The 288,358-nt window shown below is 37.3% G+C and overlaps 1 long non-coding RNA gene across 1 annotated transcript; it reads left to right on the plus strand.

Annotated features, from left to right (window-relative positions):
• The first annotated feature begins 17,451 nt into the window (after nucleotides 1-17,451).
• LOC309634206 lies at nucleotides 17,452-212,463 on the plus strand. Its single transcript, XR_014247904.1, has 2 exons — nucleotides 17,452-17,547; nucleotides 212,384-212,463. It is a non-coding gene; the product is annotated as an uncharacterized lncRNA (long non-coding RNA).
• The last annotated feature ends 75,895 nt before the right edge of the window (nucleotides 212,464-288,358 follow it).

A 288,358-nucleotide genomic window follows, 5' to 3' on the forward strand; every position in this document is an offset into this window, starting at 1 on the left:
CATTCTACTGAGCTTTAGGCATGTCCTTTTTTTTCTTTTCCTTTTTTTTTAAAGAGTGAGTACAACTTCCCTCCTCTTATTGACTTCTTGAAATATTTCTCATGTGTTGAATATTCTTGCCTATTCCCTACCCCAGGGCATTTTTCAGGGCAGGTGTCATTTAGAGCCCTGCAGTCCATGTGACTATTAAGCAACCATTAGCACTGGGTTTAAAGCTGCTGTTGTGGGAAAGAGCCACAAGGCGGCAGCATTATTACGTTCTCATCTCTTGTTACTAGGGCAACGGAATCTTCCTGGTGGTAGTGTTCCGAGGTTGTAAATTAGAGTGGAATGTGCTGGGACAAGCCCCCAGAAGTTTATGTCTCCTTACTTAGGTTTGTTTTTTAAATTAAATTTCTATTTCTTATCGGAGTAAATTTGATTAGAGTGTTTTGATTGTCTGGCTGTACAGAAACTGCAAATGATTCCTATATATGTCTGTTCATCTTCGGATTCTGTTACCATGTATGTTATTACAGAATGTATATTTTAAAGGTATTGGTGATTATATATAATTCATACAGTTTATCTGTTATATGTTTTTATACACTTAACATACATTAGTATATGTATGTTAACCCCATAGTCCTAGTTTACCCATCCTCCCACCTTTCATTTTGTCTAACCATTAGTTTATTTCATAAGTCTGTGAGTGTCTTTTTCTGTGGAAATATGTTCATTGGTAGCTATCTTAGGATAACATGTATAAATGATATCATAGGATATTTGTCATACCCTTTTGACTTACTTAACCTTATATGATTATTTCTAGGCTCAACTCTAGTCCTTAAAACGGCATTGTTCATTTTTTCCCCGAGGCTACTATTGCATTCTGTCCATATACCACTTCTTCTCTGTCCATTCATCTGTTTATGGACATTTTTTTTGCTTCCATGTCTTTGCTATTTCCATATTGCTGCAGTGCACATTTGACTGCCTGTGTCTTTCCGATTCTGGTAGTCTTAGGTTATAAGCCGAAGAGGTGCCCTGCCGCATCATATGGTAGCTCAATTTTTACCTTTTCAAGCAGCTCCTTTCAGTTTGCGTTAGTGCTGTTACCACTTTACATTCCAGCAGCAGATAGAAGGTATACATTTCTCTAAAACCCCTTCAGCATTTATAGTTTGTAGACTTTTTGCTGATGGCCATTTGACTGGTGTGAGCTGAAACCTTTTTGGAGGTTGGATACGCATGTGGCGAATAATTCCTTATACTGATCTTTAGGCATATCCTTTTTCTTCTTTTCCTTTTTTTGTTAAAGTGTGAGTACAACTTCCCTCTTTATATTCACTTTTTGAAAAATTTCTCATGTGTTGAATTTTTTTGCGTATTCCCTACCCCAGGGCATTTTTTGAGGGCAGGTGTCATTTAGACCCCTGCAGTCGTTTTGACTATTAAGCAACCATTAGCACTGGGTTTAAAGCTGCTGTTGTGGGAAACAGCCACAAGGCGGCAGCATTATTACGTTCTCAACTCTTGTTACTATGGCAACAGAGTCTTCCTGGAGGTAGTGTTCCGAGGTTGTAAATTAGAGTGGAATGTGCTGGGACAAGCCTCCAGAAGTTTATGTCTCCTTACTTAGGTTTGTTTTTTAAATTTAATTTCTATTTCTTATCGGAGTAAATTTGATTTTAGTGTTTTGATTGCCTGGCTGTACAGAATCTGCTCAATGATTCATACATATGTCTGTTCATCCTCGGGTCCTGTTACCATGTATGTGATTACAAAATGTATATTTTAAAGGTATTGGTGATTATATAATTCATACAGTTTATCTGTTATATGTTTTTATACACTTAACATACATTAGTATATGTATGTTAACCCCATAGTCCTAGTTAACCCATCCTCTCACCTTTCATTTTGGCTAACCATTAGTTTATTTCATAAGTCTGTGAGTGTCTTTTTCTGTGGAAATATGTTCATTGGTAGCAATCTTAGGATAACATGTATAAATGTTATCATAGGATATTTGTCGTACCCTTTTGAGTTACTTAACGTTATATGATTATTTCTAGGCTCAACTGTAGTCCTGAAAACGGCATTGTTCATTTTTTTCCCGAGGCTACTATTACATTCTGTCCGTATACCACTTCTTCTCTGTCCATTCATCTGTTTATGGACATTTTTTTTGCTTCCATGTCTTTGCTATTTCAATATTGCTGCAGTGCACATTTGACTGCCTGTGTCTTTCCGATTCTGGTAGTCTTAGGTTATAAGCCCAAGAGGTGCCCTGCTGCATCATATGGTAGCTCAATTTTTACCTTTTCAAGCAGCTCCATTCAGTTTGCGTTAGTGCTGTTACCACTTTACATCCCACCAGCAGCTAGAAGGTACATAGTTCTCTAAAACCCCTTCAGCATTTATAGTTTATAGACATTTTGCTGATGGAAATGACTGGTGTGAGCTGAAACCTTTTTGAATTTGAATTTGCATGTGTCTAATAATTCCTTATACTGAGCTTTAGGCATGTCCTTTTTTTTCTTTTCCTTTTTTTTTAAAGAGTGAGTACTACTTCCCTCCTCTTATTGACTTCTTGAAAAATTTCTCATGTGTTGAATTTTCTTGCCTATTCCCTACCCCAGGGCATTTTTCAGGGCAGGTGTCATTTAGACCCCTGCAGTCCTTGTGACTATTAAGCAACCATTAGCACTGGGTTTAATGCTGCTGTTGTGGGAAACAGCCACAAGGCAGCAGCATTATTACGTTCTCATCTCTTGTTACTAGGGCAACAGAATCTTCCTGGAGGTAGTGTTCCGTGGTTGTAAATTAGAGTGGAATGTGCTGGGACAAGCCCCCAGAAGTTTATGTCTCCTTACTTATGTTTGTTTTTTAAATTTCATTTCTATTTCTTATCAGCGTAAATTTGATTAGAGTGTTTTGATTGCCTGGCTGTACAGGATCTGCTCAATGATTCATACATATGTCTGTTCATCTTCGGGTCCTGTTACCATGTATGTGATTACAAAATGTATATTTTAAAGGTATTGGTGATTATATAATTCATACAGTTTATCTGTTATATGTTGTTATACAATTAACATACATTAGTATATGTATGTTAACCCCATAGTCCTAATTTACCCATCCTCCCACCTTTCATTTTGCTAACCATTAGTTTATTTCATAAGTCTGTGAGTGTCTTTTTCTGTGGAAATATGTTCATTGGTAGCAATCTTAGGATAACATGTATAAATATTATCATAGGATATTTGTCGTACCCTTTTGAGTTACTTAACCTTATATGATTATTTCTAGGCTCAACTGTAGTCCTGAAAACGGCGTTGTTCATTTTTTTCCCCAGGCTACTATTCTATTTGGTACGTATACTACTTCTTCTTTGTCCATTCATCTGTTTATGAACCTTTTTTCTGCTTCCATGTCTTGGCTATTTCAATATTGCTGCAGTGCTCATTTGCCTGCCTGTGTCTTTCCGATTCAGGTGGTCTTAGGTTATAGGCCCAAAGGGTGACCTGCTGCATCATATGGTAGCTCAATTTTTACCTTTTCAAGCAGCTCCATTCAGTTTGCGTTAGTGCTGTTACCACTTTACATCCCACCAGCAGCTAGAAGGTACACAGTTCTCTAAAACCCCTTCAGCATTTATAGTTTATAGACATTTTGCTGATGGAAATGACTGGTGTGAGCTGAAACCTTTTTGAATTTGAATTTGCATGTGTCTAATAATTCCTTATACTGAGCTTTAGGCATGTCCTTTTTTTTCTTTTCCTTTTTTTTAAAGAGTGAGTACAACTTCCCTCGTCTTATTGACTTCTTGAAAAATTTCTCATGTGTTGAATTTTCTTGCCTATTCCCTACCCCAGGGCATTTTTCAGGGCAGGTGTCATTTAGAGCCCTGCAGTCCTTGTGACTATTAAGCAACTATTAGTACTGGGTTTAAAGCTGCTGTTGTGGGAAACAGCCACAAGGCCGCAGCATTATTACGTTCTCAACTCTTGTTACTACGGCAACAGAGTCTTCCTGGAGGTAGTGTTCCGAGGTTGTAAATTAGAGTGGAATGTGCTGGGACAAGCCCCCAGAAGTTTATGTCTCCTTACTTATGTTTGTTTTTTAAATTTAATTTCTATTTCTTATCAGAGTAAATTTGATTAGAGTGTTTTGATTGCCTGGCTGTACAGAATCTGCTCAATGATTCATACATATGTCTGTTCATCTTCGGGTCCTGTTACCATGTATGTGATTACAAAATGTATATTTTAAAGGTATTGGTGATTATATAATTCATACAGTTTATCTGTTATATGTTTTTATACACTTAACATACATTACTATATGTATGTTAACCCCATAGTCGTAATTTACCCATCCTCCCACCTTTCATTTTGGCTAACCATTAGTTTATTTGATAAGTCTGTGAGTGTCTTTTTCTGTGGAAATATGTTCATTGGTAGCAATCTTAGGATAACATGTATAAATGTTTTCATAGGATATTTGTCGTACCCTTTTGAGTTACTTAACGTTATATGATTATTTCTAGGCTCAACTGTAGTCCTGAAAACGGCATTGTTCATTTTTTTCCCGAGGCTACTATTCTATTTGGTACGTATACCACTTCTTCTTTGTCCATTCATCTGTTTATGAACCTTTTTTTTTCTTCCATGTCTTGGCTATTTCAATATTGCTGCAGTGCTCATTTGCCTGCCTGTGTCTTTCCGATTCAGGTGGTCTTAGGTTATAGGCCGAAAAGGTGACCTGCCGCATCATATGGTAGCTCAATTTTTATCTTTTCAAGCAGCTCCATTCAGTTTGTGTTAGTGCTGTTACCACTTTACATCCCACCAGCAGCTAGAAGGTACACAGTTCTCTAAAACCCCTTCAGCATTTATAGTTTGTAGACATTTTGCTGATGGAAACGACTGGTGTGAGCTGAAACCTTTTTGAATTTGAATTTGCATGTGTCTAATAATTCCTTATACTGAGCTTTAGGCATGTCCTTTTTTTTCTTTTCCTTTTTTTTTAAAGAGTGAGTACAACTTCCCTCCTCTTATTGACTTCTTGAAAAATTTCTCATGTGTTGAATTTTCTTGCCTATTCCCTACCCCAGGGCATTTTTCAGGGCAGGTGTCATTTAGAGCCCTGCAGTCCTTGTGACTATTAAGCAACTATTAGCACTGGGTTTAAAGCTGCTGTTGTGGGAAACAGCCACAAGGCGGCAGCATTATTACGTTCTCAACTCTTGTTACTACGGCAACAGAGTCTTCCTGGAGGTAGTGATCCGAGGTTGTAAATTAGAGTGGAATGTGCTGGGACAAGCCCCCAGAAGTTTATGTCTCCTTACTTAGGTTTGTTTTTTAAATTTAATTTCATTTCTTATCAGAGTAAATTTGATTAGAGTGTTTTGATTGCCTGGCTGTACAGAATCTGCTCAATGATTCATACATATGTCTGTTCATCCTCGGGTCCTGTTACCATGTATGTGATTACAAAATGTATATTTTAAAGGTATTGGTGATTATATAATTCATACAGTTTATCTGTTATATGTTTTTATACACTTAACATACATTAGTATATGTATGTTAACCCCATAGTCCTAGTTTACCCATCCTCCCACCTTTCATTTTGGCTAACCATTAGTTTATTTCATAAGTCTGTGAGTGTCTTTTTCTGTGGAAATATGTTCATTGGTAGCTATCTTAGGATAACATGTATAAATGTTTTCATAGGATATTTGTCGTACCCTTTTGAGTTACTTAACGTTATATGATTATTTCTAGGCTCAACCATAGTCCTGAAAACGGCATTGTTCATTTTTTTCCCGAGGCTACTATTCTATTTGGTACGTATACCACTTCTTCTTTGTCCATTCATCTGTTTATGAACCTTTTTTCTTCTTCCATGTCTTGGCTATTTCAATATTGCTGCAGTGCTCATTTGCCTGCCTGTGTCTTTCCGATTCAGGTGGTCTTAGGTTATAGGCCCAAAGGGTGACCTGCTGCATCATATGGTAGCTCAATTTTTACCTTGTCAAGAAGCTCCATTCAGTTTGCGTTAGTGCTGTTACCACTTTACATCCCACCATCAGCTAGAAGGTACACAGTTCTCTAAAACCCCTTCAGCATTTATAGTTTGTAGACATTTTGCTGATGGAAACGACTGGTGTGAGCTGAAACCTTTTTGAATTTGAATTTGCATGTGTCTAATAATTCATTCTACTGAGCTTTAGGCATGTCCTTTTTTTTCTTTTCCTTTTTTTTTAAAGAGTGAGTACAACTTTCCTCCTCTTATTGACTTCTTGAAATATTTCTCATGTGTTGAATATTCTTGCCTATTCCCTACCCCAGGGCATTTTTCAGGGCAGGTGTCATTTAGAGCCCTGCAGTCCATGTGACTATTAAGCAACCATTAGCACTGGGTTTAAAGCTGCTGTTGTGGGAAAGAGCCACAAGGCGGCAGCATTATTACGTTCTCATCTCTTGTTACTAGGGCAACGGAATCTTCCTGGTGGTAGTGTTCCGAGGTTGTAAATTAGAGTGGAATGTGCTGGGACAAGCCCCCAGAAGTTTATGTCTCCTTACTTAGGTTTGTTTTTTAAATTAAATTTCTATTTCTTATCGGAGTAAATTTGATTAGAGTGTTTTGATTGTCTGGCTGTACAGAAACTGCAAATGATTCCTATATATGTCTGTTCATCTTCGGATTCTGTTACCATGTATGTTATTACAGAATGTATATTTTAAAGGTATTGGTGATTATATATAATTCATACAGTTTATCTGTTATATGTTTTTATACACTTAACATACATTAGTATATGTATGTTAACCCCATAGTCCTAGTTTACCCATCCTCCCACCTTTCATTTTGTCTAACCATTAGTTTATTTCATAAGTCTGTGAGTGTCTTTTTCTGTGGAAATATGTTCATTGGTAGCTATCTTAGGATAACATGTATAAATGATATCATAGGATATTTGTCATACCCTTTTGACTTACTTAACCTTATATGATTATTTCTAGGCTCAACTCTAGTCCTTAAAACGGCATTGTTCATTTTTTCCCCGAGGCTACTATTGCATTCTGTCCATATACCACTTCTTCTCTGTCCATTCATCTGTTTATGGACATTTTTTTTGCTTCCATGTCTTTGCTATTTCCATATTGCTGCAGTGCACATTTGACTGCCTGTGTCTTTCCGATTCTGGTAGTCTTAGGTTATAAGCCGAAGAGGTGCCCTGCCGCATCATATGGTAGCTCAATTTTTACCTTTTCAAGCAGCTCCTTTCAGTTTGCGTTAGTGCTGTTACCACTTTACATTCCAGCAGCAGATAGAAGGTATACATTTCTCTAAAACCCCTTCAGCATTTATAGTTTGTAGACTTTTTGCTGATGGCCATTTGACTGGTGTGAGCTGAAACCTTTTTGGAGGTTGGATACGCATGTGGCGAATAATTCCTTATACTGATCTTTAGGCATATCCTTTTTCTTCTTTTCCTTTTTTTGTTAAAGTGTGAGTACAACTTCCCTCTTTATATTCACTTTTTGAAAAATTTCTCATGTGTTGAATTTTTTTGCGTATTCCCTACCCCAGGGCATTTTTTGAGGGCAGGTGTCATTTAGACCCCTGCAGTCGTTTTGACTATTAAGCAACCATTAGCACTGGGTTTAAAGCTGCTGTTGTGGGAAACAGCCACAAGGCGGCAGCATTATTACGTTCTCAACTCTTGTTACTATGGCAACAGAGTCTTCCTGGAGGTAGTGTTCCGAGGTTGTAAATTAGAGTGGAATGTGCTGGGACAAGCCTCCAGAAGTTTATGTCTCCTTACTTAGGTTTGTTTTTTAAATTTAATTTCTATTTCTTATCGGAGTAAATTTGATTTTAGTGTTTTGATTGCCTGGCTGTACAGAATCTGCTCAATGATTCATACATATGTCTGTTCATCCTCGGGTCCTGTTACCATGTATGTGATTACAAAATGTATATTTTAAAGGTATTGGTGATTATATAATTCATACAGTTTATCTGTTATATGTTTTTATACACTTAACATACATTAGTATATGTATGTTAACCCCATAGTCCTAGTTAACCCATCCTCTCACCTTTCATTTTGGCTAACCATTAGTTTATTTCATAAGTCTGTGAGTGTCTTTTTCTGTGGAAATATGTTCATTGGTAGCAATCTTAGGATAACATGTATAAATGTTATCATAGGATATTTGTCGTACCCTTTTGAGTTACTTAACGTTATATGATTATTTCTAGGCTCAACTGTAGTCCTGAAAACGGCATTGTTCATTTTTTTCCCGAGGCTACTATTACATTCTGTCCGTATACCACTTCTTCTCTGTCCATTCATCTGTTTATGGACATTTTTTTTGCTTCCATGTCTTTGCTATTTCAATATTGCTGCAGTGCACATTTGACTGCCTGTGTCTTTCCGATTCTGGTAGTCTTAGGTTATAAGCCCAAGAGGTGCCCTGCTGCATCATATGGTAGCTCAATTTTTACCTTTTCAAGCAGCTCCATTCAGTTTGCGTTAGTGCTGTTACCACTTTACATCCCACCAGCAGCTAGAAGGTACATAGTTCTCTAAAACCCCTTCAGCATTTATAGTTTATAGACATTTTGCTGATGGAAATGACTGGTGTGAGCTGAAACCTTTTTGAATTTGAATTTGCATGTGTCTAATAATTCCTTATACTGAGCTTTAGGCATGTCCTTTTTTTTCTTTTCCTTTTTTTTTAAAGAGTGAGTACTACTTCCCTCCTCTTATTGACTTCTTGAAAAATTTCTCATGTGTTGAATTTTCTTGCCTATTCCCTACCCCAGGGCATTTTTCAGGGCAGGTGTCATTTAGACCCCTGCAGTCCTTGTGACTATTAAGCAACCATTAGCACTGGGTTTAATGCTGCTGTTGTGGGAAACAGCCACAAGGCAGCAGCATTATTACGTTCTCATCTCTTGTTACTAGGGCAACAGAATCTTCCTGGAGGTAGTGTTCCGTGGTTGTAAATTAGAGTGGAATGTGCTGGGACAAGCCCCCAGAAGTTTATGTCTCCTTACTTATGTTTGTTTTTTAAATTTCATTTCTATTTCTTATCAGCGTAAATTTGATTAGAGTGTTTTGATTGCCTGGCTGTACAGGATCTGCTCAATGATTCATACATATGTCTGTTCATCTTCGGGTCCTGTTACCATGTATGTGATTACAAAATGTATATTTTAAAGGTATTGGTGATTATATAATTCATACAGTTTATCTGTTATATGTTGTTATACAATTAACATACATTAGTATATGTATGTTAACCCCATAGTCCTAATTTACCCATCCTCCCACCTTTCATTTTGCTAACCATTAGTTTATTTCATAAGTCTGTGAGTGTCTTTTTCTGTGGAAATATGTTCATTGGTAGCAATCTTAGGATAACATGTATAAATATTATCATAGGATATTTGTCGTACCCTTTTGAGTTACTTAACCTTATATGATTATTTCTAGGCTCAACTGTAGTCCTGAAAACGGCGTTGTTCATTTTTTTCCCCAGGCTACTATTCTATTTGGTACGTATACTACTTCTTCTTTGTCCATTCATCTGTTTATGAACCTTTTTTCTGCTTCCATGTCTTGGCTATTTCAATATTGCTGCAGTGCTCATTTGCCTGCCTGTGTCTTTCCGATTCAGGTGGTCTTAGGTTATAGGCCCAAAGGGTGACCTGCTGCATCATATGGTAGCTCAATTTTTACCTTGTCAAGAAGCTCCATTCAGTTTGTGTTAGTGCTGTTACCACTTTACATCCCACCAGCAGCTAGAAGGTACACAGTTCTCTAAAACCCCTTCAGCATTTATAGTTTATAGACATTTTGCTGATGGAAATGACTGGTGTGAGCTGAAACCTTTTTGAATTTGAATTTGCATGTGTCTAATAATTCCTTATACTGAGCTTTAGGCATGTCCTTTTTTTTCTTTTCCTTTTTTTTTAAAGAGTGAGTACAACTTCCCTCCTCTTATTGACTTCTTGAAAAATTTCTCATGTGTTGAATTTTCTTGCCTATTCCCTACCCCAGGGCATTTTTCAGGGCAGGTGTCATTTAGAGCCCTGCAGTCCTTGTGACTATTAAGCAACTATTAGTACTGGGTTTAAAGCTGCTGTTGTGGGAAACAGCCACAAGGCCGCAGCATTATTACGTTCTCAACTCTTGTTACTACGGCAACAGAGTCTTCCTGGAGGTAGTGTTCCGAGGTTGTAAATTAGAGTGGAATGTGCTGGGACAAGCCCCCAGAAGTTTATGTCTCCTTACTTATGTTTGTTTTTTAAATTTAATTTCTATTTCTTATCAGAGTAAATTTGATTAGAGTGTTTTGATTGCCTGGCTGTACAGAATCTGCTCAATGATTCCTACATATGTCTGTTCATCTTCGGGTCCTGTTACCATGTATGTGATTACAAAATGTATATTTTAAAGGTATTGGTGATTATATAATTCATACAGTTTATCTGTTATATGTTTTTATACACTTAACATACATTAGTATATGTATGATAACCCCATAGTCCTAATTTACCCATCCTCCCACCTTTCATGTTGGCTAACCATTAGTTTATTTGATAAGTCTGTGAGTGTCTTTTTCTGTGGAAATATGTTCATTGGTAGCAATCTTACGATAACATGTATAAATGTTTTCATAGGATATTTGTCGTACCCTTTTGAGTTACTTAACGTTATATGATTATTTCTAGGCTCAACTGTAGTCCTGAAAACGGCATTGTTCATTTTTTTCCCGAGGCTACTATTCTATTTGGTACGTATACCACTTCTTCTTTGTCCATTCATCTGTTTATGAACCTTTTTTCTGCTTCCATGTCTTGGCTATTTCAATATTGCTGCAGTGCTCATTTGCCTGCCTGTGTCTTTCCGATTCAGGTAGTCTTAGGTTATAGGCCCAAAAGGTGACCTGCCGCATCATATGGTAGCTCAATTTTTATCTTTTCAAGCAGCTCCATTCAGTTTGTGTTAGTGCTGTTACCACTTTATTTCCCACCAGCAGCTAGAAGGTACACAGTTCTCTAAAACCCCTTCAGCATTTATAGTTTGTAGACATTTTGCTGATGGAAACGATTGGTGTGAGCTGAAACCTTTTTCCATTTGAATTTGCATGTGTCTAATAATTCATTCTACTGAGCTTTAGGCATGTCCTTTTTTTTCTTTTCCTTTTTTTTTAAAGAGTGAGTACAACTTCCCTCCTCTTATTGACTTCTTGAAAAATTTCTAATGTGTTGAATATTCTTGCCTATTCCCTACCCCAGGGCATTTTTCAGGGCAGGTGTCATTTAGAGCCCTGCAGTCCTTGTGACTATTAAGCAACCATTAGCACTGGGTTTAAAGCTGCTGTTGTGGGAAAGAGCCACAAGGCGGCAGCATTATTACGTTCTCATCTCTTGTTACTAGGGCAACAGAATCTTCCTGGAGGTAGTGTTCCGAGGTTGTAAATTAGAGTGGAATGTGCTGGGACAAGCCCCCAGAAGTTTATGTCTCCTTACTTAGGTTTGTTTTTTAAATTTAATTTCTATTTCTTATCGGAGTAATTTTGATTAGAGTGTTTTGATTGTCTGGCTGTACAGAAACTGCTCAATGATTCCTACATATGTCTGTTCATCTTCGGATTCTGTTACCATGTATGTGATTACAGAATGTATATTTTAAAGGTATTGGTGATTATATAATTCATACAGTTTATCTGTTATATGTTTTTATACACTTAACATACATTAGTATATGTATGTTAACCCCATAGTCCTAATTTACCCGTCCTCCCACCTTTCATTTTGGCTAACAATTAGTTTATTTCATAAGTCTGTGAGTGTCTTTTTCTGTGGAAATATGTTCATTGGTAGCAATCTTAGGATAACATGTATAAATGATATCATAGGATAATTGTCATACCCTTTTGACTTACTTAACCTTATATGATTATTTCTAGGCTCTACTGTAGTCCTGAAAACGGCATTGTTCATTTTTTCCCCGAGGCTACTATTCCATTCTGTCCATATACCACTTCTTCTCTGTCCATTCATCTTTTTATGGACATTTTTTTTGCTTCCATGTCTTTGCTATTTCAATATTGCTGCAGTGCACATTTGACTGCCTGTGTCTTTCCGATTCTGATAGTCTTAGGTTATAAGCCCAAGAGGTGCCCTGCCGCATCATATGGTAGCTCAATTTTTACCTTTTCAAGCGGCTCCATTCAGTTTGCGTTAGTGCTGTTACCACTTTACATCCCAGCAGCAGATAGAAGGTACACATTTCTCTAAAACACCTTCAGCATTTATAGTTTGTAGACTTTTGCTGATGGCCATTTGACTGTTGTGAGCTGAAACCTTTATGGAGCTTGGATACGCATGTGGCGAATAATTCCTTATACTGATCTTTAGGCATATCCTTTTTCTTCTTTTCCTTTTTTTGTTAAAGTGTGAGTACAACTTCCCTCTTCATATTCACATTTTGAAAAATTTCTCATGTGTTGAATTTTCTTGCCTATTCCCTACCCAAGGGCACTTTTTGAGGGCAGGTGTCATTTAGACCCCTGCAGTCGTTGTGACTATTAAGCAACCATTAGCACTGGGTTTAAAGCTGCTGTTGTGGGAAACAGCCACAAGGCGTCAGCATTATTACTTTCTCAACTCTTGTTACTAGGGCAACAGAATATTCATGGAGGTAGTGTTCTGAGGTTGTAAATTAGAGTGGAATGTGCTGGGACAAGCCCCCAGAAGTTTATGTCTCCTTAATTATGTTTGTTTTTAAATTTCATTTCTATTTCTTATCAGTGTAAATTTGATTAGAGTGTTTTGATTGCCTGGCTGTACAGGATCTGCTCAATGATTCATACATATGTCTGTTCATCTTCGGGTCCTGTTACCATGTATGTGATTACAAAATGTATATTTTAAAGGTATTGGTGATTATATAATTCATACAGTTTATCTGTTATATGTTTTTATACACTTAACATACATTAGTATATGTATGTTAACCCCATAGTCCTAATTTACCCATCCTCCCACCTTTCATTTTGCTAACCATTAGTTTATTTCATAAGTCTGTGAGTGTCTTTTTCTGTGGGAAATATGTTCATTGGTAGCAATCTTAGGATAACATGTATAAATATTATCATAGGATATTTGTCGTACCCTTTTGAGTTACTTAACCTTATATGATTATTTCTAGGCTCAACTGTAGTCCTGAAAACGGCATTGTTCATTTTTTTCCCGAGGCTACTATTCTATTTGGTACGTATACCACTTCTTCTTTGTCCATTCATCTGTTTATGAACCTTTTTTCTGCTTCCATGTCTTGGCTATTTCAATATTGCTGCAGTGCTCATTTGCCTGCCTGTGTCTTTCCGATTCAGGTGGTCTTAGGTTATAGGCCCAAAAGGTGACCTGCCGCATCATATGGTAGCTCAATTTTTATCTTTTCAAGCAGCTCTATTCAGTTTGCGTTAGTGCTGTTACCACTTTACATCCCACCAGCAGCTAGAAGGTACACAGTTCTCTAAAACCCCTTCAGCATTTATAGTTTGTAGACATTTTGCTGATGGAAACGACTGGTGTGAGCTGAAACCTTTTTGAATTTGAATTTGCATGTGTCTAATAATTTATTCTACTGAGCTTTAGGCATGTCCTTTTTTTTCTTTTCCTTTTTTTTTAAAGAGTGAGTACAACTTCCCTCCTCTTATTGACTTCTTGAAAAATTTCTCATGTGTTGAATATTCTTGCCTATTCCCTACCCCAGGGCATTTTTCAGGGCAGGTGTCATTTAGAGCCCTGCAGTCCATGTGACTATTAAGCAACCATTAGCACTGGGTTTAAAGCTGCTGTTGTGGGAAAGAGCCACAAGGCGGCAGCATTATTATGTTCTCATCTCTTGTTACTAGGGCAACAGAATCTTCCTGGAGGTAGTGTTCCGAGGTTGTAAATTAGAGTGGAATGTGCTGGGACAAGCCCCCAGAAGTTTATGTCTCCTTACTTAGGTTTGTTTTTTATATTAAATTTCTATTTCTTATCGGAGTAAATTTGATTAGAGTGTTTTGATTGTCTGGCTGTACAGAATCTGCTAAAAGACTCCTACATATGTCTGTTCATCTTCGGATTCTGTTACCATGTATGTGATTACAGAATGTATATTTTAAAGGTATTGGTGATTATATAATTCATACAGTTTATCTGTTATATGTTTTTATACACTTAACATACATTAGTATATGTATGTTAACCCCATAGTCCTAATTTACCCATCCTCCCACCTTTCATTTTGGCTAACAATTAGTTTATTTCATAAGTCTGTGAGTGTCTTTTTCTGTGGAAATATGTTCATTGGTAGCAATCTTAGGATAACATGTATAAATGATATCATAGGATATTTGTCATACCCTTTTGACTTACTTAACCTTATATGATTATTTCTAGGCTCAACTCTAGTCCTTAAAACGGCATTGTTCATTTTTTCCCCGAGGCTACTATTGCATTCTGTCCATATACCACTTCTTCTCTGTCCATTCATCTGTTTATGGACATTTTTTTTGCTTCCATGTCTTTGCTATTTCCATATTGCTGCAGTGCACATTTGACTGCCTGTGTCTTTCCGATTCCGGTAGTCTTAGGTTATAAGCCGAAGAGGTGCCCTGCCGCATCATATGGTAGCTCAATTTTTACCTTTTCGAGCAGCTCCATTCAGTTTGCGTTAGTGCTGTTACCACTTTACATCCCAGCAGCAGATAGAAGGTATACATTTCTCTAAAACCCCTTCAGCATTTATAGTTTGTAGACTTTTTGCTGATGGCCATTTGACTGGTGTGAGCTGAAACCTTTTTGGAGGTTGGATACGCATGTGGCGAATAATTCCTTATACTGATCTTTAGGCATATCCTTTTTCTTCTTTTCCTTTTTTTGTTAAAGTGTGAGTACAACTGCCCTCTTCATATTCACTTTTTGAAAAATTTCTCATGTGTTGAATTTTCTTGCGTATTCCCTACCCCAGGGCATTTTTTGAGGGCAGGTGTCATTTAGACCCCTGCAGTCGTTTTGACTACTAAGCAACCCTTAGCACTGGGTTTAAAGCTGCTGTTGTGGGAAACAGCCACAAGGCGGCAGCATTATTACGTTCTCAACTCTTGTTACTATGGCAACAGAGTCTTCCTGGAGGTAGTGTTCCGAGGTTGTAAATTAGAGTGGAATGTGCTGGGACAAGCCTCCAGAAGTTTATGTCTCCTTACTTATGTTTGTTTTTTAAATTTAATTTCTATTTCTTATCGGAGTAAATTTGATTTTAGTGTTTTGATTGCCTGGCTGTACAGAATCTGCTCAATGATTCATACATATGTCTGTTCATCCTCGGGTCCTGTTACCATGTATGCGATTACAAAATGTATATTTTAAAGGTATTGGTGATTATATAATTCATACAGTTTATCTGTTATATGTTTTTATACACTTAACATACATTAGGATATGTATGTTAACCCCATAGTCCTAGTTAACCCATCCTCCCACCTTTCATTTTGGCTAACCATTAGTTTATTTCATAAGTCTGTGAGTGTCTTTTTCTGTGGAAATATGTTCATTGGTAGCTATCTTAGGATAACATATATAAATATTATCATAGGATATTTGTCGTACCCTTTTGAGTTACTTAACCTTATATGATTATTTCTAGGCTCAACTGTAGTCCTGAAAACGGCATTGTTCATTTTTTTCCCGAGGCTACTATTCTATTTGGTACGTATACCACTTCTTCTTTGTCCATTCATCTGTTTATGAACCTTTTTTCTGCTTCCATGTCTTGGCTATTTCAATATTGCTGCAGTGCACATTTGACTGCCTGTGTCTTTCCGATTCTGGTGGTCTTAGGTTATAAGCCCGAGAGGTGCCCTGCCGCATCATATGGTAGCTCAATTTTACCTGTTCAAGCGGCTCCATTCAGTTTGCGTTAGTGCTGTTACCACTTTACATCCCAGCAGCAGATAGAAGGTACACATTTCTCTAAAACCCCTTCAGCATTTATAGTTTGTAGACTTTTTGCTGATGGCCATTTGACTGTTGTGAGCTGAAGCCTTTATGGAGGTTGGATACGCATGTGGTGAATAATTCCTTATACTGATCTTTAGGCATATCCTTTTTCTTCTTTTCCTTTTTTTGTTAAAGTGTGAGTACAACTTCCCTCTTCATATTCACTTTTTGAAAAATTTCTCATGTGTTGAATTTTCTTGCCTATTCCCTACCCAAGGGCACTTTTTGAGGGCAGGTGTCATTTAGACCCCTGCAGTCGTTGTGACTATTAAGCAACCATTAGCACTGGGTTTAAAGCTGCTGTTGTGGGAAACAGCCACAAGGCGGCAGCATTATTACGTTCTCAACTCTTGTTACTAGGGCAACAGAATCTTCCTGGAGGTAGTGTTCTGAGGTTGTAAGTTAGAGTGGAATGTGCTGGGACAAGCCCCCAGAAGTTTATGTCTCCTTACTTATGTTTGTTTTTTAAATTTCATTTCTATTTCTTATCAGCGTAAATTTGATTAGAGTGTTTTGATTGCCTGGCTGTACAGGATCTGCTCAATGATTCATACATATGTCTGTTCATCTTCGGGTCCTGTTACCATGTATGTGATTACAAAATGTATATTTTAAAGGTATTGGTGATTATATAATTCATACAGTTTATCTTTTATATGTTTTTATACACTTAACATACATTAGTATATGTATGTTAACCCCATAGTCCTAATTTACCCATCCTCCCACCTTTCATTTTGCTAACCATTAGTTTATTTCATAAGTCTGTGAGTGTCTTTTTCTGTGGAAATATGTTCATTGGTAGCAATCTTAGGATAACATGTATAAATATTATCATAGGATATTTGTCGTACCCTTTTGAGTTACTTAACCTTATATGATTATTTCTAGGCTCAACTGTAGTCCTGAAAACGGCGTTGTTCATTTTTTTCCCCAGGCTACTATTCTATTTGGTACGTATACTACTTCTTCTTTGTCCATTCATCTGTTTATGAACCTTTTTTCTGCTTCCATGTCTTGGCTATTTCAATATTGCTGCAGTGCTCATTTGCCTGCCTGTGTCTTTCCGATTCAGGTGGTCTTAGGTTATAGGCCCAAAGGGTGACCTGCTGCATCATATGGTAGCTCAATTTTTACCTTTTCAAGAAGCTCCATTCAGTTTGCGTTAGTGCTGTTACCACTTTACATCCCACCAGCAGCTAGAAGGTACACAGTTCTCTAAAACCCCTTCAGCATTTATAGTTTATAGACATTTTGCTGATGGAAATGACTGGTGTGAGCTGAAACCTTTTTGAATTTGAATTTGCTTGTGTCTAATAATTCCTTATACTGAGCTTTAGGCATGTCGTTTTTTTTCTTTTCCTTTTTTTTTAAAGAGTGAGTACAACCTCCCTCCTCTTATTGACTTCTTGAAAAATTTCACATGTGTTGAATTTTCTTGCCTATTCCCTACCCCAGGGCATTTTTTGAGGGCAGGTGTCATTTAGAGCCCTGCAGTCCTTGTGACTATTAAGCAACTATTAGTACTGGGTTTAAAGCTGCTGTTGTGGGAAACAGCCACAAGGCCGCAGCATTATTACGTTCTCAAATCTTGTTAATACGGCAACAGAGTCTTCCTGGAGGTAGTGTTCCGAGGTTGTAAATTAGAGTGGAATGTGCTGGGACAAGCCCCCAGAAGTTTATGTCTCCTTATTATGTTTGTTTTTTAAATTTAATTTCTATTTCTTATCAGAGTAAATTTCATTAGAGTGTTTTCATTGTCTGGCTGTACAGAATCTGCTCAATGATTCATACATATGTCAGTTCATCTTCAGATGCTGTTACAATGTGTTTGTTTACAGAATGTATATTTTGAAGGTATAGGTGATTATATAATTCATATAGTTTATATGTTATATGTTTATATACATTTAACATACATTAGTATATGTATGTTAACCCCATAGTCCTAATTTACCCATCCTCCCACCTTTCATTTTGGCTAACCATTAGTTTATTTGATAAGTCTGTGAGTGTCTTTTTCTGTGGAAATATGTTCATTGGTAGCAATCTTAGGATAACATGTGTGAATGATATCATAGGATAATTGTCATACCCTTTTGACTTACTTAACCTTATATGATTATTTCTAGGCTCAACTGTAGTCCTGAAAACGGCATTGTTCATTTTTTTCCTGAGGCTACTCTTCCATTCTGTCCATATACCTCTTCTTCTTTGTCCATTCATCTGTTTATGGACTTTTTTTTTCCTTCCATGTCTTCGTATTTCAATATTGTTGCAGTGCACATTTGCCTGCATCTGTCTTTACGATTCTGGTGGTCTTAAGTTATAGGCGCAAAAGGTGCCCTGCCGCATCATATGGTAGCTCAATTTTTATCTTTTCAAGCAGCTCCATTCAGTTTGCGTTAGTGCTGTTACCACTTTACATCCCACCAGCAGCTAGAAGGTACAAAGTTCTCTAAAACCCCTTCAGCATTTATAGTTTGTAGACATTTTGCTGATGGAAACGACTGGTGTGAGCTGAAACCTTTTTGAATTTCCATTTGCATGTGTCTAATAATTCCTTATACTGAGGTTTAGGCATGTCCTTTTTTTTCTTTTCCTTTTTTTTTAAAGAGTGAGTACAACTTCCCTCCTCTTATTGACTTCTTGAAAAATTTCTCATGTGTTGAATATTCTTGCCTATTCCCTACCCCAGGGCATTTTTCAGGGCAGGTGTCATTTAGAGCCCTGCAGTCCATGTGACTATTAAGCAACCATTAGCACTGGGTTTAAAGCTGCTGTTGTGGGAAAGAGCCATAAGGCGGCAGCATTATTACGTTCTCATCTCTTGTTACTAGGGCAACAGAATCTTCCTGGAGGTAGTGTTCCGAGGTTGTAAATTAGAGTGGAATGTGCTGGGACAAGCCCCCAGAAGTTTATGTCTCCTTACTTAGGTTTGTTTTTTAAATTTAATTTCTATTTCTTATCGGAGTAAATTTGATTAGAGTGTTTTGATTGTCTGGCTGTACAGAAACTGCTCAATGATTCCTACATATGTCTGTTCATCTTCGGATTCTGTTACCATGTATGTGATTACAGAATGTATATTTTAAAGGTATTGGTGATTATATAATTCATACAGTTTATCTGTTATATGTTTTTATACACTTAACATACATTAGTATATGTATGTTAACCCCATAGTCCTAGTTTACCCATCCTCCCACCTTTCATTTTGTCTAACCATTAGTTTATTTCATAAGTCTGTGAGTGTCTTTTTCTGTGGAAATATGTTCATTGGTAGCTATCTTAGGATAACATGTATAAATGTTATCATAGGATATTTGTCGTACCCTTTTGAGTTACTTAACCTTATATGATTATTTCTAGGCTCAACTGTAGTCCTGAAAACGGCATTGTTCATTTTTTTCCCGAGGCTACTATTCTATTTGGTACGTATACCACTTCTTCTTTGTCCATTCATCTGTTTATGGACATTTTTTTTGCTTCCATGTCTTTGCTATTTCAGTATTGCTGCAGTGCACATTTGACTGCCTGTGTCTTTCCGATTCTGGTAGTCTTAGGTTATAAGCCCATGAGGTACCCTGCTGCATCATATGGTAGCTCAATTTTTACCTTTTCAAGCAGCTCCATTCAGTTTGCGTTAGTGCTGTTACCACTTTACATCCCAGCAGCAGCTAGAAGGTACACAGTTCTCTAAAACCCCTTCAGCATTTATAGTTTATAGACATTTTGCTGATGGAAATGACTGGTGTGAGCTGAAACCTTGTTGAATTTGCATTTGCATGTGTCTAATAATTCCTTATACTGAGCTTTAGGCATGTCCTTTTTTTTCTTTTCCTTTTTTTTTAAAGAGTGAGTACAACTTCCCTCCTCTTATTGACTTCTTGAAAAATTTCTCATGTGTTGAATTTTCTTGCCTATTCCCTACCCCAGGGCATTTTTCAGGGCAGGTGTCATTTAGAGCCCTGCAGTCCTTGTGACTATTAAGCAACCATTAGCACTGGGTTTAATGCTGCTGTTGTGGGAAACAGCCACAAGGCGGCAGCATTATTACGTTCTCATCTCTTGTTACTAGGGCAACAGAATCTTCCTGGAGGTAGTGTTCCGTGGTTGTAAATTAGAGTGGAATGTGCTGGGACGAGCCCCCAGAAGTTTATGTCTCCTTACTTATGTTTGTTTTTTAAATTTAATACTATTTCTTTTTGGAGTAAATTTGATTAGAGTTTTTTGATTGTCTGGCTGTACAGAATCTGCTCAATGATTCCTACATATGTCTGTTCATCTTCGGATTCTGTTACCATGTATGTGAATACAGAATGTATATTTTAAAGGTATTGGTGATTATATAATTCATATAGTTTATCTGTTATATGTTTATATGCATGTAACATACATTAGTATATTTATGTTAATCCCATAGTCCTAATTTACCCATCCTCCCCCCTTTCATTTTGGCTAACCATTAGTTTATTTCATAAGTCTGTGAGTGTCTTTTTCTGTGGAAATATGTTCATTGGTAGCAATCTTAGGATAACATGTACAAATGATATCATAGGATATTTGTCATACCCTTTTGTCTTACTTAACCTTATATTATTATTTCTAGGCTCTACTGTAGTCCTGAAAACCGCATTGTTCATTTTTTTCCCGAGGCTACTATTCCATTCTGTCCATATACCACTTCTTCTCTGTCCATTCATCTGTTTATGGACCTTTTTTTGCTTCCATGTCTTGGCTATTTCAGTATTGCTGCAGTGCACATTTGACTGCCTGTGTCTTTCCGATTCTGGTGGTCTTAGGTTATAAGCCCGAGAGGTGCCCTGCCGCATCATATGGTAGCTCAATTTCTACCTTTTCAAGCGGCTCCATTCAGTTTGCGTTAGTGCTGTTACCACTTTAAATCCCAGCAGCAGATAGAAGGTACACATTTCTCTAAAACACCTTCAGCATTTATAGTTTGTAGACTTTTGCTGATGGCCATTTGACTGTTGTGAGCTGAAACCTTTATGGAGGTTGGATACGCATGTGGCGAATAATTCCTTATACTGATCTTTAGGCATATCCTTTTTCTTCTTTTCCTTTTTTTGTTAAAGTGTGAGTACAACTTCCCTCTTCATATTCACATTTTGAAAAATTTCTCATGTGTTGAATTTTCTTGCCTATTCCCTACCCAAGGGCACTTTTTGAGGGCAGGTGTCATTTAGACCCCTGCAGTCGTTGTGACTATTAAGCAACCATTAGCACTGGGTTTAAAGCTGCTGTTGTGGGAAACAGCCACAAGGCGGCAGCATTATTACTTTCTCAACTCTTGTTACTAGGGCAACAGAATATTCATGGAGGTAGTGTTCTGAGGTTGTAAATTAGAGTGGAATGTGCTGGGACAAGCCCCCAGAAGTTTATGTCTCCTTAATTATGTTTGTTTTTAAATTTCATTTCTATTTCTTATCAGTGTAAATTTGATTAGAGTGTTTTGATTGCCTGGCTGTACAGGATCTGCTCAATGATTCATACATATGTCTGTTCATCTTCGGGTCCTGTTACCATGTATGTGATTACAAAATGTATATTTTAAAGGTATTGGTGATTATATAATTCATACAGTTTATCTGTTATATGTTTTTATACACTTAACATACATTAGTATATGTATGTTAACCCCATAGTCCTAATTTACCCATCCTCCCACCTTTCATTTTGCTAACCATTAGTTTATTTCATAAGTCTGTGAGTGTCTTTTTCTGTGGGAAATATGTTCATTGGTAGCAATCTTAGGATAACATGTATAAATATTATCATAGGATATTTGTCGTACCCTTTTGAGTTACTTAACCTTATATGATTATTTCTAGGCTCAACTGTAGTCCTGAAAACGGCATTGTTCATTTTTTTCCCGAGGCTACTATTCTATTTGGTACGTATACCACTTCTTCTTTGTCCATTCATCTGTTTATGAACCTTTTTTCTGCTTCCATGTCTTGGCTATTTCAATATTGCTGCAGTGCTCATTTGCCTGCCTGTGTCTTTCCGATTCAGGTGGTCTTAGGTTATAGGCCCAAAAGGTGACCTGCCGCATCATATGGTAGCTCAATTTTTATCTTTTCAAGCAGCTCCATTCAGTTTGTGTTAGTGCTGTTACCACTTTACATCCCACCAGCAGCTAGAAGGTACACAGTTCTCTAAAACCCCTTCAGCATTTATAGTTTGTAGACATTTTGCTGATGGAAACGACTGGTGTGAACTGAAACCTTTTTGAATTTGAATTTGCATGTGTCTAATAATTTATTCTACTGAGCTTTAGGCATGTTCTTTTTTTTCTTTTCCTTTTTTTTTAAAGAGTGAGTACAACTTCCCTCCTCTTATTGACTTCTTGAAAAATTTCTCATGTGTTGAATATTCTTGCCTATTCCCTACCACAGGGCATTTTTCAGGGCAGGTGTCATTTAGAGCCCTGCAGTCCATGTGACTATTAAGCAACCATTAGCACTGGGTTTAAAGCTGCTGTTGTGGGAAAGAGCCACAAGGCGGCAGCATTATTATGTTCTCATCTCTTGTTACTAGGGCAACAGAATCTTCCTGGAGGTAGTGTTCCGAGGTTGTAAATTAGAGTGGAATGTGCTGGGACAAGCCCCCAGAAGTTTATGTCTCCTTACTTAGGTTTGTTTTTTATATTAAATTTCTATTTCTTATCGGAGTAAATTTGATTAGAGTGTTTTGATTGTCTGGCTGTACAGAATCTGCTAAAAGACTCCTACATATGTCTGTTCATCTTCGGATTCTGTTACCATGTATGTGATTACAGAATGTATATTTTAAAGGTATTGGTGATTATATAATTCATACAGTTTATCTGTTATATGTTTTTATACACTTAACATACATTAGTATATGTATGTTAACCCCATAGTCCTAATTTACCCATCCTCCCACCTTTCATTTTGGCTAACAATTAGTTTATTTCATAAGTCTGTGAGTGTCTTTTTCTGTGGAAATATGTTCATTGGTAGCAATCTTAGGATAACATGTATAAATGATATCATAGGATATTTGTCATACCCTTTTGACTTACTTAACCTTATATGATTATTTCTAGGCTCAACTCTAGTCCTTAAAACGGCATTGTTCATTTTTTCCCCGAGGCTACTATTGCATTCTGTCCATATACCACTTCTTCTCTGTCCATTCATCTGTTTATGGACATTTTTTTTGCTTCCATGTCTTTGCTATTTCCATATTGCTGCAGTGCACATTTGACTGCCTGTGTCTTTCCGATTCTGGTAGTCTTAGGTTATAAGCCGAAGAGGTGCCCTGCCGCATCATATGGTAGCTCAATTTTTACCTTTTCGAGCAGCTCCATTCAGTTTGCGTTAGTGCTGTTACCACTTTACATCCCAGCAGCAGATAGAAGGTATACATTTCTCTAAAACCCCTTCAGCATTTATAGTTTGTAGACTTTTTGCTGATGGCCATTTGACTGGTGTGAGCTGAAACCTTTTTGGAGGTTGGATACGCATGTGGCGAATAATTCCTTATACTGATCTTTAGGCATATCCTTTTTCTTCTTTTCCTTTTTTTGTTAAAGTGTGAGTACAACTGCCCTCTTCATATTCACTTTTTGAAAAATTTCTCATGTGTTGAATTTTCTTGCGTATTCCCTACCCCAGGGCATTTTTTGAGGGCAGGTGTCATTTAGACCCCTGCAGTCGTTTTGACTACTAAGCAACCCTTAGCACTGGGTTTAAAGCTGCTGTTGTGGGAAACAGCCACAAGGCGGCAGCATTATTACGTTCTCAACTCTTGTTACTATGGCAACAGAGTCTTCCTGGAGGTAGTGTTCCGAGGTTGTAAATTAGAGTGGAATGTGCTGGGACAAGCCTCCAGAAGTTTATGTCTCCTTACTTATGTTTGTTTTTTAAATTTAATTTCTATTTCTTATCGGAGTAAATTTGATTTTAGTGTTTTGATTGCCTGGCTGTACAGAATTTGCTCAATGATTCATACATATGTCTGTTCATCCTCGGGTCCTGTTACCATGTATGCGATTAAAAATGTATATTTTAAAGGTATTGGTGATTATATAATTCATACAGTTTATCTGTTATATGTTTTTATACACTTAACATACATTAGTATATGTATGTTAACCCCATAGTCCTAGTTAACCCATCCTCCCACCTTTCATTTTGGCTAACCATTAGTTTATTTCATAAGTCTGTGAGTGTCTTTTTCTGTGGAAATATGTTCATTGGTAGCTATCTTAGGATAACATATATAAATGTTATCATAGGATATTTGTCGTACCCTTTTGAGTTACTTAACCTTATATGATTATTTCTAGGCTCAACTGTAGTCCTGAAAACGGCATTGTTCATTTTTTTCCCGAGGCTACTATTCTATTTGGTACGTATACCACTTCTTCTTTGTCCATTCATCTGTTTATGAACCTTTTTTCTGCTTCCATGTCTTGGCTATTTCAATATTGCTGCAGTGCACATTTGACTGCCTGTGTCTTTCCGATTCTGGTGGTCTTAGGTTATAAGCCCGAGAGGTGCCCTGCCGCATCATATGGTAGCTCAATTTCTACCTTTTCAAGCGGCTCCATTCAGTTTGCGTTAGTGCTGTTACCACTTTACATCCCAGCAGCAGATAGAAGGTACACATTTCTCTAAAACCCCTTCAGCATTTATAGTTTGTAGACTTTTTGCTGATGGCCATTTGACTGTTGTGAGCTGAAGCCTTTATGGAGGTTGGATACGCATGTGGTGAATAATTCCTTATACTGATCTTTAGGCATATCCTTTTTCTTCTTTTCCTTTTTTTGTTAAAGTGTGAGTACAACTTCCCTCTTCATATTCACTTTTTGAAAAATTTCTCATGTGTTGAATTTTCTTGCCTATTCCCTACCCAAGGGCACTTTTTGAGGGCAGGTGTCATTTAGACCCCTGCAGTCGTTGTGACTATTAAGCAACCATTAGCACTGGGTTTAAAGCTGCTGTTGTGGGAAACAGCCACAAGGCCGCAGCATTATTACGTTCTCAACTCTTGATACTAGGGCAACAGAATCTTCCTGGAGGTAGTGTTCTGAGGTTGTAAGTTAGAGTGGAATGTGCTGGGACAAGCCCCCAGAAGTTTATGTCTCCTTACTTATGTTTGTTTTTTAAATTTCATTTCTATTTCTTATCAGCGTAAATTTGATTAGAGTGTTTTGATTGCCTGGCTGTACAGGATCTGCTCAATGATTCATACATATGTCAGTTCATCTTCAGATGCTGTTACAATGTGTTTGTTTACAGAATGTATATTTTGAAGGTATAGGTGATTATATAATTCATATAGTTTTTATGTTATATGTTTATATACATTTAACATACATTAGTATATGTATGTTAACCCCATAGTCCTAATTTACCCATCCTCCCACCTTTCATTTTGGCTAACCATTAGTTTATTTGATAAGTCTGTGAGTGTCTTTTTCTGTGGAAATATGTTCATTGGTAGCAATCTTAGGATAACATGTGTGAATGATATCATAGGATAATTGTCATACCCTTTTGACTTACTTAACCTTATATGATTATTTCTAGGCTCAACTGTAGTCCTGAAAACGGCATTGTTCATTTTTTTCCTGAGGCTACTCTTCCATTCTGTCCATATACCTCTTCTTCTTTGTCCATTCATCTGTTTATGGACTTTTTTTTTCCTTCCATGTCTTCGTATTTCAATATTGTTGCAGTGCACATTTGCCTGCATCTGTCTTTACGATTCTGGTGGTCTTAAGTTATAGGCGCAAAAGGTGCCCTGCCGCATCATATGGTAGCTCAATTTTTACCTTTTCAAGCAGCTCCATTCAGTTTGTGTTAGTGCTGTTACTACTTTACATCCCACCAGCAGCTAGAAGGTACACAGTTCTCTAACACCCCTTCAGCATTTATAGTTTGTAGACTTTTTGCTGATGGAAATGACTGGTGTGAGGTGAAACCTTTTTGAATTTGAATTTGCATGTGGCTAATAATTCCTTATACTGAGCTTTAGGCATGTCCTTTTTTCTCTTTTCCTTTTTTTAAAGAGTGAGTACAACTTCCCTCCTCTTATTTACTTCTTGAAAAATTTCTCATGTGTTGAATTTTCTTTCCTATTCCCTACCCCAGGGCATTGTTGAGGGCGTGTCTCATTTACAGCCCTGCAGTCCTTGTGACTATATAAGCAACCATTGGCACTGGGTTTAAAGCTGCTCTTGTGGGAAAGAGCCACAAGGCGGCAGCATTATTACGTTCTCATCTCTTGTTACTAGGGCAACAGACTCTTCCTGGAGGTAGTGTTCCAAGGTTGTAAATTAGAGTGGAATGTGGTGGGACAAGCCACAGAAGTTTATGTCTCCTTACTTATGTTTGTTTTTTAAATTTAATTTCTATTTCTTATCGGGGTAAATTTGATTGGAGTGTTTTGATTGTCTGGCTGTACAGAATCTGCTCAATGATTCATGCATATGTCTGTTCATCTTCGGATCCTGTTACCATGTATGTGATTACAAAATGTATATTTTAAAGGTCTTGGTAATTATATAATTCATATAGTTTATCTGTTATATGTTTATATACATTTAACATACGTTAGTATATGTATGTTAACCCCATAGTCCTAATTTACCCATCCTCCCACCTTTCATTTTGGCTAACCATTAGTTTATTTGATAAGTCTGTGAGTGTCTTTTTCTGTGGAAATATGTTCATTGGTAGCAATCTTAGGATAACATGTATAAATGATATCATAGGATATTTGTCATACCCTTTTGACTTACTTAACCTTATATGATTATTTCTAGGCTCCACTGTAGTAGTAAAAACGGCATTGTTCATTTTTTTCGCGAAGCTACTATTCCATATGGTACATTTACCACTTCTTCTTTGTCCATTCATCTGTTTATGGACATTTTCTTTCCTTCCATGTCTTGGCTATTTCAATATTGTTTCAGTGCACATTTGCCTGCATCTGTCTTTCCGATTCTGGTGGTCTTAGGTTATAGGCCCAAAGGTGCCCTGCCGCATCATATGGTAGCTCAATTTTTACCTCTTCAAGCAGCTCGATTCAGTTTGCGTTAGTGCTGTTACCACTTTACATCCCACCAGCAGCTAGAAAGTACACAGTTCTCTAAAACCCCTTCAGCATTTATCGTTTGTAGACTTTTTGCTGATGGTCATGACCGGTGTGAGCTGCACCCTTTTTGACTTTGAATTTGCATGTGGCTAATAATTCCTTATACTGAGCTTTAGGCATGTCCTTTTTTTCTTTTCCTTTTTTTTAAAGAGTGAGTACAACTTCCCTCCTCTGATTGACTTCTTGAAAAAATTCTCATGTGTTGAATTTTCTTGCCTATTCCCTACCCCAGGGCATTTTTGAGGGCGTGTGTCATTTACAGCCCTGCAGTCCTTGTGACTATATAAGAAACCATTAGCACTGGGTTTAAAGCTGCTGTTGTGGGAAACAGCCACAAGGCGGCAGCATTATTACGTTATCAACTCTTGTTACTACAGCAATAGAGTCTTCCTGGAGGTAGTGTTCCAAGGTTGTAAATTAGAGTGGAATGTGCTGGGACAAGCCCCCAGAAGTTTATGTCTCCTTACTTAGGTTTGTTTTTTAAATTTAATTTCTATTTCTTTTTTTTTTTTTTTTTTTAAATTTTATTTCTTTATTTATGGCTGTGTTGGGTCTTCGTTTCTGTGCGAGGGCTTTCTCTAGTTGTGGCAAGTGGGGGCCACTCCTCATCGCGGTGCGCGGGCCTCTCACCATCGCGGCCTCTCTTGTTGCGGAGCACAGGCTCCAGACGCGCAGGCTCAGCAACTGTGGCTCACGGGCCCAGCCGCTCCGCGGCATGTGGGATCTTCCCAGACCAGGGCTCGAACCCGTGTGCGCTGCATTGGCGGGCAGATTCTCAACCACTGCGCCACCAGGGAAGCCCCTAATTTCTATTTCTTATCGGAGTAAATTTGATTAGAGTGTTTTGATTGTCTGGCTGTACAGAAACTGCTCAATGATTCCTACATATGTCTGTTCATCTTCGGGTTCTGTTACCATGTATGTGATTACAGAATGTATATTTTAAAGGTATTGGTGATTATATAATTCATACAGTTTATCTGTTATATGTTTTTATACACTTAACATACATTAGTATATGTATGTTAACCCCATAGTCCTAATTTACCCGTCCTCCCACCTTTCATTTTGGCTAACAATTAGTTTATTTCATAAGTCTGTGAGTGTCTTTTTCTGTGGAAATATGTTCATTGGTAGCAATCTTAGGATAACATGTATAAATGATATCATAGGATAATTGTCATACCCTTTTGAGTTACTTAACCTTATATGATTACTTCTAGGCTCTACTGTAGTCCTGAAAACGGCATTGTTCATTTTTTCCACGAGGCTACTATTCCATTCTGTCCATATACAACTTCTTCTCTGTCCATTCATCTGTTTATGGACATTTTTTTTGCTTCCATGTCTTTGCTATTTCAATATTGCTGCAGTGCACATTTGACTGCCTGTGTCTTTCCGATTCTGGTAGTCTTAGGTTATAAGCCCAAGAGGTGCCCTGCCGCATCATATGGTAGCTCCATTTTTACCTTTTCAAGCAGCTCCATTCAGTTTGCGTTAGTGCTGTTACCACTTTACATCCCACCAGCAGCTAGAAGGTACACAGTTCTCTAAAACCCGTTCAGCATTTATAGTTTATAGACATTTTGCTGATGGAAATGACTGGTGTGAGCTGAAACCTTTTTGAATTTGAATTTGCATGTGTCTAATAATTCCTTATACTGAGCTTTAGGCATGTCCTTTTTTTTCTTTTCCTTTTTTTTTAAAGAGTGAGTACAACTTCCCTCCTCTTATTGACTTCTTGAAAAATTTCTAATGTGTTGAATTTTCTTGCCTATTCCCTACCCCAGGGCATTTTTAAGGGCAGGTGTCATTTAGAGCCCTGCAGTCCTTGTGACTATTAAGCAAACATTAGCATTTGGTTTAAAGCTGCTGTTGTGGGAAAGAGCCACAAGGCAGCAGCATTATTACGTTCTCATCTCTTGTTACTAGGGCAACAGAATCTTCCTGGAGGTAGTGTTCCGGGGTTGTAAATTAGAGTGGAATGTGCTGGGACAAGACCCCAGAAGTTTATGTCTCCTTACTTAGGTTTGTTTTTTAAATTTAATTTCTATTTCTTATCAGAGTAAATTTGATTAGAGTGTTTTGATTGCCTGGCTGTACAGGATCTGCTCAGTGATTCATACATATGTCTGTTCATCTTCGGGTCCTCTTACCATGTATGTGATTACAAAATGTATATTTTAAAGGTATTGGTGATTATATAATTCATACAGTTTATCTGTTACATGTTTTTATACACTTAACATACATTAGTATATGTATGTTAACCCCATAGTCCTAATTTACCCATCCTCCCACCTTTCATTTTGGCTAACCATTAGTTTATTTCATAAGTCTGTGAGTGTCTTTTTCTGTGGAAATATGTTCATTGGTAGCAATCGTAGGATAACATGTATAAATGTTATCATAGGATATTTGTCGTACCCTTTTGAGTTACTTAACCTTATATGATTATTTCTAGGCTCAACTGTAGTCCTGAAAACGGCATTGTTCATTTTTTTTCCCGAGGCTACTATGCTATTTGGTACGTATACCACTTCTTCTTTGTCCATTCATCTGTTTATGAACCCTTTTTCTGCTTCCACGTCTTGGCTATTTCAATATAGCTGCAGTGCACATTTGCCTGCCTGTGTCTTTCCGATTCAGGTGGTCTTAGGTTATAGGCCCAAAAGGTGACCTGCCGCATCATATGGTAGCTCAATTTTTATCTTTTCAAGCAGCTCCATTTAGTTTGCGTTAGTGCTGTTACCACTTTACATCCCACCAGCAGCTAGAAGGTACACAGTTCTCTAAAACCCCTTCAGCATTTATAGTTTGTAGACATTTTGCTGATGGAAATGACTGGTGTGAGCTGAAACCTTTTTGAATTTGAATTTGCATATGTCTAATAATTCCTTATACTGAGCTTTAGGCATGTCCTTTTTTTTCTTTTCCTTTTTTTTAAAGAGTGAGTACAACTTCCCTCCTCTTATTGACTTCTTGAAAAATTTCTCATGTGTTGAATATTCTTGCCTATTCCCTACCCCAGGGCATTTTTCAGGGCAGGTGTCATTTAGAGCCCTGCAGTCCATGTGACTATTAAGCAACCATTAGCACTGGGTTTAAAGCTGCTGTTGTGGGAAAGAGCCACAAGGCGGCAGCATTATTACGTTCTCATCTCTTGTTACTAGGGCAACAGAATCTTCCTGGTGGTAGTGTTCCGAGGTTGTAAATTAGAGTGGAATGTGCTGGGACAAGCCCCCAGAAGTTTATGTCTCCTTACTTAGGTTTGTTTTTTAAATTAAATTTCTATTTCTTATCGGAGTAAATTTGATTAGAGTGTTTTGATTGTCTGGCTGTACAGAAACTGCTCAATGATTCCTACATATGTCTGTTCATCTTCGGATTCTGTTACCATGTATGTTATTACAGAATGTATATTTTAAAGGTATTGGTGATTATATATAATTCATACAGTTTATCTGTTATATGTTTTTATACACTTAACATACATTAGTATATGTATGTTAACCCCATAGTCCTAATTTACCCATCCTCCCACCTTTCATTTTGGCTAACAATTAGTTTATTTCATAAGTCTGTGAGTGTCTTTTTCTGTGGAAATATGTTCATTGGTAGCAATCTTAGGATAACATGTATAAATGATATCATAGGATATTTGTCATACCCTTTTGACTTACTTAACCTTATATGATTATTTCTAGGCTCAACTCTAGTCCTTAAAACGGCATTGTTCATTTTTTCCCCGAGGCTACTATTGCATTCTGTCCATATACCACTTCTTCTCTGTCCATTCATCTGTTTATGGACATTTTTTTTGCTTCCATGTCTTTGCTATTTCCATATTGCTGCAGTGCACATTTGACTGCCTGTGTCTTTCCGATTCTGGTAGTCTTAGGTTATAAGCCGAAGAGGTGCCCTGCCGCATCATATGGTAGCTCAATTTTTACCTTTTCGAGCAGCTCCATTCAGTTTGCGTTAGTGCTGTTACCACTTTACATCCCAGCAGCAGATAGAAGGTATACATTTCTCTAAAACCCCTTCAGCATTTATAGTTTGTAGATTTTTGCTGATGGCCATTTGACTGGTGTGAGCTGAAACCTTTTTGGAGGTTGGATACGCATGTGGCGAATAATTCATTATACTGATCTTTAGGCATATCCTTTTTCTTCTTTTCCTTTTTTTGTTAAAGTGTGAGTACAACTGCCCTCTTCATATTCACTTTTTGAAAAATTTCTCATGTGTTGAATTTTTTTGCGTATTCCCTACCCCAGGGCATTTTTTGAGGGCAGGTGTCATGTAGACCCCTGCAGTCATTTTGACTATTAAGCAACCATTAGCACTGGGTTTAAAGCTGCTGTTGTGGGAAACAGCCACAAGGCGGCAGCATTATTACGTTCTCAACTCTTGTTACTATGGCACCAGAGTCTTCCTGGAGGTAGTGTTCCGAGGTTGTAAATTAGAGTGGAATGTGCTGGGACAAGCCTCCAGAAGTTTATGTCTCCTTACTTAGGTTTGTTTTTTAAATTTAATTTCTATTTCTTATCGTAGTAAATTTGATTTTAGTGTTTTGATTGCCTGGCTGTTCAGAATCTGCTGAATGATTCATACATATGTCTGTTCATTCTCGGGTCCTGTTACCATGTATGTGATTACAAAATGTATATTTTAAAGGTATTGGTGATTATATAATTCATACAGTTTATCTGTTATATGTTTTTATACACTTAACATACATTAGTATATGTATGTTAACCCCATAGTCCTAGTTAACCCATCCTCCCACCTTTCATTTTGCTAACCATTAGTTTATTTCATAAGTCTGTGAGTGTCTTTTTCTGTGGAAATATGTTCATTGGTAGCAATCTTAGGATAACATGTATAAATGTTATCATAGGATATTTGTCGTACCCTTTTGAGTTACTTAACGTTATATGATTATTTCTAGGCTCAACTGTAGTCCTGAAAACGGCATTGTTCATTTTTTTCCCGAGGCTACTATTCCATTCTGTCCGTATACCACTTTTTCTCTGTCCATTCATCTGTTTATGGACATTTTTTTTGCTTCCATGTCTTTGCTATTTCCATATTGCTGCAGTGCACATTTGACTGCCTGTGTCTTTCCGATTCTGGTAGTCTTAGGTTATAAGCCGAAGAGGTGCCCTGCCGCATCATATGGTAGCTCAATTTCTACCTTTTCAAGCAGCTCCATTCAGTTTGCGTTAGTGCTGTTACCACTTTACATCCCACCAGCAGCTAGAAGGTACATAGTTCTCTAAAACCCCTTCAGCATTTATAGTTTATAGACATTTTGCTGATGGAAATGACTGGTGTGAGCTGAAACCTTTTTGAATTTGAATTTGCATATGTCTAATAATTCCTTATACTGAGCTTTAGGCATGTCCTTTTTTTTCTTTTCCTTTTTTTTAAAGAGTGAGTACAACTTCCCTCCTCTTATTGACTTCTTGAAAAATTTCTCATGTGTTGAATTTTCTTGCCTATTCCCTACCCCAGGGCATTTTTCAGGGCAGGTGTCATTTAGAGCCCTGCAGTCCTTGTGACTATTAAGCAACCATTAGCACTGGGTTTAATGCTGCTGTTGTGGGAAACAGCCACAAGGCGGCAGCATTATTACATTCTCATCTCTTGTTACTAGGGCAACAGAATCTTCCTGGAGGTAGTGTTCCGTGGTTGTAAATTAGAGTGGAATGTGCTGGGACGAGCCCCCAGAAGTTTATGTCTCCTTACTTATGTTTGTTTTTTAAATTTAATTCTATTTCTTTTTGGAGTAAATTTGATTAGAGTTTTTTGATTGTCTGGCTGTACAGAATCTGCTCAATGATTCCTACATATGTCTGTTCATCTTCGGATTCTGTTACGATGTATGTGAATACAGAATGTATATTTTAAAGGTATTGGTGATTATATAATTCATATAGTTTATCTGTTATATGTTTATATGCATGTAACATACATTAGTATATTTATGTTAATCCCATAGTCCTAATTTACCCATCCTCCCCCCTTTCATTTTGGCTAACCATTAGTTTATTTCATAAGTCTGTGAGTGTCTTTTTCTGTGGAAATATGTTCATTGGTAGCAATCTTAGGATAACATGTATAAATGATATCATAGGATATTTGTCATACCCTTTTGACTTATTTAACCTTATATTATTATTTCTAGGCTCTACTGTAGTCCTGAAAACGGCATTGTTCATTTTTTTCCCGAGGCTACTATTCCATTCTGTCCATATACCACTTCTTCTCTGTCCATTCATCTGTTTATGGACCTTTTTTTGCTTCCATGTCTTGGCTATTTCAGTATTGCTGCAGTGCACATTTGACTGCCTGTGTCTTTCCGATTCTGGTGGTCTTAGGTTATAAGCCCGAGAGGTGCCCTGCCGCATCATATGGTAGCTCAATTTCTACCTTTTCAAGCGGCTCCATTCAGTTTGCGTTAGTGCTGTTACCACTTTACATCCCAGCAGCAGATAGAAGGTACACATTTCTCTAAAACACCTTCAGCATTTATAGTTTGTAGACTTTTGCTGATGGCCATTTGACTGTTGTGAGCTGAAACCTTTATGGAGGTTGGATACGCATGTGGCGAATAATTCCTTATACTGATCTTTAGGCATATCCTTTTTCTTCTTTTCCTTTTTTTGTTAAAGTGTGAGTACAACTTCCCTCTTCATATTCACTTTTTGAAAAATTTCTCATGTGTTGAATTTTCTTGCCTATTCCCTACCCAAGGGCACTTTTTGAGGGCAGGTGTCATTTAGACCCCTGCAGTCGTTGTGACTATTAAGCAACCATTAGCACTGGGTTTAAAGCTGCGGTTGTGGGAAACAGCCACAAGGCGTCAGCATTATTACGTTCTCAACTCTTGTTACTAGGGCAACAGAATATTCCTGGAGGTAGTGTTCTGAGGTTGTAAATTAGAGTGGAATATGCTGGGACAAGCCCCCAGAAGTTTATGTCTCCTTAATTATGTTTGTTTTTAAATTTCATTTCTATTTCTTATCAGTGTAAATTTGATTAGAGTGTTTTGATTGCCTGGCTGTACAGGATCTGCTAAATGATTCATACATATGTCTGTTCATCTTCGGGTCCTGTTACCATGTATGTGATTACAAAATGTATATTTTAAAGGTATTGGTGATTATATAATTCATACAGTTTATCTGTTATATGTTTTTATACACTTAACATACATTAGTATATGTATGTTAACCCCATAGTCCTAATTTACCCATCCTCCCACCTTTCATTTTGCTAACCATTAGTTTATTTCATAAGTCTGTGAGTGTCTTTTTCTGTGGAAATATGTTCATTGGTAGCAATCTTAGGATAACATGTATAAATATTATCATAGGATATTTGTCGTACCCTTTTGAGTTACTTAACCTTATATGATTATTTCTAGGCTCAACTGTAGTCCTGAAAACGGCATTGTTCATTTTTTTCCCGAGGCTACTATTCTATTTGGTACGTATACCACTTCTTCTTTGTCCATTCATCTGTTTATGAACCTTTTTCTGCTTCCATGTCTTGGCTATTTCAATATTGCTGCAGTGCTCATTTGCCTGCCTGTGTCTTTCCGATTCAGGTGGTCTTAGGTTATGGGCCCAAAAGGTGACCTGCCGCATCATATGGTAGCTCAATTTTTATCTTTTCAAGCAGCTCCATTCAGTTTGTGTTAGTGCTGTTACCACTTTACATCCCACCAGCAGCTAGAAGGTACACAGTTCTCTAAAACCCCTTCAGCATTTATAGTTTGTAGACATTTTGCTGATGGAAACGACTGGTGTGAACTGAAACCTTTTTGAAATTGAATTTGCATGTGTCTAATAATTCATTCTACTGAGCTTTAGGCATGTCCTTTTTTTTCTTTTCCTTTTTTTTTAAAGAGTGAGTACAACTTCCCTCCTCTTATTGACTTCTTGAAAAATTTCTCATGTGTTGAATATTCTTGCCTATTCCCTACCCCAGGGCATTTTTCAGGGCAGGTGTCATTTAGAGCCCTGCAGTCCATGTGACTATTAAGCAACCATTAGCACTGGGTTTAAATCTGCTGTTGTGGGAAAGAGCCACAAGGCGGCAGCATTATTACGTTCTCATCTCTTGTTACTAGGGCAACAGAATCTTCCTGGAGGTAGTGTTCCGAGGTTGTAAATTAGAGTGGAATGTGCTGGGACAAGCCCCCAGAAGTTTATGTCTCCTTACTTAGGTTTGTTTTTTATATTAAATTTCTATTTCTTATCGGAGTAAATTTGATTAGAGTGTTTTGATTGTCTGGCTGTACAGAAACTGCTCAATGATTCCTACATATGTCTGTTCATCTTCGGATTCTGTTACCATGTATGTGATTACAGAATGTATATTTTAAAGGTATTGGTGATTATATAATTCATACAGTTTATCTGTTATATGTTTTTATACACTTAACATACATTAGTATATGTATGTTAACCCCATAGTCCTAGTTTACCCATCCTCCCACCTTTCATTTTGTCTAACCATTAGTTTATTTCATAAGTCTGTGAGTGTCTTTTTCTGTGGAAATATGTTCATTGGTAGCTATCTTAGGATAACATGTATAAATGTTATCATAGGATATTTGTCGTACCCTTTTGAGTTACTTAACCTTATATGATTATTTCTAGGCTCAACTGTAGTCCTGAAAACGGCATTGTTCATTTTTTTCCCGAGGCTACTATTCTATTTGGTACGTATACCACTTCTTCTTTGTCCATTCATCTGTTTATGGAGATTTTTTTTGCTTCCATGTCTTTGCTATTTCCATATTGCTGCAGTGCACATTTGACTGCCTGTGTCTTTCCGATTCTGGTAGTCTTAGGTTATAAGCCGAAGAGGTGCCCTGCCGCATCATATGGTAGCTCAATTTTTACCTTTTCAAGCAGCTCCATTCAGTTTGCATTAGTGCTGTTATCACTTTTCATCCCAGCAGCAGATAGAAGGTATACATTTCTCTAAAACCCCTTCAGCATTTATAGTTTGTAGACTTTTTGCTGATGGCCATTTGACTGGTGTGAGTTGAAAACTTTGTGGAGGTTGGATACGCATGTGGCGAATAATTCCTTATACTGATCTTTAGGCATATCCTTTTTCTTCTTTTCCTTTTTTTGTTAAAGTGTGAGTACAACTTCCCTCTTCATATTCACTTTTTGAAAAATTTCTCATGTGTTGAATTTTCTTGCGTATTCCCTACCCCAGGGCATTTTTTGAGGGCAGGTGTCATTTAGACCCCTGCAGTCGTTTTGACTATTAAGCAACCATTAGCACTGGGTTTAAAGCTGCTGTTGTGGGAAACAGCCACAAGGCGGCAGCATTATTACGTTCTCAACTCTTGTTACTATGGCAACAGAGTCTTCCTGGAGGTAGTGTTCCGAGGTTGTAAATTAGAGTGGAATGTGCTGGGACAAGCCTCCAGAAGTTTATGTCTCCTTACTTATGTTTGTTTTTTAAATTTAATTTCTATTTCTTATCGGAGTAAATTTGATTTTAGTGTTTTGATTGCCTGGCTGTACAGAATCTGCTCAATGATTCATACATATGTCTGTTCATCCTCGGGTCCTGTTACCATGTATGTGATTACAAAATGTATATTTTAAAGGTATTGGTGATTATATAATTCATACAGTTTATCTGTTATATGTTTTTATACACTTAACATACATTAGTATATGTATGTTAACCCCATAGTCCTAGTTAACCCATCCTCCCACCTTTCATTTTGGCTAACCATTAGTTTATTTCATAAGTCTGTGAGTGTCTTTTTCTGTGGAAATATGTTCATTGGTAGCAATCTTAGGATAACATGTATAAATGATATCATAGGATATTTGTCGTACCCTTTTGAGTTACTTAACGTTATATGATTATTTCTAGGCTCAACTGTAGTCCTGAAAACGGCATTGTTCATTTTTTTCCCGAGGCTACTATTCTATTTGGTACGTATACCACTTCTTCTTTGTCCATTCATCTGTTTATGAACCTTTTTTCTGCTTCCATGTCTTGGCTATTTCAATATTGCTGCAGTGCTCATTTGCCTGCCTGTGTCTTTCCGATTCAGGTGGTCTTAGGTTATAGGCCCAAAAGGTGACCTGCCGCATCATATGGTACCTCAATTTTTATCTTTTCAAGCAGCTCCATTCAGTTTGTGTTAGTGCTGTTACCACTTTACATCCCACCAGCAGCTAGAAGGTACACAGTTCTCTAAAACCCCTTCAGCATTTATAGTTTGTAGACATTTTGCTGATGGAAACGATTGGTGTGAGCTGAAACCTTTTTCCATTTGAATTTGCATGTGTCTAATAATTCATTCTACTGAGCTTTAGGCATGTCCTTTTTTTTCTTTTCCTTTTTTTTTAAAGAGTGAGTACAACTTCCCTCCTCTTATTGATTTCTTGAAAAATTTCTCATGTGTTGAATATTCTTGCCTATTCCTTACCCCAGGGCATTTTTCAGGGCAGGTGTCATTTAGAGCCCTGCAGTCCATGTGATTATTAAGCAACCATTAGCACTGGGTTTAAAGCTGCTGTTGTGGGAAAGAGCCACAAGGCGGCAGCATTATTACGTTCTCATCTCTTGTTAATAGGGCAACAGAATCTTCCTGGAGGTAGTGTTCTGAGGTTGTAAATTAGAGTGGAATGTCCTGGGACAAGCCCCCAGAAATTTATGTCTCCTTACTTAGGTTTGTTTTTTAAATTTAATTTCTATTTCTTATCGGAGTAAATTTGATTAGAGTGTTTTGATTGTCTGGCTGTACAGAAACTGCTCAATGATTCCTACATATGTCTGTTCATCTTCGGATTCTGTTACCATGTATGTGATTACAGAATGTATATTTTAAAGGTATTGGTGATTATATAATTCATACAGTTTATCTGTTATATGTTTTTATACACTTAACATACATTAGTATATGTATGTTAACCCCATAGTCCTAATTTACCCGTCCTCCCACCTTTCATTTTGGCTAACAATTAGTTTATTTCATAAGTCTGTGAGTGTCTTTTTCTGTGGAAATATGTTCATTGGTAGCAATCTTAGGATAACATGTATAAATGATATCATAGGATAATTGTCATACCCTTTTGACTTACTTAACCTTATATGATTATTTCTAGGCTCTACTGTAGTCCTGAAAACGGCATTGTTCATTTTTTCCCCGAGGCTACTATTCCATTCTGTCCATATACCACTTCTTCTCTGTCCATTCATCTGTTTATGGACATTTTTTTTGCTTCCATGTCTTTGCTATTTCAATATTGCTGCAGTGCACATTTGACTGCCTGTGTCTTTCCGATTCTGGTGGTCTTAGGTTATAAGCCCGAGAGGTGCCCTGCCGCATCATATGGTAGCTCAATTTCTACCTTTTCAAGCGGCTCCATTCAGTTTGCGTTAGTGCTGTTACCACTTTACATCCCAGCAGCAGATAGAAGGTACACATTTCTCTAAAACACCTTCAGCATTTATAGTTTGTAGACTTTTGCTGATGGCCATTTGACTGTTGTGAGCTGAAACCTTTATGGAGGTTGGATACGCATGTGGCGAATAATTCCTTATACTGATCTTTAGGCATATCCTTTTTCTTCTTTTCCTTTTTGTGTTAAAGTGTGAGTACAACTTCCCTCTTCATATTCACTTTTTGAAAAATTTCTCATGTGTTGAATTTTCTTGCCTATTCCCTACCCAAGGGCACTTTTTGAGGGCAGGTGTCATTTAGACCCCTGCAGTCGTTGTGACTATTAAGCAACCATTAGCACTGGGTTTAAAGCTGCTGTTGTGGGAAACAGCCACAAGGCGGCAGCATTATTACGTTCTCAACTCTTGTTACTAGGGCAACAGAATCTTCCTGGAGGTAGTGTTCTGAGGTTGTAAATTAGAGTGGAATGTGCTGGGACAAGCCCCCAGAAGTTTATGTCTCCTTACTTATGTTTGTTTTTTAAATTTCATTTCTATTTCTTATCAGCGTAAATTTGATTAGAGTGTTTTGATTGCCTGGCTGTACAGGATCTGCTCAATGATTCATACATATGTCTGTTCATCTTCGGGTCCTGTTACCATGTATGTGATTACAAAATGTATATTTTAAAGGTATTGGTGATTATATAATTCATACAGTTTATCTGTTATATGTTGTTATACACTTAACATACATTAGTATATGTATGTTAACCCCATAGTCCTAATTTACCCATCCTCCCACCTTTCATTTTGCTAACCATTAGTTTATTTCATAAGTCTGTGAGTGTCTTTTTCTGTGGAAATATGTTCATTGGTAGCAATCTTAGGATAACATGTATAAATATTATCATAGGATATTTGTCGTACCCTTTTGAGTTAGTTAACCTTATATGATTATTTCTAGGCTCAACTGTAGTCCTGAAAACGGCGTTGTTCATTTTTTTCCCCAGGCTACTATTCTATTTGGTACGTATACTACTTCTTCTTTGTCCATTCATCTGTTTATGAACCTTTTTTCTGCTTCCATGTCTTGGCTATTTCAATATTGCTGCAGTGCTCATTTGCCTGCCTGTGTCTTTCCGATTCAGGTGGTCTTAGGTTATAGGCCCAAAGGGTGACCTGCTGCATCATATGGTAGCTCAATTTTTACCTTGTCAAGAAGCTCCATTCAGTTTGCGTTAGTGCTGTTACCACTTTACATCCCACCAGCAGCTAGAAGGTACACAGTTCTCTAAAACCCCTTCAGCATTTATAGTTTATAGACATATTGCTGATGGAAATGACTGGTGTGAGCTGAAACCTTTTTGAATTTGAATTTGCATGTGTCTAATAATTCCTTATACTGAGCTTTAGGCATGTCCTTTTTTTTCTTTTCCTTTTTTTTAAAGAGTGAGTACAACTTCCCTCCTCTTATTGACTTCTTGAAAAATTTCTCATGTGTTGAATTTTCTTGCCTATTCCCTACCCCAGGGCATTTTTCAGGGCAGGTGTCATTTAGAGCCCTGCAGTCCTTGTGACTATTAAGCAACTATTAGTACTGGGTTTAAAGCTGCTGTTGTGGGAAACAGCCACAAGGCCGCAGCATTATTACGTTCTCAACTCTTGTTACTACGGCAACAGAGTCTTCCTGGAGGTAGTGTTCCGAGGTTGTAAATTAGAGTGGAATGTGCTGGGACAAGCCCCCAGAAGTTTATGTCTCCTTACTTATGTTTGTTTTTTAAATTTAATTTCTATTTCTTATCAGAGTAAATTTGATTAGAGTGTTTTGATTGCCTGGCTGTACAGAATCTGCTCAATGATTCATACATATGTCTGTTCATCTTCGGGTCCTCTTACCATGTATGTGATTACAAAATGTATATTTTAAAGGTATTGGTGATTATATAATTCATACAGTTTATCTGTTATATGTTTTTATACACTTAACATACATTAGTATATGTATGTTAACCCCATAGTCCTAATTTACCCATCCTCCCACCTTTCATTTTGGCTAACCATTAGTTTATTTGATAAGTCTGTGAGTGTCTTTTTCTGTGGAAATATGTTCATTGGTAGCAATCTTAGGATAACATGTATAAATGTTTTCATAGGATATTTGTCGTACCCTTTTGAGTTACTTAACCTTATATGATTATTTCTAGGCTCCACTGTAGTCCTGAAAACGGCATTGTTCATTTTTTTCCCGAGGCTACTATTCTATTTGGTACGTATACCACTTCTTCTTTGTCCATTCATCTGTTTATGAACCTTTTTTCTGCTTCCATGTCTTGGCTATTTCAATATTGCTGCAGTGCTCATTTGCCTGCCTGTGTCTTTCCGATTCAGGTGGTCTTAGGTTATAGGCCCAAAAGGTGACCTGCCGCATCATATGGTAGCTCAATTTTTATCTTTTCAAGCAGCTCCATTCAGTTTGCGTTAGTGCTGTTACCACTTTACATCCCACCAGCAGCTAGAAGGTACACAGTTCTCTAAAACCCCTTCAGCATTTATAGTTTGTAGACATTTTGCTGATGGAAACGACTGGTGTGAGCTGAAACCTTTTTGAATTTGAATTTGCATGTGTCTAATAATTCATTCTACTGAGCTTTAGGCATGTCCTTTTTTTTCTTTTCCTTTTTTTTTAAAGAGTGAGTACAACTTCCCTCCTCTTATTGACTTCTTGAAAAATTTCTCATGTGTTGAATATTCTTGCCTATTCCCTACCCCAGGGCATTTTTCAGGGCAGGTGTCATTTAGAGCCCTGCAGTCCATGTGACTATTAAGCAACCATTAGCACTGGGTTTAAAGCTGCTGTTGTGGGAAAGAGCCACAAGGCGGCAGCATTATTACGTTCTCATCTCTTGTTACTAGGGCAACAGAATCTTCCTGGAGGTAGTGTTCCGAGGTTGTAAATTAGAGTGGAATGTGCTGGGACAAGCCCCCAGAAGTTTATGTCTCCTTACTTAGGTTTGTTTTTTAAATTTAATTTCTATTTCTTATCGGAGTAAATTTGATTAGAGTGTTTTGATTGTCTGGCTGTACAGAAACTGCTCAATGATTCCTACATATGTCTGTTCATCTTCGGATTCTGTTACCATGTATGTGATTACAGAATGTATATTTTAAAGGTATTGGTGATTATATAATTCATACAGTTTATCTGTTATATGTTTTTATACACTTAACATACATTAGTATATGTATGTTAACCCCATAGTCCTAGTTTACCCATCCTCCCACCTTTCATTTTGTCTAACCATTAGTTTATTTCATAAGTCTGTGAGTGTCTTTTTCTGTGGAAATATGTTCATTGGTAGCTATCTTAGGATAACATGTATAAATGTTATCATAGGATATTTGTCGTACCCTTTTGAGTTACTTAACCTTATATTATTATTTCTAGGCTCTACTGTAGTCCTGAAAACGGCATTGTTCATTTTTTTCCCGAGGCTACTATTCTATTTGGTACGTATACCACTTCTTCTTTGTCCATTCATCTGTTTATGGACATTTTTTTTGCTTCCATGTCTTTGCTATTTCAGTATTGCTGCAGTGCACATTTGACTGCCTGTGTCTTTCCGATTCTGGTAGTCTTAGGTTATAAGCCCATGAGGTGCCCTGCCGCATCATATGGTAGCTCAATTTTTACCTTTTCAAGCAGCTCCATTCAGTTTGCGTTAGTGCTGTTACCACTTTACATCCCACCAGCAGCTAGAAGGTACACAGTTCTCTAAAACCCCTTCAGCATTTATAGTTTATAGACATTTTGCTGATGGAAATGACTGGTGTGAGCTGAAACCTTGTTGAATTTGCATTTGCATGTGTCTAATAATTCCTTATACTGAGCTTTAGGCATGTCCTTTTTTTTCTTTTCCTTTTTTTTTAAAGAGTGAGTACAACTTCCCTCCTCTTATTGACTTCTTGAAAAATTTCTCATGTGTTGAATTTTCTTGCCTATTCCCTACCCCAGGGCATTTTTCAGGGCAGGTGTCATTTAGAGCCCTGCAGTCCTTGTGACTATTAAGCAACCATTAGCACTGGGTTTAATGCTGCTGTTGTGGGAAACAGCCACAAGGCGGCAGCATTATTACGTTCTCATCTCTTGTTACTAGGGCAACAGAATCTTCCTGGAGGTAGTGTTCCGTGGTTGTAAATTAGAGTGGAATGTGCTGGGACGAGCGCCCAGAAGTTTATGTCTCCTTACTTATGTTTGTTTTTTAAATTTAATACTATTTCTTTTTGGAGTAAATTTGATTAGAGTTTTTTGATTGTCTGGCTGTACAGAATCTGCTCAATGATTCCTACATATGTCTGTTCATCTTCGGATTCTGTTACCATGTATGTGAATACAGAATGTATATTTTAAAGGTATTGGTGATTATATAATTCATATAGTTTATCTGTTATATGTTTATATGCATGTAACATACATTAGTATATTTATGTTAATCCCATAGTCCTAATTTACCCATCCTCCCCCCTTTCATTTTGGCTAACCATTAGTTTATTTCATAAGTCTGTGAGTGTCTTTTTCTGTGGAAATATGTTCATTGGTAGCAATCTTAGGATAACATGTACAAATGATATCATAGGATATTTGTCATACCCTTTTGACTTACTTAACCTTATATTATTATTTCTAGGCTCTACTGTAGTCCTGAAAACCGCATTGTTCATTTTTTTCCCGAGGCTACTATTCCATTCTGTCCATATACCACTTCTTCTCTGTCCATTCATCTGTTTATGGACCTTTTTTTGCTTCCATGTCTTGGCTATTTCAGTATTGCTGCAGTGCACATTTGACTGCCTGTGTCTTTCCGATTCTGGTGGTCTTAGGTTATAAGCCCGAGAGGTGCCCTGCCGCATCATATGGTAGCTCAATTTCTACCTTTTCAAGCGGCTCCATTCAGTTTGCGTTAGTGCTGTTACCACTTTACATCCCAGCAGCAGATAGAAGGTACACATTTCTCTAAAACACCTTCAGCATTTATAGTTTGTAGACTTTTGCTGATGGCCATTTGACTGTTGTGAGCTGAAACCTTTATGGAGGTTGGATACGCATGTGGCGAATAATTCCTTATACTGATCTTTAGGCATATCCTTTTTCTTCTTTTCCTTTTTTTGTTAAAGTGTGAGTACAACTTCCCTCTTCATATTCACTTTTTGAAAAATTTCTCATGTGTTGAATTTTCTTGCCTATTCCCTACCCAAGGGCACTTTTTGAGGGCAGGTGTCATTTAGACCCCTGCAGTCGTTGTGACTATTAAGCAACCATTAGCACTGGGTTTAAAGCTGCTGTTGTGGGAAACAGCCACAAGGCGTCAGCATTATTACTTTCTCAACTCTTGTTACTAGGGCAACAGAATATTCATGGAGGTAGTGTTCTGAGGTTGTAAATTAGAGTGGAATGTGCTGGGACAAGCCCCCAGAAGTTTATGTCTCCTTAATTATGTTTGTTTTTAAATTTCATTTCTATTTCTTATCAGTGTAAATTTGATTAGAGTGTTTTGATTGCCTGGCTGTACAGGATCTGCTCAATGATTCATACATATGTCTGTTCATCTTCGGGTCCTGTTACCATGTATGTGATTACAAAATGTATATTTTAAAGGTATTGGTGATTATATAATTCATACAGTTTATCTGTTATATGTTTTTATACACTTAACATACATTAGTATATGTATGTTAACCCCATAGTCCTAATTTACCCATCCTCCCACCTTTCATTTTGCTAACCATTAGTTTATTTCATAAGTCTGTGAGTGTCTTTTTCTGTGGGAAATATGTTCATTGGTAGCAATCTTAGGATAACATGTATAAATATTATCATAGGATATTTGTCGTACCCTTTTGAGTTACTTAACCTTATATGATTATTTCTAGGCTCAACTGTAGTCCTGAAAACGGCATTGTTCATTTTTTTCCCGAGGCTACTATTCTATTTGGTACGTATACCACTTCTTCTTTGTCCATTCATCTGTTTATGAACCTTTTTCTGCTTCCATGTCTTGGCTATTTCAATATTGCTGCAGTGCTCATTTGCCTGCCTGTGTCTTTCCGATTCAGGTGGTCTTAGGTTATAGGCCCAAAAGGTGACCTGCCGCATCATATGGTAGCTCAATTTTTATCTTTTCAAGCAGCTCCATTCAGTTTGTGTTAGTTCTGTTACCACTTTACATCCCACCAGCAGCTAGAAGGTACACAGTTCTCTAAAACCCCTTCAGCATTTATAGTTTGTAGACATTTTGCTGATGGAAACGACTGGTGTGAACTGAAACCTTTTTGAAATTGAATTTGCATGTGTCTAATAATTCATTCTACTGAGCTTTAGGCATGTCCTTTTTTTTCTTTTCCTTTTTTTTTAAAGAGTGAGTACAACTTCCCTCCTCTTATTGACTTCTTGAAAAATTTCTCATGTGTTGAATATTCTTGCCTATTCCCTACCCCAGGGCATTTTTCAGGGCAGGTGTCATTTAGAGCCCTGCAGTCCATGTGACTATTAAGCAACCATTAGCACTGGGTTTAAAGCTGCTGTTGTGGGAAAGAGCCACAAGGCGGCAGCATTATTACGTTCTCATCTCTTGTTACTAGGGCAACAGAATCTTCCTGGAGGTAGTGTTCCGAGGTTGTAAATTAGAGTGGAATGTGCTGGGACAAGCCCCCAGAAGTTTATGTCTCCTTACTTAGGTTTGTTTTTTATATTAAATTTCTATTTCTTATCGGAGTAAATTTGATTAGAGTGTTTTGATTGTCTGGCTGTACAGAAACTGCTCAATGATTCCTACATATGTCTGTTCATCTTCGGATTCTGTTACCATGTATGTAATTACAGAATGTATATTTTAAAGGTATTGGTGATTATATAATTCATACAGTTTATCTGTTACATGTTTTTATACACTTAACATACATTAGTATATGTATGTTAACCCCATAGTCCTAATTTACCCATCCTCCCACCTTTCATTTTGGCTAACAATTAGTTTATTTCATAAGTCTGTGAGTGTCTTTTTCTGTGGAAATATGTTCATTGGTAGCAATCTTAGGATAACATGTATAAATGATATCATAGGATATTTGTCATACCCTTTTGACTTACTTAACCTTATATGATTATTTCTAGGCTCAACTCTAGTCCTTAAAACGGCATTGTTCATTTTTTCCCCGAGGCTACTATTGCATTCTGTCCATATACCACTTCTTCTCTGTCCATTCATCTGTTTATAGACATTTTTTTTGCTTCCATGTCTTTGCTATTTCCATATTGCTGCAGTGCACATTTTACTGCCTGTGTCTTTCCGATTCTGGTAGTCTTAGGTTATAAGCCAAAGAGGTGCCCTGCCGCATCATATGGTAGCTCAATTTTTACCTTTTCAAGCAGCTCCATTCAGTTTGCGTTAGTGCTGTTACCACTTTACATCCCAGCAGCAGATAGAAGGTATACGTTTCTCTAAAACCCCTTCAGCATTTATAGTTTGTAGACTTTTTGCTGATGGCCATTTGACTGGTGTGAGCTGAAACCTTTTTGGAGGTTGGATACGCATGTGGCGAATAATTCCTTATACTGATCTTTAGGCATATCCTTTTTCTTCTTTTCCTTTTTTTGTTAAAGTGTGAGTACAACTTCCCTCTTCATATTCACTTTTTGAAAAATTTCTCATGTGTTGAATTTTCTTGCGTATTCCCTACCCCAGGGCATTTTTTGAGGGCAGGTGTCATTTAGACCCCTGCAGTCGTTTTGACTATTAAGCAACCATTAGCACTGGGTTTAAAGCTGCTGTTGTGGGAAACAGCCACAAGGCGGCAGCATTATTACGTTCTCAACTCTTGTTACTATGGCAACAGAGTCTTCCTGGAGGTAGTGTTCCGAGGTTGTAAATTAGAGTGGAATGTGCTGGGACAAGCCTCCAGAAGTTTATGTCTCCTTACTTAGGTTTGTTTTTTAAATTTAATTTCTATTTCTTATCGGAGTAAATTTGATTTTAGTGTTTTGATTGCCTGGCTGTACAGAATCTGCTCAATGATTCATACATATGTCTGTTCATCCTCGGGTCCTGTTACCATGTATGTGATTACAAAATGTATATTTTAAAGGTATTGGTGATTATATAATTCATACAGTTTATCTGTTATATGTTTTTATACACTTAACATACATTAGTATATGTATGTTAACCCCATAGTCCTAGTTAACCCATCCTCCCACCTTTCATTTTGGCTAACCATTAGTTTATTTCATAAGTCTGTGAGTGTCTTTTTCTGTGGAAATATGTTCATTGGTAGCTATCTTAGGATAACATGTATAAATGTTATCATAGGATATTTGTCGTACCCTTTTGAGTTACTTAACGTTATATGATTATTTCTAGGCTCAACTGTAGTCCTGAAAACGGCATTGTTCATTTTTTTCCCGAGGCTACTATTCTATTTGGTAGGTATACCACTTCTTCTTTGTCCATTCATCTGTTTATGAACCTTTTTTCTGCTTCCATGTCTTGGCTATTTCAATATTGCTGCAGTGCTCATTTGCCTGCCTGTGTCTTTCCGATTCAGGTGGTCTTAGGTTATAGGCCCAAAAGGTGACCTGCCGCATCATATGGTAGCTCAATTTTTACCTTTTCAAGCAGCTCCATTCAGTTTGCGTTAGTGCTGTTACCACTTTACATCCCACCAGCAGCTAGAAGGTACACAGTTCTCTAAAACCCCTTCAGCATTTATAGTTTATAGACATTTTGCTGATGGAAATGACTGGTGTGAGCTGAAACCTTGTTGAATTTGAATTTGCATGTGTCTAATAATTCTTTATACTGAGCTTTAGGCATGTCCTTTTTTTTCTTTTCCTTTTTTTTAAAGAGTGAGTACAACTTCCCTCCTCTTATTGACTTCTTGAAAAATTTCTCATGTGTTGAATTTTCTTGCCTATTCCCTACCCCAGGGCATTTTTCAGGGCAGGTGTCATTTAGAGCCCTGCAGTCCTTGTGACTATTAAGCAACCATTAGCACTGGGATTAATGCTGCTGTTGTGGGAAACAGCCACAAGGCAGCAGAATTATTACGTTCTCATCTCTTGTTACTAGGGCAACAGAATCTTCCTGGAGGTAGTGTTCCGTGGTTTTAAATTAGAGTGGAATGTGCTGGGACGAGCCCCCAGAAGTTTATGTCTCCTTACTTATGTTTGTTTTTTAAATTTAATTCTATTTCTTTTTGGAGTAAATTTGATTAGAGTCTTTTGATTGTCTGGCTGTACAGAATCTGCTCAATGATTCCTACGTATGTCTGTTCATCTTCGGATTCTGTTACCATGTATGTGAATACAGAATGTATATTTTAAAGGTATTGGTGATTATATAATTCATATAGTTTATCTGTTATATGTTTATATGCATGTAACATACATTAGTATATTTATGTTAATCCCATAGTCCTAATTTACCCATCCTCCCCCCTTTCATTTTGGCTAACCATTAGTTTATTTCATAAGTCTGTGAGTGTCTTTTTCTGTGGAAATATGTTCATTGGTAGCAATCTTAGGATAACATGTACAAATGATATCATAGGATATTTGTCATACCCTTTTGACTTACTTAACCTTATATTATTATTTCTAGGCTCTACTGTAGTCCTGAAAACGGCATTGTTCATTTTTTTCCCGAGGCTACTATTCCATTCTGTCCATATACCACTTCTTCTCTGTCCATTCATCTGTTTATGGACCTTTTTTTGCTTCCATGTCTTGGCTATTTCAGTATTGCTGCAGTGCACATTTGACTGCCTGTGTCTTTCCGATTCTGGTGGTCTTAGGTTATAAGCCCGAGAGGTGCCCTGCCGCATCATATGGTAGCTCAATTTCTACCTTTTCAAGCGGCTCCATTCAGTTTGCGTTAGTGCTGTTACCACTTTACATCCCAGCAGCAGATAGAAGGTACACATTTCTCTAAAACCCCTTCAGCATTTATAGTTTGTAGACTTTTTGCTGATGGCCATTTGACTGTTGTGAGCTGAAACCTTTATGGAGGTTGGATACGCATGTGGCGAATAATTCCTTATACTGATCTTTAGGCATATCCTTTTTCTTCTTTTCCTTTTTTTGTTAAAGTGTGAGTACAACTTCCCTCTTCATATTCACTTTTTGAAAAATTTCTCATGTGTTGAATTTTCTTTCCTATTCCCTACCCAAGGGCACTTTTTGAGGGCAGGTGTCATTTAGACCCCTGCAGTCGTTGTGACTATTAAGCAACCATTAGCACTGGGTTTAAAGCTGCTGTTGTGGGAAACAGCCACAAGGCGGCAGCATTATTACGTTCTCAACTCTTGTTACTAGGGCAACAGAATCTTCCTGGAGGTAGTGTTCTGAGGTTGTAAATTAGAGTGGAATGTGCTGGGACAAGCCCCCAGAAGTTTATGTCTCCTTACTTATGTTTGTTTTTTAAATTTCATTTCTATTTCTTATCAGCGTAAATTTGATTAGAGTGTTTTGATTGCCTGGCTGTACAGGATCTGCTCAATGATTCATACATATGTCTGTTCATCTTCGGGTCCTGTTACCATGTATGTGATTACAAAATGTATATTTTAAAGGTATTGGTGATTATATAATTCATACAGTTTATCTGTTATATGTTGTTATACACTTAACATACATTAGTATATGTATGTTAACCCCATAGTCCTAATTTACCCATCCTCCCACCTTTCATTTTGCTAACCATTAGTTTATTTCATAAGTCTGTGAGTGTCTTTTTCTGTGGAAATATGTTCATTGGTAGCAATCTTAGGATAACATGTATAAATATTATCATAGGATATTTGTCGTACCCTTTTGAGTTACTTAACCTTATATGATTATTTCTAGGCTCAACTGTAGTCCTGAAAACGGCGTTGTTCATTTTTTTCCCCAGGCTACTATTCTATTTGGTACGTATACTACTTCTTCTTTGTCCATTCATCTGTTTATGAACCTTTTTTCTGCTTCCATGTCTTGGCGATTTCAATATTGCTGCAGTGCTCATTTGCCTGCCTGTGTCTTTCTGATTCAGGTGGTCTTAGGTTATAGGCCCAAAGGGTGACCTGCTGCATCATATGGTAGCTCAATTTTTACCTTGTCAAGAAGCTCCATTCAGTTTGCGTTAGTGCTGTTACCACTTTACATCCCACCAGCAGCTAGAAGGTACACAGTTCTCTAAAACCCCTTCAGCATTTATAGTTTATAGACATTTTGCTGATGGAAATGACTGGTGTGAGCTGAAACCTTTTTGAATTTGAATTTGCATGTGTCTAATAATTCCTTATACTGAGCTTTAGGCATGTCCTTTTTTTTCTTTTCCTTTTTTTTTAAAGAGTGAGTACAACTTCCCTCCTCTTATTGACTTCTTGAAAAATTTCTCATGTGTTGAATTTTCTTGCCTATTCCCTACCCCAGGGCATTTTTCAGGGCAGGTGTCATTTAGAGCCCTGCAGTCCTTGTGACTATTAAGCAACTATTAGTACTGGGTTTAAAGCTGCTGTTGTGGGAAACAGCCACAAGGCCGCAGCATTATTACGTTCTCAACTCTTGTTACTACGGCAACAGAGTCTTCCTGGAGGTAGTGTTCCGAGGTTGTAAATTAGAGTGGAATGTGCTGGGACAAGCCCCCAGAAGTTTATGTCTCCTTACTTATGTTTGTTTTTTAAATTTAATTTCTATTTCTTATCAGAGTAAATTTGATTAGAGTTTTTTGATTGCCTAGCTGTACAGAATCTGCTCAATGATTCATACATATGTCTGTTCATCTTCGGGTCCTGTTACCATGTATGTGATTACAAAATGTATATTTTAAAGGTATTGGTGATTATATAATTCATACAGTTTATCTGTTATATGTTTTTATACACTTAACATACATTAGTATATGTATGTTAACCCCATAGTCCTAATTTACCCATCCTTCCACCTTTCATTTTGGCTAACAATTAGTTTATTTCATAAGTCTGTGAGTGTCTTTTTCTGTGGAAATATGTTCATTGGTAGCAATCTTAGGATAACATGTATAAATGATATCATAGGATATTTGTCATACCCTTTTGACTTATTTAACCTTATATGATTATTTCTAGGCTCAACTCTAGTCCTTAAAACGGCATTGTTCATTTTTTTCCCGAGGCTACTATTCTATTTGGTACGTATACCACTTCTTCTTTGTCCATTCATCTGTTTATGAACCTTTTTTCTGCTTCCATGTCTTGGCTATTTCAATATTGCTGCAGTGCTCATTTGCCTGCCTGTGTCTTTCCGATTCAGGTGGTCTTAGGTTATAGGCCCAAAGGGTGACCTGCCGCATCATATGGTAGCTCAATTTTTACCTTTTCAACAGCTCAATTCAGTTTGCGTTAGTGCTGTTACCACTTTACATCCAACCAGGATATAGAAGGTACACAGTTCTCTAAAACTCCTTCAGCATTTATAGTTTGTAGACATTTTGCTGATGGAAATGACTGGTGTGAGCTGAAACCTTTTTGAATTTGCATTTGCATGTGTCTAATAATTCCTTATACTGAGGTTTAGGCATGTCCTTTTTTTTCTTTTCCTTTTTTTTTAAAGAGTGAGTACAACTTCCCTCCTCTTATTGACTTCTTGAAAAATTTCTAATGTGTTGAATTTTCTTGCCTATTCCCTACCCCAGGGCATTTTTCAGGGCAGGTGTCATTTAGAGCCCTGCAGTCCTTGTGACTATTAAGCAAACATTAGCACTGGGTTTAAAGCTGCTGTTGTGGGAAGAGCCACAAGGCGGCAGCATTATTACGTTCTCATCTCTTGTTACTAGGGCAACAGAATCTTCCTGGAGGTAGTGTTCCGAGGTTGTAAATTAGAGTGGAATGTGCTGGGACAAGCCCCCAGAAGTTTATGTCTCCTTACTTATGTTTGTTTTTTTAAATTTAATTTCTATTTCTTATCGGAGTAAATTTGATTAGAGTGTTTTGATTGCCTGGCTATACAGGATCTGCTCAGTGATTCATACATATGTCTGTTCATCTTCGGGTCCTCTTACCATGTATGTGATTACAAAATGTATATTTTAAAGGTATTGGTGATTATATAATTCATACAGTTTATCTGTTACATGTTTTTATACACTTAACATACATTAGTATATGTATGTTAACCCCATAGTCCTAATTTACCCATCCTCCCACCTTTCATTTTGGCTAACCATTAGTTTATTTCATAAGTCTGTGAGTGGCTTTTTCTGTGGAAATATGTTCATTGGTAGCAATCGTAGGATAACATGTATAAATGTTATCATAGGATATTTGTCGTACCCTTTTGAGTTACTTAACCTTATATGATTATTTCTAGGCTCAACTGTAGTCCTGAAAACGGCATTGTTTATTTTTTTCCCGAGGCTACTATGCTATTTGGTACGTATACCACTTCTTCTTTGTCCATTCATCTGTTTATGAACCCTTTTTCTGCTTCCATGTCTTGGCTATTTCAGTATTGCTGCAGTGCACATTTGCCTGCCTCTGTCTTTCCGATTTAGGTGGTCTTAAGTTATAGGCCCAAAAGGTGACCTGCCGCATCATATGGTAGCTCAATTTTTACCTTTTCAAGAAACTCCATTCAGTTTGCGTTAGTGCTGTTACCACTTTACATCCCACCAGCAGCTAGAAGGTACACAGTTCTCTAAAATCCCTTCAGCATTTATAGTTTGTAGACATTTTGCTGATGGAAATGACTGGTGTGAGCTGAAACCTTTTTGAATTTCCATTTGCATGTGTCTAATAATTCCTTATACTGAGGTTTAGGCATGTCCTTTTTTTTCTTTTCCTTTTTTTTTAAAGAGTGAGTACAACTTCTGTCCTCTTATTGACTTCTTGAAAAATTTCTAATGTGTTGAATTTTCTTGCCTATTCCCTACCCCAGGGCATTTTTCAGGGCAGGTGTCATTTAGAGCCCTTCAGTCCTTGTGACTATTAAGCAAACATTAGCACTGGGTTTAAAGCTGCTGTTGTGGGAAAGAGCCACAAGGCGGCAGCATTATTACGTTCTCTTCTCTTGTTACTAGGGCAACAGAATCTTCCTGGAGGTAGTGTTCCGAGGTTGTAAATTAGAGTGGAATGTGCTGGGACGAGCCCCCAGAAGTTTATGTCTCCTTACTTATGTTTGTTTTTTAAATTTAATTCTATTTCTTTTTGGAGTAAATTTGATTAGAGTCTTTTGATTGTCTGGCTGTACAGAATCTGCTCAATGATTCCTACATATGTCTGTTCATCTTTGGATTCTGTTACCATGTATGTTATTACAGAATGTATATTTTAAAGGTATTGGTGATTATATAATTCATACAGTTTATCTGTTATATGTTTTTTACACTTAACATACATTAGTATATGTATGTTAACCCCATAGTCCTAATTTACCCATCCTCCCACCTTTCATTTTGGCTAACAATTAGTTTATTTCATAAGTCTGTGAGTGTCTTTTTCTGTGGAAATATGTTCATTGGTAGCAATCTTAGGATAACATGTATAAATGATATCATAGGATATTTGTCATACCCTTTTGACTTACTTAACCTTATATGATTATTTCTAGGCTCAACTCTAGTCCTTAAAACGGCATTGTTCATTTTTCCCCGAGGCTACTATTGCATTCTGTCCATATACCGCTTCTTCTCTGTCCATTCATCTGTTTATGGACATTTTTTTTGCTTCCATGTCTTTGCTATTTCCATATTGCTGCAGTGCACATTTGACTGCCTGTGTCTTTCCGATTCTGGTAGTCTTAGGTTATAAGCCGAAGAGGTGCCCTGCCGCATCATATGGTAGCTCAATTTTTACCTTTTCAAGCAGCTCCATTCAGTTTGCGTTAGTGCTGTTACCACTTTACATCCCAGCAGCAGATAGAAGGTATACGTTTCTCTAAAACCCCTTCAGCATTTATAGTTTGTAGACTTTTTGCTGATGGCCATTTGACTGGTGTGAGCTGAAACCTTTTTGGAGGTTGGATACGCATGTGGCGAATAATTCCTTATACTGATCTTTAGGCATATCCTTTTTCTTCTTTTCCTTTTTTTGTTAAAGTGTGAGTACAACTTCCCTCTTCATATTCACTTTTTGAAAAATTTCTCATGTGTTGAATTTTCTTGCGTATTCCCTACCCCAGGGCATTTTTTGAGGGCAGGTGTCATTTAGACCCCTGCAGTCGTTTTGACTATTAAGCAACCATTAGCACTGGGTTTAAAGCTGCTGTTGTGGGAAACAGCCACAAGGCGGCAGCATTATTACGTTCTCAACTCTTGTTACTATGGCAACAGAGTCTTCCTGGAGGTAGTGTTCCGAGGTTGTAAATTAGAGTGGAATGTGCTGGGACAAGCCTCCAGAAGTTTATGTCTCCTTACTTAGGTTTGTTTTTTAAATTTAATTTCTATTTCTTATCGGAGTAAATTTGATTTTAGTGTTTTGATTGCCTGGCTGTACAGAATCTGCTCAATGATTCCTACATATGTCTGTTCATCCTCGGGTCCTGTTACCATGTATGTGATTACAAAATGTATATTTTAAAGGTATTGGTGATTATATAATTCATACAGTTTATCTGTTATATGTTTTTATACACTTAACATACATTAGTATATGTATGTTAACCCCATAGTCCTAGTTAACCCATCCTCCCACCTTTCATTTTGGCTAACCATTAGTTTATTTCTTAAGTCTGTGAGTGTCTTTTTCTGTGGAAATATGTTCATTGGTCGCAATCTTAGGATAACATGTATAAATGTTATCATAGGATATTTGTCGTACCCTTTTGAGTTACTTAAGCTTATATGATTATTTCTAGGCTCAACTGTAGTCCTGAAAACGGCATTGTTCATTTTTTTCCCGAGGCTACTATTCTATTTGGTACGTATACCACTTCTTCTTTGTCCATTCATCTGTTTATGGACATTTTTTTTGCTTCCATGTCTTTGCTATTTCCATATTGCTGCAGTGCACATTTGACTGCCTGTGTCTTTCCGATTCTGGTAGTCTTAGGTTATAAGCCGAAGAGGTGCCCTGCCGCATCATATGGTAGCTCAATTTTTACCTTTTCAAGCAGCTCCATTCAGTTTGCGTTAGTGCTGTTACCACTTTACATCCCACCAGCAGCTAGAAGGTACACAGTTCTCTAAAACCCCTTCAGCATTTATAGTTTATAGACATTTTGCTGATGGAAATGACTGGTGTGAGCTGAAACCTTGTTGAATTTGCATTTGCATGTGTCTAATAATTCCTTATACTGAGCTTTAGGCATGTCCTTTTTTTTCTTTTCCTTTTTTTTTAAAGAGTGAGTACAACTTCCCTCCTCTTATTGACTTCTTGAAAAATTTCTCATGTGTTGAATTTTCTTGCCTATTCCCTACCCCAGGGCATTTTTCAGGGCAGGTGTCATTTAGAGCCCTGCAGTCCTTGTGACTATTAAGCAACCATTAGCACTGGGTTTAATGCTGCTGTTGTGGGAAACAGCCACAAGGCGGCAGCATTATTACGTTCTCATCTCTTGTTACTAGGGCAACAGAATCTTCCTGGAGGTAGTGTTCCGTGGTTGTAAATTAGAGTGGAATGTGCTGGGACGAGCCCCCAGAAGTTTATGTCTCCTTACTTATGTTTGTTTTTTAAATTTAATACTATTTCTTTTTGGAGTAAATTTGATTAGAGTTTTTTGATTGTCTGGCTGTACAGAATCTGCTCAATGATTCCTACATATGTCTGTTCATCTTCGGATTCTGTTACCATGTATGTGAATACAGAATGTATATTTTAAAGGTATTGGTGATTGTATAATTCATATAGTTTATCTGTTATATGTTTATATGCATGTAACATACATTAGTATATTTATGTTAATCCCATAGTCCTAATTTACCCATCCTCCCCCCTTTCATTTTGGCTAACCATTAGTTTATTTCATAAGTCTGTGAGTGTCTTTTTCTGTGGAAATATGTTCATTGGTAGCAATCCTAGGATAACATGTACAAATGATATCATAGGATATTTGTCATACCCTTTTGACTTACTTAACCTTATATTATTATTTCTAGGCTCTACTGTAGTCCTGAAAACCGCATTGTTCATTTTTTTCCCGAGGCTACTATTCCATTCTGTCCATATACCACTTCTTCTCTGTCCATTCATCTGTTTATGGACCTTTTTTTGCTTCCATGTCTTGGCTATTTCAGTATTGCTGCAGTGCACATTTGACTGCCTGTGTCTTTCCGATTCTGGTGGTCTTAGGTTATAAGCCCGAGAGGTGCCCTGCCGCATCATATGGTAGCTCAATTTCTACCTTTTCAAGCGGCTCCATTCAGTTTGCGTTAGTGCTGTTACCACTTTACATCCCAGCAGCAGATAGAAGGTACACATTTCTCTAAAACACCTTCAGCATTTATAGTTTGTAGACTTTTGCTGATGGCCATTTGACTGTTGTGAGCTGAAACCTTTATGGAGGTTGGATACGCATGTGGCGAATAATTCCTTATACTGATCTTTAGGCATATCCTTTTTCTTCTTTTCCTTTTTTTGTTAAAGTGTGAGTACAACTTCCCTCTTCATATTCACATTTTGAAAAATTTCTCATGTGTTGAATTTTCTTGCCTATTCCCTACCCAAGGGCACTTTTTGAGGGCAGGTGTCATTTAGACCCCTGCAGTCGTTGTGACTATTAAGCAACCATTAGCACTGGGTTTAAAGCTGCTGTTGTGGGAAACAGCCACAAGGCGTCAGCATTATTACTTTCTCAACTCTTGTTACTAGGGCAACAGAATATTCATGGAGGTAGTGTTCTGAGGTTGTAAATTAGAGTGGAATGTGCTGGGACAAGCCCCCAGAAGTTTATGTCTCCTTAATTATGTTTGTTTTTAAATTTCATTTCTATTTCTTATCAGTGTAAATTTGATTAGAGTGTTTTGATTGCCTGGCTGTACAGGATCTGCTCAATGATTCATACATATGTCTGTTCATCTTCGGGTCCTGTTACCATGTATGTGATTACAAAATGTATATTTTAAAGGTATTGGTGATTATATAATTCATACAGTTTATCTGTTATATGTTTTTATACACTTAACATACATTAGTATATGTATGTTAACCCCATAGTCCTAATTTACCCATCCTCCCACCTTTCATTTTGCTAACCATTAGTTTATTTCATAAGTCTGTGAGTGTCTTTTTCTGTGGGAAATATGTTCATTGGTAGCAATCTTAGGATAACATGTATAAATATTATCATAGGATATTTGTCGTACCCTTTTGAGTTACTTAACCTTATATGATTATTTCTAGGCTCAACTGTAGTCCTGAAAACGGCATTGTTCATTTTTTTCCCGAGGCTACTATTCTATTTGGTACGTATACCACTTCTTCTTTGTCCATTCATCTGTTTATGAACCTTTTTTCTGCTTCCATGTCTTGGCTATTTCAATATTGCTGCAGTGCTCATTTGCCTGCCTGTGTCTTTCCGATTCAGGTGGTCTTAGGTTATAGGCCCAAAAGGTGACCTGCCGCATCATATGGTAGCTCAATTTTTATCTTTTCAAGCAGCTCCATTCAGTTTGTGTTAGTGCTGTTACCACTTTACATCCCACCAGCAGCTAGAAGGTACACAGTTCTCTAAAACCCCTTCAGCATTTATAGTTTGTAGACATTTTGCTGATGGAAACGACTGGTGTGAGCTGAAACCTTTTTGAATTTGAATTTGCATGTGTCTAATAATTCCTTATACTGAGCTTTAGGCATGTCCTTTTTTTTCTTTTCCTTTTTTTTAAAGAGTGAGTACAACTTCCCTCGTCTTATTGACTTCTTGAAAAATTTCTCATGTGTTGAATTTTCTTGCCTATTCCCTACCCCAGGGCATTTTTCAGTGCAGGTGTCATTTAGAGCCCTGCAGTCCTTGTGACTATTAAGCAACTATTAGTACTGGGTTTAAAGCTGCTGTTGTGGGAAACAGCCACAAGGCCGCAGCATTATTACGTTCTCAACTCTTGTTACTACGGCAACAGAGTCTTCCTGGAGGTAGTGTTCCGAGGTTGTAAATTAGAGTGGAATGTGCTGGGACAAGCCCCCAGAAGTTTATGTCTCCTTACTTAGGTTTGTTTTTTAAATTTAATTTCTATTTCTTATCAGAGTAAATTTGATTAGAGTGTTTTGATTGCCTGGCTGTACAGAATCTGCTCAATGATTCATACATATGTCTGTTCATCTTCGGGTCCTGTTACCATGTATGTGATTACAAAATGTATATTTTAAAGGTATTGGTGATTATATAATTCATACAGTTTATCTGTTATATGTTTTTATACACTTAACATACATTAGTATATGTATGTTAACCCCATAGTCCTAATTTACCCATCCTCCCACCTTTCATTTTGGCTAACCATTAGTTTATTTGATAAGTCTGTGAGTGTCTTTTTCTGTGGAAATATGTTCATTGGTAGCAATCTTAGGATAACATGTATAAATGTTTTCATAGGATATTTGTCGTACCCTTTTGAGTTACTTAACCTTATATGATTATTTCTAGGCTCCACTGTAGTCCTGAAAACGGCATTGTTCATTTTTTTCCCGAGGCTACTATTCTATTTGGTACGTATACCACTTCTTCTTTGTCCATTCATCTGTTTATGAACCTTTTTTCTGCTTCCATGTCTTGGCTATTTCAATATTGCTGCAGTGCTCATTTGCCTGCCTGTGTCTTTCCGATTCAGGTGGTCTTAGGTTATAGGCCCAAAAGGTGACCTGCCGCATCATATGGTAGCTCAATTTTTATCTTTTCAAGCAGCTCCATTCAGTTTGCGTTAGTGCTGTTACCACTTTACATCCCACCAGCAGCTAGAAGGTACTCAGTTCTCTAAAACCCCTTCAGCATTTATAGTTTGTAGACATTTTGCTGATGGAAACGACTGGTGTGAGCTGAAACCTTTTTGAATTTGAATTTGCATGTGTCTAATAATTCATTCTACTGAGCTTTAGGCATGTCCTTTTTTTTCTTTTCCTTTTTTTTTAAAGAGTGAGTACAACTTCCCTCCTCTTATTGACTTCTTGAAAAATTTCTCATGTGTTGAATATTCTTGCCTATTCCCTACCCCAGGGCATTTTTCAGGGCAGGTGTCATTTAGAGCCCTGCAGTCCATGTGACTATTAAGCAACCATTAGCACTGGGTTTAAAGCTGCTGTTGTGGGAAAGAGCCACAAGGCGGCAGCATTATTACGTTCTCATCTCTTGTTACTAGGGCAACAGAATCTTCCTGGAGGTAGTGTTCCGAGGTTGTAAATTAGAGTGGAATGTGCTGGGACAAGCCCCCAGAAGTTTATGTCTCCTTACTTAGGTTTGTTTTTTAAATTTAATTTCTATTTCTTATCGGAGTAAATTTGATTAGAGTGTTTTGATTGTCTGGCTGTACAGAAACTGCTCAATGATTCCTACATATGTCTGTTCATCTTCGGATTCTGTTACCATGTATGTGATTACAGAATGTATATTTTAAAGGTATTGGTGATTATATAATTCATACAGTTTATCTGTTATATGTTTTTATACACTTAACATACATTAGTATATGTATGTTAACCCCATAGTCCTAGTTTACCCATCCTCCCACCTTTCATTTTGTCTAACCATTAGTTTATTTCATAAGTCTGTGAGTGTCTTTTTCTGTGGAAATATGTTCATTGGTAGCTATCTTAGGATAACATGTATAAATGTTATCATAGGATATTTGTCGTACCCTTTTGAGTTACTTAACCTTATATGATTATTTCTAGGCTCAACTGTAGTCCTGAAAACGGCATTGTTCATTTTTTTCCCGAGGCTACTATTCTATTTGGTACGTATACCACTTCTTCTTTGTCCATTCATCTGTTTATGGACATTTTTTTTGCTTCCATGTCTTTGCTATTTCAGTATTGCTGCAGTGCACATTTGACTGCCTGTGTCTTTCCGATTCTGGTAGTCTTAGGTTATAAGCCGAAGAGGTGCCCTGCCGCATCATATGGTAGCTCAATTTTTACCTTTTCAAGCAGCTCCATTCAGTTTGCGTTAGTGCTGTTACCACTTTACATCCCACCAGCAGCTAGAAGGTACACAGTTCTCTAAAACCCCTTCAGCATTTATAGTTTATAGACATTTTGCTGATGGAAATGACTGGTGTGAGCTGAAACCTTGTTGAATTTGCATTTGCATGTGTCTAATAATTCCTTATACTGAGCTTTAGGCATGTCCTTTTTTTTCTTTTCCTTTTTTTTTAAAGAGTGAGTACAACTTCCCTCCTCTTATTGACTTCTTGAAAAATTTCTCATGTGTTGAATTTTCTTGCCTATTCCCTACCCCAGGGCATTTTTCAGGGCAGGTGTCATTTAGAGCCCTGCAGTCCTTGTGACTATTAAGCAACCATTAGCACTGGGTTTAATGCTGCTGTTGTGGGAAACAGCCACAAGGCGGCAGCATTATTACGTTCTCATCTCTTGTTACTAGGGCAACAGAATCTTCCTGGAGGTAGTGTTCCGTGGTTGTAAATTAGAGTGGAATGTGCTGGGACGAGCCCCCAGAAGTTTATGTCTCCTTACTTATGTTTGTTTTTTAAATTTAATACTATTTCTTTTTGGAGTAAATTTGATTAGAGTTTTTTGATTGTCTGGCTGTACAGAATCTGCTCAATGATTCCTACATATGTCTGTTCATCTTCGGATTCTGTTACCATGTATGTGAATACAGAATGTATATTTTAAAGGTATTGGTGATTATATAATTCATATAGTTTATCTGTTATATGTTTATATGCATGTAACATACATTAGTATATTTATGTTAATCCCATAGTCCTAATTTACCCATCCTCCCCCCTTTCATTTTGGCTAACCATTAGTTTATTTCATAAGTCTGTGAGTGTCTTTTTCTGTGGAAATATGTTCATTGGTAGCAATCTTAGGATAACATGTACAAATGATATCATAGGATATTTGTCATACCCTTTTGACTTACTTAACCTTATATTATTATTTCTAGGCTCTACTGTAGTCCTGAAAACCGCATTGTTCATTTTTTTCCCGAGGCTACTATTCCATTCTGTCCATATACCACTTCTTCTCTGTCCATTCATCTGTTTATGGACCCTTTTTTGCTTCCATGTCTTGGCTATTTCAGTATTGCTGCAGTGCACATTTGACTGCCTGTGTCTTTCCGATTCTGGTGGTCTTAGGTTATAAGCCTGAGAGGTGCCCTGCCGCATCATATGGTAGCTCAATTTCTACCTTTTCAAGCGGCTCCATTCAGTTTGCGTTAGTGCTGTTACCACTTTACATCCCAGCAGCAGATAGAAGGTACACATTTCTCTAAAACACCTTCAACATTTATAGTTTGTAGACTTTTGCTGATGGCCTTTTGACTGTTGTGAGCTGAAACCTTTATGGAGGTTGGATACGCATGTGGCGAATAATTCCTTATACTGATCTTTAGGCATATCCTTTTTCTTCTTTTCCTTTTTTTGTTAAAGTGTGAGTACAACTTCCCTCTTCATATTCACATTTTGAAAAATTTCTCATGTGTTGAATTTTCTTGCCTATTCCCTACCCAAGGGCACTTTTTGAGGGCAGGTGTCATTTAGACCCCTGCAGTCGTTGTGACTATTAAGCAACCATTAGCACTGGGTTTAAAGCTGCTGTTGTGGGAAACAGCCACAAGGCGTCAGCATTATTACTTTCTCAACTCTTGTTACTAGGGCAACAGAATATTCATGGAGGTAGTGTTCTGAGGTTGTAAATTAGAGTGGAATGTGCTGGGACAAGCCCCCAGAAGTTTATGTCTCCTTAATTATGTTTGTTTTTAAATTTCATTTCTATTTCTTATCAGTGTAAATTTGATTAGAGTGTTTTGATTGCCTGGCTGTACAGGATCTGCTCAATGATTCATACATATGTCTGTTCATCTTCGGGTCCTGTTACCATGTATGTGATTACAAAATGTATATTTTAAAGGTATTGGTGATTATATAATTCATACAGTTTATCTGTTATATGTTTTTATACACTTAACATACATTAGTATATGTATGTTAACCCCATAGTCCTAATTTACCCATCCTCCCACCTTTCATTTTGCTAACCATTAGTTTATTTCATAAGTCTGTGAGTGTCTTTTTCTGTGGGAAATATGTTCATTGGTAGCAATCTTAGGATAACATGTATAAATATTATCATAGGATATTTGTCGTACCCTTTTGAGTTACTTAACCTTATATGATTATTTCTAGGCTCAACTGTAGTCCTGAAAACGGCATTGTTCATTTTTTTCCCGAGGCTACTATTCTATTTGGTACGTATACCACTTCTTCTTTGTCCATTCATCTGTTTATGAACCTTTTTTCTGCTTCCATGTCTTGGCTATTTCAATATTGCTGCAGTGCTCATTTGCCTGCCTGTGTCTTTCCGATTCAGGTGGTCTTAGGTTATAGGCCCAAAAGGTGACCTGCCGCATCATATGGTAGCTCAATTTTTATCTTTTCAAGCAGCTCCATTCAGTTTGTGTTAGTGCTGTTACCACTTTACATCCCACCAGCAGCTAGAAGGTACACAGTTCTCTAAAACCCCTTCAGCATTTATAGTTTGTAGACATTTTGCTGATGGAAACGACTGGTGTGAGCTGAAACCTTTTTGAATTTGAATTTGCATGTGTCTAATAATTCCTTATACTGAGCTTTAGGCATGTCCTTTTTTTTCTTTTCCTTTTTTTTAAAGAGTGAGTACAACTTCCCTCGTCTTATTGACTTCTTGAAAAATTTCTCATGTGTTGAATTTTCTTGCCTATTCCCTACCCCAGGGCATTTTTCAGTGCAGGTGTCATTTAGAGCCCTGCAGTCCTTGTGACTATTAAGCAACTATTAGTACTGGGTTTAAAGCTGCTGTTGTGGGAAACAGCCACAAGGCCGCAGCATTATTACGTTCTCAACTCTTGTTACTACGGCAACAGAGTCTTCCTGGAGGTAGTGTTCCGAGGTTGTAAATTAGAGTGGAATGTGCTGGGACAAGCCCCCAGAAGTTTATGTCTCCTTACTTAGGTTTGTTTTTTAAATTTAATTTCTATTTCTTATCAGAGTAAATTTGATTAGAGTGTTTTGATTGCCTGGCTGTACAGAATCTGCTCAATGATTCATACATATGTCTGTTCATCTTCGGGTCCTGTTACCATGTATGTGATTACAAAATGTATATTTTAAAGGTATTGGTGATTATATAATTCATACAGTTTATCTGTTATATGTTTTTATACACTTAACATACATTAGTATATGTATGTTAACCCCATAGTCCTAATTTACCCATCCTCCCACCTTTCATTTTGGCTAACCATTAGTTTATTTGATAAGTCTGTGAGTGTCTTTTTCTGTGGAAATATGTTCATTGGTAGCAATCTTAGGATAACATGTATAAATGTTTTCATAGGATATTTGTCGTACCCTTTTGAGTTACTTAACCTTATATGATTATTTCTAGGCTCAACTGTAGTCCTGAAAACGGCATTGTTCATTTTTTTCCCGAGGCTACTATTCTATTTGGTACGTATACCACTTCTTCTTTGTCCATTCATCTGTTTATGAACCTTTTTTCTGCTTCCATGTCTTGGCTATTTCAATATTGCTGCAGTGCTCATTTGCCTGCCTGTGTCTTTCCGATTCAGGTGGTCTTAGGTTATAGGCCCAAAAGGTGACCTGCCGCATCATATGGTAGCTCAATTTTTATCTTTTCAAGCAGCTCCATTCAGTTTGCGTTAGTGCTGTTACCACTTTACATCCCACCAGCAGCTAGAAGGTACTCAGTTCTCTAAAACCCCTTCAGCATTTATAGTTTGTAGACATTTTGCTGATGGAAACGACTGGTGTGAGCTGAAACCTTTTTGAATTTGAATTTGCATGTGTCTAATAATTCATTCTACTGAGCTTTAGGCATGTCCTTTTTTTTCTTTTCCTTTTTTTTTAAAGAGTGAGTACAACTTCCCTCCTCTTATTGACTTCTTGAAAAATTTCTCATGTGTTGAATATTCTTGCCTATTCCCTACCCCAGGGCATTTTTCAGGGCAGGTGTCATTTAGAGCCCTGCAGTCCATGTGACTATTAAGCAACCATTAGCACTGGGTTTAAAGCTGCTGTTGTGGGAAAGAGCCACAAGGCGGCAGCATTATTACGTTCTCATCTCTTGTTACTAGGGCAACAGAATCTTCCTGGAGGTAGTGTTCCGAGGTTGTAAATTAGAGTGGAATGTGCTGGGACAAGCCCCCAGAAGTTTATGTCTCCTTACTTAGGTTTGTTTTTTAAATTTAATTTCTATTTCTTATCGGAGTAAATTTGATTAGAGTGTTTTGATTGTCTGGCTGTACAGAAACTGCTCAATGATTCCTACATATGTCTGTTCATCTTCGGATTCTGTTACCATGTATGTGATTACAGAATGTATATTTTAAAGGTATTGGTGATTATATAATTCATACAGTTTATCTGTTATATGTTTTTATACACTTAACATACATTAGTATATGTATGTTAACCCCATAGTCCTAGTTTACCCATCCTCCCACCTTTCATTTTGTCTAACCATTAGTTTATTTCATAAGTCTGTGAGTGTCTTTTTCTGTGGAAATATGTTCATTGGTAGCTATCTTAGGATAACATGTATAAATGTTATCATAGGATATTTGTCGTACCCTTTTGAGTTACTTAACCTTATATGATTATTTCTAGGCTCAACTGTAGTCCTGAAAACGGCATTGTTCATTTTTTTCCCGAGGCTACTATTCTATTTGGTACGTATACCACTTCTTCTTTGTCCATTCATCTGTTTATGGACATTTTTTTTGCTTCCATGTCTTTGCTATTTCAGTATTGCTGCAGTGCACATTTGACTGCCTGTGTCTTTCCGATTCTGGTAGTCTTAGGTTATAAGCCGAAGAGGTGCCCTGCCGCATCATATGGTAGCTCAATTTTTACCTTTTCAAGCAGCTCCATTCAGTTTGCGTTAGTGCTGTTACCACTTTACATCCCACCAGCAGCTAGAAGGTACACAGTTCTCTAAAACCCCTTCAGCATTTATAGTTTATAGACATTTTGCTGATGGAAATGACTGGTGTGAGCTGAAACCTTGTTGAATTTGCATTTGCATGTGTCTAATAATTCCTTATACTGAGCTTTAGGCATGTCCTTTTTTTTCTTTTCCTTTTTTTTTAAAGAGTGAGTACAACTTCCCTCCTCTTATTGACTTCTTGAAAAATTTCTCATGTGTTGAATTTTCTTGCCTATTCCCTACCCCAGGGCATTTTTCAGGGCAGGTGTCATTTAGAGCCCTGCAGTCCTTGTGACTATTAAGCAACCATTAGCACTGGGTTTAATGCTGCTGTTGTGGGAAACAGCCACAAGGCGGCAGCATTATTACGTTCTCATCTCTTGTTACTAGGGCAACAGAATCTTCCTGGAGGTAGTGTTCCGTGGTTGTAAATTAGAGTGGAATGTGCTGGGACGAGCCCCCAGAAGTTTATGTCTCCTTACTTATGTTTGTTTTTTAAATTTAATACTATTTCTTTTTGGAGTAAATTTGATTAGAGTTTTTTGATTGTCTGGCTGTACAGAATCTGCTCAATGATTCCTACATATGTCTGTTCATCTTCGGATTCTGTTACCATGTATGTGAATACAGAATGTATATTTTAAAGGTATTGGTGATTATATAATTCATATAGTTTATCTGTTATATGTTTATATGCATGTAACATACATTAGTATATTTATGTTAATCCCATAGTCCTAATTTACCCATCCTCCCCCCTTTCATTTTGGCTAACCATTAGTTTATTTCATAAGTCTGTGAGTGTCTTTTTCTGTGGAAATATGTTCATTGGTAGCAATCTTAGGATAACATGTACAAATGATATCATAGGATATTTGTCATACCCTTTTGACTTACTTAACCTTATATTATTATTTCTAGGCTCTACTGTAGTCCTGAAAACCGCATTGTTCATTTTTTTCCCGAGGCTACTATTCCATTCTGTCCATATACCACTTCTTCTCTGTCCATTCATCTGTTTATGGACCCTTTTTTGCTTCCATGTCTTGGCTATTTCAGTATTGCTGCAGTGCACATTTGACTGCCTGTGTCTTTCCGATTCTGGTGGTCTTAGGTTATAAGCCCGAGAGGTGCCCTGCCGCATCATATGGTAGCTCAATTTCTACCTTTTCAAGCGGCTCCATTCAGTTTGCGTTAGTGCTGTTACCACTTTACATCCCAGCAGCAGATAGAAGGTACACATTTCTCTAAAACACCTTCAGCATTTATAGTTTGTAGACTTTTGCTGATGGCCATTTGACTGTTGTGAGCTGAAACCGTTATGGAGGTTGGATACGCATGTGGCGAATAATTCCTTATACTGATCTTTAGGCATATCCTTTTTCTTCTTTTCCTTTTTTTGTTAAAGTGTGAGTACAACTTCCCTCTTCATATTCACTTTTTGAAAAATTTCTCATGTGTTGAATTTTCTTGCCTATTCCCTACCCAAGGGCACTTTTTGAGGGCAGGTGTCATTTAGAGCCCTGCAGTCCTTGTGACTATTAAGCAACTATTAGTACTGGGTTTAAAGCTGCTGTTGTGGGAAACAGCCACAAGGCCGCAGCATTATTACGTTCTCAACTCTTGTTACTACGGCAACAGAGTCTTCCTGGAGGTAGTGTTCCGAGGTTGTAAATTAGAGTGGAATGTGCTGGGACAAGCCCCCAGAAGTTTATGTCTCCTTACTTAGGTTTGTTTTTTAAATTTAATTTCTATTTCTTATCAGAGTAAATTTGATTAGAGTGTTTTGATTGCCTGGCTGTACAGAATCTGCTCAATGATTCATACATATGTCTGTTCATCTTCGGGTCCTGTTACCATGTATGTGATTACAAAATGTATATTTTAAAGGTATTGGTGATTATATAATTCATACAGTTTATCTGTTATATGTTTTTATACACTTAACATACATTAGTATATGTATGTTAACCCCATAGTCCTAATTTACCCATCCTCCCACCTTTCATTTTGGCTAACCATTAGTTTATTTGATAAGTCTGTGAGTGTCTTTTTCTGTGGAAATATGTTCATTGGTAGCAATCTTAGGATAACATGTATAAATGATATCATAGGATATTTGTCGTACCCTTTTGAGTTACTTAACGTTATATGATTATTTCTAGGCTCAACTGTAGTCCTGAAAACGGCATTGTTCATTTTTTTCCCGAGGCTACTATTCCATTTGGTACGTATACCACTTCTTCTTTGTCCATTCATCTGTTTATGAACCTTTTTTCTGCTTCCATGTCTTGGCTATTTCAATATTGCTGCAGTGCTCATTTGCCTGCCTGTGTCTTTCCGATTCAGGTGGTCTTAGGTTATAGGCCCAAAAGGTGACCTGCCGCATCATATGGTACCTCAATTTTTATCTTTTCAAGCAGCTCCATTCAGTTTGTGTTAGTGCTGTTACCACTTTACATCCCACCAGCAGCTAGAAGGTACACAGTTCTCTAAAACCCCTTCAGCATTTATAGTTTGTAGACAGTTTGCTGATGGAAACGATTGGTGTGAGCTGAAACCTTTTTTCATTTGAATTTGCATGTGTCTAATAATTCATTCTACTGAGCTTTAGGCATGTCCTTTTTTTTCTTTTCCTTTTTTTTAAAGAGTGAGTACAACTTCCCTCCTCTTATTGATTTCTTGAAAAATTTCTCATGTGTTGAATATTCTTGCCTATTCTTTACCCCAGGGCATTTTTCAGGGCAGGTGTCATTTAGAGCCCTGCAGTCCATGTGACTATTAAGCAACCATTAGCACTGGGTTTAAAGCTGCTGTTGTGAGAAAGAGCCACAAGGCGGCAGCATTATTACGTTCTCATCTCTTGTTACTAGGGCAACAGAATCTTCCTGGAGGTAGTGTTCCGAGGTTGTAAATTAGAGTGGAATGTGCTGGGACAAGCCCCCAGAAGTTTATGTCTCCTTACTTAGGTTTGTTTTTTAAATTTAATTTCTATTTCTTATCGGAGTAAATTTGATTAGAGTGTTTTGATTGTCTGGCTGTACAGAAACTGCTCAATGATTCCTACATATGTCTGTTCATCTTCGGATTCTGTTACCATGTATGTGATTACAGAATGTATATTTTAAAGGTATTGGTGATTATATAATTCATACAGTTTATCTGTTATATGTTTTTATACACTTAACATACATTAGTATATGTATGTTAACCCCATAGTCCTAGTTAACCCATCCTCCCACCTTTCATTTTGGCTAACCATTAGTTTATTTCATAAGTCTGTGAGTGTCTTTTTCTGTGGAAATATGTTCATTGGTAGCAATCTTAGGATAACATGTATAAATGTTATCATAGGATATTTGTCGTACCCTTTTGAGTTACTTAACCTTATATGATTATTTCTAGGCTCAACTGTAGTCCTGAAAACGGCATTGTTCATTTTTTTCCCGAGGCTACTATTCTATTTGGTACGTATACCACTTCTTCTTTGTCCATTCATCTGTTTATGAACCTTTTTTCTGCTTCCATGTCTTGGCTATTTCAATATTGCTGCAGTGCTCATTTGCCTGCCTGTGTCTTTCCGATTCAGGTGGTCTTAGGTTATAGGCCCAAAAGGTGACCTGCCGCATCATATGGTAGCTCAATTTTTATCTTTTCAAGCAGCTCCATTCAGTTTGTGTTAGTGCTGTTACCACTTTACATCCCACCAGCAGCTAGAAGGTACACAGTTCTCTAAAACCCCTTCAGCATTTATAGTTTGTAGACATTTTGCCAATGGAAACGATTGGTGTGAGCTGAAACCTTTTTCCATTTGAATTTGCATGTGTCTAATAATTCATTCTACTGAGCTTTAGGCATGTCCTTTTTTTTTCTTTTCCTTTTTTTTTAAAGAGTGAGTACAACTTCCCTCCTCTTATTGATTTCTTGAAAAATTTCTCATGTGTTGAATATTCTTGCCTATTCCTTACCCCAGGGCATTTTTCAGGGCAGGTGTCATTTAGAGCCCTGCAGTCCATGTGATTATTAAGCAACCATTAGCACTGGGTTTAAAGCTGCTGTTGTGGGAAAGAGCCACAAGGCGGCAGCATTATTACGTTCTCATCTCTTGTTACTAGGGCAACAGAATCTTCCTGGAGGTAGTGTTCCGAGGTTGTAAATTAGAGTGGAATGTGCTGGGACAAGCCCCCAGAAATTTATGTCTCCTTACTTAGGTTTGTTTTTTAAATTTAATTTCTATTTCTTATCGGAGTAAATTTGATTAGAGTGTTTTGATTGTCTGGCTGTACAGAAACTGCTCAATGATTCCTACATATGTCTGTTCATCTTCGGATTCTGTTACCATGTATGTGATTACAGAATGTATATTTTAAAGGTATTGGTGATTATATAATTCATACAGTTTATCTGTTATATGTTTTTATACACTTAACATACATTAGTATATGTATGTTAACCCCATAGTCCTAATTTACCCGTCCTCCCACCTTTCATTTTGGCTAACAATTAGTTTATTTCATAAGTCTGTGAGTGTCTTTTTCTGTGGAAATATGTTCATTGGTAGCAATCTTAGTATAACATGTATAAATGATATCATAGGATAATTGTCATACCCTTTTGACTTACTTAACCTTATATGATTATTTCTAGGCTCTACTGTAGTCCTGAAAACGGCATTGTTCATTTTTTCCCCGAGGCTACTATTCCATTCTGTCCATATACCACTTCTTCTCTGTCCATTCATCTGTTTATGGACATTTTTTTTGCTTCCATGTCTTTGCTATTTCAATATTGCTGCAGTGCACATTTGCCTGCCTGTGTCTTTCCGATTCTGGTAGTCTTAGGTTATAAGCCCAAGAGGTGCCCTGCCGCATCATATGGTAGCTCCATTTTTACCTTTTCAAGCAGCTCCATTCAGTTTGCGTTAGTGCTGTTACCACTTTACATCCCACCAGCAGCTAGAAGGTACACAGTTCTCTAAAATCCCTTCAGCATTTATAGTTTATAGACATTTTGCTGATGGAAATGACTGGTGTGAGCTGAAACCTTTTTGAATTTGAATTTGCATGTGTCTAATAATTCCTTATACTGAGCTTTAGGCATGTCCTTTTTTTTCTTTTCCTTTTTTTTTAAAGAGTGAGTACAACTTCCCTCCTCTTATTGACTTCTTGAAAAATTTCTCATGTGTTGAATTTTCTTGCCTATTCCCTACCCCAGAGCATTTTTCAGGGCAGGTGTCATTTAGAGCCCTGCAGTCCTTGTGACTATTAAGCAACCATTAGCACTGGGTTTAATGCTGCTGTTGTGAGAAACAGCCACAAGGCGGCAGCATTATTACGTTCTCATCTCTTGTTACTAGGGCAACAGAATCTTCCTGGAGGTAGTGTTCCGTGGTTGTAAATTAGAGTGGAATGTGCTGGGACGAGCCCCCAGAAGTTTATGTCTCCTTACTTATGTTTGTGTTTTAAATTTAATTCTCTTTCTTTTTGGAGTAAATTTGATTAGAGTTTTTTGATTGTCTGGCTGTACAGAATCTGCTCAATGATTCCTACATATGTCTGTTCATCTTCGGATTCTGTTACCATGTATGTGAATACAGAATGTATATTTTAAAGGTATTGGTGATTATATAATTCATATAGTTTATCTGTTATATGTTTATATGCATGTAACATACATTAGTATATTTATGTTAATCCCATAGTCCTAATTTACCCATCCTCCCCCCTTTCATTTTGGCTAACCATTAGTTTATTTCATAAGTCTGTGAGTGTCTTTTTCTGTGGAAATATGTTCATTGGTAGCAATCTTAGGATAACATGTATAAATGATATCATAGGATATTTGTCATACCCTTTTGACTTACTTAACCTTATATTATTATTTCTAGGCTCTACTGTAGTCCTGAAAACGGCATTGTTCATTTTTTTCCCGAGGCTACTATTCCATTCTGTCCATATACCACTTCTTCTCTGTCCATTCATCTGTTTATGGACCTTTTTTTGCTTCCATGTCTTGGCTATTTCAGTATTGCTGCAGTGCACATTTGACTGCCTGTGTCTTTCCGATTCTGGTGGTCTTAGGTTATAAGCCTGAGAGGTGCCCTGCCGCATCATATGGTAGCTCAATTTCTACCTTTTCAAGCGGCTCCATTCAGTTTGCGTTAGTGCTGTTACCACTTTACATCCCAGCAGCAGATAGAAGGTACACATTTCTCTAAAACACCTTCAGCATTTATAGTTTGTAGACTTTTGCTGATGGCCTTTTGACTGTTGTGAGCTGAAACCTTTATGGAGGTTGGATACGCATGTGGCGAATAATTCCTTATACTGATCTTTAGGCATATCCTTTTTCTTCTTTTCCTTTTTGTGTTAAAGTGTGAGTACAACTTCCCTCTTCATATTCACTTTTTGAAAAATTTCTCATGTGTTGAATTTTCTTGCCTATTCCCTACCCAAGGGCACTTTTTGAGGGCAGGTGTCATTTAGACCCCTGCAGTCGTTGTGACTATTAAGCAACCATTAGCACTGGGTTTAAAGCTGCTGTTGTGGGAAACAGCCACAAGGCGGCAGCATTATTACGTTCTCAACTCTTGTTACTAGGGCAACAGAATCTTCCTGGAGGTAGTGTTCTGAGGTTGTAAATTAGAGTGGAATGTGCTGGGACAAGCCCCCAGAAGTTTATGTCTCCTTACTTATGTTTGTTTTTTAAATTTCATTTCTATTTCTTATCAGCGTAAATTTGATTAGAGTGTTTTGATTGCCTGGCTGTACAGGATCTGCTCAATGATTCATACATATGTCTGTTCATCTTCGGGTCCTGTTACCATGTATGTGATTACAAAATGTATATTTTAAAGGTATTGGTGATTATATAATTCATACAGTTTATCTGTTATATGTTGTTATACACTTAACATACATTAGTATATGTATGTTAACCCCATAGTCCTAATTTACCCATCCTCCCACCTTTCATTTTGCTAACCATTAGTTTATTTCATAAGTCTGTGAGTGTCTTTTTCTGTGGAAATATGTTCATTGGTAGCAATCTTAGGATAACATGTATAAATATTATCATAGGATATTTGTCGTACCCTTTTGAGTTAGTTAACCTTATATGATTATTTCTAGGCTCAACTGTAGTCCTGAAAACGGCGTTGTTCATTTTTTTCCCCAGGCTACTATTCTATTTGGTACGTATACTACTTCTTCTTTGTCCATTCATCTGTTTATGAACCTTTTTTCTGCTTCCATGTCTTGGCTATTTCCATATTGCTGCAGTGCTCATTTGCCTGCCTGTGTCTTTCCGATTCAGGTGGTCTTAGGTTATAGGCCCAAAGGGTGACCTGCTGCATCATATGGTAGCTCAATTTTTACCTTGTCAAGAAGCTCCATTCAGTTTGCGTTAGTGCTGTTACCACTTTACATCCCACCAGCAGCTAGAAGGTACACAGTTCTCTAAAATCCCTTCAGCATTTATAGTTTATAGACATTTTGCTGATGGAAATGACTGGTGTGAGCTGAAACCTTGTTGAATTTGAATTTGCATGTGTCTAATAATTCCTTATACTGAGCTTTAGGCATGTCCTTTTTTTTCTTTTCCTTTTTTTTAAAGAGTGAGTACAACTTCCCTCCTCTTATTGACTTCTTGAAAAATTTCTCATGTGTTGAATTTTCTTGCCTATTCCCTACCCCAGGGCATTTTTCAGGGCAGGTGTCTTTTAGAGCCCTGCAGTCCTTGTGACTATTAAGCAACTATTAGTACTGGGTTTAAAGCTGCTGTTGTGGGAAACAGCCACAAGGCCGCAGCATTATTACGTTCTCAACTCTTGTTACTACGGCAACAGAGTCTTCCTGGAGGTAGTGTTCCGAGGTTGTAAATTAGAGTGGAATGTGCTGGGACAAGCCCCCAGAAGTTTATGTCTCCTTACTTATGTTTGTTTTTTAAATTTAATTTCTATTTCTTATCAGAGTAAATTTGATTAGAGTGTTTTGATTGCCTGGCTGTACAGAATCTGCTCAATGATTCATACATATGTCTGTTCATCTTCGGGTCCTCTTACCATGTATGTGATTACAAAATGTATATTTTAAAGGTATTGGTGATTATATAATTCATACAGTTTATCTGTTATATGTTTTTATACACTTAACATACATTAGTATATGTATGTTAACCCCATAGTCCTAATTTACCCATCCTCCCACCTTTCATTTTGGCTAACCATTAGTTTATTTGATAAGTCTGTGAGTGTCTTTTTCTGTGGAAATATGTTCATTGGTAGCAATCTTAGGATAACATGTATAAATGTTTTCATAGGATATTTGTCGTACCCTTTTGAGTTACTTAACCTTATATGATTATTTCTAGGCTCCACTGTAGTCCTGAAAACGGCATTGTTCATTTTTTTCCCGAGGCTACTATTCTATTTGGTACGTATACCACTTCTTCTTTGTCCATTCATCTGTTTATGAACCTTTTTTCTGCTTCCATGTCTTGGCTATTTCAATATTGCTGCAGTGCTCATTTGCCTGCCTGTGTCTTTCCGATTCAGGTGGTCTTAGGTTATAGGCCCAAAAGGTGACCTGCCGCATCATATGGTAGCTCAATTTTTATCTTTTCAAGCAGCTCCATTCAGTTTGCGTTAGTGCTGTTACCACTTTACATCCCACCAGCAGCTAGAAGGTACACAGTTCTCTAAAACCCCTTCAGCATTTATAGTTTGTAGACATTTTGCTGATGGAAACGACTGGTGTGAGCTGAAACCTTTTTGAATTTGAATTTGCATGTGTCTAATAATTCATTCTACTGAGCTTTAGGCATGTCCTTTTTTTTCTTTTCCTTTTTTTTTAAAGAGTGAGTACAACTTCCCTCCTCTTATTGACTTCTTGAAAAATTTCTCATGTGTTGAATATTCTTGCCTATTCCTTACCCCAGGGCATTTTTCAGGGCAGGTGTCATTTAGAGCCCTGCAGTCCATGTGACTATTAAGCAACCATTAGCACTGGGTTTAAAGCTGCTGTTGTGAGAAAGAGCCACAAGGCGGCAGCATTATTACGTTCTCATCTCTTGTTACTAGGGCAACAGAATCTTCCTGGAGGTAGTGTTCCGAGGTTGTAAATTAGAGTGGAATGTGCTGGGACAAGCCCCCAGAAGTTTATGTCTCCTTACTTAGGTTTGTTTTTTAAATTTAATTTCTATTTCTTATCGGAGTAAATTTGATTAGAGTGTTTTGATTGTCTGGCTGTACAGAAACTGCTCAATGATTCCTACATATGTCTGTTCATCTTCGGATTCTGTTACCATGTATGTGATTACAGAATGTATATTTTAAAGGTATTGGTGATTATATAATTCATACAGTTTATCTGTTATATGTTTTTATACACTTAACATACATTAGTATATGTATGTTAACCCCATAGTCCTAGTTAACCCATCCTCCCACCTTTCATTTTGGCTAACCATTAGTTTATTTCATAAGTCTGTGAGTGTCTTTTTCTGTGGAAATATGTTCATTGGTAGCAATCTTAGGATAACATGTATAAATGTTATCATAGGATATTTGTCGTACCCTTTTGAGTTACTTAACCTTATATGATTATTTCTAGGCTCAACTGTAGTCCTGAAAACGGCATTGTTCATTTTTTTCCCGAGGCTACTATTCTATTTGGTACGTATACCACTTCTTCTTTGTCCATTCATCTGTTTATGGACATTTTTTTTGCTTCCATGTCTTTGCTATTTCCATATTGCTGCAGTGCACATTTGACTGCCTGTGTCTTTCCGATTCTGGTAGTCTTAGGTTATAAGCCGAAGAGGTGCCCTGCCGCATCATATGGTAGCTCAATTTTTACCTTTTCAAGCAGCTCCATTCAGTTTGCATTAGTGCTGTTATCACTTTTCATCCCAGCAGCAGATAGAAGGTATACATTTCTCTAAAACCCCTTCAGCATTTATAGTTTGTAGACTTTTTGCTGATGGCCATTTGACTGGTGTGAGCTGAAACCTTTTTGGAGGTTGGATACGCATGTGGCGAATAATTCCTTATACTGATCTTTAGGCATATCCTTTTTCTTCTTTTCCTTTTTTTGTTAAAGTGTGAGTACAACTTCCCTCTTCATATTCACTTTTTGAAAAATTTCTCATGTGTTGAATTTTCTTGCGTATTCCCTACCCCAGGGCATTTTTTGAGGGCAGGTGTCATTTAGACCCCTGCAGTCGTTTTGACTATTAAGCAACCATTAGCACTGGGTTTAAAGCTGCTGTTGTGGGAAACAGCCACAAGGCCGCAGCATTATTACGTTCTCAACTCTTGTTACTATGGCAACAGAGTCTTCCTGGAGGTAGTGTTCCGAGGTTGTAAATTAGAGTGGAATGTGCTGGGACAAGCCTCCAGAAGTTTATGTCTCCTTACTTATGTTTGTTTTTTAAATTGAATTTCTATTTCTTATCGGAGTAAATTTGATTTTAGTGTTTTGATTGCCTGGCTGTACAGAATCTGCTCAATGATTCATACATATGTCTGTTCATCCTCGGGTCCTGTTACCATGTATGTGATTACAAAATGTATATTTTAAAGGTATTGGTGATTATATAATTCATACAGCTTATCTGTTATATGTTTTTATACACTTAACATACATTAGTATATGTATGTTAACCCCATAGTCCTAGTTAACCCATCCTCCCACCTTTCATTTTGGCTAACCATTAGTTTATTTCATAAGTCTGTGAGTGTCTTTTTCTGTGGAAATATGTTCATTGGTAGCAATCTTAGGATAACATGTATAAATGATATCATAGGATATTTGTCGTACCCTTTTGAGTTACTTAACGTTATATGATTATTTCTAGGCTCAACTGTAGTCCTGAAAACGGCATTGTTCATTTTTTTCCCGAGGCTACTATTCCATTTGGTACGTATACCACTTCTTCTTTGTCCATTCATCTGTTTATGAACCTTTTTTCTGCTTCCATGTCTTGGCTATTTCAATATTGCTGCAGTGCTCATTTGCCTGCCTGTGTCTTTCCGATTCAGGTGGTCTTAGGTTATAGGCCCAAAAGGTGACCTGCCGCATCATATGGTACCTCAATTTTTATCTTTTCAAGCAGCTCCATTCAGTTTGTGTTAGTGCTGTTACCACTTTACATCCCACCAGCAGCTAGAAGGTACACAGTTCTCTAAAACCCCTTCAGCATTTATAGTTTGTAGACATTTTGCTGATGGAAACGATTGGTGTGAGCTGAAACCTTTTTCCATTTGAATTTGCATGTGTCTAATAATTCATTCTACTGAGCTTTAGGCATGTCCTTTTTTTTCTTTTCCTTTTTTTTTAAAGAGTGAGTACAACTTCCCTCCTCTTATTGATTTCTTGAAAAATTTCTCATGTGTTGAATATTCTTGCCTATTCCTTACCCCAGGGCATTTTTCAGGGCAGGTGTCATTTAGAGCCCTGCAGTCCATGTGACTATTAAGCAACCATTAGCACTGGGTTTAAAGCTGCTGTTGTGAGAAAGAGCCACAAGGCGGCAGCATTATTACGTTCTCATCTCTTGTTACTAGGGCAACAGAATCTTCCTGGAGGTAGTGTTCCGAGGTTGTAAATTAGAGTGGAATGTGCTGGGACAAGCCCCCAGAAGTTTATGTCTCCTTACTTAGGTTTGTTTTTTAAATTTAATTTCTATTTCTTATCGGAGTAAATTTGATTAGAGTGTTTTGATTGTCTGGCTGTACAGAAACTGCTCAATGATTCCTACATATGTCTGTTCATCTTCGGATTCTGTTACCATGTATGTGATTACAGAATGTATATTTTAAAGGTATTGGTGATTATATAATTCATACAGTTTATCTGTTATATGTTTTTATACACTTAACATACATTAGTATATGTATGTTAACCCCATAGTCCTAGTTAACCCATCCTCCCACCTTTCATTTTGGCTAACCATTAGTTTATTTCATAAGTCTGTGAGTGTCTTTTTCTGTGGAAATATGTTCATTGGTAGCAATCTTAGGATAACATGTATAAATGTTTTCATAGGATATTTGTCGTACCCTTTTGAGTTACTTAACCTTATATGATTATTTCTAGGCTCAACTGTAGTCCTGAAAACGGCATTGTTCATTTTTTTCCCGAGGCTACTATTCTATTTGGTACGTATACCACTTCTTCTTTGTCCATTCATCTGTTTATGGACATTTTTTTTGCTTCCATGTCTTTGCTATTTCCATATTGCTGCAGTGCACATTTGACTGCCTGTGTCTTTCCGATTCTGGTAGTCTTAGGTTATAAGCCGAAGAGGTGCCCTGCCGCATCATATGGTAGCTCAATTTTTACCTTTTCAAGCAGCTCCATTCAGTTTGCGTTAGTGCTGTTACCACTTTACATCCCACCAGCAGCTAGAAGGTACACAGTTCTCTAAAACCCCTTCAGCATTTATAGTTTATAGACATTTTGCTGATGGAAATGACTGGTGTGAGCTGAAACCTTGTTGAATTTGCATTTGCATGTGTCTAATAATTCCTTATACTGAGCTTTAGGCATGTCCTTTTTTTTCTTTTCCTTTTTTTTTAAAGAGTGAGTACAACTTCCCTCCTCTTATTGACTTCTTGAAAAATTTCTCATGTGTTGAATTTTCTTGCCTATTCCCTACCCCAGGGCATTTTTCAGGGCAGGTGTCATTTAGAGCCCTGCAGTCCTTGTGACTATTAAGCAACCATTAGCACTGGGTTTAATGCTGCTGTTGTGGGAAACAGCCACAAGGCGGCAGCATTATTACGTTCTCATCTCTTGTTACTAGCGCAACAGAATCTTCCTGGAGGTAGTGTTCCGTGGTTGTAAATTAGAGTGGAATGTGCTGGGACGAGCCCCCAGAAGTTTATGTCTCCTTACTTATGTTTGTTTTTTAAATTTAATACTATTTCTTTTTGGAGTAAATTTGATTAGAGTTTTTTGATTGTCTGGCTGTACAGAATCTGCTCAATGATTCCTACATATGTCTGTTCATCTTCGGATTCTGTTACCATGTATGTGAATACAGAATGTATATTTTAAAGGTATTGGTGATTATATAATTCATATAGTTTATCTGTTATATGTTTATATGCATGTAACATACATTAGTATATTTATGTTAATCCCATAGTCCTAATTTACCCATCCTCCCCCCTTTCATTTTGGCTAACCATTAGTTTATTTCATAAGTCTGTGAGTGTCTTTTTCTGTGGAAATATGTTCATTGGTAGCAATCTTAGGATAACATGTACAAATGATATCATAGGATATTTGTCATACCCTTTTGACTTACTTAACCTTATATTATTATTTCTAGGCTCTACTGTAGTCCTGAAAACCGCATTGTTCATTTTTTTCCCGAGGCTACTATTCCATTCTGTCCATATACCACTTCTTCTCTGTCCATTCATCTGTTTATGGACCTTTTTTTGCTTCCATGTCTTGGCTATTTCAGTATTGCTGCAGTGCACATTTGACTGCCTGTGTCTTTCCGATTCTGGTGGTCTTAGGTTATAAGCCCGAGAGGTGCCCTGCCGCATCATATGGTAGCTCAATTTCTACCTTTTCAAGCGGCTCCATTCAGTTTGCGTTAGTGCTGTTACCACTTTACATCCCAGCAGCAGATAGAAGGTACACATTTCTCTAAAACACCTTCAGCATTTATAGTTTGTAGACTTTTGCTGATGGCCATTTGACTGTTGTGAGCTGAAACCTTTATGGAGGTTGGATACGCATGTGGCGAATAATTCCTTATACTGATCTTTAGGCATATCCTTTTTCTTCTTTTCCTTTTTTTGTTAAAGTGTGAGTACAACTTCCCTCTTCATATTCACATTTTGAAAAATTTCTCATGTGTTGAATTTTCTTGCCTATTCCCTACCCAAGGGCACTTTTTGAGGGCAGGTGTCATTTAGAACCCTGCAGTCGTTGTGACTATTAAGCAACCATTAGCACTGGGTTTAAAGCTGCTGTTGTGGGAAACAGCCACAAGGCGTCAGCATTATTACTTTCTCAACTCTTGTTACTAGGGCAACAGAATATTCATGGAGGTAGTGTTCTGAGGTTGTAAATTAGAGTGGAATGTGCTGGGACAAGCCCCCAGAAGTTTATGTCTCCTTAATTATGTTTGTTTTTAAATTTCATTTCTATTTCTTATCAGTGTAAATTTGATTAGAGTGTTTTGATTGCCTGGCTGTACAGGATCTGCTGAATGATTCATACATATGTCTGTTCATCTTCGGGTCCTGTTACCATGTATGTGATTACAAAATGTATATTTTAAAGGTATTGGTGATTATATAATTCATACAGTTTATCTGTTATATGTTTTTATACACTTAACATACATTAGTATATGTATGTTAACCCCATAGTCCTAATTTACCCATCCTCCCACCTTTCATTTTGCTAACCATTAGTTTATTTCATAAGTCTGTGAGTGTCTTTTTCTGTGGGAAATATGTTCATTGGTAGCAATCTTAGGATAACATGTATAAATATTATCATAGGATATTTGTCATACCCTTTTGAGTTACTTAACCTTATATGATTATTTCTAGGCTCAACTGTAGTCCTGAAAACGGCATTGTTCATTTTTTTCCCGAGGCTACTATTCTATTTGGTACGTATACCACTTCTTCTTTGTCCATTCATCTGTTTATGAACCTTTTTTCTGCTTCCATGTCTTGGCTATTTCAATATTGCTGCAGTGCTCATTTGCCTGCCTGTGTCTTTCCGATTCAGGTGGTCTTAGGTTATAGGCCCAAAAGGTGACCTGCCGCATCATATGGTAGCTCAATTTTTATCTTTTCAAGCAGCTCCATTCAGTTTGTGTTAGTGCTGTTACCACTTTACATCCCACCAGCAGCTAGAAGGTACACAGTTCTCTAAAACCCCTTCAGCATTTATAGTTTGTAGACATTTTGCTGATGGAAACGACTGGTGTGAGCTGAAACCTTTTTGAATTTGAATTTGCATGTGTCTAATAATTCCTTATACTGAGCTTTAGGCATGTCCTTTTTTTTCTTTTCCTTTTTTTTAAAGAGTGAGTACAACTTCCCTCGTCTTATTGACTTCTTGAAAAATTTCTCATGTGTTGAATTTTCTTGCCTATTCCCTACCCCAGGGCATTTTTCAGTGCAGGTGTCATTTAGAGCCCTGCAGTCCTTGTGACTATTAAGCAACTATTAGTACTGGGTTTAAAGCTGCTGTTGTGGGAAACAGCCACAAGGCCGCAGCATTATTACGTTCTCAACTCTTGTTACTACGGCAACAGAGTCTTCCTGGAGGTAGTGTTCCGAGGTTGTAAATTAGAGTGGAATGTGCTGGGACAAGCCCCCAGAAGTTTATGTCTCCTTACTTAGGTTTGTTTTTTAAATTTAATTTCTATTTCTTATCAGAGTAAATTTGATTAGAGTGTTTTGATTGCCTGGCTGTACAGAATCTGCTCAATGATTCATACATATGTCTGTTCATCTTCGGGTCCTGTTACCATGTATGTGATTACAAAATGTATATTTTAAAGGTATTGGTGATTATATAATTCATACAGTTTATCTGTTATATGTTTTTATACACTTAACATACATTAGTATATGTATGTTAACCCCATAGTCCTAATTTACCCATCCTCCCACCTTTCATTTTGGCTAACCATTAGTTTATTTGATAAGTCTGTGAGTGTCTTTTTCTGTGGAAATATGTTCATTGGTAGCAATCTTAGGATAACATGTATAAATGTTTTCATAGGATATTTGTCGTACCCTTTTGAGTTACTTAACCTTATATGATTATTTCTAGGCTCAACTGTAGTCCTGAAAACGGCATTGTTCATTTTTTTCCCGAGGCTACTATTCTATTTGGTACGTATACCACTTCTTCTTTGTCCATTCATCTGTTTATGAACCTTTTTTCTGCTTCCATGTCTTGGCTATTTCAATATTGCTGCAGTGCTCATTTGCCTGCCTGTGTCTTTCCGATTCAGGTGGTCTTAGGTTATAGGCCCAAAAGGTGACCTGCCGCATCATATGGTAGCTCAATTTTTATCTTTTCAAGCAGCTCCATTCAGTTTGCGTTAGTGCTGTTACCACTTTACATCCCACCAGCAGCTAGAAGGTACTCAGTTCTCTAAAACCCCTTCAGCATTTATAGTTTGTAGACATTTTGCTGATGGAAACGACTGGTGTGAGCTGAAACCTTTTTGAATTTGAATTTGCATGTGTCTAATAATTCATTCTACTGAGCTTTAGGCATGTCCTTTTTTTTCTTTTCCTTTTTTTTTAAAGAGTGAGTACAACTTCCCTCCTCTTATTGACTTCTTGAAAAATTTCTCATGTGTTGAATATTCTTGCCTATTCCCTACCCCAGGGCATTTTTCAGGGCAGGTGTCATTTAGAGCCCTGCAGTCCATGTGACTATTAAGCAACCATTAGCACTGGGTTTAAAGCTGCTGTTGTGGGAAAGAGCCACAAGGCGGCAGCATTATTACGTTCTCATCTCTTGTTACTAGGGCAACAGAATCTTCCTGGAGGTAGTGTTCCGAGGTTGTAAATTAGAGTGGAATGTGCTGGGACAAGCCCCCAGAAGTTTATGTCTCCTTACTTAGGTTTGTTTTTTAAATTTAATTTCTATTTCTTATCGGAGTAAATTTGATTAGAGTGTTTTGATTGTCTGGCTGTACAGAAACTGCTCAATGATTCCTACATATGTCTGTTCATCTTCGGATTCTGTTACCATGTATGTGATTACAGAATGTATATTTTAAAGGTATTGGTGATTATATAATTCATACAGTTTATCTGTTATATGTTTTTATACACTTAACATACATTAGTATATGTATGTTAACCCCATAGTCCTAGTTTACCCATCCTCCCACCTTTCATTTTGTCTAACCATTAGTTTATTTCATAAGTCTGTGAGTGTCTTTTTCTGTGGAAATATGTTCATTGGTAGCTATCTTAGGATAACATGTATAAATGTTATCATAGGATATTTGTCGTACCCTTTTGAGTTACTTAACCTTATATGATTATTTCTAGGCTCAACTGTAGTCCTGAAAACGGCATTGTTCATTTTTTTCCCGAGGCTACTATTCTATTTGGTACGTATACCACTTCTTCTTTGTCCATTCATCTGTTTATGGACATTTTTTTTGCTTCCATGTCTTTGCTATTTCCATATTGCTGCAGTGCACATTTGACTGCCTGTGTCTTTCCGATTCTGGTAGTCTTAGGTTATAAGCCGAAGAGGTGCCCTGCCGCATCATATGGTAGCTCAATTTTTACCTTTTCAAGCAGCTCCATTCAGTTTGCATTAGTGCTGTTATCACTTTTCATCCCAGCAGCAGATAGAAGGTATACATTTCTCTAAAACCCCTTCAGCATTTATAGTTTGTAGACTTTTTGCTGATGGCCATTTGACTGGTGTGAGCTGAAACCTTTTTGGAGGTTGGATACGCATGTGGCGAATAATTCCTTATACTGATCTTTAGGCATATCCTTTTTCTTCTTTTCCTTTTTTTGTTAAAGTGTGAGTACAACTTCCCTCTTCATATTCACTTTTTGAAAAATTTCTCATGTGTTGAATTTTCTTGCGTATTCCCTACCCCAGGGCATTTTTTGAGGGCAGGTGTCATTTAGACCCCTGCAGTCGTTTTGACTATTAAGCAACCATTAGCACTGGGTTTAAAGCTGCTGTTGTGGGAAACAGCCACAAGGCGGCAGCATTATTACGTTCTCAACTCTTGTTACTATGGCAACAGAGTCTTCCTGGAGGTAGTGTTCCGAGGTTGTAAATTAGAGTGGAATGTGCTGGGACAAGCCTCCAGAAGTTTATGTCTCCTTACTTATGTTTGTTTTTTAAATTGAATTTCTATTTCTTATCGGAGTAAATTTGATTTTAGTGTTTTGATTGCCTGGCTGTACAGAATCTGCTCAATGATTCATACATATGTCTGTTCATCCTCGGGTCCTGTTACCATGTATGTGATTACAAAATGTATATTTTAAAGGTATTGGTGATTATATAATTCATACAGCTTATCTGTTATATGTTTTTATACACTTAACATACATTAGTATATGTATGTTAACCCCATAGTCCTAGTTAACCCATCCTCCCACCTTTCATTTTGGCTAACCATTAGTTTATTTCATAAGTCTGTGAGTGTCTTTTTCTGTGGAAATATGTTCATTGGTAGCAATCTTAGGATAACATGTATAAATGATATCATAGGATATTTGTCGTACCCTTTTGAGTTACTTAACGTTATATGATTATTTCTAGGCTCAACTGTAGTCCTGAAAACGGCATTGTTCATTTTTTTCCCGAGGCTACTATTCCATTTGGTACGTATACCACTTCTTCTTTGTCCATTCATCTGTTTATGAACCTTTTTTCTGCTTCCATGTCTTGGCTATTTCAATATTGCTGCAGTGCTCATTTGCCTGCCTGTGTCTTTCCGATTCAGGTGGTCTTAGGTTATAGGCCCAAAAGGTGACCTGCCGCATCATATGGTACCTCAATTTTTATCTTTTCAAGCAGCTCCATTCAGTTTGTGTTAGTGCTGTTACCACTTTACATCCCACCAGCAGCTAGAAGGTACACAGTTCTCTAAAACCCCTTCAGCATTTATAGTTTGTAGACAGTTTGCTGATGGAAACGATTGGTGTGAGCTGAAACCTTTTTCCATTTGAATTTGCATGTGTCTAATAATTCATTCTACTGAGCTTTAGGCATGTCCTTTTTTTTCTTTTCCTTTTTTTTTAAAGAGTGAGTACAACTTCCCTCCTCTTATTGATTTCTTGAAAAATTTCTCATGTGTTGAATATTCTTGCCTATTCCTTACCCCAGGGCATTTTTCAGGGCAGGTGTCATTTAGAGCCCTGCAGTCCATGTGACTATTAAGCACCCATTAGCACTGGGTTTAAAGCTGCTGTTGTGAGAAAGAGCCACAAGGTGGCAGCATTATTACGTTCTCATCTCTTGTTACTAGGGCAACAGAATCTTCCTGGAGGTAGTGTTCCGAGGTTGTAAATTAGAGTGGAATGTGCTGGGACAAGCCCCCAGAAGTTTATGTCTCCTTACTTATGTTTGTTTTTTAAATTTAATTTCTATTTCTTATCAGAGTAAATTTGATTAGAGTGTTTTGATTGCCTGGCTGTACAGAATCTGCTCAATGATTCATACATATGTCTGTTCATCTTCGGGTCCTCTTACCATGTATGTGATTACAAAATGTATATTTTAAAGGTATTGGTGATTATATAATTCATACAGTTTATCTGTTATATGTTTTTATACACTTAACATACATTAGTATATGTATGTTAACCCCATAGTCCTAATTTACCCATCCTCCCACCTTTCATTTTGGCTAACCATTAGTTTATTTGATAAGTCTGTGAGTGTCTTTTTCTGTGGAAATATGTTCATTGGTAGCAATCTTAGGATAACATGTATAAATGTTTTCATAGGATATTTGTCGTACCCTTTTGAGTTACTTAACCTTATATGATTATTTCTAGGCTCAACTGTAGTCCTGAAAACGGCATTGTTCATTTTTTTCCCGAGGCTACTATTCTATTTGGTACGTATACCACTTCTTCTTTGTCCATTCATCTGTTTATGAACCTTTTTTCTGCTTCCATGTCTTGGCTATTTCAATATTGCTGCAGTGCTCATTTGCCTGCCTGTGTCTTTCCGATTCAGGTGGTCTTAGGTTATAGGCCCAAAAGGTGACCTGCCGCATCATATGGTAGCTCAATTTTTATCTTTTCAAGCAGCTCCATTCAGTTTGCGTTAGTGCTGTTACCACTTTACATCCCACCAGCAGCTAGAAGGTACACAGTTCTCTAAAACCCCTTCAGCATTTATAGTTTGTAGACATTTTGCTGATGGAAACGACTGGTGTGAGCTGAAACCTTTTTGAATTTGAATTTGCATGTGTCTAATAATTCATTCTACTGAGCTTTAGGCATGTCCTTTTTTTTCTTTTCCTTTTTTTTTAAAGAGTGAGTACAACTTCCCTCCTCTTATTGACTTCTTGAAAAATTTCTCATGTGTTGAATATTCTTGCCTATTCCTTACCCCAGGGCATTTTTCAGGGCAGGTGTCATTTAGAGCCCTGCAGTCCATGTGACTATTAAGCAACCATTAGCACTGGGTTTAAAGCTGCTGTTGTGAGAAAGAGCCACAAGGCGGCAGCATTATTACGTTCTCATCTCTTGTTACTAGGGCAACAGAATCTTCCTGGAGGTAGTGTTCCGAGGTTGTAAATTAGAGTGGAATGTGCTGGGACAAGCCCCCAGAAGTTTATGTCTCCTTACTTAGGTTTGTTTTTTAAATTTAATTTCTATTTCTTATCGGAGTAAATTTGATTAGAGTGTTTTGATTGTCTGGCTGTACAGAAACTGCTCAATGATTCCTACATATGTCTGTTCATCTTCGGATTCTGTTACCATGTATGTGATTACAGAATGTATATTTTAAAGGTATTGGTGATTATATAATTCATACAGTTTATCTGTTATATGTTTTTATACACTTAACATACATTAGTATATGTATGTTAACCCCATAGTCCTAGTTAACCCATCCTCCCACCTTTCATTTTGGCTAACCATTAGTTTATTTCATAAGTCTGTGAGTGTCTTTTTCTGTGGAAATATGTTCATTGGTAGCAATCTTAGAATAACATGTATAAATGTTATCATAGGATATTTGTCGTACCCTTTTGAGTTACTTAACCTTATATGATTATTTCTAGGCTCAACTGTAGTCCTGAAAACGGCATTGTTCATTTTTTTCCCGAGGCTACTATTCTATTTGGTACGTATACCACTTCTTCTTTGTCCATTCATCTGTTTATGGACATTTTTTTTGCTTCCATGTCTTTGCTATTTCCATATTGCTGCAGTGCACATTTGACTGCCTGTGTCTTTCCGATTCTGGTAGTCTTAGGTTATAAGCCGAAGAGGTGCCCTGCCGCATCATATGGTAGCTCAATTTTTACCTTTTCAAGCAGCTCCATTCAGTTTGCATTAGTGCTGTTACCACTTTACATCCCAGCAGCAGATAGAAGGTACACATTTCTCTAAAACACCTTCAGCATTTATAGTTTGTAGACTTTTGCTGATGGCCATTTGACTGTTGTGAGCTGAAACCTTTATGGAGGTTGGATACGCATGTGGCGAATAATTCCTTATACTGATCTTTAGGCATATCCTTTTTCTTCTTTTCCTTTTTGTGTTAAAGTGTGAGTACAACTTCCCTCTTCATATTCACTTTTTGAAAAATTTCTCATGTGTTGAATTTTCTTGCCTATTCCCTACCCAAGGGCACTTTTTGAGGGCAGGTGTCATTTAGACCCCTGCAGTCGTTGTGACTATTAAGCAACCATTAGCACTGGGTTTAAAGCTGCTGTTGTGGGAAACAGCCACAAGGCGGCAGCATTATTACGTTCTCAACTCTTGTTACTAGGGCAACAGAATCTTCCTGGAGGTAGTGTTCTGAGGTTGTAAATTAGAGTGGAATGTGCTGGGACAAGCCCCCAGAAGTTTATGTCTCCTTACTTATGTTTGTTTTTTAAATTTCATTTCTATTTCTTATCAGCGTAAATTTGATTAGAGTGTTTTGATTGCCTGGCTGTACAGGATCTGCTCAATGATTCATACATATGTCTGTTCATCTTCGGGTCCTGTTACCATGTATGTGATTACAAAATGTATATTTTAAAGGTATTGGTGATTATATAATTCATACAGTTTATCTGTTATATGTTGTTATACACTTAACATACATTAGTATATGTATGTTAACCCCATAGTCCTAATTTACCCATCCTCCCACCTTTCATTTTGCTAACCATTAGTTTATTTCATAAGTCTGTGAGTGTCTTTTTCTGTGGAAATATGTTCATTGGTAGCAATCTTAGGATAACATGTATAAATATTATCATAGGATATTTGTCGTACCCTTTTGAGTTAGTTAACCTTATATGATTATTTCTAGGCTCAACTGTAGTCCTGAAAACGGCGTTGTTCATTTTTTTCCCCAGGCTACTATTCTATTTGGTACGTATACTACTTCTTCTTTGTCCATTCATCTGTTTATGAACCTTTTTTCTGCTTCCATGTCTTGGCTATTTCCATATTGCTGCAGTGCTCATTTGCCTGCCTGTGTCTTTCCGATTCAGGTGGTCTTAGGTTATAGGCCCAAAGGGTGACCTGCTGCATCATATGGTAGCTCAATTTTTACCTTGTCAAGAAGCTCCATTCAGTTTGCGTTAGTGCTGTTACCACTTTACATCCCACCAGCAGCTAGAAGGTACACAGTTCTCTAAAACCCCTTCAGCATTTATAGTTTATAGACATTTTGCTGATGGAAATGACTGGTGTGAGCTGAAACCTTTTTGAATTTGAATTTGCATGTGTCTAATAATTCCTTATACTGAGCTTTAGGCATGTCCTTTTTTTTCTTTTCCTTTTTTTTAAAGAGTGAGTACAACTTCCCTCCTCTTATTGACTTCTTGAAAAATTTCTCATGTGTTGAATTTTCTTGCCTATTCCCTACCCCAGGGCATTTTTCAGGGCAGGTGTCTTTTAGAGCCCTGCAGTCCTTGTGACTATTAAGCAACTATTAGTACTGGGTTTAAAGCTGCTGTTGTGGGAAACAGCCACAAGGCCGCAGCATTATTACGTTCTCAACTCTTGTTACTACGGCAACAGAGTCTTCCTGGAGGTAGTGTTCCGAGGTTGTAAATTAGAGTGGAATGTGCTGGGACAAGCCCCCAGAAGTTTATGTCTCCTTACTTATGTTTGTTTTTTAAATTTAATTTCTATTTCTTATCAGAGTAAATTTGATTAGAGTGTTTTGATTGCCTGGCTGTACAGAATCTGCTCAATGATTCATACATATGTCTGTTCATCTTCGGGTCCTGTTACCATGTATGTGATTACAAAATGTATATTTTAAAGGTATTGGTGATTATATAATTCATACAGTTTATCTGTTATATGTTTTTATACACTTAACATACATTAGTATATGTATGTTAACCCCATAGTCCTAATTTACCCATCCTCCCACCTTTCATTTTGGCTAACCATTAGTTTATTTGATAAGTCTGTGAGTGTCTTTTTCTGTGGAAATATGTTCATTGGTAGCAATCTTAGGATAACATGTATAAATGTTTTCATAGGATATTTGTCGTACCCTTTTGAGTTACTTAACCTTATATGATTATTTCTAGGCTCCACTGTAGTCCTGAAAACGGCATTGTTCATTTTTTTCCCGAGGCTACTATTCTATTTGGTACGTATACCACTTCTTCTTTGTCCATTCATCTGTTTATGAACCTTTTTTCTGCTTCCATGTCTTGGCTATTTCAATATTGCTGCAGTGCTCATTTGCCTGCCTGTGTCTTTCCGATTCAGGTGGTCTTAGGTTATAGGCCCAAAAGGTGACCTGCCGCATCATATGGTAGCTCAATTTTTATCTTTTCAAGCAGCTCCATTCAGTTTGCGTTAGTGCTGTTACCACTTTACATCCCACCAGCAGCTAGAAGGTACACAGTTCTCTAAAACCCCTTCAGCATTTATAGTTTGTAGACATTTTGCTGATGGAAACGACTGGTGTGAGCTGAAACCTTTTTGAATTTGAATTTGCATGTGTCTAATAATTCATTCTACTGAGCTTTAGGCATGTCCTTTTTTTTCTTTTCCTTTTTTTTTAAAGAGTGAGTACAACTTCCCTCCTCTTATTGACTTCTTGAAAAATTTCTCATGTGTTGAATATTCTTGCCTATTCCCTACCCCAGGGCATTTTTCAGGGCAGGTGTCATTTAGAGCCCTGCAGTCCATGTGACTATTAAGCAACCATTAGCACTGGGTTTAAAGCTGCTGTTGTGGGAAAGAGCCACAAGGCGGCAGCATTATTACGTTCTCATCTCTTGTTACTAGGGCAACAGAATCTTCCTGGAGGTAGTGTTCCGAGGTTGTAAATTAGAGTGGAATGTGCTGGGACAAGCCCCCAGAAGTTTATGTCTCCTTACTTAGGTTTGTTTTTTAAATTTAATTTCTATTTCTTATCGGAGTAAATTTGATTAGAGTGTTTTGATTGTCTGGCTGTACAGAAACTGCTCAATGATTCCTACATATGTCTGTTCATCTTCGGATTCTGTTACCATGTATGTGATTACAGAATGTATATTTTAAAGGTATTGGTGATTATATAATTCATACAGTTTATCTGTTATATGTTTTTATACACTTAACATACATTAGTATATGTATGTTAACCCCATAGTCCTAGTTTACCCATCCTCCCACCTTTCATTTTGTCTAACCATTAGTTTATTTCATAAGTCTGTGAGTGTCTTTTTCTGTGGAAATATGTTCATTGGTAGCTATCTTAGGATAACATGTATAAATGTTATCATAGGATATTTGTCGTACCCTTTTGAGTTACTTAACCTTATATGATTATTTCTAGGCTCAACTGTAGTCCTGAAAACGGCATTGTTCATTTTTTTCCCGAGGCTACTATTCTATTTGGTACGTATACCACTTCTTCTTTGTCCATTCATCTGTTTATGGACATTTTTTTTGCTTCCATGTCTTTGCTATTTCAGTATTGCTGCAGTGCACATTTGACTGCCTGTGTCTTTCCGATTCTGGTAGTCTTAGGTTATAAGCCGAAGAGGTGCCCTGCCGCATCATATGGTAGCTCAATTTTTACCTTTTCAAGCAGCTCCATTCAGTTTGCGTTAGTGCTGTTACCACTTTACATCCCACCAGCAGCTAGAAGGTACACAGTTCTCTAAAACCCCTTCAGCATTTATAGTTTATAGACATTTTGCTGATGGAAATGACTGGTGTGAGCTGAAACCTTGTTGAATTTGCATTTGCATGTGTCTAATAATTCCTTATACTGAGCTTTAGGCATGTCCTTTTTTTTCTTTTCCTTTTTTTTTAAAGAGTGAGTACAACTTCCCTCCTCTTATTGACTTCTTGAAAAATTTCTCATGTGTTGAATTTTCTTGCCTATTCCCTACCCCAGGGCATTTTTCAGGGCAGGTGTCATTTAGAGCCCTGCAGTCCTTGTGACTATTAAGCAACCATTAGCACTGGGTTTAATGCTGCTGTTGTGGGAAACAGCCACAAGGCGGCAGCATTATTACGTTCTCATCTCTTGTTACTAGGGCAACAGAATCTTCCTGGAGGTAGTGTTCCGTGGTTGTAAATTAGAGTGGAATGTGCTGGGACGAGCCCCCAGAAGTTTATGTCTCCTTACTTATGTTTGTTTTTTAAATTTAATACTATTTCTTTTTGGAGTAAATTTGATTAGAGTTTTTTGATTGTCTGGCTGTACAGAATCTGCTCAATGATTCCTACATATGTCTGTTCATCTTCGGATTCTGTTACCATGTATGTGAATACAGAATGTATATTTTAAAGGTATTGGTGATTATATAATTCATATAGTTTATCTGTTATATGTTTATATGCATGTAACATACATTAGTATATTTATGTTAATCCCATAGTCCTAATTTACCCATCCTCCCCCCTTTCATTTTGGCTAACCATTAGTTTATTTCATAAGTCTGTGAGTGTCTTTTTCTGTGGAAATATGTTCATTGGTAGCAATCTTAGGATAACATGTACAAATGATATCATAGGATATTTGTCATACCCTTTTGACTTACTTAACCTTATATTATTATTTCTAGGCTCTACTGTAGTCCTGAAAACCGCATTGTTCATTTTTTTCCCGAGGCTACTATTCCATTCTGTCCATATACCACTTCTTCTCTGTCCATTCATCTGTTTATGGACCCTTTTTTGCTTCCATGTCTTGGCTATTTCAGTATTGCTGCAGTGCACATTTGACTGCCTGTGTCTTTCCGATTCTGGTGGTCTTAGGTTATAAGCCCGAGAGGTGCCCTGCCGCATCATATGGTAGCTCAATTTCTACCTTTTCAAGCGGCTCCATTCAGTTTGCGTTAGTGCTGTTACCACTTTACATCCCAGCAGCAGATAGAAGGTACACATTTCTCTAAAACACCTTCAGCATTTATAGTTTGTAGACTTTTGCTGATGGCCATTTGACTGTTGTGAGCTGAAACCTTTATGGAGGTTGGATACGCATGTGGCGAATAATTCCTTATACTGATCTTTAGGCATATCCTTTTTCTTCTTTTCCTTTTTTTGTTAAAGTGTGAGTACAACTTCCCTCTTCATATTCACTTTTTGAAAAATTTCTCATGTGTTGAATTTTCTTGCCTATTCCCTACCCAAGGGCACTTTTTGAGGGCAGGTGTCATTTAGAGCCCTGCAGTCCTTGTGACTATTAAGCAACTATTAGTACTGGGTTTAAAGCTGCTGTTGTGGGAAACAGCCACAAGGCCGCAGCATTATTACGTTCTCAACTCTTGTTACTACGGCAACAGAGTCTTCCTGGAGGTAGTGTTCCGAGGTTGTAAATTAGAGTGGAATGTGCTGGGACAAGCCCCCAGAAGTTTATGTCTCCTTACTTAGGTTTGTTTTTTAAATTTAATTTCTATTTCTTATCAGAGTAAATTTGATTAGAGTGTTTTGATTGCCTGGCTGTACAGAATCTGCTCAATGATTCATACATATGTCTGTTCATCTTCGGGTCCTGTTACCATGTATGTGATTACAAAATGTATATTTTAAAGGTATTGGTGATTATATAATTCATACAGTTTATCTGTTATATGTTTTTATACACTTAACATACATTAGTATATGTATGTTAACCCCATAGTCCTAATTTACCCATCCTCCCACCTTTCATTTTGGCTAACCATTAGTTTATTTGATAAGTCTGTGAGTGTCTTTTTCTGTGGAAATATGTTCATTGGTAGCAATCTTAGGATAACATGTATAAATGTTTTCATAGGATATTTGTCGTACCCTTTTGAGTTACTTAACCTTATATGATTATTTCTAGGCTCAACTGTAGTCCTGAAAACGGCATTGTTCATTTTTTTCCCGAGGCTACTATTCTATTTGGTACGTATACCACTTCTTCTTTGTCCATTCATCTGTTTATGAACCTTTTTTCTGCTTCCATGTCTTGGCTATTTCAATATTGCTGCAGTGCTCATTTGCCTGCCTGTGTCTTTCCGATTCAGGTGGTCTTAGGTTATAGGCCCAAAAGGTGACCTGCCGCATCATATGGTAGCTCAATTTTTATCTTTTCAAGCAGCTCCATTCAGTTTGCGTTAGTGCTGTTACCACTTTACATCCCACCAGCAGCTAGAAGGTACACAGTTCTCTAAAACCCCTTCAGCATTTATAGTTTGTAGACATTTTGCTGATGGAAACGACTGGTGTGAGCTGAAACCTTTTTGAATTTGAATTTGCATGTGTCTAATAATTCATTCTACTGAGCTTTAGGCATGTCCTTTTTTTTCTTTTCCTTTTTTTTTAAAGAGTGAGTACAACTTCCCTCCTCTTATTGACTTCTTGAAAAATTTCTCATGTGTTGAATATTCTTGCCTATTCCCTACCCCAGGGCATTTTTCAGGGCAGGTATCATTTAGAGCCCTGCAGTCCATGTGACTATTAAGCAACCATTAGCACTGGGTTTAAAGCTGCTGTTGTGGGAAAGAGCCACAAGGCGGCAGCATTATTACGTTCTCATCTCTTGTTACTAGGGCAACAGAATCTTCCTGGAGGTAGTGTTCCGAGGTTGTAAATTAGAGTGGAATGTGCTGGGACAAGCCCCCAGAAGTTTATGTCTCCTTACTTAGGTTTGTTTTTTAAATTTAATTTCTATTTCTTATCGGAGTAAATTTGATTAGAGTGTTTTGATTGTCTGGCTGTACAGAAACTGCTCAATGATTCCTACATATGTCTGTTCATCTTCGGATTCTGTTACCATGTATGTGATTACAGAATGTATATTTTAAAGGTATTGGTGATTATATAATTCATACAGTTTATCTGTTATATGTTTTTATACACTTAACATACATTAGTATATGTATGTTAACCCCATAGTCCTAGTTTACCCATCCTCCCACCTTTCATTTTGTCTAACCATTAGTTTATTTCATAAGTCTGTGAGTGTCTTTTTCTGTGGAAATATGTTCATTGGTAGCTATCTTAGGATAACATGTATAAATGTTATCATAGGATATTTGTCGTACCCTTTTGAGTTACTTAACCTTATATGATTATTTCTAGGCTCAACTGTAGTCCTGAAAACGGCATTGTTCATTTTTTTCCCGAGGCTACTATTCTATTTGGTATGTATACCACTTCTTCTTTGTCCATTCATCTGTTTATGGACATTTTTTTTGCTTCCATGTCTTTGCTATTTCCATATTGCTGCAGTGCACATTTGACTGCCTGTGTCTTTCCGATTCTGGTAGTCTTAGGTTATAAGCCGAAGAGGTGCCCTGCCGCATCATATGGTAGCTCAATTTTTACCTTTTCAAGCAGCTCCATTCAGTTTGCGTTAGTGCTGTTACCACTTTACATCCCACCAGCAGCTAGAAGGTACACAGTTCTCTAAAACCCCTTCAGCATTTATAGTTTATAGACATTTTGCTGATGGAAATGACTGGTGTGAGCTGAAACCTTGTTGAATTTGCATTTGCATGTGTCTAATAATTCCTTATACTGAGCTTTAGGCATGTCCTTTTTTTTCTTTTCCTTTTTTTTTAAAGAGTGAGTACAACTTCCCTCCTCTTATTGACTTCTTGAAAAATTTCTCATGTGTTGAATTTTCTTGCCTATTCCCTACCCCAGGGCATTTTTCAGGGCAGGTGTCATTTAGAGCCCTGCAGTCCTTGTGACTATTAAGCAACCATTAGCACTGGGTTTAATGCTGCTGTTGTGGGAAACAGCCACAAGGCGGCAGCATTATTACGTTCTCATCTCTTGTTACTAGGGCAACAGAATCTTCCTGGACGTAGTGTTCCGTGGTTGTAAATTAGAGTGGAATGTGCTGGGACGAGCCCCCAGAAGTTTATGTCTCCTTACTTATGTTTGTTTTTTAAATTTAATACTATTTCTTTTTGGAGTAAATTTGATTAGAGTTTTTTGATTGTCTGGCTGTACAGAATCTGCTCAATGATTCCTACATATGTCTGTTCATCTTCGGATTCTGTTACCATGTATGTGAATACAGAATGTATATTTTAAAGGTATTGGTGATTATATAATTCATATAGTTTATCTGTTATATGTTTATATGCATGTAACATACATTAGTATATTTATGTTAATCCCATAGTCCTAATTTACCCATCCTCCCCCCTTTCATTTTGGCTAACCATTAGTTTATTTCATAAGTCTGTGAGTGTCTTTTTCTGTGGAAATATGTTCATTGGTAGCAATCTTAGGATAACATGTACAAATGATATCATAGGATATTTGTCATACCCTTTTGACTTACTTAACCTTATATTATTATTTCTAGGCTCTACTGTAGTCCTGAAAACCGCATTGTTCATTTTTTTCCCGAGGCTACTATTCCATTCTGTCCATATACCACTTCTTCTCTGTCCATTCATCTGTTTATGGACCCTTTTTTGCTTCCATGTCTTGGCTATTTCAGTATTGCTGCAGTGCACATTTGACTGCCTGTGTCTTTCCGATTCTGGTGGTCTTAGGTTATAAGCCCGAGAGGTGCCCTGCCGCATCATATGGTAGCTCAATTTCTACCTTTTCAAGCGGCTCCATTCAGTTTGCGTTAGTGCTGTTACCACTTTACATCCCAGCAGCAGATAGAAGGTACACATTTCTCTAAAACACCTTCAGCATTTATAGTTTGTAGACTTTTGCTGATGGCCATTTGACTGTTGTGAGCTGAAACCTTTATGGAGGTTGGATACGCATGTGGCGAATAATTCCTTATACTGATCTTTAGGCATATCCTTTTTCTTCTTTTCCTTTTTTTGTTAAAGTGTGAGTACAACTTCCCTCTTCATATTCACTTTTTGAAAAATTTCTCATGTGTTGAATTTTCTTGCCTATTCCCTACCCAAGGGCACTTTTTGAGGGCAGGTGTCATTTAGAGCCCTGCAGTCCTTGTGACTATTAAGCAACTATTAGTACTGGGTTTAAAACTGCTGTTGTGGGAAACAGCCACAAGGCCGCAGCATTATTACGTTCTCAACTCTTGTTACTACGGCAACAGAGTCTTCCTGGAGGTAGTGTTCCGAGGTTGTAAATTAGAGTGGAATGTGCTGGGACAAGCCCCCAGAAGTTTATGTCTCCTTACTTAGGTTTGTTTTTTAAATTTAATTTCTATTTCTTATCAGAGTAAATTTGATTAGAGTGTTTTGATTGCCTGGCTGTACAGAATCTGCTCAATGATTCATACATATGTCTGTTCATCTTCGGGTCCTGTTACCATGTATGTGATTACAAAATGTATATTTTAAAGGTATTGGTGATTATATAATTCATACAGTTTATCTGTTATATGTTTTTATACACTTAACATACATTAGTATATGTATGTTAACCCCATAGTCCTAATTTACCCATCCTCCCACCTTTCATTTTGGCTAACCATTAGTTTATTTGATAAGTCTGTGAGTGTCTTTTTCTGTGGAAATATGTTCATTGGTAGCAATCTTAGGATAACATGTATAAATGTTTTCATAGGATATTTGTCGTACCCTTTTGAGTTACTTAACCTTATATGATTATTTCTAGGCTCAACTGTAGTCCTGAAAACGGCATTGTTCATTTTTTTCCCGAGGCTACTATTCTATTTGGTACGTATACCACTTCTTCTTTGTCCATTCATCTGTTTATGAACCTTTTTTCTGCTTCCATGTCTTGGCTATTTCAATATTGCTGCAGTGCTCATTTGCCTGCCTGTGTCTTTCCGATTCAGGTGGTCTTAGGTTATAGGCCCAAAAGGTGACCTGCCGCATCATATGGTAGCTCAATTTTTATCTTTTCAAGCAGCTCCATTCAGTTTGCGTTAGTGCTGTTACCACTTTACATCCCACCAGCAGCTAGAAGGTACACAGTTCTCTAAAACCCCTTCAGCATTTATAGTTTGTAGACATTTTGCTGATGGAAACGACTGGTGTGAGCTGAAACCTTTTTGAATTTGAATTTGCATGTGTCTAATAATTCATTCTACTGAGCTTTAGGCATGTCCTTTTTTTTCTTTTCCTTTTTTTTTAAAGAGTGAGTACAACTTCCCTCCTCTTATTGACTTCTTGAAAAATTTCTCATGTGTTGAATATTCTTGCCTATTCCCTACCCCAGGGCATTTTTCAGGGCAGGTATCATTTAGAGCCCTGCAGTCCATGTGACTATTAAGCAACCATTAGCACTGGGTTTAAAGCTGCTGTTGTGGGAAAGAGCCACAAGGCGGCAGCATTATTACGTTCTCATCTCTTGTTACTAGGGCAACAGAATCTTCCTGGAGGTAGTGTTCCGAGGTTGTAAATTAGAGTGGAATGTGCTGGGACAAGCCCCCAGAAGTTTATGTCTCCTTACTTAGGTTTGTTTTTTAAATTTAATTTCTATTTCTTATCGGAGTAAATTTGATTAGAGTGTTTTGATTGTCTGGCTGTACAGAAACTGCTCAATGATTCCTACATATGTCTGTTCATCTTCGGATTCTGTTACCATGTATGTGATTACAGAATGTATATTTTAAAGGTATTGGTGATTATATAATTCATACAGTTTATCTGTTATATGTTTTTATACACTTAACATACATTAGTATATGTATGTTAACCCCATAGTCCTAGTTTACCCATCCTCCCACCTTTCATTTTGTCTAACCATTAGTTTATTTCATAAGTCTGTGAGTGTCTTTTTCTGTGGAAATATGTTCATTGGTAGCTATCTTAGGATAACATGTATAAATGTTATCATAGGATATTTGTCGTACCCTTTTGAGTTACTTAACCTTATATGATTATTTCTAGGCTCAACTGTAGTCCTGAAAACGGCATTGTTCATTTTTTTCCCGAGGCTACTATTCTATTTGGTATGTATACCACTTCTTCTTTGTCCATTCATCTGTTTATGGACATTTTTTTTGCTTCCATGTCTTTGCTATTTCCATATTGCTGCAGTGCACATTTGACTGCCTGTGTCTTTCCGATTCTGGTAGTCTTAGGTTATAAGCCGAAGAGGTGCCCTGCCGCATCATATGGTAGCTCAATTTTTACCTTTTCAAGCAGCTCCATTCAGTTTGCGTTAGTGCTGTTACCACTTTACATCCCACCAGCAGCTAGAAGGTACACAGTTCTCTAAAACCCCTTCAGCATTTATAGTTTATAGACATTTTGCTGATGGAAATGACTGGTGTGAGCTGAAACCTTGTTGAATTTGCATTTGCATGTGTCTAATAATTCCTTATACTGAGCTTTAGGCATGTCCTTTTTTTTCTTTTCCTTTTTTTTTAAAGAGTGAGTACAACTTCCCTCCTCTTATTGACTTCTTGAAAAATTTCTCATGTGTTGAATTTTCTTGCCTATTCCCTACCCCAGGGCATTTTTCAGGGCAGGTGTCATTTAGAGCCCTGCAGTCCTTGTGACTATTAAGCAACCATTAGCACTGGGTTTAATGCTGCTGTTGTGGGAAACAGCCACAAGGCGGCAGCATTATTACGTTCTCATCTCTTGTTACTAGGGCAACAGAATCTTCCTGGAGGTAGTGTTCCGTGGTTGTAAATTAGAGTGGAATGTGCTGGGACGAGCCCCCAGAAGTTTATGTCTCCTTACTTATGTTTGTTTTTTAAATTTAATACTATTTCTTTTTGGAGTAAATTTGATTAGAGTTTTTTGATTGTCTGGCTGTACAGAATCTGCTCAATGATTCCTACATATGTCTGTTCATCTTCGGATTCTGTTACCATGTATGTGAATACAGAATGTATATTTTAAAGGTATTGGTGATTATATAATTCATATAGTTTATCTGTTATATGTTTATATGCATGTAACATACATTAGTATATTTATGTTAATCCCATAGTCCTAATTTACCCATCCTCCCCCCTTTCATTTTGGCTAACCATTAGTTTATTTCATAAGTCTGTGAGTGTCTTTTTCTGTGGAAATATGTTCATTGGTAGCAATCTTAGGATAACATGTACAAATGATATCATAGGATATTTGTCATACCCTTTTGACTTACTTAACCTTATATTATTATTTCTAGGCTCTACTGTAGTCCTGAAAACCGCATTGTTCATTTTTTTCCCGAGGCTACTATTCCATTCTGTCCATATACCACTTCTTCTCTGTCCATTCATCTGTTTATGGACCTTTTTTTGCTTCCATGTCTTGGCTATTTCAGTATTGCTGCAGTGCACATTTGACTGCCTGTGTCTTTCCGATTCTGGTGGTCTTAGGTTATAAGCCCGAGAGGTGCCCTGCCGCATCATATGGTAGCTCAATTTCTACCTTTTCAAGCGGCTCCATTCAGTTTGCGTTAGTGCTGTTACCACTTTACATCCCAGCAGCAGATAGAAGGTACACATTTCTCTAAAACACCTTCAGCATTTATAGTTTGTAGACTTTTGCTGATGGCCATTTGACTGTTGTGAGCTGAAACCTTTATGGAGGTTGGATACGCATGTGGCGAATAATTCCTTATACTGATCTTTAGGCATATCCTTTTTCTTCTTTTCCTTTTTTTGTTAAAGTGTGAGTACAACTTCCCTCTTCATATTCACTTTTTGAAAAATTTCTCATGTGTTGAATTTTCTTGCCTATTCCCTACCCAAGGGCACTTTTTGAGGGCAGGTGTCATTTAGACCCCTGCAGTCGTTGTGACTATTAAGCAACCATTAGCACTGGGTTTAAAGCTGCTGTTGTGGGAAACAGCCACAAGGCGTCAGCATTATTACTTTCTCAACTCTTGTTACTAGGGCAACAGAATATTCCTGGAGGTAGTGTTCTGAGGTTGTAAATTAGAGTGGAATGTGCTGGGACAAGCCCCCAGAAGTTTATGTCTCCTTAATTATGTTTGTTTTTAAATTTCATTTCTATTTCTTATCAGTGTAAATTTGATTAGAGTGTTTTGATTGCCTGGCTGTACAGGATCTGCTCAATGATTCATACATATGTCTGTTCATCTTCGGGTCCTGTTACCATGTATGTGATTACAAAATGTATATTTTAAAGGTATTGGTGATTATATAATTCATACAGTTTATCTGTTATATTTTTTTATACACTTAACATACATTAGTATATGTATGTTAACCCCATAGTCCTAATTTACCCATCCTCCCACCTTTCATTTTGCTAACCATTAGTTTATTTCATAAGTCTGTGAGTGTCTTTTTCTGTGGGAAATATGTTCATTGGTAGCAATCTTAGGATAACATGTATAAATATTATCATAGGATATTTGTCGTACCCTTTTGAGTTACTTAACCTTATATGATTATTTCTAGGCTCAACTGTAGTCCTGAAAACGGCATTGTTCATTTTTTTCCCGAGGCTACTATTCTATTTGGTACGTATACCACTTCTTCTTTGTCCATTCATCTGTTTATGAACCTTTTTTCTGCTTCCATGTCTTGGCTATTTCAATATTGCTGCAGTGCTCATTTGCCTGCCTGTGTCTCTCCGATTCAGGTGGTCTTAGGTTATAGGCCCAAAAGGTGACCTGCCGCATCATATGGTAGCTCAATTTTTATCTTTTCAAGCAGCTCCATTCAGTTTGCGTTAGTGCTGTTACCACTTTACATCCCACCAGCAGCTAGAAGGTACACAGTTCTCTAAAACCCCTTCAGCATTTATAGTTTGTAGACATTTTGCTGATGGAAACGACTGGTGTGAGCTGAAACCTTTTTGAATTTGAATTTGCATGTGTCTAATAATTCCTTATACTGAGCTTTAGGCATGTCCTTTTTTTTCTTTTCCTTTTTTTTAAAGAGTGAGTACAACTTCCCTCCTCTTATTGACTTCTTGAAAAATTTCTCATGTGTTGAATTTTCTTGCCTATTCCCTACCCCAGGGCATTTTTCAGGGCAGGTGTCATTTAGAGCCCTGCAGTCCTTGTGACTATTAAGCAACTATTAGTACTGGGTTTAAAGCTGCTGTTGTGGGAAACAGCCACAAGGCCGCAGCATTATTACGTTCTCAACTCTTGTTACTACGGCAACAGAGTCTTCCTGGAGGTAGTGTTCCGAGGTTGTAAATTAGAGTGGAATGTGCTGGGACAAGCCCCCAGAAGTTTATGTCTCCTTACTTAGGTTTGTTTTTTAAATTTAATTTCTATTTCTTATCAGAGTAAATTTGATTAGAGTGTTTTGATTGCCTGGCTGTACAGAATCTGCTCAATGATTCATACATATGTCTGTTCATCTTCGGGTCCTGTTACCATGTATGTGATTACAAAATGTATATTTTAAAGGTATTGGTGATTATATAATTCATACAGTTTATCTGTTATATGTTTTTATACACTTAACATACATTAGTATATGTATGTTAACCCCATAGTCCTAGTTTACCCATCCTCCCACCTTTCATTTTGTCTAACCATTAGTTTATTTCATAAGTCTGTGAGTGTCTTTTTCTGTGGAAATATGTTCATTGGTAGCTATCTTAGGATAACATGTATAAATGTTATCATAGGATATTTGTCGTACCCTTTTGAGTTACTTAACCTTATATGATTATTTCTAGGCTCAACTGTAGTCCTGAAAACGGCATTGTTCATTTTTTTCCCGAGGCTACTATTCTATTTGGTACGTATACCACTTCTTCTTTGTCCATTCATCTGTTTATGGACATTTTTTTTGCTTCCATGTCTTTGCTATTTCAGTATTGCTGCAGTGCACATTTGCCTGCCTCTGTCTTTCCGATTCTGGTAGTCTTAGGTTATAAGCCCATGAGGTGCCCTGCTGCATCATATGGTAGCTCAATTTTTACCTTTTCAAGCAGCTCCATTCAGTTTGCGTTAGTGCTGTTACCACTTTACATCCCACCAGCAGCTAGAAGGTACACAGTTCTCTAAAACCCCTTCAGCATTTATAGTTTATAGACATTTTGCTGATGGAAATGACTGGTGTGAGCTGAAACCTTGTTGAATTTGCATTTGCATGTGTCTAATAATTCCTTATACTGAGCTTTAGGCATGTCCTTTTTTTTCTTTTCCTTTTTTTTTAAAGAGTGAGTACAACTTCCCTCCTCTTATTGACTTCTTGAAAAATTTCTCATGTGTTGAATTTTCTTGCCTATTCCCTACCCCAGGGCATTTTTCAGGGCAGGTGTCATTTAGAGCCCTGCAGTCCTTGTGACTATTAAGCAACCATTAGCACTGGGTTTAATGCTGCTGTTGTGGGAAACAGCCACAAGGCGGCAGCATTATTACGTTCTCATCTCTTGTTACTAGGGCAACAGAATCTTCCTGGAAGTAGTGTTCCGTGGTTGTAAATTAGAGTGGAATGTGCTGGGACGAGCCCCCAGAAGTTTATGTCTCCTTACTTATGTTTGTTTTTTAAATTTAATACTATTTCTTTTTGGAGTAAATTTGATTAGAGTTTTTTGATTGTCTGGCTGTACAGAATCTGCTCAATGATTCCTACATATGTCTGTTCATCTTCGGATTCTGTTACCATGTATGTGAATACAGAATGTATATTTTAAAGGTATTGGTGATTATATAATTCATATAGTTTATCTGTTATATGTTTATATGCATGTAACATACATTAGTATATTTATGTTAATCCCATAGTCCTAATTTACCCATCCTCCCCCCTTTCATTTTGGCTAACCATTAGTTTATTTCATAAGTCTGTGAGTGTCTTTTTCTGTGGAAATATGTTCATTGGTAGCAATCTTAGGATAACATGTACAAATGATATCATAGGATATTTGTCATACCCTTTTGTCTTACTTAACCTTATATTATTATTTCTAGGCTCTACTGTAGTCCTGAAAACCGCATTGTTCATTTTTTTCCCGAGGCTACTATTCCATTCTGTCCATATACCACTTCTTCTCTGTCCATTCATCTGTTTATGGACCTTTTTTTGCTTCCATGTCTTGGCTATTTCAGTATTGCTGCAGTGCACATTTGACTGCCTGTGTCTTTCCGATTCTGGTGGTCTTAGGTTATAAGCCCGAGAGGTGCCCTGCCGCATCATATGGTAGCTCAATTTCTACCTTTTCAAGCGGCTCCATTCAGTTTGCGTTAGTGCTGTTACCACTTTACATCCCAGCAGCAGATAGAAGGTACACATTTCTCTAAAACACCTTCAGCATTTATAGTTTGTAGACTTTTGCTGATGGCCATTTGACTGTTGTGAGCTGAAACCTTTATGGAGGTTGGATACGCATGTGGCGAATAATTCCTTATACTGATCTTTAGGCATATCCTTTTTCTTCTTTTCCTTTTTTTGTTAAAGTGTGAGTACAACTTCCCTCTTCATATTCACATTTTGAAAAATTTCTCATGTGTTGAATTTTCTTGCCTATTCCCTACCCAAGGGCACTTTTTGAGGGCAGGTGTCATTTAGACCCCTGCAGTCGTTGTGACTATTAAGCAACCATTAGCACTGGGTTTAAAGCTGCTGTTGTGGGAAACAGCCACAAGGCGTCAGCATTATTACTTTCTCAACTCTTGTTACTAGGGCAACAGAATATTCCTGGAGGTAGTGTTCTGAGGTTGTAAATTAGAGTGGAATGTGCTGGGACAAGCCCCCAGAAGTTTATGTCTCCTTAATTATGTTTGTTTTTAAATTTCATTTCTATTTCTTATCAGTGTAAATTTGATTAGAGTGTTTTGATTGCCTGGCTGTACAGGATCTGCTCAATGATTCATACATATGTCTGTTCATCTTCGGGTCCTGTTACCATGTATGTGATTACAAAATGTATATTTTAAAGGTATTGGTGATTATATAATTCATACAGTTTATCTGTTATATGTTTTTATTCACTTAACATACATTAGTATATGTATGTTAACCCCATAGTCCTAATTTACCCATCCTCCCACCTTTCATTTTGCTAACCATTAGTTTATTTCATAAGTCTGTGAGTGTCTTTTTCTGTGGGAAATATGTTCATTGGTAGCAATCTTAGGATAACATGTATAAATATTATCATAGGATATTTGTCGTACCCTTTTGAGTTACTTAACCTTATATGATTATTTCTAGGCTCAACTGTAGTCCTGAAAACGGCATTGTTCATTTTTTTCCCGAGGCTACTATTCTACTTGGTACGTATACCACTTCTTCTTTGTCCATTCATCTGTTTATGAACCTTTTTTCTGCTTCCATGTCTTGGCTATTTCAATATTGCTGCAGTGCTCATTTGCCTGCCTGTGTCTTTCCGATTCAGGTGGTCTTAGGTTATAGGCCCAAAAGGTGACCTGCCGCATCATATGGTAGCTCAATTTTTATCTTTTCAAGCAGCTCCATTCAGTTTGCGTTAGTGCTGTTACCACTTTACATCCCACCAGCAGCTAGAAGGTACACAGTTCTCTAAAACCCCTTCAGCATTTATAGTTTGTAGACATTTTGCTGATGGAAACGACTGGTGTGAGCTGAAACCTTTTTGAATTTGAATTTGCATGTGTCTAATAATTCCTTATACTGAGCTTTAGGCATGTCCTTTTTTTTCTTTTCCTTTTTTTTAAAGAGTGAGTACAACTTCCCTCCTCTTATTGACTTCTTGAAAAATTTCTCATGTGTTGAATTTTCTTGCCTATTCCCTGCCCCAGGGCATTTTTCAGGGCAGGTGTCATTTAGAGCCCTGCAGTCCTTGTGACTATTAAGCAACTATTAGTACTGGGTTTAAAGCTGCTGTTGTGGGAAACAGCCACAAGGCCGCAGCATTATTACGTTCTCAACTCTTGTTACTACGGCAACAGAGTCTTCCTGGAGGTAGTGTTCCGAGGTTGTAAATTAGAGTGGAATGTGCTGGGACAAGCCCCCAGAAGTTTATGTCTCCTTACTTAGGTTTGTTTTTTAAATTTAATTTCTATTTCTTATCAGAGTAAATTTGATTAGAGTGTTTTGATTGCCTGGCTGTACAGAATCTGCTCAATGATTCATACATATGTCTGTTCATCTTCGGGTCCTGTTACCATGTATGTGATTACAAAATGTATATTTTAAAGGTATTGGTGATTATATAATTCATACAGTTTATCTGTTATATGTTTTTATACACTTAACATACATTAGTATATGTATGTTAACCCCATAGTCCTAATTTACCCATCCTCCCACCTTTCATTTTGGCTAACCATTAGTTTATTTGATAAGTCTGTGAGTGTCTTTTTCTGTGGAAATATGTTCATTGGTAGCAATCTTAGGATAACATGTATAAATGTTTTCATAGGATATTTGTCGTACCCTTTTGAGTTACTTAACCTTATATGATTATTTCTAGGCTCAACTGTAGTCCTGAAAACGGCATTGTTCATTTTTTTCCCGAGGCTACTATTCTATTTGGTACGTATACCACTTCTTCTTTGTCCATTCATCTGTTTATGAACCTTTTTTCTGCTTCCATGTCTTGGCTATTTCAATATTGCTGCAGTGCTCATTTGCCTGCCTGTGTCTTTCCGATTCAGGTGGTCTTAGGTTATAGGCCCAAAAGGTGACCTGCCGCATCATATGGTAGCTCAATTTTTATCTTTTCAAGCAGCTCCATTCAGTTTGCGTTAGTGCTGTTACCACTTTACATCCCACCAGCAGCTAGAAGGTACACAGTTCTCTAAAACCCCTTCAGCATTTATAGTTTGTAGACATTTTGCTGATGGAAACGACTGGTGTGAGCTGAAACCTTTTTGAATTTGAATTTGCATGTGTCTAATAATTCATTCTACTGAGCTTTAGGCATGTCCTTTTTTTTCTTTTCCTTTTTTTTTAAAGAGTGAGTACAACTTCCCTCCTCTTATTGACTTCTTGAAAAATTTCTCATGTGTTGAATATTCTTGCCTATTCCCTACCCCAGGGCATTTTTCAGGGCAGGTGTCATTTAGAGCCCTGCAGTCCATGTGACTATTAAGCAACCATTAGCACTGGGTTTAAAGCTGCTGTTGTGGGAAAGAGCCACAAGGCGGCAGCATTATTACGTTCTCATCTCTTGTTACTAGGGCAACAGAATCTTCCTGGAGGTAGTGTTCCGAGGTTGTAAATTAGAGTGGAATGTGCTGGGACAAGCCCCCAGAAGTTTATGTCTCCTTACTTAGGTTTGTTTTTTAAATTTAATTTCTATTTCTTATCGGAGTAAATTTGATTAGAGTGTTTTGATTGTCTGGCTGTACAGAAACTGCTCAATGATTCCTACATATGTCTGTTCATCTTCGGATTCTGTTACCATGTATGTGATTACAGAATGTATATTTTAAAGGTATTGGTGATTATATAATTCATACAGTTTATCTGTTATATGTTTTTATACACTTAACATACATTAGTATATGTATGTTAACCCCATAGTCCTAGTTTACCCATCCTCCCACCTTTCATTTTGTCTAACCATTAGTTTATTTCATAAGTCTGTGAGTGTCTTTTTCTGTGGAAATATGTTCATTGGTAGCTATCTTAGGATAACATGTATAAATGTTATCATAGGATATTTGTCGTACCCTTTTGAGTTACTTAACCTTATATGATTATTTCTAGGCTCAACTGTAGTCCTGAAAACGGCATTGTTCATTTTTTTCCCGAGGCTACTATTCTATTTGGTACGTATACCACTTCTTCTTTGTCCATTCATCTTTTTATGAACCTTTTTTCTGCTTCCATGTCTTGGCTATTTCAATATTGCTGCAGTGCTCATTTGCCTGCCTGTGTCTTTCCGATTCAGGTGGTCTTAGGTTATAGGCCCAAAAGGTGACCTGCCGCATCATATGGTAGCTCAATTTTTACCTTTTCAAGCAGCTCCATTCAGTTTGTGTTAGTGCTGTTACCACTTTACATCCCACCAGCAGCTAGAAGGTACACAGTTCTCTAAAACCCCTTCAGCATTTATAGTTTGTAGACATTTTGCCAATGGAAACGATTGGTGTGAGCTGAAACCTTTTTCCATTTGAATTTGCATGTGTCTAATAATTCATTCTACTGAGCTTTAGGCATGTCCTTTTTTTTCTTTTCCTTTTTTTTTAAAGAGTGAGTACAACTTCCCTCCTCTTATTGATTTCTTGAAAAATTTCTCATGTGTTGAATATTCTTGCCTATTCCTTACCCCAGGGCATTTTTCAGGGCAGGTGTCATTTATAGCCCTCCAGTCCATGTGATTATGAAGCAACCATTAGCACTGGGTTTAAAGCTGCTGTTGTGGGAAAGAGCCACAAGGCGGCAGCATTATTACGTTCTCATCTCTTGTTACTAGGGCAACAGAATCTTCCTGGAGGTAGTGTTCCGAGGTTGTAAATTAGAGTGGAATGTGCTGGGACAAGCCCCCAGAAATTTATGTCTCCTTACTTAGGTTTGTTTTTTAAATTTAATTTCTATTTCTTATCGGAGTAAATTTGATTAGAGTGTTTTGATTGTCTGGCTGTACAGAAACTGCTCAATGATTCCTACATATGTCTGTTCATCTTCGGATTCTGTTACCATGTATGTGATTACAGAATGTATATTTTAAAGGTATTGGTGATTATATAATTCATACAGTTTATCTGTTATATGTTTTTATACACTTAACATACATTAGTATATGTATGTTAACCCCATAGTCCTAATTTACCCGTCCTCCCACCTTTCATTTTGGCTAACAATTAGTTTATTTCATAAGTCTGTGAGTGTCTTTTTCTGTGGAAATATGTTCATTGGTAGCAATCTTAGGATAACATGTATAAATGATATCATAGGATAATTGTCATACCCTTTTGACTTACTTAACCTTATATGATTATTTCTAGGCTCTACTGTAGTCCTGAAAACGGCATTGTTCATTTTTTCCCCGAGGCTACTATTCCATTCTGTCCATATACCACTTCTTCTCTGTCCATTCATCTGTTTATGGACATTTTTTTTGCTTCCATGTCTTTGCTATTTCAATATTGCTGCAGTGCACATTTGACTGCCTGTGTCTTTCCGATTCTGGTAGTCTTAGGTTATAAGCCCAAGAGGTGCCCTGCCGCATCATATGGTACCTCAATTTTTACCTTTTCAAGCAGCTCCATTCAGTTTGCGTTAGTGCTGTTACCACTTTATATCCCACCAGCAGCTAGAAGGTACACAGTTCTCTAAAACCCCTTCAGCATTTATAGTTTGTAGACATTTTGCTGATGGAAACGACTGGTGTGAGCTGAAACCTTTTTGAATTTGAATTTGCATGTGTTTAATAATTCATTCTACTGAGCTTTAGCCATGTCCTTTTTTTTCTTTTCCTTTTTTTTTAAAGAGTGAGTACAACTTCCCTCCTCTTATTGACTTCTTGAAAAATTTCTCATGTGTTGAATATTATTGCCTATTCCCTACCCCAGGGCATTTTTCAGGGCAGGTGTCATTTAGAGCCCTGCAGTCCATGTGACTATTAAGCAACCATTAGCACTGGGTTTAAAGCTGCTGTTGTGGGAAAGAGCCACAAGGCGGCAGCATTATTACGTTCTCATCTCTTGTTACTAGGGCAACAGAATCTTCCTGGAGGTAGTGTTCCGAGGTTGTAAATTAGAGTGGAATGTGCTGGGACAAGCCCCCAGAAGTTTATGTCTCCTTACTTAGGTTTGTTTTTTAAATTTAATTTCTGTTTTTTATCTGAGTAAATTTGATTAGAGTGTTTTGATTGTCTGGCTGTACAGAAACTGCTCAATGATTCCTACATATGTCTGTTCATCTTCGGATTCTGTTACCATGTATGTGATTACAGAATGTATATTTTAAAGGTATTGGTGATTATATAATTCATAGAGTTTATCTGTTATATGTTTTTATACACTTAACATACATTAGTATATGTATGTTAACCCCATAGTCCTAGTTTACCCATCCTCCCACCTTTCATTTTGTCTAACCATTAGTTTATTTCATAAGTCTGTGAGTGTCTTTTTCTGTGGAAATATGTTCATTGGTAGCTATCTTAGGATAACATGTATAAATGTTATCATAGGATATTTGTCGTACCCTTTTGAGTTACGTAACCTTATATGATTATTTCTAGGCTCAACTGTAGTCCTGAAAACGGCATTGTTCATTTTTTTCCCGAGGCTACTATTCTATTTGGTACGTATACCACTTCTTCTTTGTCCATTCATCTGTTTATGAACCTTTTTTCTGCTTCCATGTCTTGGCTATTTCAATATTGCTGCAGTGCTCATTTGCCTGCCTGTGTCTTTCCGATTCAGGTGGTCTTAGGTTATAGGCCCAAAAGGTGACCTGCCGCATCATATGGTAGCTCAATTTTTACCTTTTCAAGCAGCTCCATTCAGTTTGCGTTAGTGCTGTTACCACTTTACATCCCAGCAGCAGATAGAAGGTATACATTTCTCTAAAACCCCTTCAGCATTTATAGTTTGTAGACTTTTTGCTGATGGCCATTTGACTGGTGTGAGCTGAAACCTTTTTGGAGGTTGGATACGCATGTGGCGAATAATTCCTTATACTGATCTTTAGGCATATCCTTTTTCTTCTTTTCCTTTTTTTGTTAAAGTGTCAGTACAACTTCCCTCTTCATATTCACTTTTTGAAAAATTTCTCATGTGTTGAATTTTCTTGCGTATTCCCTACCCCAGGGCATTTTTTGAGGGCAGGTGTCATTTAGACCCCTGCAGTCGTTTTGACTATTAAGCAACCATTAGCACTGGGTTTAAAGCTGCTGTTGTGGGAAACAGCCACAAGGCGGCAGCATTATTATGTTCTCAACTCTTGTTACTATGGCAACAGAGTCTTCCTGGAGGTACTGTTCCGAGCTTGTAAATTAGAGTGGAATGTGCTGGGACAAGCCTCCAGAAGTTTATGTCTCCTTACTTATGTTTGTTTTTTAAATTTAATTTCTATTTCTTATCGGAGTAAATTTGATTTTAGTGTTTTGATTGCCTGGCTGTACAGAATCTGCTCAATGATTCATACATATGTCTGTTCATCCTCGGGTCCTGTTACCATGTATGTGATTACAAAATGTATATTTTAAAGGTATTGGTGATTATATAATTCATACAGTTTATCTGTTATATGTTTTTATACACTTAACATACATTAGTATATGTATGTTAACCCCATAGTCCTAGTTAACCCATCCTCCCACCTTTCATTTTGGCTAACCATTAGTTTATTTGATAAGTCTGTGAGTGTCTTTTTCTGTGGAAATATGTTCATTGGTAGCAATCTTAGGATAACATGTATAAATGTTATCATAGGATATTTGTCGTACCCTTTTGAGTTACTTAACGTTATATGATTATTTCTAGGCTCAACTGTAGTCCTGAAAACGGCATTGTTCATTTTTTTCCCGAGGCTACTATTCTATTTGGTACGTATACCACTTCTTCTTTGTCCATTCATCTGTTTATGAACCTTTTTTCTGCTTCCATGTCTTGGCTATTTCAATATTGCTGCAGTGTTCATTTGCCTGCCTGTGTCTTTCCGATTCAGGTGGTCTTAGGTTATAGGCCCAAAAGGTGACCTGCCGCATCATATGGTAGCTCAATTTTTATCTTTTCAAGCAGCTCCATTCAGTTTGTGTTAGTGCTGTTACCACTTTACATCCCACCAGCAGCTAGAAGGTACACAGTTCTCTAAAACCCCTTCAGCATTTATAGTTTGTAGACATTTTGCTGATGGAAACGATTGGTGTGAGCTGAAACCTTTTTCCATTTGAATTTGCATGTGTCTAATAATTCATTCTACTGAGGTTTAGGCATGTCCTTTTTTTTCTTTTCCTTTTTTTTTAAAGAGTGAGTACAACTTCCCTCCTCTTATTGATTTCTTGAAAAATTTCTCATGTGTTGAATATTCTTGCCTATTCCTTACCCCAGGGCATTTTTCAGGGCAGGTGTCATTTAGAGCCCTGCAGTCCATGTGATTATTAAGCAACCATTAGCACTGGGTTTAAAGCTGCTGTTGTGGGAAAGAGCCACAAGGCGGCAGCATTATTACGTTCTCATCTCTTGTTACTAGGGCAACAGAATCTTCCTGGAGGTAGTGTTCCGAGGTTGTAAATTAGAGTGGAATGTGCTGGGACAAGCCCCCAGAAGTTTATGTCTCCTTACTTAGGTTTGTTTTTTAAATTTAATTTCTATTTCTTATCGGAGTAAATTTGATTAGAGTGTTTTGATTGTCTGGCTGTACAGAAACTGCTCAATGATTCCTACATATGTCTGTTCATCTTCGGATTCTGTTACCATGTATGTGATTACAGAATGTATATTTTAAAGGTATTGGTGATTATATAATTCATACAGTTTATCTGTTATATGTTTTTATACACTTAACATACATTAGTATATGTATGTTAACCCCATAGTCCTAATTTACCCGTCCTCCCACCTTTCATTTTGGCTAACAATTAGTTTATTTCATAAGTCTGTGAGTGTCTTTTTCTGTGGAAATATGTTCATTGGTAGCAATCTTAGGATAACATGTATAAATGATATCATAGGATAATTGTCATACCCTTTTGACTTACTTGACCTTATATGATTATTTCTAGGCTCTACTGTAGTCCTGAAAACGGCATTGTTCATTTTTTCCCCGAGGCTACTATTGCATTCTGTCCATATACCACTTCTTCTCTGTCCATTCATCTGTTTATGGACATTTTTTTTGCTTCCATGTCTTTGCTATTTCCATATTGCTGCAGTGCACATTTGACTGCCTGTGTCTTTCCGATTCCGGTAGTCTTAGGTTATAAGCCCAAGAGGTGCCCTGCCGCATCATATGGTAGCTCAATTTTTACCTTTTCAAGCAGCTCCATTCAGTTTGCGTTAGTGCTGTTACCACTTTACATCCCACCAGCAGCTAGAAGGTACACAGTTCTCTAAAACCCCTTCAGCATTTATAGTTTATAGACATTTTGCTGATGGAAATGACTGGTGTGAGCTGAAACCTTTTTGAATTTGAATTTGCATGTGTCTAATAATTCCTTATACTGAGCTTTAGGCATGTCCTTTTTTTTCTTTTCCTTTTTTTTTAAAGAGTGAGTACAACTTCCCTCCTCTTATTGACTTCTTGAAAAATTTCTCATGTGTTGAATTTTCTTGCCTATTCCCTACCCCAGGGCATTTTTCAGGGCAGGTGTCATTTAGAGCCCTGCAGTCCTTGTGACTATTAAGCAACCATTAGCACTGGGTTTAATGTTGCTGTTGTGGGAAACAGCCACAAGGCGGCAGCATTATTACGTTCTCATCTCTTGTTACTAGGGCAACAGAATCTTCCTGGAAGTAGTGTTCCGTGGTTGTAAATTAGAGTGGAATGTGCTGGGACGAGCCCCCAAATGTTTATGTCTCCTTACTTATGTTTGTTTATTAAATTTAATTCTATTTCTTTTTGGAGTAAATTTGATTAGAGTTTTTTGATTGTCTGGCTGTACAGAATCTGCTCAATGATTCCTACATATGTCTGTTCATCTTCGGATTCTGTTACCATGTATGTGAATACAGAATGTATATTTTAAAGGTATTGGTGATTATATAATTCATATAGTTTATCTGTTATATGTTTATATGCATGTAACATACATTAGTATATTTATGTTAATCCCATAGTCCTAATTTACCCATCCTCCCCCCTTTCATTTTGGCTAACCATTAGTTTATTTCATAAGTCTGTGAGTGTCTTTTTCTGTGGAAATATGTTCATTGGTAGCAATCTTAGGATAACATGTATAAATGATATCATAGGATATTTGTCATACCCTTTTGACTTACTTAACCTTATATTATTATTTCTAGGCTCCACTGTAGTCCTGAAAACAGCATTGTTCATTTTTTTCCCGAGGCTACTATTCCATTCTGTCCATATACCACTTCTTCTCTGTCCATTCATCTGTTTATGGACCTTTTTTTGCTTCCATGTCTTGGCTATTTCAGTATTGCTGCAGTGCACATTTGACTGCCTGTGTCTTTCCGATTCTGGTGGTCTTAGGTTATAAGCCCGAGAGGTGCCCTGCCGCATCATATGGTAGCTCAATTTCTACCTTTTCAAGGGGCTCCATTCAGTTTGCGTTAGTGCTGTTACCACTTTACATCCCAGCAGCAGATAGAAGGTACACATTTCTCTAAAACACCTTCAGCATTTATAGTTTGTAGACTTTTGCTGATGGCCATTTGACTGTTGTGAGCTGAAACCTTTATGGAGGTTGGATACGCATGTGGCGAATAATTCCTTATACTGATCTTTAGGCATATCCTTTTTCTTCTTTTCCTTTTTTTGTTAAAGTGTGAGTACAACTTCCCTCTTCATATTCACTTTTTGAAAAATTTCTCATGTGTTGAATTTTCTTGCCTATTCCCTACCCAAGGGCACTTTTTGAGGGCAGGTGTCATTTAGACCCCTGCAGTCGTTGTGACTATTAAGCAACCATTAGCACTGGGTTTAAAGCTGCTGTTGTGGGAAACAGCCACAAGGCGTCAGCATTATTACTTTCTCAACTCTTGTTACTAGGGCAACAGAATATTCCTGGAGGTAGTGTTCTGAGGTTGTAAATTAGAGTGGAATGTGCTGGGACAAGCCCCCAGAAGTTTATGTCTCCTTAATTATGTTTGTTTTTAAATTTCATTTCTATTTCTTATCAGTGTAAATTTGATTAGAGTGTTTTGATTGCCTGGCTGTACAGGATCTGCTCAATGATTCATACATATGTCTGTTCATCTTCGGGTCCTGTTACCATGTATGTGATTACAAAATGTATATTTTAAAGGTATTGGTGATTATATAATTCATACAGTTTATCTGTTATATTTTTTTATACACTTAACATACATTAGTATATGTATGTTAACCCCATAGTCCTAATTTACCCATCCTCCCACCTTTCATTTTGCTAACCATTAGTTTATTTCATAAGTCTGTGAGTGTCTTTTTCTGTGGGAAATATGTTCATTGGTAGCAATCTTAGGATAACATGTATAAATATTATCATAGGATATTTGTCGTACCCTTTTGAGTTACTTAACCTTATATGATTATTTCTAGGCTCAACTGTAGTCCTGAAAACGGCATTGTTCATTTTTTTCCCGAGGCTACTATTCTATTTGGTACGTATACCACTTCTTCTTTGTCCATTCATCTGTTTATGAACCTTTTTTCTGCTTCCATGTCTTGGCTATTTCAATATTGCTGCAGTGCTCATTTGCCTGCCTGTGTCTCTCCGATTCAGGTGGTCTTAGGTTATAGGCCCAAAAGGTGACCTGCCGCATCATATGGTAGCTCAATTTTTATCTTTTCAAGCAGCTCCATTCAGTTTGCGTTAGTGCTGTTACCACTTTACATCCCACCAGCAGCTAGAAGGTACACAGTTCTCTAAAACCCCTTCAGCATTTATAGTTTGTAGACATTTTGCTGATGGAAACGACTGGTGTGAGCTGAAACCTTTTTGAATTTGAATTTGCATGTGTCTAATAATTCCTTATACTGAGCTTTAGGCATGTCCTTTTTTTTCTTTTCCTTTTTTTTAAAGAGTGAGTACAACTTCCCTCCTCTTATTGACTTCTTGAAAAATTTCTCATGTGTTGAATTTTCTTGCCTATTCCCTACCCCAGGGCATTTTTCAGGGCAGGTGTCATTTAGAGCCCTGCAGTCCTTGTGACTATTAAGCAACTATTAGTACTGGGTTTAAAGCTGCTGTTGTGGGAAACAGCCACAAGGCCGCAGCATTATTACGTTCTCAACTCTTGTTACTACGGCAACAGAGTCTTCCTGGAGGTAGTGTTCCGAGGTTGTAAATTAGAGTGGAATGTGCTGGGACAAGCCCCCAGAAGTTTATGTCTCCTTACTTAGGTTTGTTTTTTAAATTTAATTTCTATTTCTTATCAGAGTAAATTTGATTAGAGTGTTTTGATTGCCTGGCTGTACAGAATCTGCTCAATGATTCATACATATGTCTGTTCATCTTCGGGTCCTGTTACCATGTATGTGATTACAAAATGTATATTTTAAAGGTATTGGTGATTATATAATTCATACAGTTTATCTGTTATATGTTTTTATACACTTAACATACATTAGTATATGTATGTTAACCCCATAGTCCTAGTTTACCCATCCTCCCACCTTTCATTTTGTCTAACCATTAGTTTATTTCATAAGTCTGTGAGTGTCTTTTTCTGTGGAAATATGTTCATTGGTAGCTATCTTAGGATAACATGTATAAATGTTATCATAGGATATTTGTCGTACCCTTTTGAGTTACTTAACCTTATATGATTATTTCTAGGCTCAACTGTAGTCCTGAAAACGGCATTGTTCATTTTTTTCCCGAGGCTACTATTCTATTTGGTACGTATACCACTTCTTCTTTGTCCATTCATCTGTTTATGGACATTTTTTTTGCTTCCATGTCTTTGCTATTTCAGTATTGCTGCAGTGCACATTTGCCTGCCTCTGTCTTTCCGATTCTGGTAGTCTTAGGTTATAAGCCCATGAGGTGCCCTGCTGCATCATATGGTAGCTCAATTTTTACCTTTTCAAGCAGCTCCATTCAGTTTGCGTTAGTGCTGTTACCACTTTACATCCCACCAGCAGCTAGAAGGTACACAGTTCTCTAAAACCCCTTCAGCATTTATAGTTTATAGACATTTTGCTGATGGAAATGACTGGTGTGAGCTGAAACCTTGTTGAATTTGCATTTGCATGTGTCTAATAATTCCTTATACTGAGCTTTAGGCATGTCCTTTTTTTTCTTTTCCTTTTTTTTTAAAGAGTGAGTACAACTTCCCTCCTCTTATTGACTTCTTGAAAAATTTCTCATGTGTTGAATTTTCTTGCCTATTCCCTACCCCAGGGCATTTTTCAGGGCAGGTGTCATTTAGAGCCCTGCAGTCCTTGTGACTATTAAGCAACCATTAGCACTGGGTTTAATGCTGCTGTTGTGGGAAACAGCCACAAGGCGGCAGCATTATTACGTTCTCATCTCTTGTTACTAGGGCAACAGAATCTTCCTGGACGTAGTGTTCCGTGGTTGTAAATTAGAGTGGAATGTGCTGGGACGAGCCCCCAGAAGTTTATGTCTCCTTACTTATGTTTGTTTTTTAAATTTAATACTATTTCTTTTTGGAGTAAATTTGATTAGAGTTTTTTGATTGTCTGGCTGTACAGAATCTGCTCAATGATTCCTACATATGTCTGTTCATCTTCGGATTCTGTTACCATGTATGTGAATACAGAATGTATATTTTAAAGGTATTGGTGATTATATAATTCATATAGTTTATCTGTTATATGTTTATATGCATGTAACATACATTAGTATATTTATGTTAATCCCATAGTCCTAATTTACCCATCCTCCCCCCTTTCATTTTGGCTAACCATTAGTTTATTTCATAAGTCTGTGAGTGTCTTTTTCTGTGGAAATATGTTCATTGGTAGCAATCTTAGGATAACATGTACAAATGATATCATAGGATATTTGTCATACCCTTTTGTCTTACTTAACCTTATATTATTATTTCTAGGCTCTACTGTAGTCCTGAAAACCGCATTGTTCATTTTTTTCCCGAGGCTACTATTCCATTCTGTCCATATACCACTTCTTCTCTGTCCATTCATCTGTTTATGGACCTTTTTTTGCTTCCATGTCTTGGCTATTTCAGTATTGCTGCAGTGCACATTTGACTGCCTGTGTCTTTCCGATTCTGGTGGTCTTAGGTTATAAGCCCGAGAGGTGCCCTGCCGCATCATATGGTAGCTCAATTTCTACCTTTTCAAGCGGCTCCATTCAGTTTGCGTTAGTGCTGTTACCACTTTACATCCCAGCAGCAGATAGAAGGTACACATTTCTCTAAAACACCTTCAGCATTTATAGTTTGTAGACTTTTGCTGATGGCCATTTGACTGTTGTGAGCTGAAACCTTTATGGAGGTTGGATACGCATGTGGCGAATAATTCCTTATACTGATCTTTAGGCATATCCTTTTTCTTCTTTTCCTTTTTTTGTTAAAGTGTGAGTACAACTTCCCTCTTCATATTCACATTTTGAAAAATTTCTCATGTGTTGAATTTTCTTGCCTATTCCCTACCCAAGGGCACTTTTTGAGGGCAGGTGTCATTTAGACCCCTGCAGTCGTTGTGACTATTAAGCAACCATTAGCACTGGGTTTAAAGCTGCTGTTGTGGGAAACAGCCACAAGGCGTCAGCATTATTACTTTCTCAACTCTTGTTACTAGGGCAACAGAATATTCCTGGAGGTAGTGTTCTGAGGTTGTAAATTAGAGTGGAATGTGCTGGGACAAGCCCCCAGAAGTTTATGTCTCCTTAATTATGTTTGTTTTTAAATTTCATTTCTATTTCTTATCAGTGTAAATTTGATTAGAGTGTTTTGATTGCCTGGCTGTACAGGATCTGCTCAATGATTCATACATATGTCTGTTCATCTTCGGGTCCTGTTACCATGTATGTGATTACAAAATGTATATTTTAAAGGTATTGGTGATTATATAATTCATACAGTTTATCTGTTATATGTTTTTATTCACTTAACATACATTAGTATATGTATGTTAACCCCATAGTCCTAATTTACCCATCCTCCCACCTTTCATTTTGCTAACCATTAGTTTATTTCATAAGTCTGTGAGTGTCTTTTTCTGTGGGAAATATGTTCATTGGTAGCAATCTTAGGATAACATGTATAAATATTATCATAGGATATTTGTCGTACCCTTTTGAGTTACTTAACCTTATATGATTATTTCTAGGCTCAACTGTAGTCCTGAAAACGGCATTGTTCATTTTTTTCCCGAGGCTACTATTCTATTTGGTACGTATACCACTTCTTCTTTGTCCATTCATCTGTTTATGAACCTTTTTTCTGCTTCCATGTCTTGGCTATTTCAATATTGCTGCAGTGCTCATTTGCCTGCCTGTGTCTTTCCGATTCAGGTGGTCTTAGGTTATAGGCCCAAAAGGTGACCTGCCGCATCATATGGTAGCTCAATTTTTATCTTTTCAAGCAGCTCCATTCAGTTTGCGTTAGTGCTGTTACCACTTTACATCCCACCAGCAGCTAGAAGGTACACAGTTCTCTAAAACCCCTTCAGCATTTATAGTTTGTAGACATTTTGCTGATGGAAACGACTGGTGTGAGCTGAAACCTTTTTGAATTTGAATTTGCATGTGTCTAATAATTCCTTATACTGAGCTTTAGGCATGTCCTTTTTTTTCTTTTCCTTTTTTTTAAAGAGTGAGTACAACTTCCCTCCTCTTATTGACTTCTTGAAAAATTTCTCATGTGTTGAATTTTCTTGCCTATTCCCTGCCCCAGGGCATTTTTCAGGGCAGGTGTCATTTAGAGCCCTGCAGTCCTTGTGACTATTAAGCAACTATTAGTACTGGGTTTAAAGCTGCTGTTGTGGGAAACAGCCACAAGGCCGCAGCATTATTACGTTCTCAACTCTTGTTACTACGGCAACAGAGTCTTCCTGGAGGTAGTGTTCCGAGGTTGTAAATTAGAGTGGAATGTGCTGGGACAAGCCCCCAGAAGTTTATGTCTCCTTACTTAGGTTTGTTTTTTAAATTTAATTTCTATTTCTTATCAGAGTAAATTTGATTAGAGTGTTTTGATTGCCTGGCTGTACAGAATCTGCTCAATGATTCATACATATGTCTGTTCATCTTCGGGTCCTGTTACCATGTATGTGATTACAAAATGTATATTTTAAAGGTATTGGTGATTATATAATTCATACAGTTTATCTGTTATATGTTTTTATACACTTAACATACATTAGTATATGTATGTTAACCCCATAGTCCTAATTTACCCATCCTCCCACCTTTCATTTTGGCTAACCATTAGTTTATTTGATAAGTCTGTGAGTGTCTTTTTCTGTGGAAATATGTTCATTGGTAGCAATCTTAGGATAACATGTATAAATGTTTTCATAGGATATTTGTCGTACCCTTTTGAGTTACTTAACCTTATATGATTATTTCTAGGCTCAACTGTAGTCCTGAAAACGGCATTGTTCATTTTTTTCCCGAGGCTACTATTCTATTTGGTACGTATACCACTTCTTCTTTGTCCATTCATCTGTTTATGAACCTTTTTTCTGCTTCCATGTCTTGGCTATTTCAATATTGCTGCAGTGCTCATTTGCCTGCCTGTGTCTTTCCGATTCAGGTGGTCTTAGGTTATAGGCCCAAAAGGTGACCTGCCGCATCATATGGTAGCTCAATTTTTATCTTTTCAAGCAGCTCCATTCAGTTTGCGTTAGTGCTGTTACCACTTTACATCCCACCAGCAGCTAGAAGGTACACAGTTCTCTAAAACCCCTTCAGCATTTATAGTTTGTAGACATTTTGCTGATGGAAACGACTGGTGTGAGCTGAAACCTTTTTGAATTTGAATTTGCATGTGTCTAATAATTCATTCTACTGAGCTTTAGGCATGTCCTTTTTTTTCTTTTCCTTTTTTTTTAAAGAGTGAGTACAACTTCCCTCCTCTTATTGACTTCTTGAAAAATTTCTCATGTGTTGAATATTCTTGCCTATTCCCTACCCCAGGGCATTTTTCAGGGCAGGTGTCATTTAGAGCCCTGCAGTCCATGTGACTATTAAGCAACCATTAGCACTGGGTTTAAAGCTGCTGTTGTGGGAAAGAGCCACAAGGCGGCAGCATTATTACGTTCTCATCTCTTGTTACTAGGGCAACAGAATCTTCCTGGAGGTAGTGTTCCGAGGTTGTAAATTAGAGTGGAATGTGCTGGGACAAGCCCCCAGAAGTTTATGTCTCCTTACTTAGGTTTGTTTTTTAAATTTAATTTCTATTTCTTATCGGAGTAAATTTGATTAGAGTGTTTTGATTGTCTGGCTGTACAGAAACTGCTCAATGATTCCTACATATGTCTGTTCATCTTCGGATTCTGTTACCATGTATGTGATTACAGAATGTATATTTTAAAGGTATTGGTGATTATATAATTCATACAGTTTATCTGTTATATGTTTTTATACACTTAACATACATTAGTATATGTATGTTAACCCCATAGTCCTAGTTTACCCATCCTCCCACCTTTCATTTTGTCTAACCATTAGTTTATTTCATAAGTCTGTGAGTGTCTTTTTCTGTGGAAATATGTTCATTGGTAGCTATCTTAGGATAACATGTATAAATGTTATCATAGGATATTTGTCGTACCCTTTTGAGTTACTTAACCTTATATGATTATTTCTAGGCTCAACTGTAGTCCTGAAAACGGCATTGTTCATTTTTTTCCCGAGGCTACTATTCTATTTGGTACGTATACCACTTCTTCTTTGTCCATTCATCTTTTTATGAACCTTTTTTCTGCTTCCATGTCTTGGCTATTTCAATATTGCTGCAGTGCTCATTTGCCTGCCTGTGTCTTTCCGATTCAGGTGGTCTTAGGTTATAGGCCCAAAAGGTGACCTGCCGCATCATATGGTAGCTCAATTTTTACCTTTTCAAGCAGCTCCATTCAGTTTGTGTTAGTGCTGTTACCACTTTACATCCCACCAGCAGCTAGAAGGTACACAGTTCTCTAAAACCCCTTCAGCATTTATAGTTTGTAGACATTTTGCCAATGGAAACGATTGGTGTGAGCTGAAACCTTTTTCCATTTGAATTTGCATGTGTCTAATAATTCATTCTACTGAGCTTTAGGCATGTCCTTTTTTTTCTTTTCCTTTTTTTTTAAAGAGTGAGTACAACTTCCCTCCTCTTATTGATTTCTTGAAAAATTTCTCATGTGTTGAATATTCTTGCCTATTCCTTACCCCAGGGCATTTTTCAGGGCAGGTGTCATTTATAGCCCTCCAGTCCATGTGATTATGAAGCAACCATTAGCACTGGGTTTAAAGCTGCTGTTGTGGGAAAGAGCCACAAGGCGGCAGCATTATTACGTTCTCATCTCTTGTTACTAGGGCAACAGAATCTTCCTGGAGGTAGTGTTCCGAGGTTGTAAATTAGAGTGGAATGTGCTGGGACAAGCCCCCAGAAATTTATGTCTCCTTACTTAGGTTTGTTTTTTAAATTTAATTTCTATTTCTTATCGGAGTAAATTTGATTAGAGTGTTTTGATTGTCTGGCTGTACAGAAACTGCTCAATGATTCCTACATATGTCTGTTCATCTTCGGATTCTGTTACCATGTATGTGATTACAGAATGTATATTTTAAAGGTATTGGTGATTATATAATTCATACAGTTTATCTGTTATATGTTTTTATACACTTAACATACATTAGTATATGTATGTTAACCCCATAGTCCTAATTTACCCGTCCTCCCACCTTTCATTTTGGCTAACAATTAGTTTATTTCATAAGTCTGTGAGTGTCTTTTTCTGTGGAAATATGTTCATTGGTAGCAATCTTAGGATAACATGTATAAATGATATCATAGGATAATTGTCATACCCTTTTGACTTACTTAACCTTATATGATTATTTCTAGGCTCTACTGTAGTCCTGAAAACGGCATTGTTCATTTTTTCCCCGAGGCTACTATTCCATTCTGTCCATATACCACTTCTTCTCTGTCCATTCATCTGTTTATGGACATTTTTTTTGCTTCCATGTCTTTGCTATTTCAATATTGCTGCAGTGCACATTTGACTGCCTGTGTCTTTCCGATTCTGGTAGTCTTAGGTTATAAGCCCAAGAGGTGCCCTGCCGCATCATATGGTACCTCAATTTTTACCTTTTCAAGCAGCTCCATTCAGTTTGCGTTAGTGCTGTTACCACTTTATATCCCACCAGCAGCTAGAAGGTACACAGTTCTCTAAAACCCCTTCAGCATTTATAGTTTGTAGACATTTTGCTGATGGAAACGACTGGTGTGAGCTGAAACCTTTTTGAATTTGAATTTGCATGTGTCTAATAATTCATTCTACTGAGCTTTAGCCATGTCCTTTTTTTTCTTTTCCTTTTTTTTTAAAGAGTGAGTACAACTTCCCTCCTCTTATTGACTTCTTGAAAAATTTCTCATGTGTTGAATATTATTGCCTATTCCCTACCCCAGGGCATTTTTCAGGGCAGGTGTCATTTAGAGCCCTGCAGTCCATGTGACTATTAAGCAACCATTAGCACTGGGTTTAAAGCTGCTGTTGTGGGAAAGAGCCACAAGGCGGCAGCATTATTACGTTCTCATCTCTTGTTACTAGGGCAACAGAATCTTCCTGGAGGTAGTGTTCCGAGGTTGTAAATTAGAGTGGAATGTGCTGGGACAAGCCCCCAGAAGTTTATGTCTCCTTACTTAGGTTTGTTTTTTAAATTTAATTTCTGTTTTTTATCTGAGTAAATTTGATTAGAGTGTTTTGATTGTCTGGCTGTACAGAAACTGCTCAATGATTCCTACATATGTCTGTTCATCTTCGGATTCTGTTACCATGTATGTGATTACAGAATGTATATTTTAAAGGTATTGGTGATTATATAATTCATAGAGTTTATCTGTTATATGTTTTTATACACTTAACATACATTAGTATATGTATGTTAACCCCATAGTCCTAGTTTACCCATCCTCCCACCTTTCATTTTGTCTAACCATTAGTTTATTTCATAAGTCTGTGAGTGTCTTTTTCTGTGGAAATATGTTCATTGGTAGCTATCTTAGGATAACATGTATAAATGTTATCATAGGATATTTGTCGTACCCTTTTGAGTTACGTAACCTTATATGATTATTTCTAGGCTCAACTGTAGTCCTGAAAACGGCATTGTTCATTTTTTTCCCGAGGCTACTATTCTATTTGGTACGTATACCACTTCTTCTTTGTCCATTCATCTGTTTATGAACCTTTTTTCTGCTTCCATGTCTTGGCTATTTCAATATTGCTGCAGTGCTCATTTGCCTGCCTGTGTCTTTCCGATTCAGGTGGTCTTAGGTTATAGGCCCAAAAGGTGACCTGCCGCATCATATGGTAGCTCAATTTTTACCTTTTCAAGCAGCTCCATTCAGTTTGCGTTAGTGCTGTTACCACTTTACATCCCAGCAGCAGATAGAAGGTATACATTTCTCTAAAACCCCTTCAGCATTTATAGTTTGTAGACTTTTTGCTGATGGCCATTTGACTGGTGTGAGCTGAAACCTTTTTGGAGGTTGGATACGCATGTGGCGAATAATTCCTTATACTGATCTTTAGGCATATCCTTTTTCTTCTTTTCCTTTTTTTGTTAAAGTGTCAGTACAACTTCCCTCTTCATATTCACTTTTTGAAAAATTTCTCATGTGTTGAATTTTCTTGCGTATTCCCTACCCCAGGGCATTTTTTGAGGGCAGGTGTCATTTAGACCCCTGCAGTCGTTTTGACTATTAAGCAACCATTAGCACTGGGTTTAAAGCTGCTGTTGTGGGAAACAGCCACAAGGCGGCAGCATTATTATGTTCTCAACTCTTGTTACTATGGCAACAGAGTCTTCCTGGAGGTACTGTTCCGAGCTTGTAAATTAGAGTGGAATGTGCTGGGACAAGCCTCCAGAAGTTTATGTCTCCTTACTTATGTTTGTTTTTTAAATTTAATTTCTATTTCTTATCGGAGTAAATTTGATTTTAGTGTTTTGATTGCCTGGCTGTACAGAATCTGCTCAATGATTCATACATATGTCTGTTCATCCTCGGGTCCTGTTACCATGTATGTGATTACAAAATGTATATTTTAAAGGTATTGGTGATTATATAATTCATACAGTTTATCTGTTATATGTTTTTATACACTTAACATACATTAGTATATGTATGTTAACCCCATAGTCCTAGTTAACCCATCCTCCCACCTTTCATTTTGGCTAACCATTAGTTTATTTGATAAGTCTGTGAGTGTCTTTTTCTGTGGAAATATGTTCATTGGTAGCAATCTTAGGATAACATGTATAAATGTTATCATAGGATATTTGTCGTACCCTTTTGAGTTACTTAACGTTATATGATTATTTCTAGGCTCAACTGTAGTCCTGAAAACGGCATTGTTCATTTTTTTCCCGAGGCTACTATTCTATTTGGTACGTATACCACTTCTTCTTTGTCCATTCATCTGTTTATGAACCTTTTTTCTGCTTCCATGTCTTGGCTATTTCAATATTGCTGCAGTGTTCATTTGCCTGCCTGTGTCTTTCCGATTCAGGTGGTCTTAGGTTATAGGCCCAAAAGGTGACCTGCCGCATCATATGGTAGCTCAATTTTTATCTTTTCAAGCAGCTCCATTCAGTTTGTGTTAGTGCTGTTACCACTTTACATCCCACCAGCAGCTAGAAGGTACACAGTTCTCTAAAACCCCTTCAGCATTTATAGTTTGTAGACATTTTGCTGATGGAAACGATTGGTGTGAGCTGAAACCTTTTTCCTTTTGAATTTGCATGTGTCTAATAATTCATTCTACTGAGGTTTAGGCATGTCCTTTTTTTTCTTTTCCTTTTTTTTTAAAGAGTGAGTACAACTTCCCTCCTCTTATTGATTTCTTGAAAAATTTCTCATGTGTTGAATATTCTTGCCTATTCCTTACCCCAGGGCATTTTTCAGGGCAGGTGTCATTTAGAGCCCTGCAGTCCATGTGATTATTAAGCAACCATTAGCACTGGGTTTAAAGCTGCTGTTGTGGGAAAGAGCCACAAGGCGGCAGCATTATTACGTTCTCATCTCTTGTTACTAGGGCAACAGAATCTTCCTGGAGGTAGTGTTCCGAGGTTGTAAATTAGAGTGGAATGTGCTGGGACAAGCCCCCAGAAGTTTATGTCTCCTTACTTAGGTTTGTTTTTTAAATTTAATTTCTATTTCTTATCGGAGTAAATTTGATTAGAGTGTTTTGATTGTCTGGCTGTACAGAAACTGCTCAATGATTCCTACATATGTCTGTTCATCTTCGGATTCTGTTACCATGTATGTGATTACAGAATGTATATTTTAAAGGTATTGGTGATTATATAATTCATACAGTTTATCTGTTATATGTTTTTATACACTTAACATACATTAGTATATGTATGTTAACCCCATAGTCCTAATTTACCCGTCCTCCCACCTTTCATTTTGGCTAACAATTAGTTTATTTCATAAGTCTGTGAGTGTCTTTTTCTGTGGAAATATGTTCATTGGTAGCAATCTTAGGATAACATGTATAAATGATATCATAGGATAATTGTCATACCCTTTTGACTTACTTGACCTTATATGATTATTTCTAGGCTCTACTGTAGTCCTGAAAACGGCATTGTTCATTTTTTCCCCGAGGCTACTATTGCATTCTGTCCATATACCACTTCTTCTCTGTCCATTCATCTGTTTATGGACATTTTTTTTGCTTCCATGTCTTTGCTATTTCCATATTGCTGCAGTGCACATTTGACTGCCTGTGTCTTTTCGATTCCGGTAGTCTTAGGTTATAAGCCCAAGAGGTGCCCTGCCGCATCATATGGTAGCTCAATTTTTACCTTTTCAAGCAGCTCCATTCAGTTTGCGTTAGTGCTGTTACCACTTTACATCCCACCAGCAGCTAGAAGGTACACAGTTCTCTAAAACCCCTTCAGCATTTATAGTTTATAGACATTTTGCTGATGGAAATGACTGGTGTGAGCTGAAACCTTTTTGAATTTGAATTTGCATGTGTCTAATAATTCCTTATACTGAGCTTTAGGCATGTCCTTTTTTTTCTTTTCCTTTTTTTTTAAAGAGTGAGTACAACTTCCCTCCTCTTATTGACTTCTTGAAAAATTTCTCATGTGTTGAATTTTCTTGCCTATTCCCTACCCCAGGGCATTTTTCAGGGCAGGTGTCATTTAGAGCCCTGCAGTCCTTGTGACTATTAAGCAACCATTAGCACTGGGTTTAATGTTGCTGTTGTGGGAAACAGCCACAAGGCGGCAGCATTATTACGTTCTCATCTCTTGTTACTAGGGCAACAGAATCTTCCTGGAAGTAGTGTTCCGTGGTTGTAAATTAGAGTGGAATGTGCTGGGACGAGCCCCCAAATGTTTATGTCTCCTTACTTATGTTTGTTTATTAAATTTAATTCTATTTCTTTTTGGAGTAAATTTGATTAGAGTTTTTTGATTGTCTGGCTGTACAGAATCTGCTCAATGATTCCTACATATGTCTGTTCATCTTCGGATTCTGTTACCATGTATGTGAATACAGAATGTATATTTTAAAGGTATTGGTGATTATATAATTCATATAGTTTATCTGTTATATGTTTATATGCATGTAACATACATTAGTATATTTATGTTAATCCCATAGTCCTAATTTACCCATCCTCCCCCCTTTCATTTTGGCTAACCATTAGTTTATTTCATAAGTCTGTGAGTGTCTTTTTCTGTGGAAATATGTTCATTGGTAGCAATCTTAGGATAACATGTATAAATGATATCATAGGATATTTGTCATACCCTTTTGACTTACTTAACCTTATATTATTATTTCTAGGCTCCACTGTAGTCCTGAAAACAGCATTGTTCATTTTTTTCCCGAGGCTACTATTCCATTCTGTCCATATACCACTTCTTCTCTGTCCATTCATCTGTTTATGGACCTTTTTTTGCTTCCATGTCTTGGCTATTTCAGTATTGCTGCAGTGCACATTTGACTGCCTGTGTCTTTCCGATTCTGGTGGTCTTAGGTTATAAGCCCGAGAGGTGCCCTGCCGCATCATATGGTAGCTCAATTTCTACCTTTTCAAGGGGCTCCATTCAGTTTGCGTTAGTGCTGTTACCACTTTACATCCCAGCAGCAGATAGAAGGTACACATTTCTCTAAAACACCTTCAGCATTTATAGTTTGTAGACTTTTGCTGATGGCCATTTGACTGTTGTGAGCTGAAACCTTTATGGAGGTTGGATACGCATGTGGCGAATAATTCCTTATACTGATCTTTAGGCATATCCTTTTTCTTCTTTTCCTTTTTTTGTTAAAGTGTGAGTACAACTTCCCTCTTCATATTCACTTTTTGAAAAATTTCTCATGTGTTGAATTTTCTTGCCTATTCCCTACCCAAGGGCACTTTTTGAGGGCAGGTGTCATTTAGACCCCTGCAGTCGTTGTGACTATTAAGCAACCATTAGCACTGGGTTTAAAGCTGCTGTTGTGGGAAACAGCCACAAGGCGGCAGCATTATTACGTTCTCAACTCTTGTTACTAGGGCAACAGAATCTTCCTGGAGGTAGTGTTCTGAGGTTGTAAATTAGAGTGGAATGTGCTGGGACAAGCCCCCAGAAGTTTATGTCTCCTTACTTATGTTTGTTTTTTAAATTTCATTTCTATTTCTTATCAGCGTAAATTTGATTAGAGTGTTTTGATTGCCTGGCTGTACAGGATCTGCTCAATGATTCATACATATGTCTGTTCATCTTCGGGTCCTGTTACCATGTATGTGATTACAAAATGTATATTTTAAAGGTATTGGTGATTATATAATTCATACAGTTTATCTGTTATATGTTGTTATACACTTAACATACATTAGTATATGTATGTTAACCCCATAGTCCTAATTTACCCATCCTCCCACCTTTCATTTTGCTAACCATTAGTTTATTTCATAAGTCTGTGAGTGTCTTTTTCTGTGGAAATATGTTCATTGGTAGCAATCTTAGGATAACATGTATAAATATTATCATAGGATATTTGTCGTACCCTTTTGAGTTAGTTAACCTTATATGATTATTTCTAGGCTCAACTGTAGTCCTGAAAACGGCATTGTTCATTTTTTTCCCCAGGCTACTATTCTATTTGGTACGTATACTACTTCTTCTTTGTCCATTCATCTGTTTATGAACCTTTTTTCTGCTTCCATGTCTTGGCTATTTCAATATTGCTGCAGTGCTCATTTGCCTGCCTGTGTCTTTCCGATTCAGGTGGTCTTAGGTTATAGGCCCAAAGGGTGACCTGCTGCATCATATGGTAGCTCAATTTTTACCTTGTCAAGAAGCTCCACTCAGTTTGCGTTAGTGCTGTTACCACTTTACATCCCACCAGCAGCTAGAAGGTACACAGTTCTCTAAAACCCCTTCAGCATTTATAGTTTATAGACATTTTGCTGATGGAAATGACTGGTGTGAGCTGAAACCTTTTTGAATTTGAATTTGCATGTGTCTAATAATTCCTTATACTGAGCTTTAGGCATGTCCTTTTTTTTCTTTTCCTTTTTTTTAAAGAGTGAGTACAACTTCCCTCCTCTTATTGACTTCTTGAAAAATTTCTCATGTGTTGAATTTTCTTGCCTATTCCCTACCCCAGGCCATTTTTCAGGGCAGGTGTCATTTAGAGCCCTGCAGTCCTTGTGACTATTAAGCAACTATTAGTACTGGGTTTAAAGCTGCTGTTGTGGGAAACAGCCACAAGGCCGCAGCATTATTACGTTCTCAACTCTTGTTACTACGGCAACAGAGTCTTCCTGGAGGTAGTGTTCCGAGGTTGTAAATTAGAGTGGAATGTGCTGGGACAAGCCCCCAGAAGTTTATGTCTCCTTACTTATGTTTGTTTTTTAAATTTAATTTCTATTTCTTATCAGAGTAAATTTGATTAGAGTGTTTTGATTGCCTGGCTGTACAGAATCTGCTCAATGATTCATACATATGTCTGTTCATCTTCGGGTCCTCTTACCATGTATGTGATTACAAAATGTATATTTTAAAGGTATTGGTGATTATATAATTCATACAGTTTATCTGTTATATGTTTTTATACACTTAACATACATTAGTATATGTATGTTAACCCCATAGTCCTAATTTACCCATCCTCCCACCTTTCATTTTGGCTAACCATTAGTTTATTTGATAAGTCTGTGAGTGTCTTTTTCTGTGGAAATATGTTCATTGGTAGCAATCTTAGGATAACATGTATAAATGTTTTCATAGGATATTTGTCGTACCCTTTTGAGTTACTTAACCTTATATGATTATTTCTAGGCTCCACTGTAGTCCTGAAAACGGCATTGTTCATTTTTTTCCCGAGGCTACTATTCTATTTGGTACGTATACCACTTCTTCTTTGTCCATTCATCTGTTTATGAACCTTTTTTCTGCTTCCATGTCTTGGCTATTTCAATATTGCTGCAGTGCTCATTTGCCTGCCTGTGTCTTTCCGATTCAGGTGGTCTTAGGTTATAGGCCCAAAAGGTGACCTGCCGCATCATATGGTAGCTCAATTTTTATCTTTTCAAGCAGCTCCATTCAGTTTGCGTTAGTGCTGTTACCACTTTACATCCCACCAGCAGCTAGAAGGTACACAGTTCTCTAAAACCCCTTCAGCATTTATAGTTTGTAGACATTTTGCTGATGGAAACGACTGGTGTGAGCTGAAACCGTTTTGAATTTGAATTTGCATGTGTCTAATAATTCATTCTACTGAGCTTTAGGCATGTCCTTTTTTTTCTTTTCCTTTTTTTTTAAAGAGTGAGTACAACTTCCCTCCTCTTATTGACTTCTTGAAAAATTTCTCATGTGTTGAATATTCTTGCCTATTCCCTACCCCAGGGCATTTTTCAGGGCAGGTGTCATTTAGAGCCCTGCAGTCCATGTGACTATTAAGCAACCATTAGCATTGGGTTTAAAGCTGCTGTTGTGGGAAAGAGCCACAAGGCGGCAGCATTATTACGTTCTCATCTCTTGTTACTAGGGCAACAGAATCTTCCTGGAGGTAGTGTTCCGAGGTTGTAAATTAGAGTGGAATGTGCTGGGACAAGCCCCCAGAAGTTCATGTCTCCTTACTTAGGTTTGTTTTTTAAATTTAATTTCTATTTCTTATCGGAGTAAATTTGATTAGAGTGTTTTGATTGTCTGGCTGTACAGAAACTGCTCAATGATTCCTACATATGTCTGTTCATCTTCGGATTCTGTTACCATGTATGTGATTACAGAATGTATATTTTAAAGGTATTGGTGATTATATAATTCATACAGTTTATCTGTTATATGTTTTTATACACTTAACATACATTAGTATATGTATGTTAACCCCATAGTCCTAGTTTACCCGTCCTCCCACCTTTCATTTTGTCTAACCATTAGTTTATTTCATAAGTCTGTGAGTGTCTTTTTCTGTGGAAATATGTTCATTGGTAGCTATCTTAGGATAACATGTATAAATGTTATCATAGGATATTTGTCGTACCCTTTTGAGTTACTTAACCTTATATGATTATTTCTAGGCTCAACTGTAGTCCTGAAAACGGCATTGTTCATTTTTTTCCCGAGGCTACTATTCTATTTGGTACGTATACCACTTCTTCTTTGTCCATTCATCTGTTTATGGACATTTTTTTTGCTTCCATGTCTTTGCTATTTCAGTATTGCTGCAGTGCACATTTGACTGCCTGTGTCTTTCCGATTCTGGTAGTCTTAGGTTATAAGCCCATGAGGTGCCCTGCTGCATCATATGGTAGCTCAATTTTTACCTTTTCAAGCAGCTCCATTCAGTTTGCGTTAGTGCTGTTACCACTTTACATCCCACCAGCAGCTAGAAGGTACACAGTTCTCTAAAACCCCTTCAGCATTTATAGTTTATAGACATTTTGCTGATGGAAATGACTGGTGTGAGCTGAAACCTTGTTGAATTTGCATTTGCATGTGTCTAATAATTCCTTATACTGAGCTTTAGGCATGTCCTTTTTTTTCTTTTCCTTTTTTTTTAAAGAGTGAGTACAACTTCCCTCCTCTTATTGACTTCTTGAAAAATTTCTCATGTGTTGAATTTTCTTGCCTATTCCCTACCCCAGGACATTTTTCAGGGCAGGTGTCATTTAGAGCCCTGCAGTCCTTGTGACTATTATGCAACCATTAGCACTGGGTTTAATGCTGCTGTTGTGGGAAACAGCCACAAGGCGGCAGCATTATTACGTTCTCATCTCTTGTTACTAGGGCAACAGAATCTTCCTGGAGGTAGTGTTCCGTGGTTGTAAAATAGAGTGGAATGTGCTGGGACGAGCCCCCAGAAGTTTATGTCTCCTTACTTATGTTTGTTTTTTAAATTTAATTCTATTTCTTTTTGGAGTAAATTTGATTAGAGTTTTTTGATTGTCTGGCTGTACAGAATCTGCTCAATGATTCCTACATATGTCTGTTCATCTTCGGATTCTGTTACCATGTATGTGAATACAGAATGTATATTTTAAAGGTATTGGTGATTATATAATTCATATAGTTTATCTGTTATATGTTTATATGCATGTAACATACATTAGTATATTTATGTTAATCCCATAGTCCTAATTTACCCATCCTCCCCCCTTTCATTTTGGCTAACCATTAGTTTATTTCATAAGTCTGTGAGTGTCTTTTTCTGTGGAAATATGTTCATTGGTAGCAATCTTAGGATAACATGTACAAATGATATCATAGGATATTTGTCATACCCTTTTGACTTACTTAACCTTATATTATTATTTCTAGGCTCTACTGTAGTCCTGAAAACGGCATTGTTCATTTTTTTCCCGAGGCTACTATTCCATTCTGTCCATATACCACTTCTTCTCTGTCCATTCATCTGTTTATGGACCTTTTTTTGCTTCCATGTCTTGGCTATTTCAGTATTGCTGCAGTGCACATTTGACTGCCTGTGTCTTTCCGATTCTGGTGGTCTTAGGTTATAAGCCCGAGAGGTGCCCTGCCGCATCATATGGTAGCTCAATTTCTACCTTTTCAAGGGGCTCCATTCAGTTTGCGTTAGTGCTGTTACCACTTTACATCCCAGCAGCAGATAGAAGGTACACATTTCTCTAAAACACCTTCACCATTTATAGTTTGTAGACTTTTGCTGATGGCCATTTGACTGTTGTGAGCTGAAACCTTTATGGAGGTTGGATACGCATGTGGCGAATAATTCCTTATACTGATCTTTAGGCATATCCTTTTTCTTCTTTTCCTTTTTTTGTTAAAGTGTGAGTACAACTTCCCTCTTCATATTCACTTTTTGAAAAATTTCTCATGTGTTGAATTTTCTTGCCTATTCCCTACCCAAGGGCACTTTTTGAGGGCAGGTGTCATTTAGACCCCTGCAGTCGTTGTGACTATTAAGCAACCATTAGCACTGGGTTTAAAGCTGCTGTTGTGGGAAACAGCCACAAGGCGGCAGCATTATTACGTTCTCAACTCTTGTTACTAGGGCAACAGAATCTTCCTGGAGGTAGTGTTCTGAGGTTGTAAATTAGAGTGGAATGTGCTGGGACAAGCCCCCAGAAGTTTATGTCTCCTTACTTATGTTTGTTTTTTAAATTTCATTTCTATTTCTTATCAGCGTAAATTTGATTAGAGTGTTTTGATTGCCTGGCTGTACAGGATCTGCTCAATGATTCATACATATGTCTGTTCATCTTCGGGTCCTGTTACCATGTATGTGATTACAAAATGTATATTTTAAAGGTATTGGTGATTATATAATTCATACAGTTTATCTGTTATATGTTTTTATACACTTAACATACATTACTATATGTATGTTAACCCCATAGTCGTAATTTACCCATCCTCCCACCTTTCATTTTGGCTAACCATTAGTTTATTTGATAAGTCTGTGAGTGTCTTTTTCTGTGGAAATATGTTCATTGGTAGCAATCTTAGGATAACATGTATAAATGTTATCATAGGATATTTGTCGTACCCTTTTGAGTTACTTAACCTTATATGATTATTTCTAGGCTCAACTGTAGTCCTGAAAACGGCATTGTTCATTTTTTTCCCGAGGCTACTATTCTATTTGGTACGTATACCACTTCTTCTTTGTCCATTCATCTGTTTATGAACCTTTTTTCTGCTTCCATGTCTTGGCTATTTCAATATTGCTGCAGTGCTCATTTGCCTGCCTGTGTCTTTCCGATTCAGGTGGTCTTAGGTTATAGGCCCAAAAGGTGACCTGCCGCATCATATGGTAGCTCAATTTTTACCTTTTCAACAGCTCAATTCAGTTTGTGTTAGTGCTGTTACCACTTTACATCCAACCAGGATCTAGAAGGTACACAGTTCTCTAAAACTCCTTCAGCATTTATAGTTTGTAGACATTTTGCTGATGGAAATGACTGGTGTGAGCTGAAACCTTTTTGAATTTGCATTTGCATGTGTCTAATAATTCCTTATACTGAGGTTTAGGCATGTCCTTTTTTTTTCTTTTCCTTTTTTTTAAAGAGTGAGTACAACTTCCCTCCTCTTATTGACTTCTTGAAAAATTTCTAATGTGTTGAATTTTCTTGCCTATTCCCTACCCCAGGGCATTTTTAAGGGCAGGTGTCATTTAGAGCCCTGCAGTCCTTGTGACTATTAAGCAAACATTAGCACTGGGTTTAAAGTTGCTGTTGTGGGAAAGAGCCACAAGGCGGCAGCATTATTACGTTCTCATCTCTTGTTACTAGGGCAACAGAATCTTCCTGGAGGTAGTGTTCCGAGGTTGTAAATTAGAGTGGAATGTGCTGGGACAAGCCCCGAGAAGTTTATGTCTCCTTACTTATGTTTGTTTTTTAAAATTTAATTTCTATTTCTTATCGGAGTAAATTTGATTAGAGTGTTTTGATTGCCTGGCTGTACAGGATCTGCTCAATGATTCATACATATGTCTGTTCATCCTCGGGTCCTGTTACCATGTATGTGATTACAAAATGTATATTTTAAAGGTATTGGTGATTATATAATTCATACAGTTTATCTGTTATATGTTTTTATACACTTAACATACATTAGTATATGTATGTTAACCCCATAGTCCTAGTTAACCCATCCTCCCACCTTTCATTTTGGCTAACCATTAGTTTATTTCATAAGTCTGTGAGTGTCTTTTTCTGTGGAAATATGTTCATTGGTAGCAATCTTAGGATAACATGTATAAATGATATCATAGGATATTTGTCATACCCTTTTGACTTACTTAACCTTATATGATTATTTCTAGGCTCCACTGTAGTCGTAAAAACGGCATTGTTCATTTTTTTCGCGAAGCTACTATTCCATATGGTACATTTACCACTTCGTCTTTGTCCATTCATCTGTTTATGGACATTTTTTTTCCTTCCATGTCTTGGCTATTTCAATATTGCTGCAGTGCTCATTTGCCTGCCTGTGTCTTTCCGATTCAGGTGGTCCTAGGTTATAGGCCCAAAAGGTGACCTGCCGCATCATATGGTAGCTCCATTTTTACCTTTTCAAGCAGCTCCATTCAGTTTGTGTTAGTGCTGTTACCACTTTACATCCCACCAGCAGCTAGAAGGTACACAGTTCTCTAAAACCCCTTCAGCATTTATAGTTTGTAGACATTTTGCTGATGGAAACGACTGGTGTGAGCTGAAACCTTTTTGAATTTGAATTTGCATGTGTCTAATAATACATTCTACTGAGCTTTAGGCATGTCCTTTTTTTTCTTTTCCTTTTTTTTTAAAGAGTGAGTACAACTTCCCTCCTCTTATTGACTTCTTGAAAAATTTCTCATGTGTTGAATATTCTTGCCTATTCCCTACCCCAGGGCATTTTTCAGGGCAGGTGTCATTTAGAGCCCTGCAGTCCATGTGACTATTAAGCAACCATTAGCACTGGGTTTAAAGCTGCTGTTGTGGGAAAGAGCCACAAGGCGGCAGCATTATTACGTTCTCATCTCTTGTTACTAGGGCAACAGAATCTTCCTGGAGGTAGTGTTCCGAGGTTGTAAATTAGAGTGGAATGTGCTGGGACAAGCCCCCAGAAGTTTATGTCTCCTTACTTAGGTTTGTTTTTTAAATTTAATTTCTATTTCTTATCTGAGTAAATTTGATTAGAGTGTTTTGATTGTCTGGCTGTACAGAAACTGCTCAATGATTCCTACATATGTCTGTTCATCTTCGGATTCTGTTACCATGTATGTGATTACAGAATGTATATTTTAAAGGTATTGGTGATTATATAATTCATACAGTTTATCTGTTATATGTTTTTATACACTTAACATACATTAGTATATGTATGTTAACCCCATAGTCCTAGTTTACCCATCCTCCCACCTTTCATTTTGTCTAACCATTAGTTTATTTCATAAGTCTGTGAGTGTCTTTTTCTGTGGAAATATGTTCATTGGTAGCTATCTTAGGATAACATGTATAAATGTTATCATAGGATATTTGTCGTACCCTTTTGAGTTACTTAACCTTATATGATTATTTCTAGGCTCAACTGTAGTCCTGAAAACGGCATTGTTCATATTTTTCCCGAGGCTACTATTCTATTTGGTACGTATACCACTTCTTCTTTGTCCATTCATCTGTTTATGAACCTTTTTTCTGCTTCCATGTCTTGGCTATTTCAATATTGCTGCAGTGCTCATTTGCCTGCCTGTGTCTTTCCGATTCAGGTGGTCTTAGGTTATAGGCCCAAAAGGTGACCTGCCGCATCATATGGTAGCTCAATTTTTACCTTTTCAACAGCTCAATTCAGTTTGTGTTAGTGCTGTTACCACTTTACATCCAACCAGGATCTAGAAGGTACACAGTTTTCTAAAACTCCTTCAGCATTTATAGTTTGTAGACATTTTGCTGATGGAAATGACTGGTGTGAGCTGAAACCTTTTTGAATTTGCATTTGCATGTGTCTAATAATTCCTTATACTGAGGTTTAGGCATGTCCTTTTTTTTTCTTTTCCTTTTTTTTAAAGAGTGAGTACAACTTCCCTCCTCTTATTGACTTCTTGAAAAATTTCTAATGTGTTGAATTTTCTTGCCTATTCCCTACCCCAGGGCATTTTTAAGGGCAGGTGTCATTTAGAGCCCTGCAGTCCTTGTGACTATTAAGCAAACATTAGCACTGGGTTTAAAGTTGCTGTTGTGGGAAAGAGCCACAAGTCGGCAGCATTATTACGTTCTCATCTCTTGTTACTAGGGCAACAGAATCTTCCTGGAGGTAGTGTTCCGAGGTTGTAAATTAGAGTGGAATGTGCTGGGACAAGCCCCGAGAAGTTTATGTCTCCTTACTTATGTTTGTTTTTTAAAATTTAATTTCTATTTCTTATCGGAGTAAATTTGATTAGAGTGTTTTGATTGCCTGGCTGTACAGGATCTGCTCAATGATTCATACATATGTCTGTTCATCTTCGGGTCCTCTTACCATGTATGTGATTACAAAATGTATATTTTAAAGGTATTGGTGATTATATAATTCATTACAGTTTATCTGTTATATGTTTTTATACACTTAACATACATTAGTATATGTATGTTAACCCCATAGTCCTAATTTACCCATCCTCCCACCTTTCATTTTGGCTAACCATTAGTTTATTTCATAAGTCTGTGAGTGTCTTTTTCTGTGGAAATATGTTCATTGGTAGCAATCGTAGGATAACATGTATAAATGTTATCATAGGATATTTGTCGTACCCTTTTGAGTTACTTAACCTTATATGATTATTTCTAGGCTCAACTGTAGTCCTGAAAACGGCTTTGTTCATTTTTTTCCCGAGGCTACTATGCTATTTGGTACGTATACCACTTCTTCTCTGTCCATTCATCTGTTAATGAACCCTTTTTCTGCTTCCATGTCTTGGCTATTTCCATATTGCTGCAGTGCACATTTGCCTGCCTGTGTCTTTCCGATTCTGGTAGTCTTAGGTTATAAGCCGAAGAGGTGCCCTGCCGCATCATATGGTAGCTCAATTTTTACCTTTTCGAGCAGCTCCATTCAGTTTGCGTTAGTGCTGTTATCACTTTACATCCCAGCAGCAGATAGAAGGTATACATTTCTCTAAAACCCCTTCAGCATTTATAGTTTGTAGACTTTTTGCTGATGGCCATTTGACTGGTGTGAGCTGAAACCTTTTTGGAGGTTGGATACGCATGTGGCGAATAATTCCTTATACTGATCTTTAGGCATATCCTTTTTCTTCTTTTCCTTTTTTTGTTAAAGTGTGAGTACAACTGCCCTCTTCATATTCACTTTTTGAAAAATTTCTCATGTGTTGAATTTTCTTGCGTATTCCCTACCCCAGGGCATTTTTTGAGGGCAGGTGTCATTTAGACCCCTGCAGTCGTTTTGACTACTAAGCAACCCTTAGCACTGGGTTTAAAGCTGCTGTTGTGGGAAACAGCCACAAGGCGGCAGCATTATTACGTTCTCAACTCTTGTTACTATGGCAACAGAGTCTTCCTGGAGGTAGTGTTCCGAGGTTGTAAATTAGAGTGGAATGTGCTGGGACAAGCCTCCAGAAGTTTATGTCTCCTTACTTATGTTTGTTTTTTAAATTTAATTTCTATTTCTTATCGGAGTAAATTTGATTTTAGTGTTTTGATTGCCTGGCTGTACAGAATCTGCTCAATGATTCATACATATGTCTGTTCATCCTCGGGTCCTGTTACCATGTATGCGATTACAAAATGTATATTTTAAAGGTATTGGTGATTATATAATTCATACAGTTTATCTGTTATATGTTTTTATACACTTAACATACATTAGTATATGTATGTTAACCCCATAGTCCTAGTTAACCCATCCTCCCACCTTTCATTTTGGCTAACCATTAGTTTATTTCATAAGTCTGTGAGTGTCTTTTTCTGTGGAAATATGTTCATTGGTAGCAATCTTAGGATAACATGTATAAATGTTATCATAGGATATTTGTCGTACCCTTTTGAGTTACTTAACGTTATATGATTATTTCTAGGCTCAACTGTAGTCCTGAAAACGGCATTGTTCATTTTTTTCCCGAGGCTACTATTCTATTTGGTACGTATACCACTTCTTCTTTGTCCATTCATCTGTTTATGAACCTTTTTTCTGCTTCCATGTCTTGGCTATTTCAATATTGCTGCAGTGCACATTTGACTGCCTGTGTCTTTCCGATTCTGGTGGTCTTAGGTTATAAGCCCGAGAGGTGCCCTGCCGCATCATATGGTAGCTCAATTTCTACCTTTTCAAGCGGCTCCATTCAGTTTGCGTTAGTGCTGTTACCACTTTACATCCCAGCAGCAGATAGAAGGTACACATTTCTCTAAAACCCCTTCAGCATATATAGTTTGTAGACTTTTTGCTGATGGCCATTTGACTGTTGTGAGCTGAAGCCTTTATGGAGGTTGGATACGCATGTGGCGAATAATTCCTTATACTGATCTTTAGGCATATCCTTTTTCTTCTTTTCCTTTTTTTGTTAAAGTGTGAGTACAACTTCCCTCTTCATATTCACTTTTTGAAAAATTTCTCATGTGTTGAATTTTCTTGCCTATTCCCTACCCAAGGGCACTTTTTGAGGGCAGGTGTCATTTAGACCCCTGCAGTCGTTGTGACTATTAAGCAACCATTAGCACTGGGTTTAAAGCTGCTGTTGTGGGAAACAGCCACAAGGCAGCAGCATTATTACGTTCTCACCTCTTGTTACTAGGGCAACAGAATCTTCCTGGAGGTAGTTTTCTGAGGTTGTAAATTAGAGTGGAATGTGCTGGGACAAGCCCCCAGAAGTTTATGTCTCCTTACTTATGTTTGTTTTTTAAATTTCATTTCTATTTCTTATCAGCGTAAATTTGATTAGAGTGTTTTGATTGCCTGGCTGTACAGGATCTGCTCAATGATTCATACATATGTCTGTTCATCTTCGGGTCCTGTTACCATGTATGTGATTGCAAACTGTATATTTTAAAGGTATTGGTGATTATATAATTCATACAGTTTATCTGTTATATATTTTTATACACTTAACATACATTAGTATATGTATGTTAACCCCATAGTCCTAATTTACCCATCCTCCCACCTTTCATTTTGCTAACCATTAGTTTATTTCATAAGTCTGTGAGTGTCTTTTTCTGTGGAAATATGTTCATTGGTAGCAATCTTAGGATAACATGTATAAATATTATCATAGGATATTTGTCGTACCCTTTTGAGTTACTTAACCTTATATGATTATTTCTAGGCTCAACTGTAGTCCTGAAAACGGCGTTGTTCATTTTTTTCCCCAGGCTACTATTCTATTTGGTACGTATACTACTTCTTCTTTGTCCATTCATCTGTTTATGAACCTTTTTTCTGCTTCCATGTCTTGGCTATTTCAATATTGCTGCAGTGCTCATTTGCCTGCCTGTGTCTTTCCGATTCAGGTGGTCTTAGGTTATAGGCCCAAAGGGTGACCTGCTGCATCATATGGTAGCTCAATTTTTACCTTTTCAAGAAACTCCATTCAGTTTGCGTTAGTGCTGTTACCACTTTACATCCCACCAGCAGCTAGAAGGTACACAGTTCTCTAAAACCCCTTCAGCATTTATAGTTTATAGACATTTTGCTGATGGAAATGACTGGTGTGAGCTGAAACCTTTTTGAATTTGAATTTGCTTGTGTCTAATAATTCCTTATACTGAGCTTTAGGCATGTCCTTTTTTTTCTTTTCCTTTTTTTTTAAAGAGTGAGTACAACCTCCCTCCTCTTATTGACTTCTTGAAAAATTTCACATGTGTTGAATTTTCTTGCCTATTCCCTACCCCAGGGCATTTTTCAGGGCAGGTGTCATTTAGAGCCCTGCAGTCCTTGTGACTATTAAGCAACTATTAGTACTGGGTTTAAAGCTGCTGTTGTGGGAAACAGCCACAAGGCCGCAGCATTATTACGTTCTCAACTCTTGTTACTAGGGAAACAGAGTCTTCCTGGAGGTAGTGTTCTAAGGTTGTAAATTAGAGTGGAATGTGCTAGGACAAGCCCCCAGAAGTTTATGTCTCCTTACTTATGTTTGTTTTTTAAATTTAATTTCTATTTCTTATCGGAGTAAATTTGATTAGAGTGTTTTGATTGTCTGGCTGTACAGAATCTGCTCAAAGATTCCTACATATGTCTGTTCATCTTCAGATCCTGTTACCATGTATGTGATTACAGAATGTATATTTTAAAGGTATTGGTGATTATATAATTCATATAGTTTATCTGTTATATGTTTATATACATTTAACATACAGTAGTATATGTATGTTAACCACATAGTCCTAATTTACCCATCCTCCCACCTTTCATTTTGGCTAACCATTAGTTTATTTCATAAGTCTGTGAGTGTCTTTTTCTGTGGAAATATGTTCATTGGTAGCAATCTTAGGATAACATGTATAAATGATATCATAGGATATTTGTCATACCCTTTTGACTTACTTAACCTTATATGATTATTTCTAGGCTCAACTCTAGTCCTGAAAACGAGATTGTTCATTTTTTTCCCGAGCCTACTATTCCATTCTGTCCATATACCACTTCTTCTTTGTCCATTCATCTGTTTTAGGACCTTATTTTGCTTCCATGTCTTGGCTATTTCAGTATTGCTGCAGTGCACATTTGCCTGCCTCTGTCTTTCCGATTCTGGTGTCCTTAGTTTATAGGCTCAAAAGGTGCCCTTTCGCATTATATGGTAGCTCAATTTTTACCTTGTATAGCAGCTCCATTCAGTTTTTGTTAGTGCTGTTACCACTTTACATCCCACCAGCAGCTAGGAGTTACAAAGATCTCTAAAACCCCTTCAGCATTTATAGTTTGTAGATTTTTGCTGATGGCCATTTGACTGGTGTGAGCTGAATCCTTTTTGGAGGTTGGATACGCATGTGGCTAATAATTCCTTATACTGATCTTTAGGAATATCCTTTTTCTTCTTTTCCTTTTTTTGTTAAAGAGTGAGTACAACTTCCCTCTTCATATTGACTTCTTGAAAAATTTCTCATGTGTTGAATTTTCTTGCCTATTCCCTACCCCAGGGCATTTTTGAGGGCAGGTGTCATTTAGACCCCTGCAGTCCTTGTGACTATTAAGCAACCATTAGCACTGGGTTTAAAGCTGCTGTTGTGGGAAACAGCCACAAGGCGGCAGCATTATTACGTTCTCATCTCTTGTTACTAGGGCAACAGAATCTTCCTGGAGGTAGTGTTCCGAGGTTGCAAATTAGAGTGGAATGTGCTGGGACAAGCCCCCAGAAGGTTATGTCTCCTTACTTATGTTTGTTTTTTAAATTTAATTTCTATTTCTTTTTTTTTTTTTTTTTTATTTATTTATTTTTTTTTTTTTTTAAACATCTTTATTGAAGTATAATTGCCTTACAATAGTGTGTTAGCTTCTGCTTTATAACAAAGTGAATCAGTTATACATATACAATATGTTCCCATTTCTCTTCCCTCTTGCATCTCCCTCCCTCCCACCCTCCCCATCCCACCCCTCTAGGTGGTCACAAAGCACCGAGCTGATCTCCCTGTGCTATGCGGCTGCTTCCCACTAGCTATCTATTTTACATTTGGTAGTGTATATATGTCCATGACACTCTCTTACCCTGTCACATCTCACCCCACCCCCTCCCCCTATCCTCAAGTCCATTCTCTAGTAGGTCTGTGTCTTTATTCCCGTCTTGCCACTAGGTTCTTCATGGCCTTTTTTTTTTTTCCTTAAATTCCGTATATATGTGTTAGCATACTGTATTTGTTTTTCTCTTTCTGACTTACTTCACTCTGTATGACAGACTCTAACTCCATCCACCTCATTACAAATACCTCCATTTCATTTCTTTTTATGGCTGAGTAATATTCCATTGTATATATGTGCCACATCTTCTTTATCCATTCATCTGTCGATGGACACTTAGGTTGCTTCCAGGTCCTGGCTATTGTAAATAGAGCTGCAATGAACATTGTGGTACATGACACTTTTTGACCTATGGTTTTCTCAGGGTATATGCCCAGTAGTGGGATTGCTGGGTCGTATGGTAGTTCTATTTGTAGTTTTTTAAGGAACCTCCATACTGTTCTCCATAGTGGCTGTATCAATTTACATTCCCACCAACAGTGCAAGAGTGTTCCCTTTCCTCCACATCCTCTCCAGCATTTATTGTTTCTAGATTTTTTGATGATGGCCATTCTGACCGGTGTGAGATGATACCTCATTGTAGTTTTGATTTGCATTTCTCTAATGATTAATGATGTTGAGCATTCTTTCATGTGTCTGTAGGCCATCTGTATATCTTCTTTGGAGAAATGTCTATTTAGGTCTTCTGCCCATTTTTGGATTGGGTTGTTCGTTTTTTTGTTATTGAGCTGCATGAGCTGCTTGTAAATCTTGGAGATTAATCCTTTGTCAGTTGCTTCATTTGCAAATATTTTCTCCCATTCTAAGGGTTGTCTTTTGGTCTTGTTTATGGTTTCCTTTGCTGTGCAAAAGCTTTTAAGTTTCATTAGGTCCCATTTGTTTATTTGTGTTCTTATTTCCATTTCTCTGGGAGCTGGGTCAAAAAGAATCTTGCTGTGATGTATGTCATAGAGTGTTCTGCCTATGTTTTCCTCTAAGAGTTTGATAGTGTCTGGCCTTACACTTAGGTCTTTAATCCATTTGGAGTTTATTTTTGTGCATGGTGTCAGGGAGTGTTCTAATTTCATACTTTTACATGTACCTGTCCAATTTTCCCAGCACCACTTATTGAAGAGGCTGTCTTTTCTCCACTGTATATGCTTGCCTCCTTTATCAAAGATAAGGTGACCATATGTGTGTGGGTTTATCTCTGGGCTTTCTATCCTGTTCCATTGGTCTATATTTCTGTTTTTGTGCCAGTACCAAACTGTCTTGATTACTGAAGCTTTGTAGTATAGTCTGAAGTCAGGGAGCCTGATTCCCCCAGCTCCATTTTTCGTTCTCAAGATTGCATTGGCTATTCGGGGTCTTTTGTGTTTCCATACAAATTGTGAAATTTTTTGTTCTAGTTCTGTGAAAAATGCCAGTGGTAGTTTGATAGGAATTGCATTGAATCTGTAGATTGCTTTGGGTAGTAGAGTCATTTTCACAATGTTGATTCTTCCAATCTAGGAACATGGTATATCTCTCCATCTATTTGTATCATCTTTAATTTCTTTCATCAGTGTCTTATAATTTTCTGCATACAGGTCTTTTGTCTCCTTAGGTAGGTTTATTCCTAGATATCTTATTCTTTTTGTTGCAATGGTAAACGGGAGTGTTTTCTTAATTTCACTTTCAGATTTTTCGTCATTAGTGTATAGAAATGCAAGCGATTTCTGTGCATTAATTTTGTATCCTGCTACTTTACCAAATTCATTGATTAGCTCTAGGAGTTTTCTGGTAGCCTCTTTAGGATTCTCTATGTATAGTATCATGTCATCTGCAAATAGTGACAGCTTTACTTCTTCTTTTCCGATTTGGATTCCTTTTATTTCTTTGTCTTCTCTGATTGCTGTGGCTAGGACTTCCAAAACTATGTTGAATAATAGTGGTGAGAGTGGGCAACCTTGTCTTGTTCCTGATCTTAGTGGAAATGGTTTCAGTTTTTCACCATTGAGGACAATGTTGGCTGTGGGTTTGTCATATATGGTCTTTATTATGTTGAGGAAAGTTCCCTCTATGCCTACTTTCTGCAGGGCTTTTATCATAAATGGGTGTTGAATTTTGTCGAAAGCTTTCTCTGCATCTATTGAGATGATCATATGGTTTTTCTCCTTCAATTTGTTAATATGGTGTATCACATTGATTGATTTGCGTATATTGAAGAATCCTTGCATTCCTGGGATAAACCCCACTTGATCATGGTGTATGATCCTTTTAATGTGCTGTTGGATTCTGTTTGCGAGTATTTTGTTGAGGATTTTTGCATCTATGTTCATCAGTGATATTGGCCTGTAGTTTTCTTTCTTTGTGACATCTTTGTCTGGTTTTGGTATCAGGGTGATGGTGGCCTCGTAGAATGAGTTTGGGAGTGTTCCTCCCTCTGCAATATTTTGGAAGAGTTTGAGAAGGATAGGTGTTAGCTCTTCTCTAAATGTTTGATAGAATTCACCTGTGAAGCCATCTGGTCCTGGGCTTTTGTTTGTTGGAAGGTTTTTAATCACAGTTTCAATTTCAGTGCTTGTGATTGGTCTGTTCATATTTTCTATTTCTTCCTGGTTCAGTCTCGGCAGTTTGTGCATTTCTAAGAATCTGTCCATTTCTTCCAGGTTGTCCATTTTATTGGCATAGAGTTGCTTGTAGTAATCTCTCATGATCTTTTGTATTTCTGCAGTGTCAGTGGTTATTTCTCCTTTTTCATTTCTAATTCTATTGATCTGAGTCTTCTCCCTTTTTCTCTTGATGAGTCTGGCTAATGGTTTATCAATTTTGTTTATCTTCTCAAAGAACCAGCTTTTAGTTTTATTGATTTTTGCTATTGTTTCCTTCATTTCTTTTTCATTTATTTCTGACCTGATCTTTATAATTTCTTTCCTTCTGCTGGCTTTGGGGTTTTTTTGTTCTTCTTTCTCTAATTGCTTTAGGTGCAAGGTTAGGTTGTTTATTCGAGATGTTTCCTGTTTCTTGAGGTAGGCTTGTATTGCTATAAACTTCCCTCTTAGCACTGCTTTTGCTGCGTCCCATAGGTTTTGGGTCGTCGTATCTCCATTGTCATTTATTTCTAGGTATTTTTTGATTTCCCCTTTGATTTCTTCAGTAATCACTTCATTATTAAGTAATGTATTGTGTAGCCTCCATGTGTTTGTATATTTTACAGATCTTTTCCTGTAATTGATATCTAGTCTCATAGCGTTGTGGTCGGAAAAGATACTTGATACGATTTCAATTTTCTTAAATTTACCAAGGTTTGATTTGTGACCCAAGATATGATCTATCCTGGAGAATGTTCCATGAGCACTTGAGAAAAATGTGTATTCTGTTGTTTTTGGGTGGAATGTCCTATAAATATCAATTAAGTCCATCTTGTTTAATGTATCATTTAAAGCTTGTGTTTCCTTATTTATTTTCATTTTGGATGATCTGTCCATTGGTGAAAGTGGGGTGTTAAAGTCCCCTACTATGATTGTGTTGCTGTCGATTTCCCCTTTTATGGCTGTTAGTACTTGCCTTATGTATTGAGGTGCTCCTATGTTGGGTGCATAAATATTTACAATTGTTATACCTTCCTCTTGGATCGATCCCTTGATCATTATATAGTGTCCTTCTTTGTCTCTTGTAATAGTCTTTATTTTAAAGTCTATTTTGTCTGATATGAGAATTGCTACTCCAGCTTTCTTTTGATTTCCATTTGCATGGAATATCTTTTTCCATCCCCTCACTTTCAGTCTGTATGTGTCTCTAGGTCTGAAGTGGGTCTCTTGTAGACAGCATATATATGGGTCTTGTTTTTGTATCCATTCAGCCAGTCTGTGTCTTTTGGTGGGAGCATTTAATCCATTTACATTCAAGGTAATTATCGATATGTATGTTCCTATTCCCATTTTCTTAAATGTTTTGGGTTTGTTATTGTAGGTGTTTTCCTTCTCTTGTGTTTCTTGCCTAGAGAAGTTCCTTTAGCATTTGTTGTAAAGCTGGTTTGGTAGTGCTGAACTCTCTCAGCTTTTGCTTGTCTGTAAAGGTTTTAATTTCTCCATCACATTTGAATGAGATCCTTGCTGGGTAGAGTAATCTTGGTTGTAGGTTCTTCTCCTTCATCACTTTAAGTATATCCTGCCACTCCCTTCTGGCTTGCAGAGTTTCTGCTGAAAGATCAGATGTTGTTTTTTTAAATTTAATTTCTATTTCTTATCGGAGTAAATTTGATTAGAGTGTTTTGATTGTCTGGCTGTACAGAATCTGCTCAATGATTCCTACATATGTCTGTTCATCTTCGGATACTGTTACCATGTATGTGATTACAGAATGTATATTTTAAAGGTATTGGTGATTATATAATTCATATAGTTTATCTGTTATATGTTTATATACATGTAACATACATTAGTATATGTATGTTAACCCCATAGTCCTAATTTACCCATCCTCCCACCTTTCATTTTGGCTAACCATTATTTTATTTGATAAGTCTGTGAGTGTCTTTTTCTGTGGAAATATGTTCATTGGTAGCAATCTTAGGATAACATGTATAAATGATATCATAGGATATTTGTCATACCCTTTTGACTTACTTAACCTTATAGTATTATTTCTAGGCTCAACTGTAGTCCTGAAAACGGCATTGTTCATTTTTTTCTCGAGGCTACTATTCCATTCTGTCCATATACCACTTCTTCTCTGTCCATTCATCTGTTTATGGACCTTTTTTTGCTTCCATGTCTTGGCTATTTCAGTATTGCTGCAGTGCACATTTGCCTGCCTCTCTCTTTCCGATTCTGGTGGTCGTAGGTAATAGGCCCAAAAGGTGCCATGCCGCATCATATGGTAGCTCAATTTTTACCTTTTCAAGCAGCTCCATTCAGTTTGTGTTAGTGCTGTTACCACTTTACATCCCACCAGCAGCTAGAAGGTACACAGTTCTCTAAAACCCCTTCAGGTTTTATAGTTTGTAGACTTTTTGCTGATGGTCATGACTGGTGTGAGCTGAAACCTTTTTGAATTTGAATTTGCATGTGGCTAATAATTCCTTATACTGAGCTTTAGGCATGTCCTTTTTTTCTTTTCCTTTTTTTTTAAAGAGTGAGTACAACTTCCCTCCTCTTATTGACTTCTTGAAAAATTTCTCATGTGTTGAATTTTCTTGCCTATTCCCTACCCCAGGGCATTTTTGAGAGCGTGTGTCATTTAGAGCCCTGCACTCCTTGTGACTGTAGAAGCAACCATTGGCACTTGGTTTAAAGATGCTGTTGTGGGAAGCAGCCACAAGGCGGCAGCATTATTACGTTCTCAACTCTTGTTAATACAGCAACAGAGTCTTCCTGGAGGTAGTGTTCCAAGGTTGTAAATTTGAGTGGAATGTGCTGGGAAAAGCCCCCAGAAGTTTATGTCTCCTTACTTATGTTTGTTTTTTAAATTTAATTTCTATTTCTTATCAGAGTAAATTTGATTAGAGTGTTTTGATTGTCTGGCTCTACAGAATCTGCTCAATGATTCATGCATATGTCTGTTCATCTTCGGATCCTGTTACCATGTATGTGATTACAAAATGTACATTTTAAAGGTATTGGTGATTATATAATTCATACAATTTATCTGTTATATGTTTTCATACACTTAACATACATTAGTATATGTATGTTAACCCCATAGTCCTAATTTACCGATCCTCCTTCCTTTCATTTTGGCTAACCATTAGTTTATTTCATAAGTCTGTGAGTGTCTTTTTCTGTGGAAATATGTTCATTGGTAGCAATCTTAGGATAACATGTATAAATGTTATCATAGGATATTTGTCGTACCCTTTTGAGTTACTTAACCTTATATGATTATTTCTAGGCTCAACTGTAGTCCTGAAAACGGCATTGTTCATTTTTTTCCCGAGGCTACTATTCTATTTGATACGTATACCACTTTTTCTTTGTCCATTCATCTGTTTATGAACCCTTTTTCTGCTTCCATGTCTTGGCTATTTCAATATTGCTGCAGTGCACATTTGCCTGCCTGTGTCTTTCCGATTCAGGTGGTCTTAGGTTATAGGCCCAAAAGGTGACCTGCCGCATCATATGGTAGCTCAATTTTTACCTTTTCAAGAAACTCCATTCAGTTTGCGTTAGTGCTGTTACCACTTTACATCCCACCAGCAGCTAGAAGGTACACAGTTCTCTAAAACCCCTTCAGCATTTATAGTTTGTAGACATTTTCTGATGGAAATGACTGGTGTGAGGTGAAACCTTTTTGAAATTGAATTTGCATGTGTCTAATAATTCCTTATACTGAGCTTTAGGCATGTCCTTTTTTTTCTTTTCCTTTTTTATTTAAAGAGTGAGTACAACTTCCCTCCTCTTATTGACTTCTTGAAAAATTTCTTATGTGTTGAATTTTATTGCCTATTCCCTACCCCAGGGCATTTTTCAGGCCAGGTGTCATTTAGATCCCTGCAGTCCTTGTGACTATTAAGCAACCATTACCACTGGGTTTAATGCTGCTGTTGTGGGAAACAGCCACAAGTCGGCAGCATTATTACCGTCTCATCTATTGTTACTAGGGCAACAGAATCTTCCTGGAGGTAGTGTTCCGTGGTTGTAAATTAGAGTGGAATGTGCTGGGACGAGCCCCCAGAAGTTTATGTCTCCTTACTTATGTTTGTTTTTTAAATTTAATTCTATTTCTTTTTGGAGTAAATTTGATTAGAGTGTTTTGATTGTCTGGCTGTACAGAATCTGCTCAATAATTCCTACATATGTCTGTTCATCTTCGGATTCTGTTACCATGTATGTGAATACAGAATGTATATTTTAAAGGTATTGGTGATTATATAATTCATATAGTTTATCTGTTATATGTTTATATACATGTAACATACATTAGTATATTTATGTTAACCCCATAGTCCTAATTTACCCATCCTCCCCCCTTTCATTTTGGCTAACCATTAGTTTATTTCATAAGTCTGTGAGTGTCTTTTTCTGTGGAAATATGTTCATTGGTAGCAATCTTAGGATAACATGTATAAATGATATCATAGGATATTTGTCATACCCTTTTGACTTACTTAACCTTATATTATTATTTCTAGGCTCTACTGTAGTCCTGAAAACGGCATTGTTCATTTTTTTCCCGAGGCTACTATTCCATTCTGTCCATATACCACTTCTTCTCTGTCCATTCATCTGTTTATGGACCTTTTTTTGCTTCCATGTCTTGCCTATTTCAGTATTGCTGCAGTGCACATTTGACTGCCTGTGTCTTTCCGATTCTGGTGGTCTTAGGTTATAAGCCCGAGAGGTGCCCTGCCGCATCATATGGTAGCTCAATTTCTACCTTTTCAAGCGGCTCCATTCAGTTTGCGTTAGTGCTGTTACCACTTTACATCGCAGCAGCAGATAGAAGGTACACATTTCTCTAAAACACCTTCAGCATTTATAGTTTGTAGACTTTTTGCTGATGGCCATTTGACTGTTGTGAGCTGAAACCTTTACGGAGGTTGGATACGCATGTGGTGAATAATTCCTTATACTGAGCTTTAGGCATGTCCTTGTTTTTCTTTTCCTTTTTTTTTAAAGAGTGAGTACAACTTCCCTCCTCTTATTGACTTCTTGAAAAATTTCTCATGTGTTGAATTTTCTTGCCTATTCCCTACCCCAGGGCATTTTTCAGGGCAGGTGTCATTTAGAGCCCTGCAGTCCTTGTGACTATTAAGCAACTATTAGCACTGGGTTTAAAGCTGCTGTTGTGGGAAACAGCCACAAGGCGGCAGCATTATTACGTTCTCAACTCTTGTTACTACGGCAACAGAGTCTTCCTGGAGGTAGTGATCCGAGGTTGTAAATTAGAGTGGAATGTGCTGGGACAAGCCCCCAGAAGTTTATGTCTCCTTACTTATGTTTGTTTTTTAAATTTAATTTCATTTCTTATCAGAGTAAATTTGATTAGAGTGTTTTGATTGCCTGGCTGTACAGAATCTGCTCAATGATTCATACATATGTCTGTTCATCCTCGGGTCCTGTTACCATGTATGTGATTACAAAATGTATATTTTAAAGGTATTGGTGATTATATAATTCATACAGTTTATCTGTTATATGTTTTTATACACTTAACATACATTAGTATATGTATGTTAACCCCATAGTCCTAGTTTACCCATCCTCCCACCTTTCATTTTGTCTAACCATTAGTTTATTTCATAAGTCTGTGAGTGTCTTTTTCTGTGGAAATATGTTCATTGGTAGCTATCTTAGGATAACATGTATAAATGTTATCATAGGATATTTGTCGTACCCTTTTGAGTTACTTAACCTTATATGATTATTTCTAGGCTCAACTGTAGTCCTGAAAACGGCATTGTTCATTTTTTTCCCGAGGCTACTATTCTATTTGGTACGTATACTACTTCTTCTTTGTCCATTCATCTGTTTATGAACCTTTTTTCTGCTTCCATGTCTTGGCTATTTCAATATTGCTGCAGTGCTCATTTGCCTGCCTGTGTCTTTCCGATTCAGGTGGTCTTAGGTTATAGGCCCAAAGGGTGACCTGCTGCATCATATGGTAGCTCAATTTTTACCTTGTCAAGAAGCTCCATTCAGTTTGCGTTAGTGCTGTTACCACTTTACATCCCACCATCAGCTAGAAGGTACACAGTACTCTAAAACCCCTTCAGCATTTATAGTTTATAGACATTTTGCTGATGGAAATGACTGGTGTGAGCTGAAACCTTTTTGAATTTGAATTTGCATGTGTCTAATAATTCCTTATACTGAGCTTTAGGCATGTCCTTTTTTTTCTTTTCCTTTTTTTTAAAGAGTGAGTACAACTTCCCTCCTCTTATTGACTTCTTGAAAAATTTCTCATGTGTTGAATTTTCTTGCCTATTCCTTACCCCAGGGCATTTTTCAGGGCAGGTGTCATTTAGAGCCCTGCAGTCCATGTGACTATTAAGCAACCATTAGCACTGGGTTTAAAGCTGCTGTTGTGGGAAAGAGCCACAAGGCGGCAGCATTATTACGTTCTCATCTCTTGTTACTAGGGCAACAGAATCTTCCTGGAGGTAGTGTTCCGAGGTTGTAAATTTGAGTGGAATGTGCTGGGACAAGCCCCCAGAAGTTTATGTCTACTTACTTAGGTTTGTTTTTTAAATTAAATTTCTATTTCTTATCGGAGTAAATTTGATTAGAGTGTTTTGATTGTCTGGCTGTACAGAAACTGCTCAATGATTCCTACATATGTCTGTTCATCTTCGGATTCTGTTACCATGTATGTTATTACAGAATGTATATTTTAAAGGTATTGGTGATTATATAATTCATACAGTTTATCTGTTATATGTTTTTATACACTTAACGTACATTAGTATATGTATGTTAACCCCATAGTCCTAATTTACCCATCCTCCCACCTTTCATTTTGGCTAACAATTAGTTTATTTCATAAGTCTGTGAGTGTCTTTTTCTGTGGAAATATGTTCATTGGTAGCATATCTTAGGATAACATGTATAAATGATATCATAGGATATTTGTCATACCCTTTTGACTTACTTAAACTTATATGATTATTTCTAGGCTCAACTCCAGTCCTTAAAACGGCATTGTTCATTTTTTCCCCGAGGCTACTATTGCATTCTGTCCATATACCACTTCTTCTCTGTCCATTCATCTGTTTATGGACATTTTTTTTGCTTCCATGTCTTTGCTATTTCCATATTGCTGCAGTGCACATTTGACTGCCTGTGTCTTTCCGATTCTGGTAGTCTTAGGTTATAAGCCGAAGAGGTGCCCTGCCGCATCATATGGTAGCTCAATTTTTACCTTTTCAAGCAGCTCCATTCAGTTTGCGTTAGTGCTGTTACCACTTTACATCCCAGCGGCAGATAGAAGGTATACATTTCTCTAAAACCCCTTCAGCATTTATAGTTTGTAGACTTTTTGCTGATGGCCATTTGACTGGTGTGAGCTGAAACCTTTTTGGAGGTTGGATACGCATGTGGCGAATAATTACTTATACTGATCTTTAGGCATATCCTTTTTCTTCTTTTCCTTTTTTTGTTAAAGTGTGAGTACAACTTCCCTCTTCATATTCACTTTTTGAAAAATTTCTCATGTGTTGAATTTTCTTGCCTATTCCCTACCCAAGGGCACTTTTTGAGGGCAGGTGTCATTTAGACCCCTGCAGTCGTTGTGACTATTAAGCAACCATTAGCACTGGGTTTAAAGCTGCTGTTGTGGGAAACAGCCACAAGGCGGCAGCATTATTACGTTCTCAACTCTTGTTACTAGGGCAACAGAATCTTCCTGGAGGTAGTGTTCTGAGGTTGTAAATTAGAGTGGAATGTGCTGGGACAAGCCCCCAGAAGTTTATGTCTCCTTACTTATGTTTGTTTTTTAAATTTCATTTCTATTTCTTATCAGCGTAAATTTGATTAGAGTGTTTTGATTGCCTGGCTGTACAGGATCTGCTCAATGATTCATACATATGTCTGTTCATCTTCGGGTCCTGTTACCATGTATGTGATTACAAAATGTATATTTTAAAGGTATTGGTGATTATATAATTCATACAGTTTATCTGTTATATGTTGTTATACACTTAACATACATTAGTATATGTATGTTAACCCCATAGTCCTAATTTACCCATCCTCCCACCTTTCATTTTGCTAACCATTAGTTTATTTCATAAGTCTGTGAGTGTCTTTTTCTGTGGAAATATGTTCATTGGTAGCAATCTTAGGATAACATGTATAAATGTTATCATAGGATATTTGTCGTACCCTTTTGAGTTACTTAAGCTTATATGATTATTTCTAGGCTCAACTGTAGTCCTGAAAACGGCGTTGTTCATTTTTTTCCCCAGGCTACTATTCTATTTGGTACGTATACTACTTCTTCTTTGTCCATTCATCTGTTTATGAACCTTTTTTCTGCTTCCATGTCTTGGCTATTTCAATATTGCTGCAGTGCTCATTTGCCTGCCTGTGTCTTTCCGATTCAGGTGGTCTTAGGTTATAGGCCGAAAAGGTGACCTGCCGCATCATATGGTAGCTCAATTTTTATCTTTTCAAGCAGCTCCATTCAGTTTGTGTTAGTGCTGTTACCACTTTACATCCCACCAGCAGCTAGAAGGTACACAGTTCTCTAAAACCCCTTCAGCATTTATAGTTTGTAGACATTTTGCTGATGGAAACGACTGGTGTGAGCTGAAACCTTTTTGAATTTGAATTTGCATGTGTCTAATAATTCCTTATACTGAGCTTTAGGCATGTCCTTTTTTTTCTTTTCCTTTTTTTTAAAGAGTGAGTACAACTTCCCTCCTCTTATTGACTTCTTGAAAAATTTCTCATGTGTTGAATTTTCTTGCCTATTCCCTACCCCAGGGCATTTTTCAGGGCAGGTGTCATTTAGAGCCCTGCAGTCCTTGTGACTATTAAGCAACTATTAGCACTGGGTTTAAAGCTGCTGTTGTGGGAAACAGCCACAAGGCGGCAGCATTATTACGTTCTCAACTCTTGTTACTACGGCAACAGAGTCTTCCTGGAGGTAGTGATCCGAGGTTGTAAATTAGAGTGGAATGTGCTGGGACAAGCCCCCAGAAGTTTATGTCTCCTTACTTAGGTTTGTTTTTTAAATTTAATTTCATTTCTTATCAGAGTAAATTTGATTAGAGTGTTTTGATTGCCTGGCTGTACAGAATCTGCTCAATGATTCATACATATGTCTGTTCATCCTCGGGTCCTGTTACCATGTATGTGATTACAAAATGTATATTTTAAAGGTATTGGTGATTATATAATTCATACAGTTTATCTGTTATATGTTTTTATACACTTAACATACATTAGTATATGTATGTTAACCCCATAGTCCTAGTTTACCCATCCTCCCACCTTTCATTTTGGCTAACCATTAGTTTATTTCATAAGTCTGTGAGTGTCTTTTTCTGTGGAAATATGTTCATTGGTAGCTATCTTAGGATAACATGTATAAATGTTTTCATAGGATATTTGTCGTACCCTTTTGAGTTACTTAACGTTATATGATTATTTCTAGGCTCAACTGTAGTCCTGAAAACGGCATTGTTCATTTTTTTCCCGAGGCTACTATTCTATTTGGTACGTATACCACTTCTTCTTTGTCCATTCATCTGTTTATGAACCTTTTTTCTTCTTCCATGTCTTGGCTATTTCAATATTGCTGCAGTGCTCATTTGCCTGCCTGTGTCTTTCCGATTCAGGTGGTCTTAGGTTATAGGCCCAAAGGGTGACCTGCTGCATCATATGGTAGCTCAATTTTTACCTTGTCAAGAAGCTCCATTCAGTTTGCGTTAGTGCTGTTACCACTTTACATCCCACCATCAGCTAGAAGGTACACAGTTCTCTAAAACCCCTTCAGCATTTATAGTTTGTAGACATTTTGCTGATGGAAACGACTGGTGTGAGCTGAAACCTTTTTGAATTTGAATTTGCATGTGTCTAATAATTCATTCTACTGAGCTTTAGGCATGTCCTTTTTTTTCTTTTCCTTTTTTTTTAAAGAGTGAGTACAACTTCCCTCCTCTTATTGACTTCTTGAAATATTTCTCATGTGTTGAATATTCTTGCCTATTCCCTACCCCAGGGCATTTTTCAGGGCAGGTGTCATTTAGAGCCCTGCAGTCCATGTGACTATTAAGCAACCATTAGCACTGGGTTTAAAGCTGCTGTTGTGGGAAAGAGCCACAAGGCGGCAGCATTATTACGTTCTCATCTCTTGTTACTAGGGCAACGGAATCTTCCTGGTGGTAGTGTTCCGAGGTTGTAAATTAGAGTGGAATGTGCTGGGACAAGCCCCCAGAAGTTTATGTCTCCTTACTTAGGTTTGTTTTTTAAATTAAATTTCTATTTCTTATCGGAGTAAATTTGATTAGAGTGTTTTGATTGTCTGGCTGTACAGAAACTGCAAATGATTCCTATATATGTCTGTTCATCTTCGGATTCTGTTACCATGTATGTTATTACAGAATGTATATTTTAAAGGTATTGGTGATTATATATAATTCATACAGTTTATCTGTTATATGTTTTTATACACTTAACATACATTAGTATATGTATGTTAACCCCATAGTCCTAGTTTACCCATCCTCCCACCTTTCATTTTGTCTAACCATTAGTTTATTTCATAAGTCTGTGAGTGTCTTTTTCTGTGGAAATATGTTCATTGGTAGCTATCTTAGGATAACATGTATAAATGATATCATAGGATATTTGTCATACCCTTTTGACTTACTTAACCTTATATGATTATTTCTAGGCTCAACTCTAGTCCTTAAAACGGCATTGTTCATTTTTTCCCCGAGGCTACTATTGCATTCTGTCCATATACCACTTCTTCTCTGTCCATTCATCTGTTTATGGACATTTTTTTTGCTTCCATGTCTTTGCTATTTCCATATTGCTGCAGTGCACATTTGACTGCCTGTGTCTTTCCGATTCTGGTAGTCTTAGGTTATAAGCCGAAGAGGTGCCCTGCCGCATCATATGGTAGCTCAATTTTTACCTTTTCAAGCAGCTCCTTTCAGTTTGCGTTAGTGCTGTTACCACTTTACATTCCAGCAGCAGATAGAAGGTATACATTTCTCTAAAACCCCTTCAGCATTTATAGTTTGTAGACTTTTTGCTGATGGCCATTTGACTGGTGTGAGCTGAAACCTTTTTGGAGGTTGGATACGCATGTGGCGAATAATTCCTTATACTGATCTTTAGGCATATCCTTTTTCTTCTTTTCCTTTTTTTGTTAAAGTGTGAGTACAACTTCCCTCTTTATATTCACTTTTTGAAAAATTTCTCATGTGTTGAATTTTTTTGCGTATTCCCTACCCCAGGGCATTTTTTGAGGGCAGGTGTCATTTAGACCCCTGCAGTCGTTTTGACTATTAAGCAACCATTAGCACTGGGTTTAAAGCTGCTGTTGTGGGAAACAGCCACAAGGCGGCAGCATTATTACGTTCTCAACTCTTGTTACTATGGCAACAGAGTCTTCCTGGAGGTAGTGTTCCGAGGTTGTAAATTAGAGTGGAATGTGCTGGGACAAGCCTCCAGAAGTTTATGTCTCCTTACTTAGGTTTGTTTTTTAAATTTAATTTCTATTTCTTATCGGAGTAAATTTGATTTTAGTGTTTTGATTGCCTGGCTGTACAGAATCTGCTCAATGATTCATACATATGTCTGTTCATCCTCGGGTCCTGTTACCATGTATGTGATTACAAAATGTATATTTTAAAGGTATTGGTGATTATATAATTCATACAGTTTATCTGTTATATGTTTTTATACACTTAACATACATTAGTATATGTATGTTAACCCCATAGTCCTAGTTAACCCATCCTCTCACCTTTCATTTTGGCTAACCATTAGTTTATTTCATAAGTCTGTGAGTGTCTTTTTCTGTGGAAATATGTTCATTGGTAGCAATCTTAGGATAACATGTATAAATGTTATCATAGGATATTTGTCGTACCCTTTTGAGTTACTTAACGTTATATGATTATTTCTAGGCTCAACTGTAGTCCTGAAAACGGCATTGTTCATTTTTTTCCCGAGGCTACTATTACATTCTGTCCGTATACCACTTCTTCTCTGTCCATTCATCTGTTTATGGACATTTTTTTTGCTTCCATGTCTTTGCTATTTCAATATTGCTGCAGTGCACATTTGACTGCCTGTGTCTTTCCGATTCTGGTAGTCTTAGGTTATAAGCCCAAGAGGTGCCCTGCTGCATCATATGGTAGCTCAATTTTTACCTTTTCAAGCAGCTCCATTCAGTTTGCGTTAGTGCTGTTACCACTTTACATCCCACCAGCAGCTAGAAGGTACATAGTTCTCTAAAACCCCTTCAGCATTTATAGTTTATAGACATTTTGCTGATGGAAATGACTGGTGTGAGCTGAAACCTTTTTGAATTTGAATTTGCATGTGTCTAATAATTCCTTATACTGAGCTTTAGGCATGTCCTTTTTTTTCTTTTCCTTTTTTTTTAAAGAGTGAGTACTACTTCCCTCCTCTTATTGACTTCTTGAAAAATTTCTCATGTGTTGAATTTTCTTGCCTATTCCCTACCCCAGGGCATTTTTCAGGGCAGGTGTCATTTAGAGCCCTGCAGTCCTTGTGACTATTAAGCAACCATTAGCACTGGGTTTAATGCTGCTGTTGTGGGAAACAGCCACAAGGCAGCAGCATTATTACGTTCTCATCTCTTGTTACTAGGGCAACAGAATCTTCCTGGAGGTAGTGTTCCGTGGTTGTAAATTAGAGTGGAATGTGCTGGGACGAGCCCCCAGAAGTTTATGTCTCCTTACTTATGTTTGTTTTTTAAATTTAATTCTATTTCTTTTTGGAGTAAATTTGATTAGAGTTTTTTGATTGTCTGGCTGTACAGAATCTGCTCAATGATTCCTACATATGTCTGTTCATCTTCGGATTCTGTTACCATGTATGTGAATACAGAATGTATATTTTAAAGGTATTGGTGATTATATAATTCATATAGTTTATCTGTTATATGTTTATATGCATGTAACATACATTAGTATATTTATGTTAATCCCATAGTCCTAATTTACCCATCCTCCCCCCTTTCATTTTGGCTAACCATTAGTTTATTTCATAAGTCTGTGAGTGTCTTTTTCTGTGGAAATATGTTCATTGGTAGCAATCTTAGGATAACATGTATAAATGATATCATAGGATATTTGTCATACCCTTTTGACTTATTTAACCTTATATTATTATTTCTAGGCTCTACTGTAGTCCTGAAAACGGCATTGTTCATTTTTTTCCCGAGGCTACTATTCCATTCTGTCCATATACCACTTCTTCTCTGTCCATTCATCTGTTTATGGACCTTTTTTTGCTTCCATGTCTTGGCTATTTCAGTATTGCTGCAGTGCACATTTGACTGCCTGTGTCTTTCCGATTCTGGTGGTCTTAGGTTATAAGCCCGAGAGGTGCCCTGCCGCATCATATGGTAGCTCAATTTCTACCTTTTCAAGCGGCTCCATTCAGTTTGCGTTAGTGCTGTTACCACTTTACATCCCAGCAGCAGATAGAAGGTACACATTTCTCTAAAACACCTTCAGCATTTATAGTTTGTAGACTTTTGCTGATGGCCATTTGACTGTTGTGAGCTGAAACCTTTATGGAGGTTGGATACGCATGTGGCGAATAATTCCTTATACTGATCTTTAGGCATATCCTTTTTCTTCTTTTCCTTTTTTTGTTAAAGTGTGAGTACAACTTCCCTCTTCATATTCACTTTTTGAAAAATTTCTCATGTGTTGAATTTTCTTGCCTATTCCCTACCCAAGGGCACTTTTTGAGGGCAGGTGTCATTTAGACCCCTGCAGTCGTTGTGACTATTAAGCAACCATTAGCACTGGGTTTAAAGCTGCTGTTGTGGGAAACAGCCACAAGGCGTCAGCATTATTACGTTCTCAACTCTTGTTACTAGGGCAACAGAATATTCCTGGAGGTAGTGTTCTGAGGTTGTAAATTAGAGTGGAATGTGCTGGGACAAGCCCCCAGAAGTTTATGTCTCCTTAGTTATGTTTGTTTTTAAATTTCATTTCTATTTCTTATCAGTGTAAATTTGATTAGAGTGTTTTGATTACCTGGCTGTACAGGATCTGCTCAATGATTCATACATATGTCTGTTCATCTTCGGGTCCTGTTACCATGTATGTGATTACAAAATGTATATTTTAAAGGTATTGGTGATTATATAATTCATACAGTTTATCTGTTATATGTTTTTATACACTTAACATACATTAGTATATGTATGTTAACCCCATAGTCCTAATTTACCCATCCTCCCACCTTTCATTTTGCTAACCATTAGTTTATTTCATAAGTCTGTGAGTGTCTTTTTCTGTGGAAATATGTTCATTGGTAGCAATCTTAGGATAACATGTATAAATATTATCATAGGATATTTGTCGTACCCTTTTGAGTTACTTAACCTTATATGATTATTTCTAGGCTCAACTGTAGTCCTGAAAACGGCATTGTTCATTTTTTTCCCGAGGCTACTATTCTATTTGGTACGTATACCACTTCTTCTTTGTCCATTCATCTGTTTATGAACCTTTTTTCTGCTTCCATGTCTTGGCTATTTCAATATTGCTGCAGTGCTCATTTGCCTGCCTGTGTCTTTCCGATTCAGGTGGTCTTAGGTTATATGCCCAAAAGGTGACCTGCCGCATCATATGGTAGCTCAATTTTTATCTTTTCAAGCAGCTCCATTCAGTTTGTGTTAGTGCTGTTACCACTTTACATCCCACCAGCAGCTAGAAGGTACACAGTTCTCTAAAACCCCTTCAGCATTTATAGTTTTTAGACATTTTGCTGATGGAAACGACTGGTGTGAACTGAAACCTTTTTGAATTTGAATTTGCATGTGTCTAATAATTCATTCTACTGAGCTTTAGGCATGTCCTTTTTTTTCTTTTCCTTTTTTTTTAAAGAGTGAGTACAACTTCCCTCCTCTTATTGACTTCTTCAAAAATTTCTCATGTGTTGAATATTCTTGCCTATTCCCTACCCCAGGGCATTTTTCAGGGCAGGTGTCATTTAGAGCCCTGCAGTCCATGTGACTATTAAGCAACCATTAGCACTGGGTTTAAAGCTGCTGTTGTGGGAAAGAGCCACAAGGCGGCAGCATTATTACGTTCTCATCTCTTGTTACTAGGGCAACAGAATCTTCCTGGAGGTAGTGTTCCGTGGTTGTAAATTAGAGTGGAATGTGCTGGGACGAGCCCCCAGAAGTTTATGTCTCCTTACTTAGGTTTGTTTTTTAAATTAAATTTCTATTTCTTATCGGAGTAAATTTGATTAGAGTCTTTTGATTGTCTGGCTGTACAGAAACTGCTCAATGATTCCTACATATGTCTGTTCATCTTCGGATTCTGTTACCATGTATGTTATTACAGAATGTATATTTTAAAGGTATTGGTGATTATATAATTCATACAGTTTATCTGTTATATGTTTTTATACACTTAACATACATTAGTATATGTATGTTAACCCCATAGTCCTAATTTACCCATCCTCCCACCTTTCATTTTGGCTAACAATTAGTTTATTTCATAAGTCTGTGAGTGTCTTTTTCTGTGGAAATATGTTCATTGGTAGCAATCTTAGGATAACATGTATAAATGATATCATAGGATATTTGTCATACCCTTTTGACTTACTTAACCTTATATGATTATTTCTAGGCTCAACTCTAGTCCTTAAAACGGCATTGTTCATTTTTTCCCCGAGGCTACTATTGCATTCTGTCCATATACCACTTCTCTGTCCATTCATCTGTTTATAGACATTTTTTTTGCTTCCATGTCTTTGCTATTTCCATATTGCTGCAGTGCACATTTGACTGCCTGTGTCTTTCCGATTCTGGTAGTCTTAGGTTATAAGCCGAAGAGGTGCCCTGCCGCATCATATGGTAGCTCAATTTTTACCTTTTCAAGCAGCTCCATTCAGTTTGCGTTAGTGCTGTTACCACTTTCCATCCCAGCAGCAGATAGAAGGTATACGTTTCTCTAAAACCCCTTCAGCATTTATAGTTTGTAGACTTTTTGCTGATGGCCATTTGACTGTTGTGAGCTGAAACCTTTTTGGAGGTTGGATACGCATGTGGCGAATAATTCCTTATACTGATCTTTAGGCATATCCTTTTTCTTCTTTTCCTTTTTTTGTTAAAGTGTGAGTACAACTTCCCTCTTCATATTCACTTTTTGAAAAATTTCTCATGTGTTGAATTTTCTTGCCTATTCCCTACCCAAGGGCACTTTTTGAGGGCAGGTGTCATTTAGACCCCTGCAGTCGTTTTGACTATTAAGCAACCATTAGCACTGGGTTTAAAGCTGCTGTTGTGGGAAACAGCCACAAGGCGGCAGCATTATTACGTTCTCAACTCTTGTTACTATGGCAACAGAGTCTTCCTGGAGGTAGTGTTCTGAGGTTGTAAATTAGAGTGGAATGTGCTGGGACAAGCCTCCAGAAGTTTATGTCTCCTTACTTATGTTTGTTTTTTAAATTTCATTTCTATTTCTTATCGGAGTAAATTTGATTTTAGTGTTTTGATTGCCTGGCTGTACAGAATCTGCTCAATGATTCATACATATGTCTGTTCATCTTCGGGTCCTGTTACCATGTATGTGATTACAAAATGTATATTTTAAAGGTATTGGTGATTATATAATTCATACAGTTTGTCTGTTATATGTTGTTATACACTTAACATACATTAGTATATGTATGTTAACCCCATAGTCCTAGTTAACCCATCCTCCCACCTTTCATTTTGGCTAACCATTAGTTTATTTCATAAGTCTGTGAGTGTCTTTTTCTGTGGAAATATGTTCATTGGTAGCTATCTTAGGATAACATGTATAAATGTTATCATAGGATATTTGTCGTACCCTTTTGAGTTACTTAACCTTATATGATTATTTCTAGGCTCAACTGTAGTCCTGAAAACGGCATTGTTCATTTTTTTCCCGAGGCTACTATGCTATTTGGTACGTATACCACTTCTTCTTTGTCCATTCATCTGTTTATGAACCCTTTTTCTGCTTCCATGTCTTGGCTATTTCAGTATTGCTGCAGTGCACATTTGCCTGCCTGTGTCTTTCCGATTTAGGTGGTCTTAGGTTATAGGCCCAAAAGGTGACCTGCCGCATCATATGGTAGCTCAATTTTTACCTTTTCAAGAAACTCCATTCAGTTTGCGTTATTGCTGTTACCACTTTACATCCCACCAGCAGCTAGAAGGTACACAGTTCTCTAAAACCCCTTCAGCATTTATAGTTTGTAGACATTTTGCTGATGGAAATGACTGGTGTGAGCTGAAACCTTTTTGAATTTGAATTTGCATGTGTCTAATAATTCCTTATACTGAGCTTTAGGCATGTCCTTTTTTTTCTTTTCCTTTTTTTTTAAAGAATGAGTACAACTTCCCTCCTCTTATTGACTTCTTGAAAAATTTCTCATGTGTTGAATTTTCTTGCCTATTCCCTACCCCAGGGCATTTTTCAGGCCAGGTGTCATTTAGATCCCTGCAGTCCTTGTGACTATTAAGCAACCATTAGCACTGGGTTTAATGCTGCTGTTGTGGGAAAGAGCCACAAGGCGGCAGCATTATTACGTTCTCATCTCTTGTTACTAGGGCAACAGAATCTTCCTGGAGGTAGTGTTCCGAAGTTGTAAATTAGAGTGGAATGTGCTGGGACAAGCCTCCAGAAGTTTATGTCTCCTTACTTAGGTTTGTTTTTTAAATTTAATTTCTATTTCTTATCGGAGTAAATTTGATTTTAGTGTTTTGATTGCCTGGCTATACAGAATCTGCTCAATGATTCATACATATGTCTGTTCATCCTCGGGTCCTGTTACCATGTATGTGATTACAAAATGTATATTTTAAAGGTATTGGTGATTATATAATTCATACAGTTTATCTGTTATATGTTTTTATACACTTAACATACATTAGTATATGTATGTTAACCCCATAGTCCTAGTTAACCCATCCTCCCACCTTTCATTTTGGCTAACCGTTAGTTTATTTCATAAGTCTGTGAGTGTCTTTTTCTGTGGAAATATGTTCATTGGTAGCTATCTTAGGATAACATGTATAAATGTTATCATAGGATATTTGTCGTACCCTTTTGAGTTACTTAACCTTATATGATTATTTCTAGACTCAACTGTAGTCCTGAAAACGGCATTGTTCATTTTTTTCCCGAGGCTACTATTCTATTTGGTACGTATACCACTTCTTCTTTGTCCATTCATCTGTTTATGAACCTTTTTTCTGCTTCCATGTCTTGGCTATTTCAATATTGCTGCAGTGCTCATTTGCCTGCCTGTGTCTTTCCGATTCAGGTGGTCTTAGGTTATAGGCCCAAAAGGTGACCTGCCGCATCATATGGTAGCTCAATTTTTACCTTTTCAAGCAGCTCCATTCAATTTGCGTTAGTGCTGTTACCACTTTACATCCCAGCAGCAGATAGAAGGTATACATTTCTCTAAAACTCCTTCAGCATTTATAGTTTGTAGACTTTTTGCTGATGGCCATTTGACTGGTGTGAGCTGAAACCTTTTTGGAGGTTGGATACGCATGTGGCGAATAATTCCTTATACTGATCTTTAGGCATATCCTTTTTCTTCTTTTCCTTTTTTTGTTAAAGTGTGAGTACAACTTCCCTCTTCATATTCACTTTTTGAAAAATTTCTCATGTGTTGAATTTTCTTGCGTATTCCCTACCCCAGGGCATTTTTTGAGGGCAGGTGTCATTTAGACCCCTGCAGTCGTTTTGACTATTAAGCAACCATTAGCACTGGGTTTAAAGCTGCTGTTGTGGGAAAGAGCCACAAGGCGGCAGCATTATTACGTTCTCAACTCTTGTTACTATGGCAACAGAGTCTTCCTGGAGGTAGTGTTCCGAGGTTGTAAATTACAGTGGAATGTGCTGGGACAAGCCTCCAGAAGTTTATGTCTCCTTACTTATGTTTGTTTTTTAAATTTAATTTCTATTTCTTATCGGAGTAAATTTGATTTTAGTGTTTTGATTGCCTGGCTGTACAGAATCTGCTCAATGATTCATACATACGTCTGTTCATCCTCGGGTCCTGTTACCATGTATGTGATTACAAAATGTATATTTTAAAGGTATTGGTGATTATATAATTCATACAGTTTATCTGTTATATGTTTTTATACACTTAACATACATTATTATATATATGTTAACCCCATAGTCCTAGTTAACCCATCCTCCCACCTTTCATTTTGGCTAACCATTAGTTTATTTGATAAGTCTGTGAGTGTCTTTTTCTGTGGAAATATGTTCATTGGTCGCAATCTTAGGATAACATGTATAAATGTTATCATAGGATATTTGTCGTACCCTTTTGAGTTACTTAACGTTATATGGTTATTTCTAGGCTCAACTGTAGTCCTGAAAACGGCATTGTTCATTTTTTTCCTGAGGCTACTATTCTATTTGGTACGTATACCACTTCTTCTTTGTCCATTCATCTGTTTATGAACCTTTTTTCTGTTTCCATGTCTTGGCTATTTCAATATTGCTGCAGTGCTCATTTGCCTGCCTGTGTCTTTCCGATTCAGGTGGTCTTAGGTTATAGGCCCAAAAGGTGACCTGCCGCATCATATGGTAGCTCAATTTTTATCTTTTCAAGCAGCTCCATTCAGTTTGTGTTAGTGCTGTTACCACTTTACATCCCACCAGCAGCTAGAAGTTACACAGTTCTCTAAAACCCCTTCAGCATTTATACTTTGTAGACATTTTGCTGATGGAAACGATTGGTGTGAGCTGAAACCTTTTTCCATTTGAATTTGCATGTGTCTAATAATTCATTCTACTGAGCTTTAGGCATGTCCTTTTTTTCTTTTCCTTTTTTTTTAAAGAGTGAGTACAACTTCCCTCCTCTTATTGATTTCTTGAAAAATTTCTCATGTGTTGAATATTCTTGCCTATTCCTTACCCCAGGGCATTTTTCAGGGCAGGTGTCATTTAGAGCCCTGCAGTCCATGTGACTATTAAGCAACCATTAGCACTGGGTTTAAAGCTGCTGTTGTGGGAAAGAGCCACAAGGCGGCAGCATTATTACGTTCTCATCTCTTGTTACTAGGGCAACAGAATCTTCCTGGAGGTAGTGTTCCGAGGTTGTAAATTAGAGAGGAATGTGCTGGGACAAGCCCCCAGAAGTTTATGTCTCCTTACTTAGGTTTGTTTTTTAAATTTAATTTCTATTTCTTATCGGAGTAAATTTGATTAGAGTGTTTTGATTGTCTGGCTGTACAGAAACTGCTCAATGATTCCTACATATGTCTTTTCATCTTCAGGTTCTGTTACCATGTATGTGATTACAGAATGTATATTTTAAAGGTATTGGTGATTATATAATTCATACAGTTTATCTGTTATATGTTTTTATACACTTAACATACATTAGTATATGTATGTTAACCCCATAGTCCTAATTTACCCGTCCTCCCACCTTTCATTTTGGCTAACAATTAGTTTATTTCATAAGTCTGTGAGTGTCTTTTTCTGTGGAAATATGTTCATTGGTAGCAATCTTAGGATAACATGTATAAATGATATCATAGGATAATTGTCATACCCTTTTGACTTACTTAACCTTATATGATTATTTCTAGGCTCTACTGTAGTCCTGAAAACGGCATTGTTCATTTTTTCCACGAGGCTACTATTCCATTCTGTCCATATACCACTTCTTCTCTGTCCATTCATCTGTTTATGGACATTTTTTTTGCTTCCATGTCTTTGCTATTTCAATATTGCTGCAGTGCACATTTGACTGCCTGTGTCTTTCCGATTCTGGTAGTCTTAGTTTATAAGCCCAAGAGGTGCCCTGCCGCATCATATGGTAGCTCAATTTTTACCTTTTCAAGCAGCTCCATTCAGTTTGCGTTAGTGCTGTTACCACTTTACATCCCAGCAGCAGCTAGAAGGTACACAGTTCTCTAAAACCCCTTCAGCATTTATAGTTTATAGACATTTTGCTGATGGAAATGAGTGGTGTGAGCTGAAACCTTTTTGAATTTGAATTTGCATGTGTCTAATAATTCCTTATACTGAGCTTTAGGCATGTCCTTTTTTTTCTTTTCCTTTTTTTTTAAAGAGTGAGTACAACTTCCCTCCTCTTATTGACTTCTTGAAAAATTTCTCATGTGTTGAATTTTCTTGCCTATTCCCTACCCCAGGGCATTTTTCAGGGCAGGTGTCATTTAGATCCCTGCAGTCCTTGTGACTATTAAGCAACCATTAGCACTGGGTTTAATGCTGCTGTTGTGGGAAACAGCCACAAGGCGGCAGCATTATTACGTTCTCATCTCTTGTTACTAGGGCAACAGAATCTTCCTGGAGGTAGTGTTCCGTGGTTGTAAATTAGAGTGGAATGTGCTGGGACGAGCCTCCAGAAGTTTATGTCTCCTTACTTATGTTTGTTTTTTAAATTTAATTTCTATTTCTTATCGGAGTAAATTTGATTTTAGTGTTTTGATTGCCTGGCTGTACAGAATCTGCTCAATGATTCATACATACGTCTGTTCATCCTCGGGTCCTGTTACCATGTATGTGATTACAAAATGTATATTTTAAAGGTATTGGTGATTATATAATTCATACAGTTTATCTGTTATATGTTTTTATACACTTAACATACATTATTATATATATGTTAACCCCATAGTCCTAGTTAACCCATCCTCCCACCTTTCATTTTGGCTAACCATTAGTTTATTTGATAAGTCTGTGAGTGTCTTTTTCTGTGGAAATATGTTCATTGGTCGCAATCTTAGGATAACATGTATAAATGTTATCATAGGATATTTGTCGTACCCTTTTGAGTTACTTAACGTTATATGGTTATTTCTAGGCTCAACTGTAGTCCTGAAAACGGCATTGTTCATTTTTTTCCTGAGGCTACTATTCTATTTGGTACGTATACCACTTCTTCTTTGTCCATTCATCTGTTTATGAACCTTTTTTCTGTTTCCATGTCTTGGCTATTTCAATATTGCTGCAGTGCTCATTTGCCTGCCTGTGTCTTTCCGATTCAGGTGGTCTTAGGTTATAGGCCCAAAAGGTGACCTGCCGCATCATATGGTAGCTCAATTTTTATCTTTTCAAGCAGCTCCATTCAGTTTGTGTTAGTGCTGTTACCACTTTACATCCCACCAGCAGCTAGAAGTTACACAGTTCTCTAAAACCCCTTCAGCATTTATACTTTGTAGACATTTTGCTGATGGAAACGATTGGTGTGAGCTGAAACCTTTTTCCATTTGAATTTGCATGTGTCTAATAATTCATTCTACTGAGCTTTAGGCATGTCCTTTTTTTCTTTTCCTTTTTTTTTAAAGAGTGAGTACAACTTCCCTCCTCTTATTGATTTCTTGAAAAATTTCTCATGTGTTGAATATTCTTGCCTATTCCTTACCCCAGGGCATTTTTCAGGGCAGGTGTCATTTAGAGCCCTGCAGTCCATGTGACTATTAAGCAACCATTAGCACTGGGTTTAAAGCTGCTGTTGTGGGAAAGAGCCACAAGGCGGCAGCATTATTACGTTCTCATCTCTTGTTACTAGGGCAACAGAATCTTCCTGGAGGTAGTGTTCCGAGGTTGTAAATTAGAGAGGAATGTGCTGGGACAAGCCCCCAGAAGTTTATGTCTCCTTACTTAGGTTTGTTTTTTAAATTTAATTTCTATTTCTTATCGGAGTAAATTTGATTAGAGTGTTTTGATTGTCTGGCTGTACAGAAACTGCTCAATGATTCCTACATATGTCTTTTCATCTTCAGGTTCTGTTACCATGTATGTGATTACAGAATGTATATTTTAAAGGTATTGGTGATTATATAATTCATACAGTTTATCTGTTATATGTTTTTATACACTTAACATACATTAGTATATGTATGTTAACCCCATAGTCCTAATTTACCCGTCCTCCCACCTTTCATTTTGGCTAACAATTAGTTTATTTCATAAGTCTGTGAGTGTCTTTTTCTGTGGAAATATGTTCATTGGTAGCAATCTTAGGATAACATGTATAAATGATATCATAGGATAATTGTCATACCCTTTTGACTTACTTAACCTTATATGATTATTTCTAGGCTCTACTGTAGTCCTGAAAACGGCATTGTTCATTTTTTCCACGAGGCTACTATTCCATTCTGTCCATATACCACTTCTTCTCTGTCCATTCATCTGTTTATGGACATTTTTTTTGCTTCCATGTCTTTGCTATTTCAATATTGCTGCAGTGCACATTTGACTGCCTGTGTCTTTCCGATTCTGGTAGTCTTAGTTTATAAGCCCAAGAGGTGCCCTGCCGCATCATATGGTAGCTCAATTTTTACCTTTTCAAGCAGCTCCATTCAGTTTGCGTTAGTGCTGTTACCACTTTACATCCCAGCAGCAGCTAGAAGGTACACAGTTCTCTAAAACCCCTTCAGCATTTATAGTTTATAGACATTTTGCTGATGGAAATGAGTGGTGTGAGCTGAAACCTTTTTGAATTTGAATTTGCATGTGTCTAATAATTCCTTATACTGAGCTTTAGGCATGTCCTTTTTTTTCTTTTCCTTTTTTTTTAAAGAGTGAGTACAACTTCCCTCCTCTTATTGACTTCTTGAAAAATTTCTCATGTGTTGAATTTTCTTGCCTATTCCCTACCCCAGGGCATTTTTCAGGGCAGGTGTCATTTAGATCCCTGCAGTCCTTGTGACTATTAAGCAACCATTAGCACTGGGTTTAATGCTGCTGTTGTGGGAAACAGCCACAAGGCGGCAGCATTATTACGTTCTCATCTCTTGTTACTAGGGCAACAGAATCTTCCTGGAGGTAGTGTTCCGTGGTTGTAAATTAGAGTGGAATGTGCTGGGACGAGCCCCCAGAAGTTTATGTCTCCTTACTTATGTTTGTTTTTTAAATTTAATTCTATTTCTTATCTGAGTAAATTTGATTAGAGTGTTTTGATTGCCTGGCTGTACAGAATCTGCTCAATGATTCATACATATGTCTGTTCATCTTCGGGTCCTGTTACCATGTATGTGATTACAAAATGTATATTTTAAAGGTATTGGTGATTATATAATTCATACAGTTTATCTGTTATATGTTTTTATATACTTAACATACATTAGTATATGTATGTTAACCCCATAGTCCTAATTTACCCATCCTCCCACCTTTCATTTTGGCTAACCATTAGTTTATTTGATAAGTCTGTGAGTGTCTTTTTCTGTGGAAATATGTTCATTGGTAGCAATCTTAGGATAACATGTATAAATGTTTTCATAGGATATTTGTCGTACCCTTTTGAGTTACTTAACGTTATATGATTATTTCTAGGCTCAACTGTAGTCCTGAAAACGGCATTGTTCATTTTTTTCCCGAGGCTACTATTCTATTTGGTACATATACCACTTCTTCTTTGTCCATTCATCTGTTTATGAACCTTTTTTCTGCTTCCATGTCTTGGCTATTTCAATATTGCTGAAGTGCTCATTTGCCTGCCTGTGTCTTTCCGATTCAGGTGGTCTTAGGTTATAGGCCCAAAAGGTGACCTGCCGCATCATATGGTAGCTCAATTTTTATCTTTTCAAGCAGCTCCATTCAGTTTGTGTTAGTGCTGTTACCACTTTACATCCCACCAGCAGCTAGAAGGTACACAGTTCTCTAAAACCCCTTCAGCATTTATAGTTTGTAGACATTTTGCTGATGGAAACGACTGGTGTGAGCTGAAACCTTTTTGAATTTGAATTTGCATGTGTCTAATAATTCATTCTACTGAGCTTTAGGCATGTCCTTTTTTTTCTTTTCCTTTTTTTTAAAGAGTGAGTACAACTTCCCTCCTCTTATTGACTTCTTGAAAAATTTCTCATGTGTTGAATATTCTTGCCTATTCCCTACCCCAGGGCATTTTTCAGGGCAGGTGTCATTTAGAGCCCTGCAGTCCATGTGACTATTAAGCAACCATTAGCACTGGGTTTAAAGCTGCTGTTGTGGGAAAGAGCCACAAGGCGGCAGCATTATTACGTTCTCATCTCTTGTTACTAGGGCAACAGAATCTTCCTGGAGGTAGTGTTCCGTGTTTGTAAATTAGAGTGGAATGTGCTGGGACGAGCCCCCAGAAGTTTATGTCTCCTTACTTAGGTTTGTTTTTTAAATTAAATTTCTATTTCTTATCGGAGTAAATTTGATTAGAGTCTTTTGATTGTCTGGCTGTACAGAAACTGCTCAATGATTCCTACATATGTCTGTTCATCTTCGGATTCTGTTACCATGTATGTTATTACAGAATGTATATTTTAAAGGTATTGGTGATTATATAATTCATACAGTTTATCTGTTATATGTTTTTATACACTTAACATACATTAGTATATGTATGTTAACCCCATAGTCCTAATTTACCCATCCTCCCACCTTTCATTTTGGCTAACAATTAGTTTATTTCATAAGTCTGTGAGTGTCTTTTTCTGTGGAAATATGTTCATTGGTAGCAATCTTAGGATAACATGTATAAATGATATCATAGGATATTTGTCATACCCTTTTGACTTACTTAACCTTATATGATTATTTCTAGGCTCAACTCTAGTCCTTAAAACGGCATTGTTCATTTTTTCCCCGAGGCTACTATTGCATTCTGTCCATATACCACTTCTCTGTCCATTCATCTGTTTATAGACATTTTTTTTGCTTCCATGTCTTTGCTATTTCCATATTGCTGCAGTGCACATTTGACTGCCTGTGTCTTTCCGATTCTGGTAGTCTTAGGTTATAAGCCGAAGAGGTGCCCTGCCGCATCATATGGTAGCTCAATTTTTACCTTTTCAAGCAGCTCCATTCAGTTTGCGTTAGTGCTGTTACCACTTTCCATCCCAGCAGCAGATAGAAGGTATACGTTTCTCTAAAACCCCTTCAGCATTTATAGTTTGTAGACTTTTTGCTGATGGCCATTTGACTGTTGTGAGCTGAAACCTTTTTGGAGGTTGGATACGCATGTGGCGAATAATTCCTTATACTGATCTTTAGGCATATCCTTTTTCTTCTTTTCCTTTTTTTGTTAAAGTGTGAGTACAACTTCCCTCTTCATATTCACTTTTTGAAAAATTTCTCATGTGTTGAATTTTCTTGCCTATTCCCTACCCAAGGGCACTTTTTGAGGGCAGGTGTCATTTAGACCCCTGCAGTCGTTTTGACTATTAAGCAACCATTAGCACTGGGTTTAAAGCTGCTGTTGTGGGAAACAGCCACAAGGCGGCAGCATTATTACGTTCTCAACTCTTGTTACTATGGCAACAGAGTCTTCCTGGAGGTAGTGTTCTGAGGTTGTAAATTAGAGTGGAATGTGCTGGGACAAGCCTCCAGAAGTTTATGTCTCCTTACTTATGTTTGTTTTTTAAATTTCATTTCTATTTCTTATCGGAGTAAATTTGATTTTAGTGTTTTGATTGCCTGGCTGTACAGAATCTGCTCAATGATTCATACATATGTCTGTTCATCTTCGGGTCCTGTTACCATGTATGTGATTACAAAATGTATATTTTAAAGGTATTGGTGATTATATAATTCATACAGTTTGTCTGTTATATGTTGTTATACACTTAACATACATTAGTATATGTATGTTAACCCCATAGTCCTAGTTAACCCATCCTCCCACCTTTCATTTTGGCTAACCATTAGTTTATTTCATAAGTCTGTGAGTGTCTTTTTCTGTGGAAATATGTTCATTGGTAGCTATCTTAGGATAACATGTATAAATGTTATCATAGGATATTTGTCGTACCCTTTTGAGTTACTTAACCTTATATGATTATTTCTAGGCTCAACTGTAGTCCTGAAAACGGCATTGTTCATTTTTTTCCCGAGGCTACTATGCTATTTGGTACGTATACCACTTCTTCTTTGTCCATTCATCTGTTTATGAACCCTTTTTCTGCTTCCATGTCTTGGCTATTTCAGTATTGCTGCAGTGCACATTTGCCTGCCTGTGTCTTTCCGATTTAGGTGGTCTTAGGTTATAGGCCCAAAAGGTGACCTGCCGCATCATATGGTAGCTCAATTTTTACCTTTTCAAGAAACTCCATTCAGTTTGCGTTATTGCTGTTACCACTTTACATCCCACCAGCAGCTAGAAGGTACACAGTTCTCTAAAACCCCTTCAGCATTTATAGTTTGTAGACATTTTGCTGATGGAAATGACTGGTGTGAGCTGAAACCTTTTTGAATTTGAATTTGCATGTGTCTAATAATTCCTTATACTGAGCTTTAGGCATGTCCTTTTTTTTCTTTTCCTTTTTTTTTAAAGAATGAGTACAACTTCCCTCCTCTTATTGACTTCTTGAAAAATTTCTCATGTGTTGAATTTTCTTGCCTATTCCCTACCCCAGGGCATTTTTCAGGCCAGGTGTCATTTAGATCCCTGCAGTCCTTGTGACTATTAAGCAACCATTAGCACTGGGTTTAATGCTGCTGTTGTGGGAAAGAGCCACAAGGCGGCAGCATTATTACGTTCTCATCTCTTGTTACTAGGGCAACAGAATCTTCCTGGAGGTAGTGTTCCGAAGTTGTAAATTAGAGTGGAATGTGCTGGGACAAGCCTCCAGAAGTTTATGTCTCCTTACTTAGGTTTGTTTTTTAAATTTAATTTCTATTTCTTATCGGAGTAAATTTGATTTTAGTGTTTTGATTGCCTGGCTATACAGAATCTGCTCAATGATTCATACATATGTCTGTTCATCCTCGGGTCCTGTTACCATGTATGTGATTACAAAATGTATATTTTAAAGGTATTGGTGATTATATAATTCATACAGTTTATCTGTTATATGTTTTTATACACTTAACATACATTAGTATATGTATGTTAACCCCATAGTCCTAGTTAACCCATCCTCCCACCTTTCATTTTGGCTAACCGTTAGTTTATTTCATAAGTCTGTGAGTGTCTTTTTCTGTGGAAATATGTTCATTGGTAGCTATCTTAGGATAACATGTATAAATGTTATCATAGGATATTTGTCGTACCCTTTTGAGTTACTTAACCTTATATGATTATTTCTAGACTCAACTGTAGTCCTGAAAACGGCATTGTTCATTTTTTTCCCGAGGCTACTATTCTATTTGGTACGTATACCACTTCTTCTTTGTCCATTCATCTGTTTATGAACCTTTTTTCTGCTTCCATGTCTTGGCTATTTCAATATTGCTGCAGTGCTCATTTGCCTGCCTGTGTCTTTCCGATTCAGGTGGTCTTAGGTTATAGGCCCAAAAGGTGACCTGCCGCATCATATGGTAGCTCAATTTTTACCTTTTCAAGCAGCTCCATTCAATTTGCGTTAGTGCTGTTACCACTTTACATCCCAGCAGCAGATAGAAGGTATACATTTCTCTAAAACTCCTTCAGCATTTATAGTTTGTAGACTTTTTGCTGATGGCCATTTGACTGGTGTGAGCTGAAACCTTTTTGGAGGTTGGATACGCATGTGGCGAATAATTCCTTATACTGATCTTTAGGCATATCCTTTTTCTTCTTTTCCTTTTTTTGTTAAAGTTTGAGTACAACTTCCCTCTTCATATTCACTTTTTGAAAAATTTCTCATGTGTTGAATTTTCTTGCGTATTCCCTACCCCAGGGCATTTTTTGAGGGCAGGTGTCATTTAGACCCCTGCAGTCGTTTTGACTATTAAGCAACCATTAGCACTGGGTTTAAAGCTGCTGTTGTGGGAAAGAGCCACAAGGCGGCAGCATTATTACGTTCTCAACTCTTGTTACTATGGCAACAGAGTCTTCCTGGAGGTAGTGTTCCGAGGTTGTAAATTACAGTGGAATGTGCTGGGACAAGCCTCCAGAAGTTTATGTCTCCTTACTTATGTTTGTTTTTTAAATTTAATTTCTATTTCTTATCGGAGTAAATTTGATTTTAGTGTTTTGATTGCCTGGCTGTACAGAATCTGCTCAATGATTCATACATACGTCTGTTCATCCTCGGGTCCTGTTACCATGTATGTGATTACAAAATGTATATTTTAAAGGTATTGGTGATTATATAATTCATACAGTTTATCTGTTATATGTTTTTATACACTTAACATACATTATTATATATATGTTAACCCCATAGTCCTAGTTAACCCATCCTCCCACCTTTCATTTTGGCTAACCATTAGTTTATTTGATAAGTCTGTGAGTGTCTTTTTCTGTGGAAATATGTTCATTGGTCGCAATCTTAGGATAACATGTATAAATGTTATCATAGGATATTTGTCGTACCCTTTTGAGTTACTTAACGTTATATGGTTATTTCTAGGCTCAACTGTAGTCCTGAAAACGGCATTGTTCATTTTTTTCCTGAGGCTACTATTCTATTTGGTACGTATACCACTTCTTCTTTGTCCATTCATCTGTTTATGAACCTTTTTTCTGTTTCCATGTCTTGGCTATTTCAATATTGCTGCAGTGCTCATTTGCCTGCCTGTGTCTTTCCGATTCAGGTGGTCTTAGGTTATAGGCCCAAAAGGTGACCTGCCGCATCATATGGTAGCTCAATTTTTATCTTTTCAAGCAGCTCCATTCAGTTTGTGTTAGTGCTGTTACCACTTTACATCCCACCAGCAGCTAGAAGTTACACAGTTCTCTAAAACCCCTTCAGCATTTATACTTTGTAGACATTTTGCTGATGGAAACGATTGGTGTGAGCTGAAACCTTTTTCCATTTGAATTTGCATGTGTCTAATAATTCATTCTACTGAGCTTTAGGCATGTCCTTTTTTTCTTTTCCTTTTTTTTTAAAGAGTGAGTACAACTTCCCTCCTCTTATTGATTTCTTGAAAAATTTCTCATGTGTTGAATATTCTTGCCTATTCCTTACCCCAGGGCATTTTTCAGGGCAGGTGTCATTTAGAGCCCTGCAGTCCATGTGACTATTAAGCAACCATTAGCACTGGGTTTAAAGCTGCTGTTGTGGGAAAGAGCCACAAGGCGGCAGCATTATTACGTTCTCATCTCTTGTTACTAGGGCAACAGAATCTTCCTGGAGGTAGTGTTCCGAGGTTGTAAATTAGAGAGGAATGTGCTGGGACAAGCCCCCAGAAGTTTATGTCTCCTTACTTAGGTTTGTTTTTTAAATTTAATTTCTATTTCTTATCGGAGTAAATTTGATTAGAGTGTTTTGATTGTCTGGCTGTACAGAAACTGCTCAATGATTCCTACATATGTCTTTTCATCTTCAGGTTCTGTTACCATGTATGTGATTACAGAATGTATATTTTAAAGGTATTGGTGATTATATAATTCATACAGTTTATCTGTTATATGTTTTTATACACTTAACATACATTAGTATATGTATGTTAACCCCATAGTCCTAATTTACCCGTCCTCCCACCTTTCATTTTGGCTAACAATTAGTTTATTTCATAAGTCTGTGAGTGTCTTTTTCTGTGGAAATATGTTCATTGGTAGCAATCTTAGGATAACATGTATAAATGATATCATAGGATAATTGTCATACCCTTTTGACTTACTTAACCTTATATGATTATTTCTAGGCTCTACTGTAGTCCTGAAAACGGCATTGTTCATTTTTTCCACGAGGCTACTATTCCATTCTGTCCATATACCACTTCTTCTCTGTCCATTCATCTGTTTATGGACATTTTTTTTGCTTCCATGTCTTTGCTATTTCAATATTGCTGCAGTGCACATTTGACTGCCTGTGTCTTTCCGATTCTGGTAGTCTTAGTTTATAAGCCCAAGAGGTGCCCTGCCGCATCATATGGTAGCTCAATTTTTACCTTTTCAAGCAGCTCCATTCAGTTTGCGTTAGTGCTGTTACCACTTTACATCCCAGCAGCAGCTAGAAGGTACACAGTTCTCTAAAACCCCTTCAGCATTTATAGTTTATAGACATTTTGCTGATGGAAATGAGTGGTGTGAGCTGAAACCTTTTTGAATTTGAATTTGCATGTGTCTAATAATTCCTTATACTGAGCTTTAGGCATGTCCTTTTTTTTCTTTTCCTTTTTTTTTAAAGAGTGAGTACAACTTCCCTCCTCTTATTGACTTCTTGAAAAATTTCTCATGTGTTGAATTTTCTTGCCTATTCCCTACCCCAGGGCATTTTTCAGGGCAGGTGTCATTTAGATCCCTGCAGTCCTTGTGACTATTAAGCAACCATTAGCACTGGGTTTAATGCTGCTGTTGTGGGAAACAGCCACAAGGCGGCAGCATTATTACGTTCTCATCTCTTGTTACTAGGGCAACAGAATCTTCCTGGAGGTAGTGTTCCGTGGTTGTAAATTAGAGTGGAATGTGCTGGGACGAGCCTCCAGAAGTTTATGTCTCCTTACTTATGTTTGTTTTTTAAATTTAATTTCTATTTCTTATCGGAGTAAATTTGATTTTAGTGTTTTGATTGCCTGGCTGTACAGAATCTGCTCAATGATTCATACATACGTCTGTTCATCCTCGGGTCCTGTTACCATGTATGTGATTACAAAATGTATATTTTAAAGGTATTGGTGATTATATAATTCATACAGTTTATCTGTTATATGTTTTTATACACTTAACATACATTATTATATATATGTTAACCCCATAGTCCTAGTTAACCCATCCTCCCACCTTTCATTTTGGCTAACCATTAGTTTATTTGATAAGTCTGTGAGTGTCTTTTTCTGTGGAAATATGTTCATTGGTCGCAATCTTAGGATAACATGTATAAATGTTATCATAGGATATTTGTCGTACCCTTTTGAGTTACTTAACGTTATATGGTTATTTCTAGGCTCAACTGTAGTCCTGAAAACGGCATTGTTCATTTTTTTCCTGAGGCTACTATTCTATTTGGTACGTATACCACTTCTTCTTTGTCCATTCATCTGTTTATGAACCTTTTTTCTGTTTCCATGTCTTGGCTATTTCAATATTGCTGCAGTGCTCATTTGCCTGCCTGTGTCTTTCCGATTCAGGTGGTCTTAGGTTATAGGCCCAAAAGGTGACCTGCCGCATCATATGGTAGCTCAATTTTTATCTTTTCAAGCAGCTCCATTCAGTTTGTGTTAGTGCTGTTACCACTTTACATCCCACCAGCAGCTAGAAGTTACACAGTTCTCTAAAACCCCTTCAGCATTTATACTTTGTAGACATTTTGCTGATGGAAACGATTGGTGTGAGCTGAAACCTTTTTCCATTTGAATTTGCATGTGTCTAATAATTCATTCTACTGAGCTTTAGGCATGTCCTTTTTTTCTTTTCCTTTTTTTTTAAAGAGTGAGTACAACTTCCCTCCTCTTATTGATTTCTTGAAAAATTTCTCATGTGTTGAATATTCTTGCCTATTCCTTACCCCAGGGCATTTTTCAGGGCAGGTGTCATTTAGAGCCCTGCAGTCCATGTGACTATTAAGCAACCATTAGCACTGGGTTTAAAGCTGCTGTTGTGGGAAAGAGCCACAAGGCGGCAGCATTATTACGTTCTCATCTCTTGTTACTAGGGCAACAGAATCTTCCTGGAGGTAGTGTTCCGAGGTTGTAAATTAGAGAGGAATGTGCTGGGACAAGCCCCCAGAAGTTTATGTCTCCTTACTTAGGTTTGTTTTTTAAATTTAATTTCTATTTCTTATCGGAGTAAATTTGATTAGAGTGTTTTGATTGTCTGGCTGTACAGAAACTGCTCAATGATTCCTACATATGTCTTTTCATCTTCAGGTTCTGTTACCATGTATGTGATTACAGAATGTATATTTTAAAGGTATTGGTGATTATATAATTCATACAGTTTATCTGTTATATGTTTTTATACACTTAACATACATTAGTATATGTATGTTAACCCCATAGTCCTAATTTACCCGTCCTCCCACCTTTCATTTTGGCTAACAATTAGTTTATTTCATAAGTCTGTGAGTGTCTTTTTCTGTGGAAATATGTTCATTGGTAGCAATCTTAGGATAACATGTATAAATGATATCATAGGATAATTGTCATACCCTTTTGACTTACTTAACCTTATATGATTATTTCTAGGCTCTACTGTAGTCCTGAAAACGGCATTGTTCATTTTTTCCACGAGGCTACTATTCCATTCTGTCCATATACCACTTCTTCTCTGTCCATTCATCTGTTTATGGACATTTTTTTTGCTTCCATGTCTTTGCTATTTCAATATTGCTGCAGTGCACATTTGACTGCCTGTGTCTTTCCGATTCTGGTAGTCTTAGTTTATAAGCCCAAGAGGTGCCCTGCCGCATCATATGGTAGCTCAATTTTTACCTTTTCAAGCAGCTCCATTCAGTTTGCGTTAGTGCTGTTACCACTTTACATCCCAGCAGCAGCTAGAAGGTACACAGTTCTCTAAAACCCCTTCAGCATTTATAGTTTATAGACATTTTGCTGATGGAAATGAGTGGTGTGAGCTGAAACCTTTTTGAATTTGAATTTGCATGTGTCTAATAATTCCTTATACTGAGCTTTAGGCATGTCCTTTTTTTTCTTTTCCTTTTTTTTTAAAGAGTGAGTACAACTTCCCTCCTCTTATTGACTTCTTGAAAAATTTCTCATGTGTTGAATTTTCTTGCCTATTCCCTACCCCAGGGCATTTTTCAGGGCAGGTGTCATTTAGATCCCTGCAGTCCTTGTGACTATTAAGCAACCATTAGCACTGGGTTTAATGCTGCTGTTGTGGGAAACAGCCACAAGGCGGCAGCATTATTACGTTCTCATCTCTTGTTACTAGGGCAACAGAATCTTCCTGGAGGTAGTGTTCCGTGGTTGTAAATTAGAGTGGAATGTGCTGGGACGAGCCCCCAGAAGTTTATGTCTCCTTACTTATGTTTGTTTTTTAAATTTAATTCTATTTCTTATCTGAGTAAATTTGATTAGAGTGTTTTGATTGCCTGGCTGTACAGAATCTGCTCAATGATTCATACATATGTCTGTTCATCTTCGGGTCCTGTTACCATGTATGTGATTACAAAATGTATATTTTAAAGGTATTGGTGATTATATAATTCATACAGTTTATCTGTTATATGTTTTTATATACTTAACATACATTAGTATATGTATGTTAACCCCATAGTCCTAATTTACCCATCCTCCCACCTTTCATTTTGGCTAACCATTAGTTTATTTGATAAGTCTGTGAGTGTCTTTTTCTGTGGAAATATGTTCATTGGTAGCAATCTTAGGATAACATGTATAAATGTTTTCATAGGATATTTGTCGTACCCTTTTGAGTTACTTAACGTTATATGATTATTTCTAGGCTCAACTGTAGTCCTGAAAACGGCATTGTTCATTTTTTTCCCGAGGCTACTATTCTATTTGGTACATATACCACTTCTTCTTTGTCCATTCATCTGTTTATGAACCTTTTTTCTGCTTCCATGTCTTGGCTATTTCAATATTGCTGAAGTGCTCATTTGCCTGCCTGTGTCTTTCCGATTCAGGTGGTCTTAGGTTATAGGCCCAAAAGGTGACCTGCCGCATCATATGGTAGCTCAATTTTTATCTTTTCAAGCAGCTCCATTCAGTTTGTGTTAGTGCTGTTACCACTTTACATCCCACCAGCAGCTAGAAGGTACACAGTTCTCTAAAACCCCTTCAGCATTTATAGTTTGTAGACATTTTGCTGATGGAAACGACTGGTGTGAGCTGAAACCTTTTTGAATTTGAATTTGCATGTGTCTAATAATTCATTCTACTGAGCTTTAGGCATGTCCTTTTTTTTCTTTTCCTTTTTTTTAAAGAGTGAGTACAACTTCCCTCCTCTTATTGACTTCTTGAAAAATTTCTCATGTGTTGAATATTCTTGCCTATTCCCTACCCCAGGGCATTTTTCAGGGCAGGTGTCATTTAGAGCCCTGCAGTCCATGTGACTATTAAGCAACCATTAGCACTGGGTTTAAAGCTGCTGTTGTGGGAAAGAGCCACAAGGCGGCAGCATTATTACGTTCTCATCTCTTGTTACTAGGGCAACAGAATCTTCCTGGAGGTAGTGTTCCGAGGTTGTAAATTAGAGTGGAATGTGCTGGGACAAGCCCCCAGAAGTTTATGTCTCCTTACTTAGGTTTGTTTTTTAAATTTAATTTCTATTTCTTATCTGAGTAAATTTGATTAGAGTGTTTTGATTGTCTGGCTGTACAGAAACTGCTCAATGATTCCTACATATGTCTGTTTATCTTCGGATTCTGTTACCATGTATGTGATTACAGAATGTATATTTTAAAGGTATTGGTGATTATATAATTCATACAGTTTATCTGTTATATGTTTTTATACACTTAACATACATTAGTATATGTATGTTAACCCCATAGTCCTAGTTTACCCATCCTCCCACCTTTCATTTTGACTAACCATTAGTTTATTTCATAAGTCTGTGAGTGTCTTTTTCTGTGGAAATATGTTCATTGGTAGCTATCTTTGGATAACATGTATAAATGTTATCATAGGATATTTGTCGTACCCTTTTGAGTTACTTAACCTTATATGATTATTTCTAGGCTCAACTGTAGTCCTGAAAACGGCATTGTTCATTTTTTTCCCGAGGCTACTATTCTATTTGGTACGTATACCACTTCTTCTTTGTCCATTCATCTGTTTATGAACCTTTTTTCTTCTTCCATGTCTTGGCTATTTCAATATTGCTGCAGTGCTCATTTGCCTGCCTGTGTCTTTCCGATTCAGGTGGTCTTAGGTTATAGGCCCAAAAGGTGACCTGCCGCATCATATGGTAGCTCAATTTTTACCTTTTCAACAGCTCAATTCAGTTTGCGTTAGTGCTGTTACCACTTTACATCCAACCAGGATCTAGAAGGTACACAGTTCTCTAAGACTCCTTCAGCATTTATAGTTTGTAGACATTTTGCTGATGGAAATGACTGGTGTGAGCTGAAACCTTTTTGAATTTGCATTTGCATGTGTCTAATAATTCCTTATACTGAGGTTTAGGAATGTCCTTTTTTTTCTTTTCCTTTTCTTTTAAAGAGTGAGTACAACTTCCCTCCTCTTATTGACTTCTTGAAAAATTTCTAATGTGTTGAATTTTCTTGCCTATTCCCTACCCCAGGGCATTTTTAAGGGCAGGTGTCATTTAGAGCCCTGCAGTCCTTGTGACTATTAAGCAAACATTAGCACTTGGTTTAAAGCTGCTGTTGTGGGAAAGAGCCACAAGGCAGCAGCATTATTACGTTCTCATCTCTTGTTACTAGGGCAACAGAATCTTCCTGGAGGTAGTGTTCCGAGGTTGTAAATTAGAGTGGAATGTGCTGGGACAAGACCCCAGAAGTTTATGTCTCCTTACTTATGTTTGTTTTTTTAAATTTAATTTCTATTTCTTATCGGAGTAAATTTGATTAGAGTGTTTTGATTGCCTGGCTGTACAGGATCTGCTCAGTGATTCATACATATGTCTGTTCATCTTCGGGTCCTCTTACCATGTATGTGATTACAAAATGTATATTTTAAAGGTATTGGTGATTATATAATTCATACAGTTTATCTGTTACATGTTTTTATACACTTAACATACATTAGTATATGTATGTTAACCCCATAGTCCTAATTTACCCATCCTCCCACCTTTCATTTTGGCTAACCATTAGTTTATTTCATAAGTCTGTGAGTGTGTTTTTCTGTGGAAATATGTTCATTGGTAGCAATCGTAGGATAACATGTATAAATGTTATCATAGGATATTTGTCGTACCCTTTTGAGTTACTTAACCTTATATGATTATTTCTAGGCTCAACTGTAGTCCTGAAAACGGCATTGTTCATTTTTTTTCCCGAGGCTACTATGCTATTTGGTACGTATACCACTTCTTCTTTGTCCATTCATCTGTTTATGAACCCTTTTTCTGCTTCCACGTCTTGGCTATTTCAATATAGCTGCAGTGCACATTTGCCTGCCTGTGTCTTTCCGATTCAGGTGCTCTTAGGTTATAGGCCCAAAAGGTGACCTGCCGCATCATATGGTAGCTCAATTTTTATCTTTTCAAGCAGCTCCATTCAGTTTGCGTTAGTGCTGTTACCACTTTACATCCCACCAGCAGCTAGAAGGTACACAGTTCTCTAAAACCCCTTCAGCATTTATAGTTTGTAGACATTTTGCTGATGGAAACGACTGGTGTGAGCTGAAACCTTTTTGAATTTGAATTTGCATGTGTCTAATAATTCATTCTACTGAGCTTTAGGCATGTCCTTTTTTTTCTTTTCCTTTTTTTTTAAAGAGTGAGTACAACTTCCCTCCTCTTATTGACTTCTTGAAGAATTTCTCATGTGTTGAATATTCTTGCCTATTCCCTACCCCAGGGCATTTTTCAGGGCAGGTGTCATTTAGAGCCCTGCAGTCCATGTGACTATTAAGCAACCATTAGCACTGGGTTTAAAGCTGCTGTTGTGGGAAAGAGCCACAAGGCGGCAGCATTATTACGTTCTCATCTCTTGTTACTAGGGCAACAGAATCTTCCTGGTGGTAGTGTTCCGAGGTTGTAAATTAGAGTGGAATGTGCTGGGACAAGCCCCCAGAAGTTTATGTCTCCTTACTTAGGTTTGTTTTTTAAATTAAATTTCTATTTCTTTTCGGAGTAAATTTGATTAGAGTGTTTTGATTGTCTGGCTGTACAGAAACTGCTCAATGATTCCTACATATGTCTGTTCATCTTCGGATTCTGTTACCATGTATGTTATTACAGAATGTATATTTTAAAGGTATTGGTGATTATATATAATTCATACAGTTTATCTGTTATATGTTTTTATACACTTAACATACATTAGTATATGTATGTTAACCCCATAGTCCTAATTTACCCATCCTCCCACCTTTCATTTTGGCTAACAATTAGTTTATTTCATAAGTCTGTGAGTGTCTTTTTCTGTGGAAATATGTTCATTGGTAGCAATCTTAGGATAACATGTATAAATGATATCATAGGATATTTGTCATACCCTTTTGACTTACTTAACCTTATATGATTATTTCTAGGCTCAACTCTAGTCCTTAAAACGGCATTGTTCATTTTTTCCCCGAGGCTACTATTGCATTCTGTCCATATACCACTTCTTCTCTGTCCATTCATCTGTTTATGGACATTTTTTTTGCTTCCATGTCTTTGCTATTTCCATATTGCTGCAGTGCACATTTGACTGCCTGTGTCTTTCCGATTCTGGTAGTCTTAGGTTATAAGCCGAAGAGGTGCCCTGCCGCATCATATGGTAGCTCAATTTTTACCTTTTCAAGCAGCTCCATTCAGTTTGCGTTAGTGCTGTTACCACTTTACATCCCAGCAGCAGATAGAAGGTATACGTTTCTCTAAAACCCCTTCAGCATTTATAGTTTGTAGACTTTTTGCTGATGGCCATTTGACTGGTGTGAGCTGAAACCTTTTTGGAGGTTGGATACGCATGTGGCGAATAATTAATTATACTGATCTTTAGGCATATCCTTTTTCTTCTTTTCCTTTTTTTGTTAAAGTGTGAGTACAACTTCCCTCTTCATATTCACTTTTTGAAAAATTTCTCATGTGTTGAATTTTTTTGCGTATTCCCTACCCCAGGGCATTTTTTGAGGGCAGGTGTCATTTATACCCCTGCAGTCGTTTTGACTATTAAGCAACCATTAGCACTGGGTTTAAAGCTGCTGTTGTGGGAAACAGCCACAAGGCGGCAGCATTATTACGTTCTCAACTCTTGTTACTATGGCAACAGAGTCTTCCTGGAGGTAGTGTTCCGAGGTTGTAAATTAGAGTGGAATGTGCTGGGACAAGCCTCCAGAAGTTTATGTCTCCTTACTTAGGTTTGTTTTTTAAATTTAATTTCTATTTCTTATCGGAGTAAATTTGATTTTAGTGTTTTGATTGCCTGGCTGTACAGAATCTGCTCAATGATTCATACATATGTCTGTTCATCCTCGGGTCCTGTTACCATGTATGTGATTACAAAATGTATATTTTAAAGGTATTGGTGATTATATAATTCATACAGTTTATCTGTTATATGTTTTTATACACTTAACATACATTAGTATATGTATGTTAACCCCATAGTCCTAGTTAACCCATCCTCCCACCTTTCATTTTGCTAACCATTAGTTTATTTCATAAGTCTGTGAGTGTCTTTTTCTGTGGAAATATGTTCATTGGTAGCAATCTTAGGATAACATGTATAAATGTTATCATAGGATATTTGTCGTACCCTTTTGAGTTACTTAACGTTATATGATTATTTCTAGGCTCAACTGTAGTCCTGAAAACGGCATTGTTCATTTTTTTCCCCAGGCTACTATTCCATTCTGTCCGTATACCACTTCTTCTTTGTCCATTCACCTGTTTATGGACATTTTTTTTGCTTCCATGTCTTTGCTATTTCAATATTGCTGCAGTGCACATTTGACTGCCTGTGTCTTTCCGATTCTGGTAGTCTTAGGTTATAAGCCCAAGAGGTGCCCTGCTGCATCATATGGTAGCTCAATTTTTACCTTTTCAAGCAGCTCCATTCAGTTTGCGTTAGTGCTGTTACCACTTTACATCCCACCAGCAGCTAGAAGGTACATAGTTCTCTAAAACCCCTTCAGCATTTATAGTTTATAGACATTTTGCTGATGGAAATGACTGGTGTGAGCTGAAACCTTTTTGAATTTGAATTTGCATGTGTCTAATAATTCCTTATACTGAGCTTTAGGCATGTCCTTTTTTTTCTTTTCCTTTTTTTTAAAGAGTGAGTACAACTTCCCTCCTCTTATTGACTTCTTGAAAAATTTCTCATGTGTTGAATTTTCTTGCCTATTCCCTACCCCAGGGCATTTTTCAGGGCAGGTGTCATTTAGAGCCCTGCAGTCCTTGTGACTATTAAGCAACCATTAGCACTGGGTTTAATGCTGCTGTTGTGGGAAACAGCCACAAGGCGGCAGCATTATTACGTTCTCATCTCTTGTTACTAGGGCAACAGAATCTTCCTGGAGGTAGTGTTCCGTGGTTGTAAATTAGAGTGGAATGTGCTGGGACAAGCCCCCAGAAGTTTATGTCTCCTTACTTATGTTTGTTTTTTAAATTTAATTCTATTTCTTTTTGGATTAAATTTGATTAGGGTTTTTTGATTGTCTGGCTGTACAGAATCTGCTCAATGATTCCTACATATGTCTGTTCATCTTCGGATTCTGTTACCATGTATGTGAATACAGAATGTATATTTTAAAGGTATTGGTGATTATATAATTCATATAGTTTATCTGTTATATGTTTATATGCATGTAACATACATTAGTATATTTATGTTAATCCCATAGTCCTAATTTACCCATCCTCCCCCCTTTCATTTTGGCTAACCATTAGTTTATTTCATAAGTCTGTGAGTGTCTTTTTCTGTGGAAATATGTTCATTGGTAGCAATCTTAGGATAACATGTATAAATGATATCATAGGATATTTGTCATACCCTTTTGACTTATTTAACCTTATATTATTATTTCTAGGCTCTACTGTAGTCCTGAAAACGGCATTGTTCATTTTTTTCCCGAGGCTACTATTCCATTCTGTCCATATACCACTTCTTCTCTGTCCATTCATCTGTTTATGGACCTTTTTTTGCTTCCATGTCTTGGCTATTTCAGTATTGCTGCAGTGCACATTTGACTGCCTGTGTCTTTCCGATTCTGGTGGTCTTAGGTTATAAGCCCGAGAGGTGCCCTGCCGCATCATATGGTAGCTCAATTTCTACCTTTTCAAGCGGCTCCATTCAGTTTGCGTTAGTGCTGTTACAACTTTACATCCCAGCAGCAGATAGAAGGTACACATTTCTCTAAAACACCTTCAGCATTTATAGTTTGTAGACTTTTGCTGATGGCCATTTGACTGTTGTGAGCTGAAACCTTTATGGAGGTTGGATACGCATGTGGCGAATAATTCCTTATACTGATCTTTAGGCATATCCTTTTTCTTCTTTTCCTTTTTTTGTTAAAGTGTGAGTACAACTTCCCTCTTCATATTCACTTTTTGAAAAATTTCTCATGTGTTGAATTTTCTTGCCTATTCCCTACCCAAGGGCACTTTTTGAGGGCAGGTGTCATTTAGACCCCTGCAGTCGTTGTGACTATTAAGCAACCATTAGCACTGGGTTTAAAGCTGCTGTTGTGGGAAACAGCCACAAGGCGGCAGCATTATTACGTTCTCAACTTTTGTTACTAGGGCAACAGAATATTCCTGGAGGTAGTGTTCTGAGGTTGTAAATTAGAGTGGAATGTGCTGGGACAAGCCCCCAGAAGTTTATGTCTCCTTACTTATGTTTGTTTTTAAATTTCATTTCTATTTCTTATCAGCGTAAATTTGATTAGAGTGTTTTGATTGCCTGGCTGTACAGGATCTGCTCAATGATTCATACATATGTCTGTTCATCTTCGGGTCCTGTTACCATGTATGTGATTACAAAATGTATATTTTAAAGGTATTGGTGATTATATAATTCATACAGTTTATCTGTTATATGTTTTTATACACTTAACATACATTAGTATATGTATGTTAACCCCATAGTCCTAATTTACCCATCCTCCCACCTTTCATTTTGCTAACCATTAGTTTATTTCATAAGTCTGTGAGTGTCTTTTTCTGTGGAAATATGTTCATTGGTAGCAATCTTAGGATAACATGTATAAATGATATCATAGGATATTTGTCATACCCTTTTGACTTACTTAACCTTATATTATTATTTCTAGGCTCTACTGTAGTCCTGAAAACGGCATTGTTCATTTTTTTCCCGAGGCTACTATTCCATTCTGTCCATATACCACTTCTTCTCTGTCCATTCATCTGTTTATGGACCTTTTTTTGCTTCCATGTCTTGCCTATTTCAGTATTGCTGCAGTGCACATTTGACTGCCTGTGTCTTTCCGATTCTGGTGGTCTTAGGTTATAAGCCCGAGAGGTGCCCTGCCGCATCATATGGTAGCTCAATTTCTACCTTTTCAAGCGGCTCCATTCAGTTTGCGTTAGTGCTGTTACCACTTTACATCGCAGCAGCAGATAGAAGGTACACATTTCTCTAAAACACCTTCAGCATTTATAGTTTGTAGACTTTTTGCTGATGGCCATTTGACTGTTGTGAGCTGAAACCTTTACGGAGGTTGGATACGCATGTGGTGAATAATTCCTTATACTGAGCTTTAGGCATGTCCTTGTTTTTCTTTTCCTTTTTTTTTAAAGAGTGAGTACAACTTCCCTCCTCTTATTGACTTCTTGAAAAATTTCTCATGTGTTGAATTTTCTTGCCTATTCCCTACCCCAGGGCATTTTTCAGGGCAGGTGTCATTTAGAGCCCTGCAGTCCTTGTGACTATTAAGCAACTATTAGCACTGGGTTTAAAGCTGCTGTTGTGGGAAACAGCCACAAGGCGGCAGCATTATTACGTTCTCAACTCTTGTTACTACGGCAACAGAGTCTTCCTGGAGGTAGTGATCCGAGGTTGTAAATTAGAGTGGAATGTGCTGGGACAAGCCCCCAGAAGTTTATGTCTCCTTACTTATGTTTGTTTTTTAAATTTAATTTCATTTCTTATCAGAGTAAATTTGATTAGAGTGTTTTGATTGCCTGGCTGTACAGAATCTGCTCAATGATTCATACATATGTCTGTTCATCCTCGGGTCCTGTTACCATGTATGTGATTACAAAATGTATATTTTAAAGGTATTGGTGATTATATAATTCATACAGTTTATCTGTTATATGTTTTTATACACTTAACATACATTAGTATATGTATGTTAACCCCATAGTCCTAGTTTACCCATCCTCCCACCTTTCATTTTGTCTAACCATTAGTTTATTTCATAAGTCTGTGAGTGTCTTTTTCTGTGGAAATATGTTCATTGGTAGCTATCTTAGGATAACATGTATAAATGTTATCATAGGATATTTGTCGTACCCTTTTGAGTTACTTAACCTTATATGATTATTTCTAGGCTCAACTGTAGTCCTGAAAACGGCATTGTTCATTTTTTTCCCGAGGCTACTATTCTATTTGGTACGTATACTACTTCTTCTTTGTCCATTCATCTGTTTATGAACCTTTTTTCTGCTTCCATGTCTTGGCTATTTCAATATTGCTGCAGTGCTCATTTGCCTGCCTGTGTCTTTCCGATTCAGGTGGTCTTAGGTTATAGGCCCAAAGGGTGACCTGCTGCATCATATGGTAGCTCAATTTTTACCTTGTCAAGAAGCTCCATTCAGTTTGCGTTAGTGCTGTTACCACTTTACATCCCACCATCAGCTAGAAGGTACACAGTACTCTAAAACCCCTTCAGCATTTATAGTTTATAGACATTTTGCTGATGGAAATGACTGGTGTGAGCTGAAACCTTTTTGAATTTGAATTTGCATGTGTCTAATAATTCCTTATACTGAGCTTTAGGCATGTCCTTTTTTTTCTTTTCCTTTTTTTTAAAGAGTGAGTACAACTTCCCTCCTCTTATTGACTTCTTGAAAAATTTCTCATGTGTTGAATTTTCTTGCCTATTCCTTACCCCAGGGCATTTTTCAGGGCAGGTGTCATTTAGAGCCCTGCAGTCCATGTGACTATTAAGCAACCATTAGCACTGGGTTTAAAGCTGCTGTTGTGGGAAAGAGCCACAAGGCGGCAGCATTATTACGTTCTCATCTCTTGTTACTAGGGCAACAGAATCTTCCTGGAGGTAGTGTTCCGAGGTTGTAAATTTGAGTGGAATGTGCTGGGACAAGCCCCCAGAAATTTATGTCTACTTACTTAGGTTTGTTTTTTAAATTAAATTTCTATTTCTTATCGGAGTAAATTTGATTAGAGTGTTTTGATTGTCTGGCTGTACAGAAACTGCTCAATGATTCCTACATATGTCTGTTCATCTTCGGATTCTGTTACCATGTATGTTATTACAGAATGTATATTTTAAAGGTATTGGTGATTATATAATTCATACAGTTTATCTGTTATATGTTTTTATACACTTAACGTACATTAGTATATGTATGTTAACCCCATAGTCCTAATTTACCCATCCTCCCACCTTTCATTTTGGCTAACAATTAGTTTATTTCATAAGTCTGTGAGTGTCTTTTTCTGTGGAAATATGTTCATTGGTAGCATATCTTAGGATAACATGTATAAATGATATCATAGGATATTTGTCATACCCTTTTGACTTACTTAAACTTATATGATTATTTCTAGGCTCAACTCCAGTCCTTAAAACGGCATTGTTCATTTTTTCCCCGAGGCTACTATTGCATTCTGTCCATATACCACTTCTTCTCTGTCCATTCATCTGTTTATGGACATTTTTTTTGCTTCCATGTCTTTGCTATTTCCATATTGCTGCAGTGCACATTTGACTGCCTGTGTCTTTCCGATTCTGGTAGTCTTAGGTTATAAGCCGAAGAGGTGCCCTGCCGCATCATATGGTAGCTCAATTTTTACCTTTTCAAGCAGCTCCATTCAGTTTGCGTTAGTGCTGTTACCACTTTACATCCCAGCGGCAGATAGAAGGTATACATTTCTCTAAAACCCCTTCAGCATTTATAGTTTGTAGACTTTTTGCTGATGGCCATTTGACTGGTGTGAGCTGAAACCTTTTTGGAGGTTGGATACGCATGTGGCGAATAATTACTTATACTGATCTTTAGGCATATCCTTTTTCTTCTTTTCCTTTTTTTGTTAAAGTGTGAGTACAACTTCCCTCTTCATATTCACTTTTTGAAAAATTTCTCATGTGTTGAATTTTCTTGCCTATTCCCTACCCAAGGGCACTTTTTGAGGGCAGGTGTCATTTAGACCCCTGCAGTCGTTGTGACTATTAAGCAACCATTAGCACTGGGTTTAAAGCTGCTGTTGTGGGAAACAGCCACAAGGCGGCAGCATTATTACGTTCTCAACTCTTGTTACTAGGGCAACAGAATCTTCCTGGAGGTAGTGTTCTGAGGTTGTAAATTAGAGTGGAATGTGCTGGGACAAGCCCCCAGAAGTTTATGTCTCCTTACTTATGTTTGTTTTTTAAATTTCATTTCTATTTCTTATCAGCGTAAATTTGATTAGAGTGTTTTGATTGCCTGGCTGTACAGGATCTGCTCAATGATTCATACATATGTCTGTTCATCTTCGGGTCCTGTTACCATGTATGTGATTACAAAATGTATATTTTAAAGGTATTGGTGATTATATAATTCATACAGTTTATCTGTTATATGTTGTTATACACTTAACATACATTAGTATATGTATGTTAACCCCATAGTCCTAATTTACCCATCCTCCCACCTTTCATTTTGCTAACCATTAGTTTATTTCATAAGTCTGTGAGTGTCTTTTTCTGTGGAAATATGTTCATTGGTAGCAATCTTAGGATAACATGTATAAATGTTATCATAGGATATTTGTCGTACCCTTTTGAGTTACTTAAGCTTATATGATTATTTCTAGGCTCAACTGTAGTCCTGAAAACGGCGTTGTTCATTTTTTTCCCCAGGCTACTATTCTATTTGGTACGTATACTACTTCTTCTTTGTCCATTCATCTGTTTATGAACCTTTTTTCTGCTTCCATATCTTGGCTATTTCAATATTGCTGCAGTGCTCATTTGCCTGCCTGTGTCTTTCCGATTCAGGTGGTCTTAGGTTATAGGCCCAAAGGGTGACCTGCTGCATCATATGGTAGCTCAATTTTTACCTTTTCAAGCAGCTCCATTCAGTTTGCGTTAGTGCTGTTACCACTTTACATCCCACCAGCAGCTAGAAGGTACACAGTTCTCTAAAACCCCTTCAGCATTTATAGTTTATAGACATTTTGCTGATGGAAATGACTGGTGTGAGCTGAAACCTTTTTGAATTTGAATTTGCATGTGTCTAATAATTCCTTATACTGAGCTTTAGGCATGTCCTTTTTTTTCTTTTCCTTTTTTTTAAAGAGTGAGTACAACTTCCCTCGTCTTATTGACTTCTTGAAAAATTTCTCATGTGTTGAATTTTCTTGCCTATTCCCTACCCCAGGGCATTTTTCAGGGCAGGTGTCATTTAGAGCCCTGCAGTCCTTGTGACTATTAAGCAACTATTAGTACTGGGTTTAAAGCTGCTGTTGTGGGAAACAGCCACAAGGCCGCAGCATTATTACGTTCTCAACTCTTGTTACTACGGCAACAGAGTCTTCCTGGAGGTAGTGTTCCGAGGTTGTAAATTAGAGTGGAATGTGCTGGGACAAGCCCCCAGAAGTTTATGTCTCCTTACTTATGTTTGTTTTTTAAATTTAATTTCTATTTCTTATCAGAGTAAATTTGATTAGAGTGTTTTGATTGCCTGGCTGTACAGAATCTGCTCAATGATTCATACATATGTCTGTTCATCTTCGGGTCCTGTTACCATGTATGTGATTACAAAATGTATATTTTAAAGGTATTGGTGATTATATAATTCATACAGTTTATCTGTTATATGTTTTTATACACTTAACATACATTACTATATGTATGTTAACCCCATAGTCGTAATTTACCCATCCTCCCACCTTTCATTTTGGCTAACCATTAGTTTATTTGATAAGTCTGTGAGTGTCTTTTTCTGTGGAAATATGTTCATTGGTAGCAATCTTAGGATAACATGTATAAATGTTTTCATAGGATATTTGTCGTACCCTTTTGAGTTACTTAACGTTATATGATTATTTCTAGGCTCAACTGTAGTCCTGAAAACGGCATTGTTCATTTTTTTCCCGAGGCTACTATTCTATTTGGTACGTATACCACTTCTTCTTTGTCCATTCATCTGTTTATGAACCTTTTTTCTTCTTCCATGTCTTGGCTATTTCAATATTGCTGCAGTGCTCATTTGCCTGCCTGTGTCTTTCCGATTCAGGTGGTCTTAGGTTATAGGCCGAAAAGGTGACCTGCCGCATCATATGGTAGCTCAATTTTTATCTTTTCAAGCAGCTCCATTCAGTTTGTGTTAGTGCTGTTACCACTTTACATCCCACCAGCAGCTAGAAGGTACACAGTTCTCTAAAACCCCTTCAGCATTTATAGTTTGTAGACATTTTGCTGATGGAAACGACTGGTGTGAGCTGAAACCTTTTTGAATTTGAATTTGCATGTGTCTAATAATTCATTCTACTGAGCTTTAGGCATGTCCTTTTTTTTCTTTTCCTTTTTTTTTAAAGAGTGAGTACAACTTCCCTCCTCTTATTGACTTCTTGAAATATTTCTCATGTGTTGAATATTCTTGCCTATTCCCTACCCCAGGGCATTTTTCAGGGCAGGTGTCATTTAGAGCCCTGCAGTCCATGTGACTATTAAGCAACCATTAGCACTGGGTTTAAAGCTGCTGTTGTGGGAAAGAGCCACAAGGCGGCAGCATTATTACGTTCTCATCTCTTGTTACTAGGGCAACGGAAACTTCCTGGTGGTAGTGTTCCGAGGTTGTAAATTAGAGTGGAATGTGCTGGGACAAGCCCCCAGAAGTTTATGTCTCCTTACTTAGGTTTGTTTTTTAAATTAAATTTCTATTTCTTATCGGAGTAAATTTGATTAGAGTGTTTTGATTGTCTGGCTGTACAGAAACTGCAAATGATTCCTATATATGTCTGTTCATCTTCGGATTCTGTTACCATGTATGTTATTACAGAATGTATATTTTAAAGGTATTGGTGATTATATATAATTCATACAGTTTATCTGTTATATGTTTTTATACACTTAACATACATTAGTATATGTATGTTAACCCCATAGTCCTAGTTTACCCATCCTCCCACCTTTCATTTTGTCTAACCATTAGTTTATTTCATAAGTCTGTGAGTGTCTTTTTCTGTGGAAATATGTTCATTGGTAGCTATCTTAGGATAACATGTATAAATGATATCATAGGATATTTGTCATACCCTTTTGACTTACTTAACCTTATATGATTATTTCTAGGCTCAACTCTAGTCCTTAAAACGGCATTGTTCATTTTTTCCCCGAGGCTACTATTGCATTCTGTCCATATACCACTTCTTCTCTGTCCATTCATCTGTTTATGGACATTTTTTTTGCTTCCATGTCTTTGCTATTTCCATATTGCTGCAGTGCACATTTGACTGCCTGTGTCTTTCCGATTCTGGTAGTCTTAGGTTATAAGCCGAAGAGGTGCCCTGCCGCATCATATGGTAGCTCAATTTTTACCTTTTCAAGCAGCTCCTTTCAGTTTGCGTTAGTGCTGTTACCACTTTACATTCCAGCAGCAGATAGAAGGTATACATTTCTCTAAAACCCCTTCAGCATTTATAGTTTGTAGACTTTTTGCTGATGGCCATTTGACTGGTGTGAGCTGAAACCTTTTTGGAGGTTGGATACGCATGTGGCGAATAATTCCTTATACTGATCTTTAGGCATATCCTTTTTCTTCTTTTCCTTTTTTTGTTAAAGTGTGAGTACAACTTCCCTCTTTATATTCACTTTTTGAAAAATTTCTCATGTGTTGAATTTTTTTGCGTATTCCCTACCCCAGGGCATTTTTTGAGGGCAGGTGTCATTTAGACCCCTGCAGTCGTTTTGACTATTAAGCAACCATTAGCACTGGGTTTAAAGCTGCTGTTGTGGGAAACAGCCACAAGGCGGCAGCATTATTACGTTCTCAACTCTTGTTACTATGGCAACAGAGTCTTCCTGGAGGTAGTGTTCCGAGGTTGTAAATTAGAGTGGAATGTGCTGGGACAAGCCTCCAGAAGTTTATGTCTCCTTACTTAGGTTTGTTTTTTAAATTTAATTTCTATTTCTTATCGGAGTAAATTTGATTTTAGTGTTTTGATTGCCTGGCTGTACAGAATCTGCTCAATGATTCATACATATGTCTGTTCATCCTCGGGTCCTGTTACCATGTATGTGATTACAAAATGTATATTTTAAAGGTATTGGTGATTATATAATTCATACAGTTTATCTGTTATATGTTTTTATACACTTAACATACATTAGTATATGTATGTTAACCCCATAGTCCTAGTTAACCCATCCTCTCACCTTTCATTTTGGCTAACCATTAGTTTATTTCATAAGTCTGTGAGTGTCTTTTTCTGTGGAAATATGTTCATTGGTAGCAATCTTAGGATAACATGTATAAATGTTATCATAGGATATTTGTCGTACCCTTTTGAGTTACTTAACGTTATATGATTATTTCTAGGCTCAACTGTAGTCCTGAAAACGGCATTGTTCATTTTTTTCCCAAGGCTACTATTACATTCTGTCCGTATACCACTTCTTCTCTGTCCATTCATCTGTTTATGGACATTTTTTTTGCTTCCATGTCTTTGCTATTTCAATATTGCTGCAGTGCACATTTGACTGCCTGTGTCTTTCCGATTCTGGTAGTCTTAGGTTATAAGCCCAAGAGGTGCCCTGCTGCATCATATGGTAGCTCAATTTTTACCTTTTCAAGCAGCTCCATTCAGTTTGCGTTAGTGCTGTTACCACTTTACATCCCACCAGCAGCTAGAAGGTACATAGTTCTCTAAAACCCCTTCAGCATTTATAGTTTATAGACATTTTGCTGATGGAAATGACTGGTGTGAGCTGAAACCTTTTTGAATTTGAATTTGCATGTGTCTAATAATTCCTTATACTGAGCTTTAGGCATGTCCTTTTTTTTCTTTTCCTTTTTTTTTAAAGAGTGAGTACTACTTCCCTCCTCTTATTGACTTCTTGAAAAATTTCTCATGTGTTGAATTTTCTTGCCTATTCCCTACCCCAGGGCATTTTTCAGGGCAGGTGTCATTTAGAGCCCTGCAGTCCTTGTGACTATTAAGCAACCATTAGCACTGGGTTTAATGCTGCTGTTGTGGGAAACAGCCACAAGGCAGCAGCATTATTACGTTCTCATCTCTTGTTACTAGGGCAACAGAATCTTCCTGGAGGTAGTGTTCCGTGGTTGTAAATTAGAGTGGAATGTGCTGGGACGAGCCCCCAGAAGTTTATGTCTCCTTACTTATGTTTGTTTTTTAAATTTAATTCTATTTCTTTTTGGAGTAAATTTGATTAGAGTTTTTTGATTGTCTGGCTGTACAGAATCTGCTCAATGATTCCTACATATGTCTGTTCATCTTCGGATTCTGTTACCATGTATGTGAATACAGAATGTATATTTTAAAGGTATTGGTGATTATATAATTCATATAGTTTATCTGTTATATGTTTATATGCATGTAACATACATTAGTATATTTATGTTAATCCCATAGTCCTAATTTACCCATCCTCCCCCCTTTCATTTTGGCTAACCATTAGTTTATTTCATAAGTCTGTGAGTGTCTTTTTCTGTGGAAATATGTTCATTGGTAGCAATCTTAGGATAACATGTATAAATGATATCATAGGATATTTGTCATACCCTTTTGACTTATTTAACCTTATATTATTATTTCTAGGCTCTACTGTAGTCCTGAAAACGGCATTGTTCATTTTTTTCCCGAGGCTACTATTCCATTCTGTCCATATACCACTTCTTCTCTGTCCATTCATCTGTTTATGGACCTTTTTTTGCTTCCATGTCTTGGCTATTTCAGTATTGCTGCAGTGCACATTTGACTGCCTGTGTCTTTCCGATTCTGGTGGTCTTAGGTTATAAGCCCGAGAGGTGCCCTGCCGCATCATATGGTAGCTCAATTTCTACCTTTTCAAGCGGCTCCATTCAGTTTGCGTTAGTGCTGTTACCACTTTACATCCCAGCAGCAGATAGAAGGTACACATTTCTCTAAAACACCTTCAGCATTTATAGTTTGTAGACTTTTGCTGATGGCCATTTGACTGTTGTGAGCTGAAACCTTTATGGAGGTTGGATACGCATGTGGCGAATAATTCCTTATACTGATCTTTAGGCATATCCTTTTTCTTCTTTTCCTTTTTTTGTTAAAGTGTGAGTACAACTTCCCTCTTCATATTCACTTTTTGAAAAATTTCTCATGTGTTGAATTTTCTTGCCTATTCCCTACCCAAGGGCACTTTTTGAGGGCAGGTGTCATTTAGACCCCTGCAGTCGTTGTGACTATTAAGCAACCATTAGCACTGGGTTTAAAGCTGCTGTTGTGGGAAACAGCCACAAGGCGTCAGCATTATTACGTTCTCAACTCTTGTTACTAGGGCAACAGAATATTCCTGGAGGTAGTGTTCTGAGGTTGTAAATTAGAGTGGAATGTGCTGGGACAAGCCCCCAGAAGTTTATGTCTCCTTAGTTATGTTTGTTTTTAAATTTCATTTCTATTTCTTATCAGTGTAAATTTGATTAGAGTGTTTTGATTACCTGGCTGTACAGGATCTGCTCAATGATTCATACATATGTCTGTTCATCTTCGGGTCCTGTTACCATGTATGTGATTACAAAATGTATATTTTAAAGGTATTGGTGATTATATAATTCATACAGTTTATCTGTTATATGTTTTTATACACTTAACATACATTAGTATATGTATGTTAACCCCATAGTCCTAATTTACCCATCCTCCCACCTTTCATTTTGCTAACCATTAGTTTATTTCATAAGTCTGTGAGTGTCTTTTTCTGTGGAAATATGTTCATTGGTAGCAATCTTAGGATAACATGTATAAATATTATCATAGGATATTTGTCGTACCCTTTTGAGTTACTTAACCTTATATGATTATTTCTAGGCTCAACTGTAGTCCTGAAAACGGCATTGTTCATTTTTTTCCCGAGGCTACTATTCTATTTGGTACGTATACCACTTCTTCTTTGTCCATTCATCTGTTTATGAACCTTTTTTCTGCTTCCATGTCTTGGCTATTTCAATATTGCTGCAGTGCTCATTTGCCTGCCTGTGTCTTTCCGATTCAGGTGGTCTTAGGTTATATGCCCAAAAGGTGACCTGCCGCATCATATGGTAGCTCAATTTTTATCTTTTCAAGCAGCTCCATTCAGTTTGTGTTAGTGCTGTTACCACTTTACATCCCACCAGCAGCTAGAAGGTACACAGTTCTCTAAAACCCCTTCAGCATTTATAGTTTTTAGACATTTTGCTGATGGAAACGACTGGTGTGAACTGAAACCTTTTTGAATTTGAATTTGCATGTGTCTAATAATTCATTCTACTGAGCTTTAGGCATGTCCTTTTTTTTCTTTTCCTTTTTTTTTAAAGAGTGAGTACAACTTCCCTCCTCTTATTGACTTCTTCAAAAATTTCTCATGTGTTGAATATTCTTGCCTATTCCCTACCCCAGGGCATTTTTCAGGGCAGGTGTCATTTAGAGCCCTGCAGTCCATGTGACTATTAAGCAACCATTAGCACTGGGTTTAAAGCTGCTGTTGTGGGAAAGAGCCACAAGGCGGCAGCATTATTACGTTCTCATCTCTTGTTACTAGGGCAACAGAATCTTCCTGGAGGTAGTGTTCCGTGGTTGTAAATTAGAGTGGAATGTGCTGGGACGAGCCCCCAGAAGTTTATGTCTCCTTACTTAGGTTTGTTTTTTAAATTAAATTTCTATTTCTTATCGGAGTAAATTTGATTAGAGTCTTTTGATTGTCTGGCTGTACAGAAACTGCTCAATGATTCCTACATATGTCTGTTCATCTTCGGATTCTGTTACCATGTATGTTATTACAGAATGTATATTTTAAAGGTATTGGTGATTATATAATTCATACAGTTTATCTGTTATATGTTTTTATACACTTAACATACATTAGTATATGTATGTTAACCCCATAGTCCTAATTTACCCATCCTCCCACCTTTCATTTTGGCTAACAATTAGTTTATTTCATAAGTCTGTGAGTGTCTTTTTCTGTGGAAATATGTTCATTGGTAGCAATCTTAGGATAACATGTATAAATGATATCATAGGATATTTGTCATACCCTTTTGACTTACTTAACCTTATATGATTATTTCTAGGCTCAACTCTAGTCCTTAAAACGGCATTGTTCATTTTTTCCCCGAGGCTACTATTGCATTCTGTCCATATACCACTTCTCTGTCCATTCATCTGTTTATAGACAATTTTTTTGCTTCCATGTCTTTGCTATTTCCATATTGCTGCAGTGCACATTTGACTGCCTGTGTCTTTCCGATTCTGGTAGTCTTAGGTTATAAGCCGAAGAGGTGCCCTGCCGCATCATATGGTAGCTCAATTTTTACCTTTTCAAGCAGCTCCATTCAGTTTGCGTTAGTGCTGTTACCACTTTACATCCCAGCAGCAGATAGAAGGTATACGTTTCTCTAAAACCCCTTCAGCATTTATAGTTTGTAGACTTTTTGCTGATGGCCATTTGACTGTTGTGAGCTGAAACCTTTTTGGAGGTTGGATACGCATGTGGCGAATAATTCCTTATACTGATCTTTAGGCATATCCTTTTTCTTCTTTTCCTTTTTTTGTTAAAGTGTGAGTACAACTTCCCTCTTCATATTCACTTTTTGAAAAATTTCTCATGTGTTGAATTTTCTTGCCTATTCCCTACCCAAGGGCACTTTTTGAGGGCAGGTGTCATTTAGACCCCTGCAGTCGTTTTGACTATTAAGCAACCATTAGCACTGGGTTTAAAGCTGCTGTTGTGGGAAACAGCCACAAGGCGGCAGCATTATTACGTTCTCAACTCTTGTTACTATGGCAACAGAGTCTTCCTGGAGGTAGTGTTCTGAGGTTGTAAATTAGAGTGGAATGTGCTGGGACAAGCCTCCAGAAGTTTATGTCTCCTTACTTATGTTTGTTTTTTAAATTTCATTTCTATTTCTTATCGGAGTAAATTTGATTTTAGTGTTTTGATTGCCTGGCTGTACAGAATCTGCTCAATGATTCATACATATGTCTGTTCATCTTCGGGTCCTGTTACCATGTATGTGATTACAAAATGTATATTTTAAAGGTATTGGTGATTATATAATTCATACAGTTTGTCTGTTATATGTTGTTATACACTTAACATACATTAGTATATGTATGTTAACCCCATAGTCCTAGTTAACCCATCCTCCCACCTTTCATTTTGGCTAACCATTAGTTTATTTCATAAGTCTGTGAGTGTCTTTTTCTGTGGAAATATGTTCATTGGTAGCTATCTTAGGATAACATGTATAAATGTTATCATAGGATATTTGTCGTACCCTTTTGAGTTACTTAACCTTATATGATTATTTCTAGGCTCAACTGTAGTCCTGAAAACGGCATTGTTCATTTTTTTCCCGAGGCTACTATGCTATTTGGTACGTATACCACTTCTTCTTTGTCCATTCATCTGTTTATGAACCCTTTTTCTGCTTCCATGTCTTGGCTATTTCAGTATTGCTGCAGTGCACATTTGCCTGCCTGTGTCTTTCCGATTTAGGTGGTCTTAGGTTATAGGCCCAAAAGGTGACCTGCCGCATCATATGGTAGCTCAATTTTTACCTTTTCAAGAAACTCCATTCAGTTTGCGTTATTGCTGTTACCACTTTACATCCCACCAGCAGCTAGAAGGTACACAGTTCTCTAAAACCCCTTCAGCATTTATAGTTTGTAGACATTTTGCTGATGGAAATGACTGGTGTGAGCTGAAACCTTTTTGAATTTGAATTTGCATGTGTCTAATAATTCCTTATACTGAGCTTTAGGCATGTCCTTTTTTTTCTTTTCCTTTTTTTTTAAAGAATGAGTACAACTTCCCTCCTCTTATTGACTTCTTGAAAAATTTCTCATGTGTTGAATTTTCTTGCCTATTCCCTACCCCAGGGCATTTTTCAGGCCAGGTGTCATTTAGATCCCTGCAGTCCTTGTGACTATTAAGCAACCATTAGCACTGGGTTTAATGCTGCTGTTGTGGGAAAGAGCCACAAGGCGGCAGCATTATTACGTTCTCATCTCTTGTTACTAGGGCAACAGAATCTTCCTGGAGGTAGTGTTCCGAAGTTGTAAATTAGAGTGGAATGTGCTGGGACAAGCCTCCAGAAGTTTATGTCTCCTTACTTAGGTTTGTTTTTTAAATTTAATTTCTATTTCTTATCGGAGTAAATTTGATTTTAGTGTTTTGATTGCCTGGCTATACAGAATCTGCTCAATGATTCATACATATGTCTGTTCATCCTCGGGTCCTGTTACCATGTATGTGATTACAAAATGTATATTTTAAAGGTATTGGTGATTATATAATTCATACAGTTTATCTGTTATATGTTTTTATACACTTAACATACATTAGTATATGTATGTTAACCCCATAGTCCTAGTTAACCCATCCTCCCACCTTTCATTTTGGCTAACCGTTAGTTTATTTCATAAGTCTGTGAGTGTCTTTTTCTGTGGAAATATGTTCATTGGTAGCTATCTTAGGATAACATGTATAAATGTTATCATAGGATATTTGTCGTACCCTTTTGAGTTACTTAACCTTATATGATTATTTCTAGGCTCAACTGTAGTCCTGAAAACGGCATTGTTCATTTTTTTCCCGAGGCTACTATTCTATTTGGTACGTATACCACTTCTTCTTTGTCCATTCATCTGTTTATGAACCTTTTTTCTGCTTCCATGTCTTGGCTATTTCAATATTGCTGCAGTGCTCATTTGCCTGCCTGTGTCTTTCCGATTCAGGTGGTCTTAGGTTATAGGCCCAAAAGGTGACCTGCCGCATCATATGGTAGCTCAATTTTTACCTTTTCAAGCAGCTCCATTCAATTTGCGTTAGTGCTGTTACCACTTTACATCCCAGCAGCAGATAGAAGGTATACATTTCTCTAAAACTCCTTCAGCATTTATAGTTTGTAGACTTTTTGCTGATGGCCATTTGACTGGTGTGAGCTGAAACCTTTTTGGAGGTTGGATACGCATGTGGCGAATAATTCCTTATACTGATCTTTAGGCATATCCTTTTTCTTCTTTTCCTTTTTTTGTTAAAGTGTGAGTACAACTTCCCTCTTCATATTCACTTTTTGAAAAATTTCTCATGTGTTGAATTTTCTTGCGTATTCCCTACCCCAGGGCATTTTTTGAGGGCAGGTGTCATTTAGACCCCTGCAGTCGTTTTGACTATTAAGCAACCATTAGCACTGGGTTTAAAGCTGCTGTTGTGGGAAAGAGCCACAAGGCGGCAGCATTATTACGTTCTCAACTCTTGTTACTATGGCAACAGAGTCTTCCTGGAGGTAGTGTTCCGAGGTTGTAAATTACAGTGGAATGTGCTGGGACAAGCCTCCAGAAGTTTATGTCTCCTTACTTATGTTTGTTTTTTAAATTTAATTTCTATTTCTTATCGGAGTAAATTTGATTTTAGTGTTTTGATTGCCTGGCTGTACAGAATCTGTTCAATGATTCATACATACGTCTGTTCATCCTCGGGTCCTGTTACCATGTATGTGATTACAAAATGTATATTTTAAAGGTATTGGTGATTATATAATTCATACAGTTTATCTGTTATATGTTTTTATACACTTAACATACATTATTATATATATGTTAACCCCATAGTCCTAGTTAACCCATCCTCCCACCTTTCATTTTGGCTAACCATTAGTTTATTTGATAAGTCTGTGAGTGTCTTTTTCTGTGGAAATATGTTCATTGGTCGCAATCTTAGGATAACATGTATAAATGTTATCATAGGATATTTGTCGTACCCTTTTGAGTTACTTAACGTTATATGGTTATTTCTAGGCTCAACTGTAGTCCTGAAAACGGCATTGTTCATTTTTTTCCTGAGGCTACTATTCTATTTGGTACGTATACCACTTCTTCTTTGTCCATTCATCTGTTTATGAACCTTTTTTCTGTTTCCATGTCTTGGCTATTTCAATATTGCTGCAGTGCTCATTTGCCTGCCTGTGTCTTTCCGATTCAGGTGGTCTTAGGTTATAGGCCCAAAAGGTGACCTGCCGCATCATATGGTAGCTCAATTTTTATCTTTTCAAGCAGCTCCATTCAGTTTGTGTTAGTGCTGTTACCACTTTACATCCCACCAGCAGCTAGAAGTTACACAGTTCTCTAAAACCCCTTCAGCATTTATACTTTGTAGACATTTTGCTGATGGAAACGATTGGTGTGAGCTGAAACCTTTTTCCATTTGAATTTGCATGTGTCTAATAATTCATTCTACTGAGCTTTAGGCATGTCCTTTTTTTCTTTTCCTTTTTTTTTAAAGAGTGAGTACAACTTCCCTCCTCTTATTGATTTCTTGAAAAATTTCTCATGTGTTGAATATTCTTGCCTATTCCTTACCCCAGGGCATTTTTCAGGGCAGGTGTCATTTAGAGCCCTGCAGTCCATGTGACTATTAAGCAACCATTAGCACTGGGTTTAAAGCTGCTGTTGTGGGAAAGAGCCACAAGGCGGCAGCATTATTACGTTCTCATCTCTTGTTACTAGGGCAACAGAATCTTCCTGGAGGTAGTGTTCCGAGGTTGTAAATTAGAGAGGAATGTGCTGGGACAAGCCCCCAGAAGTTTATGTCTCCTTACTTAGGTTTGTTTTTTAAATTTAATTTCTATTTCTTATCGGAGTAAATTTGATTAGAGTGTTTTGATTGTCTGGCTGTACAGAAACTGCTCAATGATTCCTACATATGTCTTTTCATCTTCAGGTTCTGTTACCATGTATGTGATTACAGAATGTATATTTTAAAGGTATTGGTGATTATATAATTCATACAGTTTATCTGTTATATGTTTTTATACACTTAACATACATTAGTATATGTATGTTAACCCCATAGTCCTAATTTACCCGTCCTCCCACCTTTCATTTTGGCTAACAATTAGTTTATTTCATAAGTCTGTGAGTGTCTTTTTCTGTGGAAATATGTTCATTGGTAGCAAACTTAGGATAACATGTATAAATGATATCATAGGATAATTGTCATACCCTTTTGACTTACTTAACCTTATATGATTATTTCTAGGCTCTACTGTAGTCCTGAAAACGGCATTGTTCATTTTTTCCACGAGGCTACTATTCCATTCTGTCCATATACCACTTCTTCTCTGTCCATTCATCTGTTTATGGACATTTTTTTTGCTTCCATGTCTTTGCTATTTCAATATTGCTGCAGTGCACATTTGACTGCCTGTGTCTTTCCGATTCTGGTAGTCTTAGTTTATAAGCCCAAGAGGTGCCCTGCCGCATCATATGGTAGCTCAATTTTTACCTTTTCAAGCAGCTCCATTCAGTTTGCGTTAGTGCTGTTACCACTTTACATCCCACCAGCAGCTAGAAGGTACACAGTTCTCTAAAACCCCTTCAGCATTTATAGTTTATAGACATTTTGCTGATGGAAATGAGTGGTGTGAGCTGAAACCTTTTTGAATTTGAATTTGCATGTGTCTAATAATTCCTTATACTGAGCTTTAGGCATGTCCTTTTTTTTCTTTTCCTTTTTTTTTAAAGAGTGAGTACAACTTCCCTCCTCTTATTGACTTCTTGAAAAATTTCTCATGTGTTGAATTTTCTTGCCTATTCCCTACCCCAGGGCATTTTTCAGGGCAGGTGTCATTTAGATCCCTGCAGTCCTTGTGACTATTAAGCAACCATTAGCACTGGGTTTAATGCTGCTGTTGTGGGAAACAGCCACAAGGCGGCAGCATTATTACGTTCTCATCTCTTGTTACTAGGGCAACAGAATCTTCCTGGAGGTAGTGTTCCGAGGTTGTAAATTAGAGTGGAATGTGCTGGGACAAGCCTCCAGAAGTTTATGTCTCCTTACTTAGGTTTGTTTTTTAAATTTAATTTCTATTTCTTATCGGAGTAAATTTGATTTTAGTGTTTTGATTGCCTGGCTGTACAGAATCTGCTCAATGATTCATACATATGTCTGTTCATCCTCGGGTCCTGTTACCATGTATGTGATTACAAAATGTATATTTTAAAGGTATTGGTGATTATATAATTCATATAGTTTATCTGTTATATGTTTATATGCATGTAACATACATTAGTATATTTATGTTAATCCCATAGTCCTAATTTACCCATCCTCCCCCCTTTCATTTTGGCTAACCATTAGTTTATTTCATAAGTCTGTGAGTGTCTTTTTCTGTGGAAATATGTTCATTGGTAGCAATCTTAGGATAACATGTATAAATGATATCATAGGATATTTGTCATACCCTTTTGACTTATTTAACCTTATATTATTATTTCTAGGCTCTACTGTAGTCCTGAAAACGGCATTGTTCATTTTTTTCCCGAGGCTACTATTCCATTCTGTCCATATACCACTTCTTCTCTGTCCATTCATCTGTTTATGGACCTTTTTTTGCTTCCATGTCTTGGCTATTTCAGTATTGCTGCAGTGCACATTTGACTGCCTGTGTCTTTCCGATTCTGGTGGTCTTAGGTTATAAGCCCGAGAGGTGCCCTGCCGCATCATATGGTAGCTCAATTTCTACCTTTTCAAGCGGCTCCATTCAGTTTGCGTTAGTGCTGTTACAACTTTACATCCCAGCAGCAGATAGAAGGTACACATTTCTCTAAAACACCTTCAGCATTTATAGTTTGTAGACTTTTGCTGATGGCCATTTGACTGTTGTGAGCTGAAACCTTTATGGAGGTTGGATACGCATGTGGCGAATAATTCCTTATACTGATCTTTAGGCATATCCTTTTTCTTCTTTTCCTTTTTTTGTTAAAGTGTGAGTACAACTTCCCTCTTCATATTCACTTTTTGAAAAATTTCTCATGTGTTGAATTTTCTTGCCTATTCCCTACCCAAGGGCACTTTTTGAGGGCAGGTGTCATTTAGACCCCTGCAGTCGTTGTGACTATTAAGCAACCATTAGCACTGGGTTTAAAGCTGCTGTTGTGGGAAACAGCCACAAGGCGTCAGCATTATTACGTTCTCAACTTTTGTTACTAGGGCAACAGAATATTCCTGGAGGTAGTTTTCTGAGGTTGTAAATTAGAGTGGAATGTGCTGGGACAAGCCCCCAGAAGTTTATGTCTCCTTACTTATGTTTGTTTTTAAATTTCATTTCTATTTCTTATCAGCGTAAATTTGATTAGAGTGTTTTGATTGCCTGGCTGTACAGGATCTGCTCAATGATTCATACATATGTCTGTTCATCTTCGGGTCCTGTTACCATGTATGTGATTACAAAATGTATATTTTAAAGGTATTGGTGATTATATAATTCATACAGTTTATCTGTTATATGTTTTTATACACTTAACATACATTAGTATATGTATGTTAACCCCATAGTCCTAATTTACCCATCCTCCCACCTTTCATTTTGCTAACCATTAGTTTATTTCATAAGTCTGTGAGTGTCTTTTTCTGTGGAAATATGTTCATTGGTAGCAATCTTAGGATAACATGTATAAATATTATCATAGGATATTTGTTGTACCCTTTTGAGTTACTTAACCTTATATGATTATTTCTAGGCTCAACTGTAGTCCTGAAAACGGCATTGTTCATTTTTTTCCCGAGGCTACTATTCTATTTGGTACGTATACCACTTCTTCTTTGTCCATTCATCTGTTTATGAACCTTTTTTCTGCTTCCATGTCTTGGCTATTTTAATATTGCTGAAGTGCTCATTTGCCTGCCTGTGTCTTTCCGATTCAGGTGGTCTTAGGTTATAGGCCCAAAAGGTGACCTGCCGCATCATATGGTAGCTCAATTTTTATCTTTTCAAGCAGCTCCATTCAGTTTGTGTTAGTGCTGTTACCACTTTACATCCCACCAGCAGCTAGAAGGTACACAGTTCTCTAAAACCCCTTCAGCATTTATAGTTTGTAGACATTTTGCTGATGGAAACGACTGGTGTGAGCTGAAACCTTTTTGAATTTGAATTTGCATGTGTCTAATAATTCATTCTACTGAGCTTTAGGCATGTCCTTTTTTTTTCTTTTCCTTTTTTTTAAAGAGTGAGTACAACTTCCCTCCTCTTATTGACTTCTTGAAAAATTTCTCATGTGTTGAATATTATTGCCTATTCCCTACCCCAGGGCATTTTTCAGGGCAGGTGTCATTTAGAGCCCTGCAGTCCATGTGACTATTAAGCAACCATTAGCACTGGGTTTAAAGCTGCTGTTGTGGGAAAGAGCCACAAGGCGGCAGCATTATTACGTTCTCATCTCTTGTTACTAGGGCAACAGAATCTTCCTGGAGGTAGTGTTCCGAGGTTGTAAATTAGAGTGGAATGTGCTGGGACAAGCCCCCAGAAGTTTATGTCTCCTTACTTAGGTTTGTTTTTTAAATTTAATTTCTATTTCTTATCTGAGTAAATTTGATTAGAGTGTTTTGATTGTCTGGCTGTACAGAAACTGCTCAATGATTCCTACATATGTCTGTTTATCTTCGGATTCTGTTACCATGTATGTGATTACAGAATGTATATTTTAAAGGTATTGGTGATTATATAATTCATACAGTTTATCTGTTATATGTTTTTATACACTTAACATACATTAGTATATGTATGTTAACCCCATAGTCCTAGTTTACCCATCCTCCCACCTTTCATTTTGGCTAACCATTAGTTTATTTCATAAGTCTGTGAGTGTCTTTTTCTGTGGAAATATGTTCATTGGTAGCTATCTTTGGATAACATGTATAAATGTTATCATAGGATATTTGTCGTACCCTTTTGAGTTACTTAAGCTTATATGATTATTTCTAGGCTCAACTGTAGTCCTGAAAACGGCATTGTTCATTTTTTTCCCGAGGCTACTATTCTATTTGGTACGTATACCACTTCTTCTTTGTCCATTCATCTGTTTATGAACCTTTTTTCTGCTTCCATGTCTTGGCTATTTCCATATTGCTGCAGTGCTCATTTGCCTGCCTGTGTCTTTCCGATTCAGGTGGTCTTAGGTTATAGGCCCAAAAGGTGACCTGCCGCATCATATGGTAGCTCAATTTTTACCTTTTCAACAGCTCAATTCAGTTTGCGTTAGTGCTGTTACCACTTTACATTCAACCAGGATCTAGAAGGTACACAGTTCTCTAAAACTCCTTCAGCATTTATAGTTTGTAGACATTTTGCTGATGGAAATGACTGGTGTGAGCTGAAACCTTTTTGAATTTGCATTTGCATGTGTCTAATAATTCCTTATACTGAGGTTTAGGAATGTCCTTTTTTTTCTTTTCCTTTTTTTTTAAAGAGTGAGTACAACTTCCCTCCTCTTATTGACTTCTTGAAAAATTTCTAATGTGTTGAATTTTCTTGCCTATTCCCTACCCCAGGGCATTTTTAAGGGCAGGTGTCATTTAGAGCCCTGCAGTCCTTGTGACTATTAAGCAAACATTAGCACTTGGTTTAAAGCTGCTGTTGTGGGAAAGAGCCACAAGGCAGCAGCATTATTACGTTCTCATCTCTTGTTACTAGGGCAACAGAATCTTCCTGGAGGTAGTGTTCCGAGGTTGTAAATTAGAGTGGAATGTGCTGGGACAAGACCCCAGAAGTTTATGTCTCCTTACTTATGTTTGTTTTTTTAAATTTAATTTCTATTTCTTATCAGAGTAAATTTGATTAGAGTGTTTTGATTGCCTGGCTGTACAGGATCTGCTCAGTGATTCATACATATGTCTGTTCATCTTCGGGTCCTCTTACCATGTATGTGATTACAAAATGTATATTTTAAAGGTATTGGTGATTATATAATTCATACAGTTTATCTGTTACATGTTTTTATACACTTAACATACATTAGTATATGTATGTTAACCCCATAGTCCTAATTTACCCATCCTCCCACCTTTCATTTTGGCTAACCATTAGTTTATTTCATAAGTCTCTGAGTGTCTTTTTCTGTGGAAATATGTTCATTGGTAGCAATCGTAGGATAACATGTATAAATGTTATCATAGGATATTTGTCGTACCCTTTTGAGTTACTTAACCTTATATGATTATTTCTAGGCTCAACTGTAGTCCTGAAAACGGCATTGTTCATTTTTTTTCCCGAGGCTACTATGCTATTTGGTACGTATACCACTTCTTCTTTGTCCATTCATCTGTTTATGAACCCTTTTTCTGCTTCCACGTCTTGGCTATTTCAATATAGCTGCTGTGCACATTTGCCTGCCTGTGTCTTTCCGATTCAGGTGGTCTTAGGTTATAGGCCCAAAAGGTGACCTGCCGCATCATATGGTAGCTCAATTTTTATCTTTTCAATCAGCTCCATTCAGTTTGCGTTAGTGCTGTTACCACTTTACATCCCACCAGCAGCTAGAAGGTACACAGTTCTCTACAACCCCTTCAGCATTTATAGTTTGTAGACATTTTGCTGATGGAAACGACTGGTGTGAGCTGAAACCTTTTTGAATTTGAATTTGCATGTGTCTAATAATTCATTCTACTGAGCTTTAGGCATGTCCTTTTTTTTCTTTTCCTTTTTTTTTAAAGAGTGAGTACAACTTCCCTCCTCTTATTGACTTCTTGAAAAATTTCTCATGTGTTGAATATTCTTGCCTATTCCCTACCCCAGGGCATTTTTCAGGGCAGGTGTCATTTAGAGCCCTGCAGTCCATGTGACTATTAAGCAACCATTAGCACTGGGTTTAAAGCTGCTGTTGTGGGAAAGAGCCACAAGGCGGCAGCATTATTACGTTCTCATCTCTTGTTACTAGGGCAACAGAATCTTCCTGGTGGTAGTGTTCCGAGGTTGTAAATTAGAGTGGAATGTGCTGGGACAAGCCCCCAGAAGTTTATGTCTCCTTACTTAGGTTTGTTTTTTAAATTAAATTTCTATTTCTTATCGGAGTAAATTTGATTAGAGTGTTTTGATTGTCTGGCTGTACAGAAACTGCTCAATGATTCCTACATATGTCTGTTCATCTTCGGATTCTGTTACCATGTATGTTATTACAGAATGTATATTTTAAAGGTATTGGTGATTATATATAATTCATACAGTTTATCTGTTATATGTTTTTATACACTTAACATACATTAGTATATGTATGTTAACCCCATAGTCCTAATTTACCCATCCTCCCACCTTTCATTTTGGCTAACAATTAGTTTATTTCATAAGTCTGTGAGTGTCTTTTTCTGTGGAAATATGTTCATTTGTAGCAATCTTAGGATAACATGTATAAATGATATCATAGGATATTTGTCATACCCTTTTGACTTACTTAACCTTATATGATTATTTCTAGGCTCAACTCTAGTCCTTAAAACGGCATTGTTCATTTTTTCCCCGAGGCTACTATTGCATTCTGTCCATATACCACTTCTTCTCTGTCCATTCATCTGTTTATGGACATTTTTTTTGCTTCCATGTCTTTGCTATTTCCATATTGCTGCAGTGCACATTTGACTGCCTCTGTCTTTCCGATTCTGGTAGTCTTAGGTTATAAGCCGAAGAGGTGCCCTGCCGCATCATATGGTAGCTCAATTTTTACCTTTTCAAGCAGCTCCATTCAGTTTGCGTTAGTGCTGTTACCACTTTACGTCCCAGCAGCAGATAGAAGGTATACGTTTCTCTAAAACCCCTTCAGCATTTATAGTTTGTAGACTTTTTGCTGATGGCCATTTGACTGGTGTGAGCTGAAACCTTTTTGGAGGTTGGATACGCATGTGGCGAATAATTCATTATACTGATCTTTAGGCATATCCTTTTTCTTCTTTTCCTTTTTTTGTTAAAGTGTGAGTACAACTTCCCTCTTCATATTCACTTTTTGAAAAATTTCTCATGTGTTGAATTTTTTTGCGTATTCCCTACCCCAGGGCATTTTTTGAGGGCAGGTGTCATTTATACCCCTGCAGTCGTTTTGACTATTAAGCAACCATTAGCACTGGGTTTAAAGCTGCTGTTGTGGGAAACAGCCACAAGGCGGCAGCATTATTACGTTCTCAACTCTTGTTACTATGGCAACAGAGTCTTCCTGGAGGTAGTGTTCCGAGGTTGTAAATTAGAGTGGAATGTGCTGGGACAAGCCTCCAGAAGTTTATGTCTCCTTACTTAGGTTTGTTTTTTAAATTTAATTTCTATTTCTTATCGGAGTAAATTTGATTTTAGTGTTTTGATTGCCTGGCTGTACAGAATCTGCTCAATGATTCATACATATGTCTGTTCATCCTCGGGTCCTGTTACCATGTATGTGATTACAAAATGTATATTTTAAAGGTATTGGTGATTATATAATTCATACAGTTTATCTGTTATATGTTTTTATACACTTAACATACATTAGTATATGTATGTTAACCCCATAGTCCTAGTTAACCCATCCTCCCACCTTTCATTTTGCTAACCATTAGTTTATTTCATAAGTCTGTGAGTGTCTTTTGCTGTGGAAATATGTTCATTGGTAGCAATCTTAGGATAACATGTATAAATGTTATCATAGGATATTTGTCGTACCCTTTTGAGTTACTTAACGTTATATGATTATTTCTAGGCTCAACTGTAGTCCTGAAAACGGCATTGTTCATTTTTTTCCCGAGGCTACTATTCCATTCTGTCCGTATACCACTTCTTCTCTGTCCATTCATCTGTTTATGGACATTTTTTTTGCTTCCATGTCTTTGCTATTTCAATATTGCTGCAGTGCACATTTGACTGCCTGTGTCTTTCCGATTCTGGTAGTCTTAGGTTATAAGCCCAAGAGGTGCCCTGCTGCATCATATGGTAGCTCAATTTTTACCTTTTCAAGCAGCTCCATTCAGTTTGCGTTAGTGCTGTTACCACTTTACATCCCAGCAGCAGATAGAAGGTACATAGTTCTCTAAAACCCCTTCAGCATTTATAGTTTATAGACATTTTGCTGATGGAAATGACTGGTGTGAGCTGAAACCTTTTTGAATTTGAATTTGCATGTGTCTAATAATTCCTTATACTGAGCTTTAGGCATGTCCTTTTTTTTCTTTTCCTTTTTTTTAAAGAGTGAGTACAACTTCCCTCCTCTTATTGACTTCTTGAAAAATTTCTCATGTGTTGAATTTTCTTGCCTATTCCCTACCCCAGGGCATTTTTCAGGGCAGGTGTCATTTAGAGCCCTGCAGTCCTTGTGACTATTAAGCAACCATTAGCACTGGGTTTAATGCTGCTGTTGTGGGAAACAGCCACAAGGCGGCAGCATTATTACGTTCTCATCTCTTGTTACTAGGGCAACAGAATCTTCCTGGAGGTAGTGTTCCGTGGTTGTAAATTAGAGTGGAATGTGCTGGGACGAGCCCCCAGAAGTTTATGTCTCCTTACTTATGTTTGTTTTTTAAATTTAATTCTATTTCTTTTTGGAGTAAATTTGATTAGGGTTTTTTGATTGTCTGGCTGTACAGAATCTGCTCAATGATTCCTACATATGTCTGTTCATCTTCGGATTCTGTTACCATGTATGTGAATACAGAATGTATATTTTAAAGGTATTGGTGATTATATAATTCATATAGTTTATCTGTTATATGTTTATATGCATGTAACATACATTAGTATATTTATGTTAATCCCATAGTCCTAATTTACCCATCCTCCCCCCTTTCATTTTGGCTAACCATTAGTTTATTTCATAAGTCTGTGAGTGTCTTTTTCTGTGGAAATATGTTCATTGGTAGCAATCTTAGGATAACATGTATAAATGATATCATAGGATATTTGTCATACCCTTTTGACTTATTTAACCTTATATTATTATTTCTAGGCTCTACTGTAGTCCTGAAAACGGCATTGTTCATTTTTTTCCCGAGGCTACTATTCCATTCTGTCCATATACCACTTCTTCTCTGTCCATTCATCTGTTTATGGACCTTTTTTTGCTTCCATGTCTTGGCTATTTCAGTATTGCTGCAGTGCACATTTGACTGTCTGTGTCTTTGCGATTCTGGTGGTCTTAGGTTATAAGCCCGAGAGGTGCCCTGCCGCATCATATGGTAGCTCAATTTCTACCTTTTCAAGCGGCTCCATTCAGTTTGCGTTAGTGCTGTTACAACTTTACATCCCAGCAGCAGATAGAAGGTACACATTTCTCTAAAACACCTTCAGCATTTATAGTTTGTAGACTTTTGCTGATGGCCATTTGACTGTTGTGAGCTGAAACCTTTATGGAGGTTGGATACGCATGTGGCGAATAATTCCTTATACTGATCTTTAGGCATATCCTTTTTCTTCTTTTCCTTTTTTTGTTAAAGTGTGAGTACAACTTCCCTCTTCATATTCACTTTTTGAAAAATTTCTCATGTGTTGAATTTTCTTGCCTATTCCCTACCCAAGGGCACTTTTTGAGGGCAGGTGTCATTTAGACCCCTGCAGTCGTTGTGACTATTAAGCAACCATTAGCACTGGGTTTAAAGCTGCTGTTGTGGGAAACAGCCACAAGGCGTCAGCATTATTACGTTCTCAACTCTTGTTACTAGGGCAACAGAATATTCCTGGAGGTAGTGTTCTGAGGTTGTAAATTAGAGTGGAATGTGCTGGGACAAGCCCCCAGAAGTTTATGCCTCCTTACTTAGGTTTGTTTTTTAAATTAAATTTCTATTTCTTATCGGAGTAAATTTGATTAGAGTGTTTTGATTGTCTGGCTGTACAGAAACTGCTCAATGATTCCTACATATGTCTGTTCATCTTCGGATTCTGTTACCATGTATGTTATTACAGAATGTATATTTTAAAGGTATTGGTGATTATATATAATTCATACAGTTTATCTGTTATATGTTTTTATACACTTAACATACATTAGTATATGTATGTTAACCCCATAGTCCTAATTTACCCATCCTCCCACCTTTCATTTTGGCTAACAATTAGTTTATTTCATAAGTCTGTGAGTGTCTTTTTCTGTGGAAATATGTTCATTGGTAGCAATCTTAGGAAAACATGTATAAATGATATCATAGGATATTTGTCATACCCTTTTGACTTACTTAACCTTATATGATTATTTCTAGGCTCAACTCTAGTCCTTAAAACGGCATTGTTCATTTTTTCCCCGAGGCTACTATTGCATTCTGTCCATATACCACTTCTTCTCTGTCCATTCATCTGTTTATAGACATTTTTTTTGCTTCCATGTCTTTGCTATTTCCATATTGCTGCAGTGCACATTTGACTGCCTGTGTCTTTCCGATTCTGGTAGTCTTAGGTTATAAGCCAAAGAGGTGCCCTGTCACATCATATGGTAGCTCAGTTTTTACCTTTTCAAGCAGCTCCATTCAGTTTGCGTTAGTGCTGTTACCACTTTACATCCTAGCAGCAGATAGAAGGTATACGTTTCTCTAAAACCCCTTCAGCATTTATAGTTTGTAGACTTTTTGCTGATGGCCATTTGACTGGTGTGAGCTGAAACCTTTTTGGAGGTTGGATACGCATGTGGCGAATAATTCCTTATACTGATCTTTAGGCATATCCTTTTTCTTCTTTTCCTTTTTTTGTTAAAGTGTGAGTAGAACTTCCCTCTTCATATTCACTTTTTGAAAAATTTCTCATGTGTTGAATTTTCTTGCGTATTCCCTACCCCAGGGCATTTTTTGAGGGCAGGTGTCATTTAGACCCCTGCAGTCGTTTTGACTATTAAGCAACCATTAGCACTGGGTTTAAAGCTGCTGTTGTGGGAAACAGCCACAAGGCGGCAGCATTATTACGTTCTCAACTCTTGTTACTATGGCAACAGAGTCTTCCTGGAGGTAGTGTTCCGAGGTTGTAAATTAGAGTGGAATGTGCTGGGACAAGCCTCCAGAAGTTTATGTCTCCTTACTTAGGTTTGTTTTTTAAATTTAATTTCTATTTCTTATCGGAGTAAATTTGATTTTAGTGTTTTGATTGCCTGGCTATACAGAATCTGCTCAATGATTCATACATATGTCTGTTCATCCTCGGGTCCTGTTACCATGTATGTGATTACAAAATGTATATTTTAAAGGTATTGGTGATTATATAATTCATACAGTTTATCTGTTATATGTGTTTATACACTTAACATACATTAGTATATGTATGTTAACCCCATAGTCCTAGTTAACCCATCCTCCCACCTTTCATTTTGGCTAACCATTAGTTTATTTCATAAGTCTGTGAGTGTCTTTTTCTGTGGAAATATGTTCATTGGTAGCTATCTTAGGATAACATGTATAAATGTTATCATAGGATATTTGTCGTACCCTTTTGAGTTACTTAAGCTTATATGATTATTTCTAGGGTCAACTGTAGTCCTGAAAACGGCATTGTTCATTTTTTTCCCGAGGCTACTATTCTATTTGGTACGTATACCACTTCTTCTTTGTCCATTCATCTGTTTATGAACCTTTTTTCTGCTTCCATGTCTTGGCTATTTCAATATTGCTGCAGTGCTCATTTGCCTGCCTGTGTCTTTCCGATTCAGGTGGTCTTAGGTTATAGGCCCAAAAGGTGACCTGCCGCATTATATGGTAGCTCAATTTTTACCTTTTCAAGCAGCTCCATTCAGTTTGCGTTAGTGCTGTTACCACTTTACATCCCACCAGCAGCTAGAAGGTACACAGTTCTCTAAAACCCCTTCAGCATTTATAGTTTATAGACATTTTGCTGATGGAAATGACTGGTGTGAGCTGAAACCTTGTTGAATTTGAATTTGCATGTGTCTAATAATTCCTTATACTGAGCTTTAGGCATGTCCTTTTTTTTCTTTTCCTTTTTTTTTAAAGAGTGAGTACAACTTCCCTCCTCTTATTGACTTCTTGAAAAATTTCTCATGTGTTGAATTTTCTTGCCTATTCCCTACCCCAGGGCATTTTTCAGGGCAGGTGTCATTTAGAGCCCTGCAGTCCTTGTGACTCTTAAGCAACCATTAGCACTGGGTTTAATGCTGCTGTTGTGGGAAACAGCCACAAGACAGCAGCATTATAACGTTCTCATCTCTTGTTACTAGGGCAACAGAATCTTCCTGGAGGTAGTGTTCCGTGGTTTTAAATTAGAGTGGAATGTGCTGGGACGAGCCCCCAGAAGTTTATGTCTCCTTACTTATGTTTGTTTTTTAAATTTAATTCTATTTCTTTTTGGAGTAAATTTGATTAGAGTCTTTTGATTGTCTGGCTGTACAGAATCTGCTCAATGATTCCTACGTATGTCTGTTCATCTTCGGATTCTGTTACCATGTATGTGAATACAGAATGTATATTTTAAAGGTATTGGTGATTATATAATTCATATAGTTTATCTGTTATATGTTTATATGCATGTAACATACATTAGTATATTTATGTTAATCCCATAGTCCTAATTTACCCATCCTCCCCCCTTTCATTTTGGCTAACCATTAGTTTATTTCATAAGTCTGTGAGTGTCTTTTTCTGTGGAAATATGTTCATTGGTAGCAATCTTAGGATAACATGTATAAATGATATCATAGGATATTTGTCATACCCTTTTGACTTACTTAACCTTATATGATTATTTCTAGGCTCTACTGTAGTCCTGAAAACGGCATTGTTCATTTTTTTCCCGAGGCTACTATTCCATTCTGTCCATATACCACTTCTTCTCTGTCCATTCATCTGTTTATGGACCTTTTTTTGCTTCCATGTCTTGGCTATTTCAGTATTGCTGCAGTGCACATTTGACTGCCTGTGTCTTTCCGATTCTGGTGGTCTTAGGTTATAAGCCCGAGAGGTGCCCTGCCGCATCATATGGTAGCTCAATTTCTACCTTTTCAAGCGGCTCCATTCAGTTTGCGTTAGTGCTGTTACCACTTTACATCCCAGCAGCAGATAGAAGGTACACATTTCTCTAAAACCCCTTCAGCATTTATGGTTTGTAGACTTTTTGCTGATGGCCATTTGACTGTTGTGAGCTGAAACCTTTATGGAGGTTGGATACGCATGTGGCGAATAATTCCTTATACTGACCTTTAGGCATATCCTTTTTCTTCTTTTCCTTTTTTTGTTAAAGTGTGAGTACAACTTCCCTCTTCATATTCACTTTTTGAAAAATTTCTCATGTGTTGAATTTTCTTGCCTATTCCCTACCCAAGGGCACTTTTTGAGGGCAGGTGTCATTTAGACCCCTGCAGTCGTTGTGACTATTAAGCAACCATTAGCACTGGGTTTAAAGCTGCTGTTGTGGGAAACAGCCACAAGGCGGCAGCATTATTACGTTCTCAACTCTTGTTACTAGGGCAACAGAATCTTCCTGGAGGTAGTGTTCTGAGGTTGTAAATTAGAGTGGAATGTGCTGGGACAAGCCCCCAGAAGTTTATGTCTCCTTACTTATGTTTGTTTTTTAAATTTCATTTCTATTTCTTATCAGCGTAAATTTGATTAGAGTGTTTTGATTGCCTGGCTGTACAGGATCTGCTCAATGATTCATACATATGTCTGTTCATCTTCGGGTCCTGTTACCATGTATGTGATTACAAAATGTATATTTTAAAGGTATTGGTGATTATATAATTCATACAGTTTATCTGTTATATGTTGTTATACAATTAACATACATTAGTATATGTATGTTAACCCCATAGTCCTAATTTACCCATCCTCCCACCTTTCATTTTGCTAACCATTAGTTTATTTCATAAGTCTGTGAGTGTCTTTTTCTGTGGAAATATGTTCATTGGTAGCAATCTTAGGATAACATGTATAAATATTATCATAGGATATTTGTCGTACCCTTTTGAGTTACTTAACCTTATATGATTATTTCTAGGCTCAACTGTAGTCCTGAAAACGGCGTTGTTCATTTTTTTCCCCAGGCTACTATTCTATTTGGTACGTATACTACTTCTTCTTTGTCCATTCATCTGTTTATGAACCTTTTTTCTGCTTCCATGTCTTGGCTATTTCAATATTGCTGCAGTGCTCATTTGCCTGCCTGTGTCTTTCCGATTCAGGTGGTCTTAGGTTATAGGCCCAAAGGGTGACCTGCTGCATCATATGGTAGCTCAATTTTTACCTTGTCAAGAAGCTCCATTCAGTTTGTGTTAGTGCTGTTACCACTTTACATCCCACCAGCAGCTAGAAGGTACACAGTTCTCTAAAACCCCTTCAGCATTTATAGTTTATAGACATTTTGCTGATGGAAATGACTGGTGTGAGCTGAAACCTTTTTGAATTTGAATTTGCATGTGTCTAATAATTCCTTATACTGAGCTTTAGGCATGTCCTTTTTTTTCTTTTCCTTTTTTTTTAAAGAGTGAGTACAACTTCCCTCCTCTTATTGACTTCTTGAAAAATTTCTCATGTGTTGAATTTTCTTGCCTATTCCCTACCCCAGGGCATTTTTCAGGGCAGGTGTCATTTAGAGCCCTGCAGTCCTTGTGACTATTAAGCAACTATTAGTACTGGGTTTAAAGCTGCTGTTGTGGGAAACAGCCACAAGGCCGCAGCATTATTACGTTCTCAACTCTTGTTACTACGGCAACAGAGTCTTCCTGGAGGTAGTGTTCCGAGGTTGTAAATTAGAGTGGAATGTGCTGGGACAAGCCCCCAGAAGTTTATGTCTCCTTACTTATGTTTGTTTTTTAAATTTAATTTCTATTTCTTATCAGAGTAAATTTGATTAGAGTGTTTTGATTGCCTGGCTGTACAGAATCTGCTCAATGATTCCTACATATGTCTGTTCATCTTCGGGTCCTGTTACCATGTATGTGATTACAAAATGTATATTTTAAAGGTATTGGTGATTATATAATTCATACAGTTTATCTGTTATATGTTTTTATACACTTAACATACATTAGTATATGTATGATAACCCCATAGTCCTAATTTACCCATCCTCCCACCTTTCATGTTGGCTAACCATTAGTTTATTTGATAAGTCTGTGAGTGTCTTTTTCTGTGGAAATATGTTCATTGGTAGCAATCTTACGATAACATGTATAAATGTTTTCATAGGATATTTGTCGTACCCTTTTGAGTTACTTAACGTTATATGATTATTTCTAGGCTCAACTGTAGTCCTGAAAACGGCATTGTTCATTTTTTTCCCGAGGCTACTATTCTATTTGGTACGTATACCACTTCTTCTTTGTCCATTCATCTGTTTATGAACCTTTTTTCTGCTTCCATGTCTTGGCTATTTCAATATTGCTGCAGTGCTCATTTGCCTGCCTGTGTCTTTCCGATTCAGGTAGTCTTAGGTTATAGGCCCAAAAGGTGACCTGCCGCATCATATGGTAGCTCAATTTTTATCTTTTCAAGCAGCTCCATTCAGTTTGTGTTAGTGCTGTTACCACTTTATTTCCCACCAGCAGCTAGAAGGTACACAGTTCTCTAAAACCCCTTCAGCATTTATAGTTTGTAGACATTTTGCTGATGGAAACGATTGGTGTGAGCTGAAACCTTTTTCCATTTGAATTTGCATGTGTCTAATAATTCATTCTACTGAGCTTTAGGCATGTCCTTTTTTTTCTTTTCCTTTTTTTTTAAAGAGTGAGTACAACTTCCCTCCTCTTATTGACTTCTTGAAAAATTTCTAATGTGTTGAATATTCTTGCCTATTCCCTACCCCAGGGCATTTTTCAGGGCAGGTGTCATTTAGAGCCCTGCAGTCCTTGTGACTATTAAGCAAACATTAGCACTGGGTTTAAAGCTGCTGTTGTGGGAAAGAGCCACAAGGCGGCAGCATTATTACGTTCTCATCTCTTGTTACTAGGGCAACAGAATCTTCCTGGAGGTAGTGTTCCGAGGTTGTAAATTATAGTGGAATGTGTTGGGACGAGCCCCCAGAATTTTATGTCTCCTTACTTATGTTTGTTTTTTAAATTTAATTCTATTTCTTTTTGGAGTAAATTTGATTAGAGTCTTTTGATTGTCTGGCTGTATAGAATCTGCTCAATGTTTCCTACATATGTCTGTTCATCTTTGGATTCTGTTACCATGTATGTTATTACAGAATGTATATTTTAAAGGTATTGGTGATTATATAATTCATACAGTTTATCTGTTATATGTTTTTATACACTTAACATACATTAGTATATGTATGTTAACCCCATAGTCCTAATTTACCCATCCTCCCACCTTTCATTTTGGCTAACAATTAGTTTATTTCATAAGTCTGTGAGTGTCTTTTTCTGTGGAAATATGTTCATTGGTAGCAATCTTAGGATAACATGTATAAATGATATCATAGGATAATTGTCATACCCTTTTGACTTACTTAAACTTATATGATTATTTCTAGGCTCAACTGTAGTCCTGAAAACGGCATTGTTCATTTTTTTCCCGAGGCTACTATTCTATTTGGTACGTATACCACTTCTTCTTTGTCCATTCATCTGTTTATGAACCTTTTTTCTGCTTCCATGTCTTGGCTATTTCAATATTGCTGCAGTGCTCATTTGCCTGCCTGTGTCTTTCTGATTCAGGTGGTCTTAGGTTATAGGCCCAAAAGGTGACCTGCCGCATCATATGGTAGCTCAATTTTTACCTTTTCAAGCAGCTCCATTCAGTTTGCGTTAGTGCTGTTACCACTTTACATCCCAGCAGCAGATAGAAGGTATACATTTCTCTAAAACCCCTTCAGCATTTATAGTTTGTAGACTTTTTGCTGATGGCCATTTGACTGGTGTGAGCTGAAACCTTTTTGGAGGTTGGATACGCATGTGGCGAATAATTCCTTATACTGATCTTTAGGCATATCCTTTTTCTTCTTTTCCTTTTTTTGTTAAAGTGTGAGTACAACTTCCCTCTTCATATTCACTTTTTGAAAAATTTCTCATGTGTTGAATTTTCTTGCGTATTCCCTACCCCAGGGCATTTTTTGAGGGCAGGTGTCATTTAGACCCCTGCAGTCGTTTTGACTATTAAGCAACCATTAGCACTGGGTTTAAAGCTGCTGTTGTGGGAAACAGCCACAAGGCGGCAGCATTATTACGTTCTCAACTCTTGTTACTATGGCAACAGAGTCTTCCTGGAGGTAGTGTTCCGAGGTTGTAAATTAGAGTGGAATGTGCTGGGACAAGCCTCCAGAAGTTTATGTCTCCTTACTTAGGTTTGTTTTTTAAATTTAATTTCTATTTCTTATCGGAGTAAATTTGATTTTAGTGTTTTGATTGCCTGGCTGTACAGAATCTGCTCAATGATTCATACATATGTCTGTTCATCCTCGGGTCCTGTTACCATGTATGTGATTACAAAATGTATATTTTAAAGGTATTGGTGATTATATAATTCATACAGTTTATCTGTTATATGTTTTTATACACTTAACATACATTAGTATATGTATGTTAACCCCATAGTCCTAGTTAACCCATCCTCCCACCTTTCATTTTGGCTAACCATTAGTTTATTTCATAAGTCTGTGAGTGTCTTTTTCTGTGGAAATATGTTCATTGGTAGCAATCTTAGGATAACATGTATAAATGTTATCATAGGATATTTGTCGTACCCTTTTGAGTTACTTAAGCTTATATGATTATTTCTAGGCTCAACTGTAGTCCTGAAAACGGCATTGTTCATTTTTTTCCCGAGGCTACTATTCTATTTGGTACGTATAGCACTTCTTCTTTGTCCATTCATCTGTTTATGAACCTTTTTTCTGCTTCCATGTCTTGGCTATTTCAATATTGCTGCAGTGCTCATTTGCCTGCCTGTGTCTTTCCGATTCAGGTGGTCTTAGGTTATAGGCCCAAAAGGTGACCTGCCGCATCATATGGTAGCTCAATTTTTATCTTTTCAAGCAGCTCCATTCAGTTTGTGTTAGTGCTGTTACCACTTTACATCCCACCAGCAGCTAGAAGGTACACAGTTCTCTAAAACCCCTTCAGCATTTATACTTTGTAGACATTTTGCTGATGGAAACGATTGGTGTGAGCTGAAACCTTTTTCCATTTGAATTTGCATGTGTCTAATAATTCATTCTACTGAGCTTTAGGCATGTCCTTTTTTTCTTTTCCTTTTTTTTTAAAGAGTGAGTACAACTTCCCTCGTCTTATTGATTTCTTGAAAAATTTCTCATGTGTTGAATATTCTTGCCTATTCCTTACCCCAGGGCATTTTTCAGGGCAGGTGTCATTTAGAGCCCTGCAGTCCATGTGACTATTAAGCAACCATTAGCACTGGGTTTAAAGCTGCTGTTGTGGGAAAGAGCCACAAGGCGGCAGCATTATTACGTTCTCATCTCTTGTTACTAGGGCAACAGAATCTTTCTGGAGGTAGTGTTCCGAGGTTGTAAATTAGAGTGGAATGTGCTGGGACAAGCCCCCAGAAGTTTATGTCTCCTTACTTAGGTTTGTTTTTAAATTTAATTTCTATTTCTTATCGGAGTAAATTTGATTAGAGTGTTTTGATTGTCTGGCTGTACAGAAACTGCTCAATGATTCCTACATATGTCTGTTCATCTTCGGGTTCTGTTACCATGTATGTGATTACAGAATGTATATTTTAAAGGTATTGGTGATTATATAATTCATACAGTTTATCTGTTATATGTTTTTATACACTTAACATACATTAGTATATGTATGTTAACCCCATAGTCCTAATTTACCCGTCCTCCCACCTTTCATTTTGGCTAACAATTAGTTTATTTCATAAGTCTGTGAGTGTCTTTTTCTGTGGAAATATGTTCATTGGTAGCAATCTTAGGATAACATGTATAAATGATATCATAGGATAATTGTCATACCCTTTTGACTTACTTAACCTTATATGATTATTTCTAGGCTCAACTGTAGTCCTGAAAACGGCATTGTTCATTTTTTTCCCGAGGCTACTATTCTATTTGGTACGTATACCACTTCTTCTTTGTCCATTCATCTGTTTATGAACCTTTTTTCTGCTTCCATGTCTTGGCTATTTCAATATTGCTGCAGTGCTCATTTGCCTGCCTGTGTCTTTCTGATTCAGGTGGTCTTAGGTTATAGGCCCAAAAGGTGACCTGCCGCATCATATGGTAGCTCAATTTTTACCTTTTCAAGCAGCTCCATTCAGTTTGCGTTAGTGCTGTTACCACTTTACATCCCAGCAGCAGATAGAAGGTATACATTTCTCTAAAACCCCTTCAGCATTTATAGTTTGTAGACTTTTTGCTGATGGCCATTTGACTGGTGTGAGCTGAAACCTTTTTGGAGGTTGGATACGCATGTGGCGAATAATTCCTTATACTGATCTTTAGGCATATCCTTTTTCTTCTTTTCCTTTTTTTGTTAAAGTGTGAGTACAACTTCCCTCTTCATATTCACTTTTTGAAAAATTTCTCATGTGTTGAATTTTCTTGCGTATTCCCTACCCCAGGGCATTTTTTGAGGGCAGGTGTCATTTAGACCCCTGCAGTCGTTTTGACTATTAAGCAACCATTAGCACTGGGTTTAAAGCTGCTGTTGTGGGAAACAGCCACAAGGCGGCAGCATTATTACGTTCTCAACTCTTGTTACTATGGCAACAGAGTCTTCCTGGAGGTAGTGTTCCGAGGTTGTAAATTAGAGTGGAATGTGCTGGGACAAGCCTCCAGAAGTTTATGTCTCCTTACTTAGGTTTGTTTTTTAAATTTAATTTCTATTTCTTATCGGAGTAAATTTGATTTTAGTGTTTTGATTGCCTGGCTGTACAGAATCTGCTCAATGATTCATACATATGTCTGTTCATCCTCGGGTCCTGTTACCATGTATGTGATTACAAAATGTATATTTTAAAGGTATTGGTGATTATATAATTCATACAGTTTATCTGTTATATGTTTTTATACACTTAACATACATTAGTATATGTATGTTAACCCCATAGTCCTAGTTAACCCATCCTCCCACCTTTCATTTTGGCTAACCATTAGTTTATTTGATAAGTCTGTGAGTGTCTTTTTCTGTGGAAATATGTTCATTGGTAGCAATCTTAGGATAACATGTATAAATGTTATCATAGGATATTTGTCGTACCCTTTTGAGTTACTTAAGCTTATATGATTATTTCTAGGCTCAACTGTAGTCCTGAAAACGGCATTGTTCATTTTTTTCCCGAGGCTACTATTCTATTTGGTACGTATAGCACTTCTTCTTTGTCCATTCATCTGTTTATGAACCTTTTTTCTGCTTCCATGTCTTGGCTATTTCAATATTGCTGCAGTGCTCATTTGCCTGCCTGTGTCTTTCCGATTCAGGTGGTCTTAGGTTATAGGCCCAAAAGGTGACCTGCCGCATCATATGGTAGCTCAATTTTTATCTTTTCAAGCAGCTCCATTCAGTTTGTGTTAGTGCTGTTACCACTTTACATCCCACCAGCAGCTAGAAGGTACACAGTTCTCTAAAACCCCTTCAGCATTTATACTTTGTAGACATTTTGCTGATGGAAACGATTGGTGTGAGCTGAAAGCTTTTTCCATTTGAATTTGCATGTGTCTAATAATTCATTCTACTGAGCTTTAGGCATGTCCTTTTTTTCTTTTCCTTTTTTTTTAAAGAGTGAGTACAACTTCCCTCGTCTTATTGATTTCTTGAAAAATTTCTCATGTGTTGAATATTCTTGCCTATTCCTTACCCCAGGGCATTTTTCAGGGCAGGTGTCATTTAGAGCCCTGCAGTCCATGTGACTATTAAGCAACCATTAGCACTGGGTTTAAAGCTGCTGTTGTGGGAAAGAGCCACAAGGCGGCAGCATTATTACGTTCTCATCTCTTGTTACTAGGGCAACAGAATCTTTCTGGAGGTAGTGTTCCGAGGTTGTAAATTAGAGTGGAATGTGCTGGGACAAGCCCCCAGAAGTTTATGTCTCCTTACTTAGGTTTGTTTTTAAATTTAATTTCTATTTCTTATCGGAGTAAATTTGATTAGAGTGTTTTGATTGTCTGGCTGTACAGAAACTGCTCAATGATTCCTACATATGTCTGTTCATCTTCGGGTTCTGTTACCATGTATGTGATTACAGAATGTATATTTTAAAGGTATTGGTGATTATATAATTCATACAGTTTATCTGTTATATGTTTTTATACACTTAACATACATTAGTATATGTATGTTAACCCCATAGTCCTAATTTACCCGTCCTCCCACCTTTCATTTTGGCTAACAATTAGTTTATTTCATAAGTCTGTGAGTGTCTTTTTCTGTGGAAATATGTTCATTGGTAGCAATCTTAGGATAACATGTATAAATGATATCATAGGATAATTGTCATACCCTTTTGACTTACTTAACCTTATATGATTATTTCTAGGCTCTACTGTAGTCCTGAAAACGGCATTGTTCATTTTTTCCACGAGGCTACTATTCCATTCTGTCCATATACCACTTCTTCTCTGTCCATTCATCTGTTTATGGACATTTTTTTTGCTTCCATGTCTTTGCTATTTCAATATTGCTGCAGTGCACATGTGACTGCCTGTGTCTTTCCGATTCTGGTAGTCTTAGGTTATAAGCCCAAGAGGTGCCCTGCCGCATCATATGGTAGCTCCATTTTTACCTTTTCAAGCAGCTCCATTCAGTTTGCGTTAGTGCTGTTACCACTTTACATCCCACCAGCAGCTAGAAGGTACACAGTTCTCTAAAACCCCTTCAGCATTTATAGTTTATAGACATTTTGCTGATGGAAATGAGTGGTGTGAGCTGAAACCTTTTTGAATTTGAATTTGCATGTGTCTAATAATTCCTTATACTGAGCTTTAGGCATGTCCTTTTTTTTCTTTTCCTTTTTTTTTAAAGAGTGAGTACAACTTCCCTCCTCTTATTGACTTCTTGAAAAATTTCTCATGTGTTGAATTTTCTTGCCTATTCCCTACCCCAGGGCATTTTTCAGGGCAGGTGTCATTTAGAGCCCTGCAGTCCTTGTGACTATTAAGCAACCATTAGCACTGGGTTTAATGCTGCTGTTGTGGGAAACAGCCACAAGGCGGCAGCATTATTACGTTCTCATCTCTTGTTACTAGGGCAACAGAATCTTCCTGGAGGTAGTGTTCCGTGGTTGTAAATTAGAGTGGAATGTGCTGGGACGAGCCCCCAGAAGTTTATGTGTCCTTACTTATGTTTGTTTTTTAAATTTAATTTCTATTTCTTATCAGAGTAAATTTGATTAGAGTGTTTTGATTGCCTGGCTGTACAGAATCTGCTCAATGATTCATACATATGTCTGTTCATCTTCGGGTCCTGTTACCATGTATGTGATTACAAAATGTATATTTTAAAGGTATTGGTGATTATAGAATTCATACAGTTTATCTGTTATATGTTTTTATACACTTAACATACATTAGTATATGTATGTTAACCCCATAGTCCTAATTTACCCATCCTCCCACCTTTCATTTTGGCTAACCATTAGTTTATTTGATAAGTCTGTGAGTGTCTTTTTCTGTGGAAATATGTTCATTGGTAGCAATCTTAGGATGACATGTATAAATGTTTTCATAGGATATTTGTCGTACCCTTTTGAGTTACTTAACGTTATATGATTATTTCTAGGCTCAACTGTAGTCCTGAAAACGGCATTGTTCATTTTTTTCCCGAGGCTACTATTCTATTTGGTACGTATACCACTTCTTCTTTGTCCATTCATCTGTTTATGAACCTTTTTTCTGCTTCCATGTCTTGGCTATTTCAATATTGCTGCAGTGCTCATTTGCCTGCCTGTGTCTTTCCGATTCAGGTGGTCTTAGGTTATAGGCCCAAAAGGTGACCTGCCGCATCATATGGTAGCTCAATTTTTATCTTTTCAAGCAGCTCCATTCAGTTTGTGTTAGTGCTGTTACCACTTTACATCCCACCAGCAGCTAGAAGGTACACAGTTCTCTAAAACCCCTTCAGCATTTATAGTTTGTAGACATTTTGCTGATGGAAACGACTGGTGTGAGCTGAAACCTTTTTTAATTTGAATTTGCATGTGTCTAATAATTCATTCTACTGAGCTTTAGGCATGTCCTTTTTTTTCTTTTCCTTTTTTTTTAAAGAGTGAGTACAACTTCCCTCCTCTTATTGACTTCTTGAAAAATTTCTCATGTGTTGAATATTCTTGCCTATTCCCTACCCCAGGGCATTTTTCAGGGCAGGTGTCATTTAGAGCCCTGCAGTCCATGTGACTATTAAGCAACCATTAGCACTGGGTTTAAAGCTGCTGTTGTGGGAAAGAGCCACAAGGCGGCAGCATTATTACGTTCTCATCTCTTGTTACTAGGGCAACAGAATCTTCCTGGAGGTAGTGTTCCGAGGTTGTAAATTAGAGTGGAATGTGCTGGGACAAGCCCCCAGAAGTTTATGTCTCCTTACTTAGGTTTGTTTTTTAAATTTAATTTCTATTTCTTATCTGAGTAAATTTGATTAGAGTGTTTTGATTGTCTGGCTGTACAGAAACTGCTCAATGATTCCTACATATGTCTGTTCATCTTCGGATTCTGTTACCATGTATGTGATTACAGAATGTATATTTTAAAGGTATTGGTGATTATATAATTCATACAGTTTATCTGTTATATGTTTTTATACACTTAACATACATTAGTATATGTATGTTAACCCCATAGTCCTAGTTTACCCATCCTCCCACCTTTCATTTTGTCTAACCATTAGTTTATTTCATAAGTCTGTGAGTGTCTTTTTCTGTGGAAATATGTTCATTGGTAGCTATCTTTGGATAACATGTATAAATGTTATCATAGGATATTTGTCGTACCCTTTTGAGTTACTTAACCTTATATGATTATTTCTAGGCTCAACTGTAGTCCTGAAAACGGCATTGTTCATTTTTTTCCCGAGGCTACTATTCTATTTGGTACGTATACCACTTCTTCTTTGTCCATTCATCTGTTTATGAACCTTTTTTCTGCTTCCATGTCTTGGCTATTTCAATATTGCTGCAGTGCTCATTTGCCTGCCTGTGTCTTTCCGATTCAGGTGGTCTTAGGTTATAGGCCCAAAAGGTGACCTGCCGCATCATATGGTAGCTCAATTTTTACCTTTTCAACAGCTCAATTCAGTTTGCGTTAGTGCTGTTACCACTTTACATCCAACCAGGATCTAGAAGGTACACAGTTCTCTAAAACTCCTTCAGCATTTATAGTTTGTAGACATTTTGCTGATGGAAATGACTGGTGTGAGCAGAAACCTTTTTGAATTTGCATTTGCATGTGTCTAATAATTCCTTATACTGAGGTTTAGGAATGTCCTTTTTTTTCTTTTCCTTTTTTTTTAAAGAGTGAGTACAACTTCCCTCCTCTTATTGACTTCTTGAAAAATTTCTAATGTGTTGAATTTTCTTGCCTATTCCCTACCCCAGGGCATTTTTAAGGGCAGGTGTCATTTAGAGCCCTGCAGTCCTTGTGACTATTAAGCAAACATTAGCACTTGGTTTAAAGCTGCTGTTGTGGGAAAGAGCCACAAGGCAGCAGCATTATTACGTTCTCATCTCTTGTTACTAGGGCAACAGAATCTTCCTGGAGGTAGTGTTCCGAGGTTGTAAATTAGAGTGGAATGTGCTGGGACAAGACCCCAGAAGTTTATGTCTCCTTACTTATGTTTGTTTTTTTTAAATTTAATTTCTATTTCTTATCGGAGTAAATTTGATTAGAGTGTTTTGATTGCCTGGCTGTACAGGATCTGCTCAGTGATTCATACATATGTCTGTTCATCTTCGGGTCCTCTTACCATGTATGTTATTACAGAATGTATATTTTAAAGGTATTGGTGATTATATATCATTCATACAGTTTATCTGTTATATGTTTTTATACACTTAACATACATTAGTATATGTATATTAACCCCATAGTCCTAATTTACCCATCCTCCCACCTTTCATTTTGGCTAACAGTTAGTTTATTTCATAAGTCTGTGAGTGTCTTTTTCTGTGGAAATATGTTCATTGGTAGCAATCTTAGGATAACATGTATAAATGATATCATAGGATATTTGTCATACCCTTTTGACTTACTTAACCTTATAAGATTATTTCTAGGCTCAACTGTAGTCCTGAAAACGGCGTTGTTCATTTTTTTCCCCAGGCTACTATTCTATTTGGTACGTATACTACTTCTTCTTTGTCCATTCATCTGTTTATGAACCTTTTTTCTGCTTCCATGTCTTGGCTATTTCAATATTGCTGCGGTGCTCATTTGCCTGCCTGTGTCTTTCCGATTCAGGTGGTCTTAGGTTATAGGCCCAAAGGGTGACCTGCTGCATCATATGGTAGCTCAATTTTTACCTTTTCAAGCAGCTCCATTCAGTTTGCGTTAGTGCTGTTACCACTTTACATCCCACCAGCAGCTAGAAGGTACACAGTTCTCTAAAACCCCTTCAGCATTTATAGTTTATAGACATTTTGCTGATGGAAATGACTGGTGTGAGCTGAAACCTTGTTGAATTTGAATTTGCATGTGTCTAATAATTCCTTATACTGAGCTTTAGGCATGTCCTTTTTTTTCTTTTCCTTTTTTTTTAAAGAGTGAGTACAACTTCCCTCCTCTTATTGACTTCTTGAAAAATTTCTCATGTGTTGAATTTTCTTGCCTATTCCCTACCCCAGGGCATTTTTCAGGGCAGGTGTCATTTAGAGCCCTGCAGTCCTTGTGACTATTAAGCAACTATTAGTACTGGGTTTAAAGCTGCTGTTGTGGGAAACAGCCACAAGGCCGCAGCATTATTACGTTCTCAACTCTTGTTACTACGGCAACAGAGTCTTCCTGGAGGTAGTGTTCCGAGGTTGTAAATTAGAGTGGAATGTGCTGGGACAAGCCCTCAGAAGTTTATGTCTCCTTACTTATGTTTGTTTTTTAAATTTAATTTCTATTTCTTATCAGAGTAAATTTGATTAGAGTGTTTTGATTGCCTGGCTGTACAGAATCTGCTCAATTATTCATACATATGTCTGTTCATCTTCGGGTCCTGTTACCATGTATGTGATTACAAAATGTATATTTTAAAGGTATTGGAGATTATATAATTCATACAGTTTATCTGTTATATGTTTTTATACACTTAACATACATTAGTATATGTATGTTAACCCCATAGTCCTAATTTACCCATCCTCCCACCTTTCATTTTGGCTAACCATTAGTTTATTTGATAAGTCGGTGAGTGTCTTTTTCTGTGGAAATATGTTCATTGGTAGCAATCTTAGGATAACATGTATACTTGTTTTCATAGGATTTTGTCGTACCCTTTTGAGTTACTTAACCTTATATGATTATTTCTAGGCTCAACTGTAGTCCTGAAAACGGCATTGTTCATTTTTTTCCCGAGGCTACTATTCTATTTGGTACGTATACCACTTCTTCTTTGTCCATTCATCTGTTTATGAACCTTTTTTCTGCTTCCATGTCTTGGCTATTTCAATATTGCTGCAGTGCTCATTTGCCTGCCTGTGTCTTTCTGATTCAGGTGGTCTTAGGTTATAGGCCCAAAAGGTGACCTGCCGCATCATATGGTAGCTCAATTTTTACCTTTTCAAGCAGCTCCATTCAGTTTGCGTTAGTGCTGTTACCACTTTACATCCCAGCAGCAGATAGAAGGTATACATTTCTCTAAAACCCCTTCAGCATTTATAGTTTGTAGACTTTTTGCTGATGGCCATTTGACTGGTGTGAGCTGAAACCTTTTTGGAGGTTGGATACGCATGTGGCGAATAATTCCTTATACTGATCTTTAGGCATATCCTTTTTCTTCTTTTCCTTTTTTTGTTAAAGTGTGAGTACAACTTCCCTCTTCATATTCACTTTTTGAAAAATTTCTCATGTGTTGAATTTTCTTGCGTATTCCCTACCCCAGGGCATTTTTTGAGGGCAGGTGTCATTTAGACCCCTGCAGTCGTTTTGACTATTAAGCAACCATTAGCACTGGGTTTAAAGCTGCTGTTGTGGGAAACAGCCACAAGGCGGCAGCATTATTATGTTCTCAACTCTTGTTACTATGGCAACAGAGTGTTCCTGGAGGTAGTGTTCCGAGGTTGTAAATTAGAGTGGAATGTGCTGGGACAAGCCTCCAGAAGTTTATGTCTCCTTACATATGTTTGTTTTTTAAATTTAATTTCTATTTCTTATCAGAGCAAATTTGATTTTAGTGTTTTGATTGCCTGGCTGTACAGAATCTGCTCAATGATTCATACATATGTCTGTTCATCCTCGGGTCCTGTTACCATGTATGTGATTACAAAATGTATATTTTAAAGGTATTGGTGATTATATAATTCATACAGTTTATCTGTTATATGTTTTTATACACTTAACATACATTAGTATATGTATGTTAACCCCATAGTCCTAGTTAACCCATCCTCCCACCTTTCATTTTGGCTAACCATTAGTTTATTTGATAAGTCTGTGAGTGTCTTTTTCTGTGGAAATATGTTCATTGGTAGCAATCTTAGGATAACATGTATAAATGTTATCATAGGATATTTGTCGTACCCTTTTGAGTTACTTAACCTTATATGATTATTTCTAGGCTCAACTGTAGTCCTGAAAACGGCATTGTTCATTTTTTTCCCGAGGCTACTATTCTATTTGGTACGTATACCACTTCTTCTTTGTCCATTCATCTGTTTATGAACCTTTTTTCTGCTTCCATGTCTTGGCTATTTCAATATTGCTGCAGTGCTCATTTGCCTGCCTGTGTCTTTCCGATTCAGGTGGTCTTAGGTTATAGGCCCAAAAGGTGACCTGCCGCATCATATGGTACCTCAATTTTTATCTTTTCAAGCAGCTCCATTCAGTTTGTGTTAGTGCTGTTACCACTTTACATCCCACCAGCAGCTAGAAGGTACACAGTTCTCTAAAACCCCTTCAGCATTTATAGTTTGTAGACATTTTGCTGATGGAAACGATTGGTGTGAGCTGAAACCTTTTTCCATTTGAATTTGCATGTGTCTAATAATTCATTCTACTGAGCTTTAGGCATGTCCTTTTTTTTTTCTTTTCCTTTTTTTTTAAAGAGTGAGTACAACTTCCCTCCTCTTATTGATTTCTTGAAAAATTTCTCATGTGTTGAATATTCTTGCCTATTCCTTACCCCAGGGCATTTTTCAGGGCAGGTGTCATTTAGAGCCCTGCAGTCCATGTGATTATTAAGCAACCATTAGCACTGGGTTTAAAGCTGCTGTTGTGGGAAAGAGCCACAAGGCGGCAGCATTATTACGTTCTCATCTCTTGTTACTAGGGCAACAGAATCTTCCTGGAGGTAGTGTTCCGAGGTTGTAAATTAGAGTGGAATGTGCTGGGACAAGCCCCCACAAATTTATGTCTCCTTACTTAGGTTTGTTTTTTAAATTTAATTTCTATTTCTTATCGGAGTAAATTTGATTAGAGTGTTTTGATTGTCTGGCTGTACAGAAACTGCTCAATGATTCATACATATGTCTGTTCATCTTCGGGTCCTGTTACCATGTATGTGATTACAGAATGTATATTTTAAAGGTATTGGTGATTATATAATTCATACAGTTTATCTGTTATATGTTGTTATACACTTAACATACATTAGTATATGTATGTTAACCCCATAGTCCTAATTTACCCGTCCTCCCACCTTTCATTTTGGCTAACAATTAGTTTATTTCATAAGTCTGTGAGTGTCTTTTTCTGTGGAAATATGTTCATTGGTAGCAATCTTAGGATAACATGTATAAATGATATCATAGGATAATTGTCATACCCTTTTGACTTACTTAACCTTATATGATTATTTCTAGGCTCTACTGTAGTCCTGAAAACGGCATTGTTCATTTTTTTCCCGAGGCTACTATTCTATTTGGTACGTATACCACTTCTTCTTTGTCCATTCATCTGTTTATGAACCTTTTTTCTGCTTCCATGTCTTGGCTATTTCAATATTGCTGCAGTGCTCATTTGCCTGCCTGTGTCTTTCCGATTCAGGTGGTCTTAGGTTATAGGCCCAAAAGGTGACCTGCCGCATCATATGGTAGCTCAATTTTTACTTTTTCAAGCAGCTCCATTCAGTTTGCGTTAGTGCTGTTACCACTTTACATCCCAGCAGCAGATAGAAGGTATACATTTCTCTAAAACCCCTTCAGCATTTATAGTTTGTAGACTTTTTGCTGATGGCCATTTGACTGTTGTGAGCTGAAACCTTTATGGAGGTTGGATACGCATGTGGCGAATAATTCCTTATACTGATCTTTAGGCATATCCTTTTTCTTCTTTTCCTTTTTTTGTTAAAGTGTGAGTACAACTTCCCTCTTCATATTCACTTTTTGAAAAATTTCTCATGTGTTGAATTTTCTTGCGTATTCCCTACCCCAGGGCATTTTTTGAGGGCAGGTGTCATTTAGACCCCTGCAGTCGTTTTGACTATTAAGCAACCATTAGCACTGGGTTTAAAGCTGCTGTTGTGGGAAACAGCCACAAGGCGGCAGCATTATTATGTTCTCAACTCTTGTTACTATGGCAACAGAGTCTTCCTGGAGGTAGTGTTCCGAGGTTGTAAATTAGAGTGGAATGTGCTGGGACAAGCCTCCAGAAGTTTATGTCTCCTTACTTATGTTTGTTTTTTAAATTTAATTTCTATTTCTTATCGGAGTAAATTTGATTTTAGTGTTTTGATTGCCTGGCTGTACAGAATCTGCTCAATGATTCATACATATGTCTGTTCATCCTCGGGTCCTGTTACCATGTATGTGATTACAAAATGTATATTTTAAAGGTATTGGTGATTATATAATTCATACAGTTTATCTGTTATATGTTTTTATACACTTAACATACATTAGTATATGTATGTTAACCCCATAGTCCTAGTTAACCCATCCTCCCACCTTTCATTTTGGCTAACCATTAGTTTATTTGATAAGTCTGTGAGTGTCTTTTTCTGTGGAAATATGTTCATTGGTAGCAATCTTAGGATAACATGTATAAATGTTATCATAGGATATTTGTCGTACCCTTTTGAGTTACTTAACGTTATATGATTATTTCTAGGCTCAACTGTAGTTCTGAAAACGGCATTGTTCATTTTTTTCCCGAGGCTACTATTCTATTTGGTACGTATACCACTTCTTCTTTGTCCATTCATCTGTTTATGAACCTTTTTTCTGCTTCCATGTCTTGGCTATTTCAATATTGCTGCAGTGCTCATTTGCCTGCCTGTGTCTTTCCGATTCAGGTGGTCTTAGGTTATAGGCCCAAAAGGTGACCTGCCGCATCATATGGTAGCTCAATTTTTATCTTTTCAAGCAGCTCCATTCAGTTTGTGTTAGTGCTGTTACCACTTTACATCCCACCAGCAGCTAGAAGGTACACAGTTCTCTAAAACCCCTGCAGCATTTATAGTTTATAGACATTTTGCTGATGGAAATGACTGGTGTGAGCTGAAACCTTGTTGAATTTGAATTTGCATGTGTCTAATAATTCCTTATACTGAGCTTTAGGCATGTCCGTTTTTTTCTTTTCCTTTTTTTTAAAGAGTGAGTACAACTTCCCTCCTCTTATTGACTTCTTGAAAAATTTCTCATGTGTTGAATTTTCTTGCCTATTCCCTACCCCAGGGCATTTTTCAGGGCAGGTGTCATTTAGAGCCCTGCAGTCCTTGTGACTATTAAGCAACCATTAGCACTGGGTTTAATGCTGCTGTTGTGGGAAACATCCACAAGGCGGCAGCATTATTACGTTCTCATCTCTTGTTACTAGGGCAACAGAATCTTCCTGGAGGTAGTGTTCCGTGGTTGTAAATTAGAGTGGAATGTGCTGGGACGAGCCCCCAGAAGTTTATGTCTCCTTACTTATGTTTGTTTTTTAAATTTAATTCTATTTCTTTTTGGAGTAAATTTGATTAGAGTTTTTTGATTGTCTGGCTGTACAGAATCTGCTCAATGATTCCTACATATGTCTGTTCATCTTCGGATTCTGTTACCATGTATGTGAATACAGAATGTATATTTTAAAGGTATTGGTGATTATATAATTCATATAGTTTATCTGTTATATGTTTATATGCATGTAACATACATTAGTATATTTATGTTAATCCCATAGTCCTAATTTACCCATCCTCCCCCCTTTCATTTTGGCTAACCATTAGTTTATTTCATAAGTCTGTGAGTGTCTTTTTCTGTGGAAATATGTTCATTGGTAGCAATCTTAGGATAACATGTATAAATGATATCATAGGATATTTGTCATACCCTTTTGACTTACTTAACCTTATATTATTATTTCTAGGCTCTACTGTAGTCCTGAAAACGGCATTGTTCATTTTTTTCCCGAGGCTACTATTCCATTCTGTCCATATACCACTTCTTCTCTGTCCATTCATCTGTTTATGGACCTTTTTTTGCTTCCATGTCTTGGCTATTTCAGTATTGCTGCAGTGCACATTTGACTGCCTGTGTCTTTCCGATTCTGGTGGTCTTAGGTTATAAGCCCGAGAGGTGCCCTGCCGCATCATATGGTAGCTCAATTTCTACCTTTTCAAGCGGCTCCATTCAGTTTGCTTTAGTGCTGTTACCACTTTACATCCCAGCAGCAGATAGAAGGTACACATTTCTCTAAAACACCTTCAGCATTTATAGTTTGTAGACTTTTGCTGATGGCCATTTGACTGTTGTGAGCTGAAACCTTTATGGAGGTTGGATACGCATGTGGCGAATAATTCCTTATACTGATCTTTAGGCATATCCTTTTTCTTCTTTTCCTTTTTTTGTTAAAGTGTGAGTACAACTTCCCTCTTCATATTCACTTTTTGAAAAATTTCTCATGTGTTGAATTTTCTTGCCTATTCCCTACCCAAGGGCACTTTTTGAGGGCAGGTGTCATTTAGACCCCTGCAGTCGTTGTGACCATTAAGCAACCATTAGCACTGGGTTTAAAGCTGCTGTTGTGGGAAACAGCCACAAGGCCGCAGCATTATTACGTTCTCAACTCTTGTTACTAGGGCAACAGAATCTTCCTGGAGGTAGTGTTCTGAGGTTGTAAATTAGAGTGGAATGTGCTGGGACAAGCCCCCAGAAGTTTATGTCTCCTTACTTATGTTTGTTTTTTAAATTTCATTTCTATTTCTTATCAGCGTAAATTTGATTAGAGTGTTTTGATTGCCTGGCTGTACAGGATCTGCTCAATGATTCATACATATGTCTGTTCATCTTCGGGTCCTGTTACCATGTATGTGATTACAAAATGTATATTTTAAAGGTATTGGAGATTATATAATTCATACAGTTTATCTGTTATATGTTGTTATACACTTAACATACATTAGTATATGTATGTTAACCCCATAGTCCTAATTTACCCATCCTCCCACCTTTCATTTTGCTAACCATTAGTTTATTTCATAAGTCTGTGAGTGTCTTTTTCTGTGGAAAAATGTTCATTGGTAGCAATCTTAGGATAACATGTATAAATGTTATCATAGGATATTTGTCGTACCCTTTTGAGTTACTTAACCTTATATGATTATTTCTAGGCTCAACTGTAGTCCTGAAAACGGCGTTGTTCATTTTTTTCCCCAGGCTACTATTCTATTTGGTACGTATACTACTTCTTCTTTGTCCATTCATCTGTTTATGAACCTTTTTTCTGCTTCCATGTCTTGGCTATTTCAATATTGCTGCAGTGCTCATTTGCCTGCCTGTGTCTTTCCGATTCAGGTGGTCTTAGGTTATAGGCCCAAAGGGTGACCTGCTGCATCATATGGTAGCTCAATTTTTACCTTTTCAAGAAGCTCCATTCAGTTTGCGTTAGTGCTGTTACCACTTTACATCCCACCAGCAGCTAGAAGGTACACAGTTCTCTAAAACCCCTTCAGCATTTATAGTTTATAGACATTTTGCTGATGGAAATGACTGGTGTGAGCTGAAACCTTTTTGAATTTGAATTTGCATGTGTCTAATAATTCCTTATACTGAGCTTTAGGCATGTCCTTTTTTTTCTTTTCCTTTTTTTTAAAGAGTGAGTACAACTTCCCTCCTCTTATTGACTTCTTGAAAAATTTCTCATGTGTTGAATTTTCTTGCCTATTCCCTACCCCAGGGCATTTTTCAGGGCAGGTGTCATTTAGAGCCCTGCAGTCCTTGTGACTATTAAGCAACTATTAGTACTGGGTTTAAAGCTGCTGTTGTGGGAAACAGCCACAAGGCCGCAGCATTATTACGTTCTCAACTCTTGTTACTACGGCAACAGAGTCTTCCTGGAGGTAGTGTTCCGAGGTTGTAAATTAGAGTGGAATGTGCTGGGACAAGCCCCCAGAAGTTTATGTCTCCTTACTTATGTTTGTTTTTTAAATTTAATTTCTATTTCTTATCAGAGTAAATTTGATTAGAGTGTTTTGATTGCCTGGCTGTACAGAATCTGCTCAATGATTCATACATATGTCTGTTCATCTTCGGGTCCTGTTACCATGTATGTGATTACAAAATGTATATTTTAAAGGTATTGGTGATTATATAATTCATACAGTTTATTTGTTATATGTTTTTATACACTTAACATACATTAGTATATGTATGTTAACCCCATAGTCCTAATTAACCCATCCTCCCACCTTTCATTTTGGCTAACCATTAGTTTATTTGATAAGTCTGTGAGTGTCTTTTTCTGTGGAAATATGTTCATTGGTAGCTATCTTAGGATAACATGTATAAATGTTATCATAGGATATTTGTCGTACCCTTTTGAGTTACTTAACCTTATATGATTATTTCTAGGCTCAACTGTAGTCCTGAAAACGGCATTGTTCATGTTTTTCCCGAGGCTACTATTCTATTTGGTACGTATACCACTTCTTCTTTGTCCATTCATCTGTTTATGGACATTTTTTCTGCTTCCATGTCTTTGCTATTTCCATATTGCTGCAGTGCTCATTTGCCTGCCTGTGTCTTTCCGATTCAGGTGGTCTTAGGTTATAGGCCCAAAAGGTGACCTGCCGCATCATATGGTAGCTCAATTTTTATCTTTTCAAGCAGCTCCATTCAGTTTGTGTTAGTGCTGTTACCACTTTACATCCCACCAGCAGCTAGAAGGTACACAGTTCTCTAAAACCCCTTCAGCATTTATAGTTTGTAGACATTTTGCTGATGGAAACGATTGGTGTGAGCTGAAACCTTTTTCCATTTGAATTTGCATGTGTCTAATAATTCATTCTACTGAGGTTTAGGCATGTCCTTTTTTTTCTTTTCCTTTTTTTTTAAAGAGTGAGTACAACTTCCCTCCTCTTATTGATTTCTTGAAAAATTTCTCATGTGTTGAATATTCTTGCCTATTCCTTACCCCAGGGCATTTTTCAGGGCAGGTGTCATTTAGAGCCCTGCAGTCCATGTGATTATTAAGCAACCATTAGCACTGGGTTTAAAGCTGCTGTTGTGGGAAAGAGCCACAAGGCGGCAGCATTATTACGTTCTCATCTCTTGTTACTAGGGCAACAGAATCTTCCTGGAGGTTGTGTTCCGAGTTTGTAAATTAGAGTGGAATGTGCTGGGACAAGCCCCCAGAAGTTTATGTCTCCTTACTTATGTTTGTTTTTTAAATTTCATTTCTATTTCTTATCAGCGTAAATTTGATTAGAGTGTTTTGATTGCCTGGCTGTACAGGATCTGCTCAATGATTCATACATATGTCTGTTCATCTTCGGGTCCTGTTACCATGTATGTGATTACAAAATGTATATTTTAAAGGTATTGGTGATTATATAATTCATACAGTTTATCTGTTATATGTTGTTATACACTTAACATACATTAGTATATGTATGTTAACCCCATAGTCCTAATTTACCCATCCTCCCACCTTTCATTTTGGCTAACCATTAGTTTATTTGATAAGTCTGTGAGTGTCTTTTTCTGTGGAAATATGTTCATTGGTAGCAATCTTAGGATAACATGTATAAATGTTTTCATAGGATATTTGTCGTACCCTTTTGAGTTACTTAACGTTATATGATTATTTCTAGGCTCAACTGTAGTCCTGAAAACGGCATTGTTCATTTTTTTCCCGAGGCTACTATTCTATTTGGTACGTATACCACTTCTTCATTGTCCATTCATCTGTTTATGAACCTTTTTTCTGCTTCCATGTCTTGGCTATTTCAATATTGCTGCAGTGCTCATTTGCCTGCCTGTGTCTTTCCGATTCAGGTGGTCTTAGGTTATAGGCCCAAAGGGTGACCTGCTGCATCATATGGTAGCTCAATTTTTACCTTTTCAAGCAGCTCCATTCAGTTTGCGTTAGTGCTGTTACCACTTTACATCCCACCAGCAGCTAGAAGGTACACAGTTCTCTAAAACCCCTTCAGCATTTATAGTTTATAGACATTTTGCTGATGGAAATGACTGGTGTGAGCTGAAACCTTGTTGAATTTGAATTTGCATGTGTCTAATAATTCCTTATACTGAGCTTTAGGCATGTCCTTTTTTTTCTTTTCCTTTTTTTTTAAAGAGTGAGTACAACTTCCCTCCTCTTATTGACTTCTTGAAAAATTTCTCATGTGTTGAATTTTCTTGCCTATTCCCTACCCCAGGGCATTTTTCAGGGCAGGTGTCATTTAGAGCCCTGCAGTCCTTGTGACTATTAAGCAACTATTAGTACTGGGTTTAAAGCTGCTGTTGTGGGAAACAGCCACAAGGCCGCAGCATTATTACGTTCTCAACTCTTGTTACTACGGCAACAGAGTCTTCCTGGAGGTAGTGTTCCGAGGTTGTAAATTAGAGTGGAATGTGCTGGGACAAGCCCTCAGAAGTTTATGTCTCCTTACTTATGTTTGTTTTTTAAATTTAATTTCTATTTCTTATCAGAGTAAATTTGATTAGAGTGTTTTGATTGCCTGGCTGTACAGAATCTGCTCAATGATTCATACATATGTCTGTTCATCTTCGGGTCCTGTTACCATGTATGTGATTACAAAATGTATATTTTAAAGGTATTGGAGATTATATAATTCATACAGTTTATCTGTTATATGTTTTTATACACTTAACATACATTAGTATATGTATGTTAACCCCATAGTCCTAATTTACCCATCCTCCCACCTTTCATTTTGGCTAACCATTAGTTTATTTGATAAGTCGGTGAGTGTCTTTTTCTGTGGAAATATGTTCATTGGTAGCAATCTTAGGATAACATGTATACTTGTTTTCATAGGATTTTGTCGTACCCTTTTGAGTTACTTAACCTTATATGATTATTTCTAGGCTCAACTGTAGTCCTGAAAACGGCATTGTTCATTTTTTTCCCGAGGCTACTATTCTATTTGGTACGTATACCACTTCTTCTTTGTCCATTCATCTGTTTATGAACCTTTTTTCTGCTTCCATGTCTTGGCTATTTCAATATTGCTGCAGTGCTCATTTGCCTGCCTGTGTCTTTCTGATTCAGGTGGTCTTAGGTTATAGGCCCAAAAGGTGACCTGCCGCATCATATGGTAGCTCAATTTTTACCTTTTCAAGCAGCTCCATTCAGTTTGCGTTAGTGCTGTTACCACTTTACATCCCAGCAGCAGATAGAAGGTATACATTTCTCTAAAACCCCTTCAGCATTTATAGTTTGTAGACTTTTTGCTGATGGCCATTTGACTGGTGTGAGCTGAAACCTTTTTGGAGGTTGGATACGCATGTGGCGAATAATTCCTTATACTGATCTTTAGGCATATCCTTTTTCTTCTTTTCCTTTTTTTGTTAAAGTGTGAGTACAACTTCCCTCTTCATATTCACTTTTTGAAAAATTTCTCATGTGTTGAATTTTCTTGCGTATTCCCTACCCCAGGGCATTTTTTGAGGGCAGGTGTCATTTAGACCCCTGCAGTCGTTTTGACTATTAAGCAACCATTAGCACTGGGTTTAAAGCTGCTGTTGTGGGAAACAGCCACAAGGCGGCAGCATTATTATGTTCTCAACTCTTGTTACTATGGCAACAGAGTGTTCCTGGAGGTAGTGTTCCGAGGTTGTAAATTAGAGTGGAATGTGCTGGGACAAGCCTCCAGAAGTTTATGTCTCCTTACATATGTTTGTTTTTTAAATTTAATTTCTATTTCTTATCAGAGCAAATTTGATTTTAGTGTTTTGATTGCCTGGCTGTACAGAATCTGCTCAATGATTCATACATATGTCTGTTCATCCTCGGGTCCTGTTACCATGTATGTGATTACAAAATGTATATTTTAAAGGTATTGGTGATTATATAATTCATACAGTTTATCTGTTATATGTTTTTATACACTTAACATACATTAGTATATGTATGTTAACCCCATAGTCCTAGTTAACCCATCCTCCCACCTTTCATTTTGGCTAACCATTAGTTTATTTGATAAGTCTGTGAGTGTCTTTTTCTGTGGAAATATGTTCATTGGTAGCAATCTTAGGATAACATGTATAAATGTTATCATAGGATATTTGTCGTACCCTTTTGAGTTACTTAACCTTATATGATTATTTCTAGGCTCAACTGTAGTCCTGAAAACGGCATTGTTCATTTTTTTCCCGAGGCTACTATTCTATTTGGTACGTATACCACTTCTTCTTTGTCCATTCATCTGTTTATGAACCTTTTTTCTGCTTCCATGTCTTGGCTATTTCAATATTGCTGCAGTGCTCATTTGCCTGCCTGTGTCTTTCCGATTCAGGTGGTCTTAGGTTATAGGCCCAAAAGGTGACCTGCCGCATCATATGGTACCTCAATTTTTATCTTTTCAAGCAGCTCCATTCAGTTTGTGTTAGTGCTGTTACCACTTTACATCCCACCAGCAGCTAGAAGGTACACAGTTCTCTAAAACCCCTTCAGCATTTATAGTTTGTAGACATTTTGCTGATGGAAACGATTGGTGTGAGCTGAAACCTTTTTCCATTTGAATTTGCATGTGTCTAATAATTCATTCTACTGAGCTTTAGGCATGTCCTTTTTTTTTTCTTTTCCTTTTTTTTTAAAGAGTGAGTACAACTTCCCTCCTCTTATTGATTTCTTGAAAAATTTCTCATGTGTTGAATATTCTTGCCTATTCCTTACCCCAGGGCATTTTTCAGGGCAGGTGTCATTTAGAGCCCTGCAGTCCATGTGATTATTAAGCAACCATTAGCACTGGGTTTAAAGCTGCTGTTGTGGGAAAGAGCCACAAGGCGGCAGCATTATTACGTTCTCATCTCTTGTTACTAGGGCAACAGAATCTTCCTGGAGGTAGTGTTCCGAGGTTGTAAATTAGAGTGGAATGTGCTGGGACAAGCCCCCACAAATTTATGTCTCCTTACTTAGGTTTGTTTTTTAAATTTAATTTCTATTTCTTATCGGAGTAAATTTGATTAGAGTGTTTTGATTGTCTGGCTGTACAGAAACTGCTCAATGATTCATACATATGTCTGTTCATCTTCGGGTCCTGTTACCATGTATGTGATTACAGAATGTATATTTTAAAGGTATTGGTGATTATATAATTCATACAGTTTATCTGTTATATGTTGTTATACACTTAACATACATTAGTATATGTATGTTAACCCCATAGTCCTAATTTACCCGTCCTCCCACCTTTCATTTTGGCTAACAATTAGTTTATTTCATAAGTCTGTGAGTGTCTTTTTCTGTGGAAATATGTTCATTGGTAGCAATCTTAGGATAACATGTATAAATGATATCATAGGATAATTGTCATACCCTTTTGACTTACTTAACCTTATATGATTATTTCTAGGCTCTACTGTAGTCCTGAAAACGGCATTGTTCATTTTTTCCCCGAGGCTACTATTCCATTCTGTCCATATACCACTTCTTCTCTGTCCATTCATCTGTTTATGGACATTTTTTTTGCTTCCATGTCTTTGCTATTTCAATATTGCTGCAGTGCACATTTGACTGCCTGTGTCTTTCCGATTCTGGTAGTCTTAGGTTATAAGCCCAAGAGGTGCCCTGCCGCATCATATGGTACCTCAATTTTTACCTTTTCAAGCAGCTCCATTCAGTTTGCGTTAGTGCTGTTACCACTTTACATCCCACCAGCAGCTAGAAGGTACACAGTTCTCTAAAACCCCTTCAGCATTTATAGTTTGTAGACATTTTGCTGATGGAAACGACTGGTGTGAGCTGAAACCTTTTTGAATTTGAATTTGCATGTGTCTAATAATTCATTCTACTGAGCTTTAGGCATGTCCTTTTTTTTCTTTTCCTTTTTTTTTAAAGAGTGAGTACAACTTCCCTCCTCTTATTGACTTCTTGAAAAATTTCTCATGTGTTGAATATTATTGCCTATTCCCTACCCCAGGGCATTTTTCAGGGCAGGTGTCATTTAGAGCCCTGCAGTCCATGTGAATATTAAGCAACCATTAGCACTGGGTTTAAAGCTGCTGTTGTGGGAAAGAGCCACAAGGCGGCAGCATTATTACGTTCTCACCTCTTGTTACTAGGGCAACAGAATCTTCCTGGAGGTAGTGTTCCGAGGTTGTAAATTAGAGTGGAATGTGCTGGGACAAGCCCCCAGAAGTTTATGTCTCCTTACTTAGGTTTGTTTTTTAAATTTAATTTCTACTTCTTATCTGAGTAAATTTGATTAGAGTGTTTTGATTGTCTGGCTGTACAGAAACTGCTCAATGATTCCTACATATGTCTGTTCATCTTCGGAATCTGTTACCATGTATGTGATTACGGAATGTATATTTTAAAGGTATTGGTGATTATATAATTCATACAGTTTATCTGTTATATGTTTTTATACACTTAACATACATTAGTATATGTATGTTAACCCCATAGTCCTAGTTTACCCATCCTCCCACCTTTCATTTTGTCTAACCATTAGTTTATTTCATAAGTCTGTGAGTGTCTTTTTCTGTGGAAATATGTTCATTGGTAGCTATCTTAGGATAACATGTATAAATGTTATCATAGGATATTTGTCGTACCCTTTTGAGTTACTTAACCTTATATGATTATTTCTAGGCTCAACTGTAGTCCTGAAAACGGCATTGTTCATTTTTTTCCCGAGGCTACTATTCTATTTGGTACGTGTACTACTTCTTCTTTGTCCATTCATCTGTTTATGAACCTTTTTTCTGCTTCCATGTCTTGGCTATTTCAATATTGCTGCAGTGCTCATTTGCCTGCCTGTGTCTTTCCGATTCAGGTGGTCTTAGGTTATAGGCCCAAAAGGTGACCTGCCGCATCATATGGTAGCTCAATTTTTACTTTTTCAAGCAGCTCCATTCAGTTTGCGTTAGTGCTGTTACCACTTTACATCCCAGCAGCAGATAGAAGGTATACATTTCTCTAAAACCCCTTCAGCATTTATAGTTTGTAGACTTTTTGCTGATGGCCATTTGACTGTTGTGAGCTGAAACCTTTATGGAGGTTGGATACGCATGTGGCGAATAATTCCTTATACTGATCTTTAGGCATATCCTTTTTCTTCTTTTCCTTTTTTTGTTAAAGTGTGAGTACAACTTCCCTCTTCATATTCACTTTTTGAAAAATTTCTCATGTGTTGAATTTTCTTGCGTATTCCCTACCCCAGGGCATTTTTTGAGGGCAGGTGTCATTTAGACCCCTGCAGTCGTTTTGACTATTAAGCAACCATTAGCACTGGGTTTAAAGCTGCTGTTGTGGGAAACAGCCACAAGGCGGCAGCATTATTATGTTCTCAACTCTTGTTACTATGGCAACAGAGTCTTCCTGGAGGTAGTGTTCCGAGGTTGTAAATTAGAGTGGAATGTGCTGGGACAAGCCTCCAGAAGTTTATGTCTCCTTACTTATGTTTGTTTTTTAAATTTAATTTCTATTTCTTATCGGAGTAAATTTGATTTTAGTGTTTTGATTGCCTGGCTGTACAGAATCTGCTCAATGATTCATACATATGTCTGTTCATCCTCGGGTCCTGTTACCATGTATGTGATTACAAAATGTATATTTTAAAGGTATTGGTGATTATATAATTCATACAGTTTATCTGTTATATGTTTTTATACACTTAACATACATTAGTATATGTATGTTAACCCCATAGTCCTAGTTAACCCATCCTCCCACCTTTCATTTTGGCTAACCATTAGTTTATTTGATAAGTCTGTGAGTGTCTTTTTCTGTGGAAATATGTTCATTGGTAGCAATCTTAGGATAACATGTATAAATGTTATCATAGGATATTTGTCGTACCCTTTTGAGTTACTTAACGTTATATGATTATTTCTAGGCTCAACTGTAGTTCTGAAAACGGCATTGTTCATTTTTTTCCCGAGGCTACTATTCTATTTGGTACGTATACCACTTCTTCTTTGTCCATTCATCTGTTTATGAACCTTTTTTCTGCTTCCATGTCTTGGCTATTTCAATATTGCTGCAGTGCTCATTTGCCTGCCTGTGTCTTTCCGATTCAGGTGGTCTTAGGTTATAGGCCCAAAAGGTGACCTGCCGCATCATATGGTAGCTCAATTTTTATCTTTTCAAGCAGCTCCATTCAGTTTGTGTTAGTGCTGTTACCACTTTACATCCCACCAGCAGCTAGAAGGTACACAGTTCTCTAAAACCCCTGCAGCATTTATAGTTTATAGACATTTTGCTGATGGAAATGACTGGTGTGAGCTGAAACCTTGTTGAATTTGAATTTGCATGTGTCTAATAATTCCTTATACTGAGCTTTAGGCATGTCCGTTTTTTTCTTTTCCTTTTTTTTAAAGAGTGAGTACAACTTCCCTCCTCTTATTGACTTCTTGAAAAATTTCTCATGTGTTGAATTTTCTTGCCTATTCCCTACCCCAGGGCATTTTTCAGGGCAGGTGTCATTTAGAGCCCTGCAGTCCTTGTGACTATTAAGCAACCATTAGCACTGGGTTTAATGCTGCTGTTGTGGGAAACATCCACAAGGCGGCAGCATTATTACGTTCTCATCTCTTGTTACTAGGGCAACAGAATCTTCCTGGAGGTAGTGTTCCGTGGTTGTAAATTAGAGTGGAATGTGCTGGGACGAGCCCCCAGAAGTTTATGTCTCCTTACTTATGTTTGTTTTTTAAATTTAATTCTATTTCTTTTTGGAGTAAATTTGATTAGAGTTTTTTGATTGTCTGGCTGTACAGAATCTGCTCAATGATTCCTACATATGTCTGTTCATCTTCGGATTCTGTTACCATGTATGTGAATACAGAATGTATATTTTAAAGGTATTGGTGATTATATAATTCATATAGTTTATCTGTTATATGTTTATATGCATGTAACATACATTAGTATATTTATGTTAATCCCATAGTCCTAATTTACCCATCCTCCCCCCTTTCATTTTGGCTAACCATTAGTTTATTTCATAAGTCTGTGAGTGTCTTTTTCTGTGGAAATATGTTCATTGGTAGCAATCTTAGGATAACATGTATAAATGATATCATAGGATATTTGTCATACCCTTTTGACTTACTTAACCTTATATTATTATTTCTAGGCTCTACTGTAGTCCTGAAAACGGCATTGTTCATTTTTTTCCCGAGGCTACTATTCCATTCTGTCCATATACCACTTCTTCTCTGTCCATTCATCTGTTTATGGACCTTTTTTTGCTTCCATGTCTTGGCTATTTCAGTATTGCTGCAGTGCACATTTGACTGCCTGTGTCTTTCCGATTCTGGTGGTCTTAGGTTATAAGCCCGAGAGGTGCCCTGCCGCATCATATGGTAGCTCAATTTCTACCTTTTCAAGCGGCTCCATTCAGTTTGCTTTAGTGCTGTTACCACTTTACATCCCAGCAGCAGATAGAAGGTACACATTTCTCTAAAACACCTTCAGCATTTATAGTTTGTAGACTTTTGCTGATGGCCATTTGACTGTTGTGAGCTGAAACCTTTATGGAGGTTGGATACGCATGTGGCGAATAATTCCTTATACTGATCTTTAGGCATATCCTTTTTCTTCTTTTCCTTTTTTTGTTAAAGTGTGAGTACAACTTCCCTCTTCATATTCACTTTTTGAAAAATTTCTCATGTGTTGAATTTTCTTGCCTATTCCCTACCCAAGGGCACTTTTTGAGGGCAGGTGTCATTTAGACCCCTGCAGTCGTTGTGACCATTAAGCAACCATTAGCACTGGGTTTAAAGCTGCTGTTGTGGGAAACAGCCACAAGGCCGCAGCATTATTACGTTCTCAACTCTTGTTACTAGGGCAACAGAATCTTCCTGGAGGTAGTGTTCTGAGGTTGTAAATTAGAGTGGAATGTGCTGGGACAAGCCCCCAGAAGTTTATGTCTCCTTACTTATGTTTGTTTTTTAAATTTCATTTCTATTTCTTATCAGCGTAAATTTGATTAGAGTGTTTTGATTGCCTGGCTGTACAGGATCTGCTCAATGATTCATACATATGTCTGTTCATCTTCGGGTCCTGTTACCATGTATGTGATTACAAAATGTATATTTTAAAGGTATTGGAGATTATATAATTCATACAGTTTATCTGTTATATGTTGTTATACACTTAACATACATTAGTATATGTATGTTAACCCCATAGTCCTAATTTACCCATCCTCCCACCTTTCATTTTGCTAACCATTAGTTTATTTCATAAGTCTGTGAGTGTCTTTTTCTGTGGAAAAATGTTCATTGGTAGCAATCTTAGGATAACATGTATAAATGTTATCATAGGATATTTGTCGTACCCTTTTGAGTTACTTAACCTTATATGATTATTTCTAGGCTCAACTGTAGTCCTGAAAACGGCGTTGTTCATTTTTTTCCCCAGGCTACTATTCTATTTGGTACGTATACTACTTCTTCTTTGTCCATTCATCTGTTTATGAACCTTTTTTCTGCTTCCATGTCTTGGCTATTTCAATATTGCTGCAGTGCTCATTTGCCTGCCTGTGTCTTTCCGATTCAGGTGGTCTTAGGTTATAGGCCCAAAGGGTGACCTGCTGCATCATATGGTAGCTCAATTTTTACCTTTTCAAGAAGCTCCATTCAGTTTGCGTTAGTGCTGTTACCACTTTACATCCCACCAGCAGCTAGAAGGTACACAGTTCTCTAAAACCCCTTCAGCATTTATAGTTTATAGACATTTTGCTGATGGAAATGACTGGTGTGAGCTGAAACCTTTTTGAATTTGAATTTGCATGTGTCTAATAATTCCTTATACTGAGCTTTAGGCATGTCCTTTTTTTTCTTTTCCTTTTTTTTAAAGAGTGAGTACAACTTCCCTCCTCTTATTGACTTCTTGAAAAATTTCTCATGTGTTGAATTTTCTTGCCTATTCCCTACCCCAGGGCATTTTTCAGGGCAGGTGTCATTTAGAGCCCTGCAGTCCTTGTGACTATTAAGCAACTATTAGTACTGGGTTTAAAGCTGCTGTTGTGGGAAACAGCCACAAGGCCGCAGCATTATTACGTTCTCAACTCTTGTTACTACGGCAACAGAGTCTTCCTGGAGGTAGTGTTCCGAGGTTGTAAATTAGAGTGGAATGTGCTGGGACAAGCCCCCAGAAGTTTATGTCTCCTTACTTATGTTTGTTTTTTAAATTTAATTTCTATTTCTTATCAGAGTAAATTTGATTAGAGTGTTTTGATTGCCTGGCTGTACAGAATCTGCTCAATGATTCATACATATGTCTGTTCATCTTCGGGTCCTGTTACCATGTATGTGATTACAAAATGTATATTTTAAAGGTATTGGTGATTATATAATTCATACAGTTTATTTGTTATATGTTTTTATACACTTAACATACATTAGTATATGTATGTTAACCCCATAGTCCTAATTAACCCATCCTCCCACCTTTCATTTTGGCTAACCATTAGTTTATTTGATAAGTCTGTGAGTGTCTTTTTCTGTGGAAATATGTTCATTGGTAGCTATCTTAGGATAACATGTATAAATGTTATCATAGGATATTTGTCGTACCCTTTTGAGTTACTTAACCTTATATGATTATTTCTAGGCTCAACTGTAGTCCTGAAAACGGCATTGTTCATGTTTTTCCCGAGGCTACTATTCTATTTGGTACGTATACCACTTCTTCTTTGTCCATTCATCTGTTTATGGACATTTTTTCTGCTTCCATGTCTTTGCTATTTCCATATTGCTGCAGTGCTCATTTGCCTGCCTGTGTCTTTCCGATTCAGGTGGTCTTAGGTTATAGGCCCAAAAGGTGACCTGCCGCATCATATGGTAGCTCAATTTTTATCTTTTCAAGCAGCTCCATTCAGTTTGTGTTAGTGCTGTTACCACTTTACATCCCACCAGCAGCTAGAAGGTACACAGTTCTCTAAAACCCCTTCAGCATTTATAGTTTGTAGACATTTTGCTGATGGAAACGATTGGTGTGAGCTGAAACCTTTTTCCATTTGAATTTGCATGTGTCTAATAATTCATTCTACTGAGGTTTAGGCATGTCCTTTTTTTTCTTTTCCTTTTTTTTTAAAGAGTGAGTACAACTTCCCTCCTCTTATTGATTTCTTGAAAAATTTCTCATGTGTTGAATATTCTTGCCTATTCCTTACCCCAGGGCATTTTTCAGGGCAGGTGTCATTTAGAGCCCTGCAGTCCATGTGATTATTAAGCAACCATTAGCACTGGGTTTAAAGCTGCTGTTGTGGGAAAGAGCCACAAGGCGGCAGCATTATTACGTTCTCATCTCTTGTTACTAGGGCAACAGAATCTTCCTGGAGGTTGTGTTCCGAGGTTGTAAATTAGAGTGGAATGTGCTGGGACAAGCCCCCAGAAGTTTATGTCTCCTTACTTATGTTTGTTTTTTAAATTTCATTTCTATTTCTTATCAGCGTAAATTTGATTAGAGTGTTTTGATTGCCTGGCTGTACAGGATCTGCTCAATGATTCATACATATGTCTGTTCATCTTCGGGTCCTGTTACCATGTATGTGATTACAAAATGTATATTTTAAAGGTATTGGTGATTATATAATTCATACAGTTTATCTGTTATATGTTGTTATACACTTAACATACATTAGTATATGTATGTTAACCCCATAGTCCTAATTTACCCATCCTCCCACCTTTCATTTTGGCTAACCATTAGTTTATTTGATAAGTCTGTGAGTGTCTTTTTCTGTGGAAATATGTTCATTGGTAGCAATCTTAGGATAACATGTATAAATGTTTTCATAGGATATTTGTCGTACCCTTTTGAGTTACTTAACGTTATATGATTATTTCTAGGCTCAACTGTAGTCCTGAAAACGGCATTGTTCATTTTTTTCCCGAGGCTACTATTCTATTTGGTACGTATACCACTTCTTCATTGTCCATTCATCTGTTTATGAACCTTTTTTCTGCTTCCATGTCTTGGCTATTTCAATATTGCTGCAGTGCTCATTTGCCTGCCTGTGTCTTTCCGATTCAGGTGGTCTTAGGTTATAGGCCCAAAAGGTGACCTGCCGCATCATATGGTAGCTCAATTTTTACGTTTTCAACAGCTCAATTCAGTTTGCGTTAGTGCTGTTACCACTTTACATCCAACCAGGATCTAGAAGATACACAGTTCTCTAAAACTCCTTCAGCATTTATAGTTTGTAGACATTTTGCTGATGGAAATGACTGGTGTGAGCTGAAACCTTTTTGAATGTGCATTTGCATGTGTCTAATAATTCCTTATACTGAGGTTGAGGCATGTCCTTTTTTTTCTTTTCCTTTTTTTTTAAAGAGTGAGTACAACTTCCCTCCTCTTATTGACTTCTTGAAAAATTTCTAATGTGTTGAATTTTCTTGCCTATTCCCTACCCCAGGGCATTTTTCAGGGCAGGTGTCATTTAGAGCCCTGCAGTCCTTGTGACTATTAAGCAAACATTAGCACTGGGTTTAAAGCTGCTGTTGTGGGAAAGAGCCACAAGGCGGCAGCATTATTACGTTCTCATCTCTTGTTACTAGGGCAACAGAATCTTCCTGGAGGTAGTGTTCCGAGGTTGTAAATTAGAGTGGAATGTGCTGGGACAAGCCCCCAGAAGTTTATGTCTCCTTACTTATGTTTGTTTTTTTAAATTTAATTTCTATTTCTTATCGGAGTAAATTTGATTAGAGTGTTTTGATTGCCTGGCTGTACAGGATCTGCTCAGTGATTCATACATATGTCTGTTCATCTTCGGGTCCTCTTACCATGTATGTGATTACAAAATGTATATTTTAAAGGTATTGGTGATTATATAATTCATACAGTTTATCTGTTACATGTTTTTATACACTTAACATACATTAGTATATGTATGTTAACCCCATAGTCCTAATTTACCCATCCTCCCACCTTTCATTTTGGCTACCCATTAGTTTATTTCATAAGTCTGTGAGTGGCTTTTTCTGTGGAAATATGTTCATTGGTAGCAATCGTAGGATAACATGTATAAATGTTATCATAGGATATTTGTCGTACCCTTTTGAGTTACTTAACCTTATATGATTATTTCTAGGCTCAACTGTAGTCCTGAAAACGGCATTGTTCATTTTTTTCCCGAGGCTACTATGCTATTTGCTATGTATACCACTTCTTCTTTGTCCATTCATCTGTTTATGAACCCTTTTTCTGCTTCCATGTCTTGGCTATTTCAATATTGCTGCAGTGCACATTTGCCTGCCTGTGTCTTTCCGATTTAGGTGGTCTTAGGTTATAGGCCCAAAAGGTGACCTGCCGCATCATATGGTAGCTCAATTTTTACCTTTTCAAGAAACTCCATTCAGTTTGCGTTAGTGCTGTTACCACTTTACATCCCACCAGCAGCTAGAAGGTACACAGTTCTCTAAAACCCCTTCAGCATTTATAGTTTGTAGACATTTTGCTGATGGAAATGACTGGTGTGAGCTGAAACCTTTTTGAAATTGAATTTGCATGTGTCTAATAATTCCTTATACTGAGCTTTAGGCATGTCCTTTTTTTTCTTTTCCTTTTTTTTTAAAGAATGAGTACAACTTCCCTCCTCTTATTGACTTCTTGAAAAATTTCTCATGTGTTGAATTTTCTTGCCTATTCCCTACCCCAGGGCATTTTTCAGGCCAGGTGTCATTTAGATCCCTGCAGTCCCTGTGACTATTAAGCAACCATTAGCACTGGGTTTAATGCTGCTGTTGTGGGAAAGAGCCACAAGGCGGCAGCATTATTACGTTCTCATCTCTTGTTACTAGGGCAACAGAATCTTCCTGGAGGTAGTGTTCCGAGGTTGTAAATTAGAGTGGAATGTGCTGGGACAAGCCCCCAGAAGTTTATGTCTCCTTACTTATGTTTGTTTTTTAAATTTCATTTCTATTTCTTATCAGCGTAAATTTGATTAGAGTGTTTTGATTGCCTGGCTGTACAGGATCTGCTCAATGATTCATACATATGTCTGTTCATCTTCGGGTCCTGTTACCATGTATGTGATTACAAAATGTATATTTTAAAGGTATTGGTGATTATATAATTCATACAGTTTATCTGTTATATGTTGTTATACACTTAACATACATTAGTATATGTATGTTAACCCCATAGTCCTAATTTACCCATCCTCCCCCCTTTCATTTTGGCTAACCATTAGTTTATTTCATAAGTCTGTGAGTGTCTTTTTCTGTGGAAATATGTTCATTGGTAGCAATCTTAGGATAACATGTATAAATGTTTTCATAGGATATTTGTCGTACCCTTTTGAGTTACTTAACGTTATATGATTATTTCTAGGCTCAACTGTAGTCCTGAAAACGGCATTGTTCATTTTTTTCCCGAGGCTACTATTCTATTTGGTACGTATACCACTTCTTCTTTGTCCATTCATCTGTTTATGAACCTTTTTTCTGCTTCCATGTCTTGGCTATTTCAATATTGCTGCAGTGCTCATTTGCCTGCCTGTGTCTTTCCGATTCAGGTGGTCTTAGGTTATAGGCCCAAAAGGTGACCTGCCGCATCATATGGTAGCTCAATTTTTATCTTTTCAAGCAGCTCCATTCAGTTTGCGTTAGTGCTGTTACCACTTTACATCCCACCAGCAGCTAGAAGGTACACAGTTCTCTAAAACCCCTTCAGCATTTATAGTTTGTAGACATTTTGCTGATGGAAACGACTGGTGTGAGCTGAAACCTTTTTGAATTTGAATTTGCATGTGTCTAATAATTCATTCTACTGAGCTTTAGGCATGTCCTTTTTTTTCTTTTCCTTTTTTTTTAAAGAGTGAGTACAACTTCCCTCCTCTTATTGACTTCTTGAAAAATTTCTCATGTGTTGAATATTCTTGCCTATTCCCTACCCCAGGGCATTTTTCAGGGCAGGTGTCATTTAGAGCCCTGCAGTCCATGTGACTATTAAGCAACCATTAGCACTGGGTTTAAAGCTGCTGTTGTGGGAAAGAGCCACAAGGCGGCAGCATTATTACGTTCTCATCTCTTGTTACTAGGGCAACAGAATCTTCCTGGAGGTAGTGTTCCGAGGTTGTAAATTAGAGTGGAATGTGCTGGGACAAGCCCCCAGAAATTTATGTCTCCTTACTTAGGTTTGTTTTTTAAATTTAATTTCTATTTCTTATCGGAGTAAATTTGATTAGAGTGTTTTGATTGGCTGTACAGAAACTGCTCAATGATTCCTACATATGTCTGTTCATCTTCGGATTCTGTTACCATGTATGTGATTACAGAATGTATATTTTAAAGGTATTGGTGATTATATAATTCATACAGTTTATCTGTTATATGTTTTTATACACTTAACATACATTAGTATATGTATGTTAACCCCATAGTCCTAATTTACCCGTCCTCCCACCTTTCATTTTGGCTAACAATTAGTTTATTTCATAAGTCTGTGAGTGTCTTTTTCTGTGGAAATATGTTCATTGGTAGCAATCTTAGGATAACATGTATAAATGATATCATAGGATAATTGTCATACCCTTTTGACTTACTTAACCTTATATGATTATTTCTAGGCTCTACTGTAGTCCTGAAAACGGCATTGTTCATTTTTTCCCCGAGGCTACTATTCCATTCTGTCCATATACCACTTCTTCTCTGTCCATTCATCTGTTTATGGACATTTTTTTTGCTTCCATGTCTTTGCTATTTCAATATTGCTGCAGTGCACATTTGACTGCCTGTGCCTTTCCGATTCTGGTAGTCTTAGGTTATAAGCCCAAGAGGTGCCCTGCTGCATCATATGGTAGCTCAATTTTTACCTTTTCAAGCAGCTCCATTCAGTTTGCGTTAGTGCTGTTACCACTTTACATCCCACCAGCAGCTAGAAGGTATACATTTCTCTAAAACCCCTTCAGCATTTATAGTTTATAGACATTTTGCTGATGGAAATGACTGGTGTGAGCTGAAACCTTTTTGGAGGTTGGATACGCATGTGGCGAATAATTCCTTATACTGATCTTTAGGCATATCCTTTTTCTTCTTTTCCTTTTTTTGTTAAAGTGTGAGTACAACTTCCCTCTTCATATTCACTTTTTGAAAAATTTCTCATGTGTTGAATTTTCTTGCGTATTCCCTACCCCAGGGCATTTTTTGAGGGCAGGTGTCATTTAGACCCCTGCAGTCGTTTTGACTATTAAGCAACCATTAGCACTGGGTTTAAAGCTGCTGTTGTGGGAAACAGCCACAAGGCGGCAGCATTATTACGTTCTCAACTCTTGTTACTATGGCAACAGAGTCTTCCTGGAGGTAGTGTTCCGAGGTTGTAAATTAGAGTGGAATGTGCTGGGACAAGCCTCCAGAAGTTTATGTCTCCTTACTTATGTTTGTTTTTTAAATTTAATTTCTATTTCTTATCGGAGTAAATTTGATTTTAGTGTTTTGATTGCCTGGCTGTACAGAATCTGCTCAATGATTCATACATATGTCTGTTCATCCTCGGGTCCTGTTACCATGTATGTGATTACAAAATGTATATTTTAAAGGTATTGGTGATTATATAATTCATACAGTTTATCTGTTATATGTTTTTATACACTTAACATACATTAGTATATGTATGTTAACCCCATAGTCCTAGTTAACCCATCCTCCCACCTTTCATTTTGGCTAACCATTAGTTTATTTCATAAGTCTGTGAGTGTCTTTTTCTGTGGAAATATGTTCATTGGTAGCAATCGTAGGATAACATGTATAAATGTTATCATAGGATATTTGTCGTACCCTTTTGAGTTAGTTAACCTTATATGATTATTTCTAGGCTCAACTGTAGTCCTGAAAACGGCGTTGTTCATTTTTTTCCCCAGGCTACTATTCTATTTGGTACGTATACTACTTCTTCTTTGTCCATTCATCTGTTTATGAACCTTTTTTCTGCTTCCATGTCTTGGCTATTTCAATATTGCTGCAGTGCTCATTTGCCTGCCTGTGTCTTTCCGATTCAGGTGGTCTTAGGTTATAGGCCCAAAGGGTGACCTGCTGCATCATATGGTAGCTCAATTTTTACCTTGTCAAGAAGCTCCATTCAGTTTGCGTTAGTGCTGTTACCACTTTACATCCCACCAGCAGCTAGAAGGTACACAGTTCTCTAAAACCCCTTCAGCATTTATAGTTTATAGACATTTTGCTGATGGAAATGACTGGTGTGAGCTGAAACCTTTTTGAATTTGAATTTGCATGTGTCTAATAATTCCTTATACTGAGCTTTAGGCATGTCCTTTTTTTTCTTTTCCTTTTTTTTAAAGAGTGAGTACAACTTCCCTCCTCTTATTGACTTCTTGAAAAATTTCTCATGTGTTGAATTTTCTTGCCTTTTCCCTACCCCAGGGCATTTTTCAGGGCAGGTGTCATTTAGAGCCCTGCAGTCCTTGTGACTATTAAGCAACCATTAGCACTGGGTTTAATGCTGCTGTTGTGGGAAACAGCCACAAGGCAGCAGCATTATTACGTTCTCATCTCTTGTTACTAGGGCAACAGAATCTTCCTGGAGGTAGTGTTCCGTGGTTGTAAATTAGAGTGGAATGTGCTGGGACGAGCCCCCAGAAGTTTATGTCTCCTTACTTAGGTTTGTTTTTTAAATTTAATTTCTATTTCTTATCTGAGTAAATTTGATTAGAGTGTTTTGATTGTCTGGCTGTACAGAAACTGCTCAATGATTCCTACATATGTCTGTTCATCTTCGGATTCTGTTACCATGAATGTGATTACAGAATGTATATTTTAAAGGTATTGGTGATTATATAATTCATACAGTTTATCTGTTATATGTTTTTATACACTTAACATACATTAGAATATGTATGTTAACCCCATAGCCCTAGTTTACCCATCCTCCCACCTTTCATTTTGTCTAACCATTAGTTTATTTCATAAGTCTGTGAGTGTCTTTTTCTGTGGAAATATGTTCATTGGTAGCTATCTTAGGATAACATGTATAAATGTTATCATAGGATATTTGTCGTACCCTTTTGAGTTACTTAACCTTATATGATTATTTCTAGGCTCAACTGTAGTCCTGAAAACGGCATTGTTCATTTTTTTCCCGAGGCTACTATTCTATTTGGTACGTATACCACTTCTTCTTTGTCCATTCATCTGTTTATGAACCTTTTTTCTGCTTCCATGTCTTGGCTATTTCAATATTGCTGCAGTGCTCATTTGCCTGCCTGTGTCTTTCTGATTCAGGTGGTCTTAGGTTATAGGCCCAAAAGGTGACCTGCCGCATCATATGGTAGCTCAATTTTTACCTTTTCAAGTAGCTCCATTCAGTTTGCGTTAGTGCTGTTACCACTTTACATCCCAGCAGTAGATAGAAGGTATACATTTCTCTAAAACCCCTTCAGCATTTATAGTTTGTAGACTTTTTGCTGATGGCCATTTGACTGGTGTGAGCTGAAACCTTTTCGGAGGTTGGATACGCATGTGGCGAATAATTCCTTATACTGATCTTTAGGCATATCCTTTTTCTTCTTTTCCTTTTTTTGTTAAAGTGTGAGTACAACTTCCCTCTTCATATTCACTTTTTGAAAAATTTCTCATGTGTTGAATTTTCTTGCGTATTCCCTACCCCAGGGCATTTTTTGAGGGCAGGTGTCATTTAGACCCCTGCAGTCGTTGTGACTATTAAGCAACCATTAGCACTGGGTTTAAAGCTGCTGTTGTGGGAAACAGCCACAAGGCGGCAGCATTATTTTGTTCTCAACTCTTGTTACTATGGCAACAGAGTGTTCCTGGAGGTAGTGTTCCGAGGTTGTAAATTAGAGTGGAATGTGCTGGGACAAGCCTCCAGAAGTTTATGTCTCCTTACTTATGTTTGTTTTTTAAATTTAATTTCTATTTCTTATCAGAGTAAATTTGATTTTAGTGTTTTGATTGCCTGGCTGTACAGAATCTGCTCAATGATTCATACATATGTCTGTTCATCCTCGGGTCCTGTTACCATGTATGTGATTACAAAATGTATATTTTAAAGGTATTGGTGATTATATAATTCATACAGTTTATCTGTTATATGTTTTTATACACTTAACATACATTAGTATATGTATGTTAACCCCATAGTCCTAGTTAACCCATCCTCCCACCTTTCATTTTGGCTAACCATTAGTTTATTTGATAAGTCTGTGAGTGTCTTTTTCTGTGGAAATATGTTCATTGGTAGCAATCTTAGGATAACATGTATAAATGTTATCATAGGATATTTGTCGTACCCTTTTGAGTTACTTAACGTTATATGATTATTTCTAGGCTCAACTGTAGTCCTGAAAACGGCATTGTTCATTTTTTTCCCGAGGCTACTATTCTATTTGGTACGTATACCACTTCTTCTTTGTCCATTCATCTGTTTATGAACCTTTTTTCTGCTTCCATGTCTTGGCTATTTCAATATTGCTGCAGTGCTCATTTGCCTGCCTGTGTCTTTCCGATTCAGGTGGTCTTATGTTATAGGCCCAAAAGGTGACCTGCCGCATCATATGGTACCTCAATTTTTATCTTTTCAAGCAGCTCCATTCAGTTTGTGTTAGTGCTGTTACCACTTTACATCCCACCAGCAGCTAGAAGGTACACAGTTCTCTAAAACCCCTTCAGCATTTATAGTTTGTAGACATTTTGCCAATGGAAACGATTGGTGTGAGCTGAAACCTTTTTCCATTTGAATTTGCATGTGTCTAATAATTCATTCTACTGAGCTTTAGGCATGTCCTTTTTTTTTCTTTTCCTTTTTTTTTTAAGTGTGAGTACAACTTCCCTCCTCTTATTGATTTCTTGAAAAATTTCTCATGTGTTGAATATTCTTGCCTATTCCTTACCCCAGGGCATTTTTCAGGGCAGGTGTCATTTAGAGCCCTGCAGTCCATGTGATTATTAAGCAACCATTAGCACTGGGTTTAAAGCTGCTGTTGTGGGAAAGAGCCACAAGGCGGCAGCATTATTACGTTCTCATCTCTTGTTACTAGGGCAACAGAATCTTCCTGGAGGTAGTGTTCCGAGGTTGTAAATTAGAGTGGAATGTGCTGGGACAAGCCCCCAGAAATTTATGTCTCCTTACTTAGGTTTGTTTTTTAAATTTAATTTCTATTTCTTATCGGAGTAAATTTGATTAGAGTGTTTTGATTGTCTGGCTGTACAGAAACTGCTCAATGATTCCTACATATGTCTGTTCATCTTCGGATTCTGTTACCATGTATGTGATTACAGAATGTATATTTTAAAGGTATTGGTGATTATATAATTCATACAGTTTATCTGTTATATGTTTTTATACACTTAACATACATTAGTATATGTATGTTAACCCCATAGTCCTAGTTTACCCATCCTCCCACCTTTCATTTTGTCTAACCATTAGTTTATTTCATAAGTCTGTGAGTGTCTTTTTCTGTGGAAATATGTTCATTGGTAGCTATCTTAGGATAACATGTATAAATGTTATCATAGGATATTTGTCGTACCCTTTTGAGTTACTTAACCTTATATGATTATATCTAGGCTCAACTGTAGTCCTGAAAACGGCATTGTTCATTTTTTTCCCGAGGCTACTATTCTATTTGGTACGTATACCACTTCTTCTTTGTCCATTCATCTGTTTATGAACCTTTTTTCTGCTTCCATGTCTTGGCTATTTCAATATTGCTGCAGTGCTCATTTGCCTGCCTGTGTCTTTCCGATTCAGGTGGTCTTAGGTTATAGGCCCAAAAGGTGACCTGCCGCATCATATGGTAGCTCAATTTTTACCTTTTCAAGCAGCTCCATTCAGTTTGCGTTAGTGCTGTTACCACTTTACATCCCAGCAGCAGATAGAAGGTATATATTTCTCTAAAACCCCTTCAGCATTTATAGTTTGTAGACTTTTTGCTGATGGCCATTTGACTGGTGTGAGCTGAAACCTTTTTGGAGGTTGGATACGCATGTGGCGAATAATTCCTTATACTGATCTTTAGGCATATCCTTTTTCTTCTTTTCCTTTTTTTGTTAAAGTGTGAGTACAACTTCCCTGTTCATATTCACTTTTTGAAAAATTTCTCATGTGTTGAATTTTCTTGCGTATTCCCTACCCCAGGGCATTTTTTGAGGGCAGGTGTCATTTAGACCCCTGCAGTCGTTTTGACTATTAAGCAACCATTAGCACTGGGTTTAAAGCTGCGGTTGTGGGAAACAGCCACAAGGCGGCAGCATTATTATGTTCTCAACTCTTGTTACTATGGCAACAGAGTCTTCCTGGTGGTAGTGTTCCGAGGTTGTAAATTAGAGTGGAATGTGCTGGGACAAGCCTCCAGAAGTTTATGTCTCCTTACTTATGTTTGTTTTTTAAATTTAATTTCTATTTCTTATCGGAGTAAATTTGATTTTAGTGTTTTGATTGCCTGGCTGTACAGAATCTGCTCAATGATTCATACATATGTCTGTTCATCCTCGGGTCCTGTTACCATGTATGTGATTACAAAATGTATATTTTAAAGGTATTGGTGATTATATAATTCATACAGTTTATCTGTTATATGTTTTTATACACTTAACATACATTAGTATATGTATGTTAACCCCATAGTCCTAGTTAAACCATCCTCCCACCTTTCATTTTGGCTAACCATTAGTTTATTTGATAAGTCTGTGAGTGTCTTTTTCTGTGGAAATATGTTCATTGGTAGCAATCTTAGGATAACATGTATAAATGTTATCATAGGATATTTGTCGTACCCTTTTGAGTTACTTAACGTTATATGATTATTTCTAGGCTCAACTGTAGTCCTGAAAACGGCGTTGTTCATTTTTTTCCCGAGGCTACTATTCTATTTGGTACGTATACCACTTCTTCTTTGTCCATTCATCTGTTTATGAACCTTTTTTCTGCTTCCATGTCTTGGCTATTTCAATATTGCTGCAGTGCTCATTTGCCTGCCTGTGTCTTTCCGATTCTGGTGGTCTTAGGTTATAAGCCCGAGAGGTGCCCTGCCGCATCATATGGTAGCTCAATTTTTATCTTTTCAAGCAGCTCCATTCAGTTTGTGTTAGTGCTGTTACCACTTTACATCCCACCAGCAGCTAGAAGGTACACAGTTCTCTAAAACCCCTTCAGCATTTATAGTTTGTAGACATTTTGCTGATGGAAACGATTGGTGTGAGCTGAAACCTTTTTCCATTTGAATTTGCATGTGTCTAATAATTCATTCTACTGAGGTTTAGGCATGTCCTTTTTTTTCTTTTCCTTTTTTTTTAAAGAGTGAGTACAACTTCCCTCCTCTTATTGATTTCTTGAAAAATTTCTCATGTGTTGAATATTCTTGCCTATTCCTTACCCCAGGGCATTTTTCAGGGCAGGTGTCATTTAGAGCCCTGCAGTCCATGTGATTATTAAGCAACCATTAGCACTGGGTTTAAAGCTGCTGTTGTGGGAAAGAGCCACAAGGCGGCAGCATTATTACGTTCTCATCTCTTCTTACTAGGGCAACAGAATCTTCCTGGAGGTAGTGTTCCGAGGTTGTAAATTAGAGTGGAATGTGCTGGGACAAGCCCCCAGAAGTTTATGTCTCCTTACTTAGGTTTGTTTTTTAAATTTAATTTCTATTTCTTATCTGAGTAAATTTGATTAGAGTGTTTTGATTGTCTGGCTGTACAGAAACTGCTCAATGATTCCTACATATGTCTGTTCATCTTCGGATTCTGTTACCATGTATGTGATTACAGAATGTATATTTTAAAGGTATTGGTGATTATGTAATTCATACAGTTTATCTGTTATATGTTTTTATACACTTAACATACATTAGTATATGTATGTTAACCCCATAGTCCTAATTTACCCGTCCTCCCACCTTTCATTTTGGCTAACAATTAGTTTATTTCATAAGTCTGTGAGTGTCTTTTTCTGTGGAAATATGTTCATTGGTAGCAATCTTAGGATAACATGTATAAATGATATCATAGGATAATTGTCATACCCTTTTGACTTACTTAACCTTATATGATTATTTCTAGGCTCTACTGTAGTCCTGAAAACGGCATTGTTCATTTTTTCCCCGAGGCTACTATTCCATTCTGTCCATATACCACTTCTTCTCTGTCCATTCATCTGTTTATGGACATTTTTTTTGCTTCCATGTCTTTGCTATTTCAATATTGCTGCAGTGCACATTTGACTGCCTGTGTCTTTCCGATTCTGGTAGTCTTAGGTTATAAGCCCAAGAGGTGCCCTGCCGCATCATATGGTAGCTCAATTTTTACCTTTTCAAGCAGCTCCATTCAGTTTGCGTTAGTGCTGTTACCACTTTACATCCCACCAGCAGCTAAAAGGTACACAGTTCTCTAAAACCCCTTCAGCATTTATAGTTTATAGACATTTTGCTGATGGAAATGACTGGTGTGAGCTGAAACCTTTTTGAATTTGAATTTGCATGTGTCTAATAATTCCTTATACTGAGCTTTAGGCATGTCCTTTTTTTTCTTTTCCTTTTTTTTTAAAGAGTGAGTACAACTTCCCTCCTCTTATTGACTTCTTGAAAAATTTCTCATGTGTTGAATTTTCTTGCCTATTCCCTACCCCAGGGCATTTTTCAGGGCAGGTGTCATTTAGAGCCCTGCAGTCCTTGTGACTATTAAGCAACCATTAGCACTGGGTTTAATGTTGCTGTTGTGGGAAACAGCCACAAGGCGGCAGCATTATTACGTTCTCATCTCTTGTTACTAGGGCAACAGAATCTTCCTGGAAGTAGTGTTCCGTGGTTGTAAATTAGAGTGGAATGTGCTGGGACGAGCCCCCAGAAGTTTATGTCTCCTTACTTATGTTTGTTTATTAAATTTAATTCTATTTCTTTTTGGAGTAAATTTGATTAGAGTTTTTTGATTGTCTGGCTGTACAGAATCTGCTCAATGATTCCTGCATATGTCTGTTCATCTTCGGATTCTGTTACCATGTATGTGAATACAGAATGTATATTTTAAAGGTATTGGTGATTATATAATTCATATAGTTTATCTGTTATATGTTTATATGCATGTAACATACATTAGTATATTTATGTTAATCCCATAGTCCTAATTTACCCATCCTCCCCCCTTTCATTTTGGCTAACCATTAGTTTATTTCATAAGTCTGTGAGTGTCTTTTTCTGTGGAAATATGTTCATTGGTAGCTATCTTAGGATAACATGTATAAATGATATCATAGGATATTTGTCATACCCTTTTGACTTACTTAACCTTATATTATTATTTCTAGGCTCTACTGTAGTCCTGAAAACGGCATTGTTCATTTTTTTCCCGAGGCTACTATTCCATTCTGTCCATATACCACTTCTTCTCTGTCCATTCATCTGTTTATGGACCTTTTTTTGCTTCCATGTCTTGGCTATTTCAGTATTGCTGCAGTGCACATTTGACTGCCTGTGTCTTTCCGATTCTGGTGGTCTTAGGTTATAAGCCCGAGAGGTGCCCTGCCGCATCATATGGTAGCTCAATTTCTACCTTTTCAAGCGGCTCCATTCAGTTTGCGTTAGTGCTGTTACCACTTTACATCCCAGCAGCAGATAGAAGGTACACATTTCTCTAAAACACCTTCAGCATTTATAGTTTGTAGACTTTTGCTGATGGCCATTTGACTGTTGTGAGCTGAAACCTTTATGGAGGTTGGATACGCATGTGGCGAATAATTCCTTATACTGATCTTTAGGCATATCCTTTTTCTTCTTTTCCTTTTTTTGTTAAAGTGTGAGTACAACTTCCCTCTTCATATTCACTTTTTGAAAAATTTCTCATGTGTTGAATTTTCTTGCCTATTCCCTAACCAAGGGCACTTTTTGAGGGCAGGTGTCATTTAGACCCCTGCAGTCGTTGTGACTATTAAGCAACCATTAGCACTGGGTTTAAAGCTGCTGTTGTGGGAAACAGCCACAAGGCGGCAGCATTATTACGTTCTCAACTCTTGTTACTAGGGCAACAGAATCTTCCTGGAGGTAGTGTTCCGAGGTTGTAAATTAGAGTGGAATGTGCTGGGACAAGCCCCCAGAAGTTTATGTCTCCTTACTTATGTTTGTTTTTTAAATTTCATTTCTATTTCTTATCAGCGTAAATTTGATTAGAGTGTTTTGATTGCCTGGCTGTACAGGATCTGCTCAATGATTCATACATATGTCTGTTCATCTTCGGGTCCTGTTACCATGTATGTGATTACAAAATGTATATTTTAAAGGTATTGGTGATTATATAATTCATACAGTTTATCTGTTATATGTTGTTATACACTTAACATACATTAGTATATGTATGTTAACCCCATAGTCCTAATTTACCCATCCTCCCACCTTTCATTTTGCTAACCATTAGTTTATTTCATAAGTCTGTGAGTGTCTTTTTCTGTGGAAATATGTTCATTGGTAGCAATCTTAGGATAACATGTATAAATATTATCATAGGATATTTGTCGTACCCTTTTGAGTTAGTTAACCTTATATGATTATTTCTAGGCTCAACTGTAGTCCTGAAAACGGCGTTGTTCATTTTTTTCCCCAGGCTACTATTCTATTTGGTACGTATACTACTTCTTCTTTGTCCATTCATCTGTTTATGAACCTTTTTTCTGCTTCCATGTCTTGGCTATTTCAATATTGCTGCAGTGCTCATTTGCCTGCCTGTGTCTTTCCGATTCAGGTGGTCTTAGGTTATAGGCCCAAAGGGTGACCTGCTGCATCATATGGTAGCTCAATTTTTACCTTGTCAAGAAGCTCCATTCAGTTTGCGTTAGTGCTGTTACCACTTTACATCCCACCAGCAGCTAGAAGGTACACAATTCTCTAAAACCCCTTCAGCATTTATAGTTTATAGACATTTTGCTGATGGAAATGACTGGTGTGAGCTGAAACCTTTTTGAATTTGAATTTGCATGTGTCTAATAATTCCTTATACTGAGCTTTAGGCATGTCCTTTTTTTTCTTTTCCTTTTTTTAAAGAGTGAGTACAACTTCCCTCCTCTTATTGACTTCTTGAAAAATTTCTCATGTGTTGAATTTTCTTGCCTATTCCCTACCCCAGGGCATTTTTCAGGGCAGGTGTCATTTAGAGCCCTGCAGTCCTTGTGACTATTAAGCAACTATTAGTACTGGGTTTAAAGCTGCTGTTGTGGGAAACAGCCACAAGGCCGCAGCATTATTACGTTCTCAACTCTTGTTACTACGGCAACAGAGTCTTCCTGGAGGTAGTGTTCCGAGGTTGTAAATTAGAGTGGAATGTGCTGGGACAAGCCCCCAGAAGTTTATGTCTCCTTACTTATGTTTGTTTTTTAAATTTAATTTCTATTTCTTATCAGAGTAAATTTGATTAGAGTGTTTTGATTGCCTGGCTGTACAGAATCTGCTCAATGATTCATACATATGTCTGTTCATCTTCGGGTCCTCTTACCATGTATGTGATTACAAAATGTATATTTTAAAGGTATTGGTGATTATATAATTCATACAGTTTATCTGTTATATGTTTTTATACACTTAACATACATTAGTATATGTATGTTAACCCCATAGTCCTAATTTACCCATCCTCCCACCTTTCATTTTGGCTAACCATTAGTTTATTTGATAAGTCTGTGAGTGTCTTTTTCTGTGGAAATATGTTCATTGGTAGCAATCTTAGGATAACATGTATAAATGTTTTCATAGGATATTTGTCGTACCCTTTTGAGTTACTTAACCTTATATGATTATTTCTAGGCTCAACTGTAGTCCTGAAAACGGCATTGTTCATTTTTTTCCCGAGGCTACTATTCTATTTGGTACGTATACCACTTCTTCTTTGTCCATTCATCTGTTTATGAACCTTTTTTCTGCTTCCATGTCTTGGCTATTTCAATATTGCTGCAGTGCTCATTTGCCTGCCTGTGTCTTTCCGATTCAGGTGGTCTTAGGTTATAGGCCCAAAAGGTGACCTGCCGCATCATATGGTAGCTCAATTTTTATCTTTTCAAGCAGCTCCATTCAGTTTGCGTTAGTGCTGTTACCACTTTACATCCCACCAGCAGCTAGAAGGTACACAGTTCTCTAAAACCCCTTCAGCATTTATAGTTTGTAGACATTTTGCTGATGGAAACGACTGGTGTGAGCTGAAACCTTTTTGAATTTGAATTTGCATGTGTCTAATAATTCATTCTACTGAGCTTTAGGCATGTCCTTTTTTTTCTTTTCCTTTTTTTTTAAAGAGTGAGTACAACTTCCCTCCTCTTATTGACTTCTTGAAAAATTTCTCATGTGTTGAATATTCTTGCCTATTCCCTACCCCAGGGCATTTTTCAGGGCAGGTGTCATTTAGAGCCCTGCAGTCCATGTGACTATTAAGCAACCATTAGCACTGGGTTTAAAGCTGCTGTTGTGGGAAAGAGCCACAAGGCGGCAGCATTATTACGTTCTCATCTCTTGTTACTAGGGCAACAGAATCTTCCTGGAGGTAGTGTTCCGAGGTTGTAAATTAGAGTGGAATGTGCTGGGACAAGCCCCCAGAAATTTATGTCTCCTTACTTAGGTTTGTTTTTTAAATTTAATTTCTATTTCTTATCGGAGTAAATTTGATTAGAGTGTTTTGATTGTCTGGCTGTACAGAAACTGCTCAATGATTCCTACATATGTCTGTTCATCTTCGGATTCTGTTACCATGTATGTGATTACAGAATGTATATTTTAAAGGTATTGGTGATTATATAATTCATACAGTTTATCTGTTATATGTTTTTATACACTTAACATACATTAGTATATGTATGTTAACCCCATAGTCCTAGTTTACCCATCCTCCCACCTTTCATTTTGTCTAACCATTAGTTTATTTCATAAGTCTGTGAGTGTCTTTTTCTGTGGAAATATGTTCATTGGTAGCTATCTTAGGATAACATGTATAAATGTTATCATAGGATATTTGTCGTACCCTTTTGAGTTACTTAACCTTATATGATTATTTCTAGGCTCAACTGTAGTCCTGAAAACGGCATTGTTCATTTTTTTCCCGAGGCTACTATTCTATTTGGTACGTATACCACTTCTTCTTTGTCCATTCATCTGTTTATGAACCTTTTTTCTGCTTCCATGTCTTGGCTATTTCAATATTGCTGCAGTGCTCATTTGCCTGCCTGTGTCTTTCCGATTCAGGTGGTCTTAGGTTATAGGCCCAAAAGGTGACCTGCCGCATCATATGGTAGCTCAATTTTTACCTTTTCAAGCAGCTCCATTCAGTTTGCGTTAGTGCTGTTACCACTTTACATCCCAGCAGCAGATAGAAGGTATACATTTCTCTAAAACCCCTTCAGCATTTATAGTTTGTAGACTTTTTGCTGATGGCCATTTGACTGGTGTGAGCTGAAACCTTTTTGGAGGTTGGATACGCATGTGGCGAATAATTCCTTATACTGATCTTTAGGCATATCCTTTTTCTTCTTTTCCTTTTTTTGTTAAAGTGTGAGTACAACTTCCCTCTTCATATTCACTTTTTGAAAAATTTCTCATGTGTTGAATTTTCTTGCGTATTCCCTACCCCAGGGCATTTTTTGAGGGCAGGTGTCATTTAGACCCCTGCAGTCGTTTTGACTATTAAGCAACCATTAGCACTGGGTTTAAAGCTGCTGTTGTGGGAAACAGCCACAAGGCGGCAGCATTATTATGTTCTCAACTCTTGTTACTATGGCAACAGAGTCTTCCTGGAGGTAGTGTTCCGAGGTTGTAAATTAGAGTCGAATGTGCTGGGACAAGCCTCCAGAAGTTTATGTCTCCTTACTTATGTTTGTTTTTTAAATTTAATTTCTATTTCTTATCGGAGTAAATTTGATTTTAGTGTTTTGATTGCCTGGCTGTACAGAATCTGCTCAATGATTCATACATATGTCTGTTCATCCTCGGGTCCTGTTACCATGTATGTGATTACAAAATGTATATTTTAAAGGTATTGGTGATTATATAATTCATACAGTTTATCTGTTATATGTTTTTATACACTTAACATACATTAGTATATGTATGTTAACCCCATAGTCCTAGTTAAACCATCCTCCCACCTTTCATTTTGGCTAACCATTAGTTTATTTGATAAGTCTGTGAGTGTCTTTTTCTGTGGAAATATGTTCATTGGTAGCAATCTTAGGATAACATGTATAAATGTTATCATAGGATATTTGTCGTACCCTTTTGAGTTACTTAACGTTATATGATTATTTCTAGGCTCAACTGTAGTCCTGAAAACGGCATTGTTCATTTTTTTCCCGAGGCTACTATTCTATTTGGTACGTATACCACTTCTTCTTTGTCCATTCATCTGTTTATGAACCTTTTTTCTGCTTCCATGTCTTGGCTATTTCAATATTGCTGCAGTGCTCATTTGCCTGCCTGTGTCTTTCCGATTCAGGTGGTCTTAGGTTATAGGCCCAAAGGGTGACCTGCTGCATCATATGGTAGCTCAATTTTTACCTTGTCAAGAAGCTCCATTCAGTTTGCGTTAGTGCTGTTACCACTTTACATCCCACCAGCAGCTAGAAGGTACACAATTCTCTAAAACCCCTTCAGCATTTATAGTTTATAGACATTTTGCTGATGGAAATGACTGGTGTGAGCTGAAACCTTTTTGAATTTGAATTTGCATGTGTCTAATAATTCCTTATACTGAGCTTTAGGCATGTCCTTTTTTTTCTTTTCCTTTTTTTAAAGAGTGAGTACAACTTCCCTCCTCTTATTGACTTCTTGAAAAATTTCTCATGTGTTGAATTTTCTTGCCTATTCCCTACCCCAGGGCATTTTTCAGGGCAGGTGTCATTTAGAGCCCTGCAGTCCTTGTGACTATTAAGCAACTATTAGTACTGGGTTTAAAGCTGCTGTTGTGGGAAACAGCCACAAGGCCGCAGCATTATTACGTTCTCAACTCTTGTTACTACGGCAACAGAGTCTTCCTGGAGGTAGTGTTCCGAGGTTGTAAATTAGAGTGGAATGTGCTGGGACAAGCCCCCAGAAGTTTATGTCTCCTTACTTATGTTTGTTTTTTAAATTTAATTTCTATTTCTTATCAGAGTAAATTTGATTAGAGTGTTTTGATTGCCTGGCTGTACAGAATCTGCTCAATGATTCATACATATGTCTGTTCATCTTCGGGTCCTCTTACCATGTATGTGATTACAAAATGTATATTTTAAAGGTATTGGTGATTATATAATTCATACAGTTTATCTGTTATATGTTTTTATACACTTAACATACATTAGTATATGTATGTTAACCCCATAGTCCTAATTTACCCATCCTCCCACCTTTCATTTTGGCTAACCATTAGTTTATTTGATAAGTCTGTGAGTGTCTTTTTCTGTGGAAATATGTTCATTGGTAGCAATCTTAGGATAACATGTATAAATGTTTTCATAGGATATTTGTCGTACCCTTTTGAGTTACTTAACCTTATATGATTATTTCTAGGCTCAACTGTAGTCCTGAAAACGGCATTGTTCATTTTTTTCCCGAGGCTACTATTCTATTTGGTACGTATACCACTTCTTCTTTGTCCATTCATCTGTTTATGAACCTTTTTTCTGCTTCCATGTCTTGGCTATTTCAATATTGCTGCAGTGCTCATTTGCCTGCCTGTGTCTTTCCGATTCAGGTGGTCTTAGGTTATAGGCCCAAAAGGTGACCTGCCGCATCATATGGTAGCTCAATTTTTATCTTTTCAAGCAGCTCCATTCAGTTTGCGTTAGTGCTGTTACCACTTTACATCCCACCAGCAGCTAGAAGGTACACAGTTCTCTAAAACCCCTTCAGCATTTATAGTTTGTAGACATTTTGCTGATGGAAACGACTGGTGTGAGCTGAAACCTTTTTGAATTTGAATTTGCATGTGTCTAATAATTCATTCTACTGAGCTTTAGGCATGTCCTTTTTTTTCTTTTCCTTTTTTTTTAAAGAGTGAGTACAACTTCCCTCCTCTTATTGACTTCTTGAAAAATTTCTCATGTGTTGAATATTCTTGCCTATTCCCTACCCCAGGGCATTTTTCAGGGCAGGTGTCATTTAGAGCCCTGCAGTCCATGTGACTATTAAGCAACCATTAGCACTGGGTTTAAAGCTGCTGTTGTGGGAAAGAGCCACAAGGCGGCAGCATTATTACGTTCTCATCTCTTGTTACTAGGGCAACAGAATCTTCCTGGAGGTAGTGTTCCGAGGTTGTAAATTAGAGTGGAATGTGCTGGGACAAGCCCCCAGAAATTTATGTCTCCTTACTTAGGTTTGTTTTTTAAATTTAATTTCTATTTCTTATCGGAGTAAATTTGATTAGAGTGTTTTGATTGTCTGGCTGTACAGAAACTGCTCAATGATTCCTACATATGTCTGTTCATCTTCGGATTCTGTTACCATGTATGTGATTACAGAATGTATATTTTAAAGGTATTGGTGATTATATAATTCATACAGTTTATCTGTTATATGTTTTTATACACTTAACATACATTAGTATATGTATGTTAACCCCATAGTCCTAGTTTACCCATCCTCCCACCTTTCATTTTGTCTAACCATTAGTTTATTTCATAAGTCTGTGAGTGTCTTTTTCTGTGGAAATATGTTCATTGGTAGCTATCTTAGGATAACATGTATAAATGTTATCATAGGATATTTGTCGTACCCTTTTGAGTTACTTAACCTTATATGATTATTTCTAGGCTCAACTGTAGTCCTGAAAACGGCATTGTTCATTTTTTTCCCGAGGCTACTATTCTATTTGGTACGTATACCACTTCTTCTTTGTCCATTCATCTGTTTATGAACCTTTTTTCTGCTTCCATGTCTTGGCTATTTCAATATTGCTGCAGTGCTCATTTGCCTGCCTGTGTCTTTCCGATTCAGGTGGTCTTAGGTTATAGGCCCAAAAGGTGACCTGCCGCATCATATGGTAGCTCAATTTTTACCTTTTCAAGCAGCTCCATTCAGTTTGCGTTAGTGCTGTTACCACTTTACATCCCAGCAGCAGATAGAAGGTATACATTTCTCTAAAACCCCTTCAGCATTTATAGTTTGTAGACTTTTTGCTGATGGCCATTTGACTGGTGTGAGCTGAAACCTTTTTGGAGGTTGGATACGCATGTGGCGAATAATTCCTTATACTGATCTTTAGGCATATCCTTTTTCTTCTTTTCCTTTTTTTGTTAAAGTGTGAGTACAACTTCCCTCTTCATATTCACTTTTTGAAAAATTTCTCATGTGTTGAATTTTCTTGCGTATTCCCTACCCCAGGGCATTTTTTGAGGGCAGGTGTCATTTAGACCCCTGCAGTCGTTTTGACTATTAAGCAACCATTAGCACTGGGTTTAAAGCTGCTGTTGTGGGAAACAGCCACAAGGCGGCAGCATTATTATGTTCTCAACTCTTGTTACTATGGCAACAGAGTCTTCCTGGAGGTAGTGTTCCGAGGTTGTAAATTAGAGTCGAATGTGCTGGGACAAGCCTCCAGAAGTTTATGTCTCCTTACTTATGTTTGTTTTTTAAATTTAATTTCTATTTCTTATCGGAGTAAATTTGATTTTAGTGTTTTGATTGCCTGGCTGTACAGAATCTGCTCAATGATTCATACATATGTCTGTTCATCCTCGGGTCCTGTTACCATGTATGTGATTACAAAATGTATATTTTAAAGGTATTGGTGATTATATAATTCATACAGTTTATCTGTTATATGTTTTTATACACTTAACATACATTAGTATATGTATGTTAACCCCATAGTCCTAGTTAAACCATCCTCCCACCTTTCATTTTGGCTAACCATTAGTTTATTTGATAAGTCTGTGAGTGTCTTTTTCTGTGGAAATATGTTCATTGGTAGCAATCTTAGGATAACATGTATAAATGTTATCATAGGATATTTGTCGTACCCTTTTGAGTTACTTAACGTTATATGATTATTTCTAGGCTCAACTGTAGTCCTGAAAACGGCATTGTTCATTTTTTTCCCGAGGCTACTATTCTATTTGGTACGTATACCACTTCTTCTTTGTCCATTCATCTGTTTATGAACCTTTTTTCTGCTTCCATGTCTTGGCTATTTCAATATTGCTGCAGTGCTCATTTGCCTGCCTGTGTCTTTCCGATTCAGGTGGTCTTATGTTATAGGCCCAAAAGGTGACCTGCCGCATCATATGGTAGCTCAATTTTTATCTTTTCAAGCAGCTCCATTCAGTTTGTGTTAGTGCTGTTACCACTTTACATCCCACCAGCAGCTAGAAGGTACACAGTTCTCTAAAACCCCTTCAGCATTTATAGTTTGTAGACATTTTGCTGATGGAAACGATTGGTGTGAGCTGAAACCTTTTTCCATTTGAATTTGCATGTGTCTAATAATTCATTCTACTGAGGTTTAGGCATGTCCTTTTTTTTCTTTTCCTTTTTTTTTAAAGAGTGAGTACAACTTCCCTCCTCTTATTGATTTCTTGAAAAATTTCTCATGTGTTGAATATTCTTGCCTATTCCTTACCCCAGGGCATTTTTCAGGGCAGGTGTCATTTAGAGCCCTGCAGTCCATGTGATTATTAAGCAACCATTAGCACTGGGTTTAAAGCTGCTGTTGTGGGAAAGAGCCACAAGGCGGCAGCATTATTACGTTCTCATCTCTTGTTACTAGGGCAACAGAATCTTCCTGGAGGTAGTGTTCCGAGGTTGTAAATTAGAGTGGAATGTGCTGGGACAAGCCCCCAGAAGTTTATGTCTCCTTACTTAGGTTTGTTTTTTAAATTTAATTTCTATTTCTAATCTGAGTAACTTTGATTAGAGTGTTTTGATTGTCTGGCTGTACAGAAACTGCTCAATGATTCCTACATATGTCTGTTCATCTTCGGATTCTGTTACCATGTATGTGATTACAGAATGTATATTTTAAAGGTATTGGTGATTATGTAATTCATACAGTTTATCTGTTATATGTTTTTATACACTTAACATACATTAGTATATGTATGTTAACCCCATAGTCCTAATTTACCCGTCCTCCCACCTTTCATTTTGGCTAACAATTAGTTTATTTCATAAGTCTGTGAGTGTCTTTTTCTGTGGAAATATGTTCATTGGTAGCAATCTTAGGATAACATGTATAAATGATATCATAGGATAATTGTCATACCCTTTTGACTTACTTAACCTTATATGATTATTTCTAGGCTCTACTGTAGTCCTGAAAACGGCATTGTTCATTTTTTCCCCGAGGCTACTATTCCATTCTGTCCATATACCACTTCTTCTCTGTCCATTCATCTGTTTATGGACATTTTTTTTGCTTCCATGTCTTTGCTATTTCAATATTGCTGCAGTGCACATTTGACTGCCTGTGTCTTTCCGATTCTGATAGTCTTAGGTTATAAGCCCAAGAGGTGCCCTGCCGCATCATATCGTAGCTCAATTTTTACCTTTTCAAGCAGCTCCATTCAGTTTGTGTTAGTGCTGTTACCACTTTACATCCCACCAGCAGCTAGAAGGTACACAGTTCTCTAAAACCCCTTCAGCATTTATAGTTTATAGACATTTTGCTGATGGAAATGACTGGTGTGAGCTGAAACCTTTTTGAATTTGAATTTGCATGTGTCTAATAATTCCTTATACTGAGCTTTAGGCATGTCCTTTTTTTTCTTTTCCTTTTTTTTTAAAGAGTGAGTACAACTTCCCTCCTCTTATTGACTTCTTGAAAAATTTCTCATGTGTTGAATTTTCTTGCCTATTCCCTACCCCAGGGCATTATTCAGGGCAGGTGTCATTTAGAGCCCTGCAGTCCTTGTGACTATTAAGCAACCATTAGCACTGGGTTTAATGTTGCTGTTGTGGGAAACAGCCACAAGGCGGCAGCATTATTACGTTCTCATCTCTTGTTACTAGGGCAACAGAATCTTCCTGGAAGTAGTGTTCCGTGGTTGTAAATTAGAGTGGAATGTGCTGGGACGAGCCCCCAGAAGTTTATGTCTCCTTACTTATGTTTGTTTATTAAATTTAATTCTATTTCTTTTTGGAGTAAATTTGATTAGAGTGTTTTGATTGTCTGGCTGTACAGAATCTGCTCAATGATTCCTACATATGTCTGTTCATCTTCGGATTCTGTTACCATGTATGTGAATACAGAATGTATATTTTAAAGGTATTGGTGATTATATATTTCATATAGTTTACCTGTTATATGTTTATATGCATGTAACATACATTAGTATATTTATGTTAATCCCATAGTCCTAATTTACCCATCCTCCCCCCTTTCATTTTGGCTAACCATTAGTTTATTTCATAAGTCTGTGAGTGTCTTTTTCTGTGGAAATATGTTCATTGGTAGCAATCTTAGGATAACATGTATAAATGATATCATAGGATATTTGTCATACCCTTTTGACTTACTTAACCTTATATTATTATTTCTAGGCTCTACTGTAGTCCTGAAAACGGCATTGTTCATTTTTTTCCCGAGGCTACTATTCCATTCTGTCCATATACCACTTCTTCTCTGTCCATTCATCTGTTTATGGACCTTTTTTTGCTTCCATGTCTTGGCTATTTCAGTATTGCTGCAGTGCACATTTGACTGCCTGTGTCTTTCCGATTCTGGTGGTCTTATGTTATAAGCCCAAGAGGTGCCCTGCCGCATCATATGGTAGCTCAATTTCTACCTTTTCAAGCGGCTCCATTCAGTTTGCGTTAGTGCTGTTACCACTTTACATCCCAGCAGCAGATAGAAGGTACACATTTCTCTAAAACACCTTCAGCATTTATAGTTTGTAGACTTTTGCTGATGGCCATTTGACTGTTGTGAGCTGAAACCTTTATGGAGGTTGGATACGCATGTGGCGAATAATTCCTTATACTGATCTTTAGGCATATCCTTTTTCTTCTTTTCCTTTTTTTGTTAAAGTGTGAGTACAACTTCCCTCTTCATATTCACTTTTTGAAAAATTTCTCATGTGTTGAATTTTCTTGCCTATTCCCTACCCAAGGGCACTTTTTGAGGGCAGGTGTCATTTAGACCCCTGCAGTCGTTGTGACTATTAAGCAACCATTAGCACTGGGTTTAAAGCTGCTGTTGTGGGAAACAGCCACAAGGCGGCAGCATTATTACGTTCTCAACTCTTGTTACTAGGGCAACAGAATCTTCCTGGAGGTAGTGTTCTGAGGTTGTAAATTAGAGTGGAATGTGCTGGGACAAGCCCCCAGAAGTTTATGTCTCCTTACTTATGTTTGTTTTTTAAATTTCATTTCTATTTCTTATCAGCGTAAATTTGATTAGAGTGTTTTGATTGCCTGGCTCTACAGGATCTGCTCAATGATTCATACATATGTCTGTTCATCTTCGGGTCCTGTTACCATGTATGTGATTACAAAATGTATATTTTAAAGGTATTGGTGATTATATAATTCATACAGTTTATCTGTTATATGTTGTTATACACTTAACATACATTAGTATATGTATGTTAACCCCATAGTCCTAATTTACCCATCCTCCCACCTTTCATTTTGCTAACCATTAGTTTATTTCATAAGTCTGTGAGTGTCTTTTTCTGTGGAAATATGTTCATTGGTAGCAATCTTAGGATAACATGTATAAATATTATCATAGGATCTTTGTCGTACCCTTTTGAGTTAGTTAACCTTATATGATTATTTCTAGGCTCAACTGTAGTCCTGAAAACGGCGTTGTTCATTTTTTTCCCCAGGCTACTATTCTATTTGGTACGTATACTACTTCTTCTTTGTCCATTCATCTGTTTATGAACCTTTTTTCTGCTTCCATGTCTTGGCTATTTCAATATTGCTGCAGTGCTCATTTGCCTGCCTGTGTCTTTCCGATTCAGGTGGTCTTAGGTTATAGGCCCAAAGGGTGACCTGCTGCATCATATGGTAGCTCAATTTTTACCTTGTCAAGAAGCTCCATTCAGTTTGCGTTAGTGCTGTTACCACTTTACATCCCACCAGCAGCTAGAAGGTACACAGTTCTCTAAAACCCCTTCAGCATTTATAGTTTATAGACATTTTGCTGATGGAAATGACTGGTGTGAGCTGAAACCTTTTTGAATTTGAATTTGCATGTGTCTAATAATTCCTTATACTGAGCTTTAGGCATGTCCTTTTTTTTCTTTTCCTTTTTTTTAAAGAGTGAGTACAACTTCCCTCCTCTTATTGACTTCTTGAAAAATTTCTCATGTGTTGAATTTTCTTGCCTATTCCCTACCCCAGGGCATTTTTCAGGGCAGGTGTCATTTAGAGCCCTGCAGTCCTTGTGACTATTAAGCAACTATTAGTACTGGGTTTAAAGCTGCTGTTGTGGGAAACAGCCACAAGGCCGCAGCATTATTACGTTCTCAACTCTTGTTACTACGGCAACAGAGTCTTCCTGGAGGTAGTGTTCCGAGGTTGTAAATTAGAGTGGAATGTGCTGGGACAAGCCCCCAGAAGTTTATGTCTCCTTACTTATGTTTGTTTTTTAAATTTAATTTCTATTTCTTATCAGAGTAAATTTGATTAGAGTGTTTTGATTGCCTGGCTGTACAGAATCTGCTCAATGATTCATACATATGTCTGTTCATCTTTGGGTCCTGTTACCATGTATGTGATTACAAAATGTATATTTTAAAGGTATTGGTGATTATATAATTCATACAGTTTATCTGTTATATGTTTTTATACACTTAACATACATTAGTATATGTATGTTAACCCCATAGTCCTAATTTACCCATCCTCCCACCTTTCATTTTGGCTAACCATTAGTTTATTTGATAAGTCTGTGAGTGTCTTTTTCTGTGGAAATATGTTCATTGGTAGCTATCTTAGGATAACATGTATAAATGTTATCATAGGATATTTGTCGTACCCTTTTGAGTTACTTAACCTTATATGATTATTTCTAGGCTCAACTGTAGTCCTGAAAACGGCATTGTTCATGTTTTTCCCGAGGCTACTATTCTATTTGGTACGTATACCACTTCTTTGTCCATTCATCTGTTTATGGACATTTTTTTTGCTTCCATGTCTTTGCTATTTCCATATTGCTGCAGTGCACATTTGACTGCCTGTGTCTTTCCGATTCTGGTAGTCTTAGGTTATAAGCCGAAGAGGTGCCCTGCCGCATCATATGGTAGCTCAATTTTTACCTTTTCAAGCAGCTCCATTCAGTTTGCATTAGTGCTGTTATCACTTTTCATCCCAGCAGCAGATAGAAGGTATACATTTCTCTAAAACCCCTTCAGCCTTTATAGTTTGTAGACTTTTTGCTGATGGCCATTTGACTGGTGTGAGCTGAAACCTTTTCGGAGGTTGGATACGCATGTGGCGAATAATTCCTTATACTGATCTTTAGGCATATCCTTTTTCTTCTTTTCCTTTTTTTGTTAAAGTGTGAGTACAACTTCCCTCTTCATATTCACTTTTTGAAAAATTTCTCATGTGTTGAATTTTCTTGCGTATTCCCTACCCCAGGGCATTTTTTGAGGGCAGGTGTCATTTAGACCCCTGCAGTCGTTTTGACTATTAAGCAACCATTAGCACTGGGTTTAAAGCTGCTGTTGTGGGAAACAGCCACAAGGCGGCAGCATTATTACGTTCTCAACTCTTGTTACTATGGCAACAGAGTCTTCCTGGAGGTAGTGTTCCGAGGTTGTAAATTAGAGTGGAATGTGCTGGGACAAGCCTCCAGAAGTTTATGTCTCCTTACTTAGGTTTGTTTTTTAAATTTAATTTCTATTTCTTATCGGAGTAAATTTGATTTTAGTGTTTTGATTGCCTGGCTGTACAGAATCTGCTCAATGATTCATACATATGTCTGTTCATCCTCGGGTCCTGTTACCATGTATGTGATTACAAAATGTATATTTTAAAGGTATTGGTGATTATATAATTCATACAGTTTATCTGTTATATGTTTTTATACACTTAACATACATTAGTATATGTATGTTAACCCCATAGTCCTAGTTAACCCATCCTCCCACCTTTCATTTTGGCTAACCATTAGTTTATTTGATAAGTCTGTGAGTGTCTTTTTCTGTGGAAATATGTTCATTGGTAGCAATCTTAGGATAACATGTATAAATGTTATCATAGGATATTTGTCGTACCCTTTTGAGTTACTTAACGTTATATGATTATTTCTAGGCTCAACTGTAGTCCTGAAAACGGCATTGTTCATTTTTTTCCCGAGGCTACTATTCTATTTGGTACGTATACCACTTCTTCTTTGTCCATTCATCTGTTTATGAACCTTTTTTCTGCTTCCATGTCTTGGCTATTTCAATATTCCTGCAGTGCTCATTTGCCTGCCTGTGTCTTTCCGATTCAGGTGGTCTTAGGTTATAGGCCCAAAAGGTGACCTGCCGCATCATGTGGTACCTCAATTTTTATCTTTTCAAGCAGCTCCATTCAGTTTGTGTTAGTGCTGTTACCACTTTACATCCCACCAGCAGCTAGAAGGTACACAGTTCTCTAAAACCCCTTCAGCATTTATAGTTTGTAGACATTTTGCTGATGGAAACGATTGGTGTGAGCTGAAACCTTTTTCCATTTGAATTTGCATGTGTCTAATAATTCATTCTACTGAGCTTTAGGCATGTCCTTTTTTTTCTTTTCCTTTTTTTTTAAAGAGTGAGTACAACTTCCCTCCTCTTATTGATTTCTTGAAAAATTTCTCATGTGTTGAATATTCTTGCCTATTCCTTACCCCAGGGCATTTCTCAGGGCAGGTGTCATTTAGAGCCCTGCAGTCCATGTGACTATTAAGCAACCATTAGCACTGGGTTTAAAGCTGCTGTTGTGAGAAAGAGCCACAAGGCGGCAGCATTATTACGTTCTCATCTCTTGTTACTAGGGCAACAGAATCTTCCTGGAGGTAGTGTTCCGAGGTTGTAAATTAGAGTGGAATGTGCTGGGACAATCCCCCAGAAGTTTATGTCTCCTTACTTAGGTTTGTTTTTTAAATTTAATTTCTATTTCTTATCGGAGTAAATTTGATTAGAGTGTTTTGATTGTCTGGCTGTACAGAAACTGCTCAATGATTCCTACATATGTCTGTTCATCTTCGGATTCTGTTACCATGTATGTGATTACAGAATGTATATTTTAAAGGTATTGGTGATTATGTAATTCATACAGTTTATCTGTTATATGTTTTTATACACTTAACATACATTAGTATATGTATGTTAACCCCATAGTCCTAATTTACCCATCCTCCCCCCTTTCATTTTGGCTAACCATTAGTTTATTTCATAAGTCTGTGAGTGTCTTTTTCTGTGGAAATATGTTCATTGGTAGCAATCTTAGGATAACATGTATAAATGATATCATAGGATAATTGTCATACCCTTTTGACTTACTTAACCTTATATGATTATTTCTAGGCTCTACTCTAGTCCTGAAAACGGCATTGTTCATTTTTTCCCCGAGGCTACTATTCCATTCTGTCCATATACCACTTCTTCTCTGTCCATTCATCTGTTTATGGACATTTTTTTTGCTTCCATGTCTTTGCTATTTCAATATTGCTGCAGTGCACATTTGACTGCCTGTGCCTTTCCGATTCTGGTAGTCTTAGGTTATAAGCCCAAGAGGTGCCCTGCCGCATCATATCGTAGCTCAATTTTTACGTTTTCAAGCAGCTCCATTCAGTTTGTGTTAGTGCTGTTACCACTTTACATCCCACCAGCAGCTAGAAGGTACACAGTTCTCTAAAACCCCTTCAGCATTTATAGTTTATAGACATTTTGCTGATGGAAATGACTGGTGTGAGCTGAAACCTTTTTGAATTTGAATTTGCATGTGTCTAATAATTCCTTATACTGAGCTTTAGGCATGTCCTTTTTTTTCTTTTCCTTTTTTTTTAAAGAGTGAGTACAACTTCCCTCCTCTTATTGACTTCTTGAAAAATTTCTCATGTGTTGAATTTTCTTGCCTATTCCCTACCCCAGGGCATTATTCAGGGCAGGTGTCATTTAGAGCCCTGCAGTCCTTGTGACTATTAAGCAACCATTAGCACTGGGTTTAATGTTGCTGTTGTGGGAAACAGCCACAAGGCGGCAGCATTATTACGTTCTCATCTCTTGTTACTAGGGCAACAGAATCTTCCTGGAAGTAGTGTTCCGTGGTTGTAAATTAGAGTGGAATGTGCTGGGACGAGCCCCCAGAAGTTTATGTCTCCTTACTTATGTTTGTTTATTAAATTTAATTCTATTTCTTTTTGGAGTAAATTTGATTAGAGTTTTTTGATTGTCTGGCTGTACAGAATCTGCTCAATGATTCCTACATATGTCTGTTCATCTTCGGATTCTGTTACCATGTATGTGAATACAGAATGTATATTTTAAAGGTATTGGTGATTATATATTTCATATAGTTTATCTGTTATATGTTTATATGCATGTAACATACATTAGTATATTTATGTTAATCCCATAGTCCTAATTTACCCATCCTCCCCCCTTTCATTTTGGCTAACCATTAGTTTATTTCATAAGTCTGTGAGTGTCTTTTTCTGTGGAAATATGTTCATTGGTAGCAATCTTAGGATAACATGTATAAATGATATCATAGGATATTTGTCATACCCTTTTGACTTACTTAACCTTATATTATTATTTCTAGGCTCTACTGTAGTCCTGAAAACGGCATTGTTCATTTTTTTCCCGAGGCTACTATTCCATTCTGTCCATATACCACTTCTTCTCTGTCCATTCATCTGTTTATGGACCTTTTTTTGCTTCCATGTCTTGGCTATTTCAGTATTGCTGCAGTGCACATTTGACTGCCTGTGTCTTTCCGATTCTGGTGGTCTTAGGTTATAAGCCCGAGAGGTGCCCTGCCGCATCATATGGTAGCTCAATTTCTACCTTTTCAAGCGGCTCCATTCAGTTTGCGTTAGTGCTGTTACCACTTTACATCCCAGCAGCAGATAGAAGGTACACATTTCTCTAAAACACCTTCAGCATTTATAGTTTGTAGACTTTTGCTGATGGCCATTTGACTGTTGTGAGCTGAAACCTTTATGGAGGTTGGATACGCATGTGGCGAATAATTCCTTATACTGATCTTTAGGCATATCCTTTTTCTTCTTTTCCTTTTTTTGTTAAAGTGTGAGTACAACTTCCCTCTTCATATTCACTTTTTGAAAAATTTCTCATGTGTTGAATTTTCTTGCCTATTCCCTACCCAAGGGCACTTTTTGAGGGCAGGTGTCATTTAGACCCCTGCAGTCGTTGTGACTATTAAGCAACCATTAGCACTGGGTTTAAAGCTGCTGTTGTGGGAAACAGCCACAAGGCGGCAGCATTATTACGTTCTCAACTCTTGTTACTAGGGCAACAGAATCTTCCTGGAGGTAGTGTTCTGAGGTTGTAAATTAGAGTGGAATGTGCTGGGACAAGCCCCCAGAAGTTTATGTCTCCTTACTTATGTTTGTTTTTTAAATTTCATTTCTATTTCTTATCAGCGTAAATTTGATTAGAGTGTTTTGATTGCCTGGCTCTACAGGATCTGCTCAATGATTCATACATATGTCTGTTCATCTTCGGGTCCTGTTACCATGTATGTGATTACAAAATGTATATTTTAAAGGTATTGGTGATTATATAATTCATACAGTTTATCTGTTATATGTTGTTATACACTTAACATACATTAGTATATGTATGTTAACCCCATAGTCCTAATTTACCCATCCTCCCACCTTTCATTTTGCTAACCATTAGTTTATTTCATAAGTCTGTGAGTGTCTTTTTCTGTGGAAATATGTTCATTGGTAGCAATCTTAGGATAACATGTATAAATATTATCATAGGATCTTTGTCGTACCCTTTTGAGTTAGTTAACCTTATATGATTATTTCTAGGCTCAACTGTAGTCCTGAAAACGGCGTTGTTCATTTTTTTCCCCAGGCTACTATTCTATTTGGTACGTATACTACTTCTTCTTTGTCCATTCATCTGTTTATGAACCTTTTTTCTGCTTCCATGTCTTGGCTATTTCAATATTGCTGCAGTGCTCATTTGCCTGCCTGTGTCTTTCCGATTCAGGTGGTCTTAGGTTATAGGCCCAAAGGGTGACCTGCTGCATCATATGGTAGCTCAATTTTTACCTTGTCAAGAAGCTCCATTCAGTTTGCGTTAGTGCTGTTACCACTTTACATCCCACCAGCAGCTAGAAGGTACACAGTTCTCTAAAACCCCTTCAGCATTTATAGTTTATAGACATTTTGCTGATGGAAATGACTGGTGTGAGCTGAAACCTTTTTGAATTTGAATTTGCATGTGTCTAATAATTCCTTATACTGAGCTTTAGGCATGTCCTTTTTTTTCTTTTCCTTTTTTTTAAAGAGTGAGTACAACTTCCCTCCTCTTATTGACTTCTTGAAAAATTTCTCATGTGTTGAATTTTCTTGCCTATTCCCTACCCCAGGGCATTTTTCAGGGCAGGTGTCATTTAGAGCCCTGCAGTCCTTGTGACTATTAAGCAACTATTAGTACTGGGTTTAAAGCTGCTGTTGTGGGAAACAGCCACAAGGCCGCAGCATTATTACGTTCTCAACTCTTGTTACTACGGCAACAGAGTCTTCCTGGAGGTAGTGTTCCGAGGTTGTAAATTAGAGTGGAATGTGCTGGGACAAGCCCCCAGAAGTTTATGTCTCCTTACTTATGTTTGTTTTTTAAATTTAATTTCTATTTCTTATCAGAGTAAATTTGATTAGAGTGTTTTGATTGCCTGGCTGTACAGAATCTGCTCAATGATTCATACATATGTCTGTTCATCTTTGGGTCCTGTTACCATGTATGTGATTACAAAATGTATATTTTAAAGGTATTGGTGATTATATAATTCATACAGTTTATCTGTTATATGTTTTTATACACTTAACATACATTAGTATATGTATGTTAACCCCATAGTCCTAATTTACCCATCCTCCCACCTTTCATTTTGGCTAACCATTAGTTTATTTGATAAGTCTGTGAGTGTCTTTTTCTGTGGAAATATGTTCATTGGTAGCTATCTTAGGATAACATGTATAAATGTTATCATAGGATATTTGTCGTACCCTTTTGAGTTACTTAACCTTATATGATTATTTCTAGGCTCAACTGTAGTCCTGAAAACGGCATTGTTCATGTTTTTCCCGAGGCTACTATTCTATTTGGTACGTATACCACTTCTTTGTCCATTCATCTGTTTATGGACATTTTTTTTGCTTCCATGTCTTTGCTATTTCCATATTGCTGCAGTGCACATTTGACTGCCTGTGTCTTTCCGATTCTGGTAGTCTTAGGTTATAAGCCGAAGAGGTGCCCTGCCGCATCATATGGTAGCTCAATTTTTACCTTTTCAAGCAGCTCCATTCAGTTTGCATTAGTGCTGTTATCACTTTTCATCCCAGCAGCAGATAGAAGGTATACATTTCTCTAAAACCCCTTCAGCATTTATAGTTTGTAGACTTTTTGCTGATGGCCATTTGACTGGTGTGAGCTGAAACCTTTTTGGAGGTTGGATACGCATGTGGCGAATAATTCCTTATACTGATCTTTAGGCATATCCTTTTTCTTCTTTTCCTTTTTTTGTTAAAGTGTGAGTACAACTTCCCTCTTCATATTCACTTTTTGAAAAATTTCTCATGTGTTGAATTTTCTTGCGTATTCCCTACCCCAGGGCATTTTTTGAGGGCAGGTGTCATTTAGACCCCTGCAGTCGTTTTGACTATTAAGCAACCATTAGCACTGGGTTTAAAGCTGCTGTTGTGGGAAACAGCCACAAGGCGGCAGCATTATTACGTTCTCAACTCTTGTTACTATGGCAACAGAGTCTTCCTGGAGGTAGTGTTCCGAGGTTGTAAATTAGAGTGGAATGTGCTGGGACAAGCCTCCAGAAGTTTATGTCTCCTTACTTAGGTTTGTTTTTTAAATTTAATTTCTATTTCTTATCGGAGTAAATTTGATTTTAGTGTTTTGATTGCCTGGCTGTACAGAATCTGCTCAATGATTCATACATATGTCTGTTCATCCTCGGGTCCTGTTACCATGTATGTGATTACAAAATGTATATTTTAAAGGTATTGGTGATTATATAATTCATACAGTTTATCTGTTATATGTTTTTATACACTTAACATACATTAGTATATGTATGTTAACCCCATAGTCCTAGTTAACCCATCCTCCCACCTTTCATTTTGGCTAACCATTAGTTTATTTGATAAGTCTGTGAGTGTCTTTTTCTGTGGAAATATGTTCATTGGTAGCAATCTTAGGATAACATGTATAAATGTTATCATAGGATATTTGTCGTACCCTTTTGAGTTACTTAACGTTATATGATTATTTCTAGGCTCAACTGTAGTCCTGAAAACGGCATTGTTCATTTTTTTCCCGAGGCTACTATTCTATTTGGTACGTATACCACTTCTTCTTTGTCCATTCATCTGTTTATGAACCTTTTTTCTGCTTCCATGTCTTGGCTATTTCAATATTGCTGCAGTGCTCATTTGCCTGCCTGTGTCTTTCCGATTCAGGTAGTCTTAGGTTATAGGCCCAAAAGGTGACCTGCCGCATCATATGGTACCTCAATTTTTATCTTTTCAAGCAGCTCCATTCAGTTTGTGTTAGTGCTGTTACCACTTTACATCCCACCAGCAGCTAGAAGGTACACAGTTCTCTAAAACCCCTTCAGCATTTATAGTTTGTAGACATTTTGCTGATGGAAACGATTGGTGTGAGCTGAAACCTTTTTCCATTTGAATTTGCATGTGTCTAATAATTCATTCTACTGAGCTTTAGGCATGTCCTTTTTTTTCTTTTCCTTTTTTTTTAAAGAGTGAGTACAACTTCCCTCCTCTTATTGATTTCTTGAAAAATTTCTCATGTGTTGAATATTCTTGCCTATTCCTTACCCCAGGGCATTTCTCAGGGCAGGTGTCATTTAGAGCCCTGCAGTCCATGTGACTATTAAGCAACCATTAGCACTGGGTTTAAAGCTGCTGTTGTGAGAAAGAGCCACAAGGCGGCAGCATTATTACGTTCTCATCTCTTGTTACTAGGGCAACAGAATCTTCCTGGAGGTAGTGTTCCGAGGTTGTAAATTAGAGTGGAATGTGCTGGGACAAGCCCCCAGAAGTTTATGTCTCCTTACTTAGGTTTGTTTTTTAAATTTAATTTCTATTTCTTATCGGAGTAAATTTGATTAGAGTGTTTTGATTGTCTGGCTGTACAGAAACTGCTCAATGATTCCTACATATGTCTGTTCATCTTCGGATTCTGTTACCATGTATGTGATTACAGAATGTATATTTTAAAGGTATTGGTGATTATGTAATTCATACAGTTTATCTGTTATATGTTTTTATACACTTAACATACATTAGTATATGTATGTTAACCCCATAGTCCTAATTTACCCATCCTCCCCCCTTTCATTTTGGCTAACCATTAGTTTATTTCATAAGTCTGTGAGTGTCTTTTTCTGTGGAAATATGTTCATTGGTAGCAATCTTAGGATAACATGTATAAATGATATCATAGGATAATTGTCATACCCTTTTGACTTACTTAACCTTATATGATTATTTCTAGGCTCTACTCTAGTCCTGAAAACGGCATTGTTCATTTTTTCCCCGAGGCTACTATTCCATTCTGTCCATATACCACTTCTTCTCTGTCCATTCATCTGTTTATGGACATTTTTTTTGCTTCCATGTCTTTGCTATTTCAATATTGCTGCAGTGCACATTTGACTGCCTGTGTCTTTCCGATTCTGGTAGTCTTAGGTTATAAGCCCAAGAGGTGCCCTGCCGCATCATATCGTAGCTCAATTTTTACGTTTTCAAGCAGCTCCATTCAGTTTGTGTTAGTGCTGTTACCACTTTACATCCCACCAGCAGCTAGAAGGTACACAGTTCTCTAAAACCCCTTCAGCATTTATAGTTTATAGACATTTTGCTGATGGAAATGACTGGTGTGAGCTGAAACCTTTTTGAATTTGAATTTGCATGTGTCTAATAATTCCTTATACTGAGCTTTAGGCATGTCCTTTTTTTTCTTTTCCTTTTTTTTTAAAGAGTGAGTACAACTTCCCTCCTCTTATTGACTTCTTGAAAAATTTCTCATGTGTTGAATTTTCTTGCCTATTCCCTACCCCAGGGCATTATTCAGGGCAGGTGTCATTTAGAGCCCTGCAGTCCTTGTGACTATTAAGCAACCATTAGCACTGGGTTTAATGTTGCTGTTGTGGGAAACAGCCACAAGGCGGCAGCATTATTACGTTCTCATCTCTTGTTACTAGGGCAACAGAATCTTCCTGGAAGTAGTGTTCCGTGGTTGTAAATTAGAGTGGAATGTGCTGGGACGAGCCCCCAGAAGTTTATGTCTCCTTACTTATGTTTGTTTATTAAATTTAATTCTATTTCTTTTTGGAGTAAATTTGATTAGAGTTTTTTGATTGTCTGGCTGTACAGAATCTGCTCAATGATTCCTACATATGTCTGTTCATCTTCGGATTCTGTTACCATGTATGTGAATACAGAATGTATATTTTAAAGGTATTGGTGATTATATATTTCATATAGTTTATCTGTTATATGTTTATATGCATGTAACATACATTAGTATATTTATGTTAATCCCATAGTCCTAATTTACCCATCCTCCCCCCTTTCATTTTGGCTAACCATTAGTTTATTTCATAAGTCTGTGAGTGTCTTTTTCTGTGGAAATATGTTCATTGGTAGCAATCTTAGGATAACATGTATAAATGATATCATAGGATATTTGTCATACCCTTTTGACTTACTTAACCTTATATTATTATTTCTAGGCTCTACTGTAGTCCTGAAAACGGCATTGTTCATTTTTTTCCCGAGGCTACTATTCCATTCTGTCCATATACCACTTCTTCTCTGTCCATTCATCTGTTTATGGACCTTTTTTTGCTTCCATGTCTTGGCTATTTCAGTATTGCTGCAGTGCACATTTGACTGCCTGTGTCTTTCCGATTCTGGTGGTCTTAGGTTATAAGCCCGAGAGGTGCCCTGCCGCATCATATGGTAGCTCAATTTCTACCTTTTCAAGCGGCTCCATTCAGTTTGCGTTAGTGCTGTTACCACTTTACATCCCAGCAGCAGATAGAAGGTACACATTTCTCTAAAACACCTTCAGCATTTATAGTTTGTAGACTTTTGCTGATGGCCATTTGACTGTTGTGAGCTGAAACCTTTATGGAGGTTGGATACGCATGTGGCGAATAATTCCTTATACTGATCTTTAGGCATATCCTTTTTCTTCTTTTCCTTTTTTTGTTAAAGTGTGAGTACAACTTCCCTCTTCATATTCACTTTTTGAAAAATTTCTCATGTGTTGAATTTTCTTGCCTATTCCCTACCCAAGGGCACTTTTTGAGGGCAGGTGTCATTTAGACCCCTGCAGTCGTTGTGACTATTAAGCAACCATTAGCACTGGGTTTAAAGCTGCTGTTGTGGGAAACAGCCACAAGGCGGCAGCATTATTACGTTCTCAACTCTTGTTACTAGGGCAACAGAATCTTCCTGGAGGTAGTGTTCTGAGGTTGTAAATTAGAGTGGAATGTGCTGGGACAAGCCCCCAGAAGTTTATGTCTCCTTACTTATGTTTGTTTTTTAAATTTCATTTCTATTTCTTATCAGCGTAAATTTGATTAGAGTGTTTTGATTGCCTGGCTCTACAGGATCTGCTCAATGATTCATACATATGTCTGTTCATCTTCGGGTCCTGTTACCATGTATGTGATTACAAAATGTATATTTTAAAGGTATTGGTGATTATATAATTCATACAGTTTATCTGTTATATGTTGTTATACACTTAACATACATTAGTATATGTATGTTAACCCCATAGTCCTAATTTACCCATCCTCCCACCTTTCATTTTGCTAACCATTAGTTTATTTCATAAGTCTGTGAGTGTCTTTTTCTGTGGAAATATGTTCATTGGTAGCAATCTTAGGATAACATGTATAAATATTATCATAGGATCTTTGTCGTACCCTTTTGAGTTAGTTAACCTTATATGATTATTTCTAGGCTCAACTGTAGTCCTGAAAACGGCGTTGTTCATTTTTTTCCCCAGGCTACTATTCTATTTGGTACGTATACTACTTCTTCTTTGTCCATTCATCTGTTTATGAACCTTTTTTCTGCTTCCATGTCTTGGCTATTTCAATATTGCTGCAGTGCTCATTTGCCTGCCTGTGTCTTTCCGATTCAGGTGGTCTTAGGTTATAGGCCCAAAGGGTGACCTGCTGCATCATATGGTAGCTCAATTTTTACCTTGTCAAGAAGCTCCATTCAGTTTGCGTTAGTGCTGTTACCACTTTACATCCCACCAGCAGCTAGAAGGTACACAGTTCTCTAAAACCCCTTCAGCATTTATAGTTTATAGACATTTTGCTGATGGAAATGACTGGTGTGAGCTGAAACCTTTTTGAATTTGAATTTGCATGTGTCTAATAATTCCTTATACTGAGCTTTAGGCATGTCCTTTTTTTTCTTTTCCTTTTTTTTAAAGAGTGAGTACAACTTCCCTCCTCTTATTGACTTCTTGAAAAATTTCTCATGTGTTGAATTTTCTTGCCTATTCCCTACCCCAGGGCATTTTTCAGGGCAGGTGTCATTTAGAGCCCTGCAGTCCTTGTGACTATTAAGCAACTATTAGTACTGGGTTTAAAGCTGCTGTTGTGGGAAACAGCCACAAGGCCGCAGCATTATTACGTTCTCAACTCTTGTTACTACGGCAACAGAGTCTTCCTGGAGGTAGTGTTCCGAGGTTGTAAATTAGAGTGGAATGTGCTGGGACAAGCCCCCAGAAGTTTATGTCTCCTTACTTATGTTTGTTTTTTAAATTTAATTTCTATTTCTTATCAGAGTAAATTTGATTAGAGTGTTTTGATTGCCTGGCTGTACAGAATCTGCTCAATGATTCATACATATGTCTGTTCATCTTTGGGTCCTGTTACCATGTATGTGATTACAAAATGTATATTTTAAAGGTATTGGTGATTATATAATTCATACAGTTTATCTGTTATATGTTTTTATACACTTAACATACATTAGTATATGTATGTTAACCCCATAGTCCTAATTTACCCATCCTCCCACCTTTCATTTTGGCTAACCATTAGTTTATTTGATAAGTCTGTGAGTGTCTTTTTCTGTGGAAATATGTTCATTGGTAGCTATCTTAGGATAACATGTATAAATGTTATCATAGGATATTTGTCGTACCCTTTTGAGTTACTTAACCTTATATGATTATTTCTAGGCTCAACTGTAGTCCTGAAAACGGCATTGTTCATGTTTTTCCCGAGGCTACTATTCTATTTGGTACGTATACCACTTCTTTGTCCATTCATCTGTTTATGGACATTTTTTTTGCTTCCATGTCTTTGCTATTTCCATATTGCTGCAGTGCACATTTGACTGCCTGTGTCTTTCCGATTCTGGTAGTCTTAGGTTATAAGCCGAAGAGGTGCCCTGCCGCATCATATGGTAGCTCAATTTTTACCTTTTCAAGCAGCTCCATTCAGTTTGCATTAGTGCTGTTATCACTTTTCATCCCAGCAGCAGATAGAAGGTATACATTTCTCTAAAACCCCTTCAGCATTTATAGTTTGTAGACTTTTTGCTGATGGCCATTTGACTGGTGTGAGCTGAAACCTTTTTGGAGGTTGGATACGCATGTGGCGAATAATTCCTTATACTGATCTTTAGGCATATCCTTTTTCTTCTTTTCCTTTTTTTGTTAAAGTGTGAGTACAACTTCCCTCTTCATATTCACTTTTTGAAAAATTTCTCATGTGTTGAATTTTCTTGCGTATTCCCTACCCCAGGGCATTTTTTGAGGGCAGGTGTCATTTAGACCCCTGCAGTCGTTTTGACTATTAAGCAACCATTAGCACTGGGTTTAAAGCTGCTGTTGTGGGAAACAGCCACAAGGCGGCAGCATTATTACGTTCTCAACTCTTGTTACTATGGCAACAGAGTCTTCCTGGAGGTAGTGTTCCGAGGTTGTAAATTAGAGTGGAATGTGCTGGGACAAGCCTCCAGAAGTTTATGTCTCCTTACTTATGTTTGTTTTTTAAATTTAATTTCTATTTCTTATCGGAGTAAATTTGATTTTAGTGTTTTGATTGCCTGGCTGTACAGAATCTGCTCAATGATTCATACATATGTCTGTTCATCCTCGGGTCCTGTTACCATGTATGTGATTACAAAATGTATATTTTAAAGGTATTGGTGATTATATAATTCATACAGTTTATCTGTTATATGTTTTTATACACTTAACATACATTAGTATATGTATGTTAACCTCATAGTCCTAGTTAACCCATCCTCCCACCTTTCATTTTGGCTAACCATTAGTTTATTTGATAAGTCTGTGAGTGTCTTTTTCTGTGGAAATATGTTCATTGGTAGCAATCTTAGGATAACATGTATAAATGTTATCATAGGATATTTGTCGTACCCTTTTGAGTTACTTAACGTTATATGATTATTTCTAGGCTCAACTGTAGTCCTGAAAACGGCATTGTTCATTTTTTTCCCGAGGCTACTATTCTATTTGGTACGTATACCACTTCTTCTTTGTCCATTCATCTGTTTATGAACCTTTTTTCTGCTTCCATGTCTTGGCTATTTCAATATTGCTGCAGTGCTCATTTGCCTGCCTGTGTCTTTCCGATTCAGGTAGTCTTAGGTTATAGGCCCAAAAGGTGACCTGCCGCATCATATGGTACCTCAATTTTTATCTTTTCAAGCAGCTCCATTCAGTTTGTGTTAGTGCTGTTACCACTTTACATCCCACCAGCAGCTAGAAGGTACACAGTTCTCTAAAACCCCTTCAGCATTTATAGTTTGTAGACATTTTGCTGATGGAAACGATTGGTGTGAGCTGAAACCTTTTTCCATTTGAATTTGCATGTGTCTAATAATTCATTCTACTGAGCTTTAGGCATGTCCTTTTTTTTCTTTTCCTTTTTTTTTAAAGAGTGAGTACAACTTCCCTCCTCTTATTGATTTCTTGAAAAATTTCTCATGTGTTGAATATTCTTGCCTATTCCTTACCCCAGGGCATTTCTCAGGGCAGGTGTCATTTAGAGCCCTGCAGTCCATGTGACTATTAAGCAACCATTAGCACTGGGTTTAAAGCTGCTGTTGTGAGAAAGAGCCACAAGGCGGCAGCATTATTACGTTCTCATCTCTTGTTACTAGGGCAACAGAATCTTCCTGGAGGTAGTGTTCCGAGGTTGTAAATTAGAGTGGAATGTGCTGGGACAAGCCCCCAGAAGTTTATGTCTCCTTACTTAGGTTTGTTTTTTAAATTTAATTTCTATTTCTTATCGGAGTAAATTTGATTAGAGTGTTTTGATTGTCTGGCTGTACAGAAACTGCTCAATGATTCCTACATATGTCTGTTCATCTTCGGATTCTGTTACCATGTATGTGATTACAGAATGTATATTTTAAAGGTATTGGTGATTATATAATTCATACAGTTTATCTGTTATATGTTTTTATACACTTAACATACATTAGTATATGTATGTTAACCCCATAGTCCTAATTTACCCATCCTCCCCCCTTTCATTTTGGCTAACCATTAGTTTATTTCATAAGTCTGTGAGTGTCTTTTTCTGTGGAAATATGTTCATTGGTAGCAATCTTAGGATAACATGTACAAATGATATCATAGGATATTTGTCATACCCTTTTGACTTACTTAACCTTATATTATTATTTCTAGGCTCTACTGTGGTCCTGAAAACGGCATTGTTCATTTTTTTCCCGAGGCTACTATTCCATTCTGTCCATATACCACTTCTTCTCTGTCCATTCATCTGTTTATGGACCTTTTTTTGCTTCCATGTCTTGGCTATTTCAGTATTGCTGCAGTGCACATTTGACTGCCTGTGTCTTTCCGATTCTGGTGGTCTTAGGTTATAAGCCCGAGAGGTGCCCTGCCGCATCATATGGTAGCTCAATTTCTACCTTTTCAAGCGGCTCCATTCAGTTTGCGTTAGTGCTGTTACCACTTTACATCCCAGCAGCAGATAGAAGGTACACATTTCTCTAAAACACCTTCAGCATTTATAGTTTGTAGACTTTTGCTGATGGCCATTTGACTGTTGTGAGCTGAAACCTTTATGGAGGTTGGATACGCATGTGGCGAATAATTCCTTATACTGATCTTTAGGCATATCCTTTTTCTTCTTTTCCTTTTTTTGTTAAAGTGTGAGTACAACTTCCCTCTTCATATTCACTTTTTGAAAAATTTCTCATGTGTTGAATTTTCTTGCCTATTCCCTACCCAAGGGCACTTTTTGAGGGCAGGTGTCATTTAGACCCCTGCAGTCGTTGTGACTATTAAGCAACCATTAGCACTGGGTTTAAAGCTGCTGTTGTGGGAAACAGCCACAAGGCGGCAGCATTATTACGTTCTCAACTCTTGTTACTAGGGCAACAGAATCTTCCTGGAGGTAGTGTTCTGAGGTTGTAAATTAGAGTGGAATGTGCTGGGACAAGCCCCCAGAAGTTTATGTCTCCTTACTT

Source organism: Balaenoptera borealis (assembly GCF_965194805.1).
Source record: "Balaenoptera borealis genome assembly, chromosome: 1".
Lineage (NCBI taxonomy): Eukaryota > Metazoa > Chordata > Mammalia > Artiodactyla > Balaenopteridae > Balaenoptera > Balaenoptera borealis.